At 37.0% G+C, this 288,358-nt stretch overlaps 4 protein-coding genes across 4 annotated transcripts; 2 read left to right on the top strand and 2 right to left on the bottom strand.

Annotated features, from left to right (window-relative positions):
- Positions 1-110,720: 110,720 nt before the first annotated feature.
- SLC39A10 (solute carrier family 39 member 10) lies at positions 110,721-138,865 on the top strand. The gene is made up of 10 exons (XM_074145188.1): positions 110,721-110,792; positions 116,519-117,562; positions 118,597-118,798; positions 125,053-125,222; positions 126,236-126,454; positions 127,821-127,941; positions 129,516-129,884; positions 131,677-131,757; positions 133,542-133,732; positions 135,695-138,865. The coding sequence occupies exons 1-10, from the start codon at positions 110,721-110,723 to the stop codon at positions 135,851-135,853; spliced, it is 2,628 nt and encodes an 875-aa protein (XP_074001289.1). The 3' UTR covers positions 135,854-138,865.
- Positions 138,866-139,066: 201 nt separating this feature from the next.
- DNAH7 (dynein axonemal heavy chain 7) lies at positions 139,067-249,745 on the bottom strand. Its single transcript, XM_074145819.1, has 64 exons — positions 249,608-249,745; positions 247,242-247,307; positions 246,660-246,768; positions 246,394-246,547; positions 245,937-246,030; positions 244,559-244,739; positions 243,629-243,704; positions 242,882-243,007; positions 241,240-241,359; positions 239,548-239,731; positions 237,277-237,456; positions 235,688-235,963; positions 234,598-234,725; positions 234,333-234,411; positions 230,443-230,667; positions 229,196-229,342; positions 227,907-228,592; positions 225,426-225,612; positions 219,999-220,192; positions 218,667-218,865; positions 217,040-217,180; positions 214,651-214,863; positions 213,655-213,764; positions 213,016-213,184; positions 211,607-211,709; positions 211,378-211,505; positions 209,948-210,160; positions 208,753-208,851; positions 205,206-205,454; positions 202,060-202,209; positions 200,824-201,006; positions 199,809-199,985; positions 199,379-199,510; positions 198,507-198,731; positions 196,914-197,111; positions 192,808-192,963; positions 191,213-191,381; positions 188,552-188,678; positions 187,507-187,726; positions 185,660-186,532; positions 184,588-184,817; positions 183,196-183,526; positions 179,531-179,877; positions 178,034-178,214; positions 176,533-176,718; positions 173,292-173,455; positions 168,571-168,725; positions 167,502-167,692; positions 164,495-164,628; positions 163,353-163,688; positions 160,696-160,822; positions 159,350-159,544; positions 156,230-156,322; positions 150,628-150,804; positions 149,405-149,566; positions 148,446-148,646; positions 147,534-147,695; positions 146,136-146,321; positions 145,268-145,405; positions 144,316-144,546; positions 143,135-143,287; positions 141,120-141,297; positions 139,657-139,760; positions 139,067-139,273 (listed from the first exon to the last, which is right to left on the bottom strand). Exons 1-64 carry the CDS (start codon positions 249,743-249,745, stop codon positions 139,067-139,069), a joined length of 12,153 nt encoding a protein of 4,050 aa, XP_074001920.1.
- LOC141463228 (baculoviral IAP repeat-containing protein 5.1-like) lies at positions 151,852-155,397 on the top strand. Its single transcript, XM_074145540.1, has 4 exons — positions 151,852-151,989; positions 153,065-153,174; positions 153,620-153,734; positions 155,185-155,397. The coding sequence occupies exons 1-4, from the start codon at positions 151,852-151,854 to the stop codon at positions 155,395-155,397; spliced, it is 576 nt and encodes a 191-aa protein (XP_074001641.1).
- Positions 249,746-258,547: 8,802 nt separating the features above from the next.
- STK17B (serine/threonine kinase 17b) lies at positions 258,548-275,412 on the bottom strand. Its single transcript, XM_074145378.1, has 7 exons — positions 275,288-275,412; positions 271,295-271,507; positions 266,606-266,750; positions 266,244-266,370; positions 265,297-265,345; positions 263,614-263,793; positions 258,548-262,165 (listed from the first exon to the last, which is right to left on the bottom strand). Exons 1-7 carry the CDS (start codon positions 275,407-275,409, stop codon positions 261,883-261,885), a joined length of 1,119 nt encoding a protein of 372 aa, XP_074001479.1. The 5' UTR covers positions 275,410-275,412; the 3' UTR covers positions 258,548-261,882.
- Positions 275,413-288,358: the final 12,946 nt, after the last annotated feature.

The raw sequence follows: 288,358 nt of genomic DNA, 5'->3' as shown, positions 1-288,358 counted from the left end.
TTCCCTGGAAACTAGCAGAATTAAGCAGCTGTAATGTAATAGCAGTGTCTGTCTCCTTAGCTGCCTTTTTCCAAGCAGTTTGTGATCAGGTCAGTGTTGCCCCTTCCTTTCCACCTATTATTCTGTTCATCCCATTGGCAAAGCCAACAGAAGGGTGCATTGTCAGTGACATTTCTGCTGAGAAATAAAGTTATTTCCCTCCCAGTAACACTCCTAGTGATGCTGTTGAAAGCCAAATGTTGTTGCTAACATAAAGCTGGGAAAAATGTATTCATGGTGGGAACCAGTTAGTGATTTCCCTGCTGCATTCTAAGGTAACGTCCTATGCAAAAGCTGTACAAGATGTCTGGGACAGCTGTGACTGTTTTGCCTGATACTTCTTGGCATGGAATAGGGTACTGTTTGCACTTGTCAGCATTAGTATGATCTATTCAGATTATTTTAGCGATGTGGCCTACAAGAGTGTAGAGGGTAACTACCAGTTTAGCTTTTAAAGCTACTATTTTAAAAAGTTTTAAATTGGTGGTTTGCAAGTTGCTCATGTAAGAAGTCCAATCCTACAACTAAGGCACAGTAATTCACTAACAGGAGTGACTAAGACAGGGGGTATGTGACATTTTTTTCAAACAAGTTCATTTCTATTGAAAACAATGCACAAAGATAGTTACTGTGGGGTTCTTCCATTTGTGATACATGTTAAGAACTATAGAGGAGATGGTAACAAATCAAACAGTCGGGTTTAATAGGTCAAGTTTTGCAGACGACAGGGAGTATGAGTGGTTGTTGTCTATCACAGAGACAGCAAGTCCTTACAAAACATGTCTCCACCATGCAACCTTTAGAGAATAGTTAGGCCGGTCTATTTAAATCGCTGAACATCTGAATTTTTTTTCCAAAATATAGCTAGAGAAATCCTCCCCAGTGTGTCAGTTTTCTTTATTACAGCTATGTTTCCTGCTGGCATAGAAACACTGAGCTGACTCAAGCGCAAGTTAAGAGTGACACCAAGTGGTTAAGCAGTTTATTCCTATGCGATTTTTTCAAAATGTTTTTCTGCTTTATCTCTGATTTTGAAACATCCCCATTGGTTTTCTTCTTCGAAAGAGTCCTGATTATGTCACTGAATATTTTTCGCTTTAAACACACATACACAAGCTCTCACTGTTTTATAAGCAAACATCATCCTCAAATTTATGCTCCGATTTTTTCTGTCTGTATTTAAGCAAATATTATTTGCTTAAAATTACTTTTCTCCAGAATAAAGGAATTTCTGGGTTTTAATGAGGTATGTGTTGAGAAAGGTGTGGCACTGTTCTCAAAAAGAAAGAGGAAAGCAGCAATTGCACTACAATTATTTGACTGTAGAACAGTAAAAATAATCAGCAGCAAAATGCGCTTTTAGGTCAGGAATCTTCAGGGCAGAGAAAATCTAGTCATGCTAGAAAAATGCACACTTCTTTCTCCTACACTTCTTTTTAAATGGTAGGTAACTAATGGCAAGCTGTTCCCATTTTCTTCCTCAGCAGAGCTCTGTGAAGGACAGGTGTGAAGTAGCCCACTTACAACCCTGCTGAGAAAACCTAAATTAATAGAACTCTTGAATTAGAGGCTACTGCCAGAAAGCTCTTTAAATGATGGTTTCATTCATATAATCAGCAAAATAACAGCTTTGATGATAGTTGTCCCCTCCCTTATCAATCAGTAAATGATTCTTGGTAGCCTTATGAACAGCCATTTTTCTCAAATTAGGTAATCATTGTTCTTCCAGAAAGAAAAGATCTACTAGCCTGAGGAGTTGCTTTCTGTGGCAAGCAGGAGGACTAAGCTGAAGCAGACTTACCAAGTATCCTGGTTATCCTAGTCAAAACCTATAGTCTACAGAAGTCCAGTACTTTCATTTTTGTGATTAAAAACACAAAGGAAAAGGAATCAGTGTTAAAGCACACTCAGACAAATGGCAGACAGAAAAAACCATGTGCCTATCCAGAAGACAAGCCTAATAAAGGGAGCACTGGAGAGAGTAACAGTGGAGAGTGCAGAATGAATGTTGGGTTTGAATAGGAGTCATTGGAAAGTCTCTGAGTTAATGGCCAGTCCTGCTACCCACAGGGAAAATAGTGGTTGTGTAATTGCTTGCACTAAAAATTATGCCAAAGACAGACCAGTTAAAGATCTGTGAATAACAAAATAATTACTTAGGTCAATCCACTATGCTTTCTAAATATATCATATTTAAATAACTAATATTTCCCCCAGATTGGCAACTCATTTAACTGCAGACATGAAATAGTTTCCATAAATGAATTTTGGCATAGATAGTAAGCTCTCTGCTGTTCATGTAGGACAAGTGTATTTGTGCCACTGAGTTGGAAGGTGACAATGTTTTTAGATGGTGCCCTTGTGATCTCGGTAATTATCACTTCCCTTGCCAGGGTAACAAACTAGAAGAGCAAAATGAGTTTGCCAGTAGAGTTGTGAGAATTCAGGTAATTCAACTGCTGCTGCAGAAGCAGCTGATGTGGCAGGATGGAGTGAGAAAAAACTGCAAGGGATCACACCATGTTTTGTGGAGAAGTAAGAGCAGGATCATCATAAAGGGACTACAGGCATTTTAAATAAATATCCCCAGTTGATGCTCTAGTTGATTTCAAAATTTTAACACACAGATTTTTTTTGTTTCAGTAAATACTGTGTTTGGACATTGCTCTTATATTTTTGTTTGTTGCAAATCAGAACGTCCTAATAGTGAGTTCTTCAATTTTGCAGGTAAAAAAATAAGTATGTCTTCAGTGCATGTATGTGTTTTATACAGAAAGTGTGAAGCTCTTCATTAATGTTCCTTGTGTGCCTATTACCTGGGCTTGCTTTTGCAACCTATTTTTCCATTTATCCTCTTAATGGCTCAGCAACCATTACCTTTCTGTGATATCAGTCCAATTTTATAAGACACAAAATGAAGTTTGTTGATAATAGTCAATTTCATGACTTTTCTTTTTTTTTTTTGCAGTTGTAACTAGCACTGATTTTGTACGTGGGGTTTTTTCCATGCACTTTTGAATTTTAGATGAAAAGTAAAAATTCTGGACATAAAGAATTGGTTGTCATGTCAGCTACCTCCTCACCTGCAATAGACCACTGCGTAAATGTGTTTTCTTTAGTTCTGACTTTGCATAGTATACCATAGTGTAACCTTATGTTTTGGAGCATCAGATGACTGTTTTAAATATCAAGTGCCAGAAATGGCAAATACACAGCCATTTCTGACCATGCATCTCAATGCTCTCCATTTAGAGAAGAAGCGGTGGGTTTAGTACCAGAGTTGCCTGATTTCCATAGGGATTTGGTGTTCTCTCATTGTGAATGTTGAAAGTTACTTAATAAGAAATCTCCAAAGAAAGACTGTAAAAAGAGCTGTGTATGCTATAAAAGGAATTCCATATGGCTTCACATTTCCCACATTAAAAATCATTTTGCTATTCCTCATTCATGCTTTAGCAAGTTGAGAGCTACGTTACCATCTTCCTTTGCAAAATAGCATAAGAGATAGCACAGAGAATAAACAGAATAAACAGAGAGAAAAAAATGTTGCCAATCGGTGGCAAACTAGGACTGTCTCGAATCTTTCATTTGAAACCTGTATCTCATAGATCAGAGGCCAGCATGGGAGATCGTATCAGGAGGTATTTTGAGATGATGCTGTTTATCTCCATTTGCAATAGGAAGTAGATTTTTATGTATATAGTTATTCATAAGCCAAGTTCTTCAGTGGTTCATGCCTGCAAATACCAAGAGAGTTCCAAGACCCCTAGCAGTAGTCACTGGAAGATAAGTACTAAATTTATTTCATGGTGTTGTAAGCATAGAGCAACATACAAATAGCATTTTTGCAAGAGAACCAGGAAGGAGAGGATTCTTTTGTTTGGTTTGTTGTAATGCAGATTTAAGTCCAACAGGAAAAAAAATCACTTTACCTTTCAAGATCCAGGCAGGTTTTGCAACATATGAGGTACCATATGGGATATTGCTGAATCGTGGGACTCAGTTTAGCTCTTGCTAAAGCTGTTTTATCTAAGAGATATTTTGAATTGTTTTCATACAGTTTGCAGAAGTTAATAAAATATCATATGAAACAGTCTCTGAATGCATCAAAAGCACTTTGAATCTCTAACAGAAAAAAAGACTGAGAGCTGTTTAATATTGACTGGCCTCCCTTGAGTGCCAATCAAATCAGCTGTAACAAAATGACCATGAAATTTTGCAGTATTATCAAGAACACTTTAGAACTGACACTTTTTTTAATGCCTTATGTTTTAAAAAAAAAAAAAAGGTCCATTCAAATGTATGTTTCTGGTAAGCTCTCCATTGACCCCAGCAAAATGGATATGATGCATGACAATTCTAGTAATTTTTGTGCCTGGTACTCAAGTAGTGGCGCACCAGACTTTCAAGGAAATCTCAGAAAAGATTTTATACAGTTTGTGCTTTCAAAAGCCATGGGCACGACCAATTTTTCCAGCATGACTTAAAAACCAGTGTGGTCGATGCTGAAGGTAAGTTATGTGAATTCTTGGCTCATATATTTTCAAGGAGTCTCTGTAGGTCTTATTTGTATAGTATTGGTAAAGCTTTTTTTTTTGAGACTCTCAGTATGTCCTTGCGTGTGTTCTTACTAAATTGAGAAAAAGTCGTCCTTAAACCCTAATGAAGGCAAGTAGCGATAACAACTGGTCTCTCACTCTGTAGCTAAGAGTTATGAGCTGGTCTTTGGGTTAAGAAGCTGGATCAAGCTAAGTTACCATTTGTTGTTTTAGGATTTTGCAAGATAGTTATCCTGTTTCATTGTCAATAAAATACCCTTTTGCCTAGTGAAGAAACAGTCTCTTCTGTACTTACATATTCTGTTTTAAGGCAGGCATCATCAGGCATGCTAAACCTCAACTATAGGAAGCCCCCATTTGCCTTTGTTCTTCTTTCTCTTTATTTTAAACTACTCGTTGATGTTTTCAAAGGTCTTTATGGGCTTATCTGTTAAAGACTCATTACCATAATCTTAACCGAGAATTATAAAATACAAAGGAAAACCAATCTATCCTTTCTGTACCAATACAATACTATTATCTTTCTCCCAAGATAAGTAAATGCTTACAGTTTTCTATAGAAATTCTGTATCTACCAATTTAGAAGTCCCTTAAGGGAAATGTCTTAAGGAATCTAAAAAGTAGCTGAGCAGCTGAGCAGCTGGCAATTGTGTATCATCAATAAATAAAGTAAAACAAAACCTAAATTTGTATCTCTTAATGATATATAATTGATCAATTACACAAGACTACATTCTCAATTAGGCATTATCTACTTAATGTGTAATAGCCGAACTGCCTTCTCTAAGAATGCCATTGGTAGTCTAGCTGCTTTTTCCAACTCTCACCAAGTTGCATTCACCACTTCAGGTATGTGTAAGGGTTAAACCAGTATCAGTCCTTCTTATTGCACATTACTAATTGAGAAGACATAAATGACTATTCATTATTTTTCAATGAGGTGATTATGTATGAGGTCTTAGCAAACCATTTAATGAAATCATCATGCTGTGCATGTTAACATTAGAGCAGGACCCTACTCACAAAGGGGAGAGAGGAAAAGAAAAAGAATCATTAATGAAGGACTGAAAAGTAAAAATTTTAACTCCTTTTTCTACGGGTAATAAACTGTCTTGTATAAGAAAACAGGACAATTGAAGCCAATTTTTTTCTGGGTTTTCTACTTATTCACCACACTACTAATCAACACAGTCTTGCCACCTTTACAAGTGGATGCTGCATTTTTTCTTATGCTTCTTAGATTCTTACACATTTCAAGGCTTGAAAATCAGTGGTATCTCTGTGCATGAGCCACTTGTACTCAAATTTCTTGGGGGAAAAATTAGTTTCTGCAGATTGTAATTTTTAAAGTGGAGGAGTTAATCAAATTTTATTTCACCATTTTTCACATATACCAAGTTTCTTTTACCCCTGTTTACTTCTGTTTTTATTTAGCAGGACACTCAGCAAAGGTGTCCTTTGCATTTTTCATAAAAGAGAGACTGGCATAAGTAGAAGATTGAAAGAACAGGCATTTGAATAAATTCCTGCATCCCAGAGTAGAAGAACCAGTCTTAATATGCTTTCAGCAACCTCAAACCTTTTCGTGGTTATGCTACATCAAGGAAAATCATTGTTTAGTGTACTCAGAACTCTTCTGTTAATCTTACTGGAAATGTGAGTGGAAATACTTTGGAAAATCTTGAACTATTGGTAGTATTTTCATCAACTATGAAACAGTCTTATGCATTCTTAAAATAATTAAATGTAATTATATAGAAATTGTTCCATTTCATCATTCTTTCTGTTTGATTTTCGATATTTTAGAAAATAAGTCTGTTACACTTCTTTTAATTGGTGTAGTTTGAACCAAAATACCATTAGAAGGTTTATCACTTTATATTAAATTATATATAACTATCTCCACTGAAAATTTGTAATGAAATTCACAGTAACACAGTTGTCTTTGTGGTTGAAAAACATTCTGCATTCTGATATATTTTAGTGAATACTTAAAAAGCCTCAGAGATTAATTTAGATTTTCTGTGACATTCTGTAAGTGCTTCATTAGGGTCTTCACCACTGGCAGACATTCTTGAAACTGAGTGAATGAAGAAGTTAAACGTTGCAACATTGTCATCTAAAATCATTTACATCCTTGTCTTTGTGAATTCGTACACATTCAGTTAAAGACCAGAAGACATCGCCAATTCAGCGAAGCTGCTTTGGAGAGAGATTAGGGCCAAACAGTATTAAATCGATGCTGGTTTAGAATATCAGAATTCAGAAAAAATGCTTGCATTTTGTCTTATTTCCCACAACTGAGAAATATTTTGTTGCCTACGTAGCCCAGGAGGTTCTTTCATCCTTCATCATTGTTTACTGTCATCAGGCATATAAAGAATTCTTCACAGGGCTTCGTCACTCAGTCTCAGGGCAAATTAAATAGCCAAATATATAAATAGCCTAAATAATATGCTGCAACAGCCTGTTCAAAACTCGGGAGCAAAGGTCTAGTCTCAAAGATCTTTCCCTTTGAGAGCTTAAGGACAAGGAGGGAGAGGAAGAAAAGGTCTCGTAGAAGAATATTGATTATGGTTATATTATATTCTTTTACCTTGAACTCAGTATCTCTAGTCACCACCAACTAAACAGTAGATATATTTCCAAGTATGGAAAACGTGAATGTCCATTGGACAACAACAACAGCAAACAAGTCAGCAGGACCCTCTCAGCAAGTAGGAGTGACAAAGTGCACCAAACTTTGGGACTCTTAAGGCATACTATTCAAGACAATTTCAACTCTTTATCTTTTCCTATATGGCCCCAATTATTATATTAAAGCACTGAGGAGATCTGAACAATAAAATTGCTATTGCTTGCAGACTCACTGCTGCAGCTTCCCTCTGGAATAACAGGCACAGAGCGTGTCCCAAGGCAGCTGTAACTCAAAAGTAGGAAGTTTTACTTAGCAGCTGCAGAGATCACTAGACCTGCTAACTTTGTGACTTTGCAAGTATTTATAAAGGAGGGGGAGCACAGATATAGTGGAAGATCATAGACTTTCAGGCACTGAGGACTGGATAGAGTTAGACAGTAAGCCACTCTAGCAGTAGTAGAAAAGCAAATCAAAGATGCGATGCAATAAGAAAAATGTTAATACAAGTTGCACATGAATCATTTTTGGAGGCATCAACAGAAACAGCAGCGAAGAAGGGGGATGGCTCCTAAACAACGTTATGTCAAGTCTTAAAAAAGAGCTGTGCTTTTTTTCTTCAAAATATTAGTGCTTCCATCTCTTTATTGCTTCCTCTTCCATTTTGCTGGGGTTAAGAAAAACAAACCTTAAAAATTCAGAGATCGTTTTGCTTATTGAGAGTCTGTTATTGCAATCACTGACACTTAAGTAAAAACACTTCTATTTTTTTATTTTTATTTACTCAGTATTTTGTAGTAAGTGAAGTAAAGCGTTTTCAGGATCTTCACAGTAATACCTTAGATTTAATTTTAGGAAGTTAATTTTATGTAACGGCATTAATGCTTTCAGGATTAAGATAGTAGCCTTGCACTTCTATTTTTTCCCAATTTCCCTTTGGGTTATTAAATTCTTCTTGAGGTCTGTAGTAAAATTTCATTTTGGTTTATTAAATTCATCTGGGGGTCTATACACTTCTGTGTTATGTTGCAACCTTTCACACAAAAGAAACACCAAGTCTGTATAGGGAGTGTTCTCTTGACATTGTCCCACTTAGTTACTAGCACAACCTCCTTATGTCTGGACATGGGGTCTTGGTGCAAAGATTTAACTACTTTTTCCCAGTTTCCAATAGTGATGGATGATCCTTTGCCATCTTGTAACTGAAGTTCATAGGGAGGGCTTAGACTTAGACTGTTCAGTTAGATTTTTTCTACACAGTCATTAATTTGTGTAAAACCGGCTTTTAAATTTAAGATAGCTATTTCTGATTAATTCTTATTGCAAATTCTTACAACGGAATAATAGTGCTTTTTCACAGAATCACAGAATCACAGAATCACAGAGGTTGGAAGGGACCTTTTAAGATCATCTAGTCCAACCAATGAAAAAAAAAAAAAAAACCAAAAAAAAAAACACAACACAAAAAAACAAAAACAAAACCACCACACACGCAACCCACACACACACCACCACACCACCCAACACTAATCCATATTCCCAAGCACTATGTCAACTCCTCTCTTGAATACCTCCAGGGATGGTGCCTCAACCACCTCCCTGGGCAGCCCATTCCAATGCCTGACAACCCTTTCAGTAAAGAAATATTTCCTAATATCTAACCTGAACTTCCCCTGGCGTAACTTGAGGCCATTGCCTCTTGTCCTATCATCTGTAACTTGGGAGAAGAGACCGACCCCCGCCTCTCTACAGCCTCCTTTCAGGTACTTGTAGAGAGCAATAAGGTCTCCCCTCAGCCTCCTCTTCCCCAGACTGAACAACCCCAGCTCCCTCAGCCTCTCCTCGTAAGACTTGTGCTCCAGACCCCTCACCAGCTTCGTTGCCCTTCTCTGGACCTGCTCCAGCACCTCAATGTCTTTCCTGTGGTAGGGGGCCCAAAACTGGACGCAGTACTCGAGGTGGGGTCTCACCAGTGCCGAGTACAGGGGGACGATCACCTCTCGGGTCCTACTCACTACACTGTTCTTGATACAGGCCAGGATGCTGTTGGCCTTTTTGGCCACCTGGGCACACTGCTGGCTCATGTTCAGCCTGCTGTCGACCAACACCCCCAGGTCCTTTTCTGCCAGGCAGCTCTCCAGCCATTCTTCCCCAAGCCTGTAGCGCTGCCTGGGGTTGCTGTGACCCAAGTGCAGGACCCGGCACTTGGCCTTGTTGAACCTCATCCCGTTGGTCTCAGCCCATCGATCCAGCCTGTCTAGATCCCTCTGCAAAGCCTCTCTACCCTCCAGCAGATCAACACTCCCACCCAGCTTGGTGTCGTCTGCAAATTTGCTGAGGGTGCTTTCGATCCCCTCGTCCAGATCATTGATAAAGATGTTGAAGAGAACCGGCCCCAGTACCGAGCCCTGTGGGACACCACTCGTGACCGGTCGCCAACTGGACTTCATTCCATTCACCACCACTCTCTGGGCCCGGCCCTCCAGCCAGTTTTTAACCCAGTGGAGAGTATACCCATCTAAGCCATGAGCATCCAGTTTCTCCAGCAGGATACTGTGGGACACTGTATCAAAGGCCTTGCTAAAGTCTAGGTAGATAACATCCACAGCCTTTCCTTCATCCACCAAGCGAGTCACTTTGTCATAGAAGGAGATCAGGTTTGTCAAGCAGGACCTGCCCCTTGTGAACCCATGCTGGCTGGGCCTGATCACCTGGGCATCCTTCATGTGTTGCATAATGGCACTCAGGATGATCTGTTCCATCACCTTCCCAGGCACCGAGGTCAGACTGACAGGCCTGTAGTTCCCTGGATCATCCTTCCGACCCTTCTTGTGGATGGGCGTCACATTTGCTAGGCGCCAGTCGGCTGGGACCTCCCCAGTTTGCCACGACTGTTGGTAGATGATGGAAAGTGGCTCTGCAAGCACTTCTGCCAGCTCCCTCAGAACCCTCGGGTGAATCCCATCTGGGCCCATAGACTTGTTTATGTCGAGGTTATGGAGCAAGTCCCTCACCATCTCCCAGTTGATCCAGTTAATCCAGTTGAGAGGCTCTGAGTTCAGAATAAGGCATTTTAAGCTCTAGAATAAGAGTTAAGAAGGGTTATCTACTCAGGAGTGGTTTCCTCATCTAGATGAGTTCCTTAGATTCCTTGCCTGATTAGCTCTTCAGTGTCCATGTACTGCTACTGTTTTTCAGTTTCAAATTACTTTCAATTCAACCAGAACCAACATTACCATTGCAGTGGCATTACTGACATTTTTTCTTGAGCAAGTTTTGTGTTTAAAACTCTTTCCAAAGCTTCCTAAAATCTTGGGCCCAAATTACTAATTTATTTATTTTTTACCTCATTCATTATTTTCTACAATGGCTACTGTATTATATTCATTCCTTTCAGAGAATTAAATCCATGTCTGTACACTGAAGCTGCTTTCAGCAACTGGAAGAATTTGTTGCTTTTCCAATTGATGTTAGCACTATCTCAGAGAAGTCTGACACTTGGGCAGCAGCAACTGATTTCTAAAAACCTCTGCCCTGTGCAGCGGGGTTGCGCATGACTACTCTAGTGTGACCAGGAACATTCTACTGAAGGTAACTTTCCTCTGAAGGGACCACTCCATCATCTGCCAAGTGCTGCTGCATCCTAGCCACATGAGCTCAAAACAAACACCAGTGCTATTTAAAATGGTAGAGTTTTACTAGTTTAAAAAGTCTTTAATTAGAAATTGAAAAATACTTATCATGGGAGGTGTTCTGAAGAAGATTGTATTGGAATATCTTTGAGTTTTGGGAGTGAATATCTTTGAGTTTTGGGAGTGTCTGCATTAGATTTTGCATTTTAAAATACAAGTGGCTGTTGTATCAGGAATGAGCCACACTGGACTCATACTGGATATGAATTTTGTGGCCTAGGTGAAAAGTGTTGATGGAGAAAATTATTTCTGATTGCAAAGAGAGAAAATATTTCAGGATCTTTTGGCAGAAGGCAAAACATGATATTGTGGACCAAATGAAGTGCTTTTTTTGTTCAAAATCTTTTGTCTTTTTTAAAAAAGAGTCTACTTTAAAATGGAAAATGCTATTTTGAACAAAGCTATGTTCAAAATTGAAATATTTCTTGTAAAATTCCCTACTTTCTTTGACTGAAATTATTTGCCAAATTCGCAAATACTTTTAACTTCCTGAAATGATGAGTGACAAATTTCCTGTTCAGCAAATACAAAATCTTGCCTATCTCTTTGCCAAATACCTTGAAACTCAACAGAAAATACAGATAATTGCACTTCCTCCAAGCTCATCTTTACAATTAATTAGGTAGTAAAGATGGGCATGACTCCTGGGGCCAAATTAAGGCAGCCTGGGTTTTTAGCATACTTCAGTACCATGACAGAGGTGCCTTCAGGCTTTCTGGCTTTTTTTCATAATTAAGGGCTAGAAATATTGTCTTATTCTCCTATTAACACATCTGAGATTCTGATGTAATCGTGTTACTGTAGGTGCTGGCTTTGAAGGCTTCAGTATGTTCTGCCTATTCCCAAACCTGGCTCTGACAATAGCCAAGATAAGTTATTCAATTATGTATTTTGTGCAACTGTCTGGTACAGTTACTTCCATTCTACAAATGAACAGCCGCGTGAAATTCATGTGCAATCAGGTCAGCTCCCCCCGCTGCCCGGCCTTAGGAGATACAGCAGCTAAATGGTGGTTTGGTGCTGTACAGTAAAGCTGATATTCATATCTGAATACATTCATGCAGAGAGACTGGAACTGGAAACCAAACTGAAAGGATGGGCCCTGACCAGAGGAAGGTTTTTAAAAGTACAACTCAGAACTTGTTTTTTTTCAATATAGTTTTGTACTCCCTTGGCTTGGCAGGTGACAGAAGGAGAGCACAGGGAATTGTTCCTGTCCCTGGGCTTTACCGCTCAGTTAACCAGCTGCAGCATCACTGTTGTGTTTTCCATAACAAAGGGCAACCGCGTATTTTTGATCTGACTTTTATTAACACTGTGAAAGAAACAAAAGTTGAGATTCCCATGAGGAAGTGAATGCTGTGAACTGCAGTCAGAGCAAAATGGTTCTTGTCTCAGTGGAAGAACGGCTGCTCTTAGAAACTTCAGATTCAAGTTTATGGAATACAAAGAAATCCTAGTTCATAACTACTGCATGCCACAGCTACTATATTTAAATGAAAGCTTGTTCAACACATCCATCCCATAAGATGGGTGTGCCTTTCACTCATCTATTTCCAATAAAAGAGAAAGGACTGACATAATATAAAAAAAATACCTTCCTTTATTTCAGGAAAACTTAAAAATGTGAACTCATTACTAGGCTGAAAGTTCCAAAGGCACTGGCTAAAAACACATGGAGATCTAATATGTACCTTAAACCAGACACAGCCATCCAACCATGCTTCAGTCGGGTGCATGTATGGGAGAGAACAGCTCCAGCCTGTGTTTCAGTGGCAGTTCTCCAGGTGAGAGGGAAGGGCTGTGGGAAGTGCTCTGAATTTGTGGATAATAATCATGTAAGTTGGCAAATTGTGGTTTCCAAAATGCAGAGTGCCAAAAATCAAAGAACGGTTTTGAAAAGTTGCTGCTACAGACTTTAATAAGACCCTGACTGAAGCCAGACACGCAGGTACATTTAGATGCACTCATTCTTTGGGCTGAGCATGCACTGCATCTGTTACACTTCTAAAATCTCCATCTTCCCTTTCCTTTGTGCACTTGAGGGGAAAAAAAAAAATGCCCAAAGTCGCATACTGCTGCCTTTCAAAAATAAGAGAGTGACCTGTTTAGAAAAGTGGGATCACAGCAGGGGAGGACTGGTATTAGTTTAAAAATGAGGTGTAGGTTATATCTCAAATTATAAAGCACAGTCCTGAACCACTGTACTAAATGGAAGATAAATGAGAAAATAGGACAAGTGTATGGTCTGTAAAAGACTGCCATTTTGATGAAATGCAACTAATTGCTTTAAACCCTCTGGCAAGATGAAGAAAACAGCCGCCTCCAAAACTTATGACGTTTCTTCCTTTTCCATGAAGGTATCCAACAGAATTGTAACCTACAGGCAACGTTAATCATGCAAGCTGTGTTATCTGTGCAGCAGGATGCAGTGTTGTTGGTAAAGTGAAACTTCCCTAAGACTGATCTGATTTGTAAAAAGATTAAAAAAGGGGTCAAGACACGAATAAATACTTGGGTGTATCAGAGCTGGGGTAATTGAAGGGAGTTTGAATTAATCATTCTAGTTGTACAAGCAGCATTTCTTTTTTCTCATTGAGAAGGAAAGTGTAGAAATGAGTAATTATATTAATGTCTTTGGTATTGTTCATAAAAGGTCCTGAAAAATTAACATCTCTGAAGAGTTAAGTATTCTTCCATTAGACAAATTTAACAGGAGAATAGTGGAAGTCTTTTACTTTTTTTTTTTCCCTCAACAACACATTAAATTTCAAGCATTAAAACACATTTATGTGAAAGGCCAAGTCTGCTTTAGGCATTTCAGATGGGTTTTGGTAATGAACTTGCTGACTTTTTCCCAACCCATTTCAGGAGATACGTCCCTTTTTCTCAGCAAAAGATATTACTGGCCTCTAAAATCTGCAGAAATTCTGCTGTCAGTACAAAAAACAAGTGGTTTGTACAGGCTTGGATGCTAGCAATCTGAGGGTCCCCAAAGCTTCTCGTATCTTTGGACAGTTAATCATCAGGCAGAGTTTGTTAGAAGGCCCTTGGGCTTCTCTAGGTGCTGTTTTTAATACCCGAGTAATGGGATCAGAACAGTATCAAAAAAAAAGACCCCCCAAAATTCCAAATCATTACCAATATATATAGCCATGTTAAATGCATACTTGCTTCATGAATATGCTGTTATCCAACATCACCAGTGTTAATTTGTCCTGTGCTCTTTTGAGGATGCTACTCTGAATGTCTGAAATGCTAAAAATATAATAGGGCAAAGAATAGTGGAATAATAGAAGCCAGACTAAGTAAACCTGTAATAATTTTATAGCAACGGATTCCAATTTAGCCTCCAAAATAGCAAAGTTGCAGAAGAATCATAAAATAAAATTTAGAAACTGTTCAATGTGAATGTTTCTGATAGCATTCTTATTCACACAGCTGCACTATTTAAAAACAATTCTGTAAGAAACTGGGGTGTTTTTTACATGATTGGAATATTCATAAATTGGTGACTAGTACAACTAAATATCTTCTAAATGAGATCCTTATGGATTTACAATGGATGTCTCCCTCAATGCAAGTTGCCATGGTTACAGCAAAATTCTGCATGGAGCACACTTTCATCACAAATTGTTACACATTTATATACAAATAGTTTTCACACGCTTTTTCAACTTCTTTTGAAATGAGAACTACAAGAATAGTCTTAAAGGAAAATTCCGTATCTGTGCCACTGTGATACAGAGTCATCAGATAATTCAGGTTGGGGTGGACTTCAGGAGGTCTCTAATCAGATCTTCTGCTCAAAGCAGAGTCAGCTATCAGACAAAACCAGGTTACCTGGGGCTTTATCCAGTTGGGTTTTGAAAGCCTCCAAGATTAGGGACAGCACAACTTCCCTGGGCATCAGCTGAAAAATCAGCCGTATGTGTAAGAGATGGAACTGCTGCTTTGAAAACTCTTCCTCTTTCCTTCCTATGGCTGGAGTGGGAAGCACTTCTGTACAATCTATTTTAGGAGAAAGACCTTACTGATCTATACTCAGTCAGCTTTGCACTCCAAGTCTGCAACAAGCCTCTCCTTTCCGACTTTCTGCTGTCTTCCTCACAGTATGGAGTACGAACAACAGAACTCTTCTCCTGGTCTCCTTTCCTGTAGTGGTACTCAGAGGTAATTTTAAAAGCCTCCTTGTCTAAAGACAAATGTCCTCTGAGCGGTCAGTTGTCCTACTGAGGAGGTGTTATTAAAACAATTTTTTTCTTTATTACTCTGCTGCAGTTTATTCCTCTGGCTGCATCAGAGTATGCCACACTTACTGAACAGAATGGTAACTCCTGTATAATCTCATGTCACAAAATGCCTAGCACTCAAGAGATCTTGTTAATGTGGGTACTGGATTATTTGTCAATGATTAAGATGAAATTCAACATCTGAACTCCCATCTTTGTTTTTATTAGAAAGTCTTCATGGTTTTCAGTGTCTGGACAAGTCTTTTTTTATAAGCTCATGTTAAATTATGGAGGATTAGTTTGTGTGAAGGCTTCGTGCTATAATTTGGGGTTGAAACGGGAAATTTCCCAAAATTTTGCTTGATGATTCAAAGGAGAAATTGAAACCAAGGTTAAAAAAGGGAAAAGGCAGGCTACCATTATTTAGGAATGTGATGCTTTATTAACTGATTTGCAACACTCTGGGGAAGTATTTTGTTTGACTTTTGCTTGGTGAATTCAACCACCAGTAAACCACAAGGAACGGAGTCACTCAGTAAGTTCTCTTTATGCCTGCCTGCAATCTCTACAGGTAGCCAGGGAACAGGTTTGCTGGGTTGCTATTGGAAATATGGAAGGCTTAAGAGGGATCTCTGATGCTGTGATGTGACTACATGTGCTGTGGAGTGTATAGAGTGGCAACATTTATTGGAGGGGTGGAGTGTTTTTTATAAACCCCTAAGAGAAGGTCATTGCATCTACAAGTTATACGATGGTCTTACAGCTCTTCAGTGCCCTCTTGCTGCAAGCAAGCCACAAAACCTGTTCTTCATTCACCCTTTCATGATACCCTTAGCTCCTGTAATGGATTTCTGCATTTCTATAAGCTCAGACATAGGTGTTGTTTAGAATATTATTTCTGATACAGCTCTGCCCCTCTGAAAATGAGGGAGGACTACTTCTTTTCACCAGTTTGATAAATTCAGAAATAAACCAGGCTTTTTAATGACTTTGTGATTCTAATGTGGCTAATTTGGCATGTCAAAGCTTCTTGGCATGGTTTAGCAGATAGGGCACAATCTTTTTTTCTTATCCCCCTCTCCCTTACTACCCCCTGATAAGTAACACAAATTAGAAAAACCTGCAGGAGGCCTAGGCTCTTCTCTGAATCTGAAATAAATTTTCAACATATGATTCTTGATGGTTTAATTGCAAGTAGAGTCTCAGAGGCAAGGAGGAAAGCTAAGTTTCTAAGCATATTAACATGTAATGGAAACAAGTGCTGTCTGTGCCTATTCCTAAACCTCAGCCACTGTTGAAGTTTTTGCCTATTTACAAATATATACAATACATACAAACACTTGGACATTTAATGTAAAGTTATCTCACAGTAGTGCTGTGAGGAGCCATAATTTGCTAAAGTGCTTGGAATCTGACTTGTCTTTCTTGAAAACCGAATTTGCCTTTTGTTCCTTTTCAGGCTTTGGGGTTTTTTAAAATAATCATTGAAACAATTCTGCAAACAGTCTGCTTATCACACTGCAAGTCCAGCAAGAACCTTCACTTCGTGAAATGTATTGTTTTATATGTGTGTGTCTACACAGCATGCACAAATCTTTCCTCATATGCATGAGAAAAGAAACATTGACTTTGTTGTTTGATATGCAGGGTTTTCAAAATACTCTCTGGTCAGCTTTGCAAATGACCATTTAAAAATAAAACTTTAAGCTTATTTAATGATATCACTGTTGAACATAACATTCGTTGACACTATCTGTTTCCACTACTTTAATGTTTTTCAGAATCTTCCAGTACAGAAGAGAGGATTTTAGTAGAATTATTTTCTTTATCTTTCAGCAATTGAAAAATCTAATCACTACTAAAAATCTTCCGGGCTTTTATTAAGTTAGCTCTGATTTATGTAATTTGCCATAAAGTTCATTAAAGACTTCATTAATTTTTCACCAATCTGTAACAGTCTTATCACTGCTGTTTTTATTAGCTGAGATATAATTAACTAGGTTTGACTTTTTAAATTTGGGGGCAAGTCATTTACCTGCCCTATCACCACTTTTATAATAATTACATTTTCCTCTGTCAGATGTGTAATGGTTCTCTTCTTAGCCATCAGTTCCAGTGATTAGGATGCCGTATTTCAGACCAAGTGCTTGTACTGACATTTTGATCTCAGCAGTTTATGTTCTCATTAGCTGACTGAATCTTTGGTCTTTCCCCTTTCCAGAAGAATCATGGGTTTCGATACTTCCAATGCTAAAAAGACAAAGAAAATTCCCATTGACCTGCATCTCAGCCATGAACCATGAATGGATTGATGTTGACCTGGAATTCACTTGTTATTTGTCCATCTGCCTTCCCTAGAGCTCCATTCCTTGGAAAAAGGAAATACAAAAACCCTGCAGAGGGATGTTTCATGTCAGACCACAGGGCAGTCATTAAAAGTATTTTGTAGAATAGGATTCTTTAAAAATTTTCTGTATTCTGGTAAAACTTTTCTACTCCCTAATGCACAATCATCTGTGCTATAGCATCACGCATTTGCATTTGACTTCAAATCTGTACCAGTGATTTCCAAAGAGACTGTCGTTCCAGTGCTGTTTGGTGTATGGACCCATTAATGGCTTGGCAGATCGGCTAGACCATTCTGTTAGGGACCAAGACCTACCAATTCTAGCAGGCCATATCTCAATGTATGATAAGCCATATGCTTTTTTTATAGATTTGTGGGAGGTAAATAATAAGGATAAGTAGGTATTAAAGGCAATATTGGGAGGTGAAGTGTGAGAGGAGGGAAAAAGTGACAGTTCTCTGGTGTATCTCAAACCAAAGGTTATTGACCTTTCTTCATTCAATAATCTAAAAATGGCTGCAAGAAATGAATAATAAATATATTTTCAAAGGAAAAATGAAGCAAGTACCCATTCTTTTTTTATTTCAGAACTGGCACTTCATACTAATTTCCTCTAATTAGCAGTAACCGAAGAAAAAACGTGATCTTGCAAGAGAAACCCTATTTTATTCAGAATTCTTGTTATACTTAAAAATTTTCTTCCTTTGCCTCCTTCCATTTGTACTCATCCTTGATAGAGTAAAATAGGTGTGTAAAAGGCATCAACACTATCTGTATGATAACTCTGAGCCGTCTGCCGCCACAATATTTGGAACCCGTTGTGCCAAAGGAATGTTTCAGTGCAGAAAGCAGAGCTATACATTTGGCAGGCACAGAGGCTGTTTGGCACATTCAGGTGAACTCTGTTAAAGAAACAGTGACCTGACAAATATGTGTATTGTCTCTAATACCTTAATTTCAGTGGTTTTAATCCCTACCTTTGTGAGGATTTTGACAAAACATTAACGTGAAGGACTTCTGGGATGCACAGTTGACTCCGATTCCCATAGTGATTTTAAAGCTGCATCTCTTGTGTTTACTTTTTAACACTAAAGAGAAAGCGTACAAAGAGGCTAAGGACGACCCTTTTACACATTGAAGCTCTGCTTTGAAGCAGCAATATGTTCTGACATTTAACTAAAAGTTTATTCAGGGACGTATCCTTTAAATTTAAACTTTATTTAGTAGCAAAAGAGTGAAAGCGTCTCCGTTAACCATACTTCCGACTTTTCCCTCTCGACAGATGGAAAACTATTAATATAGCTTATTTCTAATTCTCATGATTGCTACAAATAGTGCGTTCTTCCTGCACAACATTTTTGATCTGAAGAGCTAGAATAGTCGGTGTCAGCATGGGAAACGGGATCACCATCACCTTTTTTCTGATCATAGTCTCTGGAGATTATATGCTCCAAAATGCAAAAGCTTCTAGTAGCTACTCATAATTTCCAGCACATGAAAATGAAATTAGACTTGTTTGAATGTCTAAATTTAAATAACTTGTTCTATTTAGGATTCTTGATTAATCTTTTTAAAACTATTGTTCCAATCTTCAGGTTTTCTCTCAATTAGCATTATTTCCTCTTCAAATTGCTCCTAAAAGGTAGGCCCTATATCCGCACCAAGCAACATTAACTCCAATGGGAACAGGACCTTGCTCACATAGAATTCACAGCTTTGATGACAAAGGTTTAACCTTCTGATAGCCCACGTCAGATAAATTAACTTGCCTGCAAGGAAACTGCAGGACTAGGATTTCTTATTGTATACTTGAAACTTTGAATTCACAAAGATGAAAAGAAAACAAACAGAAAGAAAAGCTAAACAAATGGCTTCCAAGAAACACAGAAGAGGAGTGAAGGAAGTGGGTATTTTGTCTGTTATTTCATGACTTTTTTCTAATTTGAAAGTAAAAGAATTACATTATTGTGATAAATTCTTATTGGCAAAAAATGAAAGAAAATCTGTCAGTCTGCAATGAAAAATAAGCAATCAGCTTTGCGACTGAAAGATAATTGAATTATTTTCACCTAAATACAATTTTAGGAAGATTTATTTGCAATTCCCTTTGAACTGATTGGAGATTCAAGGGCTGAGCACCTCTAAAATCAGAATTTAAAAGCTTTTTAATACCCAGCATGTTTCAGGATAGGGAATGCTGAGAGCCTGAAAAAGCTAGAGAGAGCTGCCTGTGCTGCATTTCAGTTTGCAGAGACATTCTCCAAGGCTCAGAACAGACAAAAAGCCACAGGGAAAGAAACATCCCAACTGATTCAGCAGTGCTGCTCTTTGTTCTCTTTCTGATTTGTGTGCGCAGCTCCGAACCCTTCTGGACACTGTGCGGCTGCGGTTTCTCTTTTTTAATGGCCGTAACAGGGCCTATCGTTGTGGCAGCTGACCAGATACAGATCTTTAACAGCAACTAGTCCTTTCTGATGCACTTGGCTGCATGCCTGTGACTCCTGCTGCTTCTTTTTCCAAATACCTCTCAAGCTCCAAGGCAGTTGCTACCCACTGTTCTCCTCCCAGCTGCTGCTGTCACTGGGCTCACAGTGTCTCATGTCATCCAGAGTGGGGAGGTTTGTTGCTCTTTGCTACCCATAACTACCCCATCGCTCCTATCTTAATCCGCTGTTTCCATCTGCTACTTCAGTACTTCAGAAGCCTTCTTCCCACTGTAAGCCTTCACAAAGACACTCCTGTGGTTGAAAATAGAGACATGCACAGTCTGAATCTGCACTTGTCAGCAAACTCTAGCTTGGTTATGCTTTTTATTTTCCTTTTCCTCAAATGGGTATTGTGCAGGTGGAGATCTGAGAGTGACCTGAGCAAGTCTGTGTTGGAGGCTTTTCCATGTCCTGCATTAATCTGCTTTTCCAGCCTTACACTTGTTTTGCACACACAATGACAATTCACCAAATTGCCTGCTGATTTCACTCAGGCACACCCACATACAGACAAAAAAAAACTTTAGAGAATATCAAAAACTTACACTCTTTTGAAACAAGATATATAAAGTGTGATCTTTAATGGGAGCAGCTGGTATGTTATTCACCCTAGTTGGTGGCTTAACAGTAACATGTTCTTTCTCCAGTGAACACTTATCTTCATCCTCATTAAATTTTTGCATAGCCTTCTTCAGTAGCCTTACAAATATTTTAAACTGGTTTCTACCAGCAGTACTCCTCTTAATATTATTTCCTCTAAGATCACTTGTCAATTAATGTGCTACTCGCTTGGTAAATGTCTTTCTCAGAACAATCACGCACTCTGTAATTCAAATAAGCATTTGAAGAGGCATAAGTTTTGAATGTGTGCACAAGTATCCTGTGAAACAAGATGCAGTAAAGTAAGTAAATAAAGGGAGCCAATATCTGTCCTGTGCACACATGTAGATTTTTCTCCGTATCATCTAGATTGCCATTGTTTTAAAGGTGTTATGTGCTGAGATGTAAGAACAGAACTGCAGTGTGAATTTGTAACGGTTAGCTAGCTACTCCCTTGTAAATACCAATGCATGAGAATACACAGTAAAATGCAATTTAGACATTTGTCACGTGCCACTGTCCATACATATATTCCATTGAAGCAAAGATGTTGTATCCTATTTTTTCCTCTTCTAATAGAATTCTGTCTCACTCAACTTTACAGTCAATTCTCATTGTCTATTAACAGTAGCAGTCTGTAATATATATTATTAGACCATTTTTCAATGGAGAATCTAAGTAGTTAGTTATGCTATATGGCATCCGAAGAGAGACAATTAAGAAATATATTCTTGCAGGAATCTCTTCAACCATCATGGAAATGTATCTTCTCTAACAAACACTTGCAAAATATACAAACCAAGGCACAGCAGTGGTTTCCAACAATATGAAAAGGAAAAATATGAAACAATATCCAACAACACAAAAAGGAAAAATTATATGGAATTGAAGCTGATACTATCAATCTCATTTTTGTCCAAATGAATCCTGGAGAATTTTTATGCATTCCTTTAAAGGCAATAAATTACATCATGTTGTCATCAGTCTCATAAACACCTCTGCTATTGTGTGCAATTTTTGTATATTTAAACTTAATGTAAAAAAACCCGTTAATGTATAAGGAGAACAGGAGCTTACATGTTTTTGCTGAATCTACCTAGAAACAGCAGCACTAATGTCTTTTTTTAATAGGGTGAAAGATAGAGACGGCCTTCAGGCCAGTAGTAAAGGCGTTTTTCTTTCAATGTGCTTCTAATGAAAACATCCGTCAATGGGTCTCAACTTGTCACTGATTCTGGAATTGTCATTAATTGTCTTGGGTTTTGATGGGCAATCCCAAGTACAAATACAGGTTGGGTGGAGAATGGACTGAGAGCAACCCTGAGGAGAAAGACTTGGGAGTGTTGGTTGATGAGAAGCTCGGCATGACCCAGCAACATGCGCTCACAGCCCGGAAAGCCAACCATATCCTGGGCCGCATCAAAAGAAGCGTGGCCAGCAGGTCAAGGGAGGTGCTTCTGCTGCTCTACTCTGCTCTGGTGAGACCCCACCTGGAGTACTGTGTCCAGCTCTGGTATCCCCAGCGTAAGAAGGACATGGACCTGTTGGAACAGGTCCAGAGGGTGGGAGAGAGACGTAGTGCTTCAATTTATGTACTGTGTTTAGACAGCAGTCAGATAAAGGGTCTGATATAGAGGGTCTGTTCTCTAGTACTTGATCAGTCAGTAAAACTCTCAGGCTTTGATGATTTCGAGTTACTAATTTATGACAAGGATACTGAGGGAAGGCAGCTTGGTGAGATTAGAAGAAGAAAAAACATCCCTGTCACATTTTAGAGAACAAACAGGATCTGGAGCCCTGATCTTAGTAGAGGTGTTTGGAAGGAACAACAAAACTTATTTATATAGACATGATAATAACAGATGAGTTGCTAGTTGACCTTAAGGAAGTATGATGAAAAACTGGCAAAGCACTTGGACTACAAAATGGGAGGTAACTGGGAGTACAGGATAAGTGGAGGTGATAAAGGGAGGGCAAGTCTTTTTGTCTGTATGCTCTTTCATCATTCAGAATCTGGGTTGTATTTCTTCTCCCATCCTTATGCTGTCTTCTGGATATAGGGTTGAAAAGATTACTTGAATTTCCTGTAAGAATTCCAAATTCTATCATCTTTCTGTGAAGAGTGCCTTTCACAAGGCATTTTTTGCATTAGAGAGAATTAACTGAATTTGGGGCTTTTTTTAACTCAAATCAAAAAGAAACAGAATATCAATATCTTTCATATGATAGCATTCTGCAAAATGCTGATGGCTATTTTAAGTGGTATATATTGTAGCAAGACTGTCTTTCTTTTCAATTCAGGATAAAAATAGGATAGTCATTTAAATGCATCGTATGACAGACGTTTTAACGTCTAGTGCATTATTTGTTGAACAGCAAGTAAAAGAGTGAGTTTTCTGAAGGTATTGCAGAAATAAAAAATAGTAAGATCATACAAAACATAATTTATTTATTGTACTTCTGATTCATTAATATTTTGACATTTGGTGCTGTGCTCTCTAAGTGCAGTCTTAACTTTTCCTGAGTAAACCTATGATGAAATTCTGTGGACAAGACTCAAGATTACAAGATTCTTTTTAAGCTAGTGAACTGATGCAACTTTCAAATATTTTGGGGAGTATTTTATGTGTTACATATAGACATATGTCTGAGTTTACACAGGTCCTCTAGTCCTGAAATATTCATGTCATGCAGAAACTTGTCTGAATATAAATGTAATCAAAATCTGGTGCATTCAAATCAGAGCTTCTCAACTGAATGTTTTTTCTGTAAAGAACTACATCAAAACTCAGGTCTGAACTCATCTAATCTTTGTTTAGACCCAGATCTAAATTTCACAGCTGAGACCGATCCGTCCTATTCTTAGTGTAGCCTGTCCTTAGTGGATGAATATCAAATGTGCAAGAAAAATTTTTTAAAGTAAAGATTAATCATGTCTGTGAGAGTACCCACTGCTCTTGATTTTGAGAGCCTTTCTTTAAATGTGAATAAAATATTCAATTTTAAAATTCTGTCCCATGATCAAATTGCTTCTCTGACTGAGCTGTGTTTGAATAATCAATCTGTTGCATTCAGTTCTTGGAGTTATAATTCACGGCTCTCAAAAGTAATTTTTCCTCAAAAATTATGTAAATCCCTGTACAGACCTGCAGCAAATGCAAATCAACTGGGATTCTGTTAGATTTATTTTTCAAATGTCTTCTCTTTGTTCTTCACAGCTGAAATAAGAATATATTTTTTTTTCTAGCATGCCAGAATAATCTGTCTTTTGTGTCCTCTAAGAGGGAACCTAGTTCCACCATGTGAACATTTCCCTGATCATGTAAACAGGAAGAGGTGCAATGCTCAGTTCAAGTTACCAAAACATGAATGAAAAGACATTTTTATAATTGTTTTTACTATAATGTATAGTTCTTACAGTTGCTACATGCACACACATATGGAAATAGTAGCCAGTGAAACAGAGCAGAGGTGTGATGTATTTGCATATAACAGATCTTTACTGTTCTCTTCCCACAGCTATATTTCTTTGGGTTTTAATCTAGTGTCTTAAGCCCCTAAGCAATCTCAAGCAGCCAACAATTGAAGCTCTGTAAAAAATGTTTCCACTTCCCCTAAGTATGGAATTTCCCCTAATCTTGCATATGTTAGCTTAGTGGGTGGCTTGTTCTTGGTGTGTTTTTAGAGCCATACCTCAAAAACCACTTACTTTGTAAGTAACAAAGTGACTTGTAGAAAAAAGTGGCAACAGAAATGCAATTTTCTCTGTTTCCCTATAACTGAAATCTAGACCCCAGTTTCAGTTCAAGGCAGTGGGAACTGCAATGTCGTAGTAGCTTTAAACTCATCTGCTCCACCCCCATTTCCAGCTGCCTTTCCTGCCAGTCTGGCTGCCCTTCTCATTCCTGGTTGTTGTCCAAATCTTCGCTTCTTTTAACACTTCACCCAAGTTCTTGACCAGCTTCACTGTGCTCCTGCAGAACCTTGACATCCGATCACTTCTGCTCCACTCCATATTTTCCTCTGTTCTTTGTCCCTTGCTTTCTCATGTGCCTGGACATTACTCATTAACACCAAAGTAAAATCACCATTATTTATTTACAGAATAAGTGGCAGTGCAGCTTACTGCTCATCAGCACCAGGGCAACTGTACAAGACTCACTCACAGAAAATAGAGGCAAGTCGCCATTTTAACTTTGCTAAAGGTTAAATGAGCAGGTATCCTGGAAAAAAATTATAGGGCCAGTTCTGAATTTCACTATGACACAAAAGACTTGGCCATATAGGAAATGCAGCTCAAGATAGGAAATACAGCTCTTTGACATTCTGTTGACGTAAGGCACTGCAGAATTCTGCCAGAGACCTATGAAAAGAAATACTAGGTTTCTCTTTAAAAGCAGGCTATGAAAAGGAGAAGATACAGAAGATTATTCCAGCTATACAGCAAAGCCTGGATTTAAATTAAACCGTGACAAGCTGCATATATTTCTTGAATTCATGACAATTATTTAACAACATTTGTGCTCTGGTTGGATAAATCATGGAAAGCAATGCTCTATCACAAAGGTAGTCCATGATTAATATTGAATAACTGCTTTTCCAAGCACCTCTTGCTACTCCTAAGATAACAGAAGTAGCTACTTAGTCTCCATTATACAATTATCAGGTTCTAATCCATTTATAGACCATAATCTAGCTTTAGGCCTTCCCCATCCATGGCTATGCCTCTAATTGAGTTTACTTAGGAAGTGAATTATGCACTTGTCAGTAACAAAATCGACAGACTCATTTTTCTACTTCTCAAACAGCTAGCAATGCAAGCAGCCATAATATCTGGCAGAATCTTGTTATTTGTCTGTCAGCTTAACATTTTTTCTTCATTTGCTGTCTAAAATACTTTCCATCTCTAAAATAATTTGTAGGTTTCTATGGCTTCCTGAAAGGTAGAAAAGTCTGTACAGATGCTGTCAATGTGATATTCAACAACAAAAGCTGATCGTTATTGTATTAGTCTGCATTTTTTTTAAAAAGGAACCTTGTTTACCTAAACCAGTGTACCCAGCATCTAACAGGACTTGGAGCTGCTATTCTGTCTCAGTTCCATTCAGAGAAATGGTGTAAGCAAATCAGAAGATGACAAGTGCTCCTCCATTTGAAGCCAGTGTTGAGCCTGGAAATGGAGATAGAAAATATGATTTTGTCATTGACTCAGGTTAAAGTAATGCAGGTCCTAAAGGCAGTTCCTGATCTCAAGGAGCTTTCAAATGAAATAGCAAGAGGGAGCAGATGGGTACAATGGAGGGACAGTATGTTAGAAGAACAATATAGAAAGAGCTAGTATGGTTTAGACATGGCTCTGAATGAAGGGTAGTGCTTGGTTAATTGTGTGATTGATACAGAGGACAGTGATATGCTAACAGCAATGCTAATGGCTAAAGAGTCTTGTCATGCCCTTTTCTTGCCTTGCAAAGAGGAGAATTGAGGTAACTCAACCTACAGTCCAACATAGGCTAGCAGTGATTTCCATGTTTACTCCAGCTCTGGATGGACAGAGCTGCAGCCCACTGGGAAGGTGTCCAAAAAGTGGCCATTTAGAGAAATCAGGGGGATGGGAGGCAGTGTTAATAAAAAAAAAAAGGTGAAAGTCAGACATAATGTAAGTCATCTTTCAGATCCAGATACCCCAATGCATCATCAGCATCCCAGAACTGATGAAGATCCCACAGTGAAGAAAACATTTAGGTAATGATTCAGAAAGTGCCAGACTGAGAGTGAGGCATGATGTGATACACAGAATAAGAGGAAGAAGAGATGATCTTCGTTCCATCTCTCTGAACAAGGCTGTACTCCTACAGATGTATTTAACTGTCACTATGAAAGGCATTGCTCTTCTTCAGGGTGGAAGGATCTTTTATCAGTATTATCATTTCAGATTGGAACTGCCGGGGTTAAATCACTTCTGTGCCTCAGATGAAAGTTTACAAATAAAGCCCAGTGGATACAGGAGAAGGCATACATTTCCTAGAAAATACATGTATAATAAAAAGCAAGCAATCTCTGATGATTTCAAACTCTTTGAGTGTTTGCTGTTGCTCCCTCATATACCGCTAAAGCTGAGGGAGGAGGATGAGAAGTGCTGTAAGTGGCTGTATATCACTGATGCTGAGATGATAATATTGTGTCTGAATGAGGGAGCAGCTCAGATTTTAGTACTAGCGTATTTAGCATAGAACATTTTATCCATTGAGACTAAATAAAGCATTTGACCCTCGTGCTCACAAAAGAGGAAGTCTTTCTCCAGGTGAAAGCTTGCTATTGCAGTACAGGCCCAGGTTCTGCTCTGTTCAGCAAAGATCATGTTTCATTCTGCATTAACTTCCAGCAGGTGTTTATATTTTTTCTGTGTGTTGCAAAAGTGTAAAAACAATGTAAATTTCGATACTTACTTAATTTCTTTCCTGAATGGGGCCATAATACCATTAAATAAAGCTGGTTTCACCAGTGCTTTAGCTTCTCTAGTTTCACAGTAGTGAAACTACACGGTAGTAGAGATTAGTTTCACAGTATTTCATAACTGAGTTAAAAAACATTTCCACAGTTATTGTATAACAGAAAATCTTCTGTTCATCTAATCTCCTGATCATTTGCAAGTATGAATGGCAGTCCTAACACTTGCCAGAATAATAATACCCTTTGTTTCTCGGGACACTTTTAGTATTTAAAATGAGAAATCTCAGCTTCTGAAGAGTTTTAGGAAAAAATTGTTTTTCTTACAAACTTTTAGAAACAACACACAAAAAGGGATGATATTTTTATATAGTGTCTGAGTGCAAATAACAGTTTCTCTGACTAGCCATGAATGGTAATTAATCACACTGATATTTTCATCGAAATATCACCTGATTTCATTTTTAATTTGAAGTGGCTTTCCCAGGCAAGATAAATTTACAAATATAAAAATCCCAGAAGTTAGAAAGCATGATTGCTGCAGCCACTAAGCTTTTCCAAATCTGCTTATTCCTATTATTGTAATTAATAATAATAGTAATAGATATGGTGCCCTTGTCATGAAGTACATTATTTCTTAAATAAAGCTCAGAAAAATATTTCTTCAGGTTTGGTACATGAAAGTACTGCTTCTAGTGAGTCAGAGAATAACTAACGAACTATTGCAGTTCATTTTACTTGAGCAATGACTCAGTTCAGAATTGGCATACAGTTCTTTTAGACAGTTAAATGAAATTACCTCATTATAACTAAAATCAAAATTTAGTCACACACAAAAACGTGAAAAAGTAAAAGTTTGTTACCTAGGGTATCACTTGTTTTTATTTCATGCCATTGAACTATGCAGGCATCCCAGAGCACACAAGCGTGATCATTAAGCACATGAACAGCACTAAATATCAGTGACTTGGAGAATCAGAGAGAAACATGACCTTCAGATACAGAAAATTTGCATAGACCAGTGGTTTGTACAAGGTTTTTTGTGTTATAGAACGCCAGCAAACTGCAAATCTAGATATGTTTTTATTATGTAATGATCAACATTAAAAATTCCATTATCAGAGCTAATAGTTTCATGATGGATAAGGCATGATCAGAATATGCCGCCTTTACTGTCTTCATTAATGTCATCTTTCAATTTGCGGATAATACTAAAACCTTTTTTTATTAGGAGATTAGACAGATTTGGCTTGGAAGATACAACATACACTCTGATACGTATGACATTGTTGAAGGTGCTTTTTCCTCCTTAAATTTAAAACGTGTTTTTCCCCAGTAAATTCCCTGTGGTATATACATTTTTGTTTAAAACATGCAGCTGCTTTTCTTCTCTGAGGCAAAATTGCTAGGCAATTGCTTTTTATTTTAATTTCCTTTTGGATAAAACTTTAATCTACATCTGCTAGAGGCACAAGAAGCTCTAAAGTGGGATCATGGGTGGAAAATTCTTTTGGAATGATTTTTTTCCAGAATAAAATTAAAGTTTGGGTATTTTACATAAGAGAAGAGGCACCCTGCTGCAGCACATATTCCTCTTGTTGCTTTATACAAGCATATCAAAGTAATATTCCTTTAACTTTGTTTTCTGTGTATATAGACTTCCAAGACACACCAAAAGTCAACATCATTTTTTAACTCAATTTTCCAGTGATAACAAGTACTGCATCATTCTTATTTTGATGGGTCTGGTATCTAACACTATTCCTCAGCAAATAAACCTCAGACTTTTGTCAGTTAGAGCAAAATACAGATATCTCAAATCTTTCCTCTTTGAGCAGAAAACACTATGAAAGCCAGCTGTTCCCCTCAGCCTTTCACAAAAGATGTCTAGAGAGGTTCGGTTCTTTTCCTTTCTCTAATTCACCTGTATGAAGCTATTGTTCAAATGGTGCTCCATAAAGATCAGCAATGCAGGGACAACAACAAAGCACAAGGAAAGAGTATCACCTTAAAATACCATTGGCAAACTGAAATTTATTAGAACCCCGTTGAAGAATATGACTGAATTTGAACAAAAAGAGGGCTGGCAGTAGAAAATGAACATAAACACAGTTAAGTCACTATGCCAGAGGCATGTGGCCTCTGTTCACGTAAGAAATGTGCTGTCTGGAGATCTTTTTTGCTGCATCTAAATATCCACAGTAGTGGCTGCTAAAATGTCACCTTCTTTCTGCAGAGCAACAGAAGATTGTCCTTTCTTATCAAGACTCCAATTTGGCAACAGCAATGCACACACACGACTTCTAGGCTTGATTGTGGCAATTCATTATAGCTAGGAATGAAGCCATTTGCCTTGAAACAGCTCCAGTTATATCAACCCACTCATTCGGCAGCTAGAGCTGCCAGCTCCCTGTTATCAACTTTCTGCCCTGTTCTCTGCCCTGGCTCCCTGCAGAATACACAATCCAATTCCAGGGTCTGATCTTTCCGGATGGGCGCGGGCTGCCTAATCACAAACCATCACTGGAGCTGGCACTGACTGGTGCCTGTATTGGCACCAGCTGCTGAGCATTGGATGCACCTGGAGATTGAGCTGACCGCTCCCTTACAGATGGGCTCTCCCCACCTATTTTCTAAGCCAGCTCCTGCATTCTTTGCTACTCAAACCACCCACTGAAAGGAGGATGTTTTGCATGCACTCAAAATGAGCAGGATCCCAATTTCTTTCTTCTTCTGAAAAATATTTAGTTAATTAGCATGCTGAAATAGAACTGAGACATTTATAATTATTATTATACCTCAATGTTTTTATCTGAAAATAATATCTTACATTATTGGGTTTCGTAAAAGACTGTGCAAGTGCTGTTTGCTACTGTTACTATACAAACATAGATTCTGTGATCAGAGACTTGTGAGATTGAACTCACACAGGATGGACAAAAAATCTCTGACAACAGCTAGTGGGAGATGTCTAAGCAAAGAGCGGTGAAGTTGGGTAAGCATAAAGGGACAATTTCCTTGATATTCCTTCCCAATTTTCTATAGTCTTTTTCCTTAGGAACTTCCTGAAGGGATTACCCGTGTTTTTGTGTTTAATAGATTTGGGTATATTATACATGAATTATATATATTATGTAGAAAATAGTTACGTACAAATAGTCATTCTCCTTGCCAAAGACGTGACAGGAATGGGCATAACCATGAGACTACATTAGTATTGTAAAAACAAAAATTGAATGGTCATCTGGTCCACAGCAAGACAAATAGAGATCAAAACTTCTATTTGTTTTCTTCAGTCTGCAGTCGATGTATGTTAGCTGTCTTAAGGAATGGAAGCTCTCTGACAATTTTCAAATTCTCTCCTAGGAAGAAACAGCAGCAAGTACATCGATCCTGGTTACACACACAGTTCAGCCATGCTGAAGCCAGAGCAAGACCAAGGTAAGCATTGCTTACAGACACAGCAAACCCCATTGTGCTAGTAATTAAGGAAGAATTTCAGTCACAGTTCTATCCCTAATCTTTATGCTCCTCATATACAAACATCCTCTCTTATATTATATATTGCTGAAAATAGGAATGTAGCATGGCTGTACCAAGTCACACCAAAGGTGATTTCTCTTCATCTCTGATGCCAAGGGAAGAATGTAGGAATAGATAGAGTGTATGTATATGTATAACTAGTATTTCCCAGCCTGCACACATTTGCAGTTCTGAGACATTTTGAGATTGGCATACTTTTGGATTTCTCTTTTTCGAGATGCAAGCACCAGAAGAGTACCTTCATCCAGTTTGCCTTTCTGACTGTTACTAAGCTCTAAATTAACTTTTTCATGCAACTGTCATAACACCAGGATTTCTGAGTCATAATGTTCATCTTGGAACTCATTATTTCATACATGATTGTTGTGCATCATTTATTTAATCTATTTATATTCAGTTTCACCTGTCATTTTATTTCCCCAGTTACTTAATCTTGTAACATTCTTTTGCAATTCTGGCTGTGTTTTTGCAAATTATGACTCTCAGAACAAATAGAAAATATTTCTATTTTCAGACACTGGAAGTGGAAAAAAAAAACCCATGGTAGAAATGCCATACAATGAAAGCAAAGTGTATTTGCATTTTGGGAAATAAATGGAGGTAATGTATGAGCACACACAAAAAAAACCCAGATTTTGACTGATTTATTCTAAAACAGAGGCAACAGTTTATGCAGCATTACAAGAGGAGTAGATGTGACACATTTTGTTTGGATCAGCTTCTTCTTAAGTGGTAGCACAAATAGTTAAGTAAGAATCTGGTAAGAAAGACCATATTCTAATCACATTTTAGGAAGAAGTAGTGGAAATCTGATGCAAGTCCTGTCTCATTTTACCTACTCCACAGCCATTGAGCTTTAGATGATTTATTTCCAAATCTTCGGAGATTCATCTATTACTGGTTATAGAGGAAAGAAGCTTTAATATTTTAAACCCAACCTTTTAATACCCTAAACAATTGTAGAAAACAAGTAAAGGACAAACAATGGGATCTTTTTAAGACATATTATTGAATTTTAGCAGGTAGTACACTGTAAATAGCTCCTTGGAAATATGGCCATTAAAGGCAACTCCCTATCACAAAACTTGGACAAACACAGTTCTAGGAATATGTTTTGATTTTCCCTGTGCAATTGGCATTTCTCAGAGCAAGGATTTTGAATGAGTGACCAAGTAGAAATGTTACTGTGATACCATCCTCTTCAACTGCCTAAATATAACTACAGGTGCTCAAGTGAAACATGAGTTATCTTTCTCCTTTGATTGGACAGGTACTATAGCACACAGGCAGGTCAAAGGTCTCTTCTGTTTTTTGGCCCAATTTCAGTGATTGCTGGGCCAGCTCTAGTGCAGCCTCCTGGCAAAGTCTTGCACAGGTTACTCCCAAATATCCTGTATAGAGGCTATAACAACCAAAGGCTAGGCTAGGCTTGGGCTTGAAGGATAAGACTGCAGGCATGGAAAAGCAGCTGTTTCATCATTGTCTTCCTCAGTGGCTGACATGGAAGGGAAAAGGGTGCAGGATACTGACTGCAGTGAAAATAGTCACTTAAAAGGAAAGCTGAAAAATGTTAAGTGTGACTGTAAAGTAGCTAGAGAAAATCAAACTGCATTTTACAACATTAAAAGGTGCACAGTAAGCTGGATTTCCTGCTGAATGCTTTGTTGAGATGCTGGACCGTAAGATTTCCTGGTTCATCATAATACCTGGTGTAATTTGTTAGGTTGCTACCTATATTGTTAGTGATAGAAGCAGGATTGAATCTGGAAGCAGTGTTCCTTTAAATCCATATTTGAAATCAATATCGAGAAGACTTTTCAAGGCTAGAATATGATGTTGTTGTAAAGCAAACAAAGGAGCAGCAGTATGAATGACAGCTTTACTAAAACATTAGGCTTCACCTAAGGCCAAAATCATGTGTAAGTGGAATAAAATTGTCAGTAATGATCTTGGTCATTAATGTTTAATTATGCATTTCATTATGTAAAGTTCTTATTGTAAAGGAGTTCATTGGTAACAATTAGAGTGCCTCTCTTCTAATTTATATGCACCTGTTCTTAATTACCATGGTATTGAAATCGATACTGAAAAACGCTTAGGTACTTTACATTCTACATAATGTGCTGTATACAACTAGGATTACACCTTCAATGAGCTCTGCTGACATTGGATATACCTCCTGCTGTTCAGCACCATACGGTTATTAGCTGAAGATCAAGTTAACTTAACAGCTGCTAAAATATGTTCCTTTTTGTTCTAAAATGAGGTCAAATCATATCTTCCAGTAAAATCCAAGTTTCATAGTGAAGTCAGAAGTTATCTGAATGAGTATTAAATTGATCTTTGTAACCTGTTTTAAAATAATCTTTTTTCTGTTTTCTATCATTTTTAACTTCTCCATTCTAGAGTCTCTGTCATTATTATATACCATTGCTATATATAGTGTACATAATATAACTGTTAAGTCAACTTTCATGACATTCATTACCATACGATGTCCTGACAGAAATAGTTGCTAGAGATAGTAGGTATGTGCCAACAGCGAGGAAGGTAGACTCAGATGTTTCATGTGAGAGTACAGACTAAAAGCCCATTATCAATTCACTGCTTACAGATACCAGTTCAACTCTAAAAATAATTCTTATTCTTTGTAATTATCACACATAGCCAGACATTCTACATAGATAAAGTCCAGTTTCTGTAATATTTAACTTTAAATGGATAATAGTGCTTTCTCATGTAATTAATGAAAATTTTTCTTGATATGTATCGGTGATTATGTTTAACAAGCAACCCTTCAACAAGTAGCAATTCTTAAAATAGTAACCCTTTTAACTTCAGCAAAGCATCAATGCGGTTATAGAGCTCTGCCCTAAAATTAGTCAGACCCAGCAACAAACACAGGATTAGAATGAGAACCCTCCCAAGTTCTCTTTTTCCTCTAGCATTTTGGTTTTGAAACCATATAGCCCACTGAGATTTCAAATGCGTTGCTACTTAAAGCCATTAAAGTTAAGACGTGGTTTGTGGTAAATTCGACCTCAAGCGCACTGGGCACCTGTAGGAAGCCAGGCGTGGCTTTCTAGATTGTATCTGATTCCTCAACTGTCAGGCAGATAGTAGGCATGCTCCAGGCAAAATGTGGCTTGAGGTGTCCTTCCAGGTACCAGACCTGTTCTGGTTTAGTTTTAGGCATACTTGAGTCAGACCAACAACTCTGCCTTTCTCTTTTTTCCCTGGCCATCCTCCCACTTATTCAAGCTGTAGCAGCATTAGAGCAATGGCTCTATGTGATGAATGATCTTCAAACCACTTAAGTCTCCAGTCTGATCTATGTGGTCACTCATGTTCAAAGCAACAGGTTTTTGACATATGCTCTCTTGCACCTGTCCCAGAATTCAGTGTGCTCTTCCACTGTAAAAGCAAAAACAGGGAAAGTGAGGTAATATCATAGCACCAATATGTAAGCGGGAAATATTAGCAATAGTTCATGCAGCCTTTTCAGCACTAAAAAGAAAACTGACCCATCATACCCTAATACATAGAAATAACAGAATCAACATATCTTTCATAGGAACTGAAATGAAAGTTCATTCGTGGTTATGATTTAAAGGTATGATACGCCCATAATAAATTATAGCATCTTTTTTACGTGAGAATGGAGTTGAGTTCTCTGACACAAATTAGTTTTTCAGTTCATCCTGTACTAGATGTACTAAATGTGCTGGTGTCTCAAGATGATGCCACAAATTTTGCCTGTGAGATTCACAAGAAGGTGAAAGAGGGTGAAACTGTCTTCATAATATGAGTCTAGCAGGAGGAACCTTCAAAAAAAACCTGACTGTTGTAGAAAACACACAAAAAAGCACAAGAACAAAGCAATACTCTTGATTGTGGGGAATTTAGGATTTGGATCTGAGTACTCCAGACTCAAGTAAACACTAACAAACCAAATTAGCACTGGCAAACAAGAGCTAGGGCTTGCTTCTGGTGCAAATTAAAGGCTATTCTTTAGGGTTTTTTTCTGAAATGTGATTTATAGATGCTACATCTGCAAGCTGTATCTTAATTGCATTGGTCTGATGGTCTGTCATTAACGTACATTTTTAAGCATGAAGCTGACAACCCAATAGCATTCATTTAAAATGTTTATTTAAATTATTGTTTTACCTCCATTTCTTTGATTTTTATTTTTTTTTAAATTTAAAATAGCCATTCAAATGAACAGTCCTGAAAGATTACTTTGTTCAGAATGACAATATCAACAGTGCAAAAATGTCTACAATATAATTACATTGTCAACATATTTTAAATTATGCAGATAATTGCAGTTTATCCTCAGAGAAGAATACTCTAAACAAAAATATTTGTCAGATATAATCAGAGAATCTACTTAACTCTCTTGCTCAAATATGGCAAATGTTGTTTTATGGCTTGGTATAGTGCTTGTGGAAGACTAAGAAAGAGAAGCAAGTAACATCCTTGCACCGCACAAGCATTCCTGCTTTTATCCTCCAGTTCACTAGAGACGGGTTGTTTCTATTTCTGGGCCTTTCCTGTGTAAACTGCTAGTTATACTGAACTGTGTAGCAATTTTTTGACACGCACAAATTATGTATCAGTCTCCCTTTCTCTTTGTACAGAATCCCAGCTTTGTGATGCAGTACAGGCTTTTGTCTGGTTTGGGATCAATCACTAAGACTCTGCTGCTGTAAAGTGACTGGAATTGTTCATTAATCTTCCAGTCCAGTAGTTTTATCTTCACAAAGTAAAATTGATTTCCTTATCTGAGCTTGTGAAGAACTGGAATGTGCACCTTTCTTGATTCATAGCTCGGGATAGCAGTAATGGAGAAACTATGAAAGCAGCAGCTTTTAGGACACCAGAAATGGCAGGTTTAGGTGCAAAAGTCTGATACTTACTCATGGGTGGACTGCATATTGCACAGTAACTAGATAGCACTTTGAAAATAGGATGACAGAAAGTCTCTTCACTCATAAATGGATATTTAAATTTTGGGAAATGAGATCCTTGGGAAGCATTAGCTTTTTTACAGATGTGGTTTATTTATTCTCTACTGAAGAGCTTCATGACAGTTTATATAGTACAACAAATCTCTTCAGTTGCAAGAGGGATAAATTTATTCCACTGTGTTTGAATCAGCTGGGGAAATTAGAAGAAACTTTTAGTTGAACTCTTGAGTAATTTACAGCTTCTTTTTCAAGGACCAGCAGACCCAGGAATAGACAGCATTTCCATCAGAATCTTACCTGTTTTCTGGCCAGATGGTAGCAAAAAGCATTGGAAATCTGGCTAATATCCTTGGTGGTTTTTACCAGCTCCATGGTTACTGACCTTTCGAACACTTCTCCAAACCTTTTGAGATTCTGCTGTTAGTAATATTAATACACGTGATAGCTGTACCTAATACCCTTTTGGGTAACTACAAAAAGGAATCAGACCTTGGTTGTCCCCTTTCATTTAACTGAAGTTCTGTGCCAGTCTCCTACCTAGAAACTAACATTTGAGGAGCTATATTATTTCCCATTACTTTCCAGTGTAGTCTGGGAATGGCTGTACAATCCTTGCATATCCACCGACACAAATTCTTGAATCAAAACCTGAAAAAAAGGGTCTATATTACTTTGAATTTAGTCTAGACTTTAACCTTTTAACTACCATCTACTTCATCTACTTTGCGGTAAAAATGTAAATTATTTAAGCCTAGAGTATAATTAGCGTTCTAGACCTAGATCCCAGTTCCACATGGTTGCTCTTTGACTTATTTCATTAATTTTCTTTCCATTGAGAAGATACTCAAACAATACATTAATGTTCTGTGGACAGAAAATGGATAGAGGTAAATCGTCTAGGTATGCCACAATTATTCCCTGGTCTGCAAAATAATTGCCTTGATAGTAGAAGAAAACAGTAAGAAAAATGGCTTTTAGAACTGTCTGCATTAATAGTGAGGCTGTACAACTAGATAATAGTATTATAGCAGGGAATAAACTCTGCTAAAGTAAAGTTTAACAGTCACTGTCTGTGCAAAGATCATAATTTCTATAGGTTCTACCCACATGGTTTGTTAAAAGCAGCAATAAGGAGTGTACTTGCATCTGTATTGCATCAATAAACATAGCAGGGAATTTGTACCACTAATGATGAAATATCACACCCATAAAAGGGCAAAAATGTAACATAGACCTTTGATGGTTCTAGATTCTGTTTCTCATTCACATGGCATAGTTTTTTATCCTGTATAAACGCTTGTGACTACAGAAAAGTAAACATTTTACAGAGGTGCTACCCACCAGATGGTGGTGTCACTGTTTATGATTGTTTCCAGCAGCTGGAACAAATATCTGAAATGTAAGTCAGACACTGTGAAACTAAAAAATTTGAATGTGTGTTTTACCACAGCTTGCAATCACAGAACTGGAGTCTCTGACCCGTGGATGCTTGCCATTTGGGGTCTTCTGACCTCGTGGTTCTTCTGTAATTTCTTGTAGCATCAGCAGGACATAGCTAAGCATGCAAGAAAGGATCTTGAAACACAAAGAAAGGATCTTTGTGTTCAACACAGTCAGAGTATGAAGGTCACCTTAGGAAAAAGGAAATCAATATATGTCAAGAACAAAGGGCCAACACAAATTATAACATACTATTATCCCAACCTCAAAAAAATCATGTTTTGGCCATCACTTCTGCAGGGATGAGTGAGGTGCATGCTTTTGGAAGTACTTTTGGACAAAAGAACAGATCAGTTGAGAAAATGTAACTTCCGATTTGCTTTGTCAGCTTAATGGAATCAAGATAGAATGAGGTATTAAGTAGCATTACTGTGGGGCTAAAGTGGAAGGCCTTTATTCTACAAATGCCAGCATTAAAATTGAAGGAAAATTCAACTACCAGTGCAAGGTAAATTCCTGCATAAAAGAAGAAAATCAAAGAGCTATGGCACTTGTCCGAAAACCTTATTACTTCAATGGATGACATTTATATAGACACTAATAATAATATTATAAATAAGGTAGTCAGAATAATGTAAAGTAGCCCATCGTATAATACTCAGTATGTCAATGTTATTACCGTAGTGTTACAATTACTGCAGTTTAATAGAGAAATATAAGACACACAAATAAAGTAATTGAGATAAAAGAGCACAGTAAATCGGGATAGTACTGCAGAGAGTGATGAGCCACAGTTATTAATTTCAACAATTACAAACTTATAGAGCAAGTTCTGCTTCTTTTATCCCAGTGAATGATTGTGTTAAAGCAAATAGTCCACAGTCCTAATATAATTCCCCTACTTCATAAATCTGGAAGGTTTGTTAAACATTCCACCTGGATTTTCTACAACGCTGTGCTTCTTGTGTTTGAGTGTTTCTTCTGCAGCATTAATTGCAGATGGGCAAATTCCTTGAAGTGCTACAGAACATCTCTGCACTTTGAAGTGTCTGTCCTGAATGTAGCAGACATGCCATCAGCCTGCCTCAAAGCTAACAACATTCATGGACCTCATATGAAATAAACTAATTCTTTTTTGTGTCTCCCTTACACTAAAAATGCCTCTCCTTTAGTATCCCCAGAGTTATCTCATGGTCGTGCTCTTTTGAATGGCTTCTTTGGAGTGAGGTAAAGAAAACTGACTGGCTGTCAAGACAGCATTAAGAAAGAAGAAAAAAAAAATAAAAGGAAAAGGATAAAATAAACCAGTAAGATATAGTAGTGGACATGTTTCTACATTTCAGTGAGAAAAAGCAGAACAGAGGTTTTGCATAACCAAAATAATTGCCATTCTAAGGAATAAATCAAATCCAGAGGAGTACTAAAAGTCTAGCAAGCAAATCAACCTAGTGGCACCTTGGCATGACTTGGATCAGACAACATTTGCTGGAAAAGAATTTCCATTGGAGAGGGACAGAGAGAGGCTCTGCTTGTGGTTTAAAGAGCAAAGAATGCTGCCTCACTCAGTTGGCTTTGGAAGTCAGCTGAATGAGATTTTATGATTACTCACAAAATGCACAAAGTGAAGCGCTTATATGGTAGGATAACCAACTAAAATCTTGTTGAGCTCCTCCTGTGATGAGGTCCTCCTTGCTGAGCTCACACATCCTGTGAGCTCTCTCACTTGTCCAGATGTCTATGACTCCTCTAAAGCCCATCGAAAGTCTCTGGCCTAATTGCACTATTAGTTTATTAGTTATCTGGTCTTAAAATAGTCTGAAAAATGAGGGTGACCTAGTTTTCCACACACCCACAACATCCAGCAATTAATTCTTCTGCTCCCAAAACGATCATACCCCCTGCTAGCTGCACATGTGTTCCTTGTGCAGCTGCTTCTTCACACCATCTTCCTTAATCCCAGCGGGCTGCAGAGGATCCTTAGCCTGACGGCTCCACAGAGCAGGAAAAAGCGAGAGAAGAGAGGATAAGATTTAGTGTGTCATTTGAGGGCTAAAGGGATAGATAGAAAAGATGCAGGTATCCTAAGATGCTTCAATGATTTTAATGAATTCTACTGTGAATGAAATGCTTTCAAAGAGAGAAGGAAAACATTTTTTAAATGTTTGCAAGTTCAAGTTAGTAATTCATATTTTGCATAGATATTAATAGGGAAACAACTAAGGCTGGGTGAGACTGAAAATACCTGTTTTGAATTTGAATTTTTGTAGGCAATCAGAAGGGCAATTAAAAAAGACTAATGTGCAAATAAGGAGGGAAGATAACAGCTTGAAAATTCATTAAAGTAGAGCCTCAAAATCCTTTGATTTCCAGAACCCCTTCAGTACAGTATTTAATAACTTTTGCAGCATTCCGAGGATTTACAGTTGGAAATCTTTAGACCCTGGGAAAGATCAGAGGTTTGTGCCTGTTTAACAGTATCACCTATGAGTTAGAATATAAGGGAAAAATATGTAAAGCTGGGAGAGAGAATTACTGCTGGGACATATGTATGCATTTTTCTGACACTGTAGGAATGTACAGATTATCAGTCTGGGTCACTTCGTCTCTGGAAGAAATTCAAAAATTCATCCATAAGCCTTGTTTTTCCAGCTGTTTTTCTTCAAAGGTATCTAAGTGAACTCTGTCAGCATAAATCTTTCTGTGAAAGAGCAGCATCTGCATCTTGCCTCTTTAGGCTGCTTCATGGGACATTAGGTGTCATGTCTGATGAGGGGAAGGACCAGTGTCAATTGCCTCTCTAAAATGTATGGCCTCTCTAAAAAATTGTATCCAGGATGAGATATTTTACAAACACCAAAATCACTTCTCGCTAGTGTGTCTTTATGTTTCTCTGTGTCAATTTAACTATCAGTTGCTACTGATAAAGCCAGACTATTCCAAGTCTGTGCTTACATCTCTTTTTATACAAACCAATTTATAGGATTTAGTAAAGTAAAATTAAAAGTTGAAATATACTTTATATTAAAACAGAGTCAAAGTAAAAAAAGGCATTACAGTTTCTTAAATGAGCTATTTCAAGCTTGAGAGCATTTTCAGAATTACATTTCAGACACAGAAAATCCAAATCTTAACTTTTCACACTAGTTCATATCCAAAAGGGATGTTGAAACCTTTAAATGTTTCATATGATGGAAATCCTTTTCCCCTACTAGTTATACTTTAATCTGTTACTCCTTTGCCTGCCCCCTTCCGCCCCCACCAAAAAAAAAACCCAACACGACAATAAAAGCAATTAATAATGTTGGTCATTGAAGTATTCGTATGAAAATTAAAAAGGAACCTCAGGCTTTTATAATATAATTATGTATGCATTTCCTTTAAAGTCTTATCCAGTATCCACTGACATTAAAGAATAGACCTCTTTCGAATGAGACTAGTCACTGATGAGATTGGATGATACTAGTCACTGAAATGAAGATGCTACATTACCAGACTCTCTGCCCATATTATGAATCTTAGGTGAAGACCCCATAATTAGTTTATGCTTACATCAGACTTCACAAATTACCACAATATTATTCAGTTACTAAGGTATATTTTGTCTTTAATGTTCAAATCTCTTCAAAATTTTCTTTCTGTTATTGAGCTATATGTAAAATACTGTTAGTTCATATTCATATTAATCAGCTGCAAAATTTATACATAAAAAAAGTATTTAACTTTTGAGGACAGTAAGTTAGAAAAAACAACAAAAATCTGTTTACACATAAAATTAACACATCAAACCTTAGGATTCAAAAGGAAAAGCCATAAATACAGAAACTTAAGACATTTGCATAACTCGGACAAGAAATTTCATGTAACCTACTGCCAGTTTTATCAGTGTTCTGTTAAATGATCCTTTCCTGCATTCACTTCATTGAGCCCTAATAACATTTGCCTTTCTTCCTGAATTGAAATCATGTTAGCATGACAAACACTAGAAGAGAAATCTGCTGGGCAGTTTATGGGAATGATTTATGAGGAACTTGGTACAGCAGTTTTTAACAATACCTAATCCTGGAACCTTAACCATGACCTTCCTTAACCAGAGAAATATTGCCATTTATTAAAAAAGATGTACTTCACATGCCAAATTTTACTTAAAAACACTAAAAAAACCCAAAACAAAAAAACAAAACAAAACAAAAACACCAAAAAAACAACCCAAAGAAAAGCAGGTTTGGGAAAATGAAACAAAAAATCTACCTATGGGGGAGAAAAAAACAAATTTCCAAGCCAGAGTTGAGTAATTATTGAAGGCCAAATTCTGGATGCCAAAAACAAGACAAAAACTCTAGATGTGACATGACAGGCAGTTTCCCAGAGGTCATGTCACCAACAGTGCCACTGTGCCGTGTCAGTTTGATAGCCTTCCTTACTGAGCACTTAAGTCAGGAGGCATCAAGTGGGTCAGAACCATTCTGTCCTGCTGGGTTGCTCCAGCTCCCTGTGGAGCACAAACTCAGATCTCACAGATAATACAGTCCTATTCTTTTATACCAGGGCTGTGGAAGAAGGAAGGTTGAGATAGCAGCCATTCAGGAACCTTTTTGAGAGGCACATCAATAAACTGGAGAATCCATGGGCAGCTAAAGCCGTTCTTTTTTTATGGTGAATAGGTATATTGATACAATATGACATTAAGCACAGCTGTGTCCACAAAGTCTTTGCAGTAAAGCAGGACGTTTCTCCTCCTGGAGAAAGGCATTACTTGGATAGTAAGTTACTTGGATAACCAGAACACTGGTTGCAGTAGTTACAAGGTCTCCCTTTCACTGCAGGACAAAAACACTTGTTATCGTGCTCTGTGCTGACAGCCTGTGCTTCCTTGAGGACTTTGAATGGGAAGTATGTACATGGCTGCAAATCCGAAGCGGGCCCTCCCCCTCTCCTTTTGGATGAGGTACAGAACAGATGAGACTAGGGCTGTTTATTCCTTGGCTCTGACAGATTTGCACACTATCATTTACTTGCTGCGTTTGGTTGTTTTCCTTCTATCGAAAGAAAGATGTTTCAAAACTGTTGAAAGTACAAATGAATCCATACCCCATATATTACTATTTATATTTATATGCTCTTAGGGCACCCAGCGGACCTGGTTATGGAGCAGGTCCTTGTTGCGCTTAGTTGCTATTCTGCTCATAAACACTTAAGTGCGAACAACTAGATATTGCTGTGTCTGCACTTAAAATTGCTCATTGTAATTTCACATCAGCTTCTATTCCATATCAATTTTCTGTGCAACATATTATGGTATCTGCTTATGTATTTTGTGCACACTGTGTAGCAAGAAGCTTAATCTAAAACATCTGCAGCAAGACAAGATGATCACATAAACATTATTTCTTGCAGAGTTTCTGTCTATAAACTACACTGAAGTATATTTCCACTGCATCAGCACAATCCTACCTGTGCATTTACCTTTTATCATCAAAATGGAGAATAAAGGAAAATAAAATACAAGGGGAAAAGTCAAATTCCCAGGCACATAATCAGTGTGTTCAGACAGAAACTGACAAAGCTCTGAAAATTATGTCCCTAATCTGTAAACCTGTTCAATAAACTGTATTAAATATCACTGCTGAGTATCTGTTTATGTGCCTAAATTCCCACTAAGCCATATGGAAAATTACTTTCTAATGTGGACTCACCAGAGCTTTTTGATAGTGAAAACTCCACACACATCCTAAACTGCTCCAGAGTAATTCATGTAGTCAGTGATTTGCAATTTTCAGAGCCTGATGGATACAGTATACACTTAAGGGATATCTCAACTTCAGCAGCAGCCCTGCGCTCCATCACATTACCCTGCAATGGAAGCAACGGCATACAACAGTCTTGTAAAAGATGGTATAAATTATCCTTGTAGTTGAGATTTGACATTGAAGGTTGGTATCCATACCTAAGCAATTTCTCCTCAGTTGTGCCCTTTAGGCATTTTCCAAAGGATAGGAAAGTTGCTTGGTATCAGACATGTTTCAGTTCTCAAGGTACTTATATGTAGTCTCATCTGCGTATAAAATATAATAAGGATGCAGCTTGCCATCAACGCACAAATAGCTTTTGTCAGCAAACATGCTAATTGCAAAAATATGTGCTCCGAGACTTTCCATGTTAGTTTCTTAATGGACTAAGCATATTAGTTGTTTTCTCATTGCATCATTTTGGATATGAGAGTGAATGCAAGTCCCAACACAGGTTTCAGGCACTAGAGAGTGCAGATTATAAAGATTCATCTAATAGCTAAAAAATTTCACAAACAAGAGAGTCATTTTTACACTGGAAAATGCTCTGAATGGAATATTTGTTAAACACTGCATGCCCCATGGAAGTCAGTGGAGCACTTGAATCCCCTCTTACCTTCTAAGATTTTATTAATAAAAATCTAGTCAGCTTGCGTGATTTGTCACCTCCTATTTGATCTTCCTAGTTCAGAATGTTCTTCAGTGTCTTCAGTGGAACATAAGCAGAAGAGTTATATATTTGTACTTCTTGATGCCTGCGAGGATTTTTCCCTTTTATTATGATCCACCAAACTGGAGTAGGATTCAATTAATAAAACATATTCTTAACTCTAACTGACCTATAATGTGATAAATCAGAATATCAGAGCCACTGGTGTAAATGCAAACATGTCAAAAGTTGAATGTCTGGTGGCAAGTAATTCATTGGCTTATATAATTTTAACCAAAATAAATTAATTTTGTGGGGGCAATTTCATAATATTTTTCCAAGCAGACTATAAGAAAAAGACTACCCTGACTTCTGCTGCTGAAGTAGCAAAAGGAGTAAAAGCAACGTTTACCAAACAGAAAGCAAACTCAAGGGAAGAAAGCTCATTTTCAAACCTTGAAACTTGGCTCTACGTACCAAAGTAAACTGAGGACACAGTACTTTTAGCCACTAGTGAATTCTCTTCTTTGGACTTTAAGAAGTCTGAGGACTGAATAACAATACAAATCCATGGATGGTGGGGCAGCCTTCGTTTCAGATGGTTATGCAGGAGAAGAAACACAGCCCTGTGGTACTGAGTTCAATCTCAACTCACACTGTAATCAACACTCCTGTACTTAGTGCCCAGGCAGAGCCTTACTGCCAAGCAGAGGTTCCTACACACAGGCACTGACATGTCAGCAGATCACAGGTATAATCGCTGTGTCTTCAGCGGGGGGAGGAAAGAACTGTGAGAAAAAAACTTGGGGCCAAAAACTGCCTAGAGCCTAAACACTGGCAATGACTTCACTTTTCTGTTTAGGACAGAAAGGAAGGTAGGAAGTCCTATTATGTGCAGGGAAGGAAAAAAGTCCTGGAGGCTCATTGGTGAGGTCTATGAATTGAAAAGTACTAATTTAACACATGGGTAGTAAGTGGAATGATGGCATCTCTTCAAATGAATTCATAAATTAAAAGGTATCTCACATTCTTAAGGGAACATTTTTGTTGCCTATAAAGAAATGAACAAAACTGAAAACTTCTGAGTAATACATTGTAATTGGCTTCACAGGTTATCGCTGAACACTTGTGTTAAAGGAGGAAAATAAAATCTGCAAAGGTTTTGAGCTTAAAATGAAAACTGTAGCAAGTCATTCTCAAAGACAGTCTAGTTCTTGGCAGCTCTTCTAAGAACACATTGACTGATCTCTAACCACATAAAAGAAGAGCCTATACTTAGTGCCTTCAATAAATTTAAGGTTTGGATATTCCAAGAGGGTGAGGAGAATATGGGGAAAATGTAGCTTTTTAAAATAGATTTTTTTAAAAATGCCAGGTATTGAGCCAGGTATGTGCTCAATACCGTGAAAGCTGGGTGAAATGCACTGCATATGGAATAGAAGTCAGACTAGGTGAGCCCTTCTGACTGAAGATACAATTTAACTGAGTTTTACGGGACTCGGTAACACAGACATGTGGCCAAAAGTTTTGTGAGAGTATTCCTTTGCATTATAGTTGTGCATTTAATGAGACTTCATACCTTTACAGTAAATTAGCATCTGTATCAAATTACTTTCTTTACCAGGTTGATTCCCATCTGCTTCTTGTTCCTTTTAGCTTCATATTTTTTTCTTTCATATCCTTTTCTCCAACTGCTTGTCCTTCTCCACTTTACAGCCCCCAGCTACTTTCTTTCAGTTTTTACTTGCATATCACAATTCATGTCTCTTCTTTCCATCATCATCCTCAGAAAATAGATTCTGATAATGTGGCATTTTGCTGCTTTGCCTGCATTACTAAACATATTTTAAAGCTGGGAGATTGACACAGACAACAAATAATTTGCTGGTTTGCTAGTGCACCTTTAAAATATGTCACTGCTAAAAACAGGACAGAGATCTGCGTTAGTGGACAAAGTCCTAACAACATTTTTCTTCTTTTTTACAAAACTGAAAGGACTTTTATTACAATTGTAAATATAGCATACTCTTTCAGAGATATACACACCATTTCAACATTGAGAAATCTGATAGAACAGTTTTGGAAGGCATTTCTCTCATTCCCCATCTTTGCTTTTGAGAGGCACCCATGCCAGTGTTCAAGTTAGTCAGTAAGCACATTGGCAGCACTTCCACTAAATGGAAGTTATTTTATTTTGGTTTTGTCTTCTACATTAAATTGTCATGCCATGCTCCAAATTATATGTCGAACTGCCTTCCAATGCACTCTCTACAGTGGATGAAGAAGACACAGAAGGGTCTCGCAGAACTCACTGATCATGCTGTGATTTGTTATGAAATAATGAAGAAACTGATTGACATTAGTTTGAAAGCTTTGAATCGGGCTCTTTGAGAGTGGATGAATTTGGTTTGTATGATATTGTCAGCAAGCAGATTTAAAGAAGAATTCTTTATGACAAAAGAGCCTGAAGATATTTTAAAAAAAAAAAAAATTAGTCATTCCCCTATTTGGGAAGGCAAGAAGTGCAAGGCAACCATTTTAACAAATCTGAACTATTATGCTCCTAGCCAGCTTCCTCATCTATTTTGTACTGAATTAAATAATTGTTTATATATGTGACATTCTCACTACAGGATTAAATTCATAATTATTCATTCTACAGCAATTCAAAGTAGAAACACTCATTGAAAATATGAAGCCTCTAATCAAAATTATTTATAAATAATTGGTACTAAAGTAATTTTTCTGTATCAAGAATTTACCAGTGGAGAAAAGGAAACTCTCTAAATTATTTATAACAACACAATTAACTAGTTAATCATATAATAATAAATTTGCTGCTTCTGTAACTTTTATTTCTGAGAATTAAAGTGCATGGATATTAAGCAGGGTCTTGTTTCATGGCAGTCACAGATTTTATAGTGCATGAGAAACTGTCTTGTCTTTAATTTAAACTTTCATGGCATCTAACTTTTCACTTGAGCCTGCACAGGATCAGCACTTTTGTTTTGTATGCCTCTATGAAATTACAAAAAGAAAGCCATTTTATTTTGTAAATGAGCATTTATTTGTCTTAAAGCAAGTGGTTGAGGGTACACCTTGTTCATGAGCACAATTACTGACCTAGCCAGAATTAAATGAACTCTGCATTTAAACTAATATGCTGTAAACAACAATGAATAGGGGCACCTAAACAGCAATTTAAATGCATCCATTTTGGTGGAATGAGTATTATAAAAGAGAGACTTAGTTCATATTAGAAATAATTTCCTGCCCAACTCAGCATCTTTATATTATCTCCTGTGCTTATTTACTTTTCATATCATTATCACTGTTGCTTTGCCAGATCTTTTTTTTTAATGATAACATCAGTTTCTCTCAGCCAAGAATCTTATTTTCCATAATTACTTCTCTTATTAGAATTCTTTGGAAATTAATGGTAATTTGGCACTTGTTGTTGAGGTGATGCTGAGGACTTTCTAGACATTCGGAACTAAAACTATACTTCAGAAGAGATAGTGGGAAGTAGTCCCACTACCAAATGTAGGTTCCTAATTCAGCTGATGACACTGACCAACTCTGAGCCAGCAAGTCCATTCAGGGCACCTCTGAATTCAGTGGAGATAGAAAGGTTCTGTTCGCTATTATCCTTTTGTCCTGGTTGGAGGTAAAACAGAACCAATTTTCTTCTCAGTAATTTTACGTTACATCTAAGGTTCTTCTAGCTGACTGAACCCTCTGAAATTAGCAGTGTATTTTTAAGACAGTGTCCGCTTCCAGAGTGATAAGACCTGATTGTTTATAATTTATGCCAAGGAATGGTATGCAGAGAGGCTCTTGCTTATACTTATTGCTATGACAACCAAGGTCAGCTAACTTTGTTTTATGCCACATTGGAGGGTCAGAAGCGGAAAAGCATAGAGGGGTCGCACCTGCAGGGAGGAGCGGACAGGACAGGTGACCCAAAACTGACCAGCGGGGTATTCCATCCCATCTGCATCATGCTCAGTATAAAAGCTGAGGGATCAAAGGGTCAGCTCTCTTTCTTCAATGGCCAGCGTCCAAGGAGGACTCTGTCTATTCATCTGCCTTTTTTCCCGATCTGTGCATTCTTGAATCCAGATCCAGAATCCAGTTCCCTTCCATCACTGAGTCCAGTCTGGAACTTTCCCAGTGCCTGACAGTGATGTGATCGTCATCCTGGGAGCTCGAGACGGGTTGTATATATTGTATATATTTCATTATTTTCTATTTATTATTTTATTAATATTTCATTAAATTAGTTTAGTTTCTTTTAAACTCATAAGTGTATTTCTCTGTCTTCCTCCTCTCCCTGAAGGGCAGGGTGGGGAGTGGAGTCTCTCTGGTGAGACACTTGTGTGCTGCTCACTAGGGTTGATTCTCTTGGTTTTTTATGTATCCATATGACGACTTTTTAAAAAATTAGTTTTCTTGTAAAAAGTAAAGGAAAGTGTTGTTAGAATTATATAATGCAGAGAGTAAATCAGAATTTCCCAAAATGGCATTCATAACATTTTTGCACTAAGAACTGACTTTACAGAAAAGAGATCAGTTTAAGGCCAAATAAGATAAGAAACAGTGATCTTACATTTTTATAACTCTTTATACTCAATACTGCCCTTTTTCATACTCTGAACACTCAGAATTCAATGATGAATGCAACCACTTTTTTTAGAAGTTTAATCTAGTCTGGCATTTACTTTGTGTAAAGTGGAAAAATGATCTCTTCATAGTTGGGATGGGACAGATGAGAGTTCTACAACTGCCACGAGAGTAGCTGCAGATTCGGAAACCTGGTGATGAAAAGACATTGTAGATGGGTAAAGTAATCCTACCATCATCTCAGAACTGTGCAAGGCTCAGAGTAACCCTGAAGGTGGACTGGAACACTATTCATTTACCTATTTAGTCGTCTCCTCTCCTTACCCTCCCCAGATCTCCTTCACCTAGAAATATCTATGAAGGCTGTATTAGGTATCTCTGCTGGTTTTGGCTGGGATAAAGTTAATTTTCTTCATAGTAGCTAGTATGGGGCTATGTTTGTGATTTGGGCTGAAAACAGTGTTGATAATACAGGGATGTTTTAGTTATTGCTGAGCAGTGCTTACACAGTCAAGGCCTTTTCCGCTGCTCACACCACCCCACCAGCAAGTAGTCTGGGGGTGCAGAAGAAGTTGGGAGGGGACACAGCCAGGACAGCTGACCCCAGCTGACCAAAGAGATATACCACCCCCTATGACATCTTGCTCAGCAATAAAAGCTGGGAGAAGAAGAAGGAAGGGGGGGATGTTCAGAGTTACGGCGTTTGTCTTCCCAAGTAACCACTATGTGTGATGGAGCCCTGCTTTCTTGGAGATAGCTGAATGTCTGTCTGCCAATGGGAAGTAGTAAATGAATTCCTTGTTTTGCTTTGCTTGCACACATAGCTTTACCTATTAAACTGTCTTTATCTCAGCCCACAAGTTTTCTCTCCCCCATCTCACTGGGTGAGAGTAAGAGAGTGACTCTGTGGGCCTGAGCTGCCAGTTGAGGTTAAACCACAACAGTATCTTATCTGTTCTCCTCTGAATGAGGTGCCAACAGGCAAGTTGAAGCAACTGAATTAATATGACTAAGTATCATTTAATTTGGATGGCAATGCCTTGAACTCAGTTCTGTCCTCAGTTATATCTATATAAAGCTAGAAAAGTTCCACTTACAAGAATCTGACTGAATGCAGAATTTCATTGATTATTTTTTATATCAAGTTAGGATGGAATGGCACAAATGTGAAGTTCGAAATCAGTGTCTCACAACACTCCTTTTCCCACAGTGTTTCCTTACAAACTTGCAAAAATCAATATTTATACCCTGTTGGGTATAAATTGGAGGCTGAAGCATTCTGGAATAAAAGATGGTGAAGAAGGTTCAGCAACTATTTAGAAGCCCTCAGAAACAACACCTACTAAATCAAAATATTATTACGTTAACGTACTGGCATATATGGGACACCAACTGGGATATGCACTAGTTCATCCTCAGACCCAAACCTCCCTTGAACCCACAATGTGACTTTATACTCACAGTCCAATGCATCCCATAGGAAAGCTTAGGTACCTGCTGTTAAAAATCCACTTATTGCAGCATAGTTTGATGGGCATGCTGCTCATCATACATTCCATATATTCTCTGTTACAACATCCACTTGCCAGGATCAGGAATAGAAAATATCCCTTCTTGGAGAAGTACTTGGCATCATGTGCTGCAGGACAGATGAGAGTTCTGGGCAGCTTCAGTTCAGGCTGTTGTTACAGCAGTGTGGAATGGAGGTACTGAAAAACAACTGCTCTGATATCACAGGTATGCAGACTCGTGTTTGGTCCCTGTAATCAATGAAAACATAGTCTGTGCAGTTCTGAAAATAGCCAAGTATGTGTGGGAATATTGAGACGTTAAAATCACCCTTCTTAAATTAATCTGAAAATTAACTCATATTAGTATAAGATCCATCAGATCAAAATCTAACCCAGAGATTCTCTCTGGGAAGACTTTCCCTATGATTGCATTGCTGATCTTTGCTACAGATATTGCATAACTGCATTTGGGGACTTTATCAGGTGATCCGAATTTACTTACAGTTCAGATGATGATTCTATAAAGTTATTCACATACTTTAGGCGTCCTGATGAGAAGCCCAAATGCAGAGGCTAGTGTTCTTAGGCTGTCTATAAACATTGGCAGAGGGTGGGGGCTATTATAGGACATGGTTCAGACTAACATCTACATTAGGTTCAAATGGAACTGCATGAATAGTTAGTCCCTTTTCCTTTGTGCCTCCCAAAATTAGATGTCACAGTCCAATACTTAGGGAGGACAAAGGCAGCCTTATGTTACCCCTCAACTTTCAGGGATGCTCTGGGTACTAAAATGGCACCCCAAATACAGTAGCATATGCCTAGAGCCATTTATACCAACCTTATGCTGCTTTTGCACAGGTGGAGTCCTACCCTGGCCTCTTCAGTTCTGAAATCTTTCTGAAGTTTATGTTCTGGAGTCCTGAAACAGTCCAACAGCTTCAGAGTGATTCAAGGCAGGAACCTCCAGGAAGAGAGTCCCACTGCAGAGAGGGTCTAATGTATTTCATGGCACTGTGTGGCTTAATTGCTTGTATCTTTTTTTCCTCTGACTCTTTCAAAATGAGGAATGTTATTTCCATATATCCTCACAGGCTATATGCCATTAATGATCATCCAAGCCACAGCTGTATATTTATTTCTGTGTATGTTTTCACACTGTCTTTCTGAAGTCTTTCCTTTAAAAGTCACGGTCTTCTCTTGAAAATCTGAATAAGAAGCCAGCTGATTTGTTCCCAAAGATAATCAAATTCTGTAAGAAGTGTCTGTGCTGTTTTAAATAAACTAGTCTTGCCTCTAAGGACAGAAGTACTTTTTAAATCTAAGTGTTAAAGCAAGTCAAAGGCAGGAAGATGAATCAACTAGGCACTCACATTAGGATGAGATAACTCAGAATGCTTTCATACTGCAGGATAGTTATTTCATGATCTTTTGCTTGTAAAGGGAAACAGCAGTTCTGATTAAACACTATTTTATCTGTGCTCTTTATAAGCATAATTCAGTGAAGATGACGGTGTGATATGGCTGAGTTTTGAAGGCTTGTGCTTAAAAGACATATATCTTTAAGGCTAGTACCTTACGTGGATTCTCTCCTAATTAAGAACACCTGTAGAGGCCTGACCAGACGCTGTGGTTCAGCTGCAAAACTGCCGAAGGGCTCTGAAAAGGCAGAAACTTTGCATTGTCTTTTAACCTAAATTATAACAGGGTTCAAGCCTGTGCCAAGCAGAGTAAAGCTATATAATTTATGAGCTATGAGGGCAGCTCTGGGCCCCTCTGAGGTGATTTTTATCAGTGCAGTAGCATAAACAGTCCTTCTTTACTTGAACATTGGGAACAGGGAGCACTGGGAGGCCTGCTGTATAAAGGGGATCCAGCCTGTGCTAGTATCTATGTAGCCCACGGACATTCAGGTAAGTGTATTTGCATTCCTCTTTTTTGAGCAATGGCTGAGGAAGAGATTAATGCTGAGCTCTTCTGCAGTGTGCTAAAGACTGAGCATGGGCTGTATGCTGTGTGACTTTGAGGCGCAGTTTGAAGATGATTTGGTTTTTGCTGTTAAAGTTTTAAACCTGTTAGAGAGGATCTTTTCTACTTTGTTTGATTCATTGTCTGATGTTGTTTTGGAAGGCTCAGTTATGCCAAACCTCACCAGTGGTGTAATGGGACTACCCACAGTAATACAAAATGTACTCAGCTGTAATGATGGGTTTGGGCCCTTGCTTTGTCTGTGTTTTGAAGAAGTCTTATTCCTATGAACAAGTAGGTATCATTTAAGAACTGGTCCTTGAATCGAGTGGAAAACTATTAGATATAAGCAGAACATATAAAGAATTCTTTTATTTGTTTTATGACTATATATTATTAATATAGTCATATATAAACCATAAAAGATGGTTTGTAATAAACTCAAAATTACTGTATAGAACAGAACTCAACATATTAATTCTGACAGGGTTTGAGGGGCTTTGGGAAACTTAAATGATAAGCTATTGCTGCATGTTCTTTTCAGCAAATACTAGGCAAGAGGTGAGAATAGCCTAAAAATATCAGCTAACTGGAAACAGAACAAAGGCAACGTCCAGTTGACCCACCTCTAGAAACAACAGACAGGCTCCAGAAGCATCTGTTTCTGTCTCAGAAGGTTGAGGGGTTTTGTGGTGTGGAGATTTTGGGGAGGTTGAGGGGTGGGGTGTTGTTTTGTTCCCTTTAAACTGTTCGTTTGGCTCTAATCATTGTGGCAAAAGGTACACCTTGAAAATCTTACTGCTTGTTTTTATTGCATTTATTTTCAGTAGCTTTTTCTCATTCCTTTGCATCTCCTGCAAATGAAGTTTATAGTACAGTGAAAACTTTGAAGTCTTGTGTTGTTCAAAAGAGTACCTTTAAGTACATATAGTTAAAAGGCATGTACTTTTATCTGAACAACAGGGTAATCTTGAGAAATCTTTCTTGATACTAGCTGTTACTGGAATACTGACTTTCCTTGGGCATCCTGTTCTGAAAATTTACTTCTGGCCTAGCTTCTTCATGTAGTCACACAAAATGTGTGGCACATCCACCACTATGAGGTACAAGTTCAACTTTTTTTTCCCCAATGCTTACTTCAGGAGGAGAAGGGAAAATCTATTCTGAGTTAATAGATTCTGGCCTTTACTCAGTGCTTCCTTCTTTGAGGTTTTCCAATTTGTTGTGCATCTGATGAAGCAAAGCAATGGAACTAGTTCTCAGACAGTGTAAGCACAGTGTCACATTATATCAATGGGCTATTAAGATGTGTAGATGTATAGCTGCATTTACAGGCTGTGTTTCTTGAAAAGAGGCTAACTTGATGTGTTATTGCTGTAATGAGTCTCTTTCTGTTCCTCTGTCCGTTTCTCCCATCGCTTCCATCCCCTCCCTCTTGACACTAGAAAGTCAAGAACTCACTTTGCTGTCTCTTTGTAGATGTGTGAGAACTGTACTGCTGACAGATAGGTCTAGGCCTGTAAGTGGAATCGCATGCTTTACTTGAGTCCCCATACTAGATGTGAATTCTAAAATGTACGTTGAACTCAAGACTTCCTAAAGGTGTACTTGTAGTCCATAACAACTTTATCTAGCAAATGTAAGAATGATCTGTTCTGTGTTAGCAAGAGCAATACACACAAATATACTGGAGCCCCAGGGAAGTCAGAGGAAACCCACCTTATTGAAGTAGGAAGTGGCTTCTTGTTCTTGCTACGATAAATAAAGGCTGCACGTTAATTTTGACAGGGGTTGGTTTAGGTGATTTTATAAAGGGCTCCTTTGCCAGCTGCTGCTGTTCTGTTTTGTGGTAGTGAACTTGGAGTAGCAGAGCTTTCCGGTCACTTTAATACTGCCCTGGAAAAGTCTGACTATGCCATCTCAGTTAGGAATAAAATTCAGGCAAATTACCAGACCTTAAAGCAGCCTTGAAAATCTCCTAACAGTTTTGGATAACACTCTATGGGAGGTCTGTTTAATCGGAGTATAGATCAAATATTCTTTAAGACAAAGCTTAGGGACATCAACATTGCTAATGTGTATAGATGTGAAACCCTACTGAAACTTCTACCAAAACCCCCCATTATTTCAGTGTATTTCAGGAATCAGCTTTCAAGCAGTGTAAATAAGCACAATTCCAGTAACTCCAGCCTAGTGCTGGGGATTGTCATTCTAGCTTCAGTGGTGCGCAAGCAAGGTCAGGTACAGCAGGTTGCACAGGACCATGTCTGGATGGTTTTTGACTATCTCCACAGATGGAAACTGCATAACCTCTCTGGACAACCTGTTCCACTGTTTGACCATACTCACCAAAAAAAATTAATTCATTAATTGTTCTCTGGTGTTCAGATTTAACTTCCTATTTTTTTTATTTGTGCTCATTGTCCTGTCACTGGGCACCACTGTAAAGAATCTGGTTCTGTCCTCTTTACAGCTTGTTAGCAGTAACATCACAAAGAAAGACAGTTGGAGATGATTAAGGCGAGCTAGCTCTGTGCTGTTCTGTTTTGTCCGGCAATTTCCCAAAGGTCCAAAGCAGCATCTGCTTCAGTAAAGATGACCCACTGAGTCCCTCTGCTGTAGTCCCCACCAAAGACAGACCTTTGAAATACCTGCATCTTAAAGATGTTTCTCTATAATTCAGTAATTGAAAAGCTGTAAATCTTAGTTTCCTGAACTGATTTAAAGAGTCACCACATTCAAGCATGAGCCATCTTTCAATTTCATGTTGACTCTCTCAGTGATTATCAGTTTAAAACCTTAGAAAGTTTGCATTTCTCCCTGAATTCATTAGATAAGGGAAATAGGTCATCTAAATCTCTGCAAACTGTGGCTGCCACAAAGATTCCCTACTGCATATCTCCAGCAAGAATAAAATGTAAAATGACCTTAAAAGCCTTTGTTGGTTTTGGTTCCTGATGTTTACTGCTAAAACATCTGCAATAGTTGGTATCTTAATTTAAATTAAAAAAAAAATAAAAAAAAAAAAAAAACACCAAACCCCAAAACCACCCCTTTGAAGTTCCTCAATTTTTTTCTCTGTAATGTTACATGCTAACTGCTGCAGAGGGAGGGGTGGGGAGATACGTTTCAGACTCAGCTTGCCAGTTGCAGCAGAAGAGGACTTGTTATTTTAAAGCTTTTTCTTGATGAAAAGCTGGAACCCTGCCCTCATTAAGCATTGCCAGTTGACATAACTTCTGTGCTGCCCAGTTATGCTCCATAAGTCTGGGATAAGAAGCACTTCTTGCAAAGCGATTAAAAGGGAGACTCTTAGAAATGTTTTACAACATTATGTAAGAACTGAGTCAGGCTGTAGGTTGTTCTTGGACTTGAAACAACCAGGGCCACAGTTCCAGCCCAAACATGAGCTTGGTGCTCTCATCTTGGAGTTCTTCAAAATTTTAAGCCATTATGGTCTATGACTAACTCTGCAGCTTAGACTGGCACAGTCTCAAAGGAAGGTATTTCCCTGCATCTGAAAAAAAGTGGACGCAGTCAATGGCCTTTTAAAGCATACTGCAAGAAAGCTATACAACAGCTAGAGGCATCATGTGTAGGTTGTTTAATTTCTTCAGCATCATTATCCTTTTAATAGGTGTGTGTGAGTACCATAATTCTCCTTTCAGAAACCCAGTAGAACACTAAATACTTGACTGGTTCAGGGCAATCACTTCTATGGAATCTGTACTGTGTCGTATATTTAATGCAATGGGTTTGTTCTGTAAACAGAAGATCAAAGTCAGATTTCTCTTGTAGGATCTAAGCATCAAGAAAACTTAAAGTAGCTTTTGATTAAAAACTTTTAATCTATGAAGTATCCTATCTAATGCTGATAGAGTTGTTAATAGTGTGATTGAATAATAGCATAACTTTATACAAACACCTGAAAAATATATGTGTATAAAAAATGTGTGGCTAGCCCCACTGTGTGATTATGCAGGTTGTAACATCCGCTGTGGCTCACTCTTCATTTTTGTTGTACCTTTCTGCTCACTGTGAGCCTGTTTAGCTTTGATCCAGAAAGCAAAAACGAGCTTTTTAAATAACAAAAAGAAAAGAAAAAATATTATCAAAGGCAGTTTGGAAGCCTCCCTGTTCCCCAAGACTAGATCTGAGATGGATATTCTCCTTTGTTTGAAAGGAGGAACAGAAAGTTGTGCCTTAGAGCGATTTAACACTATATCAGACATGCTTTGTCCCTACAATAAGGTGTGCAAGTTATAACAGTTGAGGTGGTCACTTTGTTCATCACTGTGAACAAGCACAGAACACTGTCCAGATGAACCAGGCAGCATTCTCCTTAGGTATTCGAGGCATGTTACTAGCTGTGGTGGATTTTTCTATACTGCCTTACAGGATGTCTCCCAGAAATAGAATCATGTGGAATATGATTCTTCTATTTATTTTTTTTTTCCTATGTTGTCCATGTTTTACTACCTGACAGATCACAGCAGTTGGTGTATAGGTTTTCTGTTGCTTTGTACAGGTCTTTATTTACCAGGCAAATCTGTTGGTGAGATTCCAGGGTATAATATGGTTCAGGAATATTACATACTCACCAGGTTGTCTAATGTCTGTCTAGACATTGTCCGTTTCAGGATTTTTTTATTCACATAATCGCTCACCTGACAATTGTGGTGGTCCTAGCACCTGACCAAGAAGCATGTAGACCTCCCTTCTCAGGTTATTTTTTTGTAATATTTGCATTTAAGACTCAGTGCTGCTAACAGAGAATTGAGTTGGAGTAGATCATAACTTGTCATAGGACTGGACAGTGGAAGTCTGCCAAGGCCACTTCCTTCAAAAGCTTCTGTTGGAGATCCTCTGTCTCAACTTGGTGCTGGGGGCATTTTATGTATCTTGTTGGTCATTGTATTGCTGTGACTCTTCTCCGAATCAGACAAAGTAGCTCACCAAACTGAGCAAGCAAGCTTGGAAACACTGTAGGGTATGTACTATAGAGAATATGCATTCTGTAGTGTGAATGGCGAGCACTTAAATGAGAAGGTAAGATCTGTCTAAGATAAGTGCGGTGTGTTAGTGAGTATACAGAGGTAAGCCCGCCATGGAGCAAAGCAGTGTAGGGTGGGGTAGCTGCTGATAGACTGCTGATAGTGGACATCAGGAATGTATCTTCACACAAACAAAATCCCTGAATGTGAAAGTAGTGCCACGACCTAAAAGGCCAGGAAGTCATGCTGAAGAAAATATGAATCTATAAAACATCAACCTGAATCAGTCTACACTTTGAGGCAGGAAAGGCGGCAATCTTGGGAAATCTGAGTGCTGTGTGCTTTGTGCTCCTTGTACTTTAAGGCCTTCAGGGGAAGGAATAACTTTCTGTGATGGTGGAAGATGATCTGCACGTTTCCTTATGATGAGGTTGTTCTTGGCTAGTTGAGCAGCTGGCTACAATCACAGCAATACTGCACTAGTAGGAGTCTCAAAGATCAGGAACTGGGAGCACAGTTACCAGACAGGCACAGCGTATCTTCTGTTGAACTTCTGTACCCTATTTAATCCTTAAGAAAATGAGATTAAATATAACAGTGCTTTTTAACTAGGAGAATTTCTTAGATGGCAAAAGGAAAAAGTCCTGTTGTTAGAACAGGTCTCTCAGTAGTGAGGCATCATCAGGAAGGTGCGCTAAATCAGGACAGGCTGTCAGAACAAAGCAATGCCTGGTGTTGATGCTGCTGCTGACTGAGCAGCTGCTTCTGTAAGGCAAACGGAAATCTGTAAGAAGTCAGTGGATGGCTGGGATTGTACCTGGTCCTGGGATCAAAACCTAAGGAAAGAGGGCAGGAAATATTTGGGGATATGGAGGGAGCCAAACCCGTTTTGCACGGAAACAGCATGTTTGAAAAGCAAGCCTAAAATGGGTATTGTGAGGCATGGACTACACAGTATGAGGAGGTGTAGTTTCATATCGAACTGTATAGTTTTGGGTTTTCTTCAAAAGAAAACAATAGCCAGATGTCTCCTGGTTAACTGTTGAGAAGAGAGGGAAATGGTGCCACAAGGACTAAAAAGAAGCAAATCCAAAGTGTGGATTCTGGCTGTGCACACTAAACTCACAGTAAGCCAGAAATAAAATAAAGATGAGGTTGGCAACCTCACTTAGGGAACAGGGATTACTGTACTGCTATAATTGACTTCAAATCCAGCTTGGTTGATTGTAATGAAAGGACTAGGGAAAACCGGGAAAAACAAGTGTGTTCTCTGTAAGATTTCTGTCATACTGAAGACAAATATTTCAATTTTGATTAAAATCTATGGATTTCTTCCTTCCTTTACTTAAGTACTTCCTGTATGAAGTTGCTACAACCCTTTCTCTTTATCAGTGTAAAATTCTAACCCTGAACACCAGCTAGAGAATTGGTTTATGCACTTTTCCTTTCAGCTAAACTATAAAATTCCATGTGCATGAAGTAGCTTGTGTGTTTTACAGGATCAGAGCCCCACTGTGCTAGTAACTTTAACCTTACAAACTCTTCAGTACTGCCATGGTCTGTCTTGGACGTTTACATTGATGGACATTGTTTATTCACAGTAAGCATCAGCACAGTTCAGCTAGAGGTGCTCTAGTTTGAATCCACTATGCAAACAGAAATGTCAGTGTACTTCCCCAAATGTTAGCTTTGATTTATGATTTCTTTTTAATCTGGGCTAATTTTGGGCTACTTGGCAGTAATACATAGCTTGAAAAAGAGCAGTAGTGACTCAAATGTTGTTGCCAGGTTTCTGTGGTTTACTTTTGCCCACACCAAGCATTAAGCAATTAATCTCAAGGTTTTAGGCATGGCAAAACAAAACAACCTCTCAGATGTGGCTTACTGTCAGTTTGAGAAAACTTTCAATGGCAACGAGGAATTTGAGAGAAAGAAGAGCAGAATATTTATAAACAATAACTATATGACAAAATGCTTCTGTAAGCAGAGCCTAAACTTAGCATTTGCAAGATTTTTACCTGTTTTCCAAGTATTCTGGAGCATAGGTAAACATTTGATAGGTCAAACTAAAGATCTTGTAGGAGTTGTTTACAGTTCTTACATATATGTTCTTACAACCTCTTCCTGAAAAATATGTGATTTTTTTTCATTAAAATATTTTTCTGCATTTAGGAAAGTTTGATAGACATGCCTCAGGTGAAAAGGTGTCTCTGAAATTGGTGCCAGGTATTGCACAGATGAATTAAATTGCCTACAGCAATGTTACGTGAACAGTGCGTATACAGCATATGGCTATCCACACTAAGTCAAAGTGACTTTTCCTTTATTGGGTATAGATAGCCACATAGCACCTACAATGCTGGGAACATTTGATGAGCCATATCATGGTGCATAGCTAAAGCACTGTATTGACCTTTTTCATGCTACAGAATGGGCGAAACTCATTGGAAAACAATAGAGAAAGACCACAAGAATTTCTTGGGTTTTCTTGCTCTGCACCAACTTAATATGTTGCATATTTTTAATTATGAAAGCCAGAATAAACCAGCTACAGAACCATTTTCAAAGTGTTGGATGACATAGGACAGTAACCACTTGCATATCTGGGCCAGGCCTAAACTTTGCAGCAGCGCTGCGTGACTTGCCCAGCTTGTTTAAAACCAGGCTAAACTGTGGGACTCAATAGTTCGCAGGTCCACTGCAACTGTGCACTGTGCTGAACTCTGATACTGAGGACATAAGTGTGTGTCCTGGAGTGAGCAGTTGGACTGGAGCCTAGCTGCACATGAATGCCTGGCACATGGGACACAGCACCTCTCACCTGGGACACATAAACCAGGGGTTGAAGATCACACATGTGCAACCAGTTGCCAGCCTCTGCTAGGAATCGCTGCCCCACAGCTGCAGTGCGTGCCAGCTGCCTGTGCCCTGGTCTGGCAGCACAGCAATCAAACAGCTCAGCTGGCACCACAGGTGAACTGGGTTGGAGCACATCAGACTGTGTCCACGGCAAGCAGCAGATGCTGCAGCCTCTGCCTTTCAGCTGAAAGTTGTGCTTCTTCAGCAGTGGTTAAAGGCAAGGGCAGCCGCTCAGGAAACAACCTCATCTCTTCCATGCTTCCTGCTGAAGTAAGTCTTTTCAGCTTTCATTTTGGGTGCACTTAGGCTTCCTCCCCTTCTTTGGTGAAATCCCAGAACCGTGCCTGAGACCATGCTGAAGCATGAAGTGTGAGTGCTGCAAATCTTCATGAGCCAAATTGCATCAGCCTCAAGTGGGTTTTTCTAATGGGTCAAGATGACCAAGAGCATGTAGAAGCCCACAGATAGACTGGTCAATGACCAGTGCAAAATGCCAAGGCTGGGTGGCCAGACAATAGCTCCAGAAAAGCACTCTCTCTGCTTGATGTCATTCTTTGCTGAGCCCTAGGATGAACTCTGTGTGTGTGTAGGTGACAACACAACAAACAAAGGGTATTTAAACCACCAAATTACTTGAAGTAAACAAAGATTATGATAATACAGGTTGCTTTAAAAATATAGCTGTGCCTTCAACATAAATACAAACCAGCCCTAAATTTCTCCTTCCCATCTGTCTAGGCATATATTCTGACTTCATGAGGGATAGGAAGGGTTGCTTGGTTTTGGGGTTGGGTTTTTATTCTGAGAAATGAGTGGGAGTTAAGGAAAAATGTTTGAACAATACACTGTTGCTACTGGAAAGTTTCTTAATAATGATAGTTCAGGGAGAGCTTAGCAGAGTGTTAGCAGAAGTGTAAAAGGAAGCCAGGTAAAAATGGCTTTTCCAGAGAAGGTAGCAAATGTTTTTGGATTTCCTGTCATGAGATGTGCTTTCAAGTTCTTACATGGGGAAATCAAAGAGACTGAGGGGAAGCTTAACCATTTGCCAAGTACTTTCAGTATTTGCAACAGGTGTGCAGAAGGAACATAATCTCTGCTGCAGCTTTTGAAAGCTTCATTATGCAAAGTTAAGGACCTACAATAACCAAGGTTTGCAGGATTATATTGTCTCATTTTCCCTTGAAAGCTTTGGAGATGTTGGCCACTCTCAACCAAATTTGTCAGGAGAGTTTTTAAAGATACTGAAGTTCACCCAAGTTTTATGAGAGCCGTTGTATAAGAAGGGAAGAGACAAGACTTCTTGCATCTAGTGCTAGAGAAGTTGCCTGTGGATATGTTAGGTGTTGCCCGTGCTGATCCTGGTAGGACTTGACACAAGGTGCAGGATCTTCTGCCAATAAGCATGGTGTGGTGCAAGAAACATGGGGACCTACAGTAGGAGAAGCTAAGTGGGTAGGTCTGAGAGTAAGAATATGGCTTCTATTTTCGAACAGATTTGTTCTGTGCTGCTAATGAAGTAATTTTAAACTTGCTTTTTGTAACAGCTCTAATGTTCCCTGCCAGTGCTGTAAATGCCCCAATTAACATTTTGAAAGTTGTGAGGATTTGGGACTGTTACTAAGGGGATTTCCTAGCTGGAGACAAGCATTCTCTCCAAAAAGTAAGGAAGGTACTTGCTCTGCTGGGGAAAGAGCTGTTCCCTCCTCCCAGCTGTTCTGCTACTATTTAACAAAGCAGAAATGCCCCTTTTCTCCTGCTGTATGAAACAATGGACCCTGCTTTCTTACAGTCTGTCTGCACCACCACTTTTCCTACTTAATACACGTAACCCAAACAAAGCTCAGTTATCTTGTTCCCCAAAACCTCTTCCCCTATCTCCATGTTACCTATTATCATTCCATTCATTTTAAATAGTTGGTATCTATAGATACCTCTTATATTTATCCACTCAGGGATCCTATCTATCCTATACTTGTAGGCCCATTTCCTGTTCTCATGAGCCCTCAGAGTCCTTTATGCCTTTCCATGTACATGTTTACAAGCTACTTTTGAGCGTCCAGCTGTCACTGTGAGACTAAAGACTGAATCCAAAATGAACTAAACATAGCTGTTCCACAGGGAAGGACCTTTACTGATAAGGCCATCAAATTACAGGAAAAAATAGAGATGTAGAACATAAGTCCTGTACAGCCAAGAGCAATTAATAGTATTCAAACAATGGCTAAACCAGCTGGGTAACAAAACAAGGTTCAATATAGCTGGGGGGGGAGAAAAAAAACAATGCAGCAAACTGCTTTAGATAAAGTAGTGTTGTTCTGGCAGCCTTGTCTTGCCTTCTACTTAGGTAACTGAGATGTAGTCTGGGTTTTTGCCTGCTGCCCAAAAGGCTTGATTATCCTGTGGGCTCCCTCAAGGAAGAAGGCCAGCACCATGGATGTTGTACTAGCAAGCCTATCACGATGGTGGGTATCTATGTGCTACAGGTGGGACAGGAAAAGACAGCTGCTTCAGGAGTGAGCAGGAACTTAGACATTTTCCAAAAGACTAGGCTGTTCCTTGCTCTCAACTGTTGGCTCTCTGTGTACCCTTGGGACAAGACACCACCAAGTCATGGGCTGGAAGGAGGGGTTGAGGCAGTTTCCATATGAGGAGTCTGGCCATATAGGCAACAGGTATATCAACCCTTGAGAGCAGTGCAGTCACAATAATGGAGATTGGCAGGGACCTCTGGAGATCATCTTGTCATCGACACTGGGTCCAATCAGTCATGGTTCTGTCTATGCAAGTCCTTAAAATCTCCCCAGGTGTGGAGGTTCTGCTGTCTCTCTGGATAACTTGTTCTAGTTATCCAAAGAGACAGCAGACACAACTACACTCCTTGTGAAGCTTTTCCTAGCATCCATTTTTAATCTCCCCATCTGCAATTTGTGACCGTTGCCCTGTGTCATACCACAACTGAGAGTAGGTTTTTCAAGGGGGAGATGGGGGAGAAAGCTATTATTTCCCACATGGAAGGCAAAGAACGAACTTGTATGTGTACACTGTGGATCATTAGGAAGTAGGAGCTGGAGTGAATAACATCCCACGTGAAATCCACCACTAGTTGTGCCCATACTGTGCATATACCTAGGAGTTCCACCACTCTTCTCCACCTGAATTCTTGATTTAAAACTGTGATCCTGTGATGAAGTAAACTCCAAAGATTCACCCCATTTAATGGGGTTTGTCAAGGGGGAGGAGGAGGGCAGTAAATGAAGAGCCAGCTTTGTTTCTACAGCTGCCATTTCAAAGCACTATGGAAATGGTAGCTGAAATTGCAGTCCTACAATTACTTTGAGTTGTTTTGGAGAAGATGTGGTAAACAAAACATCAGAAAACAGACAGTAATAGAGATGCTAAGGATAATAAGCTGCAAGATGCTCTGAAGTCCACGGTTGAAATACTGGCTTGGGGTAGGATGGATTGAATTGGCTAATGTGTGTTCAATTTTAAATGTAGCATATTGCTGAGGTTAGGATAAGATTTAGAAAAGAAGATTATCTGTAGGACCTATTGTTCTGTTCTCTCTTTGTTAGTCTGCAGAGCTAGAAGGAGGGGTGAGGTTGTAAGGTACATACAGTCTGCATTCATCTTGCTGAGTGTGGAGGTTACTCATTTTTTGAAGTCATAAAGATCTTGGAAATAAGATTTTACACACAGGAAAAAGAAAAAAGGAGCGGGGGAGCTTGCAGACTCATTTCCTACACAATTTTGCATGGGACCTAGCTAGTAGAAGGGCTAGCTTGTTCATAATCAAATAGCTTATCTTAGCTTACAGACCCTTCATTGACTTTCATTTCATTTGAGTCCTCTTCAAAATACTTTCTGGCCTTCTGCCTTAAAACTGAAAAGCTTCTTCCTCCTCTTCCTGAGTGTCCATAGTAAGACAATCCTAGAGTTTAGGAAAAACTGATAGGTTGCTCCTGCTTTCAGTGCCTTCCCTGGTCCAATGCTAGCTTTACTAGGAATGTCCATCTTTGCCCCTCGAGTTAGGGATACACTTTCTAATCTGAAGACCTATAAATAGACTCAATCAGTGCTAGGAACTATAAAGGAACCTGGGCATAATCAGCAACTGTAAACCTATACCACTGCCAGATACTAAGATGCTGGGGCAGGGATGTCCAAGTGGCATTTATGAGCTTCTATCAAGAGCTTATAACTTGGTGAAACTTGGATGGATTTTTTTTTTTTTCTTGGAACAACACAGGATCCCTCTCTGACATGTTCCTCTCACTCTGTCTTCATACAAATAGTCTGCTGTGTGAGGCATAGAGAAAAACTATACTATATGTATTACCATAGTTCTTGGTGAATTTCTAGAATTCACAGAGCTTTCTAAACATGCAATAAAAAAAAATAAATCACTCATCCATGCGTTGGGCATGGAATATTTAAGACCAAATGGCTGAAATCTTCCAAAATTATAAGCACTTGTAAATACATCTTGTGAGAAAGAAGTGATGAGCAAGCCCAACCCATGGCCCTGATGGAGTACACCCACGAGTGCTGAGGGAACTGGCAGATGTTATTGTGAAGCCGCTCTCCATCATCTTTGAAAAGTCATGGATAACAGGAGAGGTGAAGAGTGATTAGTACATATCGGAAAACAGTATGCAGCACTGTACCTGTTTCTCTTTAAGTTCATGTCAAAGGTGATTAATCTCATAAAAGAAAACCTTTTTATCACTATTTTAAGTGTTAAGCTTGACCTTAGATCAAGAGTTGAAAGCCAAGATAGGTTCCTTCATTCTCATCCATCCTCAATAATAAAATGTATGTAGGTCAAACTAGATTTTCATTGATAAAAGCATAACCTTATACAGTTGCTGCTGTCTGAAAACAAGCAATTAGCCTCCCAGCCTCCTTGTTTTTGGTAGTTTTTAATGAAGAACAAGGAAAAAGCAAGTCTTCAGCATATCCTTGGTTGGACCTGTAGAGCTGGCAAGATAAAAACAGCAAAACTCTTGCATTAGTAAAGGAAGCTATTAATCTACCAGAATACAGAATTCATCAAATGCATGAGCCGAATATAAAGGTGAGACAAAGAAAGATGGAGTACCAGATACTCTGAAATGTAATGTATTGCTATCGACTGGTGGTGTTGGAAATGCCTATCCCAAATGCTGCAAAGGTAGTAGAGATGGTGAACACCTAGGCATTAGTAAGGTATAATCTTTTTGTGTTTTAGAAGTAATAACATAGAGGCAAAGATCGATCAGGAACTCAACTGGAAATAATGTACTGGCTATATTTTTGTCTGTAGGTAAGTCAGCAAACAACAGGATTTTTCCTAATGAACTCTCCAAAGGTAATCCTACTGAGCTGCATAAGTACACTGTGCATAGTAACAGTAAGACTTGAGGGTCAATGTGACTTGTGTAGAACTCAAGCCTCCAGTTATGATTTGTGTTGCTCAAAGAACGTGGCTTCTTCTATAGCCTGTCTAATGAAGAGATTACAAAAACGCTACCCATTATTGTTTAGGAAGTAAACTTTCATCTGCAAAAATGAAAACAGGATATAAACTAGCACACATTCTGCAGCATAAAATCTGCTTACAGTAAAGATCCCCTATGGGACCATACACAGCTTTGGGCTAGAGGGAAGCTTGACAGATGGAGCAGTTAGTTTCCCTTTCTCTTGCCAGTTTCTCTGCAGTGGGGCAAAGCTTTGAGCAGTTATATGCCATATCAGATGCAGTGGGGAGGAAAGGAGGTGTGAGAGAGATGTTTATTGTAAGAACTGAGTGTAGCTACCTTTGTTAATCTCCAGGAGTACACTATCTCTGCTGTATTCAAATATTTATTAATATTACAACTGAGCCACAGATGTTTGGTTTAAAATTGGTGTGAGGAAATTGGAGGCTGGAGTCAAAAATCTTCCAATTCGCAAGTTTTAGGAAAATAAATAAGGGCTAGTGGAAAATAAAGACAAAATTAGGCCAGTACAAAAGTACTCTACAGAAATCTCAGCACACAAGCAACACTCCAGGAATCTCATGCAGAGCAGGAAGTTACCTTAAAGCTCTTGGGGTGCTCTCTGCTCCAGTGAAGTAATGGAAATGGACATGGGAGAAGTATTTGACCTTCTTGACGTACAGGTGGTTTGAGCCTTGCTACTACTTCAGCTAGTGGTGATCTAGTGATATGAAGCTTGCAGAAGATGTAGTAACATAGTTATGGCTCGGAGAGAAAACAGACTTCTGTAACAGGAAGATAAAGTTCTTAAGAGGTGGCAGCTGATGGTCGAGCAAAGGACAGAGAGCAAAACACAAGACAGGTAAAGGAGAGAGCACACTTATAAGTGTCCTTTAGATTCTCTAATGTCAACCTAAATGAGTAAACATAACAGTGAAAGAAATCTTATCAGCACCCTACTGGAGAAGCAATAGCTTTAATCAGAGCCTGAAACAACTACAAGAAATGGAGCAGTCAGAGGGTAAGGGTTGCCATGTGTTAAATCTTGACTTGTTCCCTCCTTTTACACCCTCCTCAGACTGCTTTACGTCTTTTTTTTTTTTTTTTTTGCTTGCCCTTTCTCCCCAGTGAAATTCCTCTGTGGTCACAAATAATTAGTCAATTTTCCTTAGTATCGGTTCTCTCATGATCTGATCTTCTTTAAATCTTGCAGCTGAGAAATATTAACATGGTGGGATCTCAAGCATGTTTAAAAAAAAAAATACTGTACATGCAGACTATCCCATCTCGCGTTAGTTCTGCTTGGTCCAAAGCAAAATGTTCAGCACTAGATAGTGGCCTGACCTGAGTGCTGGTGTGTTGAATTCACTTTTGATTCAATCTCAATGTAAGTGACAGTAGAACCACCTCCTCCCCATTGATGCATTTTTATATCATAAGCATCTAGACAAGGTAGCTGAAATCAGACCCCTGTTTTTCTAAATACTATGCCATACACAAAGCAAGACTGTAAAACCCTTGCAATACTAAGATTAAGGATAATCAACTCTTAAATAACAGTCTGGTGGGGAATAGGCTGCTAGTTGAAAATCTAAAATAAGTGAAAGCAAGTCTTTGTTCACAGACTGGCTGAACTGTGGTTTCAGCACACAATAAAATTACAATATTTTTCAAATAGCTGCCTGCCAAATGAATCACAGTAATAGTCTACATGGACACACTTTATCTGTCCCTGGAGTGAAGTAATGCAGCTTAGACAGAGCTTGCATGAAAAAAATATACTGTGTCTTTGGAAGCAATCCGCTTCAATGAAGAAACACGGGTAGTATCAAGGAAGCTGAACAGACAAGAAATCATTTTATTGCCTCTTCAATATAAAACGAGAGGAGAGAATCTTAGAGCATCAGGGAAATAAATTCTGCTGGTCTTTGGACTAAAACACAAGACAAATATTGTGGCAGCACCCCCTAAGAGCAAGTTCTGAAGCTTCTGGAGATACGGTATGAATTTTAGGATCAGAAGATGTGTACAGTGAAAACTGAAAGTAATCTTTTTAAGCTGAAAACTTTTAACTAGGTGAAGTTCATTTTACTGCTTCTCTCTCTAGTGAGCAAGGAACGTAACATTTTACATTCTGTGGGACAAATTTGGGGCCTTTAGAAGAATGGAGTGTGCAAGGGACTGGGTCCAGAAAATCCAACTGAAAATCCACGTGTTAGTTGGGCAAGAGATTGGTAAAAACTTGACTATGTAGCCTTTGAAGATGTCCATGTATGCTTATTTTATGCACATAAATAGCAATTTTTATTTCACTAGAGTACCTCATATGTAAAGCTAAGTAAGTCTGTGTGTGCAAGTAAAACGTCTTCTGTTGATCCTGAAGGGACTGGCTGCCCCTCTGTTGTAGAGCAGAACTTCTTGCAAGCCTATATTACTGCATTTAATCCTCTGTGTGTATGTGCATTGTTATGTGACAGTGTTGAGTCCCTGTAAGCATTCCAAAGCATTAACCCGTTTCTGGGACTGCTTTACTACTGACCCAATGGTAAGCATGCAGAAATGTGGAGAAATGAGCTGCTGATCTACAGGTTAAAAGATTTAATAAACAGGAATTTTCACAGTCAAGTTGTAATAAATATTGTGAGTTTTCAGTAACAGCAGATCTTACTCTGGTGTGAAGCCTAACTGTAGCATATTTTATCAGTATTGTGAGCTATGATCAGCAGTAATTCTTGATAGAGTTGCACTGAAAAAGGTGAATAAACTTTATTAATTGGGCCTTTACTTGAAATGTAAGCATTTGATTTAACAGATTGCTGGAACAGATTATATATTTAAATGAAACTGAATTGTGTTACTTCTTTAGAACATTAACCGAGGTTAACAAATGCTGTATGAAGGAAAAGAAATTCCCCAGAATTCCATTGTCAGCAGTTTAAAATGCATTCATCACTAATTGTATGTGATAAGCATACAAAAAACTAACCCCAGTTGGAACACATCTAGACGGTGGGTTCTTGATTATGTTGGCAGGTATTTAACATTGTTTTTACGCTGAATTCTGAGCCCATCTCCCTGGCGTTGCCATGCTATTATAAAAGTAAGGGCAATTATTATATCAAACTTGGAGAGCATTTGTCATCCTCTAGATGTTAAAGAATTTTAGTAAGTCATGTGATGGTTTATGACTTCAGGATGAAAAAGGTATGAACTGGGAAAGATAAAAAGTTAAAAGTACCTTCTAGCTTTTTGATTCCAAAGGACTTAAAGCCAGGCAGTAACAACAAAAGTTATCACATCCTGTTTTGTCATTTAGTTATGTCTAGTGCCAATAGCCATTACCGTTCCTTCAGCCTTTCTGTCCATGTTCCCATCTGTGCTAATCATTAATTAAGCCAAACATGTTGGCTGCATTTAGAACCTCTGTAGGAATAATTCAACCCTTAATAGAGATACTCAATCATACCTCCGTTGTTGAAACCACTCTGTCCGCTGGACGTGGCATTGGTAGCCAGACCTTGCTCTTCCTTTTTGCTCTTTATCTATTACATAGAAATAGCTTTGGTTTGGTTTTTTGAGTAGTGATACTTTATGGATATGGGTTGAAAAGTAAAAGTAATTTTAAATGTCAGAGAGAAAAATTTAGTTCAAGGAACTGAATTTGCGAACTTAAATAGTGCTGGATTGGAGGGGTGGTTTGGGTTTTGTGTGGGCTGGTTGTTGTTGTTGTTTTAAGTATTAAAATGCTCGATAGTGCTTGGGTTTTTTTCTCTTTCACAGGTAATATTTTACTGAGAAAACTTGAGGTCCAATAACTTACAAAAGCATAATGCCCAACTGTATTTAGAATTGCTTGTATCTATACAACAAAGCGGGGAACTCAAAGGAGCTAGTTTTTAAATTAACTACCTGAGCCATGTGATCTAGCAAAGCTTCCAAAGAATGAAAAGTATGTTTAATCTGGTAATTACTTGTTTGATCTCTTACTACCAAAGCAACATAATCGGTGTTGATTTCTCAAGAGTTTCTCTCTCAAATCCACTTAACTTTATTCTCAACAACCTGGAAAAATTCTCCCTTACACTTCTAAAGCAAAAATTTAAGGCTGAGATTTTTCAGAGTCCAATGAAGCCCAGATGTCCAATGCCTACTGAATTCTAGTGGAAACAAAACAGACCTTCACAAAACACTCAGCCCAACATGTTGGTTTCTGGCTGTTTCATTTAAAGACACATTTGACTTTACTGTGGCTGTAACTGCCATGACAGAAAGCTCTGATGTTTAAAATAGATCTCAACAATCTAGTTACTCTCAGCGTTGCATCTTCCCTCCACCTTGATGTTCCTCATCTCCCCTGCACCCTCCCCTCTCACCCTCCACACCCATCTGTGCAACCTCTGGAAAAGAGCCAGCAGGACATATGCAAAGGAGTGGAACCTCCAGCCTATGGCCCATCTACATGCAAGTGAGCATAACGCAGCTCTTCTCAAGCTATAGTGAATTTGGCAGGGAGCAATTGTACAGGCACACGCTTCTTCTCATGCTGTACCATACTTCTGTCTAGGCCTGCTGAGGTTTGGGGGTTTTTTTGGTTTGGGGTGGGGGGGTTTTGCCGTATGACAAACTTGCAGCCAGCATTCAGCCTGGCAGTTCTCATTGGTACTGAAGTGTGGCCTGCAGAGAATGGATAATCATGGTTTGTTAGTGTTTGAACACCTCATGTCAGTAATTCAATGAAGATTTGGGAAGGGAGGGAAGGTTTCCTCTGTACTCTTTATCCAGCCTCTGTTTCGGAAGTTACTGTGTGTTGTAACTACTCATGGCTATGGCATTGATGCCTTCTACATCATAACTTATTCTGCCAGTGAGGGGATCTCAGTTATTCTGTGACGGAGTTTTTTGGGGGTGGTTTTCTTTTGCCTTTTTTTTTTTTTTCCTTAGTGCTGCTGGCTTGCTCTCAGTTTCATTTACAGCCTGTAACGAGCTGTATATTTTTAGTAGATCTATACAGACCTACAGTTAGCTTGGACTCTTTTAGCATCATAATTCAAAGTATTCCACCCTTTGCTCTTCTACTAGTCTCTCCCAAATGAGCTCATATATGTCATTTGAAAATTATATATAATATATATTGTGTAAAGCTGACAATATAGCCACTCACAGTTTCTTCTAGATTCTTCATTGAAAATAGCTCTATTATTTATAGTTTTGGACTTGTGGTTTGGAGGTTTTGAGTTTATTTTTGTATTTTATTTGGGTATTTTTTTTTAACTATCCTGCTAATCTGTTGTTAAATCCAGATGATGCTGGCGTATGTGACAACCTTTGAATGTTAGCGAAGCTATTTCTGTCTTCTTATTTTAGTTCCTTTCAATTCAACATCAATAAAAGCTTGTAGTTTTCCCGCTTATGAACAAAGGAATGTAAAAACTTTTAAACTCTTCCCTGCTATAGCTCCTGCTAAGGTATGAAATATGATATGCTGCCATCAAAATAGTAGGGTGGTTTTTTTATTCAGGTAAATGAAGGGGCGGTGTTCTGCACCACTCCAACCCTCTCCCATACACACACTCTTAGTTTCTGTTTCATATACCAGTAAAGGCCAACATGAATCTGAACCATGATTTGTTGTCAAATAATAATTTTTTGTAAAAGACTCTAAGTTCCTATTCTTTCCCATCTGCACTAGCATGCAGCCCCATTTTAATTCCTTGTACACCCTCCTTACATGCAGCTGTTAAACATTTGTCGTGAAAATTTTACTGCCTTCATTCTGGAGAAGTAGCACTGAAACTCTAGCTCTCTGTAGAAATATTGATAATGCCACAGGTTTTTCTTCAAAAAAATAATATAGCAAGTGATCCTTTAGAACAGTACATTCCTGGTTGAAATAAGGTGATCAAGCAATCATTTTTTGTCACATAGCTCTTTGTGAGTAGTAATCATAACTACAGCTACACTGCAGCAACGAACATTAGGATGTGGCTCTTGATAGAGTTGGCTTCTCTTCTACAACAGATCCTTCAGTGGCTCAGAAAACGTAGCAAGGAGTGATGGAAGCAATAATTTTCCTACCCTTTTGACTGCATGAGAGAAAGTTGCATTTTACTTCTTTCCTGCACCCAGTTACCTCATCTGCAAAATCATGAGGAGAGAGGAGGAGGGAGAAGATGAGAATTGTCTTCATTATTCACACATCCTTCATCAGCACTGCCTTACATGCTATGACCTCTGTCCTCCCTTGCATCTGTTCTCAATTGAGAGGATCATTACCATTTGTAATAAAGTTCAATAATCATTGATGTAGACAGTGAACATAATACCTCTGTATCTTCAGATCTGTAGCTTGATCCACCTCACAAATAACTTCTCACATGGTAAATGGTGCTCACCCAATTCTATGTAGAGCGCTTGTCTTCAGCCCATCGTTTGCAGCAACTGTTTTGAATGGTAAAGCTTCCTGTATCGAAAGAAATCAAATGAATGTGTGCACATGTTTGTGTGTGGCTATCACTTGCTTGTTTGCTGTCTTGCAAACACATACATAGGCTATATTACATCAAATTTTATGTTTAAACATATTACATAAAATTTTCAGTTAATGATGGTCATGAGCTGCGGAGCTCTGACCCATAAGAGATTAACACACCTCATAGCTGACAAGTTGCTTAGATTTTCTTTGGGCCCATCTCAAATAAGTCCATACTAATAGCAGTTTTCCGCCTTCTTTTTTCCTCTGCCACTCCCCCAAAGCATTTACAATACTTACTTACCCCGGGGGCTTGGGAGGGAAGCAGTCTTTCCAGCCAAACTGCTGTGCTAGCCTTTAATCAATTGTTGGGAGGAGCTACAGTTAAAACTTACTTTTTTCCTAGATTGATGACTTCCTGGCTTTCCTTCATTCTTTTTTTCTTGCTTATAATCCCAAACCTTTGCTTTTGCATCCACTGAGCACTAAAGGTATATGGGACTTCGGAGGCTGCGCAGTAAAGACTATTTATCTTTTCAACTTAGGAGCTAAAGAGAACAGCAAAGGTTAATCAGGACCCCAAGCTGTTGGACTAGGCTGCTTTTATCGAAATGTTTCTAGTCTATTTGTAGTGGAGAAAGTCTAAAACATATAAATTGATCAATAGTGTTAAAAGCCTGATGGATTCTCTTTCTTTAAAGCTTTTTCCAAAACTGCCTTTCCCAAAAACACAGGATAACTTTGGAAACTGCAGACATGCTCCCTTCAAGCTTGCTAGAGCTGCATCCAGTCTGCAGAAGTGCTAGTACTTGTGCTTTTTCTATCTTCTTTCTATTTTGGACATGCTAGAAGGAGATTAAAAGCCTAAAGAAGTAGCATCTCATTAGAATTGTCAGAAAAAAGTCCTGCACTCCAACAGGACTGGTCCACTACATCTGAAGCTGCCTCTCTGTGGGCATGAAAATGTTTTAGCTCCAGCTGTCTCTTAGTACCATGACAGTCATGACCCTCCTATTGACAGAAACTCAGGCTTAATATAAGAAAGGACATACTCCATAGAATAAATATGATAGTCATAAACTTGGGGAAATAGCTGGCTGGGGGGAAGGGGAGAGAAGAGGGTTTCTAAGTGAAGGGAAGAAAGTATCTTCTTCACTGGAAGGTATTTTCAGTTTTACCAGGAATCGCTTCTCTCTTCCTAATCATTAACCAGAGTATCCACAACTAAAATCCGTTGCCTGCACCATCCTCTCTGACCCCTACATCCAGCCACAACCAAAAGCAATGAGTAGCAGCTACTAATTCCAGTCCTAATAAGAGCCCCGTTTGCCCAGTTATGCTGCCTTCAGTTCTGGTACTGGCCTCAGGATCTTTGCACTATGTTCCAGTACATGATGTAGACGAGTCCCCAGATCATCACATTGCCTCATCTTAAACAGGAGGCTTTTCCTGATTTAGGATCATTGATTGCTTTGTCCTGAATCTCTTTCATAGACTGGTCCATTTTCCTAACTCAAAAGTTGGAAATGTTGTCAAGAGTATATTCCTGCAGAGAAAGACATGGTAAGGTAACATACAATACCACTAAATCTAGTGGTAAATCTAGATTTAGATTTTTAGATTTAAACTGTGTTATGTTCTTATGAACATACACAGTTTGCAGTGACTGCTTTTTAATTCAGCTGATAAAGAGCCTGCAAACAAATATGAAACTCTTAAACTGTGTATGTATATGGGTCTCGAATTCTAAGGATGGAAGAGAGTCTAGAAAATTCTTAAACTATACAAGCTTTTTAACTAGACTTCACAAGCTACTTTCCCTTTGGCCTCGGGCCCAGTGTAACCATATTATGATCTCTTGGCATAAAACTGTGTCTGATGTGTTAATTCTTCTGTGAATGACTAACACTTCACCAGAAACTTTATTTAAGCAGAGAAGAATGGATGACCTTCAAACAAATCATTTTTCAATACCTGAGAACCTGGCTGGGAACTGTCTCGGAAGCGTGTGGAGCTGGGCATTGTACCACGAGCACTGTCCCTTCTTTTTATCTTGCACCTCATGTTGTCCTTAGGCCCCCTCTGATTGGTGTCGCTGCAGCGAAGTATCTCTAGCTTATTCTTTGTGAGAACAAAGGGCTTCAGAGTCTGGTTGCAAACCAGATTACTTTTTGCAGCCTTTCAAAGTGGTTCACCAGGTGGTAGTTTTCTTGCCAAAAGGGAGGCTAAGCACAGCTCCTGGGTTCCTGTTGACTTCCAGAGTCACCAGGAACCGGATGATGCTGAATGCCCTCCCAGTTCCGAGTAAAGCATAAAGATACTTCTTTGGTTAACAAACATTCGTTGTCTACCACTGCCCTTTAGCTGATCATTGGTAATAGAGGTGAAGGGCTGTAGTACTTGAGGGGAATGGCAAACAGGAAAATAAACATTTCTGTGTTCATGTGATCTGTTTCCTTGCTCACAAAAGCCTAAGCTCCAAATATGCTGTTAGCATGATCTTTTGATGCTAATGTTGCAGTTTTCCACATAGGAGTGAACTAGGCTTTGCGTTACTGTGGGGAAATATGTGCCTGGTCTATAAAGGGAGGCAAAAGATATCAGCAGTAACACCTATGCAATTCAGAAACCCCATTTCCTCTAAACCATCAATAACCTTGCATGCTAGCAGCTTTCTCTGGCAAAAAAATTAACTTTTATAGGGACAACTACCAACTGTCGATCAGCTCAAACCAAAGAGCTGCTGGATGAAAGGAGAGAGATCTGGCAACTTTCTCTCCTTGAGAATCTCCTGAAGCCCCAGATTTCAATGTGCTGCTCTTTCTGCTGAGCATCACAACGCTGTTGAATTCACTATATGCAATGAATTACTCTGTTCCCTTCCTTCAATGCTAATTAGCCTAACTCAGGTGCAGTGCTGCTGAGTGAAGCGGCTCCAGGCATACGCTCTGTGGCAGTGATTTCATCCTGAGAAAATTGTCCAGATTTTAAACACACTGCGTAGGTGAGTTAAGGCCACTGTGCTCCTAATTAGGTGATGAATATGGGCCACTGTTACTCACCTCTGTGAGAGACAGCTATAACAGTTTGGGATCTTACTGAACATCAGTAGTGGAAAAAACGGGGAACACTTACAATTCTGGGATCCTTCAACACTGGGCTTCCTTGCTGTGAAATGCAGAGGTGTTGCAAAAGGTGCACTTGATAATAAGTATATTAACTATCAAGTATATACCCTGAAGCACGGTGTTCTTTCCAATAACAGGCGGTACAAAACCAGGCTGCACTGGATAGGATAGGGAGTGTTCAACAGCCCAAACTGGATTTTGGGGATTTTGGCAGGAAGAACACCACAAACAGTAACGTGCCCCCTCTTGCAAAAAAAAAAAAAAATTAATCAGAAAAAGACATTAAGTTGTTAATGACCATGTATAACCAGAACTTTGATCTTGATTCCAAGAAAAGGCACCTCAAGCCATTAGTTGATATCTCAAAAGCAGGCACAGACATTGGTTTAATAGTGGCACAGATTAAGCTTAATGATGCTGTCTGCTGGTGGTTGTCCCATTTTGCTTAGCCTATGCCTACCTACTCAATCTACAAAATCTATGAGGCTGTTTGGGTTTTATTGATAACCAAAAACCCTTATGTTTTATAAATGCAATCTACAAAACAGATTATAACCCTCTGTTCTTCAAGAAAGGATGTTCCATGGTAGTAAGAGGCAGTAAGGTTAGAGTGAATATTTGTTGTCAGCACAGTTTGATACTGTTTTTATTAAATAATGCCTGTCAAACTTGGGTCTCGGAATTCCTATTGTGAATATAAAATCAGCAAATGATAAACAGAAGGCCGTTGTTTTTAGTGAGTAGTTAGCATTCTATAAATAAGCTTGGAAGTACTTGTGTATACTTTGCAGAAGTAGTATATAAAAACTGAGGCTGTGTATAAGAAGCTGCATTATATGAAACCAAATAAATCTAAATACTTACTGGTATGAACATACAACTGCTTACTGCCACCAGTGGTGAGGAGGTGGGAACAAGAGTCCCTTGTAAAAACTTGCTCAGACTTCAGGGGAAAAAAAAAAAAACAACCAGCTTGTGCTTAAGCTGGGATTTCACTGAGAACAATTCTGGTGAACAACACAGAATGGCAGAGCAGAGGGATGGAGGGAAAGGGCAGAGGTCCGTGGCCACCTCAACAACAGAGATCATGATCTAGAAGGGAGCACGGGCAGACAACTTCTCCTATATGAGCTACTAACAATGAAAGAGCTGTCAGGGTGGCTTTGCGTGTGTGCACAGCGTTTGTAACAACCTGGTCCTTTTAAATCTACTGCCTTTGAGCAGTGACCTGCTGGATCCCCATGTATCCAGAGGAAGATGAGTTTAGTACTAGAGCAGCTTTATGCTGAGCACCACAGTAAGACACATCAGTTGTACAGCAGCGTGCTATAAATGTGCTGTGCAGCATGTGTGTAGTACATCCAGTACAGGGCCAGTGGGCAGATGACTTGCACATGCACAGTACACCCACCCATCAGGTTAACTGCAGCCTGTACCCGAGAGGCTCTGTCGTGGAGGACACAGTTCACCCAGAGGAAATCTAGCCAGAAGTATTGGTGAAGGCCAAAAAGGGAATGAATGTAAAGTGACACACACCTCTCCTCAAAGAAAGCTTAGAACAGAAGAGGGAAGAATAATGGAAGTAGAAGGAACGCTTTTTTTTTATTTTTTACACTTTTTTAAAACACACAGGTTTTATAAATACGAACAGCTGGTACCAGCTAAACCATCCCTGTAGCAAGCACAAAACTCATGGGAATTGCTGAAAAAAATGCAGGTATTCCATTTTCAGAGATCACAATCCTGTTCAAGTTAATGAAAGCTGAATGGCTCAGCCTGCATCTGAAGAGTGAAAGTTTGAAGGCCATCATAGCTATAGTTAAGATCTTGTCCCACATCATATAATAATGATTAAACCAACTACTTTGGCAATCTGAAACAGTAAGTTGCATAGAAAAGCCATTCAACCTTTTTTTTTATTATTCATTCCATGCACACCAAATACATTCCATTTTCTACAGTCAATATGCTGTGTGTTTGGGGGAGAGTTGTATGCATATTTTGATGTTTAGGATTTTTTTAAATCTTTCTTAAGAAAATGTAAAATCAAACCCTAGGGGCTCCAACCTCATGTAGTTTTCGCCATTCTAAAACTAAGGGAAATTGCTAGTGCTTTTATGAGTTAATTATCTTCATCCTTCTCTGTTTTGGTCATAGGGCCTATCCTACTGATTCTTCCAAGATATGTGCCATGTTCCTCTGATTAATTCCCTTTGGGCAAAAAAAATGTAATGTGTCCTTCCATTCCTTACCTGTGGGACGCATCTTGAGTGATTAACTGCAGATCTGTTTCAGACCCCCTTGCTTCCAAAGCAAATCTGAAATGATTATGCCAAAGTTTGCTTTCAAATAAGGAAGTTAATGCATAGCTGTGTTTGGGGATGTGGGGTTTTTATTCTTTTGGTTACATGTTACATGTCAAATTCTAAATGTTCCAAATCTGACCTTCATGAAAACAAATTAATTCTCTTGATATTTCATATTGGGAAAAAAAAAATAAACCCCCCCCATGTTCAAACTGTTCTCTGACCATCCTTCAGACAGCTAAAAAAATGGCTTCCAGGGCTGCAGTTTTAGGGTATGTGTTTTTTGTTAAACAACTTCTACAGAACTGTCAGCTGGTAAATGCCAGGTGAATCATCAGGGCAACTGAATGACAACAAGGAAGGGAAAGATTATACGGAAGCAAATTAAGGCATTGAAATGACTGGGATTACAATGAAAGTGAAGTACTACATGTCTTCACAATTCAGACCTTAAGTAACAGTTTTGAATTTGCTGTAAAGGGTTTCTTGCACAGCTGCTGTTTTTCTTCCTAAACAATTTGAAATACAACACAAAACAAACTTAAGATGTAAATATATTTCAGAAAAAGGGTTTTATTCAAGAGAGAACTAAAAAAAAAAAAAAGTAAAAAATCAGGCCACTGCTGCTGTTTCTTATGCCAGAGGCAACTCAGGCATTTCTTTGCTATAATCCACCCTCATTACATAGAGATGTTCTTCCTAATCACTTTGGCCATTTTGGGTGTATCGTGAACAGAAGATGTGTCTATTTCCCCTGCACTCAGATTGTCTTTTGTTCCTTTCTTATCAGCAAATATCTATTCATTGGTCCTATCTTGTTGTTTTACATTTTATCTGCATTGAAATGTGTGTCATTCATTACCTCAGGGCTTGTACCTAAATTAAAGTCTCCTGCATCTAGTACCTTTATTCTTTATGGTTATTGAATCACTGAGAAATAAAATTATTTTTCATTTATAACAGATACTTGAATTTCTATCCTTTGACTGATTGAACTAAGAAATAGTTAATTTTTGCAATTAGATTGTGTTGAAGTCCCATGAGTTTGACATAATAATTGCAATCAGAACTTTCTTCTTCTTCCAAACTTGAGGGACCTAGAAATTTCTTTTTTGTGCAAGAAAGAGTTTCTGACCCTTTTCTAAAATGAGCTTTGAGAGTTATTTAGATAGAAAACTCAGAGGTTTACAGTCCTGAGGTGTATCAATCTTGCCCTGTAGTAAAGTCCAGCACCTAGAAGGAAGTTTCATACTTAAATGTGCATTTCTAGTGAGCTACTTGTTACCATCTTCTGTCCTGGGAATCTACTTGAGAGAAAATCTTTGAGCAGTCCTGCTAACTGCTCTGTAATCATAGTGGTTTTTTACTTCTCTGAGTACTAAAATATTCTGTATGTAGGTATGTTCACGTTATTTTTTCACATAATTTTAAAATCTTACCATATATAATATAATTTCTTGTAGTAGCATAAGATGTTCACAACAACATTAAATTATACAGAGAATGCGTTAGTGCAAAAATGAAAGGTAAATTTGATTATCTAAATTAGATCTTGATAATCAATGCTGATCTGTAGCCTTTACTAATAGATATGTAATAAGCCTTCCCAAAACAGCTGTATCGTATTTCTAGCGTTTTATCCAAGTAGGGGGACAAAATTTGACTCTATAATCATATGATTAAACAACTGCAAAGCCCCATTGATGCTCCTAGAAGGACTTGGATAGGCAAGTCTCTCATGCGTAGTACTGAGACCTTCCTGGATGGGGGAATGTGCTTCTCTCCTTTCTAACAGTGTCTGTCCCCTTTTGCCAACCACAGCTACTGTTCCTCCAGGCTGCCCAGTGGGTGCATCACATTCCACCAGCTGCAGCTACTTTGGCAGGTGTAGAGGTGGGGGGGATTGTTTATTCCTGGTGTGAAGAATGTGCATCTTGGTGCTTGACTGGGGATCGGCTTCTGGGGATAAGGCAAATTTGATGGTGAAAACAACTCAAAACTATATTAGGAGCGTCTGAAAACAAGGTATTCTGTGCCACATTTTAAAGTCTGACTTTATTTCCCAACCATGTCATTTTTCAAGTGTGTAACTCTATCCCAGTTGAACAATTAAATATTTAACACTCAAATATGGTTTTGTGATGGGGAGAGTTTGTTTCGGTTACCTGTACAAATAACTCTAATCTACAGATCAGTTGCCCTGGTTTGAATAATGTGCATGTTTAACACAGCAAAACCCGCATGTCTAATCTTAGCTTGCAATGTTGAAGCAACTTATTAAGATATACAGATACTTGACATATATTTGGTATCTTAAGTAAGTACAGCTGATAATTAAAGTTTATCATACTAATTCTATTTAGTTAAACGTGCAGTTTTTCCAGCAGAAACACAAAGAATATTAGTATCGTGTCTGAACAAACTACCTGTAATTACTTCCTGTCAAAACTGACGTAAAAGCAACGGGAAGCAAGTCTCTTAATTCTTTGATATTTGATGGTCTATTGTCTGATGCAAGAAAAAAAAAAAGGAAATAATTTACTACTACCATAATCTTATTTCTGTAGTGCAGTAATTATTTCAGAATTACATAACCATGTCCTCTGCACGCTTTGGTGTCTTTTGTTTGTAAGTCATCTCAAGGGAATCCACAAAGCTGCTACATGGAGTTAGAGAGGCAGGAATTCTATGTAGTTTTCATGACAAGCGTTTTCCCAAAAGTGCCTTGTGTCATGGTCAATTCCTGGTAGCAGACTCATTTGATAAACATCCCCCATGTGTTTTGCACCTCCTCCTCCATAAAATGTTACCCCAGTACTCTTCTGTGGCACTGCTGTGGGTAGGAGCCTTAGGGAATGCTTTACATATATGAAAGTAAATTCTCTGGTCTCTTTTCTTCCCCTTTGAAGACAGAGTCCAGTCATCTCCAGGATAGCCAGTAAGTACAACAGGATATTTAATTTCTTTCTGTTATGCTAGCTGAGCAGACAGTATGTTACCAGACAATGAAATGGTGAAATATAATAAACTTCTACAGAATTGTTAAGAAAGTTGCAGAGCAGGAATTCAAGTCTGCTCTCATCTCCCTAACCTTAAGTCTGTAGGTATAAACCTCAGGGCAGAATTTGGTTACTTTATTAAACCAGGAGTTACACAGGAAGTCAATTAGCTCTTCCTAGGGGGAGCAAAGAGAGAGAAGTATTCCTTCAGCTTGTGAACAGGACCAATTAATCTAAAAATATGATCCTAAATTTCCAGGTTTAAGTTTGTTTTGGGTGTAAAACACACTCCTAGGAGGTTGGTTCACAAGTGGAAACCATGATATCAGATGTAATAACGACATATTGGACCACATAAGGTATTAATTCAGAAGCGTTACAAGTTTTGCAACTTCTTCACATAGGATGGTTGGGTGTTATAGCTCTAAACATGGTGAAGGCGGTATGAAAACCTGTTGCACACCAAATGCACAAAGTTTGATAAATAGCTTGTAGCTGAGCTCACAGCGTGTATCATTTACTTAGTAAAATAGCCAGTTTAATCAGTAAAGACCTGCTGCATGATCAGAAGAAAAAGAGTAGACACATATGGAATAAGTGAAGAATATAGCTGAATCAGGTGTGCTAAGCAGTAATGAATGAGAGAAAAGTGCTGTTAGTATGATCATCATCAATCCTTAATGTCACATCAACTGTTTTCCCACCATTCGTGTATGGAGTGTTAATGGCATACACTCAGAAGAAGCTCACAAAGAAACAAATTACGTAATTTCCTCTTGAACTGTTCTTTAGAGTTGTTTTAGGCATTAAACAGATGAAAAGTAAGGTGAAAGTGGTAGAGCAGAAGATAACTTTCCAAAAGGATTCACCAAATGCTCGCATTTAAAAAAACTTATGGTAAACTTATTATACTCAGGCAATGAATGTTAACTAGTATGCTTAAAAATGTGGGGGTTTTTTAGATTAAGAAATGTGTTATATAATTGAAAATTTAATTTGCCAGTGATGGATCACCAGTAATGAAAGACAAGCAAGGGTTAGGGGTGTCACCTCAAGTTAGTTATCAAATCTAGGGGTGGGAAGATCATGTTGTCCCCCAAAATCAATTTTTGGAGGGAAATGGCTAGGGGTGCAGAAGGGGTAGTCTTCCCAAACCCATTTTCACAAAATGCTGCAGTGTTTGTTTTCTGATAAGAACTGGTCTTGGATAAACTGCAAGTAAACTGAGTTATGCACTTTTATCAAATAGCAGTGGCAGGTTACATATGCACATAAAATATCAGGTTGCCCGATAAGCTGTGTGGAAAAAAAGCATCAGCCTGGCTCTTGAATTGCTTGACAAAAAAGGGTGTTTTGCAGGTTAAAACTTTAGGATTCTGGAGCACCATTAGCATAATCTGTTTACGGTCTAGGCAGGTGATAATTGCTCACAGTTAGGCCTAAGAGAAATGAACGTTTTGAAAGCATAAAGGGGCACTCAGTGGCAAGGAGAGAGGAATTCTGAAGTTACCTGGGACAAATGAATATATAGTCCTTCTCATCAGAGTGGAGTGAGGAGGAAGCCTTGAATCCCAATAACTCCCCAAGAAGACTGTCGGTAGTAAAAAAGGAAGGATTCCCAAAGCTAGGCTCCCTGTATCCTTCAGGATATAAGCTATGCAAAAGGACTGAATCTCAGAATGTCTGTGTTAAGAATCTAACAGCATATTGGCTGAATAGAAGGGAAGTGGAAGAAACTTCTTGTCTTGCAGTAAATAGATTTTTGTATCGTTCCCTCTCATTTCTGTCCTCTGTAAAGGCTTTGTATATAATTGTGTTATCTCTTTTGGATTTTGTATTAAAAATCTTGCTACTTGTTCTTAAATAACCTGGGTTTTAAAGACTTCAAGACACCTAGCTAATATCAAGGTATTCCACCCTTTACAGGCATGATAAATTTTAAACTGGGATGCTGAACCGTTTTCATAATGTGCCCTCCCCACTCTCCTCCAATATCATGCTAAGTTATCCAAAGGATAACCAAGCATACCTCCATTAAGGTGCATGGGCTACTGTAGAGATGACAATTCAGACCTGTGGGCCAAAGAAACATCTCTGGATTGGCAGCATCAGCCAAGAAGCTTATTGGTATATATTAAGATAGTGGGGCCTAAACAACTAGTAATATTTAATGTTTCCAATCACTGGATTTTGGCAGCTTTCTGCTTAGTGTGTCAGCTGCTATGAATGGTATTCCACAACATATAGGAACATAGGTTGCAATTTAGGGAGAGGATACATTGACTTAGGTGTTGAAACATTCACCACATATGTTCTTTCACTACATTCTAGTCCTAGGTGATATAGAGGCTTGCAAAAGTGTTATCACCTTGCTCAGTCTGTGACCACATAAATCTTTTTACACACTTACTTCTATGTGCTGAATATACTTCTCTGTGATTAATTCTACATGATGAATACAGGCTCCTAACCAAAACTGCTAATATTGTAGCAATTCTATCTACAATACTAGAGGTATGGATTAATCAACACTATTCTCTTTGCAAGTTATGTCTTTTGGCAACTTTCAAGGGATTCAGGAGCAAAGTCATAATCAAAGAGGAGTTTAGGGTTTCTTTCTTTTCCTGAACTGGAACTGTACAAACTCAAATCCTAATCAAAATTGAACTTTTTAAAGACTGTCTCACCTGGTAAAGTATCTCCTTAAGATTTCAAGTACTACTTAGCCTTTTACTCTATTAAACAACTTCTTTTAAGGTCACTGCACTTGTTCAGTCAACAAAACTTCCCCATGGCTTTTTCCCTAATCACTCTTGCAGTCTCTTTCTCAGTTCCCTTTTTCTTTTCATCTTATATTTGCATTTTTAAAAAGCATTCCTATTCATCCAATTTACACTCTCATCTTTATTCCGGAGTATCTGTTGCCTTTATTTCTTAGTTGATCCAACAGACTTTTCTCTTTTTTTTTTTAGTATTTTTGATTATCATTCTGTTAAGCCTCCAGTTACACAGTAGTATGTCATTCAGGCTGCAGCTGTGTGGCAGAAGAACTGGCCATTAAATTATTACAAAGTAACAGGCACGAGTTGTTGCAATCTAGAAAACTTCAACCTCTGAACTCATTAAAATATTTTATTTCCTTAATTACAAGATGCTTGCTCCATTCTTCTGCAAGACCACTTACCCTGATTCCTTCTCTGTATTAGATGTTTTTAGTTTTGAGCATATCTAAGCATTAGTGAAACAGAACCGGAATCCATTTTGACTGCAAGTGGAGAGACCTGATCCCTGGAAAAGGAGTTGTGCTAGTTTGAGCTAAAGCTAGTAAAACACTCTTGTAAGTGTTCAGACATCGCTGGAGTAGTGATGACTTAGATAACGAAAAGGTGTTTGTCCAGATTAATAGCTTTTCCTACCAGAATTATTATAAACCACCTTGAAGACATTAAGCATAGAACTACAATAGTTAGACACAGTGCTTTTCAAGGGAGTGTCAGGTTTTGCTTTTTAGCTAACATCATAACATCATGCACTGTAGCTAGAAAAGTGGCACGGAGCTTTGATTCTTGGTGTTAGCAGAGTCTTTGGATATCAAAGGCTTCTGTAAATGTCTTGGTCTTCTGTAAATGGTCATGACTTCACTTCCTATGCTGCACAACTCGATTCAAAAAATACATTTTAAAAAGTCCCATAAAAAATTTGCAAAGGTCACACAAAAATGGTATAGTCAGTCAAATATGAGGCAGCCTCAAATATTCTGCAGTCCAACTTTAAGTCTACTGTCATGGCTCAGGAATTCTATGAAACCAGTATCAATGGTTTTGGTTTAGTGTGCTGCATTGCTAGTTCCAGCAAGAAATCCGAGTAGCTGAAAACTAAGTAGTTGCATAATATTTTTAATCTTAAAAATTAGGAGGGAAAGATGACCGAAAGAACTGGCTAAGCAATGTTGTATTTAGTCTTGCAAAGATGAACAGAGCGCTGCTATTCCTTTCGACACATAATCATGAAATCTTAAAGAACTTACGCTGGTTCAGGCTTTGTGTATGGGGGGGGGGGGGGGGGGGAGATGGAAGAGGAGAAAAAGAAAGGTATTGTATTTGAGTTTCTAAGTAGTGTTTTATTTGTAAAACAAAGTGCCTTTTCTGGTAATAGGCATTACTCATATTCCAGGACTACAGCGTTGGATCTGAAATTACATGTGTTCCAAATACAATTTGTCATAAATTTATATGGTGCCAGTCAGCAGCTCTAAATGTAGGTTTTGCTCCCTATCAATCTAGAATCAAGATATTTTTGTGGATTTGAAACTTAGCACGTTGTTAACATAAAGTAATGATAACAAAATTACCTAAACTTCTGCAAAAATACAAGTACCTATGCTTTTGGACGTATCACAATCTCCCTCTGTATTTAGGTCATATTATTTATGCTCTTTTATGTATCCTTTTAATAGTGGTATTTAAAAAGTGGTATCCTTTTAATAGTGTGTTTAGTTTATTTTGAACTTTTTTGGGGAGGGGCCTGCGCTCAATTTATTTGTAGAGAATAGGCTAATACATGCGGCTCAATGTGTCTGGAGCCTCAGCTCCTGCCTTCTTGACAATATGTACGGTAGTAGCTTCATTACCTGCTACTCTTGCTGATTCCAGTTAGACTTTTCCTTCAGCTGAACTGCAGGAGTGGGCCCCAAAATAGCAGGAAAAATTTCTACAAAGTGGCAAAACAAGAAGAACTGGCTCTTAACATTCTAACTAAATCTCCTCAGCACAGAAATAGAAAGCTTTTTCTTGACACAGAATTGTCATTATGAGTAAACTGGACTTAATAATTATAGGCTAATAATATGAACATGAGCAAATGAAGGCAAAGCAAAGAGGCAGTGTATTAAAGCAGACAGTACCTAATTTCTGGAATGTCTGTGCTGCATACTTTTCTGCAACAACTTCTGGCAGCTGAAATCAATAAAACACCTTGCTGCTTACAATGAAATATACTCAGAAATTTTCTGAGTATGGTTCAAAGAAATGAAAAGCTAAAACAATTTTCTTGAAGGGGTGAGTGGGAAGGGAGCCTTTTTTCATGTGCAAAGATCTCTATGGGAAAGAAACCAAGTCATGCCATTTAATGATAGCTATGCATTACTGCTTAACTGTAGATACTGGTTTTATCTTTTATATTTTTTTCTCTTCCATTGTAATTTAAAAAAACTCTGTTGAAACTGAAACTTGAGACAAAACTAACTTTGAAGTTTAATCCAGAGTTTATTGAAGTGAGCACATTCATTTTAGTAGCTATTGCATCAGTCATTTGGTATACTGTTTTTCTCATAGAGCCATGCAATATTTGGGAGCAGTATACCTATACTCCTCTGTGTACTAGAGAGGCCTAAATGTTACTATCAAATAGAGAAAGAACCAATGCCATCTTGGTTCGTACTGAATTCAGTGTGTATGAAGTATTTCTTCAAAAAAAAACAAACCAAAACAGATTTGTTATGGTGTCACATACCTGGCAGAAATCAAGATTTTTTTTTTTTTTAAATTTTTTTTTTTTTTAAGCTATGTATGCAGTGTACCTAAAGAAATACTGTGGCTTTTGAACTGCCTGGCTTCTAGCATCTAGGACTGCTCCAGAAATGGCAGAACCTGGAAAAGATCTACCTGCCTAGTACTCTCATGGCAGGAAGCACACACGCACACCCCCATTCACATGCACACCAGCTTCATGTCCTGCCACGTTCTACCTTCCATAACAAATGTTCTTGTCCTAATTTGGTGCATGGTCTCAACCACATTTTTCAGTAATGATTGTGACATGCAAAGGACATGATTCAGCAAGACCCTAAAGCATGTGCCTCACTCATAGCACATTTACATTCCCATTGATTTGAAAGGAGCTACAAAGCAACTGAGTCGAGGTAAATACTAGCCTGTGTAAAGCCAGCAATATGTTTTAAACTCTTGAATTGGAGTCTGGGAAAGGGTGAGTACCGTGTTCCTTTATAACTCTTTTATCATCATTTTCAGGGAAAAAAATGAAACCAAGCGGTCTTCCTTTAGGTTCACTAAGTGACTACTGGAAATTATTGCTTCAGGGTAATAGAAACCAAATAATCTTTTTTCCACATTCTCTTGGAACTCCACCAGCCACGAGCACAATGGGGGGTGGAGGGAGGAAAGTCTTACATCCCATTGTCTCCACAGGACTCGCTGTTCCCTACTGAACATCAGTGTCAATGTTTCCAGCAGCTTATAGATTTTCAGATGGAAAATATTTTTCTGCCAAAGATATATATTATGTTTTGAGTGCATGGGTAAAGAAGAGAATTGTGTCACTCGCTGTGGCTTGCTTGTTTTTTAAGCACTCTAGTAATCAATCCTATCTTGTAGTTTGTGGATGCTTTGCAGTACTTAAGACTAAATTGTATTAAATCCTATCTTCAAACATCTCAAAAAAGTAGTATTGCTATAGGTATCTCAAAATTATATACAACTTTTTTTTATACCTTTTTTAAAGATCAGTGCTGAAAGTTCTCTAAAAAAGCTCCAGCAGTCAGCTTTTTTTTGTGGGAGGTTTCTGGTGTCTGATTTGCTCCTCCCAGAATGTGACAAAGTGAAACTAAGGGAAATTTTTTTGCCTCCTCTCTGAACTTATATTAACAAAGTGCTTTCTTTTTTTCTGAAAACAGAAGAGAGTTTCAAGACCATGCAAATATTATTGCTAAGCTTTAATCCCCTGGAAATAGTCAGGCTAAAGCAAACAAAGTCCATTGAGAAGAAGCTGTTTTTATTAGGGCATTAACTTCAGCGGCGCTGTGAAAAGCTGTTCTGGTGTGTGTCACTATGCAAGCATCAAATAGGAAAGCACTCTCAAGCTGCTTCTTCCTGTATAATATTGAAGGAAAACTGTTTTAAAACTTAATTCTGTGAAGATTGTTCCCTATCTGTATCTCAGAAATGGAATACATCTATATTCTATGTCCTCTACGTCACCAGGGCATGGCTGTCTGAGAGATGCTATGTAATAAGAGTCAGTGGTTAGAGACTACAAAGGCCCGCAGTGAGAAGAGAGACATAAATAGCTTAAGTTTTACGGTTGAGCCCTTATCAGCAACAGATTTGTTTTTCCTATTGATTCCTCTGTCACTATACAGTTACAATGTGTGTGTGTGTGTGTTTTGGTTTGGTTTGGGTTTTGGCTTTTTTTTTTTTTTTTTTTGTGGTTGGACTCGATGATCTCAAAGGTCCCTTCCAATCATGAAGATTCTGTGATTCTGTAATTTCACCTTGGCAAATGCTGTCACAGAGGAAGCATTAGCACTAGTTTAAGTACTATGTTTCTTGACCTTCTAAAAAAGAACCTCAAATAATTTGGTAATGTCCTAATACTGACATAACTTTTCTGGAGATGCATTGGTAATAAGTAGGAGGGATTGGAGGAGAAAGTCCAGTTTCATCCACCCATGAGCCCCACCGCAGCACAGGTTATCAAACACAGTAGTAGTATGCTGCTCTTCTCTGCTCTGCCTACAGAATAGACAAGTTAATATTTACATTGGCAAATGTTTTTTCCACCTGCTTCACAGATTAGGTTCTGTTGAAGTATAAACTGTCAGAAAATGACATGGCAATACTGTCCCCAGAAGGAACAGAATTGCTGGCCTGGTTTCCTACAGCTAGAAACCAGAATGTCTGTCTATCTGGGGCCTCTGCACAGATGAGACCATAAATTTACATCATGTTGGGGGGAAAAAAGGTGAGCTCCTTTTGCTGAGATTCTTGAAAATACATACTGCTTTATGAAGACTGAATGACCTCTGAAAAGTTTTCCATGGCCAAGTTATTTTCACTACATGTCAGACTTCAGGAACGCAGACTTTCAGAGGACAAGACAGCAGAGTTGGGTGTTGTCTTTATTTAGATGGAATTATAACCAAAAATGACTGGGTGACCTTGATGGTGGTTCCAGCCAAAGGGCTGAATCTGAGCCATAGAAAGACAGAAAGCTGTGGGATACCTGAGAGAGACAGAATTGCTGTGGGTACAATGAATAGACAGAGATGTTTGGGGGCAATTCCATCTGCCTCTGCCGAATTCTTGAAGTCTTGTTATTTCCTCCCCACTCAGCTTTCCAAATGATTGTTGATCAGGTTATATCATCATAAAGACTGACTCCTGTCTTTTGCCCTCAGGAGATCATTGACTTTGGTGATGAATGCTGCTTTGGCGCTATTTAGCGGTGCAACACGAGTACCATTAAAAAAAAACAAAAATAGAAAAAGTTGCAGTAATTTTGATCCACCCCAGCCTTCCCTACAAAAATCACTTTTCTCTGCATTAAGTTTTGGATTACAATTAAAACTCTCAGCAATAACCTCTGAAAAATAGCCTTCTGCTACTTTGCTGTTCGCAATAACTGAGGCTTGTACGCTGCACACATCTCAATGCTCAACAGTTAAAAGTTTTGTGCAGCAATTTGAAGTGTCCTCCTGTGAAAACAGCAGCTCTGGCTTTAGAAGTAGAGCACTACCATAATATTGTTTTTACTAGCTCAAGGTTCAATTTCAATATAATAATAAATAAAAAAAACCCTGTTGAAACAGTTCCTTAACAAAAAAGAAACTGCATAGATAGCAACTATTCCTGTTGAGGGAAGTGACTATAGGCCATGCAGTCTCTCCCTCCTGTAATTGAGGAAGAGGAGGAAGAGACAAATGACAAGAATCAGACACTGCTGTCCTGAATGATGAAGCTGGCACTCAACATTGTGTAAGTGGACTGATTTGTTCTGTAATGTGTGCGTGCTGCTCTCAGAAACGGGGGTGCGTGCAGTAGTTTCAGATGCGTCATAGCTGGCAGTTTGTTTTCTGATTCACTGGTGTTTAGAAGCTGCATAATCAAGTCTGGTTTTGTCTGATTAGTGATAGCTGTGATACTGAGATAATGGGGCCAAAATTTGTATACCTTTATTTTTGGGTAAGAAGTGTAGATTACGTTAAAACCAAAGCACCCTTTGAAAAACAGCAATGAATTCTTCTCATTCTTATGCTATGAATTTGACACACCCTGTAATATAAATAATGTTATCCCAGAATCACACTGTCCAAACTTAAGTACTTTTTGGTCGTTTGAGATACTCTTAAGTAAAACTCCATGAGCTGGTTTTGGGATGAGAATTGCCCAGAATCTCACCTCTGCTTCATGTGGGAATTTGGCAATGAGCCAGCCCAGCCCAGGTATGTGTGAGTAGGGGAGCCCCAAGCAGCCTCTTTTCAAGTAACTGGCTTGCCTAAAATTTTCTTATTCCAAGCTTCCTTGCAAATTATTAGTAAGTATTGACTTTCATTTTAGCTTCTATTTAGTTTTAAGAAGCAATATCTTGAAGCTCCTGTGTACAATTTCCTTCTTTTCATTATATATATTGATTTACCAAAGGATATTATGTTGTTCATCAGAAACTTATTCTCAGAATTCTAGTGAACTGGAAATTTGATAGACTGCAGGCTTTCAAACTTCAGATTTCATTTGCAATTAATCTAATGGATTTGTGTCTCATATATGTAACAATTAATAGAAAAGTAATTCTGAAAATGTAAATGAAATTATAGCGTTTACCCAGTTACAAAGACTTACAGTAAACCATCTGCAAAAAAGAGAGAAAGATGATTCTCTGGAGTAAATACTGTTTGAAGTAAGGCTATGATTCGAACTACTGTGTTAAGGTACTAGGTTTAGGTAACTACGTAAGTGCTCTGACAGTCAAAAGCTACTCACTTTAATATATGAACAGGTGAAGCACCTTCATAGATTTTTTTTTTTTTTTTGCTTCTAAGAAAATAGCTAAGAAACCTCAGCAGGAACTTATACAGAAAAACTGTTCGTAGGTTATACAGGTACACTCTTCACGTGTTTAGAGAAAGCCCCCTGTTGGGAGCAGTTCCACAAGCAGACACATTTGACATATTGAGAGATGGCACCATGATTAAGTGAAAAAGTAAACAGTAGTTCACTCCCAAGACCTCGAATTTTGTCCCCACCTGTCCAAAAGGCAGTAGTATTTGTTTTCTTTTTCAATTAATTTTCAGCCTTGAATTGCATCCCTGTATGCTTGTGGAGCATTTTGGTATGGATTCAATAATGTTAACCTGTTATAAAGAACAGTTTTTGCTGTTCAACATTTTATTTTAAATGTCCTTGGAATGCACTGCTTTCCAACAAAATGCATGAACTCTAACTCGTATGTTTTTCTTGGAGAAGTCTACAAGAATTTTGCTAGAGCTATCATAGAGGCTCATGTGAGTTTAGCCTTTGAATTTTCAGTCATATTTATGAAGTGAGACACAAAGGATAAGAGAAGGAAAGGTTATCTGAGAGGGGTGGAAAGACATAAATAGTGCGAGTGAAATCAAGCATTTTCAAGTGTAACTTTTTTGTTTCTTCTTCCCAGTTCCACTGTTGACAAAACTGCCATTGAGAGTTTGTCTCAGACTGGTTTGCTTCTGCTGAGTTTGACACTAGTAGTTTTCTCAGCAATGTTAGTCCAACCCAGCCATTACAGAAATGGCTTCATTTTCTCTCTGCTTGTTTACTGGAATTCCCACCCTTGAGTCTTCTCAGAGTTCTCTCTGTGCTCTAATGCATGCCAAACACGTTACATCACCTGAAACATCAGCAAAGGCGCGTGACCACATCCCCTCTTCCACAAGCAGTCTCATTAGTCCCGTGCTTGCTTGAGGAAATACTTCAAAACTTCTCTTCCTCTTCTAAAAGATAATGGGATTTATTCATCACTGTATTTCTCTATTCTGCTGCTGCTATAGCTTGCTCTCAGTGGAGTTACTACTGGTTTACAGCAACAGGCATCAAGTGAGGTTGCTAAGTCATGCAGCTGAAAAATAGCAATGAAACGGGCATCCCCATTTTTCTGCCTCTCTTCCCAGCTTCTAGTTGTGCAACATCCACATGGCTTGTCTCCATGTAATTTCACTGGTATTCATCTCTGCTTTTCACATTTCTTGTCATTCAGACCATATTCTACGTGTCTCTATGCTTCATCTTTTTGTGTATCAGATAAGTTTACTCTCTTCTTCGTAGCTGTTTATGCTTAAATTCACACTCCTACTTGTCATTCAAACTGTAATTATCATCTGACTCTGCAAAGCATTTTGAAGCAGCAACACGGGGAAAAAAAGCTGCAGCACCTAGTAGTATTGTTAAGTGGTTGTAGTTTAAAGATTTGGAAATCAGGGTATTTCCTAATGTCATTCATACTCATCCCAGTGCCTCCTTATTTATTTTCTGTAGAAATGGGGGGTTTTAACATGCTTCCACATCATGGAATACACGTGGAACAAACACAAAAATGTAAATTATGAGGAAAAATCCCAAAAACTTCAACATTTCAAAGCCAAGATCATGTACTTCTAACACTGATGGCACTCAGAAGGCCAGCATCCTACTGCTCCCTCTAATTCCCATTTATGTAATTATCAGGCATGGAAGGATAAACGCAGCTAAGCTTAAGCTAACTCTTTCCCTAAACTGTGGGCCAGTCTTCAATTGAATTTTGATTTTGAGAACCTTACTGTTGATTTTAGATTTTGTAACTGGTATGGTTGATTTAAAGAAAAACAAACAAAACACCCGTTTCATAATTAGCTTTATTTCTGCAAACAATATCTTTCTTTGTTTTCCCTGCCAGTGCATGTTCCTGTCTCCTGTCTTCTCTGTAGGTGTCCCTCTGAGGCTTCAGATCTGTGATAAAGAAGGGATGAAACTGTACAACGTCCTTGTCCATTCATTCAAGCTTAAGTTACTGAAGCACATCCACAGTAGCTCATACTGGTTCTCCTTTCCACTGCTGAAATTTTACAGACTATCAGTCCCTCCTGAGGTACTCAAGACAGGTAGCCAGTAACTTAAGGATGTCTTGGCTTCCTGATTCTGCCTGCCAATAATGGAGGAATTGCAGAAGTTTAAAATTTGTCCTTTCCACTTCCACATGCAACAGAAGTGAAAGAAATGGGGAACTTTACACCAGCTGCCTACTAAAATCCAGCTTTTAGAAGAGGAACGCTTGTATTACTCGGCTAAGTCTAGTTCATATATAAAGGCTGCCAATCACCAAAGTAGTGGTTAAAAATTGGCAGGGACTGACATAAAAGATACTGAACTTCATTTTCTTACTTTAATCTGCTCATGGATTCTTTCAAGTAACATCAGGGACAGTATCATTAGATTTGTCCATTCTGTTTGAGAAGAGGGAGTAAAACAAGTTCCTCGGCATGTAAAGAGATTACATTAAAGTCAATATTTCCTCTTTAGTGAGGAGGGTCAGTTTTGGAATCAATCCAGTTTGCTTTCATAAGTGTAAGCATGTTAGAGGAATTTTCAGTGTATCCCACCCAGCCAGCTAACACAGCTTTGTTTAATGTTTTGAGCCCTGCCTCGCTCCAGCAGAGAATATCCCATATTTATTGACATAGAGCTCTTCTGTGGATATGACCATAAGTTCTTTGTGCTCAGCAATATCTCACCCCAGACTTGTGCTGAAGGAAGCAGCTGACTGGCCCTTCCGTTCCATCATGACATTTTTACTGTGTTGTCGCTTTAAAAAAAAAAAAAAAAATAAAAAATCTCAACCCTATGAGAGATGTCAATCCAAAACCTATGTTCTGCTTGCTTGTTATAAGAAGTGAAAGGCTGAAGGAAAGAAGGAAGAAGGAAAAAGCATGGCAGAGCAGTTTAAACTATGCACATGAGAAATAGTACAGTACAGCACACAGTCTGGGTTGTATCCTTTGGTATGAAGATGAGATCTTTCTGCAACCAGCACATACAGGTGTCTTCAACAGGCAGGAAGGAAGGGAGAAAAACAAATAAACCCAAGCCTGCAAGAGAGGAAGGAGGCTGTGACACACTGTCCTCGCCTTCTAATATCTTCCATTTTGAATCTTAGCAAATCCTGTGTGTCTCAGATCCAACGAAAGGGGTTTTGGCTGCTTTAGACAGTAGGACTGGCAAGTTGTGTACAAAACAAATAATAACAAAGCAAAGAGAGACTATTTAATAAAGTAAAGCTTGCCCAGCAAGAGTTTTCCTGTGGATAAGCTACACTAGTGTTTGCAAAACTAACCAAAAGTCTACGAGTCATATTGGCTTTTTTCCACATTGCAGAAAAAAAGCTTTGTGTGAAAAAAATAGTTCAGTTGTTGCTGCAGTATCACACCCTTTTGCTTATGTCCTTTGATGTTTATGTAACCTGAAGTCTAGAGCCAATGAAAAAGATTTTAATTTTTTTTCACTAAAAATGTCAGCTTTGCATTTGAAAACAAAACCAAAAAGCCTAGTCCTTTCCTCAGAGACCAACTCAAAAACTTCTGAAACAAAGATCTTTAAAACCTGTAACTTGTTTTTGCAAGTTTAAAATAAAAATAATGACCTTCTGTTTAAACTAACTTCCTGTCAATATTTACAGTAGTACCATATTTCAAATTAACAGTGTCGTTTGCATCAGTACTTTTGCTTCAAAATCTACACATACACCCATGTACGTACATATATTGTCCAAACAGGGGAGTATATACATGTTGCTATAACAGAAGGGCAAGAATTGTTTTAAAAAAGAAAAAAAAAAAGCTCAGATGAGTTTCCATTTTTATCCCATCTTATAAGTAAAGACACTTTCAAATTATACTTTCTAGCTGGTGCAAACCTAGACAGATCTACTTTGAATTATCATTGGAATTTATACAGTTGAAACCAATTAGAAGTAACTAAACAAATCTGCCAAGCAAAGGCTTAAACAAGATGACCCAGTTTAGCAGGAATGTGAAAAAAGCATATATACTCTCTACTAAAAGTACCGTTTTTATATACAACCTTGGAGTTAAAGAAACTTGGGCTTTAAATTCATTGCAAAAAAAGCCAAGTAGGCCTGAGGCAGTGAAATCCCCCAGAGGATATCACTGCCTACTTCCGAGCATGAGCTTTAATCACAGAATCACTACTTGCTTGTAGTGATATTTAAGCTCACCCTGGTGCTTAAACACCTTCATTTATGTCCTTGCCATAAGCAAAGTTTAGCTGCTTTGGCACCCGATCTTGGTGGCCTTTTATGTAGCCTGGGAATGAGTAGGTATCAAACCACTCTACCAAACAGTGAAGGTGCAAGTAAATCTGGATGATACAACTAACCACTTATGGTTGTACAGTAAGTACATCAGTAATTTCAAAGCAGAAGAGACAACTGTCAACAGGTCATATTTTGAGATCCTGATAAGGAAATCACGTAAGGAGGAAAGAAAACATCTTCTGTATGATTTCCTGATATTTCACTTCAGCAGCTCTTGTTAGTGCACTTCTGAGCAGTCTCCTGTAGTAATGCTCTTTCACTCCTAAGGAAGTTGGTAAAATCTTCTTGGCAACAATAGCTGTGCCCTGTTAGCCATTCTCTACATCCTCAAGGTTAATTTTGCCACTAGCAAGCTCCATTAATCTCTTTAGCAAGCTGAATAATACTTTTTGGCCATTGTCAAATAAGAAATGGAATTTCTGACTTTGATTCAGGCTCTTAGAATGAATGAAAGGCAAGGACAGAAGCTAGAAAAATGTTTTAAAGAACAGGAAAGAAAATACACATGTAACATATACACCACAAATCCAGCTATGTTGGCATTCAAACTACCCTAAATTCTGATTATATTTTTGGACAAGGTGCTTTCAAATAAAGGAGGAAGTTGGTGTTTCAAGTCATCATCTTGGCTTTTTCTTGAGACACCAATATTTCAAAAGTAAGAAAAATAAGTTGGGTTCATCAACCAAAAAAGAAGAATTTGCCAGAGACTTGTGCTTTAGGGGCTAAATTAATAGCGAGAGAAAACTTGCTTCTAAACAAACTACATTTGTGTATAAATATATATGTCAACCTTCTGTACCTCACATGCAAGTGGGTTTTTACAAGGGAGAGCAGGGAGAGAAATGGGTGTATAAGATCTGTCAAATTCTGTCCAACCTCACACGTCTTCTCTTTAGGCCTGGATCTCACAACTGAAGCACGACACTATGTACTGTCTCTTCCTTTATCATCTTCTGTGCCAACACAGCTAGCTGACCATAGCGAGGGTCTGGTGACCAACTGCATCAGGTCCACAGGGTACTGGAAAGAGCTCATAGGACTGTACTGGAGCTGTTCCTCTAGACAGGAACCCATCTTGAGACAAGCCCTGCTAGAAGCCACAATCTGCTTTTGGAGCATTATACCCTAAGTCCTTCCATATTACTTGATAGGATATATTCCTGCAGCCCAGTGTACAAGCACGTACTGTGCTGTGTTACTCAGCAAGTAAGTGCCCTGAGAGGAGAGGGGGGGAAAAAGACAGCTCTGTTCTAAAAGTATAGTAACATGTAATTCTGTTTGAAGCCCGAAGAGTCAATCTGGATTTGTTGCGTGCATTTGTGTTATCTCAAGCTCTCAGCACTCTTGCAGTGCTGGCTACCCTGCTCTGTTGTACCAGATTCCCTGCAGCACAGAAAGTTGTTCCCCACGCTTTACAGGGAAGCATAGTTCTCAGCTGCATGCTTTTCATCGTAATGCCTGATTTAATAGTTTTTATCCTGGGTTTCTGGGGCTGAAGTATAGAAACTCACACTTTCTTTTCTTTAAGTATTGATGCAAAGGTAGTTCTTGTACTAAAATATAAGATTAAAACTATGGAGAAGTAATGTAACTGCAAGATACAATATAAAATTGCAGGGAAAATATTCCAGATTTGAACCAGCTTTTCAATGTATCGAGATCAGCAAACTAACTGGGAAGGCTACAGCCTAACTCCAAACACAAATGAGATTTTTATATCGGGAAGGATACTCTGTCTCATAGTGCTGGAAGGCCTACTAATGGTCTCTACTGGATTTAAACTGCACGGATACATGTTAGTGTCCAACAGCTGTAGAGGAGGAGGACTTCCCCTGCATAGAGAAGCCACTAATATAGAGTTTTTTGGGGTTTTTTTGGTATGCCTTGTTTTTGGTGAATCTCTGGAAGGTAGCTATGTAGCGTCAGTACCTCTACAATAAGGCCAAGTTGCCTTCAGAAAAGCTTCCTTACCCTAAATTTTCCAAGTTGTTTAAATATGGTGAAACTAGTACAAAATCAATTGATCCTGAAATTTTAAAGGACCTTCCTGTATTAAACATCTACATTTCAATTCATCCATTGTAGAGCTCCTACTGGAGTTCTGGATTTTGGTTTTTAATGAGATTTTTATATTATTTGAATTTTACTCAGAAAAGCTAATGAACCCCATATGCTCTATTTTATTACTATATATATACGATTTACTTAGAATGAGCTCTGAAGGAAGAAGATACAAAGCTTTACATTTTTTACATTCTTTGCACTCGGTGGATTTCTTTCTAGACCAAAGAGCAACAAAAATCAGTCACACCTAGTGATCAACAGCGGGTATTGTAGTAGGTGTCTAATGACCAATGTCAGAATCAGATCTGTATTTTATTTGCCGTACAAAAATTCTGAGAGATGAAGGACCTGCTTTGAGGCAGAAATCATTCAAGTCGATGTAAAGTTATCTGGTGCAAGAGTTTGGTGTAGAACTTCATAATCACTTTAACAGTCCCTAAAATTTGACCTGAACAGCGGTTGTCAGATTTTTGGACTAGTATGTTTTGTATTCAGGTGATTGATTTGGAAAGGTATTTGGGAAAAAATGAAGGAGGGAATCTAGGTGTTATTTCCCCCCCCTCAAAATAGATACCAAAAGAGAGAAAAAGGTGTTAGAGGAGATTTGAAATTATAAAGTTTGTCGCTGGGACACGAAAGTAATTGAAAAAGTGCAGTAAAGATTCAGCATCGCATACCAAAAGATATGGTGTAGTATAACACACAAAGCTGATGCATCTTGGATCCAGAACTGTTTCACATGTCTACATGTCTTTATCAGTTTGTTACATTATCTGCATTATAATGAATATTCATTTTATCTAGAAAAGTTTACTCTGGTTTTCTTTTGCACTGTGACTTCAGTTTTATGGTTATGTGGTTTTTTTGGAGTCTTATAGCTATCAACTTTCTGCTGGTTTCTAAACAAACATTATTAATCCATTGTATTTTTAATATTTTAAACTGGTTTTCTTTTCTAGGGATATGTCACCAAGCAAAAATTCACATAATGACTTTGGGAGGCTATCAGGGAGGATAACCAAAAGCTTGGATTGAGACTGGACTGTAGATAGGATCAGATCCTGGCTCTGCCAGGCCAGACTTAGGGTAATGCTGGTGTGAATCATCTGGTTTAACAGAAGGATGATTTTAGAAAAGATTAGGTGAATTAGTTAAATTCAGTAATATAAGAGTCTGAAACAAGAGTGCATGCCTCCTTAACAAATAAGGGGGAAGCTGGTTTGCTGGAAGACTGAAGCCTGCTATGAAAACGTTATTTTTTGGAGGAAAATGTGGTGGAAATTGTATGCAGATTACTCAGGAACAGCCTCAAACTTATGTGAAATGTTCCTAAGACTGCACTTCAGCCTTTGAACATAGTTTCTATAAATAACCATTACAAAATAAGCTAGTTTATTTTCAAATAGTATTTGATGTGAAGGACTCCTATATATTGTTGGTATTACCTTAGAAACCAAGATGTCTACAGATCCTCAGTGTTGTTCTAGTAAGGGGTTTAATTTATATAAGGTATTACATTCTATATTTTCATTTCTATAGCTGTTGTCTAGGAATCTAATGTATCTTGATGAGGGCCCCACCTGGCACAGGAGGCACGTTTATTATGTGGGTAAACAGGTTTTCCTTTTATTTTAGGAGTAAGCCTGACAGGATTTTCTACAGTTAAATATATAGTGGGAGGGGGTGCGGTGCGGTGTGGGGGGGGTGTGTGTGTGTGTGTGTGTGTTAATACGCATCCGGTTCCCGGAAAGGTATCTCGGTACGGAAGCCAATCTCTTACCCATGGAAAACCCCTCCAACGACCCCTTCCCCCGTGTCCCGCGCCTGCAGGCCCGGCCCCAACTCCAGCGGCAGGCCCGGCGGCCCAGGCCACCCCCCCACCGCTGGGGCACGGGCGGCGGCTCCGCTTCCCCACACACCGCCGCCCGCCCGGGGGGCTGCGAGGCTCTTGGCCGGGGGCCGACTGGGCCCTGCGGCCGTTGTGCGGCAGCGCTTGAGGCGAGCTCTGGCCGGATCGGATGGTGCAGGCGGCACGGCTACCGCCGGCGCGGCCCGAAGCCCGGGCTCCGCCGCTCTCCCGCTTCCTGCCCCGTCAGCTCGCCCGCCCGCCGGCCCCGATCGCTTGAGTGATGAGCGCAAGCCGCCGCAGGGAGAGGAGGGGGGGTGGGGGGGGGCGCACAAGCGCTACGCCATTTTCGTAGTCCATGGTGGGGGAAGTGAAGCGGCACGGGAGGGGGTGGAGGGGGGAGAGGAGGAAATGGCTCCGCATTGGGTAAAGCGGGCTGTGGAGACGCGCGTGGAGTGCGATCCGCATGGTGCGTAGGGGGTGAGTGTGGAGAGCGCACCGGGGCTTTGGCGTAGCCCTGGTTGGTGAATAGCGTAGCGGCGGCGGCGGCAGGAGCTGCAGGAGGAGGAGGAGGAGGCGCCGCGGCGGTTTGGTACCGAGCGGAGAGGGAGATGCACACGGCACTCGAGTGAGGTAGCTATAAAACCCCATTTGTTTACATTCCCTCCCCCACAACCGGCCGGCGCTGCGGTGAGGGTGGCGGCCGGCCCCGGGCTGGCGGGGGCCGGTTAGGGGTTGCGGACGAGGTGAAGGAGCCGGTGGCTGTCGGCAGTAACGGACAACACCTTCCCCGCGATGTGGAGCGGCGTGCGGGAGACGCGGCGGCGAGACCCGCCCGGGCTCGGGGTTCCCGGGTGGGCGAGGGGGGACGGCGGAGGTTTTGGGGGGCGGCAGTTTGGGGGGGGGGGGGGGGGGAGAGGCCGTGCCCGGCCTCCCTTCCCTGAGGCAGCGAAGCACGAGGCGCCGCCGTGGCCCTGTCGCATCCCACCCTCTTTCTTCCTCCTCTTGCTCTCGAGTCGACCATGCGGCAGGTAAACCCTCCCCGCCCCCCTCTTTTCTAACGAGGGGACTGGGACGTGGCGGCGGCGGGGCTGTAACTGCCCGCGCCGTTTTGGGCGGAGAGAGAGAAAAGGAGGGGGAGGGCGGGGGGCGGCAGGATGCGGCGGCGGGTTGGGGGCGGGGGGCGCCGCGGGCTCCCGCTGCGACCGGCGGGGCGGACGGCATGGCCGCTGCAGCAGGCCGGGCTCTGTGCCCTGGCGGGACCGGCCCGCTCCTTGGCGTCCGCCCTGCCATGTCTTTCTCTCCCCCTGCCTTTTGGGACCGCGCCGTCCCCACGGAGGCCTTTCTCCGCGGCCACGTGGAGGCCCCGAGTGTCGGTGGAAGGTGCTGTCCCTTCCCGGTTGGCACAGGGTGCTGCTGCTGCAGAGAGGGAGTCGGGTTCAGCGGGTGTGCGGGACGGGGGGAGGGAGCTTCCGTGGTCTGTGTGTGCGAAGGAAACTCGGTAGTAGTAGCTAGATTTGTTTGGGGGCAATAATGGTGATCGCGGATGATGATGAGCAAGCCACGCGATTAAATCTTGCTCGGCTTGAAATTCCTAGTTAGTAGAAATTGCGTTCGGGCTGTAACCTGCACATAACCTTAAACAAAGGTAAGAGAGGGTCATAGTATACCGTGTACAGAAATCATGAATGAGAGGAATTGATTTACTGTTCTAAACTATTTCTACTGCTTGTGCTGCATCCTCTGGAAACATACACTTAACGTTGAAACTTTGGAATAAAATTACGCATTAAATCTTTAGTTACCTTTGTCGTTTTTGGGGGGTCTTCTGTTAAACTTGTTCATACCTGCTAGCTCTTAAACCTTTGGCTCTGAGTAACAGTTGCCCAAGTTAGAAATAATTCTGGTTTCTAGCACTTTAAACACTGTATGTCTTTTAAGTAGCAATCGCAATTATTTTTATTAAGATGGGGTGTTGTACCACAATACTGAGGTGAAGCCTGGTGCAGCATTGAGAAACGCACACTAGAAGGCCTGGTTAGTTTTTGGAAACGTGGAAGCAGTTGTCATCTAGGTAACAAGTAATTCCTGGGGTGTTCCAAAGGGTATGTTCTAGTGTCCCTTTAGGGTAGTAGCAACTGATAAAATTACATAAAAATAAAAACCTACACAACAGGTGTCCTGCTTGGTTTAAAAAATTCTGTTTTACCAGTGACATCGAATTTTCTTTTGCTTAAGTCTCTGGTTTCCATTAGGTGTGTAGGGGTGTAAGTATTCTGTGTGGACTGGTGAGGCATACTACTAAACTCCAAACGAAGAATAAGACTTAGTAATGGTTACTTCTGAGGTTAATACTCCAGTATGATAATGTAAGAAAATAATATGAAAAAGTTACGTGGTTCCCAAGACTGCTGAGAGCACTGTGACTACAGAGGTTCCTAACTAGCTTTTTGCTCTAAGTCAACTGTTAAAATCGAATTGGTGGTATTCTCCTGCAGCGCTTCTTTTAAACTGCTTTCAACACCTATATACTTTTGAGGAAAAAAGTGTGCAGCCATGCAATCTATTTCCAAAACATAATAGGGCCTGTTTATAGACTGTGAATTAATTCGGTGTATTTTAGGAGATTAATGGTGGCGGTTACATGTGGGAATGTGCCTTAGTGTCCACAGAAGGTGGATGCAGAAGGATCGTAAACAACTGCCTATCTGGAGTAGGCAACATGAAAGGCGATTCTGCCTGTGTTAAAAAAAAAAAAATTCCAAAACAATGAGGTTTGTTTTAATTATTATTCCTTGCTTTCATCTAGGTCTTTGTACTTTCCAGGTTGGCTTAAATAGAAACTAGATACTAAGTTTGGAGCATATATCCAGCCATAAAATGTGCAATTACAGAAAAGTTGTGGTTTAAAATGGCACAAATATGCTGTCAGGTTTAGCCATCTTAACATTTGTTTCTCCCACTAAAAAAGCCCAACAAAACAAACTAGTGAAATTGGATCATCAGGGTAATTCGTGCATGTTCCAGAAAGCTTATTTTATTTGAAAAACCACAGATCCCGGGGCTGACCTTCATCTACTACAGTGCTTAGAAATGCTTCTTTTTAACTAGTGATCTTAAATGAAGATTTATGTGACATTGTAATAATATCCATCTTCTGGTTTTGTATCGTGAAAAGTCAGCAGGAGAGTATTGAGTTCATGTGGCCTTGTATGTTAATAACCATTCCTTTTGAATATTCAGTAGGTAACCTTAGTAAGACACATGCTTTCTGTGTAGTTTGATTTACACAAATAAGATAAATGTGTACACATGGAAAAATGAATATATCCAACCTGGCATAGATTTCCTTTGTACTCTTCACTAAGTCAAGCAACTGTAATTTAGATACTCCCATTCATAATACATTCTCTGCAAAGCAATGGCTGGTCCAAGTAGGAAGAAACTTTCAGTAGTGTCCAGATCACATGGATTTCAAGCTTGGGTGTATGTAGGCCCAAAGGAGGTATGTTTGGACTTGTTTGCTTTGGCTGTCCAGTTCTAATGTTGGTTGGTTGTGCCTGTTGTAACGATCTTGTTATTCCTGTCTCTGTCACTGTTGTTAACAGAAGTCAAAGTTTGAACATATGATGGGCATTTGATAAATCAGTCTGGATTTGGAAAGAGTTATGTGTTTTCATCAGATGGAGTTACTGAATTAAATTTACACAAGCTACTTAAAAGCTAAGCTCCATGAAAGTTTTCCTGTAAGTTCCAATTCGGTCCTTAACTGTGGTGAAACTTAGTAGAAAGATTGTGGCATCTTTACAAACTATTCTACAGAATCGAGGACAGACAGGTGTAACTGCGTGTGTCAACAACGAAAATGATACCAGAGCAAGAAAACCTCATTCCGTTTTCTTCACGGTTTCACTATCAACTACCAGAACATTTGCTATTTTAGAGCGTGTTTTTAGAATTGTCAATTGTATCCTTTTTTCTTAATGCATTTAAAAATGACAGTAGAACTTTCAAGGAAGGAAAGCTTCATTGCAGTTCTTCTGTTCCGTGTGTAGGCATGCTTTTCACAGCATTGGGCTTTAGTTGCAGGAGAGTTCTCTGAATACCAATTTCTGTTCTTCTAATGTGAAGAAAATTAGTATAACTTCCTGTTTTTTTTTTTTGTGGGAGCCCAATTTAATTTAGAGATCAATTGTTTAAAACAATTTTATCGGTAAAATTATCTTTGGAGGTGGGCTACTGAAGTTTCTGTAAATGAGAACTAGTAATTTTAGCGTGCTGTTAAAAGGCCTGAAGTAACACTTGATGCAGAAAGAATTTAGATTGTTTTTAGCTCGTTCTTAAATTGCAACTGAGATATTATTTGAAATATACTTAATAAAGTCTGGTAATGAAATGTGTACCAATTAGGCAAAGCTAATAAAAACGTGGGTTTTTTAAGTTTCAAAAACTGATTGAAATGCTGGAAACTATGTCCTACTTATGTTGTAATCTCCTACAGGAAAGGAAGGTATGCGCTCTCTTAGTCCACCTATTCATAATATTTTATGTGCTGTTGTATCAGTGCCATTTCTCCAGGTTTTTTTGATGTAATAGAAATCTGAGGAGTAAAGAAGTTAAAAAATAGTTGTTTGAAGTCACTTGTGTTTTGTTACTTCTTGTGGTAATTAAACAGATTTTAATACCCAAAAAGCTGGAAGCCAACATGAAAGACTGGGAAGATGATGGTTTCCTGATGTCAGAAAAAAAGTTTATGAGAAGAAGGGATGTTGAAATTATACGTAGAGTGTTATACCCCTGCTGGGGGGCGCAGTTCATTACACTGGAAACGTTTTCATTTTCTAGGTGTCACATTGTGCTGCCTCATCTTTTCTCTTCCCATTTTCTGACGACTTTGTTGCTGCAGAGGAGGAGTGACTCAGCTGTTGTCTTTTCTCTCTCAGCTTATGATGACCTAGGAGCTTCATTCTCATCTGGCTATCACCTGTTCTATAAATAGCTTGCTGCTTTCCAAAGCAGTAGGGTGAGAGTGAAGAAAATCTGCTGGTTTTACTCGTGCAAAATTAGGCTGTTACTAGAACAGGTGGACCTATTACAGAATTTATAACGCATTGTCTGTTGGAGAGCCTGAATGTAGATATAGTTGCCTGTTACCGCTGCTCTGTGAACAACATGAACAGGGTAAAAAAATATTCTGAACAGATCTTGAACATCAGCAAAATGAACCTAGCAAGCTATGAATCAGTTTGCTTGTGTTTATTAGAAATTTTTGGCTGTGAAAATTAATAAAGTTAATCTCTAGGTTTGTTTTGGGGGCTTTTGTTTTTTTCTTTTGGGTTTGTGGTTTTTTGGGGCTTTTGGTTTTTTTTTTTTTTTTTTTAAGAGCAGTCAAAGAGATCACGTTTTCACTTGTGAGGAATATATCTGTAGTCTTATGATGAAGTTTGCTATAGAAACCTCCCCCTCTTTTTGTTCTGTGTTGACAATCACGTCATCTCAGTATCAAACAAAGTATCAAGTATGTACAAAACGTGGAATATTAACTAGGGGGGCGTTAGAGCTCTGTAGCTTCTGAACTGTTAAGAGGTACAGAAAATTGTATTCTGTAAGCATTCGATTTAGTGATTAAGTGACAGACTTTTGTAGTCATTGATATTAGGTAGCTAAATCGATCTAGACTTGAGATAAAGTCTGCATGATACTGGAAGTTAATGAATAACTATGATCATGTCTGAAACTCATTAATCAAATGAAGTCCTGTAAAAGTATTCCTGTGGTTAGTCTTTTCGTAAGATAAATCGCATATGCGAGATAAAAATCTCTTCAGATAAAGAATGTACGAAGGAAGTTTTATACAAGATTGCAGGATTTGCATAGAATTATAAGTATACTCTTCAGCAGAGGCTTTGTGCAGCCTTTCTGCGTATAGCTTATAAACACTTAAGAGAGAGTTTCCAATCACAGCTCATATTAAAGACCTCTGTAAAAAAACCCATGAATTCCAGATAGGTGCTGTCATACAGTTTATATATAAAGATAGATATCTCAAGATTACCTGACTTGTACCACATTTATAAGGTGATTTTTGTCCTTTTTTTATTACAGCTGCATTTTTATAACTGCAGTGTGATGATTATTAATGGACAAAAAAAATACCTTGAATTCTGAAGGATAACTGTAAATGATAATTGATCCACAGCTGGTGATTGGATATCTATAAATAGTTCTTCTTTTAACGAGGCTAATTGCTGACGATAGCGTGCAGCCATACTTTGGTTGGTGTAGCAAAGCAAAAACATATGTAATCTCCAAGGTAGTCTCCTCAAATAGGTGTTAATGCGATTCTTGATGTGGATTTTTTTTTTTAGTAATATTTATATCTTTGTTAATATTGATTTGCATTTTAAGTGGGACTGAGCAGCATGGTATCCCAGGATGACTAGTTCTAAGGTTGTTCGTGATAGTAACCATATGTCATTTGTACAGCTGAAAGTTGAGTTTAAGTCACCTTGCAAAATAACTAATAATACAACAACTGAGTGTTTACTATAAGGAGGAATAGTGAGCGGGTATGCATCTAAGTCTTATTTTGCCACTGTAGGCACTGCTTTATATCACATACAGAGCAGTTCAGAAGAGCTTCTTTACTATCAAGTAGAATATGTTTTAGTTGATGATTATATTACTTCTCAAGGCTCTATGTAATTTCTGTAATCCTTTCCTGTAAGGAAAGACCTCTTTGCATCAGGGCTCCATTGCACTGATAAGTACTCTCGCTCCCTGAAATGCAAACCATGTTATTTGGGCTGTATTTATTGCCTAGTTCTGTTTGCAGAATATAGAAGCATTGTATTTATTGCTGACCTGAATGTCTGTCTGTAGAAGACAATAACTCAGCCTAAAAGTACAATTCCTAATTGTACTAACTTACATTAAAACATAAGAAATATGCTACTTGGCTGCAGTCCAAATAATGTGGTAGCCTTGCATTGCTACGTTTTTACGCTAAAAATAAAATATTCCTATTTATTTGATGTCTGATATGATAAGTAAACAGGATAGACTTTCCTGTTCGGAACTACATATTGAGGCAATTGTCTGGCAGAGCCATTGTATTATAAAACTGATACTTGAATTGTCCAGTTGCTCTCAAGAGCTGTACTACATGTTCAGGAAATATACAGTAGTCGCAGCAGGATGTATATACAAAATTTAGCTTTTTATTGTAATATGCCCATAGCTAATTTTTTAATGCTTGTAATGTATTCTAGACTTTCATTTCATTTGCATGTTATTGAAGAAAAACAGCCTAAATTGCCTCCCATGCTAAAATTTATATTTTTACACCATTACTGTCTTTATATTTCAAGTAAGAGATTGAGTTTTGTAAAGTCTGTAGTCCAAATTTATGTATCTGCATCTTGCAAAGTAAGGTACAGAGTCCCATCAGAAGTTCATTTTTATTGGCTCTGGGCAAAAATTCTCATGGCTGGCTTTTGCTAACTATATATGTTCAATAGTAGGAAGAAGAATGTGAGGATTTTAATACTGACTCTTAAAAGATTAGGATGAGATGGTTTTAATAAGAATGCAGCAACTATAGCAAATTATTATTACTCGTCAAACTGTGGTACAAATTAATTGCAGTAAACAGTTATGCTAGGCGAGGTAAAAATACTTTCACTGTCTTTGAAGACCATACTTCGCTTTGTATTACCCATAGAAACTCCTGGTTTGTCAGTGGTAAGTAGTTGCATTTTTCTAATGAAAGAGTGTATTATGGTACTTTTTAGGCTTTGATGCATAGGAGTACCTCTCATAGTTCAACTGCAGTATAGTCTACGCCAAGAACCCCTTAAAAATATATGGATTTAATATTCTAATGTGTTTTTTTTGTTAATTGGGCTATGGACAAATCAAAATGCTGTTTTGGAATAAGACAACATACTGTTGTTGAGCTCTTAAAACAGTAATAAAATTGAAAAAGGCAAATTGTCGCTTCTTTAGGGAAAATTCTGAGAGTTTCTACAAATGCATTTACTGGAATTTTCTGTCTTCGTGCAGCTTAACTGTTAACAGTAAATTCAGAATGTGGACATGAAAGGCAAAGGATTAATTACATTTTATAAACAAAATATTCTCAAGGTAGAACATGGAGAGTACATTGTTCTTCAAATAAAAGGAATGTATTTTAACTATGAAAAAGTATATTTTTTGCTGAATTTTTGCCTGTGTCTTATCAAATATGTCATACAGTAGTTCCAAGCAGTGATTTAATGACAGTGAAATACTGAAATGATACCTCATGTGCTCTGCTATTTTCTATTCTGTACATGTCGTTATGATTTGCTTTGGTTTTACTTTTCTTGACAGTAAGCACAGCTTGATCCTTAACATTTCTACCTCACAATCCTATTACCAGTAATATACTTCTTAAACATTACATTTACATTATAGAAGTTAAAGCTGAGTACTAGAAAGAACATGTAGTTCAGTCAGAAATAGTGAACTTAGCTTCTCTGACAGGAAAATATTTTTTGTATTTTTGCTTATTTGTTGTGCTTTGCTTTGAGAATACAGTTATGTTGACCAAAGATAAGATACATAGTTAGCCTTGCCACGTTTCTAAAAACAAGTCAACCCTTAATATTCAGGCATCAGTTTATGAGATTTCCACCTATATTGAAAATTTCTCAGATCAGGGACTGTGGGTATAGCATTAGTTAGATACAGCTTGAGTGCCAAATAGCCAAGCTATTTATTGAAGAATTTTTACTTCTTAACTTGGCAATGAGGTGGCCTGCTAGCAGACAGCATGTTATTCTAGTTAGTAGATATCATAAAAACATAAATGGACTATGAAGGCAATCGGAGCATTCACAAGAAACTGTTGTGCATCTAGAAATAAAAAAACTAAAGCTGGAGACTCTTAGCAGCACACAAATGTTTAGGTATCTTCTGCTGTGGTTAGCTAAAATCAAAAGTCTGTCCTCAGGATTAAACTCTCATACTGTTTATGTTTAATGAGATTTTAAACTGAGGTGTTTTAGATGTTAAAATACGTTTGGAGGTGTGGATGGAGTGTAACTGTCTTCATTCTTAACCAGTTCTTCCAGTACATTTTAATTTTGCTGATGTGTATCAGTTTGATAGATTTCTCTCAGTTTACCCTGGTGGTTTAAGACATCTTCTACCACAAGTCTGTTTTGTAGTCTGTTAATGAGTTAAACACGTAATTTGAAATACAGTAATTTCAATTGGCTTGATGTTGTAGAACAGATAAGCAACCCTGATCACGTAATGTGTTTACTTTGGATAACTTTAATATGATCACAAATATTTTGTAATATGACTATGATGTGATCAGAAGACTCTGGAAGGGGCTGATGTACTGTCAATTACAGTCGTGAAAGGAGAGGGAAGGAGGGAGGACATTTTAAACAGAAAATGTTGACTCCACTATCCATGGAATAATGAAGCATTTGTTACAGGAACTCGTGTTTACATTCTGTGAATCTTACAGTTTTGAAGTTGAACTTGTGAAATAATGGTCACGACCGACTATTGACACTTTGATTTTAGAGGTGGAGTCCAGTCTTCATTTGGTTTCAGCTTTTTCAGAGAAATTTGATAATTTCAGTGGTAGGCTTCCAAGCCATTTCTGTTTGTCAAAAGGAGAAAAACTACAAATATTTTACACCACCCTGTGGAGAATGGGCCTCTTGATCAGTCAGGATGGTCTTGTTCATCCAAAATACTGGATTTGTTTTGAAGTACACTTACTGATCATTTCTGTTAAAGGTTAGAGTCAGCAAGTAGCTCCTTTTTTTAAAAAAAAAAAAAAAAATGAAACAACAACTGTTCCTTGTACCATGATACGACACTAGAAACAATTTTAAATTTTAATACTGGAAAAATCACAATAAATTGGTTTACTCACTTATTAACTAAAATTTACAGATTTTGGGCAATTGGGAGGATGTATCAAAATAGTGGGTTCCTCATAAAAAGTGTTCTTTTGTAACAGAAATGTGTTATAGAAATTACATAGAGGTTGAGGACTAATAGAATCATGTAAAATGAAGAAGACCCCAATAGCAAGGTAAAACAGTAATCAGTGAACATGAAAGATGTCAAAGATCCGAGGACTGACATAGGAAACTTCGGTGTCCTAGTGATCCCAATGAGAAGGATGGTGACCACAATAGTATTGAATCAAATCAGCAGTTAGTTCAGAAAATCCTTATAATTAAAATTATAATGAAAGGAAGAAGACATGGTGATGCTCAAGGAAAATTACAGGGGAGCATCCATATTTCAGGAGAGGTACTAGAAGAAGAATGTACTGAATTATAGTCACTGTAAAAGCCAGAAACTAATATTAGATCAAATAAAATGCCACACAACATAGTCTAGGTTAAATAAATGTAATTGTAATGTAGTTTTAGAAAAAATGGTAATGGCAGTCTCACTTTCCATAGTATCTGTCCTTGCTTGTCTGTGTTGCTATTAGAATGTACCTGCACTTACAAGGTGGTGGACACAGCAAAGTCTGTAATGGTGGTTTTAAGATTTCAGTTTTAGACCATCAGTATTTTTAATTTGATTGGTTAGGAAGAGAACTCTGCTTGCATTTTAGGTTAAGGCTCTAAGGATTCTGCTTCCTTTTCCCTTTTCTCTTTCTAATCTTGCTGTAAGAGTAATATTGGGTGTTAAATGCTACATTTTCATTGATTCGCCTCAAAGTTGTGTCACTTCAAAGTGCTTTAATACCTTGTTAAGAAAGGTTAGTTGATGGTGACTGATTTTTGAAGCCAGTCAGTGTTTGAATCAGTTTGAATGGTTGCCTTGATCATCACACAGACCTGTAATGGGTAGCCATGTAGTTCTTTAACAATAATCTTGGCTAAAATAAATGAGAGCTACAAAATGTTATGATTTCTGTTGAGGTCCTACTTGGAATGTGGTGGAAACGACACATTTTGGTTCAGCTGGGCATTTTCTTGGTGGATCTGCCTGTTGAAATATGTATGGCTATTTTATGTCACACATCAGACTGGTTAAGTGTTACTTCTGAATCTGCCGAGATGTCTTTATGGACACTTTTGTCTCCCACAATTATCGAACAAAGACAGCTTTGGGAGCCCACTAACTCAAGATGTGAGTGGTTCCAGTAGTTGCCTGCTGTTTCCCAAATTTCCTTTAACACCCATAGAAAAAGAAGGTTGTGTTCTTGCTTAAGAAGGGTAGTAGTTCTCTTGGTTTGTACTCTGACAGAATGAATTTGCTCGAAGAATTTGAATGGCATCTTGAGAGAGGGCCTTATAAAACTCTGTGATGATGGTTCATTAATTAAATCTCCTATTTAAAAATACAGATTTCAGTCAATGGTATATGTTGTCAAGTAAAAAATCTGCAACCTCTAAATTCTAGAAATAGACTTTAATAATCATAATCCGCCAGATGCTAATTTGGTGTAGCACATGTAAAACAAACGTGCTTAGTCCCATTTTACCATGGACTTTCATACTTGATAGCTTTTGTAAATTTTTTTTATTTTTTAAAGTGAGAGAAGTCATGAGCTTAATAGTAGACACGCATAATTCCTTTTTGGATTGTAGCTGTGATAAAGGGGGTTTTATTGTAATAGCATAGGAATTAAACACATATCAAAGATATGTCTTTAATGCCTTTTGACATACTGCAACTACTTTAACATAGCACAAGGATGAAATAGGTATAGCGATTTCAGTTATAGGAAGAAAAAAAATACTGCAACTGGTTTTAACGCTTCATTGCAAACATTATTATATTCTGTGTTGATGGGAAAGTTGAGGAAATTCTTCTCAAACGGCTTTCAATAGGAAGTTTGTCCCCTGCTGCTTTTTCAATGTTATTTGAGTACATCTTGAGGTGGGCAGTTGTTTTATGTGTGCAATAGCCAAAATACTGTTAGGCTGCAGATCAGCCAAATCTGTAAACCAAAAGCAAGGTTGCTCTTTTTTTCTGTGGACTGTGGTGTTTGTGCAGCTGCAGGGTGAACCAGATAGGAAAAGTAATCTGTCTTGAAAATAATCTTTTTTTCTTTTTCTAGGCTATTTTTCTGCAGGATCTGGTTGTACAGCTGCACAGTGAACAGATCAGCAAACAAATGTGCTGATATACAAAAATGGTTTTGTGGGAATGAGAATGAATGAATGAAGCAGCAGGGGAGGGTAGGACCACTACTTTAAGTGCTACACCATCTTAAAATGTTTGTTGAACTTCAGCCTTGATTCTAACAAAAACATTTGCTTATTTTCAGTAGAAGAATAAAGCATTAAAATGCAGGTGTAATGGGTTCATCTTTTCAAGTATTTCATTCTTACACTGGTATCTTAATAGGACCTAATTGAATAGTAGAATATTGGCACAAAATCAAACCAGCTCTGTTATAAATTTTAAGCATTCATAGATGTTTTATGGACTACATGCAGTTTATATATGAAAGACTGAAAATTTATTCTTGGTAAGCAGAACTAATACTTCTGGAACTTCCAACTGTTTTGATGGGTTTATATTCTTTTGAGCTCTGAGAACTCTACAATTTCTTACAAATAACTGTCTTTTTGAAGAAGGCTGTGCAGGTTTTTTTTCCGTTGGAAATACAATAAATGCCCCTTTCTGGATAACTGAGCTAGTAGATTGCTACTGTATTCATTTAGGATCATTTTCTGGTACGCTTGGGATTTGGCATTTCAAATACTTCACATTTCACATTTTTAAAAAGTTTTCATGGTGTGTTCAGTTATGCATAAATGCTTTCTGTACTATTTAAGTCTTATCTGGTATTAACTTAGCAAATATGGTTTGTATCAATTAGTTAATGGTCTGTGTTAATGGTCTGTTCTTACAAAGTGCCCCTCCTACTGGGCTGTAGATTTTCAAATGAATGAGTTTTACTTAAGTCCACAAACCTGTTTCACTGAAATTGAAGAGGGAAGAAAATACAGGAGATGGGTGAGAACTAAAGTTAGACATTGTTAGTTGTAACTTCTTAGATCTGTAATGTTTTCCTATTTGTATATATATGTCAGCTTAAGACTGGTAAAAAAAAAAAGAAGAAAGAGAATATTATTTAATTAAATGCTTTTATGGCTTTCTTAAAGTGTCTTTCAGTAACAGCAATATATTAATTTAATATTAATATTTTTTCCCAATTTATCTTAACAACATGTGCTAGATTAATAGGACTTTATATTCTGTCATTTATTAAATATTGAAATTTAGGAAATTAAGAGTAGGTTCATTTGGATTTTCAGAATCCAGCCTTTTTTTGAACTGAATAGTAGTATGAAATATCACACAGTTGCTGGAGTGGAAGTGGTGGAGGGGCTGCAGGCATATCTCCTAAGAAAGAATTTTAATTTTCAGGAATTGTAAGAAAAACTGTGTATATGTAGTCAGTAGCTCTATTTCAAGAAATATTCAGGTCTTCTCTTTCAAGAAAAATGACATTTCTTATATATTACTCTGAGCAGTTCTTAACAGAAATGAATGATGTAAGTGCTTAACTTTTCAGTGCTGAACAGAGAAAATATCTTAGTTTGCTAAGAATATTGTTTTGTCTTTATTTTTAACACCTTTTATCTTTCTGAGTTCTCTCTTATTTTAGCTGAAATGTGTTTTTGGGATTTTTGTCTGGTGTGAAACTTCTGGTTGCCCATGAAGTCTTGCTAAGGCACTTTAGTTGTTGCGGTATTCAAGCTGAGTAACTACTTAGAGGAATCAAGGTGTTTTTTGAAAACTCTTCTGTAGATAGAAAAAAAAGGGCAGAACATTCTTCAGGGAAAGCAAAGAAAGTAAGTTGAACAGAGAGAGAAACCAAAATAACTTTGGAAGGAGCATGGGAAGGGGAGAAATCCAGTGCATTTATGTTACAAATATTTCAGGTTATTAAAGTTGTTGGGAGCAGACAGGAAAAAGGATGGGGGGAAGAAAGTTGGGCACTTAAAATATTCTACTCAGCATTGTACACTAACAAAAACACTGTGGTATGTGGGTTGCAAACACTAAAATGGTAGATGTGACTTTCAACTGAGTTTGAATTTTGTATGTTTTAAGTAAAGCCTAACTATCAAACTGATTTTCTAGTTTTGGTGAAGCGGTTGGTGATAAATAAACGTAAATGTCCCCCAAAATCAGGTTCATATTCCAGGCGTTACATGAAGTCTTCTCAAAAATAAAGTTCTATAAAAGAAGAACAGTTGAAATAGTAGGCACTGTGGAGAAGTTTCAGGGATCCAAGAGAAACTGAATGAAAAAGGCTGTAAAAAAAAATACCAACTTTCATCAGAGGTGCGTTTAGTTTAATAGATGAAACACCATAGACAGAGGGTGATTTAGCATAGAGAGATTGTGAGTTTTCCATACAGAAAAGATAACTCTTTGCTGATGTACTGCTCAGGTACTTTGACCTCAAGCCTCTGATTTAAGAACCTTGTATATGGATATGCAATCAGTACTGCATTTAGTATGAATGATTTGCTTGTACTGATGAATGAGGAGGGGATGCATTTGGCAGCACTGTGTGCATTTTCTGAACTGTCAGCTGGTGTGCCAGACCTATTTATCTCATTCGCTTTGAATTTACATGTTTGTTCTAACTTTGCAGCTTGACGTGGGGTGGGGTTGTTCCATTGCCCAAGTCCGTCCTGAAAGACTGGTCTTGTTCTTGTTTGCAGTTCAATGAAACGAAGTAGGTGCTGTTATTTCCAGCTCTGGCATATGGGTGCGTTAGTTTCTTACCCAGCACATAGCTAGATGTTTTCCCTCACGTCTCCCCCTTTTGTGTGCCTGGCCATCACTGAGCTACGCAGGGAAGGAGGGGAGGCAAAGGCTGACATCAATAATGGGCAGAATCTTTTTCAACTTTGGTGTAGCCTTGTCCTCCGGCTGCCCTTCCACATTCTTTTGAAGGGATTCAAGAGTCTTAATGTTCTTCTATTGAGATCAGCTATATACAATTCTGTGCCACTGAAATAGAGAATTTGGACTTCAGCTTTTTGGTATTTTACACGTATGAATACTGCCTGATAGGTTAAAGATGACAGCTATTTATAACTGCCTAGAGCATAATGAAGCTCATTTAAAAAGAAACAAATAAATAATCAACTCTTAATAGTTGTTCTGTTTGAGACGAAGTATGATGGGTACGTTTGTTTTGTAAGCATCTTCTGTAACAAGAATTACAATAGAAGATACAGATGATTATATAAAGGAGATCAAAAATAGTGTGCTAGGTTATTGCTATTTTAATTGAAAATAGACATCTGATTGATTTTGAAATTGGTCTGATAATGCTTGGCTCTTGTATTTCAGCAATGAATCACGATCATCAGTTACAAACAATTTTAACCATTAGGGCATGGAGAAAAGGTACCATTCAAAGCTAAACACCACAATTAGGGATGCATGACTGAAGTTTCAAAGTAATGTATTAGTAGTATTGTATGAGACAGTCACATGAAAAAGATCATGAGGTTGTGAAAAGGATTATGATCATGCTTTAGTCATGATTTTCCTGGTAGAGATATTTTAGTCTGGATCATGCTTTGACTTTGCTTGCTCTGGTTATATTACCATTATGTAGCAAAGGGGGAGAAAAGGTGTTTTACCTACAAAAGTAGTATCATTTGAGCAATTGAATTTTATTTAAACCTGACATGCTGCTTTCAGTACTGAGAAACTGAAGTTAAAAAGACACTGAACAATTTGCGAGAGCGTTACAGTGTACTGCATGTGCTTACCTGCTGCTGCCGTCTTCTATGCAAGCATATGTAAGTTCGTCTTTCTCCCAGGGCTTTCATTTGTCTTGCATGTACCTTAACTGCTTATTCCAGATCCTCAACCTGCTCTTCCCATTAAGTAACAGTCAATATTGTAAATCCTCAGTTGATGAAAATCTGCGTATTCCTGTAGAAATGTGGAGCTTTGTTGATCTGTCACCAGCCATACACCTGATCCAGTCCCTCCTTTTAGTTACTGCCAGAATGTTTCTGCTTCTTGGGATGACGTAAGTCACAGAGCCCAGGTTCTCAGCCTGTGTGAGAAAGAGCATATGTTCTTTATTTAAAGGTTATGGAATGAGTTTCCAGACAATCGTACAATCTGAAGGTTGACTCAGTCCAGTGACTCTTGGATAAAGATTTGCAACCTGTTTCTTTCTACTCCACCAGCAACAACTCTGTACTTTCCTGTTCCCTCAAAGGAGAACGCAAGAAGGTGCTTCAAGATGTTTTTAATGTTTCTATACTAATCCCGGTGATGTATTTATAAGATCAGTAAGGATGCCTTAAATGGAGTCCATGAGTGAAAAAGACTATGAAAATAATATCTCAGTAAGTTTTGGGGATGAATTCATCATCTACTACTTGAACTGCGTGAAAAGGTTTGTCACAGCCCTTCAAACAGTAACTAGAATGTAGGCGATTGAACTGGAGACAAACTGGAGTCATTCCAGACTGATGATTGAACAGTTGTTTATAAAAATAAAACAGTAGTATACAGTGATTGTGTGCATGGACCTATCTGATGTCTCTGGAATCAGTTTTGATGCAGGTGCCTGCATTTGACAGATATTATTCTGATCTTAGATTTGTAACAGGGTCAGTATTGCACAAGAGAGTTCTGCAAGTGTTTGAAACTCCAGTGAAAAGTGAATTTTCATCCTAAAAGGTTAATAGGAAAAACCTTTTTCCCCAATCTTCTGTGTTAACTCATGATTTGCTATAGAAAGTCATTAACAGGTATCCCTTTCCTTTTTTCCTCTGATTCCTTTTCTCTGTCAACCTGTTGCAAATATAGGAGCTTCCAAGAGATAATTTTTTTTGGGGGGTGCAATAACATGGTTGCAAGTCCTTCAGTGCAAAACATCGAGCTATTATTTTAGGAAATTAAAATGGGCTGTAAATGTGTGTGGTTTGTTGCAAAGCACTTTCCTGACTGATTTCACGAAGAACGTTTTATTTAGCAGCTGGGGTGGCCCTGAGAAAGACACCTAAATTTACCATTTCTTGTCAGTAGCATTTTAGGATATGTTGAGCAGGTCACTTGCATCTTTGTGAATGTAGGGTCAGTTGCAGCTCCAGTCAAGGTGCGCGTGATGAACTAAAACTGCTTTCTGTGTAAAAAGAGGTGAAAGCATACCTGACCTGTTTTCCTGTTACTTTACATCCTTGCATTTGTTGCAGTGTTTTGGTAGCATCCGAGTATAGAGAAAGCGGAGTGAATGGGGCTCTGTCCTTTCTCTCAGCTCTCATTTCCTTCTTGGTCATATTCTAAATTTGAGTAGCTATGTGTAAAAGCCCTACTTCTGTACTTGTTTCCTTTGTCTATTTTATTCAACTCTGTTAAACTTTTTAAAACAGTCATTCAGCTGTCCAGATCGGTCGGGAAACTCTGTGCTTCTTTCTTTTAGTTGTCTACTCCTTTGCTGATAAGGAGGGGTTGATTATCTACTACATGTATCTAGCAGAACTGTTGTAAATGTTATACATTTTATTTGGCTTGGTACCAAACAGAACAAATGAAGTGTTGCTAGAAAAGCCTGACAGTGTTTAAATGATTCTTTTTTAAAAAACCATGTATTTTAGAGGTTATTCTCTACACAAAATGTCTCTAGAAAATAAAAGTCATAAAGTACAGTTCTTGGCTAATGTTTAGATTTCTAGCTTGATAAGATTTTTACATAAACTTGGATCTTTTTTCTTAAAAGTTTCTTTTAAAATAATTATTCTGGTATTATATATATTTTGCTAGCAGATGTAAACAAAATAAAACTGTCATATTTTATAAAATAGTGAATTGTTTTCAACTCTGAATGCAAGATAGACTTCTGCTGTCATCTTAATTGCCTGACGTTGAATAGTAGGTTTCTTACATGTAACACTAAATTGAAAATCACATTGTCTAGACAATATAACTTCTAAAAACCAGTACTAACTACTTTGAGCTAGAACGTGTCAGCCTTAACAGTATTTTTTGACTTGCAGAAACAGACGTTTTCCATATAACCTTATTTTTAAATTAAGGTCCACATAGATCTTTGAAATCAGTAAACTCGTGTAAGTAAAAAGTACTAAAAATGCAAACATTTAACTAATACACTGAAGTTGGTTAATGATAACTTATTTTTAAATCTAATCACTAATTACTAATCAAAATAGGGAATGGTGTGTGTTTAGCGGAGGTACTTTAGCAGCACATAAGAGAACAAATGATGTTTGGGTTTTCAACTGTATTATCTGCCTGTCATCCCCACAAATAAGAAAATAATGACAGTATTGTTTTTAAATAATTTTTATTCTTTTGTAACTTGTGTTTTAACAAGATTTTCAATATTATAGGTTATCATAAGCATAGATGCCTCTGAAAATATACACAAAAAATGTTATGTTATGACTGACTGTAAATGCTGATATTTTTCTTGTAACTGCTTCTTGTACGTACGGTATGTAAGACTGCATCTCTAAAATACACAGAGCCTATCTTACTGTTGGATGAGAAAAGTACATTAATGCAATTTTTGCAGTGAAAATACTGCAATTGTTATTCTATTAACACCAATATCTGAAAAGGTTTGCGAGTCATTCAGTTGGTACAAATAAGTACCAGACAGATACTCATGTAGTGCAAATGTTGAGATTACTTTTACACCTAAGTGCTTCCCCTTGTGTTTCTTGTAGGAAACAGAGATGAAGGTACACATGCACACAAAATTTTGCATCATTTGTTTGCTGACATTTATCTTTCATCAGTGCAATCATTGCCATGAAGATGGACACGACCATGGTCCTAAAGAGGAAGGTGTACACTACCATAATGACTATCAGATTTCAACTATATCCTACTTGCAGAATGGAGGAACAGAATCTCTGCCGAGTAAATTTTCAACGTTGGAAGCTGAAAATGAACAAAAATACTACATTGAAAAGATTTTCGATCGTTACGGTGAAAACGGAAGATTGTCGTTTTTTGGGCTGGAAAAACTGTTAATAAGCCTTGGTTTAGGAGAGGTAAAAGTAGTGACGATAAATCATAATGACATTGGCCATGATCATGTTTCTCACTTATATGCTTTAGAAGTGCAGGAAGGAAAGCATTCTCACTCTCGTAACCATCCTCACAGCCACTCAGATTCAGAAAACCAAACCATGATTGGTATGGCTGCAAAGAGAAATCATAAATGTGACCATGAGAGAGACACAGTAGTGCCGTCAGTAAAAGATGATGGCAAACACATTCATGACCAGAGTCGCCATCACCGTCATCACCACCCTCATCTACATCGTCATCACCATAATGGTACACATCATTCTCGTAATGATTCAGTTAGTCATAGTGAACATAGAGAACAGAACCATGAACCTTCAACAGAGACAAACACAACTCAGGATCAGCCAGAAAGAAAACAATGGAAACAAAAAAAGAAGCAAAAGAAGATCAGTGAGACTTCGGGAAATGCTACACGGGATTATGCCCCAGATTGTGTTCACAGTCGCGTTCATAAATGTGATCATGTACATGATGCATCTCACTTGCATGTACACCATCGTGAACACAGTAGTGATCGTTCTACTAGTCATGGACATCAAGATTCCGGTTTAGGTAATGAGGATGGACACCACCATGCCAGCAAGCGAGACGCACATCGTAGTGTAAGAAAACATCCTATTTTTTCAACGCATAGTCATAAGGGTCATAATGAAGATGAACGTGACCGTGAAGAGGTGAGTATGAGATGGAGAACCTTTAAGTTCACTTTCGCTGTTGTTAAATAATAATTGAAGGTGCACACCACAAATAACACGGAAGCACATTTGCAACCATTGTGTAATACAGGTAGCAGAGTGAAAATGCTAAAAGTCACTGCCACAGTTTTGAGTTTGCTTTATGAGTTTTCATTTCTGTCTGCCCATCACATGTATTTTCTCAGAGATCTATCTCCTTGCCTATTTATCTGTATGAAGGAGATACTTAAGGCTTTCAGAGATACTCAGCTTACATGCAGGGTTTTTCCCCTTTCCTTCCCCTTCACACGTGCACACCTTTTTTGGACTTCTTTCTGAATTGAAGATCGTTAACATTTTTGGAAACTGCACAGAGACTCTTTGCTAAAAGAAACACTTGCATCTTTTCAACATGATTCTAATTTCTTTGTCCTTCTGTAGCACTGTGCTCAGTGTAAGCTCTTCCATTTCTCCCTTCAGCATCCATTATTTCTGCCAGGACCATAAGTATACTTTCTCTTCCCCCCCTTACAGTTATCTACAGAAGCAGGGCATTTTGATGTCATGGTTTTAAACTAGAAGTCAGGATAGGAAAGGAAGGAGTGAGTGCCAAATTTGAGGTTTTAACCTGAACCAGAAAGTGAAACTCCAAGCACAGAGGGTTTATAGGTGAAGAGAAGTGTTAGAAAACCTATTTTGGATTTATGTTCTTCCACTCCTTTCCTGTTGCTCTTTCTTTATTGCTTGTACTGTGTAATTGTAAAGAATATGGAAACTCATTTTCATTGACGTTTATCAAAAATTATATAGGTGTTTGGAGACTGAGTTTGTAGTGCAGATATTTTTACTGTTTCTTTCCCCTCAAAAACCACTTAGATCAGCTTAGACATGTTTTAGCACTGGTGGAATGTTGTGGGCCAGAGTTTCCATTTTCTGTTTGTGTTCTGAAATCATATGCTAAATTTTCCATAACTGTAGTTTTTTAATGAAATAGTTGCTTTCATCTTTAATTTGTTCATACAATTTGCTTGCAGTGCTTAAATGTTACCCAGCTGCTACGGTACTATGGTCTGGAAACCAGCTCTCCAATATCTCCTGAACTGTTCATATATATGTGTCCTGCTTTGCTATACCAGATTGAGAGAAGGCTTTGTATTGTACATTATGATGAGCTTGAAGATTTTATGAAAAGTAAAAATGCATCAATTGAGAATAAGGATAAAACAGGTGCATCAGGTAGGTGTGTAACATCTAAAGCTTTCAAAATTATTTTGAATTGTAAATATTGACTTCAAACTTTGAAATGTCATACAGCTTAGCGTTGACTGGAGAGTAAAAGAATGGTTGAAATTTAACACATTTACTAGAAGAAATTTGAGACAGCATGCTCCTTTAAGTCAGGAGACGTAGCATCCTGTTTGGTGGTATAATAAAGTAACCATGGCTCAGGGAGGCACACTTTTCTTTCTTGTACATTTTTATCCTTTTTCATTATTTTCACTTTTATTTTATGATTCCTTATTTTTATTTCTTTTTTTGTCTTCGGTCTTTGAGGCCTAATGTCCCATCATTGGGCCTGCGGCCCAGGCATTTTGGCCTGGATTCTTCCTACATATCTTTAGATGTTGGACTCTATTGTTTTAGGAACATAGGGAAGGTACGGAATCTTTGGAGGCAGAAGGACCATGAGCAGTACACCCACAGTTTGTTTTATTTCCATCATTTAAAATATGTCTCTTAGTGGAACTGAGAGCCTCCGTATGTTGATCTCAAAGTTGGAAAGTTGCAGTGTTACTTTGGCCCAAATTTTCTTAATAAATTTGACCTGGATATACTCATTCAGGAACAGAGAACAGCACCTTCATCACAGTTCACTGGAAAATATGATTTCAGATGCTACTGGTTTTATATTCTAACAGCAGTGCAAATTTGTAGAATTGACATCCAGAATTGTTTGTGAACTTAAAAAATATGAAGGCTTAAGCAAGTTACAAGAGCATCTAGATTGCCGTTTCTGACAACAGTTCCCTTTTCTGGCTTCCAATGCCAACTACTCTATACTACTCCTTAGCATATGAGAAGTATTAAATCAAAATCCTCTGTTGGCAGTTTTAATTTTGTGTGTGTGTGTGCCTTGAGTAAAAATCAGTAGACTTTTTTTCTTCTTACCATAGTTCTAAGCTAAAAATATTTTTGCTGTTGTTAAAGCAGTAAAAGGGCAGCATCCATTGTTGTGATTTTATAGAATCATAGAAGGGTTTAGGTTGGAAAGGACCTTAAAGATCATCGAGTTCAAAGCCCCATCCAGCCTGGCCTTGAACACCTCCAGGGATGGGGCATCCACAATTTCTTTGGGCAACCTGTTCCAGTGTCTCGCTACCCTCATAGTGAAAAATTTCTTCCTAATATCTAGTCTAAGTCTACCCTCTTCCAGTTTGAAGCCCTTATCCCGCATCCTAACTGAGTATACTTTTAAAATACATGTTTACTATTGCTATATTTCATAAATTATAATGGAACTGTTGACAGATGTTTGGCTGTGGTGAAATATGAAAAATCTAAAAAATCTGGGGTACAATGTCCATGTTTTGAAAATAAAAATATTGAATATTGTGAATATATAGTGAATATTGATTTAGTACATAGGTCCTTGTTAGCATCATTAGAAATAAAGCTTGAAGTAACTACATTCTGATAGATGTTAATAACTGTTGGAAAGAATGCATTGCTGGTATTTTTTTTAACAATGCTGGAGTCATTAAAATAATTAACTTGTTACACGTAAATCTCCTGTAGTGACACAGCTACTGTCTTGTTAACTCTTCAAAGATTGCTGTAAACCAAATATACTGTGTGTTTTATACGGCAGCAAATTTTTGTGGGGTAGTCTCATTGTAGTAAGAGTTGACCCCTGCCTTATTACCAAGAGGATTTGTAGAATAGCCCTAAGCATTTTCTGCCTATTAAAATGTTGAAACTGTGTACAAAACTGTCATGCACAGGCTTTGAACCGGTTTAATTAGAAAGTTTCTACAGATCAGTGCTTCTGTTTAAAATAGTGCATTTTATTTCCCTGTAATGAGTAAGGGAGTTGATGAATAACTCAGCTTGAAGACCTTGAACATTTTAAGAGACTTAATTTTCAAAATTAGTGAACCTTATTGTGAACATTTAACATGTTTTATGGCATCTGATATCTTGAGTGTAAATAACACATTTCCCAGCTAATTGTAAAAAATTGGTTTTTAACTTACTGATTTGGCTCTGAAAAGAAAGAGTAACCTCTAAAACAGGTCAACTTGATTAGATAATAATAAATCATTCTTCATAACAGTTTCCTGTATAGTGTTGTATTAACTACAGTGAGACTTCAGTTTGATGTAATAATTATTTTCCCTTCTTGAGTAGGGAAGTGAACCACAAAATAACGAATCTTAACTGGTATACGGGGATTGTGGGAGGTGTCAGTCATAGAGTAACTTAAATCTGCAGGTTGTAGGATTCTACTAAAATGAAAATGTGTGCTTACCCAAGCTAATGTAAATATTTTTGGATGTAAATATTTGCCTAAGTTAGGAGGATGCAGACATTTTTAAACACTAGCTTTCTGTGGTTTTCTTTAGTTTTAATTAAAGCTTTCAAAAAAAATTAATAGACCACTACTGCTTCTCTTCATTGATACTAACCTGTAAGGTTTCCATTAGTTCTGATAGTGCAGTTTTCTAAAGCAAAGTAAATTAATTAAATGATGACCAAAAACTTAGGAAGCCATATTGGGTTTTCTTCCTGTAATTTACAGATAGTTCTGTATCATCTTCTAATAGAGGATTTTCAAGGGCTTATACATACAATTGAGCTTTCACAGTGTACCTGTTGGAAGAGGTGGCATTGTTACCATTGAGGGCTCCTGAACAACTTAACTTGAAAGGAAAAGTACACCGACTATCAATCAAGCTAACAGAAGTGATACAAGTAAACAGTGAGCAATTTTTTTGAAGATGGGAGATCGGTTAGAGCTGGTGATTAGAAGTATTTCAGATCAGGTATATCCTGTAAATCTGCCTGTGCAGATGCCAATGTTGCCTGGAGTTTACCATTCCCTGAACCCGGGGAGGCTTTGCTTCAGCAGAGCCTTTCTGTTAGCTCGTGTTCTTGTTAAAGCCTGCAGATAGCTAACTCTGCTCAGCCTTCCAAGGAGTCTACCTTACTACCCTTTTAGTCTGTTTTAATTTACAGATAGCTGTCCAAATCCAGTGCAAACACTGTGTTTTGTTTGCTACTCACTGTTTGAACAGAGGTCCCTTACTGAAGAAATTGTTTGGTCGAGTCCCTTCTGTTGTTTTTCCACAGAAATATTTTATAAGCCAGTGCATAATGGCTTCACATCATTGACTGAGCTTTATAGAGTATTCCTAGGAGCGTTACACACCAAGTTCTTTTATAACTTAAGAGCTCTTGCAGTGTTCATGGTATTGTGTATTAGTTCTACTTTGATAATATTTTAGTGTTTTGAACACTACAGTTGAATGAAATCCTTCATTAAAATTTTGTGTCAGAATTTTGTCTTCAGTCTTCTGTAGTAGTCCTTTTTATATGAGAGTTTGTACATGTGTTTAACTGTGGGGTCAGGCACAGCTTTTGTATATAATATATTTTTTATCTTTGACTCGGCAGCAACCTTTTGCTGATAATTTTCGTTCCATACCATTTTTTAAGAGTTTAAACAGAGACAGAAGCTGATGACCAAGATCTGAGAGATGCACAGATTCCGTATTATAATTCTCGTGTGCTTCATCTTAATCATGGTGCCATGTTTAGATGCTGTATCAATCATAAGAGTATGTAAGCCCTTCAGAGATGTTTGCCAAATCTATGCTATGATATATGAAACTTAAGCCAGTTTGCATAATCTCCTTTCCATTTTTCTCCATGTAAGGCTGTTGGTCTTTTAACCTGGCACTTGACGTAATAATGTCTGTGTCCAAATTGGAGATACAACATCCTGCCAAACGGCTGTGTAATTTTTATTTGGGCCCTTGTGCATGCGTGCATGAGTCAGCATTGGCTTACAAGTCCACGTATGCTGTTTCTTTCGGCAGAGCCTGTTAATCCAGAGTACATGACTGAAGTGCTCTGGGGATGAATCAAGGCTGTGTAGTGGCAGTATTTTGGTCGGCAGGGTTCTGCTTCCACTCTAGACCTACTTTTTCCAGCCTCTGTTTTTTAGTTCCTCATCTGATGGCAGTTTTTGCCTTTTCACCAGCTCTGTGTTCCCCTCAGTATCAATATGCATTTAAATGTACACTGCATACTTGCTGAAGCTTTTTCCAGTCAGTTTCTCCTGGTGGATGTGCCCTTGCACCCTTTGCATTTGAATTGAATTGTTTCCTTTTCTGCACTGTTGCGGAATGACAGCTACAGACTTCGTAAAAGTGAATATCCAAAAATAAATTTTAAACCAGCAGATATTGTAAGTTTGGGTGTTGAGCCAGACCAGGCTGCAGCAGCCACAATTCTAGTGGCAAAGTCTTGGCTGATCTGTAGTGGTTTTGGTACAGATAGAGTTCTTGGGACATTTGGCTGCTAAATTATAAAATTCATTGAGCAGCTACAATATTTTCATTCCTCCTCTCTTCCCCTCTGCTCCCCAGCCCCGCCATTTCCCAGGATGTTTTCCCCCACTTGATCAAAACTTGATCAAAATTGAGTGGACCTTCATAGATGTAAGGAAATCAGATCGTGCATCAAAGTATGGAGATGCTAATGATTTTAAATCAGGAGATGTTAGCTTTCATTAAACTTGGGAAACTGTGTAGACATTTTTGATTAAAAATGAACCTAGGAAAAAACCTGAAGAATTTAAGCTAAAATTTAAAATAAATGAAGAAAAAAGAAGTTCAGATTGAGGAAATCATGTTCATGAAAGATCTCAGTGCAAACGGTTAATGTTTGTAAAATAGGAGCCCCAACTATTCCCATCTTTGGGACTGTGAACCTTTTGAACTGTATTGTTGGAATTAAACAGTTTTTACTAAGTGTTCTTTGAAGTTTCTGTGATGGGAAGAAACAAGAGAAGTGATAGAGAAGCAGAGAGAGGAAAAAAACCAAGTTTTTAATTCTTAGCCTTACTGATGACTTGAAAAAGTAGAAGAAAAAATACTTCATAAGGGTGAGATTCTGACTGCAAGAGTCATGTTTCCTTTGTAATTCCTCCTTTTCCATGTCTCACAGAAATTTGCACATCTTCCCTAATTAACAAGATTACATTGAGTGTACCATATTCCATTATCATTTTTTCTTCGAATGACAGTAGAGGTTCTCAGAAAAAATATCATCCTGGTTTCAGCTGGAATAGAGTAAATTTTCTTTCTAGTGGCTTCTGTGTTTTGGATTTGGTATGAGAGGAATGTCAATAATGCATATTGTTTTAGTTGTTGCCATGTGATGTTTATGTTATTCAAGGACTTTTTTCAGCTTCCCATAGAAGCTGAGAGAGGGAGCACAGACATAATAAGCTGGCCAAGGGAGTATTCCGCATCGTAGATGTCATGCTCAGTATATAAATGGGGGTTGGCCCAGGGAGGGAAAACCATGATCTGTGTTCAGGACCGGCTGGGCAACCAATTCACCAGGTGGTGAGAGTGACTTGTGTTGTATTATTTCATCTTGTATATTCCTTTACCATTATTATTATTATTATTGTTATTGTTATTTTCCTTTTCTGTTATTGTTCTATTAAACTGTCTTTATATCAACCCACAAGGTTGGTTTTTTTTCCTTTCCCCTCCATTTTTTCTCTCTTTTCCCTACCTCTTTGGTGGGGAGAATTGAGCATGGTCCTGTCTGCTGGCTGGGGTCAAACCATGACAAACATATACTGCTTTTTGTTGGTAGGAAGTTGCTTTCAGCTCTTGAAGCTCTTATTTTAGCATTTGATTTTAGAGTTCTTTTGTCAAAGATTGAGTCTTACTTATTTCTCATAAATGAAAACGTACGTTTCAAAGCACCAGCTGAAGAGAATGATGCCTAGCTGAACATGTTACTCCTCGCAAAGAGGGAGAAATATGGATTCCAGTTAAATTTTGCATCAGAGTTGTTTTAAAAACAAATCAGTGCTTGTAAAGCCCTAGTAAGTTAAGTAGCAAAGATGTTTTTGTTCCAGCATGAAATCTCTTGCTTTTTGTGTTTCGTTAAGGGCTACAGAGCTAAGCCTGGAATTTACAATCAGGAAGAATTGCTGGGGCTCTTTTTAGCTGGTTGTCTTTGATGTCTTTCACTATATTGTACTGTACCTTGAATAAGCCTGTGTATTTTTTGCTGTGAACTTCAGTACTGTCTTCATATTTTTCAGCACCTTTTGAATGAACAATCACACAACTTAGGCTAAAGGAAAGTCACCTTCTTAAGAGATAGTTGAAAGTCATTAATCAGTCTTAAAAGTTTTACAAGCGTTGTTCTGACAACCTTTCTGTATTCATTTCTTCCCACAGCCTGGTTTTGTGGTATCATCTCTATCACCGTCATTAGCCTGCTTTCCTTGCTAGGGGTGATCTTGATTCCCATCATTAACCAATGGTGCTTCAAATTTCTTCTAACTTTCTTGGTAGCTCTGGCTGTAGGAACAATGAGTGGAGATGCACTGCTCCATTTGTTGCCACATGTAAGTATTGCTTCCTTAGCTTTTATTCGTAATTGTAACTGTATATAGAATTTTCAGAGAATTGTTTGACAAGTATCAACAAATAAATGTTCACTGATGCAGATGTAGATTGACTTGACTATGAGGGACATCCTGAAACAGTGGTCATAGTTGTGTATTCATAGTTTAACTTCTGTCACGGTATTTCAAAACCCTTAATAAGACTAACGAGTATTTTAGCAGTATTATAGTCTCTTGCCTATTGATACTTGTGTATCAGTACCACCTAAAAGTACATCAGGGGAATTAACCTTCCTGGTTACTAGCTTTTGGGGAGAAGGTAACCTCTAACTTACCGAATCAAGAAAATGTCAAAGTTCCTGGAAAGGTAAGCAGTTTTTAATTTGTGATGGTATACTGTAATTCTTAGAAGGGGAAATGTTTTCTAAAATATGGTTACCTTAATTCTTTTAGCAAAAAGACTAAAGTTTACATGGGGTTTTTTGTGTAAATGTTAATACAAATTTTTTATCATGTATTTTTTTTGAAAGTTTATATTTCAGATCAGAATTAAGGCTGTAATTGACTGTAATAGTTAAAAAAATCATGAGGTTTGTTTGCTAATGGGAGTGTAGGAATGGTAATTCCTTGTGACATTTCTGAGTGTTAGTCCCATTATCTTTAGCATTGTGACAGTCTCATTATCTTCAGCATTGTGACAGAAAAAAGCTGAAGCTAGATTATCTCCCGCTCCCGCCCTAAAAATTTCCCAGAGGAATCTTTTTTTATTGATTAGGGTAATGAATAGTCTAATGAGAAATTCCTAAGGTAAGATATGTTTGTATTAAAAAAAAACAAACCAACCCAAAGAAACCAAACCCACAACAAAACCCCACAAAATCAACACAACTTTTAAAGTCTATTTGTGCTACTTTTCTGGCGGGGTTACATATTTTGTCATCTGAACTCGGAGCCATTTCAGGCTCCTGATTGCGCCAGGTCATGCTGTGTTATTGTTTTTTTTCTCCTAATAGTCACATGGAGGCCACGACCACAGTCACCACCATGGCCAAGGTCATGTTCATGAACACAAGCGTTCCCATCGACATGCCCATGGACACGGAGTACAGACTGAAGGCTTCCTAGAAGAAAATGATCCAGTGCTGAAAGGTCTTGTGGCACTTGGAGGCATTTATGTTTTGTTCATCATTGAACATTGTATAAGAATGTACAAGCATTACAATAAACAAAAGGTACGCACTGAAATTGCATCTTATTTTGAAATATATATTACCTGAAGTTATCTTCTAAGTGTTGAGGAACTGTCTGTGTGATGATTTGTTATTCTGTGAACATGAAGAAGTGGTGCTAATCTGCATTCTGCTTGATGTTATGTGAATAAACCCTTTTCTAGCAGAGGTTGCCTTTCTTAACAAGGTAATTCGGAAAGACAAAGTAGAAATCTGATGGGGGAGGTTGCAGCTTTTCAGCCAGATGTATTTGGAGGTAGATCTAAGTAAAAGAGATTACAGCTCTTTCTCTAAAGCACTATGATCTTTTTGCAAAAATATGCAAGGCAGTATGTAGGAAAGAACTGGTAATAGAGCCGACAATTTACAAGAAATTTACACTAATAGCTAACAATGCCAGTCTAACAGAGGTTTTTCAGTTTTTCCACATGAAGAAAATGCCAGGATTTGCAAACCTCCTGCTTTCTATAAATTTTAACTTGTTTCCCTGAAAATGATTGTATTTTTAGGGCTGGGAGCATGCTGTATTCCTGATGGTAGTATAAAAGGAGAGCAAGTACCTCAGGGGGGGTGTGGCAGTGGATAGAAATTGAAGCCACCAAAGAGCCGTATTCTTTCAACAGTCATTATAAATACACTTTTAACTTTTGCCTCCATCATTCGACTTTGAGGAGAAAATGATTTTGGTGAAACTATAACTGCTTCCCCCAAAATGAGTGCGGAAAAATTTGCAGTCCTCTGTTTTCACATCAGACTTGCTGCCTCAGCTGTACAGGCAGCAAAAGATTTTCTGTGTTGCAGGAGGTATTTCTTAGATCTTCCGATAAAGAGATATAAGCTGTCACACTGAGCATATCTTCGAGATGAATTAATTAATCAAATCCCCTGGGCTGCTTTGGCAAATCTATGTTCTCTGTCGCATGGGCAGCAGATTAGTAGCAAGCTTTTCTCTAAAGGAAAATACAAGGAAGTTATAGGAGTGTAAAACTTAAAGTTGAGCAAAATAGAGGAGCTGTTCTTGCTACATGCCTGTTTTTCTGAACAAAATAAGCGAATATAATAACTCATATACCTGTGTTTCTGGGCTGTTGGAGCAATCCTTTTCATAATGTACTTTGTTACTGAAGTGAAATATTGTCTGTCTGTGGGTGAGAGTGAGATTCTTTGGTAGGTAGCTCAGAATTTCCACTGGGATAGATATTGTTGCTGAGCCTTAGATTAATATTCTGTAGTCACATACTTCTGTTAGGCATATTAAGAGAGAGTAACTCAGTCTTTTTTAAAGAGATTTTTTTGGACAACTTTTCAGTTTCTTTTATTTCCATGTATGTCCTTTTACAAACCAGATGTTATCTGTTTCCTGTTGCAGAGTAAGCAGAAATGGTGCAAGAAAAAACAGACCGAAGAATCACCAATTGGAAGGAAACTTTCCGATCAGAAATTAAATAATAGACCAGATGCTGACTGGCTTCAGCTCAAACCCCTTGCAGGTAGGCATTTATTTTCAGAATTTTCTCTGATTACGAGATTCAAAGTAATGGCATGTAACCTATGGCATGTAGCATGTAATCTCTTGTACAGTTTTGCTGCTATTATGCAAATCATCGTTAATAAGATTTAATAGGCTTTCCCTATTAAGTCTCTTTTTATTTTGTTTTCCTTAGATCTGAGAGCACTTTGAACACTTCCTAATATGCCATACAAATGGTTCTCAGACTTCTGAAGCAGTCAGGTTTTAGGTGGCTGTGGTTCTTTGGGGTTTTTTAAATTTGTTTGTTTTGGGGATGTTTTTGGATAAGCTGTGCCTGACTAGCTCAGCCCTGGCAAAAATTACATCAAAAATGAACACACACAACCTGAAAGGGGATATCTGTGCACTTTGAAGATAGCAGCCTCTGACCAATTACAGTTTGGTTGAGAAGGCCAAACAAAATTAATTTGTTTTCATAAATACAACCAAGTATCCTGAATGTTCCTCAAGTATCCAAAACAACTTTCACGTACTGTTTCTTCATGACAATCTGAATGCTCTGTCACCCTTCTTGAAGGAGCGGGGGAAGGAGAAGGGCTTTGCTTCATAAACTTCCCTTTCCATTGCCTGCATTGCTGCTGAATTAATTTGTTGATGAAGAATCCACAGGCTTTATTCATACAAATGCAATTTTGTTAATTTGAATAGTTTGTAGAAGGGAGAGTTAGGACTGTAGTCTCCTCCGCTCAAACAACTCAAAATGGGATTTGGGACTGACATAGAAAGACTTTCAGCTGTGAGGGTGGTGGTGCATCTATTTGAAGTGTCTTCATTTTGCGCTAGTAACTTCATTGTCCAGAACTGCTTTTTTTCCACAACTGGTTCAGTTTCCTGGAGCATAGGTTGCCGGTTTCCTTTATTTATTAACACTTCAGAAATACTAGAAGACTTTATATTCATGCACATATGCCTTCTGCATTGTTCTCACTGCGTATTTCTTTGTAAAAATGGCCTTGCTTGCTAGCAGGGTAATGAGCTACATTGAAGGAGCTCACTATGTGACACAACATTCTGACTCAAAGGTGCATGCAACACAGAAACTGTTCAAAGATCTGTTGCATCAGTGGCAGATCCTTCGGCAAAGGCTAAGTTGTGACCTGCGTGGGCATGCATAGAGAGTAGCCAGTTAATGCTTCCTTAGCCATTCAGATTCTATCTACAGCTTATGAGACATTATTAGCATTGTGGCAACTGTCCTTTTCCAATGTTGAACCATAAACTTCATCAGTAGCAAAATTACAGATACAAGCCTCGGTTGGGCTGAAACTGAGTTTGTGTGCTATGGATACAGTGCTGTTGTCTCGTAGTGGAGACTTCTATATGCTGTACATGCCAATTAGTGAAAAAATGGGGCAGTGAGAAATTTTTTTTTTGGCTGAACATTGACAACAAAGTTACTAGATTGGGATGTGTTAAAATACTTTTTTTTGTTTTCACAAAGCAATTAAATTCTTAGCTCAACGATGCAGTAGTTGTTGGTGATATTTTAAATAAGATTTAATGCAGTGTCTCTCCCAACTGGCTTCAACGTAGGAGCAGATGACTCAGTTTTATCTGAAGATCGACTCAATGAAACTGAACTAACTGATTTAGATGGCCAGCTGGAATCCCCTCCCAAGAACTTCTTGTCTGTAGAAGAGGACAACAATATGCACCATTCTCACAACGATGTCTCGCATGCTGCTCGAGAGCATGATCTTCACGATTCAGAGTATGACAGCCGTGGCGAAGATAAAATGATAGCTAGAAAACACAGTCACCACTGGCATCACAAACATTCCCATCATTCCCATGGCCACTGTCATTCTGGAAAAGACCTGAAAGATACTGGGATAGCTAATATTGCTTGGATGGTAATTATGGGAGATGGCATTCACAACTTTAGTGATGGCTTAGCAATCGGTAAGCAAAAGCACTGAGTATTTCTCAACAGTTTCTTCTCACCTTTGGTAACTTTGGTAATATTTTACTTATCAGTGATGACAGGTAAGGCTTCCAGTTAGCTGCTGTGGTTACTGGCATTGTTTAATCTCCTTCAGAGCAGAAATTAAAACGCCATCAATTGTAATAGTCTTCCCTTTGTTAATATTCTGTGAGTATTTCCACTAAGATTACTGGATTGGTAGTAACGAGTAGCAATCTCTACCAAATAAAGATAGGTGCAGACAGGCCTCCTTATGAATTACGGAGCACATGTAATGCACATTTGTTGTTTGGGTCTTAGTATTTGCCTTTGAATAATAAACGCTTGCCTTTCAGTCTTATTTATAATTATATTCACTTATAATACTATTTATATTATTATTAATACATAGAATTATACAGTAGTTGTAAATAATAAATGTACTATGAATCAGGTTACTGAAATAATAATTTTTAAAAGTACTACTTAGGATAATTTAATTTTTTGTTCGAGCAAAGTACTGTTTTGGCTTGTGGTCAGTATAGATTTATTTGTAGCCAAATGTAGAAGAAATTTAAGTCCCAAACATTTTATTAGATTTATTAAATCAACTTTGAATCACATAAACCTGTAAATGTGATTTGAACTGTAAAGCACATTAATTTGAATACATGTCAAACCAGTCAAAATGATGGTGAAAGTACAGAAGTGCATACTTTTTAAGTTTTTACGAAGGTAGCTCCTAAGAGTACACAGAGTTCTGAAATACTAGCACAAGGAACATACATACCCATTTTGAAGGATGGGGGATAAGCTACTTATTAGGGTCTGGAGTTAACAATGGAATCTACTACAGTTTCTCCACTTTATCCAAACAATTTCTGAAGAAACTGAAGTCCGTAAAAATTAACTTTTTGCTTCATTTTCACATTAAACAGGTAAGATATTTAGACACTGGCTTCTAAGGCCAAACAGGATCACTGCGCCATCTGTTGAGAATTTCACTGTATTGAAACTCCATTTCTAAATATTCCTGTAACAAGCACAAACAGCTGATTCTTTGGTAAAATGTAGATTTTAGAAAATCATGTTCATCTTCTTAATATGTCAAGTTATGAGAAATCCAGAGGAAAGTTAAATTTCCTCTCTGTCTTCAGATCATATCTTCTCTTTCTACTTCATTTTGCCTGTTTAAACTGCTCACTGCAGGCTCTTCTTGTGCCTTGCTCTACTACAGTATAGAAATTTAATACCAGTTTTCTCAGAATTGAGGTATGAATTTAAAGTTGATTGAATTAAATTAGCTTACATAAAAGTTACTGAACGAGGTTTATACCGATCTTATCTCATTATTTTCCAGGTCTGACTTATTAATGTACTGTACAAATAGACATAAAGGAAGTAGAGAAGTTATGGGTTAAATATTAGTTTGGATTTCCAACCTGGAGAGAGCTAGACTGTTGCTTATGTGCATTCTTAACTGTCCCCTTGTACTTGAGAGTTCCTACAAATGTAAAAGTGGTCCTGTTTTGCTCAGTTGTGTTCTCTCGTAGGGTTTGTTTTTCAGATAAACTGAGTAATAAAGTATGAAGGGGTAATGCATATACAGGGTGCTTCCAGTATTTTCAATTTATATACAGACAGGACACAGACATAATGAAAAAAAACATTAGACTGTGCATTCTGACAGAAGGGTGTCATCTCTGGAAAATCTGTTGATTAAATTTTCTGACTTGAAAGTAGTAAAATATCATTTGAATCTTCTTTTTTTTTTTTTTTTTTTTTTCCTAGGAGCAGCTTTTAGTGCTGGACTGACAGGAGGAATTAGTACGTCTATAGCAGTGTTTTGTCATGAGCTTCCCCATGAATTAGGTAACTAATTCTGTAAACTCTATGTGTTCGGTTTCTTCAGCTGTACAAAATATTTATCTGAAAGCTGTTGTGATACTCATCCTGATAAGCATGATGCAGTGCAGATGCTGCGAGGGTGACCAGAGCTTCAGAGAGTAATGGAGCAATATTTCTTCAGAGGACACAATGAGAATAATAATACAGGATTATTTTGGCACATATCTAGTTACAGCAGTTCTGTCAAGCTTTTTGAACATGTTTTAAAAATGTTTTTAGGAGCATACAGTTTACATTATGGTGTTATACCTCCGCATTTTATAGAGAGAGTTGCACACAACCCTGTGTGGCATTGTCTCACACAAACTTAGGTGAAGTTACAGTCGTAAACACAAGTTTACATAAGTAAGATTCTTCGTGGAGATCTTCAGAAGCTGCTTTGTACCAATTGTTGCTGAGTCCAGGAGGTGTGGATGACTATTTAGGGTAAAGCCTGTAGAAATTGTTGCCAGTGCCATTGATTCTTCCCTAATTGAAGCATTTCCTGGGGTTAGCTAACCATGATGAAATCTGTTGTTCTCCTGTGAGCCAAAAGGCACATCGCATGAAATTTTAGTACACCCTGAGACTTACTTACAAAAGAGCAGCTAGAGAGAGGAGTCAACGTCTTTTTTGCCAGGAATGTGAAATTTTGCTAGATAAGCTGTGTATGTACTCACAGCGTGCTTACTTGATGATCTGCTAGCTCTGAATGATCAAAAGTAAGGTAAAACAAGTACTTCAAAACCCCTTAGGGGTGAGGAGCGAAAGCATTTTATATAGGCAGATACCAAGTATAAGGTAAGTAATAGGCACAGATGGGAAATAATAGAGCAGATGTTCATGGTTTGACAACGGTGCTACGGAATTGTTAGTTAAGTGAAGCTGCTGCAGTATATAAAGGATTCCATTATATATATTGATGTGTTTATAACTTGCTAGTGAGTAGTTCACTATTTTTGTTTTGATTCTAGATTGAGCAATTAATTTCTAGCATATTTCACATGAGAATATTATATTAATTACCCTCATAACTGCATATCATCTTCCACTCCTCATATTCACAAGAGTTCAGTTGGAAGGGAGTAAACTATCACAGCTGATTACAAGATGAAAATTTAGACCTTTGTAGAACATCTACCTCTATCAGCAATTTTAGCAGAGCTGTCCTGAATTCAAAATAAAACAGGTTAACCTGGCATGTCTTAAACAAGCAAACTGATTCAGCGTGGGGGTGAAATCATTCTTTCTGAATGTAACTCTTCCTAATGCTGTATTTCTGAAATTCATTGTCACCTTCTGTGGGGACTAACGCCTTGTTATCCTCCTCTTGAATTTGCAGAATGAGGTGTACATAGCCAAGAGGAATTTTCACAGCTGTTGATCAAAACTAAGCCTCTGGTTTTATGTGCCATGAAGAACTTGTGTCAAGTAAAGACAAGTCTGTACGCACAGATGTGTTCTCTGAGGGAGGACCAGATCTCCCTCCTCCATTTACCTTTAGCCATTAATCACTATTACCTTTCTGACAATCAGCACGATGAATAGGCACCTTTAAACCACATTGTAATCGAGAGATTGCTGCACAGAAGTACAGTTCTTGTAAGAGTTGTCATATCCTGTTGTCCAGTCTTCCTTTGAGCCTCTGTAGCAGTGTTTTCACTTTAGCAATGCCTTGGATTGGCGAGATAGTAAATGTAGGCTCATTTATCTACTTACTCTCCTGAGAAGCATTGATAGTAAACCCCTGTGTTCTGTCTCCATTTTAGGTGACTTTGCTGTGCTTCTTAAAGCGGGTATGACAGTAAAGCAAGCTATTGTGTACAACCTCCTGTCTGCCATGATGGCGTACGTAGGGATGCTGATAGGCACAGCGGTGGGACAGTATGCTAATAACATCACCTTGTGGATCTTTGCAATCACTGCAGGCATGTTCCTCTATGTGGCGTTGGTTGACATGGTAAGATTGTTATAATTCTGTGGCATTTTTGCATTCCATGCATAAACCCTAGGACTTGAAATGGCACCAGGAAGGTTTGGTTGGGTTTTTTTGCCAGTAACAAGTTCTTGCAGTGTACAGCATCCTTCCACCTTCCTCCTTCCCTCTTAGGGCTTTTCCAGGACCCTTTCTACACTGGGATTCTGCAGCTGAGGGAGAGCAAAGTGGCGCTGGCCTGCTCTGCCTTCATACTCAGGCTCTGAGTACGAGGAAGAGGAGCATGAGCCTGCCTCTTCAGATACGGCAACAGTAAAAATACATAAGCATTTTGAAGACAGTGATGGGGAGTGTGCCCATAGTACTGGTTACTGTTAAATAACCTTTTCTTCTGTCTTAAAGGCGTTTTTTACTTGCTCTTCAGTTCCACAGATTTGGAGACACATGGCAGCTGTCACTATCCATAGCTGAGACTTCTGCTTCTGCTCATCATACTCTACCTTTTCATGTCCATGACGAGAAACCTTGGAAGTTATGGAGACGGAGCACTGTGCTCTTCCTAGGTTTTGAAATAGATGCCAGAATAGTCTTTAGTTTTTTAAGAGCATCTTTAGATTTGGAACAGCAATATTATGGCTCTGTAGAAGTTAATTATAAAACTTTATTACATGCAGATCTTCCATTCAAAAAACTTAAGGCGAGAATTGGCAGCAGCAATTCTAGCACAATTCTCTGATTAGGTTTTGTATTACTTGGTGAACACAACTCTGATTTATTAAAAAGAAAATAGTTCTGCAACAAATCTTGCCTGTCAACATGAGAGCTATATAGCAATATTCAGTAAAGTCTGTGATTACTTCATTTATTCTTAATGACTTTACAGTACTTTGTAATTTGGTGTAGTGCTTGCTGTTAAACTGCCTGGTCTATTGTATAGGCGTTAAACATTTTTCACACCAGTATATTTTTTTATATTTAAATACTCAATTATTCATTTTCAGCTTTATGTCTCTTTTTGAAAGAGGTATAAGACAGATGGGTAATATATTTGGGTTTTTTAGCAGATTTGATGCTCTGGTGATTTGTCATTGTCTCCTGTGCAGTATTCAGATACTCGTAATAATGAAAACTACTTTAGCCCACCGAATGAAGAGCAATAAATAGAAACTTGTGATGCAACTACCTGAGGTTCCTGTTTTGTTCTGTATTCTGTGTTCTTCTGTACTAAGTGTGTCTTGAAAGAATTCCTTTGTTTACCTTATGCATTCTTGAATTAATTTATTTGTTAAACATTTTAAGTTATTTCTGTTCTGTATGGGTGGCTTTGTAAGACACTTCATAAGATTTACTTTTACATCTTCCAAGACCGCTATTATTTGTTGCTTTTGTCAGTACTATTTGACTTTCCTTCATAGTTGAGGAATATAAGGAATATCCAGAGCTTTCAGAATTTTGTATAACTTCATATAGAATTTCTCTTGAATTACTTGTAGCTATTATTCCCATATTTAAAAGGGAAATGTGTGTAAATATGGGTAAGCATATAACATGACAAATGAATGGCTGAGTTAATCAGCAAAGGCATTATATGGGGTATATTTATAGCAATATAATTACTGTAGCAATAGTCAAAGCTTTTTATTATGTTTGAGCATCACTTAATTGAGTAAAAGAACTCAAAAGAGCAGAACTCGGAAGAATGCTGGGCTGGTCCTTATCTGAGGAACTTCAAGTAGATGTGTGATCCAGTAAAAGTTTAAAAAAAAAAAAAAGTCATAAGCAAAGGCATTTTTAGTTTGTTTTGTGAATACATGATATATGGGGTTTGGTTAGGTAGGGGTTAGGTAGAGTTTTAGCTATGTCTTAATGTATTGTTTTTTTAACTGAATCCTGGAGTGTTTATTCTTGACAATATCATCTTGTAAACTTACCTGTGTATAAATGGAATAGATGTGAAATAACTTTCTAAACTGTTTTTCCTTTTAGCTTCCAGAAATGCTTCATGGAGATGGAGATAATGAAGAGCATGGTTATTGTCCTGTGGGGCAGTTCATTCTTCAGAATCTAGGCCTGCTTCTTGGATTTGCCATCATGCTGGTGATTGCCCTCTATGAAGATAAAATTGTGCTTGACATCCAGTTTTGACCTAATTCTGGTAATCACTGTGGTTACAATAATGTTACTGTATGGCTTTGAGTCTGCACTGTTTCACTGTATGCACATTGCTCAGAGGAAAAGCAGTGGCTTGCACTACTTACACAAGTACAGAATATTCATTTCTCTCTAGATTAACTTCTCCTTTTTTTCTAATTCCAATCAGATGAGATTACCCAATGCATCTTCTAAACTCAAGTGATTGACAATTAGGAAATACTAAATATAAGAAATAAATGCTAAGTTCAGTGTACTATATGGGAAGCACTGCTTGCTTAAGAAAAAAAATAATATAGTGAATCATCTACTCATTTGGGAAAATACCATTTCATTAGCACATTTGAATAGAACCCAGAAAATGTTACAGCTAAAATTCAGACCTCTGCAACAAACCTGAGTAAGCTTTTAGTGCCACATAAGTCTTAAGTAGCGTGCATATATATCTATATATACGTATAGAGCTATATATAGATAGATATATGCATGCATATATATATATATGTGCGTGTATGTGTATATATATATTCATTCTGTGCTGATTCTTCTGCATAGTGGCAACTTGAATTATTAAGTATTACAACAGCACATGACTGAAAACCCAAAACCTAAACTCTGTTTAAAATTCTTAGAGTATGCATTAAGCTGCACTCCATGTGTAAGAAGGCAGGCTGTTGCAATATACACTGCAAAGTGCTATATTCTGTTGAGGATCAGTTTGACGGTGTTTTCCTGACCAAGATTTATTTGATGTTTGTTCCTTGATATTCGTAGGAAAATGCAAAATGCAGTAGAATTAGTGTTAGTTTGGGGAAATCCCTGATGTTGGAGTTATTGAGCTATTTCTGGTTCTTTTTTACAGATGCTAAACATGTATTGTGTGCCACTTGCAGCATAAACTACTGAAGAATTGTGGCTGTGAATTTGTGCAAAACTCTTTTACCAGAGAATCCATGTGGGAATTTCTCCATTTTTTAACAATTATTTTGTAGAGTTTTCTCCTCTTCATGTTAAAACAATCCAAAGTGCAAGATGCTGGTTACTGAACCTGGGCACAAAGGTTAAATTCTGCTCTGTGTTTGTAGTACTGGTAGGTTATTTACGATACTGTACTATCAGCTCAAAACCTGTTTCTACAATGCCTTGGTATCAGACATTGTAGCACCAGCCATTTCTGGCAGTAGAGAGTTTGTAAGAAGATTTCTACTTCCAGCATAAAGGAGTTCATTTCTATGATATTTTTTTACAATTTTGGTATTTAAATTAGATTACTAAAAAGCAGATGTGGTAGATCCGTGGTATGTGTAACTTGGAAGGATAGACTGACAATTTGGGCCTTAACTTGCTGGGATCAGCTATCCTGGATCGGATTGTGCCGATTTGCTTATGTTGCCAGACATGAGTTAGATCTTCTTGTACCCATCTCCTTAAAAAAATTGTGAGTTTGTGAAGAGTGGAAGTTGATTCTGTAGTACCAGTCCTAAGCATGGTAGTAGCCTTTTTTAAAACATACAGTCCGTCTTCTTTTATGTGAATGCCAGGTAAAAGCTGTATCTTGACTATGTGCTGTAAGATTTGTTTCAATCTGCTTGGTGCCAGTGTAGCTGCTAAAAACACTGATCCTAACGCCTTTAATGAGAGCCAGTTGGTATCTTCATTCCATTTCAAGTTAATGTGTTTCCTGTGGCCCTTTACTTTTTGAAGCTTCATTGGTCAATTAAGTTTTTACGGAGAGCAGCTCATGTATTTTAAAGATATTGGTCGGTTCTTGCCAGTATTTCTTCCTAATGCAGTATCAAGAAACAGTATTAAGGGTCCATTTCAAAGAAGGGCAGAGTTTCTTCAGTGAAGAAGCCAAAAGCCCAGAGTTCAGGCATGCAACCATTTCATGCTCTGAACTCAGGTTTTCTGTTTTCTCGTTTAAACATGTTTACTGTTGGACCATAATTAGCAAACACCCTGTTGTTAGCTTCAGATAACTGAATTTCTGCAGTATAAAGGTCCTGGGTGACATTTTTTTATAGTGCCGATACTAGGTCGCTAAGTACCATTTTCAAAGAGGCTTAACTCACTGGATACCTTCTGAGCATCTAAGTTTAAACAACCTATGTTTCTTATGTATTAAACTGACCCTTAATTTTCCTTTTCTGTTAATTCTGTCAAGTATAAGGGGGTCATTATGTGGTTGAACTGATATGTTGTCAAATCATTTTTAATTCTTTTCAAATGAAGATTTCTGTGTTTCAGGTAGTATATTTACTTTTGTATTAGTTGGAATATGGTTATAGCTTAACACACTGCCTCTGTAGGAAAATAGTTAACTTCCTTCCAAGACCATCTTCAGACAAGGGAAAAACATGGTCCTTGAAGGTAGGTACTGTATTTTTCATTAAATATGGGTTGTTTCCTTTTATTTTCTAGTATTTATTACAAGTTATGAAGAGCAGTGTAACAGCTGTGACTTCTTCGATGTGTTTCTACCAGTATTGAATTCCAAATGATTCTAATGTACACTTTTGAGTCATGTTACAGACAATCTGAATTCCACTACATTTCTACTTGGCTTCAACATTCCATTCTGCTTGAATCCAGAGTCTCATTTAACTTGCATTTGTTGGAGGGCATAAATGTTACTTGTATATTACAATGCTGTCACTGTGTGACATCCCATATGACTTTTGATGTAGATCACATTGCACTCAATCCGCTGTGATTATGCTTAGAAAATATTGTAGTTGCTAGATGCAGTGTGATTATTTTTTTTTATTTTTATTTTTCTTTCCCCTCCCATTAACAATTGAGTCTATGGTTTAAAATGTGATTATGGTCCTATAAGATAACTTGCTGAGCTATCAGTCTTTTTGTTATAACTAAATCATTTTTAAAAATTTTATAAAGCTGGAAATGATCAAATGCTGTTTTGTTCATTGTCAACAGTGTTGTGTTCATTTTATGTATGTTCCTTATAAATAAGGAGCCTTCAGAAAATAAAATTATTCAAGGAGCAAATATTTTTGTTGGTTTTTATAAGGTTTTATTGTCCACCTTTATATTTCAGTGTTTTGTTTCAAATATCATTTAAGGCACAAATGCAACATTGTAAACACACTCATTTTGATTCCTCTTTTTACGTAGCATTTCAGGACTGACATGCATCCCTTATAAGTGATTTGGAAAATGCACCTACCTCCATAAATTGTGATAGTTTTATGAGCTAAGCTGACATAGTAACGCCACCCCCCGTCTGATCCAGTGCTCTTGCGGTTTGTCTGAAGGGAGAGTCATTGCGATCACAAAGTTGGTGGAATGACCTGTAGTTGACAAGATTCCTCTTCTCTCGCTGGTTTTGTACACCGGGGCCAGGTAACTTGGTCGCTGTGGAATGTCTGCTCTCTTACATGGCTTTAGCCATATCTGCAGTAAAGAATAAAATATTTTTTTCAACTGAGATGAAAAGAATTAAGTAAAAAAAGGAGGGAAGCAGTCTTGGCTTGGCCAAAGCATTTTGACATTGATTTTTTGGTTTGCTTTTTAACAGATAGCCCTGAAAACCTGTTTCTTGTTTCCTCTTTCTTAGCAGATTGCTTCCTCTCCCAAAATATGCAACACCAAACTTCCTGCCACTGTCATTATTAGCAGAGGATTCTTAGCTCCTCTTGAATCCAGAGGATTTCTATTTCAACACAAAACATTTCGATTCCAAATTTTTTTTAAGAATTACCATGTTACTTCCTTCAGGACTACAGTATTTGTTGGGATATCATACTATAAAATGTCACTAAATGAAAAATACTGACCACAGGTACTGTATCATAGAGGATTTTTGGATGAGATTCTCCAAGCTGCTTAGTTTGTCTGTTCCAGCGTGCTCCATCCAAGAACAATCCTTGAACGTAGACCCCTGAATTAGTTGGAAAAGATACCGTGTTACAAAAAACTGAAAATGTCTTCTAGCTGAGGGCAGCAGCTCGTGCAGCGCACTCTGCTAACTGCCAGGTGATTGTGTGGGAATTTTTGTCAATATTATGTGTTCCAAGTAGTGATCAAATAACTCTGAGTACAACACAATCTTATACTGTATTACAATTCATACAATTGTAATGATAATAAAGATTTATAAAGTTACAATGTCTAGTGGTATCGTAGCATATCCAATCTTTTTGAGTGACGGAGGTTAAAAATCATTCTAAGCTATTTTTACAGTTGTCATTATTGTAGTTTTCTGTATGTACTGTGTACTATCAGCTTTAATGTTTCCAAACTTGGAGATTTGATCATATAAAAAGACTTTCACTACTTAGTCTTCACATTATTTCATTGCTTATATTCCAAATTACCACTTGCTTATACCTTTCTAAAGAGGCTCATTAAAGGAGTAAAGTGAAAAAAAAAAATCCTTAAATGCTTAAAAAACATAAGTAACTTTATTTTGGCATGTTATACTGTCATGACAGAATAACAGCTGTCATTCCATCAGCTCTCCAGAAGAAAACAGTGAATTACAGCAACATCTGTTTTTCATCAAACTTTTGCAACTTCTTGCTCTATAAACCTGCCCCAACAGAAAATGACTTGAAAGGGACTGGATGTGGCTCTCCCAGCCAACCTGCCAAGCCCCTCTTTTTACACAACTTCCAGTCAAACTGATCCTCAGAAAAGTATTAAAAAGAGTATTAAAAACAGTTCCATTTAATCTGTTTGGCAAGCTACCAAAAGTATCTGCAGCTAGAACCTAAGGTACGTAATATATAATAAAGTGGTTTGATAAAAAATAGGGCTTTTCCCCCGTAGAGCAATCCCCTGTTGCACATTGTGATCATATCCATAAGATATTTTTCTAGGGTAGTTACAGCAGCTTACCCAACTTCTTGACTAAGTGTTTGGTTTTCCTTGGCTTAGGAAAATACGCATCTTCAGACATACATGCTAATGGAGTGAAATAAAGTGGGGGGGAAAAAGGCAAGTTAGATATCTCTTGAAAGTCTGATCTGTTTGGGGAAGTTTGAGGTAAGGAGTGTCCTCTGTTGGTGTTTGTTTATATCTGCATGCTAATCCGGGAGGTGAACTAATCTCAGCAGTTCTTAAGGACTTAAATAGTATTTTGCCTCTTCTTTTTTTTGTGCATCTCATGGGGAGCAGTGCAGTTGTGTATGTTTTCCAGCTGAAACCATTAACTTAATTGCCTAACTCTGAGTCTGCAAATTAATGTTAACTTCTGAACACATTAGCAAAGGCAGATAATTGTCATGCATTTAATTACCATCTTCAGGAGCAATTTCATATTCCTTGTCTTCTAGCACTTCATAGTCAAATTCTAGTAGGTCTATTGGAATGGTGTATTTTCTGGCATAGTTCTGCTGGGCACCTGTTAAGAATGCTTGAGTGAAGAAGAATCCTGAAATCCAGAAGACTGGTGGAGGTCCATTTTCATACCACAGCTGCGGCGGCAAAAGAGAGAGGAGGAGGAAAAAAAAACAACTGTAATGTCTTTAGTTTTTTGTATTATTATTTAGGAAAGCAAGTATCTTCTATAATAACAGCAATTTCTCCTTTGTGAATTCAGGATTGTCTTTGTCTTTTCTGAAAGCAGTGGAGTTCTGGGTGGCTGACATCTTTTAAACTTGTTTAAAATGTCACTAGCTTCTGTTTTAAAAAAATCCCCCACAAAACCAACAACCAAGCAAAAACCACACAGCAAATCCCCAACACTGTTGCCTGGAAACTCTTAGCTTATGTTAATGACTCAGTCTGAATAAGTCAGTTAAACATGCATCATCCCTCTAAGTTCATCAAATGAGTGTTCAGTTCTCCTGAACTGAAGGCTGTTCAGGATTCACCTTCGTTTCTCTGTGCAAATGACAGATTTTTTGCAGGCTGTTTTCTCTTTCAAAGGCCCGTATTTCCCTTCCAGTGCCAAAGTCACATGTTGTGAGTGGGTTCAGCAATTTGAATATGAGGAGGGAGGATTTCCTCCTGAGGAGGATATGCCACCTAATCAAACTTCTGTTGATTTGGGGGGTGAGGAGGGGTTTTGTTGTTGTTTTTTGGGGTCCGTTTGTTTGATTGTTGTTGTGGGGGTTTTTAATAGTTTACGCTGTGGCTATCTCTGTATAAAAATTATTTTTAAAAATGCCAAAATTCACTGGATTTCATTGTAATATATGTGAGGTCTGTTGCATTGCAAACATCAGTTTTGAATAATGTCTTAAAAGTTTTTTGCTACAGTTATCCGCTGCATAGAATTACAATGAAGACAACTAAAATATTTGTCTCTACTAGTAAGTAGTTTTCCTCCCAAGAAAAAAAAAATCATCCTCATAGCTACTGGCAGTTTTCCATTAGTACAAGTTTAATTTCTGTCCTGGATTCTGTTTAAGAAATGGCACTTTTGTTCTTTACACATAGTGCTATCAGGCTTGCTGCAGATCAAAGTGGAAGTTTCTGGAGTGTGTTGCCTGGGTGATGTTTGTCCAAAACCATAAAATAGAGGTTCTCTGGAAGTGCAGATTTTGTAAATACCATTCTAGACCTGAAACTGGATGCTTCTTTTGATTTTGATTTTTTTTTTTATTTATTTACTTATGCCATTTATTCCTAGATCTTTCGTCAATCCTGGGACTTGTTCTTACAACAGGTATGGAGTAGGCAACCTGCTCTGAGATTGGTTTTCTTCAGTTGATTGAGATTACTAAGGCATGTGGTGGCTCAGTAAGAATGGTGCTGAGACTCTGGATATTACATTTAAAGTCAGTTTTTGGAATCTGCAGATTTTACAGGTGAAGGAACCCCAACTGACTCTCCCTGACTCACCCAGCTTTCTTCTCCAGTACTCTACTGAAAGCTTGGTATTTGACTTCAACATAAGATTTTGTGTTAAAATGTTTTACTAATTGAAGTTTGCTCACCGGAAAAGAAACTCAACAGTATCTTCCTAAGTTCTATTTTAAACTTCATTATCACCACCAGATCTATATGCAGTTTAAGAGGCCCTTATTAATTTCACTTCAGAAGGCAAACTCTGTCACACAGTATTACTGATGTACTACCACACTCTATGAGGTGCAGGGTATGTGGCGAAATGTAGTGCTTCATTAGATGATGTGATGAGCAAACAGCTATACAAAACAGATGCACAAATTCATTGAACTTTACCTGTCAGTTATTCAGTGGAAGTAATTTGTGCATGTGTGTTCACTTGTGGAGGTGTCACCTGACATCAATAGACAAAAATAACAAGCAGCATTGAACGAAACTGCGTAAATGGGGTGTGCTCACCTGTAAGAATTTCAGTCTGTTAAGGAAGTCAGTCACGTAGCTGCCCAGAGGCTTAAGGCTTGGGTAAGATTTACTCATCCATAGTCCTGGAATTTTGCCTTTCAGAATGCTGTTTACCACTTCTTCCAGTTCAGCAGACATCACTACTAGCCCCTAAAAGAAATTTGGGAAAGGAAGATGTCAAAACGCTTTGCCTAACAGCCTTGCTCTAACAATTAAAAATCAACATAGCTCTTTGTCCAACAGATGCTATGAGCTTTTAGTAAGTCAGTAAGTCAGTCAGACAGGAGCAACACTGAAAACAAAAAGAGTGGACATAATGGATTTCATAAAGTTCCTGCAGTCTTCTGTCTGATCCAGTAGTCACTAGATTGGTCAGAGAAAAGGTCCCTAGCCTTTCTTGGAGCAAGCTGCCCATACTTGAAAATTCTCCTTTGCCATCGTTCCTCAGAAACGTGGTCTTCCCAGTGCACTTCTGAATTTTACGAACTATAAATGCTCTTTTTTATTATTATTTAAAGTTTTCTTAAAACTCTGCAACATACATTGCTGCAAGTGTCTTATTCTAAAGTGGTAGACTTTTCAGCTTGTAGTTTGGCTTTAACCAAAGGGAGAGGGGTGGTGTTTGGTTTGGTGTGTTTTTAAATGCCTCCTCAGCCTTAAGCTATAATAGGATAAATAAAAATTACCCAAACTGACTTTTTCCTGTATTTTGCACAGCTGTAGCTTTTGATTCCTACTGACAACAAACATTGATTTTAGACTGTGATATCTTAACTAGAATCCTCACTGGGAGTAATTTTGCTATTTGAGGTGTTGAGGAGATCTATTTTCATCTGTAAGAAATTGTGTGAGGTGCTTCACTCTTTCATGACAGTGAGGCAGAAAAACAGATGTGAATATAGTTACTGCTTGTCTTATTTGCTAGCAAATCTGCAGTTAAAAACTTTCTGGTTTGGTTTCTCTGCAGTAGGCACAGTAGTTCTTTTACATTCCATTGTACTCCTGTCACTTTTAAGATACAGAACAATAGATCAGTCTGGAATGTGGATTCTTTAAAGTGTTTGACTGACCAACCTGAATCAGACTTCAGGGTCAGTTCTCTAAGGTACTTGCATCAATAGCTCAGAGATTGACTCTAGGTTCTAGGTATATGCCTTCAAAGGTTATCTTCAGCTCACCTTTATTGCTTTCTGGATGTTAACACAGGAGTCCCGTATTGTCTGTAGTAACTTGTTAAAGCGTCCCATCTCTTGGACAAGCACAGTATTCATGCTTTGAGTATAAGTGGTTGGATACCTTCTCATTGCTGCTTCAATGTCAAAATTTGGAGGGAGTTTGCTCAGGATGTCACCTGTGACTTCATGAACAACTTCATCGGTTGATTTTGCACCACCACCAGATGCCTGAGACTAGAGAGAGCCAAAAATTTGGATTTATTTTGAGGAAAAAAGAGAGGATGCAGAAGAGCGAGTAGTTAAAATGCAGGAAAAGAGAGCTGTTACAAAGGCATTGTTGAAAAGATCATTACAGTTCCAACCCTCTTCCCCTGTGATTGAAATTAATTTGTTTCAGAAATTTCCTGACAAAATGTGGTTTCTTACAGATCTGTGTCCTCGCATTTTTGCTGAAATCTCACTTCCACTGTAAACCAGTGTTTCTCCCCCCATTTCTGATGTACCCATCAGCACCACTGTCTGGCCAGGTGCTGTCAAATGGCACATAGCGGTGCCAAGCTCTGTCTCGCTGTCACTCCATGTCCCTCTTGCTCCCTATATTCAGCTCTTAATTTTTCTCATGAAGCTTACAGGAACTATAGTATGCCTAAATTGTACCTGGCTTACAAACTGGACTAAAAATGGCCAAGGAAGTTGAAAATTGTTAAAAGCTGGGGGAGTAGAAGATATGCAAACCGACTATACAATCACAGAAGCTATGTTTCCTTAGAAAGACAGACAGGAAAAATACAAAACCAAAAAAAAGCCTTAAAAGATTATTAAGTGGAACAGTAATTTCACGGAGTGGAGCTACAACACAGTAAGTAAAAACTGAAAAAAAAATCTGAACACAGTCATGTGGAGATAGAGTAGAAAGTTATGGTAAGACGGTGCATGACTTTTACTCTTTACATACCTGTGTGAGAAGAATGTTATCAAATAACAGTTGCGTTTCTGACTGATCCTTGGTAATATCAGCATTTGCGTTCATTCCAAATATCTCTGGGGAAGGATTCAGTGGAAGTGTCTTTGTATATTCAATATAGCTTTGGTACTGAAAAAAAGGAAAATAAAAAAATACTGCAGACTTAAAAGGAGATGCATAAACAGCCAAACAGACCTATGAGAGGCTGCAAACTTTGTCTCAAAACCACTACAAACTTCACTAGTGTAATGAACACAGTGTGTAAACTAAGATATAAAAAGGAAATACAAGTGCCTTACAAATTCCTTCAGTCTGTCCTCTTACCCTGAAATCAGGATTGTCTTTGCTTAAATAGTTTGTCACAAAATTTCTTGACAGTTGTTGGAAATTCTCTTACAAAGTAAGATACATAGTTCAAGCGGCTGCAGCCCCTTACTGGGCCCACTGCTTGCCACGTGTCTGAAGGCATTTTGCTGATGTGTAACGTTATTCCCCTGTGTGATAAATTAAGCTGATTACTATGTCCTTTCTACCTCCAGCAGATACAATCAACTAATTCTCTTACGTCTATTTTATAATGCTTTTAACTTCAGCAGGCTGGGTTTCTCCCTTATTGTTCCCTAAACGGGCTGACACACAGAAAGCAAAGTCAATTTATTTGGTAGTAAATGGGGTGGGGTTTTGCACCATTGTAATTTCTTAGAAGTCACTGAAACAAGTTCTAATAGAATGTGAGACTAAGCCACAAAAGTAAACAGTGACGGCAGTAAGCACTGAGGCACATATCAATGTGAGTAAAGATGGATCTATTTTTGAAAAAAATAAGCTGTTGATAACTTCATTGTTCTGGGATACTTACATCTCCTTCAGGAGGAGCAAAATAAAGGCCACTTGTATCAAATTTATAATCTGCATTTGTAATTATTTCCGAGGAAAAGAACATATTTAGAACGCTACGGAGTGTACGCCGATCCCAGTCATCAGTGACTCTGCCACCATAATTACATTCTCCTGTCATATACCGAAGAGCATCATATGGCACCTCCTGAAAAAAAGCAAGACAGTGATTTGAACTGCAGCCTAGCACTTCTGGTATAATTGTAATTGATTTGGAAGTCATCCAGAATTCTCACTGCAAAGTTTAAAAGCCGTTACTTACTTCTGCTAGTTCATGCTTGTACCACTGATCTCCTATCTTCAAATACTTTAATAATCATCCATTAAGTCACCCAGCATTGCTTCTTTTGAAGAATAGTAACACCAAAAATTTCCAAATTCACCTGGAATTCCCTCAGTATAAGTTTATGAAAAACTTTTCCAAAAGTTTTGGAAAAACTTTTGTTTTTCCAAAGTATCTCTACTTCTCTGGCTATACATACTTCTAAAATAAATGTATGCTGTCACAGGGCCATGGCTGTGCTCATAAATTTGGGGGATTTTCTATTTTTTTTTTTGAGAAAAAAAATTGAACATGTTTAAAGTTAAAGTTGGAAGAAGCTGCACTCCTCTTCGGCACATGAAAGGAATAAATTAGGAGTGAGAAGAGATAAATTATTTACAGGAATTCACTGCAAGAGTGGGTGATATGCTGAGATAAAGCAACTCAGTTGAAAAAAGTACCAAGAATTCTGTTTACCATGTACGAATTTTCTTTCAGGAAAAAAGTCTTTTAAGAGATAACGGGTTGTTAGGAAGCTGAAACATAAGGAAGTGTAATGTATTGCTAGCGAATTCCAGAGAGACTTCTATGAAACACTGCCTAGCTCTGCAAAAGGGAAGGAAGCGTCATCTGCCAAATTGAACACAAATAGATCAAAGTTGTTACTAATCTGCAACAGTCCAGGGTCTAGAATAATCCCTATCATTCAGTGAATCACAGCTAGCAATTACGTGTTTTAGTATGCTATTTTACACCTTGCAGTAACATCACCAGGAGCTGAATCCATAATTCCTGCTTAGACACAGGATAAGAGTCCAATAAATAAAGCAATGATAGGGAACAAACACTGCTCTATTTTTCATGGCAGATCTTCTAAATTTTAATTTGAAAGTTTCCCACATCAGTTATATACTGATCGTGGTACACTAACCACGTAAAATTAATGTGCTTAGTACTACTGCAAGTAGACCTTGGTTTCTAATTCACTGCCCCCAATAAACAGTTGCTGTGGCAGCGCCCAGCCTGCGTTGGTACATGCACTGACAGTCCCAGAAAGTGCAAGCAAGGCCCAGTGACAGCTGTGAGAGGTTGCCGTACCTCGTACTGGTCGAGGAAGATGCGCAGCTGCTGCACGCTGATGCGCAGGTCGGTCTCATTGAACTCATATGGAATGTTCCAGCCCAACGGCCCAAAATTTCGCCTTTCTTGCACCAGGGCGTGGAAGAAGCATAGGCCGTACAGCAACGTCTTGAACTCAGCCTTGAAACCAAATGCAATACCATTAATAATTCATGGCTGGTTTAAACAGTTTATTTTTTTCTCACGTTCTGCACAGCAGTGCTGTCACTGAGTCACTCAAACCCCAGCGTGTCCTGCTCTGATAACATACTGTTTGTAAGTCAGGGTAGTTTTCATTTTTAACGCTATATGTCCCTGCAAATATAATTAATATACATGACACCTACAGCTGTGTTTATGAGACCATGTACCAGTGAATACTTTTTTACACCATTGTATTGTAAAACATCACATCACGCAGTTTCTGCTGGGCTTTTTTCCTCATTATCAAGATAGATTTCAGGCCTTTAAAGAAAAACTTCAGGTAGGAACTTTGTTTTTCAGTTGAGACCATTTAACAAAGTATATGACTTGATTTAGAAGAACTACATTAATTATGGACAAATATTGTAAAATATGCTTGCAAACAGACATCTAACTATGAATAGAGTGGTTAAAATTTTTTCCCCAGTCTTACCTTTTTTTTTTAAAAAACTAGAGAGCTGTATTATTAATGCCGTACCACAAAATCTCAATTGACTCAATCTCAATTGAAGTAGGAGACTAACAACGAAAATTAAATTTACTTCACTATTGCCAGTAATCAAAACCAGTTTCATTGCAGTGGTAGACAACTACTTAATTTGGGAGGCTTTTTTCCCCTCAGACCGTACATTCAAAGTCATCAAGGTCTGCTCTAACTGGTTTACAAAGTTACAATACATTACTAACAGGTTTTCTGCAGCTGTTGAAAAACTCAGGATCAGATATTGGATCCATCAGGTACGAACGCATTATATTGGCCCGTAAACCTTTTGGTGCTTCATTAGTCATCTTCACTCCGTTCTGAAGTACAGACACCGGGAAAGTGGCAGATGGGTAACTGGTGAGCCAAATTCGGAAATCTGGATGCGTTGTATCGGGGTTTAGCTCCTAGAATAAACACATACAAAGCCAGGCAAGTGGAAGGCACAATAGATTAATATACACGTCAATTGTTATTATTAAAGCATTATTTTTTTTAAAGTGGGAAAATATACCAGTCCGAAGTTTAATTTCTTAGGTGATTATATGTGATTATAGTGAAAGTCACAGTTACAAATGACAACTTCTCTTCTACAGCTGGTGTATTTTTATTCAGAACTTCAGTATTTTGAACTAAAATTTGCCCTCTCTGTGCATGTTTGTGGAAAATATGAACAAAACCAAGTGCAGGCTCTCTATCACAACAGCAATGGAACGTATACTTTTCCCATTTGCTGTCATACAGCTGTTCTGGGAAGGGCTATAGTAATCATATGTATAATCAGAAATGTGTTAAGTTTATTAAGGGCGGGGCAGGGGGAGGGTAGAAAGAAGTGTGCACTTGTACCTCTTTGGAAACTTAAAGCATTTCAAGCGTGAAATTCCTTAGTATATAGTTTTTCTGCAGCGATAGATGCGTGATGAAATTTACTGGCCTGAGGAGACTGTTGTAGTGGCTGGGATTTACCATTCAAGGAATGGCCAGCCCCCCAGTGTTTGTGAGCACTTTCTACTCCAGTAGCCAGAAGGAAAAAGACAGAATGTGATGATTACCCTTATATAATGGGAATCACCATGAAGTATGCTAAGCTGGCTTTTCAGTCGCCTGCATGGATCAGACATGCCTTCAAAACTATTTAAAAGAAGAAGATAATATTTCTTTTTACCTCACAGATTCTTTCCAGTATTGGCATCCACGAACTTGCTAGATGGCAATTTTGCAGAACTACCCATGTTCCTTCCTTTACTGCCTTCTCTATCATTTTCACAGCTATCGGGCCTTGGCCTTGACCAAGTGACAGTGAACTAAGCTTTGTATCACCATATCCCTGCATATAGAAAGCATATTATATGTAAGTATAATATCGCATAAATACAAAAACCTTCCATTATGAAAGTTCACATCTATATGTATCCTTGAAATATTTAATGTACAGTATATCTTAAAGCACAGTTTAAATCTTTTTTCATGTCATTCCAGGTGACAAAAACCTCTTATCTATTTTCCAGTGAAAAGCTTCAACTACTCATCCATTCAATCCAGAACTGTAAAATTCTGACAGTTTCAAAATATTCCTGAAAACACTATGCTCTTTACAGTTGTAGACAACCTATTATAAAATGCGGGATACATTTACAGCTTGGTGGTTGGAGACTTGAAGTATGTCTGTCATTCTCAACAGCACAGAATTCTGACAGAGTAATAGTCAGGAAATGCAAGAAAAACATCTTAACAGAAAACAGCAACTTTCTAGTAGTATAACAGCACCCTTCTACATAAGAACTGATTTAGGCTGTTGGGACTTTTTTGTTTTAAATGCCATAATAATGCTGGTCAAAGCCAACAAAAATCGTTATTTGAATTCTGAGGAGTAAATGCCACCCAAGATCGTAAGGTCCTATATTACCACAGTGTTTTTTAATTAACCAATATATTACACATAATGCTTATTAGAAAAAATGAGAAAAAATGCTTATTAGGAAAAAAATAACATTTTCAAGATAAGATTCCTTACAATTAACATTTAATCCACTATGGTTTTGTTCCATTTTTCCATTTGAGATTACACAAACTAATTAGTTAAATAGATCATGACATCACATTATAAAATAGGCTAAAAATATTTAAAATGCAATTTCTTATAAACAATAGACAAATTATTCATTCCTAAAAACAATCCACTTGCATTAATTAGTGCTTTGTGTTAAAGAGAATCACGAGATCAATTTTAACATGTTTTTGAGCAGTTAAAAACAGGAGTTTGAGCTTACTTTGGCATTTCAACTTCTACTTAAGTAACATTTGTTGCCTCATACAAACATACACGTGCACGCGCACACACACATACAAGCATCAACTATATTTAAAAAGCCTGACGTATTAAAATACCTGATCATCAGCAAACTTAACAAGGGCTGCCATGGGGTCGGCACCAGGAGAAAGTATAAATATCAGTGGCGTACAAGAGTGACTATCAGAAAACGCTTTTGACAAATCAAACGGAGGTGGCTCAATAAATGGACGCCCCAGGTTATGAATGATAAAATCCTGCACCATTGGTATTATCTGAAAAAAAAAAAAAAAAAAGAATTAAAGTGTCCTATTTGTAAGGATTAACATATATTACTCTAAACATTTTAATATAAATTTCAAGGACAGTATCCCTGCATATAAAATTAGATACATTTCCAGAGGAATCAATGATTTGATATGTGTAAATCCAGGCAAAAAATAGGCCTTAAGCTCAAAGATGCTCTAAGTGGGTTGAAAGTGGAAGTCCTATACAAATTATCCATCATCTCATTTTGTCACCATATCTGGACAGGCTAATGTGCTGGTATCAGAAGGTGGATTTTTTTCTGCACTTACTCCATCTGGATTATGGAGAGGATTTCAATTTTCAAGTCTCATAATGCAACACCTTTCAAAGGTGTTAAGATCTCGGTTTAAAAAATTGCTGTGTACAGCAGTCTGGTACACACTGGTGTTTAAACTTCCCACTGAAGTTAACTGGGCTCTGTACCAAAATGAGAGACAGTTTACAAAATGACAGCTTAATGCTTTGATCCTTACAGATATAATTCTTTTAAATATCACCATTCATTCTATCTCTGGACACACTCTAGAGTATTTTACAGTAACCACCTCCCTTTTAAAGAAATACAACAGTATTTGCAAATGTGACACTAACATGTAATCTCTGAACATGAAATTCAAGAAGTGCTAAAGGTTTCAAATAGCCATGTTAATTCAACCACTTTAGTCACAATCAGTATAATTTTTTTTAATTTAATATGTAAAATTGCTGTATTCATAACTAGAGCTTTTAACTTGCATTTTTGACATTTCATTTATAAAATTTGTAATTTTCATACTGCGTTAGCATAGGTGCTTTCAATATATAGTGTGACCGAGTACACAGAATGTGACAAAGGGAGGGGAAAAAGTTCCAATGGCTTCCTTTCTCTTGACTGTCCAGCTCATAAACTCACCTTTTTACTTACTTTAAAACTTACCCTGCTTTACAGGTGCAATGTGTCACCAATTAGTATAATGCCTTAAATTTGAGAGCAGGAGGGAGGTTCTGGGCTCTTCTAATTGCAGGCTTTGTAGATGGAGATGCTCTTGAAAGAGTTAGGTTTGGCTTCCAAGCTCTTGAGTGATTTTAAGGATATGTATGAATATGAGAATCGTTTAAAAACCTTCAAGAAGTGGCCTTTTACAGAGAACTGCAAGTGCACTCCAGAGAACGTAAGTCTAAAAATAGATATTTTGACTATGCCTTATTTTTTATATACTGTGCTTGAATGAGAAATAATAATTGTTAAATATATTCATGTTCAAGAAGAGCTGTGAGCTTCCACTAAGCTCAAAGAAAAAGTTGAATACTCCAACTTTCCTCTGCTCCCTGCTCAGAAATGCTATAGTAGGGTGACTAGCTTCTGGATGTTCAGTTCACTAGTCTACCTACAGAACTGAAAATAGTTGCTTTTCTTGTTTTCATTTTTTTCTTCTTGTCACTTAAAACTTAATTTCTTGTACTATGTACTCTTTCTGATTGCAAATTTTCATTCATAAAAAAGCCTGTGTTAGAAGAAACAAGTACGTATCTAGCAGGAAGGATTAAGTAACAGAATGATCACTACTTAAAATTCAGAAATTGAAATTATTTAAATTTTAGAAAACTTAATGTCCCTGAAGGCTTTGACTTCAGCATTAAAAAAATCCACAACTTCTATTTTTGCACACACATGAAACATCCAGGCTGGAGCTCAGATGAGTCATACTGCAAGAGCTATCTGAGGTGGTGTGCAGTTTGATAACTGAAACAAACTCAATTTTTAGTGTTCTGACCAGATGTGGTTCTAAAATGACAGGAAAACATAGAAGTTAAAGATGTAGTATTTTACTCACATGATTTATACTTAAAGATTTTCTATGTCAATAGTCTTATGCTTTGGCTTTTTTCTCGGAAAATATTCTTTGAAGTCCTGGCTATGGCAGATCTCATGCGCTGCTACTAAAATGCCTGTGTTGCATGGCATCTACTAGAAGTTATCTGGTAGAACAAAGCTATTCCAGTGCTCTGCAGATACCACAGATATGCAGAAATCCATTCCCTACTTGTAGCCTATTCCTTGTTCCTTTACTAGATGATTATTTACCTGCTTGCAGTCCTCACACTTAAAATTCATTATTAGCATGATCTGTGCTGATAGACATTGTGGGGAAAGACGTTATTTGCAAGCCCTCAGAAACAGCTTGCTGATGTGAACACGAGCATTGTGTGGTATGACACTCTAAACTTCTAAACTGTCACCTGCAGATGGCAAAGGCGGGCTTTATCCACTGTCCCAATGCAAATGAACCAGATGTGGCAAAATGTTTCTTTTGCTTGATAGAACTGGAAGGCTGGGAACCAAATGATGACCCATGGTAAGCACAGATGTAACAATGTTCTTGAAGTATTCCTCCAAACTTTTTGACAACATCCTCTTACTCATTATAAAACTACCAATTTCTCTGTAACAGTTCACAAAACTGAAGCCTACTGAAAGTTTATCTTACCCAGTAACCTTAAAATAGTTCATCATTCATTAATTATATCCCATGCAATTATTCATAGTGCTTTCTCTTTGCCTCCAAAGAGTGTGCTTCTCATTCAACAAAGTAGAAAACATGGTAAACTCAGTCTGTATCTTCCCTTATACCTTCTTGTCTCACAACTAGCTAAAATCTTGCATATGCTTTCTGTATGATACTTTTTCTAGTGATAGACAGTAGAAGTATTGAAGAGACCTGCCTGTTCAGATTTTGTCATCTCTTGAAATGTAACTTTCACAGATTTAATATCTGTTCTTGCTCTGGGTTTACTTTGCAGGGAGGAACACACCAAACGTCACAGCTGTGGCTTTTTATCCCTTACTAAGCACTTTGATGACCTGACAATGGAGGAGTACTACATGCTGGAGATGACACGGCTGAAAACCTTCCTTGTAAGTGTTAACCAATTAATCTTAATACAAGAATCAAAGCTAGAATGTAAACAAGAACTTCCATCTGTAAGACTTCCAAGCATCAGCAAGATTGTGTAAGGCTAGAATATGACTTATTCTGAAGTAATGATTTATGTGCATTACTGGCTAAGAAATCTGCACCTAAACACTTCTCAGTGTAGTCTATTGTCTAGCTTTTCAAAGAAAACCTGTTTCTGTAGCAATGTTTTTCCAACAACTCCCTACAGCAGAAAAAGTATCTTGGGTGCAATAATCAATCAATCCAGGAAGCTCTACAATGAGCAGCTCTGTCTTTCTCAAGAGGGATGAACAACACATGTGAAAAGACAAAATTTGACCAGATTGTTTCTTCATGTGTCTAGTTTTACAGTCTAACTCAGCTTTCAAATTTGAAAGCCCATTTCAGATGTTTTACGGTTTTCCAGTTTTACTTCTCCCCACTCTGGGACTTCATGCATGCCATAGCATTGACATACACAAAAGCACACAAAACTGAGCTGCTTCAACTACATGATCAAGATCAGCTGATCTTTGATATATGACCCTGATCCTATGTATAGGTAAGAATTAAGTGAACCAAGTTCTCTGATGAGGCACTGTACAGGTTCTGCATCTTAGTTCCTGGTGAGTTGGCACAAATAAGATCTTTGCCTTGCTGGTAATGTTCTGTATTGAAAATATACCTGGAGACTGTCAAGGTTAAGTATTTAAGTTCCCTATACAACAGACTCTAATACATAAAAACAGGATGACATGCTGCAGTGGGAGTAGTCTGGTATCTTAAAAGGTGGACTAAGAGCAAGAAGATGACACTGTTATCTAGCCTGAACAGTGAACGATTTAGAGCAGTGTTCCGAGGTACAAACAGGGTCTTGGCCATAATATTACTTTATTTCTAAGTACAGCAAATTGAAAACTTGAAGCAGAAGCTTCAAGTGGGAACACTCTGCCCCCAAGAACACTGTCACCAATAGCCTGGAGGGCTACACACTAGGGCTGATCCAGAGCACGCTGCCATCTTGAAGCCCCGATACCCTAACACATCTTAAGTGAGATCATGCCTCCACACATAAGAAAAATCAAACTGAAGTCTCCTTCCATGATGTGATGTAAAATACATCTAAACAGTAGGCTCACAATTTACTTTAAAAGTTTACTAGACGTAACCAAAAGTGGTAACTGAACTGAGCCCTACTGGCTAGGCTGGTGGAGGAGTTTCTGAATTAAATGGGGGTATGCATATGTAATATCTGCCAAACTGCTCTGCACCATTCAGACAGCAGTATTGCTGTGACCATAGCCAAAAGTAGACTTCTTAGCTAGAATTAGTGGCAGATGAGGGGGGGGTTGAGAATCTAAATTTGAATGTAGTTGAACTAGACAGTTAAATTGCTCAGTTGAAAGTCTCAATCTTTTGCTTTGCTTTAAGTGCAAAACTGGCAGAAGCATAATAAACTCTTTTGAGGAAGAAGTCACCGCAACTAGGCAGCGTCTTGTGGATAACTTTGTCTCCAAGCATCAGTACACACCACCACCACCAGTGCCTCTCCATGCTGATCCGTCTGCCCAACATCCTGAAAGCTCGTACTGCCAAAAAAATCCAGGAGAAAAAAAAAAAAAATCCAGGAGAAGTGAGGTGTAAAGTCTGACTCTGAAAGTTTCTCTTCTTTATACGGTACAAACATTTTTATCTGAGTACTAATACAAAGCTAAATGGCTGTGTGAGTAAGTGTTGGAATTCCTTTCATAGGCTCTCTGGAACAGAGGTCATAACTGCTTATACTAACTCCTATTGTTCACAGTGTGCTTTGCCATTATGGCTAGGTGTAGACTAACAGTAGTCCCACTAACCTGTGAATATATGAAAAATGTCTAATACTTATGTTCTGGTTTTTAATAGGTTGACTCTTTTGGAATAAAGATTCATAACTGTGATCCTCTATTGTGATCTGTGCCACACTCAAGCCTTGCAGCTAGACAGACTCAAATCAGAACAGTTCTGCTTCAAAATACTTTCCATAGAACAAAATGGATCTATGTGTCTGCAATAATTGCTAACTTTAAGCACCTACATTATCTACACTCTTGCTTACCATTAAATTATCTTCCTAGATCAGACCAAATTTACCATAGATAGTGACATCCATCAAAAAAGTTACATCAGCAAAAATAGCAGGTGAACTGAAAAAGGAAAGTCAGAAGGCTTGTAAGACAGTCTCAAGGAGGAAGAGCTCTGGGGGTTTTGGTGTGTAAACTGAAACTTAAAAGCTAACGGCCTACCCTTCTGTTTCAAAAAGTTTTTATTACAATTTCAAACTTGCTGGGTTTTTGAAGTGTCATTAATTTGTATTTTCCTTTATGATAGACTGTTGTAGAATGGTTGTAGATAACACAGTTGAAATGCATTCTTGCAAATACTTTTGTTTTCTAAGATGGATAGACCTTTTTGAATAAGGTGGAAGTTTCATACATACTTTGTCAGGTCTCAGGCAGCGAATGATAAGCATCCTTTGGAACTCCCCGAGCTTGTCTTGCCACTCTGCAGGAAAATCCTCATGCTGGGGATCCTAAAAATACATGTATTTCAACGTTCTTTAAGGCATTTGTGAATTAGATATAGTGAGAGTAAATCATCGTTTAACTTGACACATCAATCTATGATGTATTTTTTCTTAATCTACAAGAAGGGGGTAGACATGCTTAAAGCTTTTTTAAAAAGCCCTTTCAAATATATGTTTACCTAAAGAAGCTTCTCTTACAGCAGAAAAGTTACAATAATTTTTATGTGTTTGAAAGATAATAACCCAAAGTTCTTCTCTAGAAAGTGGAGAAGGAATGAGCTGGAAGAAACCTGAAAATACACTTTACCTCAGTTTTTCTGTTAGAACAGAATATTCTTCAATATAGCAACAATAACCATATAATCAATTACAATCACATTACAGTATTACATGATAACTATGAGTAAGATTGCATCTGAATGGAGAAAACAAAAATTGGAAAGTTAAGTCAAACAATGCACCAGAGAACTCAGTTTGTAAATGGCCTATGAATAACCCAGCTGTTATGTTGTTGTCACAGTTACCAGACTGGAAACAGCAGTGGTTGTGTGGCATGTTAACTTCTTATTAGACTGAAGTACAGTGCCAGCTATGTATGTCTATCTGGAAACTGGTATTACAGCTCTGATAGTGAGCCTCTTAGGCTTGCCTGTAGAGGGTTGGGCACAGAGGTATGCAGGCAGACCTGCACAAACTGCATTCTGAGCAACTTTGATTTAGCAAATCAAATCATGATGGCACTCATGTTCTGCTAAGGATCTGGAGCATGACTCCTGCCTTTCTCAACTTCTAGGCACTTAGTTTCAGATCAGAATCCAGAATGCTGCATTATTTTTATATTAATATATGGGGGGGATATAGGTACCTCAGAATGACATCTATAACAGCTGTTTAAGAGTTTATCTAAGAAGTTGCAAGATTTGTAGAAAACTGAGTTAGTAAACACTGAGGAGTGAAGGTTGCACTGAAGACTCCACTGAGTTGTGCCACAGCGCTGAAAACTCTTCACTTCTCCATGAGAAGAGATGCATCAGTAGCTTTGAGGTTAAGTCAGCCAGCTACAGGAGAACTGAGTTTAGGTCCCTTCTCCAAGATATGCAATACAAATTTAGAATAAAATACATGGAATCCTTGAATTGAGGAGTTGAAGTCAGGTCCCCTACTTTTGGAACAACCTGATCTACACAACTAGGAGGAGAAAAGTGCATCTCAAACTCCTTTTAAAAACGTTCATCTTCAGTGTATGGCTGCTGATTACAAAGTGGCTCAAGCAACACTGATTTTGTGCCTTCTCTCTTTAACACACTTCATACATACATGAAACTCCCCTTGATTTCAATTTGTATATCACCAACAAGACAGGAAAAATTGCTGGCTGCATATTACTGGGGATAAACTATACTGGTGATAAAAAATACAGCTATCAAAAAGGAATCTTCCCCAATATGCATTAACTAGCATTTCTGAAAATTCCAGTGCACTCACAGGAAAGTGCTAGTATTAAAGCTAGATGGATAATGAAAATGTTTTCACATAACAAGTAAAAGGCATAGCAACTCTTCTATATCAGGACAGTGATAAATAATGCCATTTCTTTTGATCTAGCACTCAAGGTTCAGTAACTGAATGCTCCTGGCTTCAGTGTAACTGTTTATTAGATTCTTTATCAGTTAACTGATGACCTGATTCTATAGATCTCATTTTATTGCATGCCACTGAAATGAAGGCATTGCTATTTATTTCAGTTTGGCCGTGTGAATACACACGTAGCTATCATGGACATCTTGAATCTTTAGTTCTGAAAGTCAGCACTTTTCATTTGTATTAGGCATTGCTTTAAAAAACTATAATCCCAAAGTGCATTACACAGTAGTCTCCCCTCCCTCAATCTCTTTTTCAAATGCCATCATTTCTCTGTTCATTTTCCAAGCAACTGTTTCGCAAAGAAGAACTAAAGTCTTCAACTTGCTGTATCTTTTTGTAAATGCCCAAGGAAAGCTTATCTCTGCTATTTGCCTGTTTCTCACAATCTGGACGTCTGAAGGCGCTGCCGCTGCTCAGTTTCTTAAATGTCTCTCATCGTACTTGTATGAACATTTCCAACCAAAAATCCATTCTTTTCCTCTTTGCATACTTTAGGCCCATTTTTTAAATAGAAAGGATTTCTAAATCCTTCACATTTACAATGAATAAAACACACAATTAAATCTTTTTGAAATAGGTATAAGAAGTCCCGAGTCATTTGACTGAATAATGGTGATAAATTTTCATCACTTAAGTTAACAGTGAGAAAAATTGTTCAATGGACCAACACAAATGGACAGTATTACCTGAATATGGAAGTGGTTATGGCTCAGATACGGTGCAAGTAGAAAAGAAGGGTAATGTTTTGTTCAGGAGGTATGTGTACGATGAGCACTTTGCATATTAAGAAGCAGAAGGGGTATGATAAAATAAAAAAAGGAGTTAATAGTAAGATTAGAGATGAAGAAAGTACCCAAACGTGGAGTAAAATTAATCTAACGAGCTTAGATTTTAAGGAAACAGTGATGAAGTTAAAGACAAGTAAGTCATTCATGCATATACCAGGCCACTGTCAGAACTGGGAATCAAAGGTCTCCTGAATCCCATTCTAGTTTCTCTACACAGCAGTAATTGGTTTTTTTACACTTATCCAGGAAAGCAGCATGCTACATAATAGCATGAAAAGGCATCCTCAAAGCATGATAAACAAATGTTTAGACTGACAAGGGACAGCGGTTGCCTTAAATTTAGCAAATGTCACTATCACCTTACCACTCCAGGCTTTGTTGCCTTTTTCCCATCCAAATTCAACTCAAATCATGACTTGCTACTCAGAAACCACCTGACAAATTAGCGATATTCTACTACTACGCACCATTTGCTTAAATATTTACATTCATATATGTAAGAACATACCATGTAAAATTACAGCACTTTCTTTTCCCCGAATAAATATTTTCAATGTGTTAATTAGCTTATGAATGCAAGCAATCAGGAATGTTAACATACCAAGCTATCATATACCAATTTCCATCCATCCTTTAGTTGTGTAAAATCCTTCCGAATGTTTGTGAAGCACGGCAAATCTTCTAGTCGACAAATTTCATCCCATGATTTTGGAGGAAGCCAGGTACATGGATTAGAAAATGGATTTTCCAAACCTATGCCTCCAGTTAACAGAAATTTCCACTCATTTTCATTAATCTGCAATGAAAAACACTGCTCTGAGGACTAAATAAATAAAATCAAATGGTTTTAGTACATTATGTAGGAAATCACCACAGTTATCTGAATTCTTGCATTAGTTGGAAAAGCTTCTACAGAACTAATAAAAGCTTATTTCCAAAGTATTCAGTGTCTGGTTTTCAGTTAAACTTAAGGAATCAAAACACGTAAGATATGAGCCAATTTAAAGATTTATCTGCATTCCTAACTTAGGGAATGAACAGTGTTAACTGATTAGATTTTTAGACCCATTCTTCAAATTCCAAAATGTTGAAGGAAGAAAATATTGGAAGTATTTCAGGGAACCATGCATTTTGCAACCTTTTCCTATAATGCAAGGCTAAGTATGAAAAAGGAATAAGACATGTAATAGGTTGATATTTCTTTCTCATTACTCCTTTATCTCAAGATATCTTCGATGGCTTGAACTTGTAAATTGAAGTCCCTGTGAATGGGAGAATAGTGTCCCATGATTATTACTGTCACAGCTCTTGAAAGAATTCACTTCTATGTATTCCCCCAAATAAAAAAATTCAAGTTTCCGTATTACACTGAAACAAAACAACCCCAAACAACCATAAGTACTGTTTTGCAGATGATATGGTTAAAATGCATGTATTTCATTATGAATTAAAAAAAAAAAATAAAGAAAGAAATATTTTGTAAAGAATCGCTAGAAATGAGTATAATTCAGTTGGTACAAGTGTTTGATTTTAAGGAATTCCATGCAAAAACAAACACATTTAGCACCTGAAGTGCTTACTTAAATCAGTGGTTACAATTAATTTTGATATGCTCTTAGAACCCAGAATACATTACAGTAAAATTTTGCAAAGTGTTCACTGTAAGAATAACATAGGCTGGGCTTTGGTTTAAGTAACACTTAGAAAAACTGTTACATCTAGCTCAGTTTTACCATACCTGTTTGTTATATGTTTATTTAATTCTAGAGAATCTTTTTCAATGCTTATAAAAACAAAAATAAAACACCACAAAATTGAGGCTTAAGTAATATAATTATATATAAACTTATTTTTCTATTTTTATCCTGTATGTTCCTATTACTGATGGTTTGTATATGCAGTATAATATATATCATATCAAACTACAAATTATTTTTAATTACTGACCAATCTTTCATATTTCAGGAGATTCACAGTTAGACAAAAAGAGAAGAGCAGCTTGTCCTTTTCAAAGAGGGAGCGACAGACATTGACATAAAGTGAGTATGTAAAATGATCCTTGAGAATCTTCAACCTACAGGTGTCAAAAAAAGAACAATCTTCCATTAATATCACTCTAAAGAGTGTGCATTCTGGAAACCTATTACAAACCATTTAGATCTCCTTTGTTCTAATAAACTCTCTGGTCAATTACCCTAAAGCAATCATTAAATGTATGTACCATTTTGAGAGCAAAATAAAATAAACCACATTTAAGTGCAATCACATCTTAGCAATACATGATTTTCAGAGGAAGTGAGAGGTCTCTTTTGCGAGGGGCAGAAAAGAGTGGGAATTTTAAAACTCATTATGGATATAAATACCAGGGCCAAAATCCAAACAGTCCACCTTTAAAGATTATCTGAAATATGCTTCCCATTCTACAGAGTAATTTCCTTAATACACTATAATACAAATATATTTACAAGTCTGTGATTTATTATCAATAACTTCCTTTAAATACAAAGCAAGGAGGCCATCTATTGTTTCATAAAGGATTAAGTTTGAATACCTAGGATACCTAGTCAAAATAAGGAAAAGTCCATCTAAGTGGATAGAAATGCAGTGTCTGAATTTGCACAACCACTTCAAACACTTTTTTTGAGATAGTAGCAAAGATATGGAGCAGTGCTGTGGCTTTTTTCCAACTACCTAGGTCACCAATCCCTTGGCAGGGAGCTACTCAGAGGGTATTCCTCCAGTTCAGACATGGAGATCATTCAGAAACCTAAGCGTGATCTATTATAATTTAAAAGTGGAAAGCTTTTCACAGAAGATCAAGATTTAGAGCAAGCTGCGTTGTTTGATCTGTGTCTCCTTTTCAGTCTTGTGTTTAAATCTGTTTTTGTTTTTTATTTTCCATTCAGCTAAGAAATAGACTATTTTTTGTTATATTGCTGTAATATATAAATGCACCTGTTTTTTTATTAGCATTTCAAGTCCTTTCAAAATTACTGATTCCTCATCCATATATGGATATACATACAATTTATACACAAAATACTGACACAAAGATGGCCATGGGACAAAATGTAAATTTTTTTCAAGTTAGAGAAGTAACACACTTTGCATGAGAAAAGAATGATTAAAAAAATCTCAGCACAGAGCCTGTAGTAAAGAATGTCTAGTGAAGATAGCCCAAGATAAACAGTCTTATGTGAATTATTAATTCACAGAGAATTTTCTGTGAGTCTGTCTTCCTCTGCCTTCACTGGGAAAAACTATCAAAATGGGCTTACACCAATCCTTCCCTATGAATGCATACTGTCAGATGGGACTGAGGTCCTGTATCTCTACATTTCTTCTGACAGAAAGGTTCTGAATCAAAATAAAATTATTTTATTTATTGCTCACTTTAATTCAGACACACAGGCATACAGGGTTTTTTTGAGATATAAAAGAGTAAGATGTAAAGTCAAAGAGCTAGGTTTAGAGAACACAGATTGCCTTATTGCTAAAGACTACCTTGAACGTAGTTTCAAATATGATACCAAAATATTAGCATCTGACTTAAATGATTAGTAGCCATATCTTTGATACAACAGTTATGCTAGACTTAGATTGCCTAGACTCTAAATTCTCATGAAAAAATAACTTTCATAATCAGTATGGCACTGAACTGAACACTACACATTAAACTACACACTAAGTACTACCTTACCAGGTACTGCAACTTACTTGTATTTGAATAAAATATGGACAGTAATGGATAAATCAGAAATTGCCATTTGCAATATTAACTAGGAAAATTTTCTAAATATGAATTGGCATAGTAGTTTCCGTCTCCCATCCTTTGTTCATTTGATGAACAGGCAAGTAGCTAAGTAAAAGAAGCAAGGGTCTGTAATTTGAAAATCAGATAAAGCCACTAAAGTAGAATTTGCAACTGATGAGACAGAACACTGAAAAATCTTCTTTAAAAAAATCTCTGTGTAGATAATTCACTTCAAGGACATATTTTGAATAATCCTAATGTGATCATAATAGCAATGTCTATCACATGTAAAATAAATTCAGATCATCAAAGATTGCACAGTTTCTCCTGTTCTCACAAACAAGCTGGAAGAGGGAGGGACACCTTAAGTATAAAACAATAATCAAACTGAATTTTAAAAAATGCTTGGGTTAATAATTAACGCCTTGCACAATCTACAGTCAAGAACCCCAGTCACAAAACTTCATCTCTCTCACCAGTTGTGTGAAAAAGTTTCTTGTCTGCTTCTCGAAGACATACAAAGTCACATAAAATGAAATATAAACCCAAAGCAAGTGGACCACTTTTATCTGATACTTTGTAATTTCACACATGACTTGAGGTAGCAATTACTAAGTAGAAATAGTGGAATATGTTGCACTTGTAATATATTGTACCATTTTGCTACTATGAATAAATTATTTTCCAGGAAAATATCCAACACACACATATATATACACAAAAAAAAAAAAAAAAGAAAAAAGTTCAAAATTCAACGCCCGAGACAATAGACTTTGGAGAAATGACAGTAACATTTCTGGAGTAGCTATGAATACATCAACAATTACAAATCGCAAAGTATCACTCTTACCTTGTTTGTAAAACTTCTGACTGCTCCGAATTATCTATAGACATGATGAAAAGATTAATAAACCACAGGAGTGAATACTGGTACATTGGCTCAATGTTGGCTAGATCAGCAATGGAAAAAAACAATATTGACGAATGGATAGCAATAGGACGATAGCCCATACGAGTAGCATCAATCTTCTTTTCTGTCTCTTCAGCTATAGCTTGCTTTTCAGAAATCTCATTAGCCAGAATTTTGGAAGAAGACAATATATTAATAGCAGTTTCATCCTCCAAAATATTTCCTTCTGAGGCTGAAAGAACTTCTAAAATCTTGTCTTCTATTTCCTTTAGCTGCCTAAAATAATACACAAGATTTTTCACATATGAAAATTACAGTTGTTTTCTGTTAGTTTCTATAAAATAACACAACGTGTAGATTCTACTCATGGTATGGAATTTACAAAACAAACCCTTTTTTTCTTATTAAACATTCCCTTAAATTTCTGAAAAATTTAGCCACTTTCAGGCTAAAAAATGGATGGCAAAAAGAGGAAGTGACAAACCACTTTGAATGCTGTACATTTCATGCTTTGACCCATAGGGAAAGATGCTCTTTGCCATGTACAATCAGTGCAAATCTAGCACACAATGAAAGCATTTCTAAAACACAACCATTAATTAAAATTAATTAACCAAAATTCATGAGGACAGCAAATCATATGCCAACCATCATGGAAGGAATGCATAAAACCAGAGGACAGGATCAAGAGCTACATTTTGCAATTACACAACCTGCAATGCAGCTCTTTAACATTTTCTAATAATCCCAGAAATAGGAAACCATATCAGAAGAGGAAAGGCACAACCAGTAGGAATATGCATAAGAGCATGCATCCAAATCAGCCTGAAAAACAAAAAAAAAAGCCTAAGTATGGGGTCTCAAAAAAAGCAGTCTTGAATTTCATAGAATCATAGAATTGTCCAGGTTGGAAGGGACCTTTAAGATCATCTAGTCCAACCATCAACCTAACTCTGATTAAAAAAAGAAAAAAAATCCTGATAAATCAAACAAAAAAAAGTGTCTGAAATTTATTCCCCATTATTTTATTTCCTTAAACTGCAATCTGCTTCTAGCCTTAGCAAGGGAAGTTAACTTGATACCTTTTATTCTCAGCCCCTTGAAGAATGAGGGCTTGTTTTTCTTCTTCAAGATCTGGCCTTTCTTTTGCAACTACAATTCCAAGAAGCTGGTCCTGCATTCCTTCTGAAGTTATCATGAAGTTCAATAATGTTACCTGTTAGAAGAAATAGTTTTTGAAAGATAGCATAGTTATGGCCAGATGCAATTAAAACGCTTATTAGTTTACACGATGAGGTTTGTATGATATCATGTAATAAGCTCAACCAAACTGTGAGAATAAATGAATTGCAGCTGAGGGTTAAAGATTATGTGTTGGAAAGCTAACCCCAGGACTGACCCAGAAAGTTAACCAAAAAAGGCATGTGACAAAACTGTATAGAATTTCATTCTGTACCTCAAAATTACATTGAAACTTTAAATTTCAGTCCTTTAAGTGATTGGTCCATATAATATGAAAAAACATTATTGCCTCTGCCACATACATTTTCTCTCTTTAATGGCCTTGTTCACGTGCAATTTGTCATTTTAGTACAGGGAAATTTGTACTCTAGGATTAGGATAGCATCATGTTTTCTTCATGAGAAAATAAGTGACTGGGAAAAAAAAACTGTGTTTAAAAGAATTCCCATCCCATAATGGATCCAGATAAAACCCACATGTTCTTGCTGAGGAAGTAGCAAAAATGTACGATATTTTACATGAGAAAGGGAAGGAATATATAACCAGCAGAAGTCTAGAAAATAGTTTGATGCATGTAGTTCAAAACAAGAAAAAAAATCTACTTATCAATCATCTAGTCTGATGAAAGTATTGGGTTTAATTAATTGTCTAGGTAATAGTGACTACAGATTCTCTTTAGGCTTTTTTGGTGGGTACAGATACCATTGACTCGTGTTTCAAAAGAACATTAGCCTTGAACACAGTGATCAGTTAGAATATGGAATACCTGTGAAGTTAATTTGTCTGGACTTGCTTCTGCACTAGTAATATCTGAAAGTTGTCCAAATATTTGAGGCTTTTTTTCACAAGTTTTGCTTGTAAAGTTAGGAGGGATAATATTTTAACTTTCTTAAAACGCACAACTAACAGTTTTTTGCTATAGTATACCTCATCTGAAAAAAAATTGAGGAGCACAGATAGCATATCACACCATTCTTGCACACAGGAATTTTGAGAGGAGGTTCAGTTCTATATGACGCTAAGAATCAATAAGATTTCACAAGCATCATGACCTATTCCTCACCTTATTTAACAATTTTAGTAATGGGAAATATAAGAGGGACCTAATCGTTCAAAACTTCAATAGTCTTCTATAGGCTTCACTTCCCTTCTTCAAAGTAAAAGGCTAGCTACAAACAGCATTATGAGTTAGCTTTCAGAGCTGTCATGCTCTGAAAGGTTGTCTGGTTCGGACATTGGAACCTCTGAGGTTTAAGTGCAAACTGCTGTCTATATTCTACATTTCTCCTTGGTCCCTGATGGACAGAATGATATTTTTCTGGATGTGAATAAGTCACCTTTACCTCAGCAGTGCTGAAAATGATCTGATTTTTCAGTGGGTTTTGCTACATTTAATTAATAATGTTAGAAACAGGAAAAAGCTAATCCAAATGGCTAATAGCTGCAAATACATATCTATATAGTGTAAACCCATGGCCTATGTCTCTTTGCAGGCTTCACTATGTAAGTCACATCAGAATTCAGTACAATCTTTTTCTGTGAAATATGATAACCATATCAATAACCATTTTCCCTGGACTCATGACTAGCTCCTGAATAATCCTTGGGACAAATTCACCAAATGGATGTTGTAATTAGCTTCAGACTAAGATATTTAGATATTACTTTTCTGTTTCCTACTCCCTGTATGTGAGCCACCTTAGCCAGCTAGCTCAGCAGTGTGTGCAGCATGTAATGAAGCAACTGCTAATGTTAGAGCAATTAACAACTTATGTCTGACTGCATGGAAACCGACTAGAGAAGATTTACCTTTAGAAACTTTACAGGGGGTGGGGGGGATTGTACTGACTGTTGATTGGCAACTAGGAGATTTTAATTGTCTGTTAAACAAAAAACTTTTCCTAGGAAATAACCGTCATATGTATTATAACAGTAAATCTTTTGGCTATTCTCTTCTGTTCATATTTCATCTTTTTTTCTGAACATGCAGCTAATTACCTTCTTTGATAAAAGATCAATGTCTAGGTGATTTGATGGGCATTAAAGTGAATAGAAGTTATTCTCTGTCATTAATTTTTGTCCATTTTTCCTGCATCAGTACTCCTTTGTTGTTTAAACAACTTACTGTTCCATTTTACTGAATATCATAATAGTTTAAAAAGCTTTGATTTCAAGGTTTTATGTTTCAGTATAGCCCATGTTTAACAAAAGTGTAAATTTGCAATACTTTTCGATAAGCAGTTCTTCAAAAATAATAATAAATAAAAGGAGGAATACATCTCCCAAGCAACTTAAAAAAGATTAAAACACCAATTTTATTCTTTAAAGCAGGAATCTACTTTGGTTTTGTCCTAACAGAAAAATAAGAATAGCTACAGTTATCAAATACATAAATGTGTAAGTATGTTTTCTATCTATTATAAACAAGGCACAATGCCAGGAATTGCAGACTCCTGTCCCTAACTATACTGCAGATAAAAATCATGAATATGAAAGCATAATGTAGAGCTTGCATTTGAAGTGACTATTATATTAAGTCCTTGTAAATATTTTTACAATAAGGAGTGACTAAATAGCATCACGAGATACAGGCTGGGAAAGGTGTTAAAATTAATTAATTAATTAAATTCCTGACAGTATGAAAGAATGACAGTATTGCAAGGTGAAGTATTAGACACAAGAAATGTCAACACTTCTAACATGGTACTGGTCTTCCAGCAGTGTGAAAAAATCCCAATGTTGACAGGGGAGGAGGAATTAACAAGTGCCAGAAATTGTTCACTGTTTTTAGCCAAATAATCATTTTTAAATTAAAACAAAGTTGCACATTCATTTCAAAATTCTCACCTTAACAGATGTTTCAGGAAGATAATGTGGATTTGTCAGCTTAGTTGTAATATAGAAGCGGAATTCAGGAGCATACTCTATCGTGGAGTCTCCAAGGCAAATGCATATACTCCCCGACTGCTTAAATGTCTGCTTGAGCAAAAGTGGTTCTAGGATAGGATCAAGTTCTTCTCCAATATTCTCCAGTAGCACTTCAAAACAACACAAGAATCAGTAGAACTGTCTCGGCATTTATATTACTGATTGACTGCTCTTCACAATACATATGTATAATCTATATTTACAGTGTGCAAATAAAAATATTAATTTAGAAATATCTAGAGGTAAAGTTAATGTTTTTTAGAGTATTCATTTTTCAATCAGCTGAATCAAAGAAATCTACCTTTAATTTCTTCTTAGTATTATATCAATTTGCAAAAAAGCAACTAAATTCTATCATTGCTACTGCTGCCAGTGGCTTAGAACAGCAGCTGAAGACTACCATTTTTGAAAAGAGAAATAACAACAAATTAAACATCATATGCCACAGTTACCCAAATAATTGTCAAAATCAAGAAAGAAATAATGGAGAATAAACAATCCATTTCTTTACTTGTAGTCCAGTTAGCCATTGACAATTAGCTGGAGTTGGAACTATGTATTTCATTAATTTATATCTATTTGAGGGTAATAAGACTACTTGCAATAAAGATACTACAGAGAATATAAGAATCATTAATGATCACAGCCTAGCAATCTGGTATTTATACTCTTGAAAAGCCAAATAAAAACAACATTACTTTTTAGAAATAAAATTATTGTAACACAAAACCAAAGAAATGGCAAATCTCATAAAGCAACTAAAAGATACAAATTGAGTATTATAATTATATTGTGCTAAGAAGTATCTCATAACCTGGGGTGAGAACTTCAATTACTATAGTACTAATTTGATTCAAATCAAGAAAAAAAAGAAATCTCTTTTCCTCAACTATGAGAACATTTTATAGTCACTGGAGCTCATTTTTTAGCTAATTGTGCCCCCTCGAGGTTCTTCTGTAATTTACACTTTCCTTAGTCATTAACCTACCAGGACTGCCAAACTGAATGCAATTTTCCAGCGTTGTAACAAATTGAGGGTCACTGAGTTTGACTATATGCAAATTATTGGCTTTTTCCATGTTCTTTATCCATTTATTTGCTTGACCCTGAGGATCTATCATCAGAGGCCATCTTCTCGCATTACTGAAGGGAAAAATACAAACTTAAAAAACTGAAATTTAAGCTCTTCAAATGTTTACCTCAAAGTATTTCTTAAGGCAATTTATTCCCTTTTTGTCACTAAAACAACAGTGCATCAGTATGAAATTGTAGTAGGCACATACTCAGGTGTAATCTGGGATGAATTTAACAGGAGACAGATGAATCTTAAAGTTCTTCGTTTACAAAAAATTAGTTTTCCATTTTCAAAGAAGATACTTAGAATAAGACTTCTTACTTCCTAGAAAATTTAATCGCATTTAATTTTATAACACTTTCAAAATAAAAAGATTACTAAGTTTTGAAATTTTGAACAGCTTTACTATAGTCATATGCATAAGTGAGCACTTTCAAGTGAAAATGAACAGAATGTTCCACTAAAGAGACATTTTAGAGTTAGTATAAAGGGAAATGTATAAGCAGATTCAAGGGTATCTACCTTTTAATCCCTAATCCTAAAGCAGCAACAGACACAAAGAACTTCTGGATTTTATGTTCACGAGATTTAGTAACTACTTCACAGATATTTTTTTTTACAGTGTTCTCTACCACATGTAGTTACATTACTAATGCTTCTTTGTTATGGGTCACAAATTGGACTTGGGAGTGACCGTTCACCAGCTTTTTTCCCCCTTGTAAAACGATTTAGGAAGAAAAGTCATCTGGAAGGGACTCTCTTCAGCCTAACCATGAAGGAAAAAAGCTTTCACAGGTAAAATGCATTCAGAGATTGAGGAAATGCATTTGTAATCCACCAGGACAGCACGATATCTAAGCAGACATTAACAAAGTTAAAGTGGAGGCTTTGTAAAGTTACAAGTATTTTGAATACTTTGCTAAACACAGATAAGAACAAATTTGGTAATGCAGTAGGTCTAGAGAAGCAGACAGAGGATTTGCAATCTGAACATCTGTTAGATGAGGTGATAGTGTCAGCAGTATTAGAAGACAATCTCACACTAAGCAACAGTGTTCACCAATGGGTCCAAAATGTGCTTAAAGAACTGCTGACATCCCAAATTGCTAGGTGATTCAGTTGCTTATGAGCACCTAAAGGGAGACCCATGGGACAGATAGCCAGGTGATTTTAAGAGTAAGATAATACAACGTGATACAGCAACTGCAAACTGTAAACTGAACACAGTAAGCTTACACGTTAAGCACATTCTAAAACAGACAATATTTATGTAATTAATAATTTTGCTTGTTCTTATTTTAAAACATGAATTTAAGAATTGAGAAAACTTCAGCCAAAACCTACAGTATATATTGCCTAATTACTTCAGTTTCATTCACATATTATTTTGAGCATATCCTATTTGAGACTCACTGTGTAACAGACATGATATACTTAAGACTGAATAACTAAAGATGGTTCTCTAATAACAGCCAAACACACATAGCTTTCATCAATGATAAAATTGTTCTTTATTGATGGGAATGCATAAGCAGTCACTGCGTATCTTTGCAAATTGTCCTTGAATAGCTCTCTAATTCTGCTTTGAAAAAAATTTTTGTTACAAAAAGTTTGAGTTGCATTTTATATGGTTCCTGGGTCCTAATATAAAATTCATCTAGCCACAAATTCATAACTACAGGCATAATACGTATCATTGATTTGAGGTAGATTCTATCTCATATTTCAAAATTAAAAGCTGTCATTATTTAGTTTTAAAATGCTAATCATCATTCCATTAGTTCAAAGAGAATTTTGATCAAAGTTTTATAAAAATGAAGTGTTAGGATGTACTATAGAAGAGTTGAATTCATTAACATTTGTCAGCTGTTTATCCTGAGTGATTGAATTATTAATACAGTAATTACTTTTAAAAGTTACATATACATTTTTAATCCCAAGATATATCCTCTTACTTCAATAAGCTGTTTTGCTTCCTGAAGTATAATCAATGCCAATTTTTAAATCAAATGAAAGTATGTTGAGGTTCTTTACCTACTGCATTATTTTTGTCTGATCTGTTCCATTTTGCACTTTGTCACCTATTCAGTTGCCAAAGCTGAAGTATTATCCACACAGCTACACTTCCAAAATTTAGCTTGTAATATACAATTTCAGTTATGTATGAAAACCTAACATTCATCCCACAGTAAAAGCTGTATTCATTCACCAGTGCTATACAACATTGGACTCCTCAAACAGTGAGAAGAACTTTCATGTAAACAGTGGCAAAAATTAAAGATTGATATTAGCAGGTTGCTGCAGTATAATACTGTAAAAAAGATGCATAAATGTCAGGTACATGTTATCATAGACTTGACAACCCTTAACCTGACTATGGAAAAGAATGCTGAGTATTATTTGTTACAACCAACAGATGTGAAGTAAATGGGTAACAATCACAAACAGAAAAGCAGTTACAGAAACATTGTTCCACGGTCAACTGAGCTTCAGCTGTGCTAAGAACAAAACCTAAAAGTCAGTAGCAATTAACAAGCACACTGGACAGAACTGAGAGGTTCTTTTTTTACAGTCATAACAAGTGCAAGTCCAAATGAAAATCATAACTGCTTATTGCAAGGTCACAAAGCTTAGCCTATTGTAGGCATCCAACTCCGTAGTTAACAAAACTGTCAATGCTGTACGTATCTCAGTCATCAGTAGTCACATTAATCTAAAGCTAATCACTAGTGAGCTGTAGATGTTTCTAGATGTTAAAATATTAACATGCTCAGTTTCCAAGCTACACATCATCATACAAATCACTGATGTTTGCACTGATTGTGACATTGATATATACCAGACTAACTCTGCCTGGACAAACGTAATTCTAGTGACTGATGTGAGATCCAGACATGCATGTATTAGAATACCACATAAGAATGTAGAATCACCTTAAAAGTGAAAGGCAATAATATTAGTTTTAGAGCTCATGGGATCCGTATTTTCTTTCTAGAAGAAATTTTGAGATTTCAGAATTTCTTTCACTTTTCAAATAAGAATGAGAATATCTTTAAATATGCAGAATTTTCAAAAACGTTTTAGATCAAACGATGTATCATTAGATAAAGTCAAAGTATTTTATTTGGATGTAGCTTAAGATAATTACAAAAGGGAAAATTTAAAAACAAAAGGGGGATTTCAAAACAAAAAATAAATCCTTTTTTCCTTATCAGAACTTTCCTCAACTTCTGATAAGACTATCATCATACTAACCACATTGCAACAGAAAGCTACAACTGCAAGTTTCAAGCTTTAAACTATAAATAGCGTTTAGTGAATTCCAGCACTCCAAAGATGTAATATAGTCTCTGCTATGAATTCACATTTTAATAAATAAATTTCTTTGAGGATTTGACTGGGTGCAAAGACAACTTTGTGGTGCCCTGTTCATAGCACCTGCTAAAGAGGTCCCTACACTAATCCAAAAACCAAAACTCTCTTCGCTTTTGTCTAGGAATATGCCAGGTTGTTCTGCTCCAGAAGGGATCCTAGGAATGACTAGTCTGTATGAAGTATTGACAGTTAGGGGAATGAGACTCTAAAGAAAACAGACTCCAAATTGTCAGTACAGATACACCTTTTCACCTTTCATCCGATATCTAAAACTATCACATGGATGAGGAAGATCCACATCTAACTCCCAAAGGCTTGACATGATGTGAAAGGACCCCTTTCTGAAATCAGAGGTTATTGCAGGAAAGGCCTGTCTCACCTTTTCTTGTTGAAGCATTTTAGCAGAACATAGAATAAAAGGCAAGAAACAGAGGAAGAAACTGGCAAGAGCTGGTCAGGGTCATCATCTGCAAGAAAGGAGACTAGAAATTCTCTCCATTCTAACTTTTTACACCTCCCTTACTGCCTTTAGTAGAAGATATACATGTGCCTTTTTTTGTTGTTTTGTTACTGTGCCCTGGCAAAATAAAGATTCATCTCTTCAGTATACAAAACAACATTTCCAAAATATCAGGGCTTTACACGCTAAATATGTTACAAGCCTGGATGTTAAAATCTCCTACCAGTTGGCAACATAAAACTGGGAAACTGTTCATAGACAGGTAATCAAGACATCATCTATAGTTTTGCCAGTGCCATCTTAGGGGAAAAGTGTGTGACCCTCATAGAAAGATTAGCAAAATAATCTTTAGTAGCTCTGCAGAAACACCTCTTGCTAGCACTTGATGCCAGCATATTTCTTTAAAATTAAAGAGCTTTAGCTTTTTAAAGGAGAATTACTTCCATATCTACTGATTATACTCCTAAAAAAAAAAAAGCATTCAAAATTCTATTCCTGAAGCGTTTTAGGATGTCTTAAACTGAATCCAGTGTGCAGCATGTTTGGGGGGAAAAAAAAAAAAAAGAGGGAGTGAATCCACAGATTTAAGAACTTTCCATTATGAAGTTAAAAAAATATTAAAAAAAATATTACTACTATTTCTTATAAATTTAAACATTAAAATCATTTTATAATTTTGGTTGTTAAACTGGATATACAGTAGAAAACTGTCTATAAAAATAACAACTGAAAAGCAGGTTGAAAGAAGCTATTTAATGAAAATTATTAATTTTATATATATATATTTATTTTTACTTACGAGATAATGATGCCATTATCAATAGAAAACATGTCAGAAGGTAGTCCAGCAATATTCCAAGCTCTGATTTCCACAGGTTCTCCCAGGGTATTTGTTAAGGAAAAATCATCAGAACAAGGAATGTCTTTGGTTTTACACAGCAATGCCCACTCTTTAGTTTGCATCTAGAAAAAGAAAAAAAATATTAACTAAAGTTCTATCTATTCACATTTTCACACTATTAAAAATGTGTTTTTCAACCCATTTCCCATAACAATTGCTACATACAAGATCACTATATCTTCAAACAGAAGGGAACTCATGCTTCTGTATAAAATGCCTAAAAATGCCTTTGTATGTGATTTCTATAGATAAATTTAAGTTTATTTGGTCAGCGACATGGTATGATTTTATTTAGCATTTCACCAATAATCTTCTATACTATAACTGTAGAACAAGTGCACGTATTCTAACTTAAAAAAAAAAATAAAAATCTTCATTATTTAACTCTGAGGACACACATAACGAGCACTTGTCAGGACTTAACCAAACTTAACAACTTAACAATCATTTAGAGTTGCTTTTCACTATTCTGTCTCATCTAACTCACTATAGTCGTGTAAACTATAAATGTTTGTATAGTGCATAATAATAAGACACACACCTTTAAATATGTAAGCCGAAAAGAGTATTCCACTAGGAATAATGCTTCTAAAGAAGGAAAATTTATAGAAATAGCATGATCATATGAAAGGCACAGTCTTGTATGAAAGCGATGTATAAGGTCAAAGAAGTATGCTGTAGTATTCTAAACTAAAAATTAGCTGGCGAAGCCTCAAGCAGCGAAACTCAGAAATGCAGCATTAAAGGAAATGGTCTAAGAGCTAGAGACTTTCACAGAGGTGATGAATGAAGGAGTCATCAATTTGCATAAAACAAAGCTGATATTCCAAAAGATATCGTAACTTTTCCTCTTATTAGAGCTGCAGGGATAAAAAACAACCCATAGCAACAGATGAAATGAAGAACTGCACAAAAGTGATTATGCTTTCCAATTTGGCAGCCAGTGACGAGTGGAGTTCCTCAGGGGTCAGTACTGGGACCAGTGCTGTTCAGCATCTTTGTCGGAGACATGGACAGTGGGATAGAGTGCACCCTCAGCAAGTTTGCCGATGACACCAAGCTTGATGGCGCAGTCAACATGCTGGAGGGAAGGGATGCCATCCAGAGGGACCTGGACAGGCTTGAGAAATGGGCTCGTGCAAATCGCATGAAGTTCAACCAGGCCAAGTGCAGGGTCCTGCACCTGGGACATGGCAATCGCAGGCACCAATACAGGTTGGGCAGAGAATGGCTAGAAAGCAGCCCTGAGGAGAAGGACTTGGGGGTATTGGTGGATGAGAAGCTCAACATGAGCCGGCAGTGTGCACTGGCAGCCCAGAAAGCCAACCGCATCCTGGGCTGCATCAAGAGAAGTGTGGCCAGCAGGTCGCGGGAGGTGATTCTACGCCTCTACTCTACGCTCGTGAGACCCCAACCTGGAATACTGTGTCCAGCTTTGGAGTCCTCAACACAGGAAGGACACGGACCTGTTGGAACGGGTCCAGCGGAGGGCCACGAAGATGATCAGAGGGATGGAGCACCTCCCCTATGAAGACAGGCTGAGAGAGCTGGGGTTGTTCAGCCTGGAGAAGAGAAGGCTCTGGGGAGACCTCATAGCAGCCTTCCAATATCTGCAGGGAGCCTACAGGAGAGCCGGAGAGGGACTCTTTGTCAGGAGATGTAGTGACAGGACAAGAGGTAATGGTTTTAAATTGGAAGAGGGGAGATTTAGATTAGATATTAGGAGGAAATTCTTTACTGTGAGGGTAGTGAAGCACTGGAACAGGTTGCCCAGGGAAGTTGTGGATGCCCCATCCCTGGAAGTGTTTAAGGCCAGGCTGGATGGGGCTTTGAGCAACCTGGTCTAGTGGAGATGTCCCTGCCCATGGCAGGTGGGTTGGAACTCGATGATCTTTAAGGTCCCTTTCCAACTCTAACCATTCTATGATTCTATGATTTCTGAAAGAGATACCTACCTAATATGTGTCTGCACAATCATGAGAGTAAGAAAAAGCAACCAGGAATCTATATCTACTGCTGCACAGAGAAAGAAACTATGCAGTCAGAGAGAATGACATTCCACTAAACTTTTCAGATGAAAACACTATGTATTCATTTTTAGTGAATAATCACGCACATCATCTGCACCTGTATCTACACTTGCTTGGAATACAGTTCAGCACCCCTTAAGATGTTTCACCAAAAGTACTTCTACCTACCTGGACACAATGCAGGTTTTAAGCTGAAAGAGAACCCTCTCTCAAAATTACATAATTTGGAATTGTAAAAATTGTTGACTATTTATTTCCGCTATAAATACTCACACCATAAACTCTCACTCTATAAAGTTTTAAAATAGTAACATCACAACATGGACATTATGAAGAAAACAACAGTTTGAAAGAACAGTACAAAATTTTCTGAAGAAAAATGGACAAAGGAAATACACTGAAGGAAAAGTGGAAATAAGGATTATATCCAAATTCTATGTTCAAATGAGATGCATTGATTTTTTCTCTCTCTCCATTTTTCACAATTTTTGATACTCTGGACCTGATTTTCAAATGCAATGGACATTAATTTCTTCAGCTGAATTCAGCGGCAGGTTTTGGTGTTCAAAAACTTTCAATGTCAGGCCAATGTTGACATCCAAAAATTATTATATCTAACATCAGCTGCCATGTCAAAATCTTTTTGTATTCAGGATTTCTGTTTATGTCACTAAGAGTAGGAGGCACAAAACTGCTATATTATTGAGCTACTGTATCTTTTGTCTCTTTCTGTACAGAATTACTCCACTTTCAGAACTTGCTTAACTGTGCTGCTGAAATAGAACCTAATTCTGCTTTCTTTTAACTAAAAGAGAATTTAGCCATTGAATGGAGTAGGAGTAACCAGAACCATGAGGTATAAAGTTACTAGCAATTGCTTTACAGAAGCAACCAAAAGACTCCATGCTTCACCCAGCAATAAGTAGAATGAAGGAAGAATTTCCCCCAAGAGTCCTATAAGCGAAACTCAAAACACTACAATCCAGTTTCAGTTTCACTTATGAATTATATTAAAACATAATTTATAAATATAAACTTTATATTAAAAGAAAAATTAATAAAATTTAGATTATTACAATACATGGGAACAAAATCACTATACGTATTACTTGTCTGTAGCTGGATGTAAAGGCTCCTAGGTAAGCTACAATTCCTGATGAAATAAGTATATCTCCAGTCAAATTGATGTACTGCCTTCCCAGCTCCAAAGCAGTCTCATGCCAGCGAGTTTTCTCACCCCCAAGGCCACCAATCAGTTGTTCTGCTCGCTGTAGTTTTTTGCTGCATAAGTCAACCTCAGAATAAAAAAAAAAAAGCTGTTTATATTACATGATCACTTTAAAAACATTTTACAAATATTAAAAGCATTCAAGAATTATTTTCCTGTGCAGATGTTTTCTTAAGTAATTTCATCAAATAGAAAGAAAATACCTTTTTCTTATAATGGAAATGTTTAAAGAGCAAAACCAAATTTTGGTACCAGCACAGTAAAGTCTATTCCATTACATTTTCATCCAAATAAAGGAAGACAACCAGTATAAAACATGCAATTCAAAATAGCTCTGCATAAGATAAGGAAAATATTAATAAGGAAAATATTAATAGTCAGGGAAAGGATATACATGTCATAAGAGAAACAAAAACACTTTAAGGAGATCACCATCTCATAAAAGTAGGTATGTTCTTTTCTGCAAAAAAACATCCTTATGAGTACAAAATCTCCATTTCTGTTGTCAGTTTATAACTAAGCCATCTTTCCAGGCATGATTATAATTTAACAAAAAAAAAAAGATATGACAGGAATTTAATCCAGCTCTGTTAAACTTGTTTACTATCTAGTAGAGACACATTTCAGCCATGTGATAGGAGAAAAATTATGCCAGCTCTTGCTGCTGTTACTATCAATCCTCTCTTCTGGTAACCATAGCAGCCAATTTACACCACAGTAATTAAACTGCTTGTGTAGTTTATCCCTCCCCTCTACTTCCAAACTGAATCAGGATGCAAAAGAAACACACAAACAGATGAGTTTAACTACATACAGGAATTAGGACTCCACTTCCAATTCCGATATTATAATTTTTAAAAAAGCTCAAGATGATGTACTGCAAAACTTTAAAAAAAAAAAAATACCGTCTTACAAATGTTGCCTATTTCTGCACACATAACAGCCATTTAGCAGTCAGGAAGAGAGTTTAAAAAAAAAAAAAACATTCTCAAAATTGCATTAGCACAGGAGGCACAAATAAACTTTCCATACTTCAGATGTGCTGACTTGCAAGTTTATAGATTAATCAAACTCTTAGTACAATTATTGAAACTTTATCCCCTCACAAGAAATGAGATATCAGTGAGGATGTAGGAAAGGGATATCAGTTGGTAAGTTCATAACATCTGCATTTTCTATTACTTTAAAGCATTTATTCCCCATGCTTTGCCCATTCATAACTTCAAGACCATTACACCAAAATAAAAAAAAATGGTTATCTAAAAGTATGGCTTGTTTGACGTACTGGCAGTTAAAGGGAAAAAAAAATTGACAAAGCAGCAAATTTTAAATAACTTTTCTGGATATCAGTAGAACAATACTTCATCTTTTGCATCATATACCTGATTTTCCAAGTCAGTCTTTTCCTGCTTCTTGGATTCCAGTGTCTGTTGGAGTACAGCCAATTTATCTTGAACCTCTTTCAGGTCTGCTTGTTTCCTTCTCAGACCTTCCATAGCAATCTCCAATTCTCCTTCAGCTTGACTCAACTTTAGCTTTTTGGGTGCAACGTTTTTTGTCACTCTAAATAAAGTCAAAGACTAAGTTAAACATCTGAAAGATACATCCTCATTCCAGCATTACTATTAAAAAAAATGAGCACAGGAAAGATGAAGGGAAAACCTAGCAATTCAGTAGCTCATGCAATGTTGCGTTTCATAATTTGATGATATCTGAAGACAACTGGTTTTTACTTCATCAGTTGCTTCTGTGCCCATACTGACTGATTTATGCAGTTTCTGCAAATTTTTCTGTAATAATAGGCAACAATTAAAAGCAAAAAGGGTTATGCTTCCAAACTGCATGTCTCATTTGATCACAATTTAGAATCCATTATGGACTTGTGCCATTAGAAACATGCAGATAATCATATATATTAAGTAACAGTCACAGACACTGTATACACACATACAGCCAACTGTGTACACAAAATAATAAAAAAAAAATTAACAGCTTCTCACATCCAAGGATCTATTTTCCAGTTTTGAGGATTTCAATCCTTTACACAGATATTTTTGTGAGGAGAATACTGGAAGTAACATATACCTGGAAACATATTGTCTATCTTTCCAAAAGCAACAAGCAAGAAAATATGCTAGAATGCCCCTACGCTCAAATGAAACAGCATTTCACAAGTATTAGCCTCATAATCAATGAATCCCCTCTTCTACTGGTCTAAGTTGCACGCAGATCTCCTTTAAAGTCCACCTTTTTAGTTAATTTTTTCTCTAATAATTGGTATTTGCAATGCTAAAAGTTGTTCTCAAATTGAGGACTCTACCAAGTAAGCATTCACTAATCTTTTAGTGAAGTAACAAAATATCCTCTCAAATGAAGGCATGCACTACTTACTATGACTCAACTTTCAAACTGCAACTTGACCTTAGTTGTCCAGTGCTGATTTACTGTTAAATGAGTTCCAGATGTTCCAAATTAGGAAATATCATAAAAAATAAGCACACCTTTTCCATGCATCAAATACAATGTGTAACAAAAAATATCCTTTGAGCTTGATATGACTGTCAGAAACTTCCAAAGACACTTCAGTAATGCTTCCATTTTGTGCAACACTCTAAAACGAAGTTAACTTTACTTGCTAACTGAACATATTGTTGCTCCCATGTCTTTCTACAAAAATTCAGAACTGAAAATCAGGCTTTACACTTTAACATCAGGTATCTTACAGAATCAATCTTTACGACCACTTGTTTTCACAAGTTTCCCACTGGAAAGAAGTAATTTCACACCTCTTTTGATGTTAAAATAAACGGATCTCTTTAATCAAATTTATTTTAAACTTTTTTGGTGTTTTTTTTTTTTTTATTTTTATACATACTTACGTATCATAAAACTCCATGGCTATGACCCATTTGCACAAACCCTCTGCTGCCGTGGAAGCATTTCGAATCTTGTCTGGTACAAACTCAGGATTTGTAAGATACTGTTTTCTTATGATAGCCATGTAAGCTGGGGGAATGTTATCCTTGTCATACTCATGAAGAGACTGAAGAAATCTTATGTCACCCAGAAGTCTCTTAGCAGGACCCCAGAAATCCTCAATTTTTTTTCCAGAACCTGTTGGATCTGGAATCTTATCTGCTTTGACGCCTTTAAGGATGCATATAGCTTCCATTACAAGCTTGACACCGGAAGGAGGACTCTTCATGGACTTAACCACTGTAATATCCTGAAAATAATAAAAACAACACCTTAAGAACTCCAAACATAGGTAGATTAATTCTTCTATTACAATAGAAATTGTAATCCTTTTTATGTCAAATAGTATTTTTCCATATACATTTGCTATTCTCACACTTGATAATTTTAAATGCACTATAATCCCAAATTCCTAGCACAAGCCTGCATAGTTCATACATATAAATCTCATTTTCTTTTTTGCAAAATTTTTATTTCATTTTTCTCCATTCTTTCTAGTTCTTTCTTTAAGGTGCTATGCAGATTAAACTAACACTGACATATAAAGAAAAATATCTGAAATCTAATCAACAACCAGTTTAGAAGAGACAAATATTTCTTATCTGTAATTAATTTTTAATTGTACTTTTTCTGCTCCAAATTCAGTAAAGGCCATTGCACCTCAGTTGTGGAGTTCAGATGTTCCAGTGTTATACTTCACAATACTTCCAAGCTTACAGGATTGCATCAGCAGTGAATTAGTAGATTTAAGATAACACAAGGTAAAAACAGCCTTCAACCCAGAACTAAAGATCTATGCTCTCCAAGTACAGAAAATAAATCAATTAGTATTCTGATCAGTTATTAAACTCCCAGAGTGAGCTGAATGAGGGAAGAGGCAGCTAAAAGGAAGAAAATAATTGGGTAAGAAGTACTGACATTATAAGAAATAGCAGGAAATGAATAAGCAAAGTTTTAACTGCAAATATAGAATAATAATACAAAAGAATTAAAAACTTTACACATATATGTACAAATAATTAAGCAAGAAGTTTGTAAACCAAAGATTTATGGGGAAAAAAATCTTTTACTCTTCCTAAAGAATAATTCTGCATTGAAATTCAAATATTCTAAGAGCTTTTCTCAGAGAATACATACTCCAATAAATTAAAGGATTTCTGGATTCTCATACTTATTTTGCCAATTAGTGTTAGATTTTGAGAGCTGCACGTGGTTTATTTGAGGTCTAAAACCTTTGGAACTTGGATAGAAAGAGATCTTTCGAGTTCTGGGAATGTTCATTTGTGCCACAAAAAAACCCAAATAAATTGGATCCAGAAAAAATTGCATGGAAAAGAAAGGACAATTATTTCCTTGAAACTGTGAACTATGGTTCCTGATGCTACAAGCTATTTAAAAACAAAACAAAAATACCCAACCAACCAAAACTTGCAACCACACAAGTGTTCAGGAGAGGGAAACGGGCAGGTAAATAAAGCCAGGGCATTTCAATGAGGCAGGCAGAAAACTGGCTGATGGGATCGTCAGGGAAGGAAGTTCTTTGAGAGGAAGAACAAAGTTAGTCAGCCATTCCAGGAAACAAAATGAAGCACAAACAAATTAACTTTATACAACCAAGGGTTGTAAGCAGAGTAAGAGACTATTTTAAAGGCTAAACTCAAACTTAGCTGCAATTAAAAGCAATATGAAGTGTAACAAGGAAAAAATTCTATAACTACAGTAATAGTAAAAGCAAGAAAAGTGCTGGCTAGGCACTTAGTGAAAAGGGTGAGATACAAGTAAATGACATATAGAGTCAAAATGTTAACACACTTTGCATCTGATGTCTTTAAATGGTTAACTGTAAGTAACTAGCACAATTAATAACCCTGTCAAAACACAACAAAGATTTGACCAAGGTCGCATAGGTCTGGACCAACACACTATTTTCATTACTGAAATGAATGACGGAAAAGAGAGAGTTTATTAAATTTACAACTGATAGTAAGTTGAGAGTAAAAACAAACACATTAGAGTAGATAACAGGAAAAAATTATCTTGATAACTTGCAGAAATGCAAAAGTATAGTAGATCTACTACCAAAAAAAAGCAAAAAAAAAGAAAAAAGCAAGGGAAAGTAATGATTAGGTAATAGTGATTTTCAGGAAATGACACAGCTGTTAGCATGAAAGACAAAATATATGTGTCAATGATCCTCCTCCACACAGCATTCAGCAAAACTACAACTAAAATACTGCATAAAAGCTAAAGAACCTTGAACTACAGGTGGAAGAAGAGAACTTCCAGAAGTCCCTTCCTAGTTCTAAATTTCAGTGTCTTCATGTGTATTGCTACAAAACTTAGATGTCAACAGCAAAATAATACTTAAAATTATTATGCTTTTTCTAATCCTTGTTGAACAATGAACCACATGAGAAACACAGTTCCTTTTGACTGCAGGTACTCATTTCAGCAGTACTGAATTATGTATACGTCTGTTTCTCCAAATAAAGTACTTACTCTGCACATTTATGTACATGGATTTATGAGCACAGTTTGCAATGCATGTCCTGCTCTGCTTTCCATCAGTGTGGCCAGGGTGAAGGGTGAATCAAAGACAAGAGTCCTGTACAGGTACTCTAAGCTCTCCTACACACAGATTTGTGTGTGTGTGTGTTCATCATGCTATTTAACTATATTTTGAGGAAAAAAATTGGGATTTTTTTCCTTTGGAAGTTTTGTTTTTTTTCCCTCTTGTATCACAATACTCCCCACTTGGATACACTATGCATTGACAGCAGCTGAAGTATTATTTCATTAGCCTTCAAAGCCTCGTTCTTGTCTTGTTATTCACAAGTATAATGCAATTACCTTGAAGTGACTAAGTAGCCATCTCCTATTTTCACAAAGCATGCCAATGACCTGACAATGCCAGAATCTAAAACTTTTGATGCCAACCAATAGCTGTAGATAGAAAGCAGACGGTTTGTCATCTAAGGAGGTTTCATTGAAAGTTTCTGAAAATCTTGTCTTCAGCAACAATAGCTGGAGCACATAGTCCATCCTCACTCTTACAACCTGGGAGACTTCCTTTCATCCCACCATGAGCAAAACATTATCCAGGCAAAGAGAACCTGAACATCCATAAAACCAAAGGTGACTGATCCTCCACTATCATACTTTTATGAAGAGTGGTCCCTTAACATGGGTAGACATAGAATTTCAACCTCAATTTCTAGACTTTGAAAGACTGGAGATAAAAATATTAGATGACGGCTGGCAGGTTCTGAAAAAGTTAAAAACATACGTTTTCTAACTTCTCAATTGCTGAGTCAAAATATTTTTCATAACTATGAATTTTGAAATGTCTAGAATAGTATTTGATCCTTTATTCGATAAAAAAATCATCCTTATAGGTTTTTCACTAGAAAATAGAGTAACATTTTGCTTGTTAAAACTGAAAGATTTGAAGAATTTCCTAAATTATAAAACTGTGTAAGTATAATGTAAAATCTGAAAAGGCAACTCCTCCATGCTTTTGTATATCTGAATACCTTTCCAGTGCGTAAATATGCATCAATAGACATACCTGTGCAGTGAGAGTGTCAAGGGCAGCCAGAGCACTTTCCAAAACAGGCATGGCTTGTGCTAAGTCAGCATCACATTCATCTTTGATGGCTTTTGCAGCCATAGCCTGCTCATTTGCCACTGCTTCATCAGCTTTCACAACTTCTTCAGTTTTGGCTACTTCCAAAGATTCTTTCTGAATAATAACCATCATCTCATCAATCTGCTTGCTGGCTTCCTGTAACTGAGGTTGCAGAGCCTCCAGCTCAGTCTGCATCAGGGCTACCTGAGATGCAGCAGAGTCCAGTTTCTCCAAGCCAACTTCATATCTTCTTTTAATTTTCATCACCTTACTGAAAATAAATAGTATTTTATTATAAAGATATTTTATTATAAAGATATTTTATCAGTACTTGATCACTTCATTCATTGGGATCCATTCCCCAAATTCCTCACTACTCTGAATAATCAAATGCTCTGCCAATCTTGTTTTATTTGCTCAACAAATAGTAAACATAACAGAGATTACTTGAGCCATAGTCTCTAACCTATCATGTATACTCAAGAGATTGGGATACAGATAAATAAGTGATCACCTATAGGCAAATAAGTGATTGTTAAGCTTCTGCCTTTTTGTTGGCACAGAAACTACAAAATCAACATGGCACAGCAGTAACAGATAAGGAGAAGGAAGAGATGGGGATATGCTCATGAAAACTATTAGTTGAGGTGAGGTTGAAAAAGAATTAATACAATCGGGAAAATAATTTTAGCAGCAGAACGTGAATGGTTCTGGGGACAGCCAACAGCATCAGAATCAAGAAATTCCAGAGGCACTGGACCACTACATTCAAAATTGTATTCCTTTATTCCTGGAATTTCTTGCTGCATGCAGTGTTTCACACAGCCTGTTGATCAAATCAAGCACTTGTCTTAATTGTTATGATAGTGTCTTATCATTGAGAAGGAAAGAAAAAGGAACTTTCCCTCACCAGCCATGAAAATAGAATTGATATGCACGTGCATACAGAGGTCCTTTCTGCAAGGAACAGCACAGCTGAACCCTGCTAGCAAGCACCTAGCAAACTTGGAAGCTGGTTTCCCAGGTATCATCTTCCCCACAACCTCCAGAGAACCACAGAATAAGCAGGCTGCAATCAACATATAGCAACATCACCAGGGATGTCAGAAGTGGTATAATGCAAGAGAGAGCATCAAGTCAGACCTTTTGTCCAATAGAGACATTGGACAAGCACGTGTCCCAAGAGTACATTTTATCCATCTTCCATTCTGTCAATTTAAATTAACTGAAACCAATTAATTTTTTTTTCTTCAGAGTAGCTATAAGAGATAGAAAATAATATTTTTGGTGCACTTGGGTTCCTCTAGAAAAGGTCACATCATAAATCCTTACGTGCGTTTCTTTTCAAGTAGACTTTTAAAAGTGGAGATCAATTCCAAGTATGAAGTAGGTGTAACATAGTTGTGCCTTTGAAGTTCTGCATGGAACAAGTCAGATAAAACAATAGTAGACGTATGAAAGCTTTTACACATATCAATACACCCACTTCGCACTTCTTCCGACATTTCAACATCTTCCAAGAAGCGAGAGGCAACAGCTTCTAGTGCATCTTCGGGCCATGTCTTAAACAAAGAATAAATACTTTTCTCTTATTGAATACTTCACACTCATAAATCTCAAACCATTTTTAAAAAAGTATCTTTACCCCATTTCATAGACTGAGGCACAGAGAAATTACTTTATGATAAAAAGATCATTAAATAGGACAATAACAGAACTGGAAAGAACCGAACTACTTAGAGATTCGGTTCAAGCCCATTGTCTTATTCCATCCAGCAGAAATACTCGTACTAAAAGGAAAATTTTTCATTTTCAGTATGTCCATATGTGTGTGTAACTGTCTCTGCTTTTCCTCTTCAAAATAACCTTTAAAGATACAGTACTGCATTTTAAAACTTAATGAAAGTTCCTGAGATTCTTTATATGATTAAATTCTACATCTTAAATATTCTAAGGTCTTTTGCACATAACAGTCAGATAGAATATAGTTTTATTGCAGAGTAGCGGGGGAAAATATGGTGTTCTGCATCAAAAGTTGTCTGTATTTTTCATGGGTATTTTAGTTTCAGACTGGCACCGTAGATTCTGGTAGTCTTGATAATAGAAGAAAATACTACATATTGAAATCTATAATGTCTGCAGTACTATGGTGATTCAGTTATACTCTTGTACCACAATCAGGCGTCATTTTCTTGATGATTTTGCATCCAGCCTATACTGGCCTTTTTTACAGTCAGAATGGTCCTAATGGTCTAAACAATTTTAAATATGACACTAAGAAAATTCAAGAAATTTTTCACTGCTAACTTGACCAAAAATAATTACTTGCTACAAAAAGGGTTGAAGCCATGTTTCTATTGCATTTCCATTTGAATAAGAAGCCCAAGAGAAGTTTTGTTTTTACCTGAAACCAGTCTAGCGTGCAGCAGTTGACAAGAGCTGGAAATTTACGAAGGCGATTACGGAAAGCATCTCCAATGGGACTCATTGCCAGTACTATATGAAGCTGATCTCGACAGCGATCAACAAACATGTTAAAAAGAGCTATAGGACTGCCATCTGTCTGTTTTGTCCTGTCCCGTTGGCGATCAATTTGACGCATTTGTTCACAAACTTCTTGTTTCTCATCTACTGCAAACAGGTTTGGCACTTCACCTGCATTTAGTAAGTTGTTAATATCTTCTAAGAATGACTCCTTTTTAATCTGTGTATCTGTGAACAAGAAAACTCCCTGCATTTCCCCTTCAGTAGATTTTCTTAGTATGACTTTTAAGTCTTTATGCCACTCATTAATACCATAGCTTTTAGTTATTTCAACCTGAAAAAGATTGTATTCAGCCATATGGGCTGCTAATCGAGTAAGAGATTGTCGACCACTACCTCCAACACCAACAAGGAGGGCATGGCTGCGAGGCTGTTTCAGAATACGGGAAATTCTACAAATATGCTCTATAGCAAATCGGAACAAGACAAGCTGCATTGGCTTTTTGCTCATGTTATTAAATTCTTCAAGGTGACTCTCTACAATTAATCTCAATTGATCCACATCACTAATCTCCCTGTATGTAGTGTCCTCTCTCTTAGGGTCATAAAAATCACAAAACATTAAGCTACGTAAGTCATCTTCTTCCACTCTGCCATCATTGTTGAAGTCCAGATTGTGGAAAAGTTCATGAAAGTCTTCAAGTAAGTCATTTTTCACTACTTCTTGGATAAATCCAACAAGCCAAGCCCGATCAGGATTATCCACCAAGCGATCATAATATACTCTAAGAACCTGTATAATAAAAACGTAATTTTTTAATAGTTGCTTCTGCTCTTGAATTTATACTTCTTTTAAACAAGGTAAAACAAATACAATTCTGACAAAAGCTTCAAAATGTAAACAATCTTAAACATCACTACATAGAAAAAGCCAAAATAGATATTTCGAATTAATTTGAACAGTTGAGCCCAGTAATATTACTTCTGAATTAATGTGAAAATTCATACAGAAATACATATACACACACATGTACATATATAAATGTTATTACATAAATGCATAAAAGGCTGCTGCAAAGAGGAAGGGAACATGTTGGTCTTTCCACTACAGCTAGATGAGAAAAGTTAAGGGTTTGTATTTCTAAAAATAAAACTACAATTGGATCTTAGAAAAAGTTTTTAATGAAAAAGATACTGAAGAACATTAACAGATTGCCTGGAAGTCTAAATATCCTTCATCCTTAGAAAACTGTAAGAAATTTTTAGAAAAAATACTTCAAGAGTTACTGTTGTTCCTTTACTTATGTGATCCTGTTTTGGGGAAAGAAGATGGACTAAGAATCTTTTCTAAAGGAAGCCCAACAGTTAGAAATAATTAAAAAAGTAGGGAACAAATTTTAAATCACTCAAAATTTCCAGTAACCCCGGGCTACTTGCTGTTCCTCTTACTGTCGATTTGGGTTTTTTTGGAGGAAGGAGAGAAGAAATGGAGAGGACTGTGCAGGCATTCAAAACAGCAAACAGAGACTACATAATCACATGAAAGTGAAGGTAACAACAATCGATTTGTCTACTAAGATATGATTCATACTTTGAAAAAGTCTGATTTCCTCTGCCCATACAGTTCACAAAATTCTTTCTCATGAGTGTGATACCAATTCACAGCTATTAGCCAGTAGAACATGGCATTACAAAAAGATTAATACATAAATCCACATCTTTTTCTTAGTTATAATAAATATAATTTCTTAGTATTAGGTGATTTACCTCATGAACCCAGAGACGTTTTATCATTTCTGCAGATTCTATTGTTTCAGGCCTTGACAGGCAAACACCTTGAATAACACGTGAAAAGTCACGGAGATTGAACAAATAGTGAGATTTGGCTGGGGTAGGAAGCAGATTCTTCATAGCTTCTTTATATACATGCATGGTGCCATTAATAATTTGTGGAGTCAGTTCTACATATTGTGATGGAAATCTATAACTGACAAGTTATAAAAGGTGGTAAGAAAGGAATGATTTTCATAATCCTATCATACTAGCTTGTGAATTAATAAATAAAATTGTATATGTACACTGATTTACTTAGAAATTCAGGCCAATTTTTAAATTCTATGATCATACTTCCTCACAGGCAGTTTTACAAATTTTAGTTATCTCACTGGATTAACATTAAGTCCACAAATCAAATCTAGTAACTGTGGAACATACTGACAAATATGACTATGTTAGACAGCTAATTATATCCGTTCCCCCTCGTTTTTTAACAACAGCAACAGGGAAGTCAGGTCAAATAGCCCTTGCTGTCTTCTGGGACCTCTCTCCCTCAGAGGGAGCATCTTTTGGGGCTTAGCTTTTAGAATGGGTAGACAATAAAGTTGAAGTCCATTTCTATTATTGGAATTAAAAATTATGCAGTGGTAAAAGGCCAAACAAAGAGTAAGCCCTCTCAAACCACACAAAATTTAAGAGCAGTTTCCAGTTCTATTCTTTGAATAATAACTAGCCAAATTGTATTCTTATTTATTATACATCAAAGAATACTGTATTACTGAAATATCTCAACTAACTCAATTAGCCTCAGCTAATCTAAACTTCTGTTCGAGACTTCAGAACAAAAACTTTACCACTGGAGTATTTTAAGATGAGCCCTACTTATACGGAATAATGAATAACTCAAAAGGCACAGGATATAAAAGATTATAATTTCTTTTCAAAGGTAGCATCCTACAAACATATATTGGAGACTTCCTAGTACCATAATTTAAACACTGACTTTGATTTTTCCCAAAACATAGAGGTCACTTACCATACTGTTAGATGCCAGTCTAAGATTCTAGAAAATATTGTGTACATGGATTCATCATCAAACTCATTAATAGTAACTGTATTGAAGTGTCGCAAGAATCGTGGTGTTACTGGGTTTCGACCACCACCTAAATATTAGAAAGCATTAATACTAGAATTAACAGAAAAAAATTAAAATAAATCCATAAAAGCCTAGCATTTTTTTTCTAATATTCATCTTTGATTCAGCCAGCAGGCTCAGACTGAAAAGTACAACCCCTTGTCATAAACCTAATGAAAGCCATACACGCTTTAGTGTCAATCTGTTCTCCTGCAACCAACAGTCTGTAAAATAGAGATTTGACACTATTTTATTTATGCTTCTGTTATAAAAGAAAACTTCCATCATAAACTCCAAATCTATGTTCTCGATTTTCAAAGCATCCTAATGAAAGATACCTCTATAAGTAATACTGTATACTTTACTCAATTTCAATTTTATACCAGTTCTATAGTTAGTAGCTTTTATGACTAAATTGTGATTTGGATAATGAAGGTATATAAGGAAATAAGGAAATGTAAACCATAAATTTATTGGATACTTGCTCCTTCTGTTTGGAATTCAGAGTTAAGCTGCTGCACAGTGTAATCTACCTTCTTGTAACAGCAAATCAGAAAAAAATAGCTGAAAAGTGGTAAATCTATCATCCCTAACATCAAGAGCATAGCTAAGGGCAACCAAATTACCATGGTAAATTCTTTTAAAACACTTGACTATGTAGCTTAGGCATGACCCTGCAGTAATGAAACTAAAAGACACCTGGCCTGGAGCTGTCTCATATTCATCCACCTGAGACTGCAAGCATAACTAGCGATTGTCGATAGTTAACTATGCATGCATTGCTAGTATCTGCTGAGGAATCTCAGTATTTTGTGCTAAATAGGCCAGTTATTCATTCTACTTCCACCTACCCCAACTAAGGTCATCTCTCAGACACAGCACAGACAGTTTATGATGCTTCTTGAAGTTTATGTGTGCACTGATGGCAAAATTACACAAGCTATTGGGATATAAATATGAATTTTACCCAAAAGATAATCCTTTCCTAATATAAATTGTAAACCTAACTTTAAAAAAATTACTTTAAGTGTTCTTGAAATAGCTTTGTATTCACTTCAGTAGCACTATATACACGTAGAGATGTCAGATATTCATTTCTTATTAGAAGGGAAAAAAACAAACCAACCCACAGGCTGGAAAGGAGAATATAATCTTGTGAGTTCTGGAAGTAGCTCCCTGTAAAAAGATACCGAAATAAATTCTCCAGCCTAAAGGTGAATTGTGATATTTGACAGAAACATTTAGGACCATAACTTGTACATTTTGATCAGTCCATTTTTCACCATTCAACTAGAAGTGTACTGGAACAAAATTGGCTACAAACTTCTCCCAGAAAAGGAAAATTTGACCCAATTTCAAGAGTAGTTGAAAGTCACTTCTACACTATCACCCTAGAACAGGATCATAGCATGAAGGGATGCTTTACAGAAAAAGCACCTCCAAGATTTGGCTATTTCTGATGTTAAAAAACCCACACACATAAACCTAAAAAAAACCCCACAAACCAGAACACCCATCCAACCAAAAAAACAACCCGTGCAATTAAGTTATGCTATAATATAGTACAAGTCACAACTTCACCAAAGCTTTAGGAAAAATGAAGATGGAAACTTTTAACATTCCTTCACAGCTTCCTTCTGCTCAGTTACTCCACAGACTGATACTTAGATCAAGTGCTTTGAAGTGTGGATGAACACTGCCTCTAATTTAAAACTACTGCAAGAAGTAGTTTTGCTTCTTTAGGAAAACAGATAGGTGAAACAGCAGTAGACCCCTATCCCATGGGCGTGCATCACCATCACTAAATTATTATCAGCAGAGAAGCTCACTGGCACATTTGTGTGTACAAACAACTCTACAAAAGAAAGGAGAAAAGTCCAGGGAGGCTGGACTTGAAAAGAGAAGGAAAGCACCAATCACAGCCTGATTAAACACTGTAAATGTGCTCAGCTACAACAAACTTGTTAGGTGGTACGATAGAGACATGGTTGTGAACAATTCTGTGAAAAGAAATTCCTGCTCTACTGAAGGAAATGGATTGTATAGGTTGTATAAAGCAAACACAGCAACATCAAAAAGAACCATTAATTCCTCAATTTAACTGATAAAATATGCCAGAATCAATTTTTTAATTAAAGAGCTCATATAGTCAATGCGCATGCAGGCTAGCAGAAATACAATGACCTCTTTACATCATATGCTTTACTTCTTTCTTTTGGCCAAATAAAGTAAGGTTTATCTGCTTAAGAACATCACTTAGTGATATTTAGAAAAGTTTTGAAGAGAATAAAATTGACTGAAGGGTCTCATTAGAACAAAGGAATTCCATAAATAATTTGTAGATACATTCTTGTCTTCCTGAAAAGCAATATTTCTTCCTGGCAGGCTTGTGTAGTCTCTCTGCTATTCCTCAACCACTCTACTATGACTGCTGTTCATGTTTCCTACAAGGAAAGGGTTCCTTTAGCCATAAAGACCCAAATTATAAAACTATGCATCGATAAGCATTCCATCTCTGGAAACCAAACAAACTGGAAAAAGCATGTAAGACTCATCTCTTACCTGGTGGTCCCATTGCACACACAATCTGAATATCTACTAGTTTAATCATTGAGCAGTCTTTAAGATCATACCAATTCCAGTGATCTAACCACTGCCGTAGTAATTCAACAGGTGGTTGAGCACCATAGACCTCTCGTGCTGGCATATTAACATCATCTACAAATACAACCTGAAAAGAAAAACATAAAGGATTTTGCATTTATTTATTTTATTGAATATATGGCACCATCTCGCTTGATTCTGGCAACACTACACATCAATTCATCCCCATAAAAATTAATGGCAGTAATACACGTAAATTCATGTTCTTGAAAAGTGGCCCTAAACTCTTAATGGAGTTGATGCTGAGTTAAATAAAAATCAAACTTAAGAGAAGTAACTGTGCCACTCTAAAGCCGTTGCAAAACATACCTATAGAGGAAATACTGTGCTTCTCTTCTTATTTCTAAATGTATTTAATGAAAGAGGGTACACTAATACCTGCTATTTAAACCTTACTGTGCTACTTATATGGCTTGTCTTGGAAAAAAAGATAGAGCCAAGATGACCCACAAAAATCTCAAACTTCAGTGAGACTATGGTTTGAAATTTTCTTGACTACTACAGATTAAGACAAAATTTATCCCTTCGAAGTATCTTTACATTTTTCAGATTGGGCTAAAATACACCTTAAAAGAATAGCTTGGAGAGGGAGGCAGGGAAAGACCTTAAAACACTTTAACTTTAAATGGTACTTAAGGAACTTCTAAAATTAACACATTTTGCTCTTGATAACAAGCATATATTAGGTAATAGCTGGGAAATACTGAAAATAAAAAAAAAAACAAGGCCGCAAATACAAAAAGTCTATAGGCATCCTAAAAGTATGAATATTAAATCATACACATCTGTCACTGCATTTTAAACATAATAATTTTTAAATTTTCTTTAAAAGCTAATTTTTTCCTTAATCTGGGTTAAAAAAAAAAAAAAGATATAATGGAAATTCCTGAGATTTCAATTTTCAGTCTCATTGCATCTCTTCTAGACAGAGGAGAAAACTATTTACTCACTGTAGGAAAAAAAAGAAAGAGAGATCTACTCTAATATCCTTCTCAAGCTTCTGAGCACTCAAGAATTCTGTTGATCTTGAAGGGTTTGGTAAGCATCTGTGATAACAACATAGAAGATTCAAATCTCCTTTAATGCTTCCAAAATCATTGAACCATCCAGTTTGGAAGGAACCTTGGAGTTCTACTCCAACCTCATGCTCAAAGCTGATTTCATACCAGCAACAAGCTTACCCATACAGAACTCTTATCTCAATGATAATATCACAAAATACAGAGGGGGAGGTACGACAATACTGTTCACAGTTATTAATATCATATCATATATCCCATTTTCTTCTGTTGATTAAAACGGGATGCATACTACTGCAAGAAGGGAGAAAGAAGAGAATCACGACATCTAAATTAGAAGAATTAGAACTCTGACAGTTTATTTCAAATTGAGCATCCTTTCTTAATATCACCTGTGATCAGCTGAGAAAATAATGCATTTACATATTTTTTTGCATTTAAACACTTATTTAGATATTGAAATATATCAGTTACCATTCTTTTCCCAAGAGGAGGTCCAAAAATTCCCCTTCTCCTTTTGTCCAGCTTGGACATTATAATATTCTGAGTCTGAGCTGCTGTAGTTTGGGCTGAAAAGTTAATAAGCAGTGGCTTGTAGACTTCTTTATTCAAATTTTTTAAAAGAAAATTCTGGAAGGATGGTGAAGATGAGAAAGTTAAATTATATACATAGATAAACAAATTTTATAGCACTTTAGCAAACAGCAAACATATTTTTGTACCATTTTCATTTCATTTAAAATGACAAAGTAGTAATTTATCTCTAAGAGAACTCTTATAATCGTATTTCATCAGATAAACCAATATTCTTGGATATTCAAAAGATAATAAACTTAATTCATCAGAGGAAAACTTCTACCTCTAATATAGACATTTTCACATCTCAAAAAAAATAATCTCCCTGTGTATTATAGAAATTCAGTATGTTAACATTTTGCACACACGATACTTCATAGTACTAATTAGAGTTGATATATATTGCCTGTACTAATCCACACCCAAATATGCAAAAGTATCCACAGATCTAAATATTTATGCCTAGTTTTGAAGAGTTTCCAGGAGTATTTCCTTTAAAGGGCATAGAAAGAATATCTAAAGATCAAGTATCTTTAAATATAAAGAAAGTATCTAAAGATACTACCATCAAGATTGGTAGTATTTTATATTCTAACTACCTTCCAGAGTCCTTTATGGTAGCTGCAATTTAACCTCTGGAGGAAATCTGGATTAAAGTCAGTATTTCAAGAAAGACTGAATGGGACTCATTTCTTACCCACATGTGAGTAAAACGACAGGGGGAAGATACCCTTCCACTCTTTCTCTAATAATAATGACTCTAATGACTAGACTAATATCTGTCAACAGCTGTTGGGACCTTCCAGACCATAGAGTTTTTTCAGCAGAAAAAAAGTTTAATCTCTATCCTTGAAGGACCTGAGCTGCTGCACATAAATATAACAACTTAAGAAAACTATGAGAAATGTGACTCAATGGCCATATTTCTTTTACTCCTTTGATCAATTCTGAACTCCCAAGAAATATCATTCATAATTATCAGCCCAGAAATGAACTGGGCAGTAGAAACTAGTCATATTCTTCATTATAAACAAACGTTTTACTTATACTTTATTATTTTTCTGACATCAATATCACAGGAGCAGTCTTTTATGAACAGATCTCCGTCCAGCCTTAATATTTATTTGCTTCAAAATTATTTCAGAAAAGTAACTTAAAATGCAAGTTAAATAATCCTCAGTCAGTAACTTCACAGTTAATTTTTATCATGCAAAAGGACAGAAAGATAACAGATTCAAGACCATGAAGCCAATTTTATTTTAGCTGCTTACATAACTTTCAAGTTTTGCTTCCTCTGCAAAACAATTGAGTGTATACAGGCTTCATGCTGATTGGACTGGAGCAATCAACAGAAGCAAAATCTACTACAAAAAGACATACTGGAGGAAAAAAGAACAAAAAAAATCAATTTTGTGCTGCTCACAGGACAGGTTCTTCTTTCTTTCTTATGATTTATTTCGACAATCTCATTAGCTAAAAATGCAATAATGGCTTTGCCATATCTCCACTCACACATCCTGTTTTTGCCTCAAAAGTATACCTTCCCAAGGCTCTAGATGGAAACCAGTGAAAAATGACGAATTTAGAAATTTCTGTAAGTGAACCTCAACAGCATGAAAATTCTATTGGCACAGTTCCATTGCCTGTCAGGCTTTTATAGTCTCCCAGAAAGATTGATGACATCAGGATTTAACCCATAGTATCTGTCAGATCTGACTGAAGAATTAAAATTTATCTAAAATTTTTAATCTAGACCATTAGAATAATTTTCTATTACCCATATTGTTATTTTAATAACCACATGACAAAATTAAAATGAACAAAGCATCGCTTGGTGACTGAAGATGAAAAAAGGAAATACTCTATCCCAAAATCACGACTCAATTATTTCAAAAGGATAACAAAATCTGCTTCCAATTATACAATTTGACTTATCCCTTCAGACAGAAAACATGTAGACATGGAAAAGATAAAAAAACCCCAAATTTATCTTGATTTCTTATTCAATTTCCTGAAGTTAGAATGCTTTTTACAAGATTGTTATTCCTTTTGATTAGAATTTCACAAGCTCTGAGAAATATATTGCATTTGGCTGTACTAAGTCATTACTTGCATCAAACGTTTTTATTACATACTATCATGTGTTTTGACTATCATTAGGCTCAGAACTAAGTATATCTTGACTCCTTCAACATAAAACTGCACACTGGTGACAAAAAAAAGCTGCCAATGATTTGTTTTCTCTTCAGTGATCACTGCTTATCTTACTTATTGAACAGAATTCAAATCATATTCAAAGACAAAATTTTCTGGCAAGCTTTTCTGTGGTATACACAGAGACATAGAGACAAAGAAAGGTAATGGGCAAAATATTATTCAGTTAGATATCTAACTTCAGATAACAACAATTTGATTTTTTAAGAACTTCTGCAAATCAGAATCCGTAGATTCAGATCAGCACTCCAGAGAGAAACAACACAATAACACAGTAATTGCCTGTGAAAAGTTTGACTTGGATGACTTGTCTGCTGTTATATAGGACTCCTGACACTGACAGGGACAGAATCCATCCCCTAAAGCTGCTGTTTCCCTGAACTTACTGCAAGTTTTTGAAGCTCTGCAAGTGGAGCAGAGGTTCTACATAAAAGTATTTTTTCTTATTTAAAAGTGTAAATAGACTAATATTCATAGCGGTAAGACCAGAATCCTACAGCAGTGGGGAAAAAGTGTATGATCACGCAATTCAAGAGTTTATCATAATGAACGCACAAGAGACGTCAAATTATTGTGTTAGGTAGAATATATTAGCTTCTGAACTCTCTATTTCACTACCTTAATAGTACTTTTAATGTATTGCGTCTGTCATATATAGAAATATGCATTATATTAGTCTAGGTAAGATGGCTGATACAAGATACCAATGTATAACATAACCTCTTTAAATACTAAACCATTGTTGACATTGCCACTTCCTAGAAAGACGCAAGTTGAAACAGCTGTTTATATACTGAAAAAAAAAATATCCTCTTTTTCCTTTCTACAGGAAGATTGTATCAAGCTAAAAAATCCTAAAACTAGATCAAGTATTAGTGCTGTGCCAAGATCATTTTCTTTCAGAAATAACAGAAACTGTGTCCTGCCAAAAGCTAAAGTCAAAAGAGATTGTCATTATTATTTGTACTTCTTTTTCATTTTCTCTTAAAGACAAGGATAAGATGAGTAAGGAATATCTGGCATTCTATAAAACAGAACACACCATTGTTTTGATTTAAAATTTATTTCTCTTGAAATCAGCAGCTGCTTTTCATTGTAATGACCAGATATAGCTAACTGGTTATCTGAAGAAAACTGCCTGGGAAGATCTCGAGTAGCCAATTCCCCATCCCACTATAGTCTTTTTCTCTAAAGAATTGTTTGGTAAGACTACTATTAATTTTTTGCCTTCACATTTCTTTCAGTGGGAAAATTCTTGTTCTTCTGTATTTTCCAGCGCGTGGAATTGCCATAATAGCATCAGACTAGAAAAAGTTATCTACAAAACTTTTCCACAGTAATAGCAGCACACATTTTTGATGCTTCTAACTCTAGGACATATGCATTTCCTTTCTTGTTGTTTTGAGCAATCCTGAGTGGATGTCTTATTAAATGGTTTAGTTTTTTGTGCATCAGTGTCTCTCTGGACTATCCCAATTACATCTATAATAACAATGCAAAGTAAATCAGTACAGGAACCAAAGTGAATACTCCTCCTCGGGTTAACGGCTTATTCCAGTGGATATCTGGGTGCTTCTTAACAACTTTGTCTGGAAATTCATAGAAGAAAAAAAAAAATATCCCAAACCACCAACTTTTGCTACACAACTGCATTTTTAGTTGCCCATAATTTCATTTCATAATATCCAACAATTCATATCTCACTTTCCTTTTTAAAAAAATGTTACCAAATTATTCCTCATCTTACCCCTTAATAAAAGGGGTCTAATGTCACTATTAAAAGTACTTACAGTAATATAGGTACTTTTTCCAGTTCCTGTTGGGCCCACAAATATAGAAGGTTTTTGATGCACTGTCAACAATTCCATCAATGCCATGTATCGAACAGTGTCCAGAGTTGGTACAATTATCTCATTAAACATCATATCTTGAGGTATAGGAGGAGCTGATTTGAGTGTTTCCACCCAGGGTTCCCAAATTCCTGCTCCCTATTTTGATGTACAAGAAAGTCATATATTTGTAATAAACAGGAAAAAACAGCATAGAACCAATGAAAAATGACTTCACAGATGCGGTTATCAACCATTTTTTCAAAAGGATTAAAAAATAATGGCATAGGTTTGTTTCAGAATGCAGTGCTTTCAATTGAGAGTATTTAAAAAGAAACATAATGCCTTTGCCTGAAGCACGCAACTACTGATAGACAAGGACTTTATCTTACCTTTTATACCTGTATGCATACTATATATATATATAATGGGAAAACATATATATGTACATTGTATATAGTATAAAAATATGTAATAAATAGGAAACTACTGTATAAATTTAATGACTAAAATTAAAAAAGCATAGTCAGCCTTTTCACAGATTCTCATTCATAACAAATACCTCCAAACTATGGAATTTGAGGGCAGATTAATTTTTGTGCTGAAGCTCCCCAGCAAAATTTTCTCTTTTTGACCAGCCTACTAGAAGAGTCTTAAAAGATGTCAAACTCTTTAGCAGTAAATTAATACAAGGAGATTTTAAAAAAACTGTAAATAGCCCTGAAACAACTATATATTCGATCCTATAAAAAATAATAATAATCTATCTTGAGATAAAAGTCATATGAAATTCCTAGAGATTGCTCTCTCCTTAAGTCTTTCTTAGAGGGGGCGTATTCCCACCTCTTAACACAAAAACCCCTTTTACTGGAAGAACATGTTTTTATGTATTATTATCGGAAGATATGAAGCCTTTACTGCTGATTGAAATCTCAGCCACTTTCCTTGGCAAGACATAGGAGTCATGCATGAGCTGTAATCTAGACAAAAGTAATTCTCACTGTACCGCAACAGGACTTCACAGGAACGACAAACTCAAAAAAAGAGGTACATTTATTTTACCTTGGAGTCTCTGGAGCATACCAGATCCAGTGTGTGAAGTCATCTTCTCCACTGGGAGAGATGCATCACAATCCCAGGAAAAGGGGCAGAGGAGGCAGAGAAGTAGCCTACTATGGTAATGAAAGAGTTATGACATGAAGCATATCAAGTGCTTCCTCAACCTAAGGGAAGTGCTGAAATGCAAAATAAAATAATCTTGCAAGAAATCAAGAATAAAAAAACAACGGGAAAAAAAAAGTGGTTGAGATTTCCTGTAAACTTGTTTTGCCACAACAGGCAATTATTCTGGTAGCCAAAAAGACAGACTTTGGTACAGCCAAGTCCCAGCCAGAACACTAGACCATCACTAGGCTTGCAAGGGTGGATGTCTGGCTAGTCAGTGATAAAAGAAGCAGGCAGAAGAAACAAATTTACAATAACAATACATACCTTGTAGCATTCATAAAAGATTACTTCAAAATGGAACTACACATCTTATTTTGCAGTCCTTACCTGCTTGACAAACCGATAATCATAAATTGTTCCTTCTGTTGGAAATGGGACTGTGAAAGCTTTTGAAGGCTGTTGATCAATACTGCTCAACAATTTGTATCGTTCTCTTGTCTCCTCACTAATTGGTCCATTAAGCATTTCCCGTACAACTTTGTCAAATTTCAGTCGATCATCTTCCTTACAGCTAGCTCCTACAGACCATATCAGTGAAAACAAAAAAATACCCTACAGTTGGAAAAAAACCAAAATATAACTTCAGTACCTGCATATGACAAAGTTTTTATTCATTAAAGTCAAAGAAATCTTTGCCACAAATTACAGTAGAATTACATTGGATCAACTTGATTTTATGTATGGAACCACGTTGCTGGTAAAATAGAACACCATTTATGTTAAGTATCAGCATCTGATCGCCTTTGTTGTGCAGAAAAATGCCTGACCTGCTCAGCACAGAGCTGTTATTTTGATAAAGTTCAAGCATAGACTGCTTTTTATTCCAGAAAAATTTAGATTACCTGTTATTCAAAGGCCCATCTCATACAGAGATGGCTATGCCTGTTAACAGGACTTCACTTGAATTGTAATCCTTAGATAGCATTGATCTAACTAGTAGTAAACCGAGATGCCAGCAGCTGGAAAATCATATACAATTTCAGGTGGTTTGTATAAAATTCATTAAATTTATATCAAGACATCAAAGATGTCAGACTCAACTACACATCAATTATAAAGAAGGTAATAGTATTTTCCTCAATGGACATTACAAAATATGTATTCTAATTATGAAAAATAGGTTTTATTGCTTGTTAAGTCCATTTCACTAAAGCCTAGGTTTTGAATTCCCTCTTCTGTATGTTAAACAAACAGCCTACCTCAAGCCAAGATAAAATGTCGTGGTCACTCATAGCTTTAACTTTGGCTTCATCAGCAAATTCATCCATCATGCAGTCCATCAGATTCATTAGTGAACGAACTAGGTTTGTATCTGAAGTAGGAGACAGTTCCTGGAAAGAAAGAAAGAAGTACTCTCAGTTGCAGGTGTGTTTTACTCCCTGAAAAGAGACTGCTAAGATGGTGAGGTTTTTTTCCTCACTGTGAAGATTAAAAAAAAAGTAGGATAAATATGTCTAAAATACATTCACAAGCAAGTTAAACAATACACACAGAAACCTTGCTCACAGCCTTCAACTTAACAGCTGTTTTTTAAAAATAATAAATTAATATGGTCCAAATAAAGAATTTGTTCCTTTGGCACCTGGAAGGAAATACCCTTTAGTTTCTCAGGAAAGTTCTTTATCCCACCTTTGTGTGTTTCCTGATAAACTCAAGACAGAGTGGAATCATTCTGTCAAACAGGCCTATTATAAATTCTTTATGCACAGAGCTGATTCCTGAATGGATTGTATTTAGCCAAGACATCATTAATGGTCTCCAGCCTAACAAATGGGGCTCCATATAGACCATACCGCACCTTGAAACCTAAAAATAAAGAAACAAACAGGTGCATGTTATTTTATGCAATCTCCAAAGGTTTTTTTCCTATCTAAAAGAACTTAAAATAACATCCAGTGTTATAGCATAGAGCTTCTGGGATTATTAGAAGCTGGTATAAAGTTTGCAGTGGGGTTATGTGAACCCCAAGACAGACGAGTTTCAAACCTAGTTTTGTTTTTTCAGCCAACAGGAGACAATGTCAATACCAGATTTTTCTCTTAAATTGAATTAGTTCCCAACATTAATTTCACAAAAGATAATAAACTACTAGAGTGCCTAACATTTGATTTTTAATTAATTTTTATGTAATTTTTAAGTAAAAATTCCTTCCCAGTATGACTATGCAGATATTTTGTTCTGTTTATATTATTATCTGAACCTCTATTCATATTCAAGAGAAAATTTTTGCATTCTACAAAATGCCATCAGAAAAAATAAGCATGACAGATACAGGCAGGTGCCAGAAATGCAGCGATTGTTGATTTTATCAGAATTTGTCTGGGAGATTAAAGATTTGCACATGAATGATTTTACTTTTCTTGTCAGGCACTTGTAAGGGATGGACTCTGAACAGTTACTGGGTCTTCTGCAATGTAATTTACATTACACATGTAAATATGTAATTTTTCACATCATACTGTAAGCTTAAGAAAAATTTAAACAAGAAAACCAAGCTATAACGTTCTTTATTTTAAATATATATCAAAGAAATACAAACTGATAATTACTATTCTCAGTTAAGTCTGTTTTTTTTTAAAAATTAGAATATATATCACAATAATCAAAGACATTTGCACTCAGTCTTTAAAAGAGAGGTACTTACAGTAGCAGGAGAAGCAACTTCTAAATCCATTGGTTCAAAAATAAGACTCATTTGCTGTGACATTGTGATGATCTCTCCACTCATAAGGCACAACTTTTTATTATCGTCAAGCACCGTATTCATATTCTCAATCCATACTGCATCCACTGGTCCATCAAAAATCAGCCATTTCCTATCTGAAGTCTGATTTGCAGAAAATATTTTTAATCAAATATTTACAATTTATTTTGTTACGTTTACTGTAAAATAAGTATTCTAGATCTAGTTATTTTCCACAAAAAATAACTGAAAATATTTGGAGTACAGAGTGGTATTCACAAGTAGTTCCAAAAATGATGATCTATATTCACAATTTAGTTTTACAACTTTAAAGCATATACTATAGTTAACGATAGAAGGTTAATATCTTTGACTGATTTCTTTCAGTTCAGTTATACTAGCAATGCAGTACATTGCTTCTGTCAAACAGTAATATATTCAAATACTTTGAGTGATAACACAGTGAGACTGTTAATACCTACTGCACTCTTACCATGGAGGTCAACAGGACTAATTTAAGGAACATGGTAATATCTAAATGTAATATGTCTGAGGTTTTACAATATAAACAGTCATAGGTGTTCATAATATTTTCATAGGAAAATACAAACTAGTTGTGCAGTTCTGCAAATGTTATTAGAGATGGTGAATTTTGCACTGATCAATATACTATTCGTTTATTTAAGTTTATAGGGGCAGAGTCTGACACTGCAATCACTAGAAAAAGTAAAGTATCTGCCAGGTAGATACATCTTTTATTACACTCAGTGAAAATATTTCAATGGCTCTTAATGGAAGGTTGGCCATAAGCCACACTCACACAGTAGTTTCTTCCAAAATAAGCATCAAAATGCCCACATATATAAACAGCACAGACATGGGCCATAATCAGACAAAATAAGGAGTGACAATATGGTAGAAAGATTAAATACTCAATTATTTATAACATACGCAAACAAACAAACAACCCCTTTTTCTTCACGTAAGGACTTCTGAAACACAAATCTTAATTCACCAGCATACAAAAAAGTACTTTGCATGAAGCATACTACAATCAAGCCAAACTGCAGTCTCTGCATTCAAATAATTAAGTATATGATTCCTACAATGGTTATGCAAACAACATGGAATTAAAATCTAAAAAGTATAAATTGAAAAGTCATTTCCCAAAATGCTCTAAGCCTCTTAAGCACTTACTGGGGAAGAAGCAAATGTTCTGAAGCTCACTGCTAGGATGCCATCTGACCACTCATGTGACACTGGATCAAACTGTCCATAAAGCTGACCCATTGTTATGGATTTGGGATTTATAACAGTGATCTGAACTTTATTTTCTTCCATCAGCCCCTGAAGACACAAAAGTAGTAAAATCTGTTAACACCAAACATGCACTTTATTATGCCATTTGTTTTATTTTGAATTTTACAGTTATATATTATTACATCTTCATAAAGATTCCATCAACTTACAGCAGAAAAGATATTACACATATTTCACTTGAAAGATGGTTTACAAGTGTCTAAAGACAATTACCCCAACTTTTTCACAGGTAGTTGGAAGTCCAATTTTAATACTGAACAGTGGCTCGATAAATGAAGATGGAATTTTTAAGCATATATATTTTTTAATGTTAGTGAACAGGACATTAGGCAAGTCAATCAAGAGACCCAAGTTCTATTCTCAGACTTGCAGGGATTATACAACAGGCCAGGTCCTTTTGTGTCTCTATCCCATTTTCCCCATGTTTAAGGAATAAATATGACTGCCTTGGTAAATTTCTGAGATTGATGTCAAAATGATGTTACAAAGCAGGTTTGGGTTTTTAGGTTGTTTGGGTTTTGTTTTTTGTTTTTTTTTTTTATTAAACCATGTAAGGATAACTAATTTTACTTTTTGATTAAACTTCAACTGATTCTTTTATTCTCTCCTTGTGAGTAAATATGACATTTAATACCGCACACATTAGAGATCAGGTGGCTGAAAAACACTGTTCTACAGGAATAAATTACAAGCCGAAGTGACAAACTGAAAACATTCATTTAAACACCTGCTTACTATAGCGTTAAAGTATAAGAAAAATGTATCCCTGATACAAGAAAAAAAAAAATTCTTTCTTTACGAAAGCAGCCTTATTGTTATGAACTTGAACTAAGAAATCAGGAGCTCGGCACCATTTCATGCCTGTCTGACTGCCTTCCTCCCACTGGTACACATAATCTTTCTTTGTTTCCCTTCATGAAATATAAAATGCAGGAATTTTTGTTATACTGTTTCAAAGGAGAAAAATAGCACGTTTATAAAAAAGTATGATTACAACTTCTTCTTCTGACAGTTTGTATTGCATTATAAGTCATTGTAACACACTTTTTTCATGGAAGTGAATAGTCAGAGGGAAATGTAATATTTAAAGAAAGGGGAAAACGGACAACATCTTGAAAGAAGTTATAAGCTATGTGAGCAGCAAACACCCAAGCATGACAAAAATACAATTTAAAAAAAACCCGAGTACAGCAACTTTGTCACAATTGCCCAGATAAAAAGTTAAAACACTGTTGCAATAACAAAGATTTAGATTTATAATCTTCAAGATTTGCAAGTACATTACAATTTTCTTGTGTACTGTTTCTGTTAGCATCTTCTTACATCATTCATCACAAATCTCTCCTTCTCATCTTACTCATCACAATGATTATAAATACAAGATTTATAAATACATATATAAATTACAATAATTATAAAATTCAGATATAGTCCCAATATACTTCCTACAGTTCCCAGAACTAAAAACTAATTGTTTCAGATCAATGAGATTTTATTCAGGATGGTAAAAGTCCTCCAAAAAACCAATTGTTATCATAATCAAAACGAAATTGTCCTGATTAGTTTAATACCTTTTCTTGGTGGGGGTAGGGGGGGGAAGGGTGGAAGAAAAGAAAAAGGAAAAAACTCCAACACGTGTGATGACCATTAGATTAATCATTGGAGGAGACTGAGAAGCTGAGCTAACAGGAAGAAAATCATCACATAAAAATTTCTTACTCTACCACATATTTTTTTCTTTAATGAACAAAAATGGGAAGCAGTGGACACCGATTCACTGAATTAAAAGAAAAAGCAGAAAGTTAAATATTGTTTTATTCGAGTGACAGGCAGGAACAGAATTTCTCCTACACACCTAAGGCAAAAGCTTCACAATTTGAAGTATAATATAGGAAGCAAATAAGTAACAGCTTTTAATAAATAATCATAAGAATAGAGTTGCTTGATAGCAATACCAACATGAAAGTCCACCCAGTCTAGTCTTGCTGGTATCTGCCCAAAAATACAAAGTGCCTCCCTGAAGATCACCATTAAGGAAATGAAAAAATTTTGCTAAGATGGTTGAATGCTTGAATTTGTACAAAATTTGGTACAGTTATACTACTGGACCACTTAAATGTTCCACAGGTAACAATTATTATCCACTTCTCCTATGTCAGGTGAGAAGTCCTTTAGCAGAACAGATCTTAAATTTTGGATCTGAAACAAATCCATCTGAAAAATTTAAATATTCTGTTTTCAAAAATAATCAAAATGTGAGCCCATTTAGTTTCTGGGTTTATATGGGTTTATTATATCCTTATCAGAAAATCATCAAAACTTTGTATAAGTTTATGAAGCATATCCATTGTTTGGGGTAGTTCTAAACAGAATAATCTCTGTTAAAAGAGGGTTCAATAGCTCTCGTGAATAAGCTTGAAATCTGATAAACTGCTCCTTGTGAAAGTTTTATATCATAAAATTTCAAGTAGCTAATTCGTTCCTTGACCAATCCGATGAAATAATTTAAAGAAAACGCCATGTATTGTCTAAATGATGAGACATGAAATTTATGAAATGTGTATATTTAAAATCGGGTCACAGAATCATAAAATCATAGATTGGTTTGGGTTGAAAAGGACCTTAAAGATCATCTAGTTCCAACCCCCTTGCCATGGGCAGGGACCCCTCCCACTAGATCAGGCTGCTCAAAGCCCCATCCAGCCTGGCCTTGAACACTTCCAGGGATGGGGCATCCACAACTTCCCTGGGCAACCTGTTCCAGTGTTTCACCACCCTCACAGTAAAGGATTTCTTCCTAATACCTAATTAAATTTTCACTCTTTCAGTTTAAAACCATTACCTCTTGTCCTATCTTACGGAAGTTTGGAAGTACAGCGTCTCAATCAAATTCTTTAGCTTTTCCCTATACTTTTAAGTTCCTTAAAGTAAATTTTGTATTCAGTATAAATATTAAAATATGTTTATAAAATTTGTTTGAAAATAGTTTTACACTAGAAATATTTATAAAAATGTTTTGGTACCTTCTCGCATATGTCTCTCAATGCTCCTGCCAGAACTCGATATGCAGATGTTTTTGCACCAAAAGGCTCTCCAACTATCATAAAGCCATGACGAACAATCATCATCTCATATATCTGCAGGATCTTCATAGTGAATACATCGGTCATTTGCAAATTCATAGCATCACAGTTTGTTTTGATGGCTTCCAGTAGGTAATTATAGTCTGGTTTTGGTAGCTTCACACCAGGAAACAAATCAGAAGTAATACCCTATCCAAACAATTAATTGGAAAGAACGCTTATTTTCACAGTAATTTGGTTTGAAAATCATGCAATCAACCCTTTCTTGACACTAGACAGATTAATATCTATTTTGATTAAAATAATTATGAATTTCATGACACCCTTGTCTGAGCCAAAATTCTGACTTTTTGATTTATTATTTATATTTATTTCATGTATCTTTTTCATATTCACTTGGGCACATAGAGAAGGGATTAACTATCTAAACATAAAGCTACTGATAAACAGTAGCTTTTATTAAACTAGTTCATAAATCCTGCTGTTAGAAAGCAGAGAAAGTGTTTACCTTTTTTCCTCAATAACTGAAATATAACTATCTGAAATCTAAATATAAAAGCAATACTTCTGCAGTTTTGCTTACAACAAAACAAGAAAGATACAGAATAAACTGAAGATATAACAAATGAGAGAAAGAATCTCTGGGCTATCATTTCAATTAGACAGAGCTGCAGTATCAACTTGGAAAGCAAAGATTACAAAAAACCCATTCAAAATAAAACATGTTCTTAAGAAATTACAATGATAACAATTATTGGAGACCTTAGAATCACATTATTTTGCCATTATCCCTGTTACTATGTATATTGGTTTCCTCCAACTGTGTGCCTTGGTTTTCTTTTAGCACCGTCAGTTTCCACTGTTAACATGTTAATGAGCATACCACATCCTGACCTTAAAGTAGGTGGGGTTTTTTTTAACTTAAATCTATTAAAATATATGTTTAACGTTCTGTGCTACCAGGGGCATGTTTTACAATTCACTATGACAAAACCAGCTTTTCTTGTCTGAAACACATTTGATGTAAAACTTCCATTAGTCATTCTTCTCCTTCACTTTTTCTCCACACTCTCTGTTAAAGAATTAAAAATTTATACACTTGTACTAGAGTATGGTCTTTCTATGCCTGCTAGATTTTACAGCTAAAATGACAGAAAAAAAAATACTCCATTAATTCTTTCCTCCTTACAAAATGGATAACATAAATATGGGGAAATGGAGGAAAACCATATTAGAAGAAACCATTCAGTATCACAGAATAAGTTGTGCTGCTGGGCAAAAGGGTTTTCTCCACAACAGAGCAGGATCAATATTATAAACAAACATATTAATAGGGCCCAAAGACTTTATGATGGGCCCAATGCAATAAACTACAGGATAGCATCAAAGGGAAATCTTTTTTAAGTGTTAAAAATCAAGATTCAAAAATCTGGAAGGACTATAAATAATTCAAAAGAAAGTGGAGTTCTGAGCAAAACAAGACAGGATAGTACATATCATTTGCATGCTCCTACATAAACACACAAGAGCTACTGTGTATCTCAAGCCAGATGTACCTGACTACACTGGAGACTTGAACAAGAAAAGCAAAACCAGCAAAATGAAAATGAGTAAGGGAACACGTGGGTGTTCTCCCATTTCTCTCAAGAAAGAGATATAAATTAAGGGAAGAAATTACTATTTCTCATAATAAAAATGGAAATAATTCTTAAATTCATATTTAAAATTTTAAGTTGCATTACAACTGCTGAACTTCAATCTTTCTGTATCTCGTAAGAATTTCAAACAACGCTACTTTAATTCCAGAACTGAAAGAATTAGGGATAATTCCCACATACTAACTTACTGCTGACCCTTAAATCTGTCCCACAATGGATAACTAATTACACTGACATTGTGGTATCATGCTCATTTGACAGTATTTTTCTTTGTAACATGCATCCGTTCTGTACTGACATCATTACCTACTTTAATCTTATTTATGAGCCTTACATTGTTTAGGCATCTTTTGCTGTTTACAAGTTGATAATGTGATACTTCCTAGTTTCAACTTAATTTTTTTTTCCTATTTTGGGGATAGGCGAACAAGCAAAATGTTAGTATGAGTATTTCATCTCTAAAGCAACTTATATTTGTTATTCTACAAAAGTGAACAACATACAGTATTACTTCATAAATATACCTAATTTCTGTACACTAAATCCTTAACATTACTATTCTTATTCTTAAAGACTTAAGAAACTTAGAGAAACAACTAGTGAAGATGCTTCAATTTTCCTAGACGACTTCACCAAATTTATCTCCGCTATTTCAAAACTTACAAAAACATGAAGGCTCCCTTCGTGCTCATGAATTTTAATTAAATTAGAGTAACAGTGTCCAGAGACATATGTTCAGTTTCTATTTCATTATGCTTTCATATAACTTTGGGCAATGCAAACACCTTTTCTGTACTTCAGATTTCTAAGGCATTTTCTTAAAATTCCTAAAGGAAAGAGCTTCCATATTACTTTCATGCCCCCATAGATGTTTTCTTATAGAAATTACCTCCTTTTATTCCATTATAAAATTACATAAAAATAAGTATTATGCACTGAAAATATAATCACAACTAATATGAATGCTAAAATATACCTCCTACTATCCAAAACAACTGATGAGAGTTTTTGATGTTGTGAGTGTATAAATGCACACAAATTCCCATGGATCTATATGAAGAAACATCTTTTTTTTCCACATAAGATCTTTCCACTAATGTTTAAAAAGGTACACCTGAAGGACAATGTTTTCACAGTTTCCAAACACCTATATATAACAGCCCAGATCCTTTCTTCTTTTTCTAACATGACACAAAGCTCACAGCTACCAAAAAAGATTGCAAACTTTTCCTAATGAAGTTAACAGCTCACATTTCTGTTGGGCATGTCTGGTTTAATCAGAGGTATATTAAACATGCCAATCGTGCGGTAACAGACTAGAAGTCAAATCTAAATGGCACATATTAGAACACAGACTGACCGTGTTAGTGCATCCTGTAAATAAGGGGAGCAACTTACAGATCATTTTCTCCAGCTCAGTTCCATACCGAGATCAACTCAGGACAAGAATGATTATGAGCCACTTAGTCTATTTACTGTTTTGCATGTTCTAAATAAAAATCCAAATTTTCTCTTATAAAAAGGAGACTATTAGTACCTACATATTTCATAAGAATACTTATAAGATACTCTGAAATACTGAATACAAAATATATAAAAAATTTGTGTTACTATTTCAAGCAGTAGACTTCGCAGAAACTTTCATTGGTCTAAACTATCAAAATCCAAATGCTCTCTGTATTTGCTAGGAAGGAACAGTTTTAAAATAATTACAAGCTAGACTAAAAGAAGTCTTTGGTCCATCTCTCTGATAAAGCTGTTATATAATATTTTTATCAACAAGTAATTTTAGTGAGGTCTTTACATTACTAAAAATCTGTGTTTTCTACCTCAAAAAGTGGTAAATCATGAGACAAGAATTTAGGCAGGTTCACATCTGTAATGGATCTAAGGAGCAAAATTTCTTCATCTTCTGATGGATATTTCAGCTAAAAAATATAAAAAATAATGTCAATTATTTTTTATAGTTGCAAAAACCAGACGTTAAACTTGCCTGTTTTACTGAACATTTCCTGTTGCGCATCTATGCAATTATTTTGGCAGGGTCTGGTCCACTGATAACAACATATGTTCTGGATGAATATTTATACATTCATATTAAGATGTTTCCAGTAGGTTTCTATAGTCAGGCCAATTTCACTGTAGTTTATGCCCAGTGATGGGTATTACTATAAATTCAGTATGACATTTTTTCCTAAACTACTGATTTTTTTGCTTTCTAAGATGCATTCCTTTTCTTCATAAGAATAACAATTTTCCCTACTTTGATGTAAAATTTCTGCCTTCAACAAAGTGGAAATTCTAAATGCTTGCATATGGATCTCTCTGCCAGGTTATAAAAAAAAAAACCAAAATAAAAATATGTGCCTCTTTTGCCACAATACATAGCTTACTGACTGATTTGGAGGTTTGTAGGGTTTTTTTTGTAATAGTAGGATTCTGCGTTGCAATAGAATTGGAATGGAAGAGAATTATAAAATATACTAGTCTACCTAAACAAAAATAACTGAATTAATAAAAAACAGTTTAGTTTCTTAGTAAAACGTATACATTCATCCATAATGCAAGCCAAAACAAAATACTACATCCTACACCATTTTTTCTTAAAGATAAAAGGGTGATCAAAGTCACATGTGGCAGACATTAGCCAGTGTGTTACTAGAAAGCGTTCACATATTATGGCAAAGGCATCTGAATCTGATAAGAAAAGTGGAGCAAAGCAGTGGCCAACTTGCTAAAGAACTCAGTAAATTTGCATTTAACTAGAATTCCTGAACCATAATCAGCATGCTTAATAGGCACCTCATACAGTGACAAGTGGTGTGGTGAATGGCCAGGTAGCTTTATCTCTTCTTGAAGTTCCTCAGTTTCTGCCCTAATACATACCCTTTCCATTTTCATAGGTATTACAGGATGAAATTTTAAACAGCTACTTGCCATTATGTAGAATAGCGTACTTTCTGTTACAAAAAAGACACATTACTAAGTTATTGGATAAGAAAGAAAATTCAAAAAATCATTTACCTTCAGGTTGCCAGCAGCAGTGAGTACTGACTTAACAGCTCTCATTCCATAATCATAATGGTGCTGAGAAGACAACTGCTCTGAACACAGACGATATGTAGCTACAATTTTTACAGATAGAGGTCGAGCAGTAACAAAACCACAAGAATACAGAACAATCTCTGCAATCATGGCATAATCAGGAACCATCATAGCTACTGTTCTAAAGAGAGCCTATTAAACATATATATAAAAAATATCAGAAAAAAATATACCACATTATTGTACAAAACTTTTTTCTAGAATTACATAAAATACTATTTTTTCATTGTTATTAATACAGTGTCAGCCAATTAATTTTAACTATAGTGATTATGACTACAATCCATTTAATGGCTTTCCATAAACACTTAGAAAAACTTTATTTTCCATTGTGACAATTCATGGTTGTAGGTCTTCTTCATACAAGATTAACAACAAAAACACATAAAACACCACAAGCTCTAGAAGGAATAGGGGAATGCAATACAACTCCCACAAGTAAGTTGATGCTGTCAGACTCCTACTAGTATTATATAGCTGGAACCTGTGCTTCAATTTTACCCTTGGCTTGTTCTGCCAAACAAGCATCAGAATACTTTCAAAAACTTTCAAAACTTTCGCTACTTTTCATATTCTACCAGAAAGTTTTTAAAATTATCCTCTTTTCATTGATACAAGTAGTATTTTTGAATCTTGTACTTATACTATGTGTGAGTAAACTTCCCAGACAGTCCTGAGACATATTTACAAAGATTGTGCATCTCTACGTTTTTACTAATTTATCAAGATTGTCTAGGTTGGAAGGGACCTTTAAGATCACCTAGTCCAAGATATTTGCTCAGATTTCCTTTTGCTTCTATGGACACAGAACAAATGTATTTAAAAGGTAAGAAAACATATAGCACTCTTGTAATAATCACTCAATAATAAACTTAGAATAGAAATCTCTTACATCAAAAACACCATAAGTCCCTTCAAATCAAACCCAAAGATCATAAAAAAACAGAAATTAATAAAAACCCCACATTTTTATTCAATATTAAGATATTATTCACTGTTTGTACACTATAAAGCACTCCTTTTAATTTTAGAACTTTCAGATTCAGCCAACACACAAAGTGGGTTTTTTAACTTTTTTTCATCCTGACAGCCAGACCCTGAATCAAGCAACAACTTTCTGACATTTTAAAATTTAGTTTATTCCTACTTTTCAGTCTAATTATCCTTTTTAATTTCTTTTTCTTCTGAGATGATGATTTTTACTATGATTTGATTACTAGTGTAATCAAAAACTGAAGGCAACTGATATTAAATATTCTTAATAATTTCTAAATTTGAAAAAAAGTGATTTCTTTTTTTACTTTCTGTATTAGATATTAAAAGTATTAAAATGGTAAGTGTTATAATACCTTAAGATTATCAGGAAGCTCTGAACGCCCAGCATAACCAGGATTCATGGTAATGAAGACGGCACATGTAGGGTTAAGTTTCAGTTCAGTTCCTTCAAATACTAGTAAATCAGATCCTGAATTAATGCCTATGGAGAAATAAAAAATAATGTCATTGCTGGGCAGGTTTTGTTGCATCTTTATTCTTTGTCATATGTAAGTGAGAGAGATGATTAAAATAATAGGTTACCTCTCTGGATAGTAAAAATCTGCTGAGCAACCACAGAGAGTACTTCCAAATCAATTCTATTGAATTCATCAAAGCAAGCCCATGCCCCACAACACAATAAACCCTAGAAGAGACAGACACATGAGTAATTAATAGGCAACTACTTATTTTGGACATGCTGATCAAAACAATTCTGGAATAAGAAAAAGTTTTAATGTGCAAAGAAAGGACTTACATCCATGATCCATAGCACTAACTTCTAAACAAAATCACTCCAGATAGAATTTGTTTTAAAAAGAATTACTGAAATATAAAAATTAAGTTTATTTGTAAAAAAAAAAAAAAAAAGTTAAAAATTAAGACACAAAACCTGTACAAACGAATCAAAAATCCTAATTCTTCTGTCATATGCAAAGTGCCTGTCAAATATACACATTTTGCATATTTCCCCTTTATAATCAGTATTTTGTAACTCAACAGGGGAGAAAGATTTCAGTACTAAACAAGCCTCCAAAAATTTACTCTTCTTTTGCAGCTATGCTAACAGGTTTCACAGTGACAAAAGGCAACACAAGGACTTCTGCATGACTAAAATTAACTGTTTGGTTATGGCATCTTATGGCATGCCACATTACCTGAAGTGCAACTAAAGAATAATTCTCTTTTCCTACAGTTCTGGTTAATTCATAGGTCTTTTCTGAGATATGGTCCCCAAATGCTACTGTACCATCTCTGCAGCACGGGCAGTCTTTCAATGGCACCTCATGCTTTGTTAAAAGTAATTCTAAAATTCCCATTCAAGACACAGAATTTTGCTTTCATCATTCTAAAGAAAAACTCTTAATTTAGCTTATTTTTGTGAACTTCCATCATGTTGAATTTGAAGATACATCATTCCAATGCCACCTCTGACTCGGAAGGTATGTAACGCTAGGGAAGAAAGCATACTTGCTGTATTTTTGTATCATTCCAGTCCAAAACAGGACACTGGACTATAAGACACAGAAGTCCATTCAGGATAGATTTTCATGATACAGAGCTGTCTATCCAGGCTAGTATCAAAATGAATATATGCTTGATTTATATAATATAATGACTCTTACCAGCTTATTCAGAGTTTAGATTAAACCTCAAGCCCTCTGAAATTTGCAGTGATTAAAAAAGCATTCATTGAAATGGTGTCTAAGTTGCCTATTTAATGCAAATAAAATCATGATGGTGTATTTCATTTTCAAAGCACATATAAAACATTTTGATATTTTGGTTGAATTCTTCATTGTGGTAACACCTGTCTGCACATTACAAGCCTCTTATAGCAGCCTGGAAGGGGAGAAAGTTACATTTACAATACCTTAAGACCACTTCAAGTGTCAAAATAATTAAAGGGCTTTAATGTAATTGAGAATATGACCCTCAAGATTTATCCAAACCTTGAAAAATTTTCCTAATGCAAGGTAATCCAATCCATCAGAACAATTGAAAACCACACACTGTTTAGCGACAGCCTTTGCTAAATCTTTTGTAGTTTCTGTTTTTCCAGTTCCAGCAGGACCTTCAGGGGCACCTCCAAGGTGTAGGTGTAGTGCACCAAATAGGGTTCTGGAAATAAAATAATAGAGAAAAAAAAAAAGTACAAACTTTCATGCTATATGTCCAGCTGCTCTAAACTTTACTAGAAACTTTTAACAATTTATTTCATGTCTGTGTTTTCCTATGATGGTACAGTTTATTTGCCTCTGGCTAGCTGTAGCTTACAAAGACGTAGTAACGTATGAAGTTTACTAGAAGTTCACAATAGAGAATTGCTTATTTTCCACTTGCTAAACCTAAATCCTCTTGCAATTTATCACTAATTATAGTGTCACAAAAGATTAATTTTATCACAAATTTAAATTAAAATATTAATACAGGACCAATTCTATTCCACCAAAAGAAATGTAGCCTATTCTAATTATACCTATTAGAACATAAAAAACCCAATTCTGGGTCATCTATTTTCAGGACTTATTAAAATATCTCAACTAAATAAATTTTGCTAATACAGTATATTTAGTAACTTGCAGTTTTACCTGTAGCATCTGTCTGTAAGTGGAGTAATAACCAGCCTAGAGGTATTGCCCAGATACTCGTATCCATACTTCAGTCCAGCATTGATCATCTTTGTTTGTAGATGCCCTTCCTAAAAAACAAGGCATTAAATCTACAGATTAAATAAATCATTTTAAAAACCCCACACACCCACAACTCGACACTATTTCTCAAGTTCCTAACAGGCCCAATGCTGTTAGAAACAACTACATGGCAGACTACTGATTGCTCTGAGACACTAGTTTCAATGTGACTCAAATAAAAAAATAAAATTGCCAAGTAATAGATACGAAAGTATTGACACAAAAAGACCATTTTTTACATTAACTGTTATCTAAAAAAAGATCCTGATAACCATATTGGAAAGTAAAACTGTCCTATGTAGCTACTTAGAAAGTTAACACACTTTTTAATAGGTAAATAGAAGAAATCATGACAAATAGCTGTAATTATGGTCAATCTGATGATTCTGATGCAGCAATGTATGATCCCTACACACAATGTCTTCTGTATTATGGGAAGTCTTGTCCTGATGAATGTAAAATACTGTATCCTACCACTATCCACCATAAACATTGTTATTTTTCCAATAAGTTTAATGCACAAACAAAATAATATTGACAATAAATCAGATTAAAACCTCTAACTGAAAATTGTTGTCCCTATAGCATTTTCAATCCCACAGAATCAGAAAACCAAAATACAGTCTTTGAGTGAACAATTTTTGTCTGTAATCTCCCCTGCAAATTCAGCAAATGCAATGAGATTCAGCAGTGATGAAAAAAAGCAATTCTAATGAAAAACTGTTTGCGTCTGGCTACTGGCCATTCTAGTTAGCAATCCATAAAATGATTGGTTATAGGTATTCTCTTATCAGCAGAAATTCTCATAGTATTGTAACCATTCTCTGTGTCAGCAAGCAAGCAGAAATCGAAAACAGAAATTACCTTCTAATAGGATTGAGAGGTATCACTTACCTCCCAGTAGTACCTAAGCTGACTTAACCATTCAAAGTCACTCTCATCTTTGACTTTCTTGCTTACGAGAGATGCAAGAACATCCCTAGCATGAACATCAAGCACAACAAGTGCTCCTAGAGTCACTCGATTCTGCTTAGACAGCTTTCCTCTCACCAAGGTGACAATGTCCTCAATCTGTCGATTATTCTGTTCCAGAAAATCCTCTAGTGCCTGCAAAAATTTTTGAAAGTTAATAAGTTTCATGTCTAGTTTAAGGCATGATTATTTTTTCTTATATTACCTTCATTTCTCTGTATTAAAAATATCCTTCTCACTATAATAGTAGTTCAATGTCCTTCATTCACTGGTAGTTCAATAGGGTTGTTGGTTTGGGGGTTTTTTCCCCTACTTTTACAGAACCGTATGTAAAACCTCAATGATACATATTGGGAAACAAAACATCATATGGTATTTTCTTCCTGGAACACAGGAAATAGCCCTTATCTTTTTATATGTTAAGAAAAGGAAAACGTCACATTTGTTTTAAAGACCTACTTGTATGTACACAATACACTTTCTATAGTTAAGGGACACTATCATACTAGAAAAACACCTTTATACCCCACAACAGTTAGAACACATCTATAATTCAAAAAAGTAACAAGCAATGCATTTTTCTACATTTTTTCAATTTACTGACTTCTGCTTATAGTCTGTGTTCAGTTAGCTTAATCATTTCTTTTACACAGTAATTGATAGTTCTTTCAGGCTAGTAAGTTGCTGGTAAACAGGAAAGACCCATGTAAGGAACACATCTGTATCATGACAGTACTTAGATGCGATGAAGTGCCTCACTGAACTGAAATAAAGAAGTGGGAATTAACCTTAGTAATACATTCACACCAAAGATGTTTCTATAGAGGAATGGCTTCTATTTGTCTGGAGAAAAACTTATTTACGTCTGGTTTAGGTTTTTCTCCCTGCTAGCCTGCTGTTCCACTCCAAACACACTGGCACTGATAACCCTCAATAGATGATGATGATTTTGAGATCTCTCAGCCAGTTATTTTCCAAACATTAAGTCTGGATAATCATCTGCTTAGCATGACTTCTTTTATGAGAATAAAGCAGTAAACACAGAGTTCAAAAGCAGCTCACTTTCTACAGTGTTGCATTAAAAGTTCTGACCAGCACAAAATCTGAAACATCTCGCTCAAGTCAGGGATAATAACCCACTTGCTTACCACCAAGCTTTCCTCAGCAAACATGAGATACCAGTTGAGACACAGAATATGTCCTCAATTCCCGTATTAGTAACATTCCGTGGTGCTACCTTTCTGTCCATGTGACTGTATTTCACTGAGAATGCACGTGCACAAGACAATGCTCTCAAAAATTATGAAACATCTTTGTTTTTATACAGCATCATAGTTCATTACTTGGTTTTAACAAGAGATTTTCACTTTTGACTTATGTACAACTATTATTTGTTGGAAACAACTCAAAAATATGAAACAACTCAAAAATGTCTGAAAGGGAGCATGTGTGTGTATGCATGTGCATGTACGTGTGAACACATATTTAATACTAATGAGTGAATTAAATTATATTGGCATCCTGTCCAAGAAAACACTAAAGTGCTTCAGACAGAATGCAGTATTTTTGGCTTCGTCATCACATGGTCACTGATTGTCTGTCATATTTCTTATGCTTTAGTATACAACACAGGAATGGAAAAGAGAAAGAATACTGAAGCCTCTAAGACGGAGTTCTTCCCTCTGCTGCAGATTTGTGACAGATTGTCAGGAGATGCAAATGCCTCTCCACCACTTCACTATGTACAAGCCCCTTTCCACAACAGAATGAAGATTCTTGGGCTGAAGCCAGATTAGCAGAATTCCCACTACAACAGAATTTGAATGAAAGCTACAGGAAGGACAGGTTTCTCCGCATGCTCAGGTACAGAAAAGACTTGATACAGGCCAACACCACCTCCAAAGCTTTTGTCTAGGCTCAGAACAATGTAACAAACATTCCCAAAAGTAAATTAATTTAACCCTTGCTTAACTTCCTCTTTTACTCATTAACAACATTAACCACAGACTCGTTAAGGTGAGGCTGGCTTTCACTTTTAAAAAAAATATCTAAAATCTCTAAGATTAGACTAGGCTGCTTTCATAGAAACAGGTAATCTACATGTTGAGCTAAACAGAACACACTCTGACATAGCACAGAAGCACTAGTGCCTATATCCAAAGGGAAATATTAACTTCACAGTCTTCGAGGATCACATTTCAGGTAGATCTTTATAGTAGATACTAAAAAGATTAACTATTACACTGAACACCTATTAATCCAAAAAGGTTATTGCCAAAGGTCTGATTGCCACAGTTTTAAATATTCTTACCGTTTGGCCATTTCTAATCGACATCTGTACTTGCATTGTCCAGAAAGTTTGGGATACACAAAGAACTGTTTGTCCAGGCCACTCTCTTACCCAATTAACACGTGGAGTTTTTGGATAAGCTTCAAGTGCATCCCCAATTACCTAGACAGGAAAAAGCACACTATAACTATTTGCCAAAACAGGAAATATTCAGCTTTAGAATTAATTTACATTAGGTTGTATTACTGAGAAGAAAAAATAAATCAGTCTAGATTCAGCCTCAAATTCAACTCTAATACTGACAACTTGCAAGCAAATATCTCAACAAAGCTCAAAAAACCCCAAAATGTCATATGAACCAAGTGATCACACAAAATTTCTGAGAACTGATATCACAACACATTCTAAAATGATTCTTGTCATCAGATACTGAACATTTTCTAGCTCCATCTGCAATGAAACTAGAAAGCAAATAAAAATACAATTTACTTAGAAGTAATATCCCAAAATGAAAGTTTTTTTCATCTATTCATTCCTGTAAAAATCCAGAGCTCTCAATTTTGCAGATGATATTATTTGAAGTTATATCTAACTTTAAGTGTATTTTCTAATAATAGAATGATTAACCCGGCTCTAGCGACACTCAAAGATAATTCCAATGAAATTAAAACTTGCACTGGGAACAAACTTCCAATCTACACCAACAGGTTATTTTCCTGCCATTAACAAAAACCAAGCAAGAATAAAGTCTTATTATCAACAAACTCCTCAATAAATTTAGATGGCTCCTCAGACAAGCAGTGTAAGCTACCTGAGTGAAAATCTGCCATTTGTTTTGCAGTTCCAAGCCTCTTTGCTTTTAACAATCTATAAACACAATAGCATCAATAAAAAAATACATATACGAGGGGAAAATGCTTCTGCAATGACAATAAAACCATACAAATGTTACCTAGTTTAGATCACTATAAAAGTTCTGTAGTGAAAGCTAAATGCAGACAAATGGTGCTTAACCATTTCTTATTCATGCATCTCAGTCTGTCCATGTCTGATACACATCAAACAGATCAGGTTATTAACTTTCTTCAGTACTGATATGCCACTACAATTATTAAACTGTTGTACTGTAAGACTGTGTCAGGCAAAGTGTGTGCACATTTAATTACCTCACTTGACATTGAAAAGGACCACAAAAAAGAAGACAGAGATGATTAAATATATGACACGATGAGATACTGTAAAGGCTAGAACAATACAATCTGAAAGGAAGAGGTAAGGGACCCAATTAAGGTAGTCATAATTAAGAGGAACGTTAAAAAAAACAAACATGGGCAATCTTCCAGTTTAATCTTGTTCCTTAATACCATACAAAGTGTAGAACAAACTCTGGCAAAAGAATCCTTGGCACAATTTTTTTTTTTTTTTTTGAGTCTACTATTTAAAGAATTATAGAGAATTTTACAACCAGAAATGGACACCAGAACTGGAAAAAAAAAAAAAAAAAAAAAAAGGTATAACCTTTAAAGACCGAATTCATTGTTTTACAGTTCATGCTAGGTTCAAGTGATTCCACTATATGTTACTGTTCACTGAAGAAATAAATGCTGAATGCCATTAGCTTAGAAAATAAGAGGTTAGAACTTGTTACCTTGTGGACAGACGTCAGCATAGCTGCCTCCAGTTCCACCAGCCATTTTTCAACTTGACCTCTAGCTTGTGATGTCGAGATTGTCTCTATGAGTTCCACCATCTCTCCTTCACTACTTTTAATGTGTGTAATATCCAATACATCAGTAAATTCCACTCTTGCAATTCCTTCAAAACACTTTTTTAAGTGAGGTTGTACTCTAGAAAACAAAACTAGTATTAAACAGCTTCTGACAATTTTTTCTTGCCAATAAAGCCAAAGAAGATCTAATTTTTTAAAATCATATTTCTGAACAATTTACTTAGAAGTTCATTTTAAGTTTGTTAAAAAAAAGTTTATCCTCAACAGTTATTCTTGTGTACTGCCCCCTGCAAGATGCCTACCGCAGTATTTTTTGAAGATCAGTTTAAAGATATAAAATATTACTTATAGCCTCTGTAACGTATAAACTAGTAAGGATAAACAAGTATTCTTTCTTTAACCGCTAATCTACCTACAGTACGTAAAATTCCATTATTTATACCTTCCCAGCAAATTATAGTAAATATTAAGGAATTTGAGTAAAGCAACCAAGTTTAACACAATGGTTTGTAATAAATAAAAAAAAAAAACCTTTAAGATTTTTTTTCTTCACAAGATCTCTTGCCCTGTTCATTGTATTGTATGAATATTTCTCTGTGATTAAGCAGGCATTTTATTATTTATTTTCCTTCTTAGTTTTGCATGACCTTGCACTGCATTAACTGCATATTATCAAGTCTGCATGTTGGGAATAAAACCCCAGTTCCTCTGCTTACAGCAAAGGCCATATTGCTTAACAAGATCACTTCTTCAGGAATCTGCATAGAGTTAATTCCACTCAGTATAAGAAGGACTGACACTGAGTTACACCTTTTGCAGTCTAATCCTGAATGAGCCTGGGGAGTAGAAAACCCAGAGAATGTTAAAACATGGCAAAAAACTTCTGAAATACTTTAATTAGGACTGTCCCTAAAAAGACAAAATGCAAGTCAGTAGTATACAAGGTTCCATGTGATACTTAATTTTCTACTGCGAAAAATCAGGTATGTTAATTTCACTATTAATTACTATATGGACTTCTGAGTCTTCTGAAAACCAGTGTATAGAAAGGTTACTAGTTTAGAAAACAGAACTGAATTTAATTACACATATTAAAAATTACTCTGCATTCATCTATCATAAAATCTACCCGACTAGATACTTAATACCATAACTGTCAGTGAGAAAGAAGAGTTCTAGGCTCAGAGAAACAACATGACATGCATCTGCATGCACTGTGAGTGCAAATACACCTATTAAATATTACCATACCGAGTAGGATCTTTGGTCTCTGAAAGAATCTCAAGGAGTTCATCATTAGATAAAAAAAAGAATCTGGGGAAATAGAGGCGCTTCTTCTCTAGGTATTCATTAAGTCCCTTGAGAATTAGCTCCAGAAATTCATTGCACTTCCTCAATTTTTCCAACATCTTGTCTATTATTACAACTGTCAGCACATGTTTGTTCTGGAAAAGAAATTATTACAGATAAAAACGTTAATGCAATCTCAAGTAAACCACCACAAAGCACTGCAGGAAGACTTAAGCAAAATGAATCTTTATTTCAATTTCTACTTTACTCAAACCATTGTGAGAGCTACAATTTACTAACCGTCTTCATTACGAGGGTTCACTGGAAAAGTAGTTAAGCAGTCGGTATTAGAGCAAATTTTTCCAAACATGAACTATTGTTTTCGAAAATTATTGTCAGAACAGGATCGATTCATCAAACAGCACAAATCCCATCATTCTGTCGGAGCAACGTCAATTTACACTGGCTATTCAACTGGATTACGCAATTAACAACACAAACAATTAAACCATACTTTTATGACAACAATGCAAACATTTTAAGTGGTAATTATCTACCAGAGTTCAATGCAAAAAAAAAAAAAAATCTTTCCTTCCATATGAAATATATAAATATATACGCAAGATTATAAGTATTGAGACGGCAAACTTGTATGTAGGCAACACTGACACTTCAGTACTAACATTAACTAGTAATGTAATCTAAAAAAGGTATTCTCTGACCCTAATAAATTTACTAGCTAAATACATGTTTAAAGATTTTGGTAGTAAAACATGAAAGCTATACTGGCTTATTTAAGAATATAAAAAAATATATTTCTTTTTACAATAGGATCTGAATAACACCCGTCAAGATACACTACTGGATAATCACTGGGTTTCTTTTATTTATATACTGAGTAGATGACAAAACATATAAAGATGCATAGTGCTTTCCAAATTCTTTCCAATGCTTCCCAAATTAACCTCTCAACTTAAATGAATGAAAAAAGCTAATGCATAAGATGAAATTTATCTCCATTAATACAAATACAAAAAAAGATTTTGCAAAAGACCTAAAGGTTGCCAAGCTAAGAAGACTGAAAGGAATACAGTTGTCTGAATGTCAGGTTCTAGCATTTCATATGCCCTGTAACTAATTTATACCCTAATCATCATTACATCTTTTAATCTTGCTCACCAAGTATGGGGTTTGTGGAGGAAAATGAGACACACATTGAAAAGTAGCAAATTATGCAGATTTATGACTGAGGAACTCAAACCAAGCAAATGCTTCTACTCAGTTCCAGTATGGGCTTGGGTTCACCTGTGACTGAATTTATTCTAGTTCAGGCCGGTGCCAGTACATTAACTGACCTGTTAACCATGAACTGATTCAAACACACTCATGTTGCAATACATAATGTTCTATAATGACAAAGTCCTGGCAAAGAAATGGAGAGTTATAAATCTCAATCCCCTGCTCCACTTCCCAAAGTCTGGGAACCCTTCTTCTGCCATAGCTTCTACTTTACCACCTAAATCAGACTCCATTTCCCAGGAATTTTAATGGAGCCAGACTGACTGCAGGTGAGATTTCTATGGTGGCCAACCCTTAGGTCCCCTTTGCTCTGCCCACTGAGCCTGCATCTGTAAGCACACAGCATAGAACACATATCCAGGATTAAAATAAAAAAAGACACAGGTATGTCCAACCATAAGAAACACCAAAGAGATCAACACAGAGAATTTCAGACAAGTCAATCTACTGAGGGGTTGTAAGAACTGCTGACAGTAAAGAGTACTCCAACAAAGGACAGCAGAAATCAAAGATGTACCCAGACTGTTTCCACTAGGAACAGTTTTGTCAGAACCCATTACAAACACAGAATGTCCCACTCAGAAAAGTCCTTATAGGGTTTGCAGAACAGTCCCACAGAGCAGAAGCATGTTGCAATGGTGACTCATGTTGCAATGGATGAGGAGAGACAGGCTAGACTGCTGTGTAATGCCCAGAAGGTACAAATGGTATCTGTAAGAGACAAACCCCTCACAGGGTGACAATGCAGATTTGACCCAGTAACCTGGCTGCTGTTTAGCTTCATTTTGGAGAAATCAATAATAAATTCCAAGTTCAGTTTCAGTTCAAAAACTCGTAACATTTTGAAATTATTCGCAATGCGCATTCAGATTTGGTTCAATTCCCTGCTGATGATACACACATACTTCCAATCTACTGAAAAAAAAACAGAATTGTGTATTTATCTAATTGATCTTCATGGGGGTGCACCTCACTAATACAATAACCATAGCGTTCCTTTGTACATGAAATACATTTACCTTCTGTTACTTGTCTCTTGCATCATACCAAACCAGAGCAAACTGAGTAACTACATATACTTCTCATCTATACGTAGTCAATTCAGCTGTCAGCATACAAACATAGTTCATAACGAGTTCTATAAAACAGTTTTTAATGCACACCCAACCATATAACTATCCATTGTCAACAGAGAGAGGTTTTGTTCCCTTTCTTAACATGTTTATCATCAGCAAATAGAGTAAGTGCAACTGGTAAATCAAATCAAAGCTGTGTTGCCAGTTTTATAAATGGGATTATTCCTGCTCGTTTTTTCTTTCATATAAGAAAAAGTCAGGAAAAAAAAATAATTTATGCTTCAACATAGATTTCCTATTTACAGTTCTGCTAAGGCTTGAAGAAAAAAGGGAATGCCATCATTATCAGTCATTCAAAACATGAGTGTAACTTAATTTGTCAGTGACACTGTCAGTGTCAATTAGGGGGAAAACCATATGTAGAAAATAATATAAATCACATGTATAAAAACAGATTGAGTACCCTGTTAAAAGACCATCACTACCTCTAGTTTCTAAATATAATTTTTAACATAACACAGGTTGCAGCCTGGGAAATTTTTTCTTGCCTTTTTTTTTTTTTTTGCTTTCTTCCCCACAAAGACAGAAAACCTTCCGTATCATTTTCTTTTTAAAGTAATTTAACCCTCATTAATGTGCATTGCTGAAATTAGATACTTAAAATGAAGAAATAATATATGATTATCCAAATTTGTGATGAAAAGGTAAGCATATAAAGGAACTTTATAATACAATGGCACGTAAATGCAAAAAAAGCACAAGCAGACTCAAGTTAGCTTTATGCTTTAAGAAAGACCATTCATATAGACTGAGGAAGAGCATTCTTTTAAGCCATGAAACTCAAACATTGCATTTGCAGAAACAGAGTGCCATCTTCTGGAAAATAATGCCTGCTTGTTTAGCCAAAATCAGCTTTAGCTTGTTAAACTTTTACTCTGGTATTCTGGCATGTACACTCTCCTGTACAAACAAAAGATGTTGGTTTGGTTTTTTTTGCCAGTGATAACATATATCACATTAAAAAAATACTTTGTATTTGATTAGCACTGAATATCTGAATTACAAGATTTTATCAAAACAGATCATTCAGCACACAATGTTCAGAAACATAATATTCAACAAAATTCTGAAATTCTTGCCTGTTTTTTATGCAATTTCTTCCCCCAAATGAATACTATTGATTTCACAGCTCTATGTGATAAACTCCTTATTTTCTTCTAAATCAGAAGTGTAAGACAGAGGGAGAAAAAGAGAGAGGAAGAAAGAGAGGGAGAGAAAGGGAGGGAGAAATAAAAAGAGAATAAAAAATGAAAAACTTTATTTTTAAGTCATCAAGCTGAATTGCCAGGAAATGAAGCAAATGCTTCTTTTTGTATACTACACATTCCTTGTATTTCTACACTAAGACCATATCTGCAATCTGAAAACGGCTCAAATCACAAGCTTTTAGACTGAGTGAAGATTTTAGTATTTGTCCTAATGACATAATGTGTCTCTGAAAGTTCTGCAAAGGTACAAGACAGATGAAAACAAAGCTTCTAACTTTTTTCTTCAAAGGACAGTCTTATGTCCTTACCATGGAAAACAGTAGACCTCATAAATCTTCACAAATCTCTGAATAGTTTAGTAAGCTCAGTTAAAAAAATATTTAAAATGCAACATCCTATTGAAATGTCCTTGACATTAGGGAACTTTTTCAGAATGAACGCAGTTTTCTCTAATCATTATGAGAATCATTAGAATTACAGAATAGGATTACCAGAATACTAGGTAACTGGTTATCCCCTGAGGAACATAATTTGTAGAGCATTCATTCAGTTCACTGATCATGTAACTGGTGAAGAAACAGCTGTGCCAGTTTCAGATGTTACCTCTTCCCTTACTAGTACCACCTCTTTGCTAAAAGCTATTGCCCTCTCAGCAGTCAACAGAAGAGACTGTAGGAGTGTTCTTCATGCAGTTAGGCTGGCAAATATAGCCAATTTAACCCAAGCCACCTGAGCTCAGAACATCTAACTACTGAAGCAAAGAGCATTCATATAATCTCACCAATTGATCCTAATAACAGTGCTAACTTCCAGAAAGGGTCAAATAAGCAGCAGATTGGCAAGACAGTAACATTTCGAACTGCCAGGCACGTACAGTGGTGGAGTCTGACAACTGCCCTACGTACTGATTTATAGTAGATTAGAATAGTACTTTTGAAGCAAGTTAAATATCTAAACAGTTTAAAGTAATAGAGAGGCATCTTTACCATTCAATACGCAAATAAATAGCATTTTTCAAAAAGAACAATCAGTGTTAAATTTCATTGATTCATGTCTATTGACCTACAGTGCTCCAGGATCATCATCGTTATGTTACTTTGTTTTATATGCTGCTTAATTTTACTCAGCAGAATAGCACATGGCCTGTGAAAAGGAGTCGGGGAAGCTGGACTTGTTCAGCTTGGTGAAGTAGAAATTAACGTAGACTTTAACTGTAGTCAGCAACTACATGAAGGGCAACTGAAAACAAAACAAAACAAAAAAAAGTCCCAAAAAAACCCCAAACCCACAACCAAAAAAACAACCCCAGAACCAACTTCTCAGCAGGGACAGTTGGGCAGCATGGAGCAACAGGTACCAGTCTTTGCTTGAGAGGTTCAGCTTGGAAATTAGGGAAGAAATTATTCACTAAGAAGGTATTACAACATTGAAGTCTCTAAAGGTATTATGCAAGAAATGTCTGACCTTGGCGGTTTCTGAAATTTGGCTAAACAAAGCTGTAGTTGACCTGATGTAGTGTTGGCCAAAGTTCTGCTTTTAGAAAGAAGTTAGACTAACTGAACTTCAGTGGACCGTCCCAATCAATGCTTCTATGTGATATAGTTCTGCAAAATAACTTTTAAAAGAATCTAAGAAGGGGGGTAAGATGAAACAGAAAACAGATTACTGTGTTATCAGAAGCAATTTTTTTTTTTTTTGGTACATACAGCAAATTCACTCTATATTCTTAAGACAGTGGCACTTACCTCAAAAACTGATTTCATTAAGTCTTTCCATGTCTTAACCACAGTACTGAATCGTCTACTTTCCTCAGGCATCTGAGCCATGATGTCAGGAGAACTGAAAATTGGCTCCAAATAAAGCCAAGTAGCCTGAACCTTCAGCCATTCATCCAGGATATCCTGTACCAACAACAGTTTTCCTTCCCATTCCCTATTAAATAGAATTAGTTCAAATACATTAATTGATGCTTCCAGTTAAATATTTCTAGCAGACTGCTAAGATCTTCTTGGCAATTTGCATATTCGGCAGCAAGTGCACCAGGTATAAGTTTTAAGATTTCAGTAGAACATCATATTCACCCTGCCTGATTTCCTGAATAACAAAGCCCACATTAATTTCTACAACTGGATCATCTGTAAGGTTGACTTTAGGACTTCATGAACTGGGTTAATCAAATAAATAGACTAACGGTATCAGTGAATGAATGTAGCACACACTTTGGCATGTAATTTGTGGACAAATATTTGTGGACAAATTCCCTTCAACTGGTTTCTGGCATACAACAAAGGCCAGACTACTATTTCTAACTTGTTTGCTAGGATAAACAGGCTGAGATGGCAAGCGCCATGAAAGTAACCTAAACTACTAAACCAAAAATATGTAGACATTGTCCTAAAAAGGCATGTGATCTTAATTAAAATATTTAAAGTAGTAAATAGTCCAATGGTTCAGTCACATTTTGTTTCTGACTTAAAATTCCAAATGTAGAACACATTTGTCTGAGAGTCCAGTATTACTGCACACCACTATGGGTACACAATATTATAATTCAACAGCTATCCAGTCTCTCCTTTTGATAGCCAAATGTTCAAGATCCTTTAGTCTATCATTTTTCTAAGTCTCCCCAATTTTTCTGTATCGTTTTAAAGCTATTAACACCACTATTTGACACTTGCAATTTGCAAAAAAATATATCAAAATGAAATGCTATTTATAATTCTGTAACATATATTCTTCTTTCCTGTATACAAACAGTGATAATCATTTTTTACAACTCTCATACCACTGGACAGTACAGACAGAAGTATTATAAAAAGTGTGCACTGTTAAAATATATATTACAGAATCACCTAGGTTGGAAGGGATTATATATTGTATAAATATATATAAACCATGGCACTAATTTTCTCAACAGGACATTCATACATGGGCTGCACTGAATTGTGTAAAATGATATATGTGAAAACATATTTAACTTATTCCTTCATTCATTTATCTGCCACAGATTCTAAACAACAGACAGCTTTGCTTCTGTGTGCCTTTTCTTCTACCCAAAGTCCCTCTTTCATCTTTTAGGTATTGGTACCTCATTTCTGGTGACTTTGCGTCTAACAAGAGGTAGAGAAAAACGCAGCTTTCCATGAGGAAAGTTAGGCAGGTCAGTAAATTTGCTTACACCAAAAATACATAAAGATGAAGATGAGGAATTCGGAATAATCTCTGGCAGCAATCCAGAATTCTACCTGCTTTGTTGGGTTATTGAGAAAGCCACCTCTTTGAGATCGCCTAGATCTCAAAGACTGAAGTGATACCTTGTACTACTACAAATGCTGTCAGTCACCAAAACACACTGACCATGGTCTGTTTACTCCTTTTAAACTGGCAAAACGTACCATTTGACATTAATATGGAAGGAACTCTTATACTATAGTACAGCAGTAATTAGAGAATTAATACTTGTCAGAATGTACATGTATGTATATGCAAGTATGTATTCATAGTTATTGAATATGTGCGGAAACCTGAAATAGCATTTTTGCAGGTTAATGGGAGTTTGGAGGTACTTATGTAGCTAGATAATAATAGCCAAACTTTAGATGAAAGGTTTTTGGTTTTCCATGATATGGCTATGTTTGGGGGATATAAGAAGTAAGTAAAGTATTTATTGAGGAATGAGACAAAATTAAGTTTTGGAGTTTAATTTTCTGCATCAGGAAAAAAAATATCTTTCCTGACCTCCCTCACCTCCCTGAGGTTTGTCTTGTTTTCATTTTCTTCATCTCCCTTACATAAACCCTAACATTTTTAATTGCTGAAGAGCTAAAAGATTCAGTAGTTTTATAATTTAGGTAGAAAGCTTAGACTATATTCTCTTGGTCTACAACCTTTCCATCTATATCTCAGATATGTTTTATCTGGTAAAACAAAGGTAATGTTATGATGCATCTCATACCTTGAGTACCAGTGAGCATTAAAAAGGTTTAGCAACCTCTCCAATATATTAGAACTTCACATACCATTAATTAAAAGTAAAAATCAGCTTTACGGGATTAAAAAGCATGTAGCTGACATGAGACAAAAGCTTCAGACCTTTAAAATGTGATTAATTCACTGCTTAAAGAGGATATACAAAAGTATTTGAAGTCCTTATGCTATAGATTAAGCCGAAAAGATTTCTTATCTGGTAACATTGCTCGATAACTTTCTGTTTGGAAAAAAGTTACCTTACTCTCCTTTCATAATGCTTAATGAATGGAGATCCTCTCATAGTCTGAGTTTTGACAATGTGGTCATCCAATAACATCTGAATATCGTCTACAGATGACAAAATATGGGTTCCTGTTTCTCTATAGGCAAGAAGAGTGAACTCCATTTCATCCCATTCAGAAATCATTTTCGTTAAAGCTTTCTCAAGTGAATGTTCTTTGCTGGCTGTTTCACTGATGGTCTCAAACTTTTCTAGGAATTGTTCAAGATGCAAGTTAAGGTATGACAAGACATTTGAGCTTTCAGAAGGAAACAATGGTATACCAGCAATTTTTGACATCTCTTCCCAGTGCCTTTCTTGCAAACCAGGATTGCAAATCACCTGGATTAGGGGAATGTGGGATCTGAATTCCTCTACTTCTGATTTAACCTGTCTTGTTATTGCTAATGCATTTGGAGAATTGTGGAATGTTTTTTCTAGTTTATACAGTCCATGCCAGTAGTTTCCTACATCTACCTCTACTTTGTCTGGATTCACTTCTGTAAATGATCCCTCTGTCCAGTCTTTGAGTTTTCTGTTGAATTCAACAGTCATATCATAGAGATGAAGATACGGAGCAAGAGCATTCCGAATGGTTTTATGCTGAGGGTACTGAGATACCGGCCATCCAAATGACTCTTCTTCTGAATTAAACTGATCAATCTGTTGAGACATAAGTGAGGTCTGAAATACACAGCTGTTCATGATACCAGGTCCTTACCACAGGGATTAGGCAGGTTTTTCTCATGTCTTCAACAAGCTTCAAATTAAGTTTTGAGTTACTAAACCAGTCTATTATGTAATTGCTGCCCTTGACTGCAGCTAAAACAATCTGAAACAGTAACAGCTCAGCATTCATGCTAGTGAATAGAGGGATATAGTTAGAGGTTTAAAATGGTACCTGGGCATTCCTCTATAACTTGCATTACCATGCAGAATTTAACAGATGGGAGGTAATAATGAGCGTCAGGAACTGCACTTCCAACAACATAAGAGAATAATTTCTATGCAAACTTATGTAAACTTAATCCGCTCTTTCGCTATGCAAAGTGCTGACATATTAACTCAAAACTACATAGTAACAAATTATTGTGCTTATTAAATTTCAGTTTGTCACAAATCATGTAAAAACATTTCATAGCTGAATTAAGAGTTATTTTGACATATCTCAGTAACTGCATTACTGAGCAAACTGTTGGATCTGACAAGACATATATTAAGGTTTACAATTTATACTATTGAACTAGTTTAAACTATAATTTGTACCTTCTCAGAAGCAAGATCCAATTTTGTCTTTAACGCTTGAGCTTTCTTCAAATACCTGTTGACTTCCTCAATATCTCCAAATGTGCTAAATTCTTCAGCCTGCTTAGAGTAGCTTTTCAGTTCCTCAACGAATTGTTCGCAGCGTATCTAATTAAACATCAAGCAAGCATATACTCATTTAAAAAAATCACTATTTCTGTAAAAAGGAATAACTATTCTGATTTGCTACAGTAATACACTTAATACTTGCAGAAAATTCAAGGCATCCAACATATTTGCACAAGTATCTATTCCACCCAATTACAGAATTTGCCCTGAATCCTACTGTTACCTGCAGTGACTTATTGGGCTGACAGATGTGACTGGGTTCTGTATCGTAGGATATAGTTGGACATAAAAATTTTTGCTTTCTGTGACGGACACAGTCAGCAGGCTAATAACAGAAATCCAAATTCAAATGCCTAGTATATCTCAAATTAAAACATACTGCAAAGACATAGAAGCTCACTATCTCAAAATATGTATGATTTATTGTATGATCTAAGACAAAATGATGATGAGACTAAGCAGCACAAGAGAACCAAAGCAGACAGGTACACAGGCAGTAACTACAATGGATCAGCAGTCTAGTAATTAGCAATCCTTGTGGAGAGGCCCCATCACTTAGTACAACAAATTGTACTGCAAAAGCCTAGTAAGTATAATGAAAAATTCTAATAGAGATAAAATACATGTAAAATATGAGAATAAAAAAATAAATAAAACAAACCCGAATCAAGATGCAGTTATGTTATAAAGCATAAAACATGCTCTTATTCTAACAGCAAAATCACACAAATTAATGCAGATTTTTTCTTTGAGCTATCATAGAAATTCCATACTGCCACTGACTCCAAAGGGACTGCTCACGGGCATAAATCAAGCCATGCACATGTTTTTAAAGGATCTATCTGAATTTCACTACTTCACATACAGACAACTTTCATCAACATCGCTGAAGTTCTGTAGCCAAAGAGCTTTCAGAGTGCAAAATATGAAATGTGGCTTGTCTTGCAGTACTTGTGGATATGTGAAAAATAAATGAGTGGAAAGCAGGCATAAATTAGTTAATACTGAGAATAATATAAAAAATCTACTTCAAGGTTCTTTTTAAAATATATGGTAAAATAAAAGGTTATTCCATCCATTATTTCATGTCCTTTCAAAATTAGTAGCTCAAGGATTTTTAAAATATTGTCATTACAAACCTTAAGACCATCTTGAAATTGATCTGTTTTTTCTTTAATTATATCTCTGTGTTCTTCAAAGATTTCTGGCATTCGCGCATACCATTGAAAAACATTAGTGTTCAGTCGAATGTCCGCTGTTGAAAAGCTGACATATTCTACCAGGAAAGCAACACAATTTACGACATCTACTAATTTCTGCTCCAATTCAAGCATGTCACATGTTTCCATTTTCTGCACACAGGCCTGGGGAATAGAAATTAAAAGGGAAGAATTTTTTTTTAATATCTAATTTAATGGCAAAATAATGCCTGAAGTCATTAATACTTAACTTTGTAAGCTTATTTTGTACAAGGAAAATTAAACAGAATTAGAAACATGAGCTGAAAAGGCGATTACTTGGAACAGCACAGTATTAGCCATTTTTACAGCATATAACTTGCTAATACAACTGCCTTCCTAGCTATTTTACTGAATAAAACTCAAAAGAATGGGTGAAGCTGTATGCACAAAGGTTTGCACAAATAGAAGCCAATCCAGACAGCCTGTTGTAAGCGTTGCAGGTTTGGGAAAGAAAGTGTGGTGTTACCAAGGACAAATTAGTAAAATAACTACAAGAGAAAAGAACAACACGCTTCAGAAAGGAAAGCACCGGATTGCCCAATGTAAGATTAGGTCTTCCCTAGCAGTAAGAATACAAGGAAGATAGACACACACTGCACTTCTCATTGTGATTAAAATAAAAATCACTCTGTTCTTTCAGACCTCAAGAGGTGGCAGTAAACTGCATTGATACACACAGCATTCTGTGTACTCTTAAGAGAACAGCAACACAGCCCAGTTTAAACAATAATCCATAATGAAGCAAGAGCTGTATTAGGAAAAATGTTAACCAATTGGACAGATCAATAGTATACCAGTATATGTAAATATCACTTGATATCCATCAACTGAAGATATAGAAAAATTTAATATGATGACACAATGTGATATCACTGGAAACATTTTAAGGTAGGGATAAATTGTCCAGTAAATCTAAGCTTTTTCAAGTTTCTAAACTCTTTCAACCAAAGTTTCTGTGCTTCAGAATATACTCATTGCTATGAATTGCTACAGAACATTTGGCTATTAAAACAGTAGCCCAAACAAAGACAGCAATGAGATGGAAGAACTATTAGGAGAGGTTTGATGCTAGTATAATATTACATGCTACACATGATTACATGCAATTTGTTTACTCTCCAACACAAAATTATAGCATAACATGTATGCATTTCAAAGGCACCGTATTCTCAGACAGCACATAGTTCAACTTTTAAACACTTTACTTTTTACTTGAAAAAATTACTCCCGTTACATAAAAAGTTATATCCTATGTTAAACTTCACTGTAGCAAAAGTTCAAACCACTCAGACATCCAATTTATTTTAAGCAAACACCTGCATTTCACACATTTAATGTTGGGCACATACATCAGAACCGTGCTGAACAGCAAGAGACTAAGACACGTTACATTTCAAGTGTGAATATAAGTGCTTCGCTGAACTGGAGCCTGAATACATCAAAGAAACAGCAGGGTTTTGATTACAGAAGTGGCATTTCTAAGTGAGGAGATGGGATTTTACAGTTACCGAACTGCAAACCCTACATCTGCTAAATTTTAAATGATCATTCAACAAAGGATATAAAGGCAAAACTACTTCATACAACGTGCCAATGAGTGCTTTTTAAAGTTTTCTTGTGAAGAATTAAATACGTATTAAAGTTCCCTACATCTCAGTTTCAACTCTTTGATTAGTTTAGGATATTGGGAATGGATATTGCGTCTTCCACATCTAATCAGACTGCTTGAATTTAATTCAGGAGAGCCAAGAGATATTCAGTGTTTGACTACACTATCTGTTCAGAAGCCTGAAGAACACAGAGTCTAAATTTAATTCTACTGGCATGTTGCCCACACTACAAAAATTATTTGTTATCTGCTTACACCAGCTAGATAGGGATAGAAATAAAACAATGCACTTATTCCAAGTCATGATATACGAACACTTTGCTTCATGAAAATCAGTGACAAAACTTCCAGGTAATAGCTATATTACTAACAGGCTCAATCAGCATTCCAGCCAGTCACACTGCCTGCTAGCATGCTCCCCTACAGCAGTGGTCTCCAAACTTTCTAGATCACACATCCTTATCAGCAAGAAATTTTTGAGAATACCGTCTGAATACGTGTATATTTATTTATAGATTATGCACACATGCTACCATGGTAACGTGTTATGTACATCACAAAACATGGGCAAAAAATAGAAATTAAAAAATGATTAAGTGAAGATGAAATAAACAATATTTTAAATAATTTTTATTCATCAATTTTATAGAAATATTTTTGCTTTCACTAATATTATTATTAATATTTTTAGTGAGAGCAATGTGATTGAATATACTTCATTAATCTTGATTTCAAGATTGAGATTCAGAGGTTCAAAGGTCTGGTTCTATGCTCAGTTTATTTCAATACTTCATTTTAATGGCAGTCATAGTCTTAAAAAAAAAAACAACCCTCAAAGATATACAGATCCAAACGGAAGAACTGCATCACTGGCTGCGCTTAATAAAAAATCATGATCCCATCCACTAATTATGCAAAGGTTTTTGTTGAAATTCATCTAGTAAATTTCCATCATCCCTGATACCACTCAGTTATTCTTGCATTTTTAACAAATGCATTCAAACCCCACTTTGTAAGATTTTTGAACAGGTTAGAAAATTCTGTTTCCGAGTTTTTAAAGTGTACAGGTACGAGAGTGTTTAGGGGGGCAGACACAATATATTTTTCAGCAACAAAATCACGTAACAACAGAAACATTTCCAAACGCCTGTTTTCAAAATGCTGTCTCCATAGTATGATTTCCTTGTGCAAAGAAGTTAATTTCTCACTCATTCTTAAAGATGTCATCTTTACCTTGAAGGACAGATTAAGTGCCACTATTTTACCACAAATATCTGCTAGTAGCATACTAGCGACAGTCACTTGTCATCACAGAAAAGGTCAGCAAAACTAGGAATACTTTGTTTTTGTAAAAGAAAAATGCAGAACTCGTCTTTAAGTTCGACAACCCTTTTAAAGGAATTTGCCACAAGAAAACCAGCAAAACTGTGTGGTACAGAAGATTTTCATGGTCACACCCCATTTCAATATAAACTATTCTGAAGATGATACTACTTATGATCTTGTTTTATAAAATTTACCATATTGATGACATCCTGTAGAATTTTATGCAGTTCTGACTCCAGCATCTTTGCTGCCATAGTATGCTTATGAATGATGCAGTGAATGAACATCCACTCTTTTCTCAGGACACCTCACAAATGTATGTGATGCAGGACCCTCTGACATACAGATGGAGGGAAGGCACCAGGGTCAATCTGTATATTAAATGTTGGTAAACTTTCTTTCTCACTTTTTAAAGATAAAAATAAATACTATTTCCTCCACGTACTCCAATGGATTATCTTGCGCATCCCAAGGCTGCACATCTCCCACTTTCAAGACAGCTGCTATAACAGGGTTTTGGTTCATGCCAACCAGCATTCTTGCCAATGATGCCACTGTACAGGGTAAGTGACAGAAGAGACAAAGGACTGTTCCAAACAGGCATTCTGGTTGCACCCACGATGTTTTGGTGGGGAAAAGAGTTTAGCTGTATGTATGAGAGCCAGGGTATGACATTTAGACTCCCAGCCAAAGAAGACCTGTCCTTTTCTATTTTGTAATACAGATGTATCACCAGTCACAAGGCCAGAATGATATCTGTAAAGAGGCAACTTGCATGTGCTACTGCTTAAAACCAGAGGAATAATATTGGTAGCTACTTCTTGCTTGGACTCATAAAAAAAGAAGAGAGTACCTTAAGTTCCATTAGTTCCTGTGTATTAGATGGTGTAGTAAGGGCTTTTTCTGATATTGTCTCAAATTCACCACATAGTCTGAAAAATACATAAAATAAGGAGTTTGGCGCGTGCGTTTTGTTTTAATCATCCTTGGACAAATCACATACATTTGTAACAGCACAAACGAGATCAACGTATCCTTCAAAGATTAAAAAAAAAAATATCTACAGTGGAAACAAAATTAAGTACATTTCAATACACATTTTCAGTTTTGAGAGTTACCTCATATTTATGTCCTGATGATCTTTGAACATTTTGGAAACAACTTTTTCACAAATATTATCTGCTCGCTTTACCAAAGCGCTTATTAATTCATCACAATGCAATTCAAACATTCCTAGACGGAGATACTGCAATACAAAAACAATAGTTGTCAGAATACTGAATAGCTTTTACCTATTTTCTCTCACTGTCTTAAGCAGAATGTTAGGGATCTCACCTAGGAATTTAGTTAAATCATAAAATGCTTTCAAAACTTTCAAGTGAAGAAGAGAAAGAAAAAGCTATAGTTGCTAATACTTGTTCTTCTGTATATGCATACTGAACTTTGTATGTATCTTACTTCCTTCACTTTTTACCTTGAGAAATAACCTACTTGCTGAAAAAGGAAGGGCATCTACTGTCTGTAGCAGTGAACGCTGTCTGGTGAAATTAGAGTTTGAAATACATCTAAAATGTGGTAATCTTGCTTTACTGCTAGAGATATGTGACATTCCTTAAGATTAAAACGGGACTCTGCTTCCCAGTGAGTCTCCGAATCCAACGCCTCCTTTGACTAGCAGGCAAGTCAGTTGACTGCTGCATACAGAAGCTCTCAAGACAGGCCTTTAAGTACTAGTTTCTCCAGAACTTGCACTGAAAACTAGGAGAAAAACAGTTTAAGCAAGACCACTTTAGCCTTCTGGGTTCTTTTTCAGAATGGAAGGACAAAGGATTCTCACCACACAATGTCCTTACAGGGACAAAAAAAAAAAGTAGTTCATGTTAAGGATCCTCTCTCTTAGATTCTTAGAAGCCGTTTTGAGATGGCTGGACCCACACTTTCTCTTACATCTTCACATCTGAGAGGAGCATACTCTGAATGCCTTCCGAGGTCCCAATACCATTTCTAGCAAAAATAATTAAGTTTCACTTAAGCATGGCAAATACTCCCCAGAACTGTTAGCTCTTGAAAAACTTTCTCTGAAAAAAATGATTTTATTTCACTTTAATTATCTCACAGCTAATTATCATCACCTCTTACAACATTCTTAGTACAAAATCAACATTAAAATGATATCCATATATGTTCATGAATATTATTATAATTTACCTTCATAGAAGTGTATTTTATTTCTTTGGCAAGTTTTTGGTACTTTATAATTTCCGTTTTCATTTCTTCAAAGGTATGTTCCTCTGTCAGGAACTGATCAGTATCTTGTTCAGCTTGTTTGTTTATGAGGAAGCTGTATTTATCATACAGCTTTAGATGTTCCACAGGTGCAGCGCTTTGTTTGATAATTTCTTCAATGATCCTTTTCTTATGTTCATCCAAGATCTCATCTAGGATAACAGGCTTCAAGACAGCTGATGAGGACTCACCTTTTGGCTTTGAAAAAAAAAAAAACAAACACACACAAAACCAAACACATTTTCAAATTACAATTGTCTGTAATTCAGTTGTCACAGAAGATAAACAGTATAGAAAAATCAACCTAATGTTACTTTAAAATCTTTCTAATTAAAGTTTGATTAAAAACCTAATTTTCTATATACAGCCACTTACATTCTACTCCCAGATTTTTTTGAATCCTAGGTTACAGATGTTTTCCTCCATCAGGTAAGAAATCAGAGCTGCTTCATTCAGAAACTCAGAAGTCCACATACATATCTACCCAAGCAATTCTATCAACATTTTTAAATTCAATCAAATGGATTTTATTTTCCCTGAACCACAGGCACAACTTCAATTTTGCTATCAACTGATGAATCTGTAACATTAGAAACATGGAAAGCTCTTTTGTGCAACTCCCTAGAAGATTTAAAGCCTTGCTCTTGTGCATTTAGACATGCTTGAGATGCTTGTTTTGTCTTTTCACAGATTATTGATTAGTGCTTCTATAAAGCATAGCACAGTGCTCAGGTTTCTGCTTGGTCACGTGTCCAAGCATATTAACAAAAAAGTTGAGGGCTGGCATCTTTATTTAAAATTCAACTTGGTGGTAAACAGAAAGGGCAACAGAATGTCCAAATGATATTCCTTCAGGAAAAAGAAATGTTCACCTTCCACAGCTCTCTGGAAAACGATCAAGAGGCACCACAGAGCATTACTTTCATTGTACATATATGAAAAATTAAGACCGCTACACTGAAAGTAACATGCTGTTCTAACCTAAGTAGGTACGTTATTATTATTTGACAAAATGTTTTTTACTTAACCTGGACTGCTTCCTGTTTGACCTAATATTTTAATCTGATTGAATGCATAAGCCAACTAAAATATAAATTGCTTAAAAATTATGGCTTCAATTTTTTTTAAAGGATAGTCTACTCAAAAGATTCTATAATCAAAAAGACAGTACCCTTTCCAGTATCAAAATAGAACATATTTTCCAAAATACTGCAGAAATGTGTTTAAAATTTAAATGCATCAATTTTGTTTGTAGTACATTAGTAGTAGCTGTTACATGAAATAACTCATAAAGGAAACTAGCTGATTCTTGCCTTTTTATTTGCTTAGAGAACAGTGATTGGGCCTTTCATTAATAAAATTTAGATTATTTCAGTGTTCTGTATATCCTGAGAGAGTATTATAATATTACTACGTGAGTTCTGACAATAGGGCTATTTATTAAAATACCTAGGAACTAAATGTAGCAACAATATGATAAAACAAAACCCGTGAGGGCTGTAATGTCTTACCCACTTTGAAAACAATTTGGTCTCAACTCTTGGTATATCACTGACAGCTTGAATCATAACAGTATAAACATTCAATAATATATCCTTGTAGTCATTAAAGTCAGGTTCAAATTTAATACCATCATTCTGAAGGATTAGCCTCAGGATAAAACCTGGGTGTTTGCAGGCTTGGACTGATTTCTAACACACACACACACAAAAAAAAGAAAGTAAAATATTAGTTAACTCATGCAGGAAAAGTCAAAAGATCATTAAGAATTACTCCAGCATATGCATTTTAAATTGTCAGGACTTTACTTGCAAATGACATGCCATAATCCTAACAAAAATACTTGCACAAGTAGGAAGTATGTCTCTGATAAAAGTCACATAAACTGTTATTCATTAAGACAAAACACAGGCACAAGAAACATCCTCTATACACCAGGCAACAACTTTTTTAAAGTTGTTTGCATAGGCTGAGGCAGAGTAGCTTTGCAGTAGTAGTCATCAGAAGTGTAGTGATACATGAATTACTGTGTGTACAGCACTCCATCATCTGGAACAGTCACTATGAATCTACTAACATTTTTTAAAAAAAAAAAAAGTGTTACATCCAATTTTATTTGCTAAACAAGAATCTGATACACAAAAACTGAGTATTATGACGGTTATATTTGCAGTATGGATTCCCAAATATTGCAGTATAAAAATTTGTGTATGCTTTTGTCCTTGGTGGCATAATTTGATTCTTCATCCTATCTTTAATCTGGATCAGACATCTCTTAACTTTCCCACATCTGCTAACATATTCTAACTACGCTAAATTTTAATTAGGAAACACGAGGAAGCATTTTATCGCTACCAGGTAGCATAGGATTACCATTAGGAAGGATAAGATTAGTGTCCTCGTTTGAGAGAGACAGGACTAATTTCTCCTCTAATGCCTGGGAAAACTTCACTTTTAGAAGGCTCTGGTGTCCGATTTTGTGAAAGTATTTACTTTATAGCCAGCTATGGTATGCGGGTTTCAAGGCCTCAGAGTCTTCGAGTTAGCCAGGTGCAGGGATGAGGAGCAAGACCTGGGCATTTGACACAAGCTGGCCAACAGGACTACTTCATACCACGAACTTCACAATCAATGTAAATTAGGAAGTTTGCTGAGAAGTTCTCTCTCCCTTGATGGCTGCGATCCTGACAACTTCCCCAGTGCCGGACCCCTAAGGCCTTCCCTTCCTCCTGAAGCCATAGCACTAAGTGTCTGACATTTGCTGTCCACTGCTGGGAGTGCACAGCTTCCTACTGATATAATTGGCTGAGTATAATCCTTGTATATTTTATATTGGTATCAGTATTAATATTGGTGCGTTAGTGTTACCAGTGTTAATCATCTAGTCTTATTTTACTAAATCTGCTTGTATTTCAACCCTTGGATTTCCTTGGTTTTGACCCGATTCCCCTTCCTGTGTGGAGACAGGTCATTGGGAATAATTGTCTGAACTACAATAAATTGTTGTGGGTTCCTCAAACTGTAACAATTAGAAAATAAGTACCTATTACCAACAAGAAGAGAAAAATAGTACTGCAGACATCAAAGGTCACTTAACTCAGAAGTATACAGAGCAATTACAAGGGAGCAGGAATGAAAAATACACACTCTGCTTCCACAACATGATTCTTTACTTCCTTACATTCTCTGCATGTTTTTTCATCAATATTACCTGGAGCCAGAGTTCTGAGGATATTTGATGGCAAGACTCTATAAACAAAAAGCTGAACAAAGATCCAGTTGCACTCCGAGACATCAAATATCAACAAGAAATATTTACCTCTACAACAGACATTGTATTTGAGTTCCTTCTGACTTTTTTCCCCCAAAAAACTATTCTGTCAAAGCATGTAGTAGAAACCTACTAATAGGAGAGAGAAGACTCCTTCACAGATGGGTATTATGGAGAGAGAGAGCATTAGTGCAAGATGCAAATGGCCTTTTTATTAATGAATTTATACTGTATGTCTAATGGACTGCCATATGTTCTTGAGGACATCAGATTTAAAATATGTTCGTATCTCCCTTCTTACATGACAAAAAAATCCCACTATTTTAAATCTACTTAATTAATAATGCATTCCTAAAATATTACTTTTTTTTTCTAGAAGTCATCTGCCACTAGGCTTGATACTTTTTTTTTTCTCCTATCATTTTTTTCAAAAGAAACAAAATTAACAGGAAATAAATTGTATATACATGGATAAACAATGCTGCTAGTAAGCGTATGAAAGACTACTTACTGCTGGTTGAACAATTAAATCTGTAAAGTCTTGAATTGAATGTAAAAGTAAATGTTGCAGTTGACGAGTCATTAAAGTGGCAGCACAAGCGAAGAAAGACTCTAATATAGTGATGCTGGCATTGCTGGGTACTTGTTTTTGTTTATTACCTTGGTAAAAGATTTTCTGCACTTCTGGAAACCACCTTAAAAGAACACAATAATTTTAATTTTTCAAGTTATTAGCATGAATAAATGTGTTTTAGCATGTTGTTTCAAGTTAATTGCGATAAATGCTTTATTACATGCAGTTAAGAGATGCTGCAGCATACTTGGAAAACTATAGTTTAACTTAAGTAGATCATATGGTAGTATCTTTAAATTCTAAAGAATCATGTCTCTGAAAATGTTATCTAGTATTATGGAACCATATTTAAAATGTAAGATATTATGATAGACAGATTTGCTATCTCCTATTTCTCAGGCCAAAAAGGCTTCACAGATAGCACACTTAAGTCCCAGAGATTGTGCAGTTTATTATGCATCCTTGTAACCTCAGCAGATGTTAAGATGCGAAAGTAATCCAAAGGCAATTCTGCCCAGTTACAACCAAACTGAAATGCTCTGGCATTGTTGGAAAATAGGAAGGAAAGAAGTGTGCAGCAGAAAGAGCAGAACAGTACCATCAAGGTCAGAAAGAAATACATCCGAAAATGGTAAAGGCAATATGTAACAAAGTCACAGACAAGTACAGAAATAAAAACTTTCAATGTTAACAGAACGAAAAAAACAAGTGTCAGAGACTATAGTAGTCTCAACAGTTGTATTATTTAATTAAAACCTGAAATAGTAGAAGTGCAGTAATACATAACTGCAGGAATCAAGCATTACTGGTTAAAGAAAGATCAGATGCATACAAACAATACAGTTTGGCCACAAATATCTAAAAAAGACCTAGTAATTTTGATGCTTTATTTGAAAACATAACTGCAGCAAACTGAGCGCACTACCAAGAAAACTGTCTTCTTTTTAAAACATCTCAGACCAAATATACAAACATTATGATATCCAAATATTTCACTTTTGAAAAATCTTAATCATACCCTCTAAAGTCAACAGATCTCATTAATACAACATTTCTCAGATGACTCTATTCTCATAAACAGCTTCAAAACTGAGAATACGCAAACTGAAATTCCAAAACTATCAACAGATGTTCTACAGAGATACTGTTACTGATGCGATACTAAGTTCATCTTCCTATGAGAGAGAGACTTTCTTTGTGTGAAGTAGGGATGGGGCAAGTCTTACAAAATTCGTATCACAGGTTGTATTCCAAAATGTCAGAAATTATTGACAGTAGCAACGTATTTTCTCACTTATCCAACACCAACAAGACCACGAAATAAAAGCTTTTGTCGGAACAGACCAAAACACATATATTGTTAATATCTCTCTAAGAAGCGAGCAAAATACGTCACACCAAAATGCAGAATAAGAAAACTGCACAGATCATGATAACACAATATTTACACAGCAGTTTTCGTTCATAGGCCTCAAAGCATTTCACAACACTGCATCTCTGTCTTTACTGTGTATTATTAAAACGGGCCATTCCTTCTCTCTCCAGAAAGTTCAGAGTTTCAAAAGCAGTTGAAGAAAAAGTTAAAAATTTCCCTATAGCTTAAAAAAATATGGATACACTGGATCATACTTCTTCAATAAAATCGCTTTGCATTTTCCAGTTTCTTTCATGACTGTATTCTGGAAAAATGAGAGTTCCTCAGCTTCTTGTTTGTTGTGAAATATTTCTGTATCAAGAAGGCGTAAATTTCTGAAACAGAATATAACATGAATATTTTAGAAGCACATTTGCTGTATCTTGGTTTTATTCTTTTGTTTCCATAAAACTTTTTTCATACTTCACATTTCAAACATAAAGGGTTATTAAGCACATTTTAAACACTTTAAAATAATGTTATTTTCAGAAATCAGATTCTGTTGTTTCAGAACAACCAAATATAAGTGATGAAGTACTGTCTGTATGCATGGTCTTCAACTGAAGTAGTAATTACTAGTTTTGATTAATAACTATTTTCAGAATCAGAGTTTGTATATATGTTACTCATTATATATAGGATCAAACATTAAAATTTCTGAATGCATTAAATAGTATTCCTTTCTAGGACTGGGTGGATTTTTGCAAATATTATAAAATAATCTAGAAATAAATAAACAAACATCTAAACCTAGCTTCAAAATAATTTTCAGTTTTTATATTTTTAAAAACATTGTCTGAATTCTGTCTCCTACTTAGCAGATACAACATAAATAAATAAAAAAAACCCAACAACAACAACAACAAAAAAAAACCAAACTCATAAAACACTCCCTGCAACTTCTTATAGCACCTGGCCTGGACAGGTCAGTTCATTCTCTTTTGCATCACCAGCCAAGAAGTAAGCAAGCAGTTTTGTCTACTCTGGGAAGCAGAAAATAGCAGCCCATCTAACGCCTTTTTCCCTTGTTAATCAAATAAGAGGAAAAAACATAAACGCCCCACTAGGCAAGACAGTGACCCTTCTCTTCTTGGGAGTCAAACTGTTTTGAATATTCTACCCTGAGAAAGACTGAAAAAAAGGTGTCAAATTTAAATAGAAATTAAGGGACTACACTAAAAGCAAGAAAGATTATTTTAAAAAATGGAAGTTTTTTTTTTAAAAATTATTTTTCAAACATATCAGAAGCAGGAAGCCTGCCAGAGTCTAAGATAATAAAGAAAAAAAAAAAAGAAAAAGAGGCCTTAGAGAAGATAAGATCATAGCAGCTCCATTCTGGAGCCTTTCTATACAATGAACGTGGTGTCTCAAACTGAACTGTTAGTGGAACAGGCTGTAGAAGAAAAACAAACCAAATAAGAAAATTACAAATTGCCAGGTCCAGATGGCATTTCACCCAAGCTCTGAAGAAAATAAAGTACAAAACAGCTAAACTATTCAACTTGCATGTGTAGCTTCTTGTTTAAAACTGCCTAGATACCGAAGGAAATGAAGACGGCAAAGAATTCCATGTGATTTCTGAGAGAGTACAGATAAGAAACCTCGACCTCTATAGCAGAAAAGTTGGCAGAAACTCTTCAAAGCATAAAGGTAGAGGGAAAACAGACAAATATATTTGTGATAATGGCTTTTGAACAATGCCATCATATTTATGATCAGTGTTCAGATGCATACATTGTAGCAGTCCCAATTTTAATGGGGCAACTTGAAAATCTTGAGATGCCACCATCCATTATTTCCCTATATAGATTCTGAAGTCATCAAGCAGCTGACCTAAGAGATACAGAAAACACTTACTTAAATGAGGTCTCCCATAAGTTCAGAACAGCAAGCATTGAAGGATTTATTGCATGCAAATTTTCTTTCAGGTAACTGCGTGCTGACAAGAAAGACTTGTTCCAAGGTTTTGGCACTACTGCTATTCTAGAAAAAACAAAACAAAACAAAAATACAAAAACCAAAACCAAAAAACCAAACACAAAACAAACAAGAAACAGTAGGATGAACGTAGCTTTGCTAAGAAGCAAAATATTTATACATTTACTTTAATTGTTTGCAACCCAGAAAGCACAGAATTCAGGTGATAAATCTAGTTTTCTGCTCATTATTCAGATATCAAAAGAAAAAGTCTTCAAATATCAATCACTGTTTAAAAAAAGAAATTATATGAGAAATACTGGCCAAATCCTAAGAGATCTGTAATCTATTCATGGTTCCTTATATTTAGCATGTAATAAAATCATTACACATATATAATGAATTTAGTTAATTAATATGCAATTTTCTACAATACACTTATCCTTATTACATCAAATCTGTAAAAACTCATGAATTTAGAGCCTTTTCATAAATTCAGTTGATCTGCTTTCAAATTTTTAAAAACAAGCTATTTTGGAGGGGCGGTATATACTTATAGCCTTTTTTTTTTTTCTTTAAAAATTGTTGCAATTTTCTACTGCTACCACTATTAACACTGATCCTTATACATGCTATTCTACCCCACTGTTTTCTAGTCAGTGTTTTTGAATAAATATATTTTCTTACTCTTCACGATGAGGCAGAAGAAAATCCTTTTTCTTGTCTTCATCTTTTTCCCTGCTGTCTCTTAAAACAAAGTCAACTGAAAAAAGGGGGGGGGAGAAAGAAAAGAAGGCCAAAATAAGCTTAGCAAAGATACAGAATCATATAATCACTTATGTTGGAAAAGACCCTTAAGATTGTTGAGTCTGATCTCAGAGTAAACCTAACATTGCCAACCAACTCCACCACAAACCACGTCCCAATGCGCCAGGGATGGTGACTCAACCGCTTTCCTGGGCAGCCTGTTTCAATGTCTGCCAACCCTTTTGTGAAGATTTTTTTCCTAATATCCAATCTAAACCTCCCCTGGGGCAACTTGAGGCTATTTCCTCTTGTCTTATCACTTGTTACTGGGGAGAAGAGACCAACACCCATCTTGCTACAACCTCCTTTCAGGTAGTTGTAGTGAGTGATAAGGATTGCCATGAGCCTCCTTTTTTCCAGGCTAAACAACCCCAGTTCCCTCAGTCGCTTCTCATAAGACTTGTTCTCTAGACCTTTCACCAGCTTTATTGCTCTTTGGACATGCTCCAGTACCTCAATGTCTCAAGCAAAATGTTCAAAAGCACAACTCACTGAGATGAACAATTTTATCTAGATATACACGAAAAGGGATTTAGGAGAAAGCTATACAATTAACTAGGGATTTATAAAATAAAGTGTTTTTTAAAAGTGTTGAAAGATTAAAAATACTGAATAATATTAGCTTTGGTCATTACAAGGATAAGAAAACCTGAGTATTCTTTTTATTAAAGTGTGCCTCTAACATCCAGGAGAGCACTTTTATATAACTCTTCCAAAACGGTAGCTTTCAGCAGTGAACAGCACTTAACAACAAATACTTCTCAATATTACAACTTAGGAGAAAATGCAAGTAAACTCCCAGAAATCTACCTATAGCCTTTTTTACACTCAAAAGATAGTCTTCTTTCATTTCATCAGTCAGCGAATGTATACTTTCATCAAGGACTTTCAGATGTTGTGGAATTAAAGCTAAGACGTGGTCTAGCCACGATTCATCCAGTGGGGCCACATTTGCTGTATCAATTCCATGGCGAATGTAATAGTAGTATTTCTGCAGGATAAAAGAGTAAGATGCATCAGTTAAATCCAGCACTAGAAAGACATTGTTACTACAGGTTTAGCTAGAGATACGGGCTTATTTAGTAAAAATAGATGAAATTAATACTAAGTACTGATTTATGTTGCAAATTACATATACAACACTAAATTTGATGTAAGTATCTTCATCAGCCTGCCAAACACTAGTTGGTAGAATAACGATAAAAAGCTGTCTAGATAGAAAAACAGGGTATAGCGGCATAAGCCTCATTCCATTTCTCTGATAAGAGCTAAATAACAAAAATGTTACTGAAGAATGAACATAACTCACAGAAATCTGGCTTTCGTTTTGGTTTTGCTTTTACAATTTTACAATTCTGGGGAGACGCCTCTCCTTTGCACTGTCCCAGTAGCAACCTTTTCCTTAAATAAATTTTAAATTCATCTGTCTCATCATTCCAGTGCTGCCATTGTTACCCATTAGCTCTGGGGCTGGATCACATGTTCAAAAAGAAAGCCATGCATTCTGCAGAGTTTTGCATGGATATACAACGTACAGCTAATGCATTGCTTCAGAATATGAATGTATAACCACAAATAAGTACATCTGCTTGTATGCCAGCGTTTACTTTGGCACATGTAATCTGATTAACAAAACCTCAGAGCATTAAAGGAAACATAGATGAAGAAATATATCAGCCAAAATTCAAAGAAATGCAGAATGGAATATAAACTGGAAGAGTACCAATGTCATGAAGTAACACATGAATTTATTTCAATCAATTTATCCCCAAATGAACTTAATATATTTTAAATAGATTTTGTATACAAAATTGTGTATACAATTGTGTCATACAAGGTATCTTAAACCAGAATGAGAATTAAGAACATCCTAGATTTTAGATGAGGGTAATCCAAAGAGAACTGTTTTACGGCTTCTGTCTGCTCAGATAAGGCAGCGCATCTGCCCTTGCAAGTCATTCTCACCTTCAGTAAGTGTAGAAAAGATTAATTGATTACTTCCTGACATTGGTTATCCTCAAGTTTCTATTCCATTCTGCAATTCTTTGAATCATCCATACATTCCTAATGCTCCATTCTCAACAGTAACACTATAAATAATATTTTGTGTCAATCATCTCATCAATATTTACAATAAATGACTGACACTGTATTTAATTTAATACTCTAGAAAACAGTCTTTAGCTACCAATATATCTTTCTCTATTGGTGTAGAAGAAACTGCTCTTGGAGACTGGGTTCCATCAAGGGATGGAAGCTGTTCTTCAGTAAGGTCTTGCTGTCTGAGACAAAAAAAAAAAAAAAAAAAAAAAGTAGTATGCATCACATTCTTCAGATACATTTTACCGGCATAAGTAATATATGGCCATCCTACATGTCAGTTGTGAACAAATGAAACAAAAAAAAAAAATTAACTGCCAAAACTTTACGATGAACACAAGACATTCTGATTCAAAAAGAATACTGTACCACGTGACTAAGTTTGTATTTTACCTGCTAAGGTTCAGCTTTTTAAATTGGTGATATAATTCATGCTCATATACATATTTTCAATTTGCAATCAAAATTTTAAAATAATTTAATTTAGAAATTTGGTTCATGTCTCAAGAAGAAAAAACACATTATTCAAAGGTAAGGAAACTCACAATATAATGTTAACAAGAGCACTTCTGAAACTTTCATGGGTTTTTTTCAGATGACTGCTGCTCTGCAATGTAGAAGTTGATGGTCCAGCACTTGCTTCGTTATCTCTAGAATCCTGTCTCTTGTGTCTGTTGCATCTGACCTTCAAATATTCTCCTTGCAGAAAATACATTTTGAAATTAAGTTTTAAAAAAAAAATTGAAATGTATCACACATATTTATGTTTCTGAGAGGTTTTCTTTAGTAGTACTGAAAATGTTAACCTTACCTGGTGAATACTTGTTTTTTAGAGTAAACTCATTTGACTCGTCATCTTTCTGTTCTTTGCTCAGGCAGAATGAAGGACAAGTCTGCTGCCATAGTGGTTTAGACCTTGCCTGGAATAAGTATTTTATATTTTAGGTTTACACTTCTTGTAGGTGCTACAAGATTTCTTAAATACAGTAAATAAAAGAAACTGTAGCCTAATATACAGCAGGAATAAGGCAGCATAAAAATGACACAATAAACAACTACCTATATGTTGCCCTCAAATTCTAAATATCCAGATAATTAGAGACAAGCGTTTTAAACTTATATGTAAATATTTGTAAACTCTCTAGTTTTATGCCTTACTTAAATATTTTCAAAGTTGTTCAAATACTCCACTTTCAGTGTTTTCCAAATACTGAACTATAAACAATGCTCCAAATACAGACATAATACACATATATAACATACATACACAGTGCAGATAGAGAGAGAATATATACTTCAGCATATATTTGAATGAGAACCATGGTCTTTATATAACCATGCTGTGACACATATTTGAAAATGCAAGAATACAAAAACAAGCCAACAAAACTACCTGAGACAATTGTGGTAGTAAGTTCACTGCTCCCTTTGCCAACCTCTCTTTGCCAGTTGGACTGGGCTTGGGAAAAAAAAATAAAGGAAAATCACAACTAGACATTTAAACTACTACTAATATTAGACTTACGGGAATACTTAAAACTTGTAACCTAGCTATAATTCCATTTTTAAACTCTTCTATAATAATTTTTACACATATAATTTCATATCACTTTCCCTTTTCTTTCTGGAGTGTTTCCATGCAGAATTCAGCTGTCTCAAATGCCTTTGAAAAAATCACAGCTCTGAACAATTAATTTTAGGCCAGGAAGCACTTGTGTTACCTTTTTGCCAAGATATACATTAAAGCATTATGAGAAATCATGAAATAATACAAATAAATATTTAAATTTTTTATTCCCTTTCTTCAGTCAACATTTTTTTTAAAACAGAAAATGCTCTTTTTTTTTTTTTCTAATCCATAATCTTTCATTTAAAAGCGTCAAGCATTTTCTGCTTTTTCACAATGCTGATCCCTCAGAATCAGACATAAAAGCTGTCTGTCCAAAAGCACCCTCTGACCATGCCCCAGACCCTGGCTAGCACATTTTAGCAAGTACCTTGCTACAAACAAACAAGACAATCTAGTTGTAAAGTTATTTAAAATTGGCTCTAACGCAACTGCCTTTGGCTATTGTAGTTCTCCTGTTTTGTACCACCACCAATACCGCTGGCACTGCCCACACGGCCTCCTTCCATGCAGCTGCACTTGCAGTAATACATGTCTATGCTACTGCTTTGCGTCTTACGCAAAGGCTATAACGGAGGAAAGATCCAAAGCACAGAAAGTTTGTGTAGATATACCTGAGCTGCCCTGAAACAAGTGGAGTTGGCTATCATTTGCAATACAATTGCTGTGATGTAGAACTCACACAAGTTTTAGGCACTTAGTTATTTACATGAATTTTGCAGTCAAGGATTAACTTTGGCAATCAATTCTCAAGTGAGCCAAAAACCAAATCAGGCTCCAAAGAAAACCTCCTTCAAAATAAAGGAATCTGACAATGACAAATATAGACATTCATTATCAGTTGTTAGCAACCTCTTTAGTGGGACACTCATAAACTAATCTGTGGTCCAATTTACAAAAAAGAAGCAAACTCATGCCAGCTCTAAGGAGTTCTCCCCTGAACGTGATGGGGAGAAACTCCTTGACTACGACTAGCTGCAAGAGGGAGTCGTACAAAATGTTTTAATTTACTTGTTTCAAAATAAACAGCACTACTCTTCCAATAAACAAAAGATCCATCCTCCTCCATTCTCTCCCCAAATGAGATTAAACACATCTGGCTTCCCTTTGAATAGAGCTCAAAATACCTGGAATTAAAGTACTCTAAACACCAAGCAGGCCAATTTTGCTATTTTTAATCTAGCTTTTTGGCAATCACAAAAAAAGTGTCTGAAGACTTTGCCACAATAACCAAGTACCTCTTTCAGTCCCCCATTTAATGCTCTTGGCCAGTTTATCTTCCAGTTAGGCATTGCCCATGTGCAAGGTTTTTCACACATCGAAATTCTAACACCCATAACAGTCTCACAGTCTGCAGCAACACAGACGATGAACTTATTTCTGCATAAATGAACAAAAAGCAGTATTATAACCAATACAGAAAGATTTACTTGACAAGCCTGCTTTTTGTCTGGTAATTGGAGCAGTTGTAACTCTACTGGGAAAACATGAAGCCATGTATTTCTTTGTAGTCTAATATATTCAACTGCAAAAAGATTCCTAATACAGAACACGTAACAGCTACCAGTCTTTTGTAATACTAGCATGAATACATCTCCTAATAGTGTATTCACACTGCATTCGCATAGAACTATTGCTTACCAAGCCAATGAGCCTATAGGATGCAGCAAAGCCTATAGACAGAGTTTGGATTGGTTTGGATACAGCTCTATACAAACGCGCTTGGATAGAATCATAGGAAAAAAAAAAATAGGCTGAAAATGGCCTCTGATGATCCGCTCTCCTTCTCAAAGCAGTGCTAATTACAAAAAGTTAGGTCAGATTCCAGAGGGCCACAGTTGAGATTTGAAGGTCTCTAAAGCCACTGCCTGTCTGGGCAACCTTCTCCCTTGCATCTCACTGTGAAGAATGTGATCCTTATGCCTAGTCAGAACTTCCCTCCCTGCAACTTGAGAGCGCTGCCTCTCCTCCTCCTACTGCACAGCACCAAGAGGAATCTGGCACCATTTTCTCTCTAGTTCAGGCACTGGAAGACAGCAACTACATTCCTCTGCCACCCTCTCTTCTCCAAGCTGAACACGTAACAGTTCCCTCAGACTCTCCTCATACACCAAGTGCTCCAGACCCCTAACCATCCCAGTGGTGATATGATGGACTCTGGTTTGTCCAGAGTCCATCAACTGCTGGACCAGAGCTGGCTCAGGCAAAGTCACCTTAGGTGGTTCTGATCCTTGAGTATAGACATGCTCTTTGTTGTTCGTGTCTTGCATAATGAGATTTAAATATAAACCTGATTGTTTCTCTAGTCCAGATTCTAAAGCAGATGGTGAATACTATCTAATACCCTCTGAAGGGAGTGGATGGGGGAAAAAAAATAGTCTTTTGTATAGGAGAAAATGGTTTTGAATTCCTGGAAGAATATTATTTATTTCTTTCAGTGACAAGTCTTAATTATTAGATTCCTGGTTCAAAACAAACAACAGAAACCAGGGTATTTTTACAAATAATAGGGCCACAAAAATGACTAAGACTATAGTCTATAATACACAATATTACACAGTTTTATTTATATTTCCTTTGTTGGAAAAAAAATAAGAATTCAACACCGCAACTTACACCTCTGAGCTGCTAGTATTTATAAATTCAGTGCTGAAATTTGTTCCACTGAAGACAGTACCAATATTTTAAAATATTATACTGCAAACTTACTACTGGCAATAATATGTACTAAAAAGAGAGCCCTGGACAGTGAGGACTATCTCGGGTAGTTATGAGCAGCCAGATCACACAATCAAATACGCACCTCAAGAAGAAACACACTCAAAGAAAAATTGGTGAACTTTTAATTCACTGAAAGAAGTTTCTGAATTATTTCACTTAAAGTATCTCACACGTTTCATTAGCAGTAAACAAATCTGCATGAGGACATCAAACCCAAAAGAGACTCAAAGAATAGGACTGACTTACTAACAGAACAACATGATTTAAGAGGGCAGTCTTCCTTATAATTACATTAACCAACTACAACCCAATCAGGCCACTAAAGAAATAATACAAATTAGTATTGGTTAATGCCCACTTATTTAAAACTACATTCATAGCTAAGCTTCCATTGGCATTTGTCTTCAGTATTTAAGCTTCCTGCAACTCTGGGAACAAACTGAATTAATTAAAATCTCTTAATGATTCATGTTTTAAAAAGAAATTAAAAAACCAAAACAAACAAAAAAAAACCCCAGGAGAGGGCTTATGACATAATGCTTGGTACCAAGCTAAAGACTGAAATTCATTTCTGTGGTTCATAATGGGATACTTTTCAGAGAGAGTTACCCTCTCTGAAAACATTGCAGGAACAGCAGCCCAACCAAAAATATCTATTTACATTTGCATTGCTAAAGTAATTAAAGGAAATCTGGGCAGCTGCAAGCAACTACGTTGCTTCTAAAAACCTCATTTGAGGAGTTCATAGCACAGACACCACGGTTTAACTTTGTGGAGTGTTATCAGTCACAACCAGCCTGCAACTAATGGGGAGATGTACTGAAGTCTTTCTCTGCAAACACGGCTGCCCCCCCAGGTCTCTCATTTGATTGAGTGCCAGGGATAAAAACCGTGATTTCAGAAGCTTAATTCAAGCTTGTTATTTAAGGTTTCAAAGAAAAACAACGCTTGTCAGATCAGAACAAGCGCCCCTCCGTTAGCCAGGCGCACCCTAGCGTTCTGCTCTCTGCCCCGCGAACAGGGAGCGCTGCCCAGCCACTTCTCCTCAGACAGGCCGCTCGTCCCCGGCACCCACTCCTGCCCCACAGCCCCCTACCGAGCCGGGGGCCGCGACGGGACCCCCAGCTCCCGCCTGCCAGAGCCAGGGCAGACGCTGTCAGCTCCGGGCGGAGCTCGACCCCGGGGCGCCCGGCTGCCGCTGTGTCCCCTGAGTCCCCGGTACCTGTTGGGCGGCCATGCCTGCGCGGCCGTGTTGGGACGAGGCCGTTACCTAGCAGCGCCCAGCGCAGCCGTTACCCGCCGCCGCCGCCCTGGCCGCGCGCGCAGCGAATCCCAACAGCCGGGCGCGAGCGGCGAGGTCTGTGGGACAGAGCGCCCGCCCCGCTCAACTGCCACTCCTGGCCTTCTCCGGCAAAACACAGCGCAGCTAATTAGAGCCGCCCCGTTAGTCTTCCAGCTTGCGATGCGTTACCTTAACGCGTGGTCTCGGAGAAGCCTAACCCAGACTCAGCTGCAGGGGACAACGAGAAACGCCCGCAGCTTGAAGCCAAGGGACAGCTTGCTTTCTGCACTCGAGGTCACTAACAAAGGCCCAGTGGCATTCTGTGAAGTACCCTGAAGTTTCAGCACAGCTGCCTCCTCAGGTGTTCCTGATTGAAGACATGCATCAACAACAGAGAACAGATTACACCTGTGATCATAGAATCATCTACGGCCAAAAGGACTTAAAGGTCAAGTCCAACCATTAACCTAACACTGCCAAAACCACCACTAAACCACGTCCCTAAGCACCAACCTCCTTTCAGGTAGTTGCAGAGAGTGGTAAGGTCTCCCCTCAGCCTCATTTTCTCCAGGTTTAACAACCCTGGTTCCCACAGCTGCTCCTCATAAGACTTGTTCTCCAGACGGCTCACCAGCTGCATTGCCCTTCTCTGGACATGCTTGACACCTCAATGTCTCTCTTGTAGCGAGAGGCTCAAAATGGAACACGGTATTCGAGGTGGGCCCTCACCAGTGCTGAGTACAGGGGGACAATCACTTCCCTAGTCCTGCTGGGGACACACTATTCCTGGCAGAGGCCAGGATGCTGTTGGCCTTCATGGCCACCTGGGCACACTGCTGGCTTATATTCAGCTGGCTGTTGACTAACACCCCCAGGTCCTTCTCTACTGGGCAGCTTTCCAGCTACTCTTCCCCCAAGCCTGTAGTGCTGCATGGTTGGTTTTAAGCTATTGCAATGTATTTGGAGCTACGGCAAGCTGAGTTACACCTTTGCTGTTATTTCACTGAGATTGTCTTTCCGTAGAAAATGCTTGATACCCTTTTGAGGCCTGACAGTTTCAGGAAAATAAGGATAGTTAATGCTTTGAGTAGCGTGTGCCATGAACTGCTGTTTAGGCAGGCATTCCTTCTTACCTTTTAAATTAACTGATGTGTACCAATAAGCAAATGCAGCTGCTTGTCTTTAGGCAAAGCAGTGAGACGTGTGTGCTCCAACTAAACATGCAAAAGAACTCACCTGTGCTTGTAAAATCATTCTTAATGAGCTCTAATGGCTGAACTAGGGTGTCTAAACCACAAAACCAACCAAAGATTTTTCAGGTGCCACATCGTGCACCAGCCCATCTAGTGCGCAACAAACATAGTATTTAAACAACCTGCCACCACCCTCACCCCGTCCCCCCCAAGTCAGTAAATTAAGGAATACAAGAAAATATAAATAAAAATCTCTTCCGGTTTTATTGGTAGTCAATGGGTGTTGCACGCATTATGAATCCGATGCTTTTTCCAATCTAAATAAAATACTGGTATGGCTGGTATGACTTCTAACACTTTGCTTGAGCAGGTTTGGATTTCAATGGGATCTGAAACAGCTCTTACAATGTCAGGTAGTTTGTGAATTTTAAATGCGAGGTTTTGTTATGTTTTCACAGTAGCAACACATAAAAGGTAGCACTACAGTTTACAGTGGAGTTAGCCTGCTGGAAAACCCCTGTAAAAGAGTTCTGGCCTGTAACCAACCTCGTGAACAGTACACAGAGCATTAAAAGAGTCTATATATCAAGTTTTAAACAGAAAAGCCCCTTTGTTAAAATACCACAGGCAAAGAACCAGTAGGGTATTTTTGCTTTGTCCAGCTGTAGAAAATTCAACATCACTTGGAATTCCCAGTGCATTTTCTACAGCCTGGTTTTGATTTTGAAATGAGAAATACCCTCATACTTAACATATCTTAGGAAGATTCAAACAAGCTGTATGCTGTACTAGCTATAATATCCAACAGTCTAGCTGGAAAACATGCAAAGGGAAATCCTTGCTATTTCTCTTTAATACCGAGTCATTCAACTATTAGAAACTATATCTACAGAAGGCAGTAGGACGTTCAGCACACATCACCATACACTGTTGGGCATTGTGATTCCTTTTGCTAGAAAGTGACATTTTGTTTTTTCATTATCTGATTAGGAAACTGGAAATAGCACACCTGCTTGTACCCTTCAGAGGAAGAAAGACATTTAGGTTGCTAATGTTAGGATCATTATAGAGAAAAATCTTGTGTATACGGTATTTTTCATTATCAGAACTTTCTTCTTACAGAGAACTAAGAACTTAGTTCTAAGAGAGAACTTAGAACTTCAGGAACTACTCGCTGTTTATTCTTTTTCCCTTTTTCCCCACATTTCATTCTTCCTTTACATAAACACAATACCAGCTGATTTTAATCAGATTTTCCAAGGCCACAGGAGGACAAGTGGAAAAAATGGTTTACAAATCAGGTTTTTGCCTTCTTGTGTTTGGTTAACAATCTCACTTTCATCTGAAATCCCATACTCATACCTAATAAAGCAATCTAAATCTAACTTCTGAGATCAAAAGAATAAAATTGCAAAAGGATGAAGAAGGGAGTACATACAAATATAAAGTGAGTACTCCTCAGCACCTGTTTTAGAACTGTACTAAAAGCAATTTAAAAAATGGAGCAGGCTATTAAAAAAAACAACTCATCATTACTAGCCAAAGTTAATAGAACATAGGCAGTAAGTATCATGCAGTTCATATATTGTTATGTAATAAACAGTTTGCAAAGATTGCAGCACAAGTGCAACAAAAAAGAATCTGTGACCCAGTAAAATTAAGTACAGGAAGGAAAAAAGGCCATAGAAAATATTTTTATCATTATGTTTTCATTTTCTGAAGGATTCAATAACATAGCTTTTATTTACCTTGATGCCTCAGTTAAATTCTGGAGTGCCAGTAATCAAGAATACATTTCTTTTTCCCTTCAAACAGAGGCAAAAGTATTAAACAGTAGTTAACAATGTGCTTTACTCCATGGAATTAACAAAACTTAAGCCAAAATACCATGTACAGTGAAGTATTTTACTGACCAGATGTTTTGTTTTTAATGTGAAAAAAGTGATCCTTCACTTTTTAACCAAAGTAGTTACTGGTAAGCTTTGTATGTTTTGATTAGAGCAAATAAATAATGTTTGAAATGTCAACAAATGTAGTAACTTCTATGTATACAAAAATTAAAATTCTCAGATTTGGGTATTGCTTTAAAAATAATTTCAGGAAGGGGTTTTTCCTTCCCCAGAGGTTTCAGATGACAGACTGAAAAACATTAACTAGCATGAAAATGAAACAAGATGTTTGAATGCAATGGAATCACAGCTTCTTAAATGCCTACAACTCGTCTCTCAAATTTGTTTTCCTAAATCACTCCAGCAGTTACAGCAATCCCAACTGAACACTAAGAGTACGTACTGAAACTTATTCCCACATAATACCTTTTCTTTTACTCCACTTCATCTAAAATGTCTTTTGGGGTTTTTTGTGGGTTTTGGGGGGGGGGTGGTTTGTTTATTAAATGTGTATACATGTGTGTATTTTTAAGTTCTCTCACATTTAGCCTTTATGGACTCTCTATGGTTGTATATAAAACAAGTAATTGATCTCACATTGTAAAGGCCTTTAATGAAGCAAGCAAAACTTTCTCACGGAGGCTTCTAATAGTGGTGAAATTGTTAATGATTGATAATGATTTCTGTAAAGGAAAATTTTTAGTCATCAAAATTAAAGTTTACGGGTTTTAAATCAAGAGTTGATGCTTCAACTCTATTATGTTCATAGGCAGGACATGAATTTTGGACAGCACTTAAAATGCAGTTAGATGTGATAATTATTTCAAAAGACAATGAATTTAACACTTCTACTCACCATTCATGGTGAGACATGACACTTTAGGCAAGTTTTCAGTGGGAAAAATAATAAGGATACATTTTTCAGCTCAAATTTTTTCAGAAGACAAACCCAGGTCTATATGTTTTCTTGTATACCTTATTTTTGCCATACCTAGACTAAAAATACAGAAGCACAAATATAAGTAGTGTTTTTGTAAGTAAGAAGTAATTCCTATGAAATACTAGAAGATTTCTCCCATTTGAAAATACTGATTTTTTTTAAACTTTATGACCTGTATTAAATCAGGTCTTGTTATACAGATCTCGAGTACGGAATATTAAATGCACAAAATCTAACAGAAGACGGGACTAAAACAGCATTTTCTTCCCTAAAAGAAGATAGTTATTTACATACTGATTGCAAACTCGTTCTCAGAAACATGCTGTGCTGTAAGAAGCATGTGTTTAGTCAGATGCAAACAAAGCAAGTTACAGGCCAGAACTCATATGCCTATTTCATCTTCGCAGCCACTCTGAAGGAGCACTAGAATGAGCTTGAGCACCTCTCAGAGCCAGGTTAGAAAAGAAAAAGGAGTCTTTATTTACTAGCAAGACTATCATAACACTAAAGGAAACATGAATACTTTGTGGTCAGTGTAGGTTTGCTGACTTACTGACTCTGGCTGCAAGTAGGTTTGTCACAGGAAGACACCGTTCACACTCTTCTCAAAGGTGAAGTCTTCATTTCACTGGAAAGCAACGGTTTTGTCACAGGTGTTACTGGGTCAAAAAAATCATCCTTTATCTTCCTCTTGTGTTGTGAAAGCAACAAAAATGAGCGCTCTCACATGAAACAACTGATTCTTTGAATACTTTTTGTAATAGTCTAGCCCTTATTTATTAGGGCTAACACTACATGGGCTAACTAGATAAGAATTTTTATGTCATAATTCATGTACCTGCTTTTAATTAAGAAATTTCCATATACTCTCACATACTGGTAGGTGACTCAGCAATTCAGCCTTGTAATATTACCATTAATTTGGTAGACTTTCCACACACTGACTAATTTTGCATCTTGCTTGCTTCTCCAGTACTGAGTGAGCCAAGCAGTATTTTCAAGTCTGTCAGCTGCCAGGTTCTTAAGGCACAGGATGATTGGCTTCTAAAACAAATACACACTAATTGCACACTTTTATCTTGCCCCAATTTTAAAATATATTTTTCCAAGCATAACTCACCTTACTTGGCAAGAGTACAAGCACAACTGTCCCGGTAAGAAGGCGGTCAGCTGTTACCTAGATGATTCATTTTTCTAGCATGTCTCCTTCCTTAGAAGGCCTTTCGAAAAGACAGAAATTTCAATCTGTCTCAGATCACCACTAGTGTTAAAAATAATAGTTTGTTTTCTAGATGTCTTAAAAAAATTAAAAAAGAAAAAAAAAAAAAAGGCAGCACTTCCAACAAGAACCTTCAATGCAGAAAATGTAAATATTCGGATAGTTTCTGAACTTAATGTTGCAAGCAACACCAAACCAATACACTATTTCATTCACTAAAAAGAAAGCCCATTTGTGCGTTTCTAACAACAAGAAAGCTTTCATTTCGTCAATGAAATGCGCCTTTGTAGGGAACATCATCCAGGCCACAATGAGTTACCACCTCTTTGGAGTATAATTCCTTTTCTAAGGGAAAAATGTTTTTGTTTTGTTTTTTTTTTAAATTCAATTGAAAATGAAACAGATGTACAATTAGAATCCTAGGAGGCTAATACGTGCCACAAACATTCCATTTAAGTTTCCTTACATGGTTATTCAGCAAAGGCCATAAGAATTTAACATAAAAGGTATCACCTCAGTAAATACTGCAAGACATAACTAGACCATTCAACATTTTATGTATGAAAAGCAGGCGTATATAAAAGAGTTCCAGGAAGTTAGCTGGTAAGTTCATTATTCATCGGAATAGTCAGCATGGATTCACCAAGGGGAAGTCATGCTTGAGCAACTTGATAAAATTCTGTGGTGAAATGACTGGCCGGTAGATGAGGCAAGAGCAGTGGACATTGCCTACCTAGACTTCAGCAAGGCCTTTGACACTGCCTCCCATAAGATCTTCGTAGACAAGCTGTTGATGTATGGGCTAGATGAGCAGACAGTGAGGTGAACTGAAAACTGGCTGAATGGCCAGGCCCAGGGGGTGGTGCAATGGAACAAAGTCTAATTAGAAGTCAGTAACAAGCAGTGTACCCCAGGGGTCAATCCTATGTCCAGTCCTGTTCAACATCTTCATTAATGATCTGGATGACGGGGCAGAACATACCCTCAAGCAAGGCTGCAGATGACACGAAACTGGGAGTGGCTGATAACACCAGAGGGTCATGCTGCTATTCACAGGGACCTCTGCAGGCTGGAGAAATGGGCTGACAGGAACCTCATGAAGTTCAACAAGGAGAAGCGCAAAGCTCTGCACCTGTGGAGGAACAATGCCATACACTGATATATGCTGGGGCTGCGCAGCTGGAAAACATCTTTGCAGAAAAGGACCTGGGGTCCTTGTGGACACCAAGTTGAACATGAGCCAGCAGTGGTGTACCCTTGCCACAGAGAACGCTAATGGTATCATGCGCTGTGTTAGGCAAAGTACCACCAGCAGGTTAGTGGAGGTGATCCTTCCCTTCTACTAAGCACAGGAGCGTGTCCAGTTCCAGGCTTCTCAGTATAGAGAATACAGAGATATAGACATACCTGGCAGTCCAACGAAGGGCCAAAAAGATGATTAGGGGACTGGGGAATCACTCCTATGAGGAAAGGCTGAAGTAGCTGGGACTGTTTAGCCTAGAGAAAAAAAGGCCTGGAGGGGACCCGTGACAGGGCAAGAGGGAACAGGCACAAACTGAAACACAGGAGGTTCTGTCTGAACATAAAGAAATATATTTTTTACTGTGAGGATGACTGAGTGCTGGAACAGGTTGCCCAGAAAGGTGGAGTCTCCTTTCTTGGAGATACTCACAAGTCATCTGGACACGGTCCTGGCCAACCAGGTCTAGGTGGGCCTGCTTGAGCAGGGGGGTTGGACAACATGACCTCCAGGGGACAACAGGGGACAACATGACCTCAACCACTCTCTGATTCTGTGAAGAAATGAAAACACAGAAGTTTTGAAAAAAGGCAAAGTTTATTTATTTATTTTAATATAAAAAGGTCATAAACTGCATAGAAATATGACTTCAGTCATCTTAAAATGTTACTCATCACTCATTTACACTTGGTAATTCCCAGTAATATGGCAAGAAGCAAGATGGGCTAACAATTGTCTACAAAGTATGTATTTACATTCAATTGAAGTTATGCATGCACAGTAATATTTTTAAATAAATCAAACTCACTGATCCAAACAAAATCTGATTCAAGGTATATTTTAAGTTTACAAAAAGTACAAATAAAGTCTTCAAAACTTAAGTTCCTCAGATAAGACTAATTTTCATTTATTTAAATTTAAAGATAAGTTAGCTCCAAAAGTTGTAAGAAATGTAAACATCAGATACCATGATAAAAATCTTAAGGAATAACAACTTTGTCATAAAGTGCTGGCATATGCTTTCAGCTTGTTTTTCCAGATGTTAAAAATAGAATACTAATGTACAAAGCCTTTCACAAGCTTCCTAGTTGTATTTTCAGTTCAGTAATATTTTTGTAGAATTTTAAAATTAAAAATTTTATATATATTCTTTTCTACCTTTATCTGTTACAGCTTTTTGACATACTCTTCTTTATCTTAACTGAACTTCAACTTCTGAGTATGCATAAAATAGTTCGTATTTCATATTTATAATTTACCCAGTTCAAATTAGACTCCATGGTGGTGAAAAAGAAAAAAAGGTTAGATAAGACTCCAACTGGGAAAAGCCAAGGATTTTGAAAAGTTATGGTATAAGGTACCTGAAAACAATCCAACAACTGCCTCCGGCAAAGTAATTTTATAATTATATGTATTATCAATACCATTGAAAAAAGTTACATGAGAATTAATACATAGAGGAGACTCAGTGTGGTTCATTTATACCTAGACATCTGACCTTCATCCATGCTGAATATATCTGTTACTTCACATGATATTAAGTCTTGGAAAACTTGTACTTCTGTTGCCTCTGGACCCTCTACGATGAGATTACTACTGGCTGGCTGTACTCAGGCTGCCAAGGGGCTGCCAAGATGCAGACTGCACTGGAGCAACCATGAAGCAAAACACTGATTTTGAATCCACTGACTGGCTGCGCGTAGGCAACGCTACCTTTATAAGGCTGTACCCTGGCTGGGGGCAGGTGAAGTGATTCATTAGTGCAGCGAATCCTGCCCGGCCAAGGACCCTTAACCATATTTGCTTCTGTCTCCTTTAATCTCACATTTATTCTAAGGGGTAAGGCATGCAGCATAATAGGCGCTAGGTCATCATGATATTCGCATGATACTGTTTGGGTTGTTGTTCTAACCCTGATTTGTTGTATACTGATAGTAATTGCGAGTTGTGCTAATCTAGCTCTTCAATTAAAACTTTTGTTAAGATGGATAACCTCTTGGCCTAACATTTCTTATTCACAACTCAAAAATCATGACAACTAATCTAAATAAATAAATTGGGTGAAATTAAGATAGGTGAGCTGAAGCAATGAATTAAGACTTAAATTGTCTATCAGAAATGTCACCTCTCCTTTCTGAAATCTAACCAACACAATTTCCATTTTTATTGTATCGTGACTTCTTCTGACAAACGTAAGCTGAAAGAGAGTCTTCCATGCCTTACGCCTCAGTCGACTTCTCACTTGTCAACAAGAACGTCACCCAAAATAAAGACAACAATCCTGAATTCCCCCATGCATTATGGTGATACCTTATACTGAAATCTACGTAAAAAAAACAAACACCAAATTGTTCTTTCCTTGTGCAAAGAAAGAAAATAATATGACCTTCTACCACTCATTATGTTCACCTCTCAATCATATATTGTTCCCAAACCTCAATCTGCCTAACTATTGACAAGTCCACAGGCACACTTGAAAAAGATTATCAGATTGTGGTACTGTATTATAAAAAACAAACCAAATCCAAATCAAAGACGATTAAGTCTAAGCTCTGAGGAGTGGAAAATCCCAAAAGTATTTTAAAGTGCCATTTGCTCTCAAAGTACTTATAAGAGTTTTACTACATTCCCTACACAAGAAGACTTCCAGCTTCAGTGTCATGATTAGGATTTTATCTTGTCAGTATTAGTTTCAGGCTGTTATGGCATGATTGGTATTTGCTCTAAGTCAAAACTTGACACAGGCATTATTTCCTCAGAGCCTACAAAAGGAAGTGGAAGGGATATAACTTAGGAAAATAAACTCACTAAACAAATTTAAGGCTTAAAACAATTATTAGGTAGTTTGTCTTTAAATACTAACACACTGCAGTCCATTTCTCAGAGAGGGCATGAAGCTAAGTTATTATGGATAACAACTGACAGAAACATGCACTGCACTTCTATGTTAGAGGGGCATAATGAAAAGCTTTTAATTGCAGTTTCACTGGCAAAAATGCTTATTTTCGGTTTATTCAGTTATTTTAACTCTAAGGACGGGTTTTGATTTGCGTTTTTTGGTGGGTTTGGGTTTTTTTTGTTTGGTTGGTTTTGTGGGTTTTTTTGTTGGTTTTTTTTTTTTTTTTTAAGATGAGGAATAGGTCAATACAGATAGACAAAACTATCTCAGAGGTTTGATGAAAGCAAACTAATAAGTGTATGATATTTACGGCAGTACGGGACCCTCATCCTCTTCAAATGTAACTTCCTGATAAGAAGCAAAGGACCACTAATGCAAGAACTGGCAGTCTACCCGTTTTCTATTCAAGCATTCCAGAGATCCAGCACAAGAAAAACACAGAGTACGCATTATAATCCCTAAGTGAACCAGATCCATGAGGCAGAAACACTTAACTACTAACGATCCTAGAGAGAAAGCAGTTCTTCAAATGGCCCCAAGAGATGCATCATACTCCCAAAACATACCAACTTTGGCTTCCATTTAAAGCAATGAGAATAGTCACAAAGAAGCCCAGTAAAACAGCTAGATTCAGTTTCCCCGCTTAGACCAATTTCTTATTAAGGCTAGTCATAAAAATGTGCACATATTCAATCACTGTTTGGCAAAGCTTGAGTTTAAACAAACTCATTTTCAGGTTTTAATTTGTTCATTCTGGCATCATTTTTGGACTAAAACTTGAAAAGTGCAAAAATATTTAATTATATCTTCTTAAAAAAAATAATTCATTTTATTGGTGCAACAACCCCAATTTCTCAGGAGTTAAATCCATTGCCAGCAATGGATAGAAAAGGAAGCACCAGCATAAAAGAATGAAAGTGCATTTCCAGTATGCCAATGCTGCATAAATTGGCAAGCCATAATCTTATATTCGCCACTGGAATAGATTATGCTAAATTCATTTCATAAAAGTCTATATTACACATTAACATATGAAGTCTGTCATGAAGTCTTGGGGATACTGCAATGAATCATCAAAACGGAAACGTTTGGAGACTGTACTGCTGTCCTCTGGAATGTTTTCTTTGTCTTCCTTGTTGCTACAGGTACCATTACAACTGGATTTTACGCTCCGCTCTTCTGAGCATTTTGTTGTGTGTCCTGTCATCAGAGAAGAGCAACAAGTTTCTTCAGGGCTACACAAGAGTATGAACTCCTCTTGCTGCAACCACAAATGAGAAAGACAGGCCTCTGCTGTGGGTCTTTCCCTTTGAAAGAGAAAAGGGTAAAGTTACTTAAATTGATTTCAGAAATACTGCTGAGTGTTAGAAAGGTAAGATTTTCATCACAACAAGGAACAGGTATTTCTCAGCTGGTATTCATAGTCCCTCAGAATGTTTTCAACATTGTATATATATATGTGCATGTGCTTATGCTTTTGAAGACCACTGTAAATAGGGAGGCTAATGAATATTCAGTCTTTAGGTTTTCAAGGAGGGCCAAATAACATGATGTCATCAACTCTATGTGACATTTTGCAGTCTTTTACAAGATCTTGCAATTCATCAAAAACTGGTGTAAACCCTTCCAAAATGTAGTTATTTACCAGACAAGACACAAACTTGCAAAACTTCATTTGGATAACCTACTAGAGTGCTACCACAGTTTTCATCATGTTCTGCATTGTTAAGTTCATAGAATGGTTTGGGTTGGAAGGGACCTTAAAGATCATTTAGTTCCAACCCCCCCTGCCATGGGCAGGGACACCTCCCATCAGACCAGGTTGCTCAAAGCCCCATCCAGCCTGGCCTTAAACACTTCCAAGGATGGGGCATCCACAGCTTCTCTGGGCAACCTGTTCCAGTGTCTCACCACCCTCACAGTAAAGAATTTTTTCCTGATATCTAATCTAAATCTACTCTCTTTCAGTTTAAAACCGTTACCTTTTTTTGCTTGTTTGGTTTTTTTTTTTTACTGCATGTGCTGGTGCAACAGTTACAAAAAAAAATCCCAATTTAATGCAGGAAACGCAGACACAGTTAATGTCTGTAATTCTACCACTCTCAAATACTATCATCTCAAAGTTTAGCTACTTTGAAAGGCCTTGATTAAAGTCTAAACTTCCAAAGAATACAAAGTTACAGGAATGTGCCTTACAAACAACAAGAAGTTTGTACTTTTCATCAAGAACGTTTTTTTAAAAGACTGAACATGGCAAAACACTATATATTTCTGAAGAATATACATTTAGTCACAAGACTGTCAAGTTTTTATATAAAATATATTAAAGTAGAAAAATACATTATAGATAAGTCAGCAAACAAGAAAGCACTGCATCAAAAAGATTGCATTTTTTCTCTCAAAATTGTGCAATAAAATGTTAACTTATAAACAAGAACGTGACCTATCTAGAATATATTTAATTAGATTTCTTAATAATCTGTCCTCTGAATTAAAATATAAAGAAACTCAAAATACAGAACTCAAAGCACCAGCCTGGCTATACAATCCAGACAGTGAAGCAAAGATGCTTTTTATACATTATGGAAAAGCATAAACCTACACTTTTAAATAGCCGGCTGATAATACCAATGCATTGTAAAATGTCTGCCTGATCATATCAGTGGTATTAAGCTCCCAAATTAAAATTCACTTTTTCTAGGTGTTCCACAAACATAAAAGATAAGATTCTTGCCTGGAGGAGTTTGTTACTTACTCTGGATTTTTAATGAGAAGTTTTTGAATGAAGTCTTTGGCAGGCTGTGAAACTGATGAAAATGTTTCTTCAGAATAATCCACATTAACTTGAGATATATTAAGGTAAGTTTCTTGATTATCAGCTCCCACAAATGGAGATTCTTGCGTTAGCAGCATGTATGAAATTACACCTATGTTCCTGCGGTAAGAACACAACGTATAATTGTACTAGGATACTGAAACAATATACCCCCATTTTTATTGTGCTGCAGATCTAACTTCCTGATGTATACTACACTCCCAGAATTAGAAACATCATGTGATATCTCACTTTTAATGTGTTTCAAGCACGTATGCACATACACGCACAAGGAAAGCTATGTGTATAGCTCAGTGAAGGGATTTTTGAAAATTGCTTACTTTCAATATACCCCCTTTTCTTCCAATTGAGATTGTTAGAAAAAGGAAATATATCACTTTTTCATGGCCCATTCTTGGACACATGGGAATTCTGGATGATAGAACTGCAAAACAACAGACTTGCTAATTTGCATGTAAATAAAACCCCATCTTTCACTGCAATTCTGGATGAAGTATCAAAGACTGCGATTTAGTCAACTTCTCTGTAAAATCGACATTTGTGTTACAATATTCACAGAATCACAGAATATTTTTGGTTGGATGGGACCTTTGAGATAGAGTCCAACCAACAAAAAAAAAAAAAAAACCAAAAAAAGAAACCCACCACCAAAACGAAAAAAATTCTTTTAATTATTCTCTTAAAACAAAAATACTCTCTTACTGAGAAGGTTTTCCTGAAGAACATAAATGTGAGTACCACACATCACATCACGCAGGAGTCTTAGGTGGTTTCTTGATGCATAATAAAAATGTTTTTGTGATCTGATAGTTCAAACCTTAGTATACATACATTGTGGAAACATGCTGCTGGGTTTGTCATTTTGAGTAGAGCACCAATAGTTTGGTTTTGTATCTTCCCACAAAAGCAGACAAATAATAAGTGTTTAATAAACATTCACTAACAGATTTAATTACTATTATGAGTTGAGAAATTCAAAGGACTTTTAAAACTGAATTTTAATTATTTAGGTGCTTAAGAGCATATGAATATTTTATGTTTTTAAGGAAACATCCCGAAGTCTTGACACTAACATGGCTCATGAAATTAATAGGCTACAAAGGTATACTTAATAAAGTTGTGGATTAGTTTAAGGTACTTGTCTCATTTTTTGTGACTCATTCTGCAGATATTGCTCTAAAGATAAGTTAAAATACTTCTTATCATTTGTCTAATCCAATTATTTAATGATACAAAAGTGGGTAGGGAGGAGTGTCCAAGAGTAGTTAATACCTGATGCGTGTCCAAGAGTAACTAATACCTAAAGTATGCTATGCAATCATTGTTATTGTTCCCTTAGAACAAATACCTATACTCTGCATGCTCAGAAGCCACCTGCATTCCCTACTAGGTGTGCCACAGACTCGTATACAGTAATTCCTGTAAGCTCCAATTTATATCCTGAGGGCTCCTTCCCCTCCCAACTCTCCCTCTTTTGGGCAGCCCACCAACAGAGGGGATTTTTGGAAGCAGGATAAAACTGCGTTAGAATCTGGATCTGGGCTCTAGATTGTTGAGTGGTCATGTCTACCTCAATAAAATTAATTAACATATACAACCTACCACATATCTGTAGCTGTGGTAATAGGGTCGTAGTTTAAAATTTCTGGAGCTAGAGAAAGAGATAGGGAGAAGAAAAATACTTTAATAGATATATTAATCAAGTGGCCTTGAATCATGCACTACATTTCTAGCATTTTTTTGCCAAGCGCTATTATGAGACTAAACATGCGGTTTCAATAACCAAGTTTATTATTTTCAAGCCACAGGGCTTGAAAAAAGTTATTTCCATTTGATTAGACACACTGATGCTTAACTGGTTCATACTAACACGGCACTATATGGCCTAAAGTCTATTCTGTCCAAGTCCCAAGATATTTTCTAATCAGATGCATGCACTTATAAAAGATTATTCTAAGAGGTTTTCAAGTATACAGCTTTTTAAGGGGAATGCATAAAGCCTTCTGCATGTTAACACTGCAAGGCCAGATGACCAAGCCAACAGTGGCTGTTAGCATATGCTAGATAGCAAGTTATTCACTGCAGATTGAAGTGCTCTTAACGCTGATTGTAGGCAGATCATTAAGGAAAGCTTGCCCCTCAGAGAGGGCCAAGTGTTAATGGGAATCTTTCCCTTTCCGAGGAATATTTTAATCTCATTAAATCATCATACTAAACAGCATTCCTAATTCAAAGAACATTTCTTTGTGCATGCTAGTGCTGTATTTCAACTGTAATCAAAAGAATTTAACAGCCAAAATTTCTTGTTGATTTAACACAGTCTGCATCACAGTAAATACTATAGCATGAAATTAGAGGTGCACTTATTGATGTAATTTGGGATTTTTTTGGTGCAAATATCTGACTAAAAAAAGAACCGCTCAGAACACGTTGCCTTGTCGTGTTGTTCTTTTTCCAGTAATGACTGATAAGTTGATAAGCATTTTACATGAACTGCTTCTGTTTTCTCAAAACCATACATCAGAAATTGTGAAGCAATTCTTCCATACCTAGATACTCTGTTGTTCCCATGATCTGCCGCAGTTCACTAGAATTCTCAAGTTTCCGAGACATACCAAAATCGACAATTTTTACATCACCAAGAGGATTGATGCTGCTTAGCAAAATATTCTGAGGCTAGAATAGAAAAGATTTAATTTGCAATTAATAAAATATAAGCTGCAAAAGACCCCAATGTACTAAATGACATTTCAGTTTCTATTATGCAACTTATTGCTAAATTTTATTTTAAAAATATTTAATCTCTGATACATACCTTTTTCACATTTTTGTTACATACTTAACAAATGACATTATCATAACATTAAATTGAAGATAAAGTACTAAAATAAAAAGTCTACTGCAGTCTCACCTTTAAATCAAGATGAACAATGTTGTTTTCATGCAAGCAGCAAAGTCCTTCAAGTATTTGTCTTATAAGCCTTATAATCTCTCTTTCACCAATTCTGTCATCCAGATCTGGGACACACAAATCAAATATTTCTCCTCCAGCAGCACTGAAACACATTCAAGAACACTTATGTTTTAGATTTGAATTTTCAAGCTTAAGTGAGGAAAATGTTTATATATAGTACCTATTTAATATATGTTCATTTATCATATTCATATTCTCAGAGAGGCTGGGAATATTGTTATTGCTACCTTTTTTTTTTTTTTTATTAAACACACACTTACGCCAAGACACATCATCTAAGCACTTAGGAAAGGAAAAAAAAATAATGCGGTGATGCTTTTTCTTTCCTCATAGCTGGCAACAGCAGTTGCGAGTGAAACAGAACTTTGTGGCTGAAAGCCTCCTAATGCTGTGGTACCCTCAAGCATGCTTTCCTGTAAGCAACTGTGAAGGTGCCTTCAGGAAGATAAGTTCTGTCATCATTCTACAGCAGAAGCAGCCTTTCTCTTGAAGTTAGATCTAAAATGTCTTCCATTAGACCAGTTCCATAAATAATTCAAAGCAAGAAAGCCCAGCAGTATTCCTATTCTCCGAATTTGGTAGTAATTTTTTTTTATTTTTAATTTTTTTTCACGAGGTGGCTGTGGTGTAAATGTAAGAACTACAGTGCGATGAACAACTAGAGCTGCTGAAGAATATTTCTGGAGCATGAGGAAACTGCATGCTTGCCATCTAGGTCCTGCCATTCTCATGGAAGACTAAAAATCAGGTATTTCTATCAGAGAGGTACCAGGAACAAAATGTAGCATGCTGCTGCTGATTAGATATACAGTTGCCTCCTCAGTTAGTGAGCAGTATCTTCCAGAACTCTAGGAGACACAGAATGTTCAGAAATACAAGGTCTCAGCTCTGTCATTTTGGAATCTACCATTTCCACACTAACAAGAAAGATAAGATTGACAAGCTTCAAGTTTTCACACAGCTTCTCAAATACATCTTCCTGAGAAAAAGGCTGTTGTTTACTTACAGAAAACCCTACATATAATGCAGCATAAAGGAAGCGTGGAAATAACCATGTTGCATGTGGTTTTAGTTACACGTCTACACTTTGCCGCAATGTCAGCTGTTTCCTCTCATGCTGGGTTTGAAATCATTATTTGGCCTGCTCTAAATGCTTGAAGTTCCCCTCTTAAGGATAAAGAGCTACGTCTCAAAAGTACAGATCAGTAAACTTGAATTTCATCATTAGCAAAATGATAAGTCTCTTTAAAAATTAGATAATGGACAACATGGATAAACACAGCTGGAGCTATGTGAGGTGTCAGTAATGCCTCCCCTAGTTGCCTTTATGATAAAATGTAGATGAGGGGAAGAGCAGTGGATGTCAGTTACTTCAACTTTAACAAGGTTTTCAGCACTGTCTCCCACAGTATTCTTGGATACAAGTTACTATGTTATAGTCTGGATGGGTGGGCAACCAGACAGGTACAGAGCTGAACAGCTCTGCTGAGAAGGATTTGGGAGTCCTCACAGACAAGGAGCTGAATGCAGCGAAGGTGAGCAGCACTTTGGGCTGTAATAACAGAGGCACGGCCAGTCAGCTGAGGCAAGTGACTCTCCCCAGCATGCCCAACCACAGCTACGACGCAGCATCCTGGTTTTGGCTCCCCAGTTCAAGGAAGACCTTAACAAGCAAGTTCAGCACCAACTGAGAAAGCGAGTAAAAGAGCAGCAGATGACCTGTAGTATAAATAAATGTAAAATATCATTAGAAAAATAACCTAATAGAATGCTATACAGTGCCAAACTTTGAGCTGGCAGATACAGCTCAGGAAATTTTGATTGACAGTTCTTTGAAATAATTGGACCGATGCACAGAGCAGCTAAAAAAAAAAGCCAACATACATGGCTATCATCAGGCAAGTTACTGGGAACAAAGAGTAGCAAACCAATGCTCAGTATAAGATCTTAGCATGTAGTTCTGGCTTCTGTATCTTCAAGAAGCTTTTAAGATTAGTGAAGATACAGAGAAGGGCCAGCAAGAGGAAAGATGGGTTGCTTTACAAGAAGAAACCAAAGAGACACCGTCTCTTCAGTTTGGATAGAAGATTGTGGGGGCGTCTATGAATGAGGCTTACAAAAACTAAAGCTGCTTTAGAGACAAACAGAGAAACGTTATTGACCAAATACCACAATATGAGAACTAAGAGGCACCTGCTGAAACTAGCTGATTAGTTGAAAACAGATAAAAGAAAGTATTTCTTCACACAGTAGGTAATGAACATCCGGAGTTTATTACCACTGAAGCAGACTGTATCACCAGGTTCAAAAAAGGATAAAACAGATTCACAGGCTATAGGTCCCCAAACAGACACTAAAAGGAACAGCCATAGAGGTATTCTCAGTACAATACCTCTGGTTGCTGGGACAGTGCAAAGAGAATGGACAGCAGAAAGTGGACAGGCTCGTGTGTTCCTTAGCTCTTCCTAAATGGCATCTCCCTACAGCCATTGCTGGAAATGGCAGCAGATTAGACAGGCCATTGATCTGACTCTGTAGAGGCTTCCTTGGTTCTTCAATGAACAAAACTAGATAGTTTTATTCAAAACTAGATTGAAAATTAGTACAGCTGCCTGGCAAAGCTGTAAAATGAATTAATACAGCTGCCAGTTTTCTCCCTGAAAAACTGGATTCCTCCCATTACCTTTGACCCTCAGATTAGAAGAGTAACAATATCTTTTGTGAGGCTTTTGAAGAAGTATTCATGTCTTAAGGCCATTTCTGCAGAGGGAATTACTAAAGAACTAGCATCCATTTCTCTCCTTTATTTAGAAAATGTGTGCTTACACAAACTGATTCTTACTACTACATCTTCCAATGAACCCCACCAATACAATCCAACAGCAGCAAGGACCATATGTAGGAAGAAAAATACGACTAAACAGGAAATGCTTATAAAATATTTTATGAGTAAAACTAATTTCTTGCAATTCTTTTAAAGTACTGCTTCAGAGTTCTGATAATGAGAAACAAACAAACAAACAACATAATCTGTGTATTCTGCTACACAAGGACATAATTTGAAGCGTAATCAGCCCTTTGCTTATATTAATGAACTAGGAACACTTACTGCGAAACTTCTGAACACTACTACAAAGTAGACCATAAACACCAATGTAGTACAAGGGACTTGTTTCATTACAGAGTTTTAATAAGCAAGACTAAGATAGCTGACCTGAAACAGAAGCAGTAAAATCAGTGTGGCTTTTATATGAACTTGCACTTGTTCTTGATAAGAAGTTCAAAACTTGTCATCTGGACTTTGTCTTTACTTCTACATTATTTATTATTTTAGCCTTCTCAGAACAACAAATAATATGCTAGGGATCATCCAGTTGCAGGAAGAAAAGCTTTTTTTAAGATTATCTAGCTACATTCTTTGGAAAATTTGAAGGAATTTACCATGGTGTGTGCAGTCCACTATTAACAGCTCTTCAAATACTTTGTACATGAAACTTAAATCCTAGAGAATTAATTTCTGAATTAATTTCACCAACTGCATTTTTGTTCCTTACATTCCAAACAAATTTACACATACAGCAAATATGATAGATAATTCAAATTAAATTCCCAAATTAAACTTGTTTTTGAGAAGCTACAGGAACATCTGAAAAGAAATGGAAATTTTGGGGGATATAGCTCCAAAAGCCAAACAGTTTTAAAATAACAAAACCACTAAATTTAGAAGCTCAGAACGCACAAATGAATTGTGAGTTTTCAGTCACCAAAAATCATGAAGTGGTGGCTGAAGTTCACAGAACATGGACGTGCTCTGCTTCTCTGAAATCCGTGTACTTGGTATCAGGGGCTACTTTTTTGGGAGGGTATGATTTAAGATGCATCAAAGCAGTATGCACTTTCTATGGGATTCAAGAACATTCTCTCCGGTCAGCCTGCATGAAAGATTTCTTTAAGTTAAAAAAAAAAACAAAACAAAACAAAAAAAAATTTACACCTTAGAGTTTGTATTCAGGTTTTAGATTAGGTTAGCCTGACCTGAAAACCGATCAGAGCTTTTTTTACAAAAATCCAACTAGCAGAAGAAACAACCTGCTCTAACTAAACAGGAAAGTTTTAATCAAAATTACCCTCCTGAGATAGTATTTAGAGGGACAAAAAATATTTCAATTTGAGATTGAGTGAAATTGTCTATGAAACCGAGTTGTGCAGCGGGAAGAAAGGAGAATCGCTTTATTTTTTGTTAGCTTTTTGTAAAAAAATAAAATAATCTTTCAGTCCATTTTTAAACATTATGAGTAGAAAACTACTATAGTTTTTGGTATATTTTGTTTTATGCCTTATTCCATATTGTTTGACATAACTCATTAACTGTGGATGTAACAAAAACCATGTACAAACCCAAAGATTCAAATTTGCAGCAACTGACTGCATTTACATGAAAAAAAAAAAAAAGCAACCAAAAAAAGTCCCTAAGAGCTCAAAAAGTAGATCATAATGAAATGTTAGCATAACGTATATAGCACCCTCTTGTAATTCTTCTGGGTGTCCAAGCAAGTCATGCAAAAAATTAGTACATTGACAGACGTGCATCTACAAACGTGGAACATCTGATGAAGGCATACTCACTATTCCAACACTAAGATGATTTCATTTGCTGTTTCATAGACTTCATGGAGATTAACTATGCGAGGATTAGATTTCATTAATTCAAGTACAGCAACTTCATGAAGAATCTCTGCTTTGCAGTCTTGACCTCTTCTTCTTTTCTTTAGAAATTTAGCTGCATACTCTTGCCCTGTGGATTTAGCTATACATTTTCTAACCACAGCACATCTTCCTCTAGAAAATAAAAGGGAAAACATTAAGACCTAAGACATAAAAAGTATGTAAATTGCCATTAGAAATAAAAAGGCATGACAAATAATTGGAAACTTAAAAAAAAAAAAAATTATCAGGGGAATGCTATGTTGGGCCTGTTCTTACACTTTTCCCTGAACATTCACTTTCAGACACTGTAGGAGAAATGATACTACGTTAGAAGAAGCTTTGTAGAGACCCAGTACATTTCCTTTTATACAGACTAGCTAAGCATTAAATCAAAGTATCAGGTTACATGGACATTCTTACTGTAGGATCATAGAATGACTCAGGTTGGAAGGGACTTTTAGTGGTCTCTAGCAAAATATCCCACTTAAAGCAGGACCAGCTCTGAGATCCTACCAGGCTGCTCAGGGCTTTGTTCAGGTGGGTAATATTATATTAAAAAATCCTCAATGACGTTATAGCACCTGTACGATACAGCAATAAACAAAGCAAAACCCTGTGAAATGTAGACAATGACCACAGAAAATAAAGCACAGTTGTATGCTGGGGGTGTGAGGGGAGGTCTTCAGTGCAGAAAATTTTAGTCATAAAGAGAATTTCTCTCCACAAATCATGTAGTGCTGCTAAAAGAAACAGGTATCTGCAAAATGTTTAAAAACATCGTAACAGAAAGACATCCACTACTGAGCGTTCTCTTTCTCAATTGTAGTTAGACAAAGTGCACTGCTTTATTTCCTAGCCAACTGTTTAGGTATGGAAACAAAAATGTATTTTGGCAAACTAATGTTTTTAAAAGAAAACCACATACTGTAGTTAAAACATCAAGCTGACCTTTTAAAAAATTAGGGGAAAAAATGCAGTTTTTTAAGCCAAGTTATAAACTCCTGAAAAAACAAAGTTTTATAATGACAAGTTTTGCATTCCCAGAAATGCCTAGTTGCATACATGCAAAGTGTTTTCAAATGATACAAGAAACATTATTTAAAGAAAAACAACTTGAAGGGCTAAAATAAATTGTGTAAAGTTCTAAATACAGTATAAAACTGTGTACAAAGAATAAAACCTACACTTATGTCTTTGAAAACACAACGCCTTTCCACGCATGTTTTTTGTTATCACAGCATACCAAGAACGAACTTGATGGAAAAGGTCAGTATGAGCTATCTGACCTGCGCTTTTTCAACTAAATTAGCTTCTTTAGTAGAAAAGACTACATTGCCCTGCTTCTGGTGAAAAAACCCAATGCCTAAAAGGAACATCTCTAAAGAAAAAAAAAAAAAAAAAAAAAGGAATGTCTGAGGCTTTTTGGAAAAAAATCTGTATTTCAGTATTTAATCAAAAAAGGTATGTGCATCTCATGAAGAATAAATTTTCATTTGCAAATAATATGTTAAATACAGTTTGTAGAAATCTGACTAAATTAAGCATGTAAAGTTGACCTTTAATCATACTGCTATCATATATTTACAAATAAATTCAACAAAACAGCTTCTCTGTCATGATTTCTTTCAAAATCTATTAGTTGTGGGATTTCTTTGTCCTTTTTTTAAAGCGCGAAATTTAAAAGTGTAAGAGTACAAAACTCAAATGAAAAATTAATTTAAGAGGTGAAAGATATTTACAGTCTGACACATGCGCACTCTTCATTTCAGCAACTATTTGTAAGCCTGAAATGGCCAAGTCCTTTCCCAACTGTTAAACCAGCTTATTATTGCAGAGCATTTGAAGTTATTGAGCTGAGTTTTGTAACACACCAAAGTTTAAGATACTCCCCACAGCTTACATTCTCATTGTAACATCACATCACTTTGTGAACCACAAAAGTTTCTCTAAAATTAAAAAAGGAGAACTGGTTGAGTTTCATGGGAACAGCAAGATCTTCCCTGAGAGTTTTTGCACGTCTTCCTTCTACTCACTGCGGGTATAACAGCTTTGAGGGTCAGCAGTATCTCTAGATACATGATGTAAGAATTTCTACTTGTTTATACCATATTTGTAGTGTGCCAATTATCAAGACAAAATTATTAAGACAAAAAAATTGTTGTAGAGCAGTGGAATTTCCCCAGAAATACCAAAAAAAAAAATAAATTGTGAGATCTGAAGTGTTGCTCTGAAGCAAGCAAAATGGTTCCCATTCCTTGTTGCCTGCAAAGCAACTATTTAACCATCACTTTACAGCCCAGTTTTACGAGATAAAAACCGATTTCAAGTTGCTTTCATATCCCAAATTATAAACCACAGAAATGTAACTACTTCAAAAGAAGCCAAGCCTTCCGCACACGGGGGACAAAACTACCTAACCCACTTAACAGAACCTGCCTGCTTCGTGAGTCAGTGTCTTAAATACCAAAGGACCTAAAAGATAAGGATGTGGGAGGAAGAAATGGGACTTGGGAAGCTTAAGCAGAGAAGAACAAAAGAACCATTTAAGCAGTAACCTGAAGAGGAAGAAAATTGCAAGTGAAAAGAAAAGCATCTTAAATCTTTTAGGGAAGCTACAAAGAAAGGTGAATTTTACATAACTTATGAAGTGTTGTAAACATTAAAAAAATAGATACACACACTGTTAGGCCAGGAAAAGTAAAAAGTATGTTTGGAAAACATACTATGCTTCTGTTTCTTGGCATTTTGGCATTTATTTCGTTATGCCTGGTTTTGCATGTACAGAAAGTATTAAAGCCTGGTTTTTGGAATCCACACAAAATCTACACTTTTGTTTACTTTAGACATCATCTCACAGATATGTATAATCCAAAAATCCAGTATCTTAGGAATACTGGAGTTCTAGAGGATGGTGCATATAAACTGCTTCTGTAGAGCCTAGAATTCAAAACTAGAGCTGACAAAGTGGTAAGAAAAGAGGAAAGTTATGGGCTGCAAGGTGCACTTTTATAAAAAGCCTACCAGATAAAGCACATGCTAGGGAAAAAAAACCCAAACCACAAGCAGGAGAACAGTGAAGGCTAAAGAGCTTACAAAATCACACGCAGAAGAGCATCTTTGCTGACAAAACAAGTTACAGGTGCAAAGGATCGCCATGTGGCACAGCAAGGCACAACAACTATGAGACTGACCCATGCCAATTCTGTTCAAGGAGCTCGGAAACATGACCATGGCATTATGTTTGCATGGCTTTATACCCAATTCCCTGAATATTTTCAAAGTATAAATTAACCCAACGATTTCAAAAAAGCATTAGCTCAGATGTCTGAAACAGTACCATAAATACGAAGGTGGTTTTCTTTCTTTTGTTTTATTTCCTATTTTACTGTTGCAAACACGAGCAAGGGAAGCAGCCTGCAAAACTACTCTGAAACAGCAGGTTGTTAGAAACTTAGACTAACTGCTTGAGGGGGAGAGAAGAAGGTCTTTGTTTTCTGGACTTCAAAAAACTCAAAAAAACAATCAAAACAACCAACTCAAAATCCCCATTCTTTGTCTTACAGCCTTACTCAATGTCACCTCTTCTTTATTTTATGTATCTGGAATGTGATGTGTGAAATCACAGGGGAAATAGGAAAAAAGGAACACAATCCCAAATCTACATGCCTGTGATAACAGGCTAAATCTCTCTGACGTGGAAAAGGCTGGCAACTTATGTTTCACTGTATCTTTTCCTGGTCCCAGGAGAATCCCTTGGATACTGCAAAGAAGGGAGTGGGAAAGGGGAGAGGCATACTTCATTCCCCACCTATCACCATAAAAGTTTGTCAGAAAAGGTCTATCACTGCACAAAGAATTCTCTTGCAGCAGAAATCCCTCTTACTAAAATAAAATAAATAGGAATAATCTTACCTTCCTAGCTCTTTCGATTCAAGAATATAAAAATTGTGGAAATTGTCTGTCTTGATTTGTGTCTGCAGAGATGTGGCTAACAAGCCAGAAAGGCTTTTATTCTCCAACTTTCTCCTCGACATAGTCAGGAATGGGTCTCTCTCTTCTACCAGTCACCTGTTAAAGCAAAATAATTAAAAGTTTTGGAAATCCCATAATTACAGTGCAGGAAAGTATAGAAATATTAGAGTTTAGGTCTATCAGACTAGAATAGCCTGAGGTTTGTTTAGTAGTGACATGAAAACAACACATTTGATCACTGCAAAAATAAAACCTGAAAGGAAGACTAATCAAGGCGTGCTAAGAAAATTAATAGAAAGACTTTTTTTTCTTTAATAAATAATTTTAACATTTGAGATAAAGGTTGGATTTTTTTTCCCTGGAGCACGTTCATAAAATATTAGGGATAAGTTTCAGTTCTAATAAAAATGCTAGTAACTACTTAACCGTTAATAATAACTTCATATCTGGGGTTTTTTGGTTGGTTGGTTGGTTTTTTTAGCTTTCTGCAAATAAGCTTTAACTCTCCTTTGGATTCTGGGTAAGTTCCAGCAACTCCCGTAAATTTACACTTTAACTTGTATCCCTGGGGAACTTAACCAAAACTCCTTCCTGTCTGTTGTCTGCAACACAGCAGGAATAGCTGACCACAGGGAAAAAAAAGAAAAAAAATATTTCTTTTTCCCAGTGGGAAGATTCACATTTCCTATTAAACTCACTCATAGATCATCTAAGTTTCATTTTAACGCTAGATTAATTGCCAGAGAGCAACATGAATGGACAACATCCTCTTTGCAAGTTCAGATAATTTAGAACCAAATGATGTAGTAATCCCGATTAAATTACCTTAATAAACCAGTAGAACAGCACACTAGGAAGATACACCCACCTACATTATTTCTACTACTATATATATATAAAAAAAAACAACCCACACTGTAAAAATCCTGGGGTTTTGCATTCACATTTATCGGCCTGAAGCACCTCTTCAGGTGAAATGCAAAAGCAAAGCAGAAAAAGGTTACTGAAGGATAACAGAAGTTTTAATTGATGTCTTATTTTAAGTTAAAGAGTAGGTTTACATTTATTAATGAAGGAAAAAAAAATAACAAGGCAAATTACAGATCAGATACAGTTAACAAACTTATAAAAATATACGTTTAGTTTTCAAATGACAGAAATGTACTACCAGAAACTTCTGGGGGAGCACTCGAATTAATTATGACTCGAATACAATCCAGTACCCATCAAACATTGTTCCAGTTACTAGTTCTTTGAACATGGTTATTCATATTGGAACTATTTTGGATTTAAATCATGATTCAGGAAAAAAACCAAAAATAAACTACACAGTTTAAGAATATCTACAAAGTAGCATTTGATGAGCATGAAATAACTTCCTAAAAATTTTCAAGGGGTAACAATACAATCTAACATATAAGTCTTTGAATCGCCCTGTTTGTAACAAACATGCATTCTTTTTACCCCAATTATATGACACGTTATCATTTAAGAGACTGATTCAGATGTTGGAAATTTTATGACTCTTCTTAGAGCTGTACTCAATACAGTTTAACAGTTAAAGTTATCTTGTTACTGTGGTACTTCAGCACAAAAAGATTTATTTATACTAGACAGTTGACTAATTGAATAAGAGCTTACTATTATCAATTTTATTATGTAAGTTTTCATTTTATATCGCTATTCTCAAAGAGTTATTATTAAGGAGAACTTCTGTCATGTTGAATTAACTTTGTTTCTCTGGTAAGATATCACATCTCTTTTTAGCTTGGTATCATCAAAAATAGAGAAAAACATATATTCATAGCAGACAGAAACACACAAACAGGCACATAATTGATTCAGGAGAATAAAATCTAATTTCAAATGCAATTAGCTGTGAAAAAGGCACAAATTCTAATACATTAACTATTTCCAAAATTACAGGTGATGCCTGCGTTGCTTCACATGGCACCAAAAGCCCTGAGTAACAGACAGTAGAAGAAAGGATCTCCCAGAAATTTGCAAGCTTCCCATTAAAGAGACAACTTCCTACTAAACTATCTTGAACTGGGCAAAAAGTCACTTGATTTAACTGTTTCCAAGAAAAAAAAAAAAAAATCAAGTCCTTGCTCCGGGCTAGGAAGACGTTCAGCTTCAGCGGAGAAGGAGCCGGGAGGAGCAGCACCGGGTCACTCGGTGGCGAGGGGTGGCAGGCACCCAGCGCCCTGCCGGGGCCGGCGAGCCCCGCGGCCACCTCCGCTCACCGCCAGCCCGGGGAGACGGCTGTCCCCGCACGTCTCCTCACCCCGGCCGCGCTTTGAGCCTTTCGGCGATGACCTGTCCCACTCCGCAGCCAGCGTTAGATGCGCAGGAGCGACTGCCAGGCGGAGATAAGCGCTCGCCGTCAGCCCAGGCTCCCTTTTCCGAGAGAACGAGGAGGGGCAGCGGCGGATCCGCATCCCGCACGCTCGTCCCCTCCCTCCACACCCGGGCCGGCCTTTCCCCCGCGACCGAGCTCCCGGCCGGAGAGAACTGAAGGATACGAAGCACTCCCTTCGCCTCCGCGCTCCCCGTGCTACCGCAAAGAGCGCCGGCGGGGGCTGCCCGCTCCCGAGTGCGCTGAAACCCAGCCGGGAAGGGCCGCCAGCATCAGGGCGGGACCCGGCCCAGGACGTCTACGGCACCCCCGCGCCTCGGGGTGCTGCCGCCAGCGCTCCCCGGAGCGGGGAGACGCACACCGGCGAGCTCCGACAACCGGCCGGGGGAGGCAGTAGGACGCTCCCACCGCCCACCTAGAGCCCCACCAGATCCGCCCGCCCGCCCTCACCCGCGGCAGCCGAGACCGAGGGCTGCAGCCCCAGGCTCAGGCAGGCTCACCTCTCTCCGCCAGGCTCCCAGGAAGCCCCTCACGGGCCAACGGTCGCCGCAACAGGCCGCACGCGGCGCAGGCCCGCCCGCACACCCGCCAACCGCCGCGCCCGCACAGCCGGGGTTTGAAAAGTGCAGCCCGGTAGATGTGGCCGCCCCGGCGGCGTCCGCCCGGCCCCGCCCACTTCGGCGGCAAAGAGCCAATCCGCGCCCAGAGGGGCGAGCCCTCTGCCCGGCGATTGGTGGGGCTCCCTCCTACCGGGCAGCGCCCCCGCCCGGCTGCTTTCGCCCCTCGAAGGCTGCCGGGGTGGCGGCGGGGCAGCTGCCGGCGGCGGCTGAAGGGTCCGGGGGCGGCAGGTGCCGTCTGCCCGAGCCGCTGCCTCGCCCAGCTCCTTTGTGCGAGCTGAGGGGGCGCCACCGACGCGGCCGGGACGCGCTCTTCCTCCTCCCGCTGTGCCGGGAACCGCGGCCTTGCCCGGCCCAGCTGAGGCGGACCGACCGCCTCCCCCCCGCCCGGGGTGCTGGGCCCGGCGGGGAGGGCGGGCCGGTTGTTTGGGAGCCGGTGGAGGGAAACGGGAGCCGGGGCAGCTGCAGAAGAGCCATTTTGTTTCTCCACCTCCCGGAGCACAAGGGCGAGGGGAGCCGCCGGTTTGGGCGAGATGCGGCGATAGCATCTCCTCGTCAAAGGGCTCGTCAAAGTTCCCATTTAATCTAAACAGCGTAATGAGGCTATCGGTGTGTCTGCTGCATCCAGGAGTGCCAGAACAAAGGGGAAAGGTTGAGGCTCTGGGGTGGCGCAAGGTGCAGGAGAAGCCATGGTGTAAAGGTCGGCTGCGCAAAGCCAGCCCTGGCCGCGCCGCCGGGGCCCGGGGGGACGCACAAGGCCTGCAGCGTTTTATTTCTTTTTTTTCTGGTCCAGCATAGCTGGGGATCTGACAAAGAAACCCACAACCACAAAACTCGCGTGTGCTTACCAGCAGCGACTGCACACGGCCGTGCTTTTTGTGTTATGACGCAGCTTGCAGAGTCTCGGGCAACCGCAACACTGGCTAGATCCAGTTAAAAATAGAAATTGGTACACCAGTTCCCACTGACATTTGCATATGCATGTTCAAACGGGAACAGAACCTAATTTTTAGTACTTTTATACAAGTACACAGCTCACACAGGGCCTGTTTGATGATCTCTTTTTTTTTTTTTTTATGCACATAAATGGCAACTGGGTCTTTAGAGCCTCTTGCTTTAAGGACCCTAAGGGAAAAAAAAGAAAGTTAAAAGACTTTGACTTGTGGTTTCAAAGACCCTTTTTGAGGATATAAAATAGCCAAAAGCATGATTTAGAAATAAGTTGAAATTAGACAGAGTTCTAAAATAGCTGCAATTTGTTTGCCAAATTGATTTCCTCTGTGAAGCAATCCAACCAGCTGCCCTGGAAATTTGCAAACATCCGTTTTATAATAGATCTGCCATAAAGGCAGTAATAGTAACGTAGCATAAGAGTTTAAGAGTTATAAATTTAAATTTCAGCAGTGTACCATTAGTTACTGGGTTAATTTTGTTTATGCCGTGGCACTGCCAGTGAAATGGGTAATCACTGTGTGCGTGGCAAGTACAGTACCTCAGTCATGCTGTCACAGCAATGCTTACGTTAAGATTAGTTAAAGCAATTAGTAAATACTAATAAAGTAGTTAGTAAAGTAAAAAAATGAAGATGAGATACACAGTTTGAGAAAATTGAAAGTATTCTTGAAGACTGGAGTATGTTCTACCATGCAGCTGGCACAATAAGATATACCTACTAAGAACAAGAGCTGCCTTTCAAGCATTAACTCCTGCTCACTTGACCTTCCATCTAGATTTTTAGCATTTTGAGCTATGGATATTTTTGACAAAAAAAAAAGTCTAAAATCTTTACTCTCTCCCACAGAGTTCCACCATCTCTGCAGAGTTCCAGACCATACCCTTTCGTCGTTACGACATGATTTCAAATACATCTGCCAAAAAAAAAATAAAGAAATACAACATGCAGAAAAGATTGGTTTTGTTGAGAAGCGTTCTTTGTGCAGTATGAAAAGCAAGCAACATTCCAAACATACCAAATGATCCACAGGAATAAAATTAAATGATGACTACAATTAAGATGTTTTAGGTTATTGTAGCACATGGTGCCAAAAAGTAAATGACAGTGCTTATGTTTGTCTCCTTAGCTGCTTGTGTGTCTTTACCCTTGCTTTTCAAGGCCAGGATTTGCTCTACTCTCCCTTTAAGTTCTGAAAACCAAATACATACTAAAAATGCTTCATGACATGCGTGTTATTGTAGTCTTGGTTATCTGTTTATATAATGCCATAGAAACACGTATGGCACTTGGAGAAGGGTATAATTGGCAGGACTCCACCCTGAGGACTTTGGAATTTACTTAGATACACCACCACACAGAATGACAAACAGGGTGGAGAAGAGGGAATGGTAGGCTGAAGGTCACAACAGCACAGGATCGTGAACTATGCTTATAACTAATGCATGCACCTGGTCATTAATTGCTATTTTTTAATTGTCTCAAAGGTGTTAGCTTCATAATTCCCATTCTTAACAATGATTGCTCTCTTGCTTTTCTTAATTATCTACCCATTACAAAGCTGGCTTTTTACAGTCTTTAGAGACTTCCATGAAATGAACTATTTCTTCTTGATCAGTTGCCCACCTAGCAAAGCTGTGATGTAGAGCTCAGGTTGATCAGAGCCATAGGTGTTTTATGAAGCTAACATCATGGAAAAAGCTCAGTTCCCTCAAGAAGTGCCAATTTCAACTCAAACCTGTCACAGGGTTGATGTAGTCTGAACTGAATAGACAGCAACCTACCCTTCTCAGCAGATCACTGCATCACTAGGGTGGGGGTTAAGTGGACAACATTAAGAGCCCATGGATGGAAGCTGAGAACGTTGGAGTCACCTTCTCCAACTTGTTTGTGGTAACTTCTTTGACAAGATGCTGACAAAGCAAGACCCTGATCTATAGCACCAAAAAAAGCCTCAAAAAACATAAGGCAAATGAGTACCAACAGTAGCCAAGCTGTTAGGCCTCTGCGTGGCATCACCATTCCACAGGGCAGTGCATGCATAAGTAACATGAAAACATGCAAAACGAAGCCTTACCTGAGCATCTTCAGTATTCTTCAGTTCAGTCATGGGGAAAAGATCCACATCTTCTGCATGATGCCTCTACTACTGCAGCCTTCAAGAAGCAAGAGCAAATCTGCCTGCAAAGCAGATGATCGTTGTTGTGCGAAGTACCCACAGGCGTTTGCTTGGCGAAAGAGGATGGGGTTGGCATGCCAGACCACCACACAGAGTAGGCTAGCTGAAAAATGTGCTGGTTCAGTGCATCTCAGATTATAGCATAAAGCTGCCTCTCTTAGGGGTGATGCTCCTGTACCTACTGACACTGATTGTTGTTTCCCTCACTCTGCAGGCATAAAATAAGCAAAAAGACCTCAACGCTCCATGGCCCTGTAGGAACTACCTGTGTCCCAAACATCTACAAGGGCACTGTTAGCTGAAGCAACCTCCCTGATACCAAATGCCAACCCGAAATACTCAAAAACACAGAACGACATTTTGCCATAGGTCCCTCACAATCAGGTTGCCATCTCCCTGCAACAGTCAGTTCTGTAGATAAACTAATATTGAATACAGATACTCACCTCGTCCATAAAGAATAGTCACGTTTTTATTTAATACAGGTTGTTTTAAAAAATGTGACTTTTTTTTTGCCCATCCCAAAATCTCTGCAACAATCCCACCATGTTTGTGCACAGGAAATAAGTAACCAAAGGCAATCCTCAATGCAATGGACAAATAGTCTCTATATTTCACCCAGTCACTGCTTACCAGAACTGCCTCAGTGTCACCCGGCACGAGCTTTCTACAAACTCCAATCATTCTACTGAGGGAAAAATGAGCAATTGCTTAATACGTGGCATCAGTTGTCAGTGATCTGGATGAAACTGTCTCACGAGTCCGCCATCAAGAACTACGACAGAGAACCAAGTCGGAAAGGGCTCAAGTCTCAAAGCCTCTTCTCTTCCCACCGCAGCTCCCCGTCAGTGATTTAGGTTAGCTTGCATTGCATTTGTGGTAGCGGCAAGATACCACAAAATTACTTTCTAGAAAAAGTTAAAATAATAGCAAAATCACTTCAATATTAGATTCTACAAAGAGTTTTTTATAAAACGCAGGAGAAGTGACAACTTGCCATTTAACCATTCTGGAGCAAAGGTCTCCTTTGACTGTTTTGGTGGGGAGAACCCTTGCCTAAGTGACCAGTATCACTTATATAAAGACCTGAATCTCTAACTGGAACTAGTATAATCTGTTACAAAAGCAGGAGGGAACCTTTGGTGGGGGCCACTGACTTTTATTAAAGACAAAAAAATACATTTTTCCCTGATGGTATTTCCCTGTGAAAATACAGTGCTTTTTTGTTACAGCCACTGTTGCCAAGTATGTCGCTGTCAGTTCTGATGCTCCATTCAAAAGCAGCGACTCTTTCGTGAAGCCTGGGCCTCTCCGACATGTTGACTTTAGTATCTGGTGCTTTGTTCGCTTAATTTGTGCTACGTCTTTGTTTCATCCGTAGTTCTTGTTCAAATCATGTTGCATATGGCTGCAGAAGCCTTACTTTCCCTGCTTCCAAAATTACAATTTGTACCGTGCCAGGCTCCATAAGCCACCAGAAGTCACTTAGAAAAGGTGATATAGCAAAGAGTATCTTGTAGTTTCTCTAAAGGTTTTAAAATGCTGCAAAGGACACAGAATGATCTAGAGAGAAGAGGTACTCATTTAAAAAACATTGTTACGATATATTCAGAGGCACAATAAAAGAGTTGATTTCCAAAGTGGATTTTGTAAGAAGATTTATTTTAATTAAGTGATTTCATGATGAAACATGGTCTTAAACAAAATAGAGATCAGTATGAAAATAAAATTATACACAGAAAAATCTTTTCCCCAAATGTTTTTGAATAACAGGAAATACAACACAACAGTCCTGTATTCAACTGAGTAGATAATTATGCAAATCTGTGAGCAGTCAAACATTATAGTACATTCCTAGAAGCCTGGCACAACAAAACCCATTGTGTGCCCCTGTAACACACTCCAACACATTTTATATCTGCTCTCTCTGCCTCAAAGAAAAAAAGTGAAATGTAATGCAATGTAAATGGAGAAGAGGACATACACCATCTTAATACTTGAAGCACATATTCCCCATTTAGTGTTTTGTGAAAGACATACCAAATTCAGATGAAACTTAAATTGGCTTGTAGAAAGATAGAAAAATTTGATATTGTATTTGATATACAGTCTTGTGAACACTTAACTGAGAAGTATGGAGAGGATTAAAAAATTCACCACGTGTGTTCTACTTAAAGCTTAGAAATAAATATGCACTCTGTATTCTCAGTGCCTGAAATTCTTTAAAAACAAAGAACTTGGTATAAAATTATATCAAGTAATTGTCAAAAATGAGGGAGATGCACCTATATACCTGTTAGATTCTGGATGCCTGCATCCCCACTACAAAAACCTGTAATACTATATGCACTTTCAAACATGCTGAATAATCCAAACCGTAGCCTAACAAGGGCAAGAATATTGACTGACTTGGGGGTATCAGTATTCCACACCACATCCCTCAATCCCTTCTTTTTCTTCAAAGTTTTCTCTTTCCATACTGTACCGTCCCTTACAAGGACAAATGTTCAGTCACTTATACAAAAAGCAGCCTTGCTGATCGGGATGGATGCCCTCAAGGCCGTGTCATTCCAAGGAAAAAACAGAGTACAAAGAAAAAGCATCCTCCTAAGATGATTTTTGTACTTAATATTATTATAATTCTTCTTCCTCCATGCAACGCTGATAATAAACAGCAGTCTCCTGAGTGTTGCAGACTCATTGCAGAAAAATGTCCTGCTATATGGAACTATTGAACCATTATGGTCCAACGTACTAGTTGTCTTCTAGTTTAGGACTTAAAGTTTTATATAAAACTCTTGCCACATCAGTTACCATGTTGAAGAAGAACACTTGCAAGGAATTCTTCTTTTGACTCTTATACTGACTTATCCAATAGTCTTGGCTTTTAGGTGAAGAACCAGGTCCTGAAATCTTCCTACCCTCTTGCACAGTATTTTTTCTGATACTGTCATTAGAATGTGAACGTAGTCAAGACTTGCATCAGCTTGGCCAAAGCTAACTACATCATTGAGAATATTTTAATTACCTTAAATAAGCTTTAGAAATGTCATATAAATCCCAGAATGACACAACAGTTTTTTGTGGAAATTCATGGTTCTTACACAACCATAACAATCCTCATCCATTTAAAAAAAAAATATGTATCTACATTTTCACATGTCTAAATGTTAGGTATTTGGCCTATCACATTTAAATTAAAGTCACCTTCTGCAGTGATGATTTAACTTCTTATCAGATGCTACTTCTCTTGCCAAATCAGCTAATAATAAACACAATAATTATTTGTACAAACAATAAAAGAGGACTTCCAGACACCACCCTTATTTAGAAGCCTTCACTTTCCTGAGAGTACTCCACGTAAAAAAAACCCAACAACCAAACAACAAAAACAAACAACCCAAACCCAATAAAACAAGAAAAACCCATAAAGAATTAAGTTTTTTGATTGTGTACTTTAGATTTTCAAAACCTAATAATTAGGTAAAGTATGTCTTGCAGTTGCAGTAACACTAATGTATTTCATGATGAATTTTCCTGGGTACGTTATCATAGCCTAATTTTCAAGCAAAAAGTATCCCCTTTTGTATACCCAAGTGGTCAGCACAGCTCACTGTCCTGCTCCCTATTTGCAAAGTCTAGTCCTTTTTCTGTCCCTACTCTTTCAGTCTTGTCTTCTCTCTAGCACTTGTAGAGAGCACAAACCACGGTTGCATTTTGTATGCTCTATCTGCTGTGTGAATCTTATCATTACAGCACCTACAATTACATTTCTTTCTTAGCATTATTTATGAGGCTTCAGAGATTTAGTTGCTTATTCATACAGTAATCTATTTTAAAATTACTCAGCTCCAATGTCTGACTGCAGTCAGCATGGCAATCAAAGATGATGTCTCAGCAAAATCTTCTTTTATTGACCTGATTTATACTGCTATATGAATATTTCTAACTATAAAAATTGTAATTCTCATTTAAAATGAGAGATGTGGAACAGTCAAGGGAGTATATCAGGAGCTGCTTGTATTGCAATTAGCAGGCAATGCATATATGGACGCGCTTTTGGAAGAAACCAGTTCAAGGGCTATATGACAGAGGCTCCATTTGGGGAAAGCACAGTCCTAAGGTAATAAATCACCTGCCGCCGTGATTCCTGGACCAGTACTCACCTGCCTCACTGCAAGAGCTACTCACCCTTTCAGCCAACAGTGTGAAGCAGCCCAAGGGGGCTGTAACATTCTGGCAATAGAAAACATTGCAAAAAAAATTCCCTGCCTTGTAATTAATTTTTCAAAACCAAAATGAAAGGAAATTTTACCCCAAAAGTTTTCCAAAAAACTTTTATGACTGTTTTTCTTAATCCAGTCACAATCTAGGTGTCAGAGTAACCGTGATCCTACTGACTCTCTGGACTAAAGGGAGCTGCTCTTGTTGTGAAGGAGACCAGTTTAATTCTTGATGAAAAAATAAACAAACCCACTCACAGTATTAGCTACAGCCAGCGTAGGTGGTCAGCAATTGTCTCTGGGTGATTGTAGGATTATGCGCAATTAAAAGGGAGAGGACGGCCAGCCTTTGGAAGACAGCCCAGAATAAAGGAGACCAGACTCCTGTGGAGTTTTGTAGGTCTATACATTTAAAAGCTGATTACACTGATGTCAGCACAAAACTATGTTAAATTAGTGGAACAATATACCTCCTGAGTGCTTAGCAAAAGCCCTCTAAGTAGACAAGGTTTCTTCTAGTAGGGGCCAAGCGAGAAGTTTGGGAAAGTTCTAAAAAAGAAACAACTGAAAAACAAAATAAAATTTTCATTATTCAGAAGCTTTTAAAGGGAGGAAGGATTGAAAAGAAGCCTAGCTCAGCTCCCTTTCACATTCCCCATAACTTTACAAGATTTGTCAGAATAGATCTGTAGTTAAGTTTTAATTACTGTTCTGAAATGTAATCTGACTGCATTTGGTACGCAAAGGAAACAGATTCAAAATTCCCATTATTTACTTAGAAGAGGGCTAATCAATGAGTGAAAGTAATTATTTCACATAGTTATCAAGAGATATTTTAAACTGCATTTTGAATAGATACAGTGGATTGTAACCATTCCAGATGAGTCCTTGACTGTCATCCTTTTACCTACAGTCAGGAGGACACTTTCTAAGCAGTGAACAGGAGGTCATTATAATGTCACTGATATTAAGCAGAACTCTCAAATTAATGACGAGTTCACCTTAAAATACCAATGGCATAACATGGCTCTAAGCAAAGGCTATGAAGTAGAAGTAGAGCCCTAAACGAAGTTTCAACCTGAACAATACCTTTCTTTACAGTAAAATTATTTTATAAAATACTAGAAAAGTTTGAGTAAAGAACTTTTCATAACAATGTTTTAAACAGTAGTAGTCTAGTGCTGAAAGTAGTCAGACTGAAACTGAAGCACTATGAAGCTCAAGGTCTATCTGAAAGAGACGCAAAACATAAACCAACACACAGTGTGAAAACTGTGTGTTTATATGGTCAGCTTTATAATTTTGCATACTGCTAACAAAAATGGCTTGTAAAAAGGCTTTTAGCCTTTCTGACTTTACAATAAAGTTCTTTCTCCCTACTAGTTAATGTATATTTATTTTTCCAGCAAACAAGCAATTTAAAATTCAACCACCTAAACTTTTTTATTGTAAAATATTTAGGCAAAAAGTTAGACTAGTCCAACAGCAGCCTCCGTGGTTGCGCTAATAAAATTGTAAAGGATTTTTTACTCACAATTGGTGAGCAAGTCAACCCATAACATTTCTACAGTTCTCTTTCGTACCTCATAATTGAGCCAAAATACAAAGAGTTTAAGAAGCCAAGTTTGAGGAACTATTCTGAAATTTTGCTTGGAGTTCACTTTGCTTGCTTGTGTAGGAAAAGATGAGAAGAGGAAACAGCAGTGGTGGTTCAGAATTAAGACTGTGAGGTTAACGTTAAAGCTAAGTCTGTAATCTTACAACTGGAGACACTGCTCAGTTCCCATTAGTGCTAACAGGAATAAATTACCCCTCCACATAAAAACAATAGCAAGAAAAAAATAACTATTAGCATAATTTAGTACAAATAATTTTCATTTGCTGAAAAGAATTAACTTGCTTTATGCTATGGGAAAGGAACTTACACAAACACAGCTGCTGCAGATACCCCTTTTGTGAACAAGAGTTCCCTCAGTTCAGAGACAGTGTGCTTGGAAGTATCTCCATAAACCACTACAGAAATTCGGTAAACATCTGCAATTAATACTGCTGAGATTACATTTAGCAACCAGATGATACCATTACAAATGCTTCAGAAGGAAGCTTTTGCTTTTTTTTTTTTTTTTTACTTTTAAAAGGATTAAAAATACATAAGAAACCACAAAACTCTTCTTTTTCCTATAATTTTAAACTGAGCAAACTACCAGTCCGGGCCTCTGCCAGTTTAACTCATGCCAGAAACTTTGTCTGATGTCCTGCCAGCACACTGCTGCCTAGATTTTTAGTTTAGCCGAAGATTACATATATTCACCATACATGACCCAAGGTTAACTGCTTCAATGTGGAGTGTATGTGGTGCCCAGCAGGCCTGTGTACGCAGATGGATTTCACCCTACATACTAAGTCTTAATAACACCTTTTTAAGGTGGTAGGTTCACAACAAGAATAAGAACAATTATGTTTAAAAGCAAAAAAGGCTATTATTTGATGAACGCTAAGGAAAAAGAGCAGGCAGGGGCTGGGGGAAAAGGTTTGCTTCTTGTCAGTGGGACTGCGTGTTAAATTGGATTTTGTTTTGGATTGAAAGGCAGCTTTCCCATGTTACCCTGCAAGGTGCTACCGAGGGTGTGACAGAGGCAGCAGATGGCTGTCTCCTGCCTGCCATGGGTGAAAACACTGCT

This window comes from Numenius arquata, chromosome 3, assembly GCF_964106895.1.
Source record: "Numenius arquata chromosome 3, bNumArq3.hap1.1, whole genome shotgun sequence".
Taxonomy (NCBI): Eukaryota; Metazoa; Chordata; class Aves; order Charadriiformes; family Scolopacidae; genus Numenius; species Numenius arquata.
The sequence above is the reverse complement of the archived record's forward strand: the minus strand, read 5'-3'. Positions and strand labels throughout refer to the sequence as shown.

Coding starts and splice junctions, on each gene's coding strand:
- SLC39A10 (XM_074145188.1), top strand. CDS start 110,721: ATGAATGAGTTTTACTTAAGTCCACAAACCTGTTTCACTGAAATTGAA. Junction 118,799..125,052: donor GGATAAAACAGGTGCATCAG/GTAGGTGTGTAA, acceptor TTCTTCCCACAG/CCTGGTTTTGTGGTATCATC. Junction 133,733..135,694: donor ATGTGGCGTTGGTTGACATG/GTAAGATTGTTA, acceptor TTTTCCTTTTAG/CTTCCAGAAATGCTTCATGG.
- LOC141463228 (XM_074145540.1), top strand. CDS start 151,852: ATGGAGATGCTCTTGAAAGAGTTAGGTTTGGCTTCCAAGCTCTTGAGT. Junction 153,175..153,619: donor GAACCAAATGATGACCCATG/GTAAGCACAGAT, acceptor TTTACTTTGCAG/GGAGGAACACACCAAACGTC. Junction 153,735..155,184: donor CACGGCTGAAAACCTTCCTT/GTAAGTGTTAAC, acceptor CTTTGCTTTAAG/TGCAAAACTGGCAGAAGCAT.
- DNAH7 (XM_074145819.1), bottom strand. CDS start 249,745: ATGCAAGACACGAACAACAAAGAGCATGTCTATACTCAAGGATCAGAA. Junction 173,456..176,532: donor TTACATCCAGCTACAGACAA/GTAATACGTATA, acceptor TTCTTTTTCTAG/ATGCAAACTAAAGAGTGGGC. Junction 141,298..143,134: donor ACAGACTGAAATTCTTACAG/GTGAGCACACCC, acceptor TTGCCGCCGCAG/CTGTGGTATGAAAATGGACC.
- STK17B (XM_074145378.1), bottom strand. CDS start 275,409: ATGTCGAGGAGAAAGTTGGAGAATAAAAGCCTTTCTGGCTTGTTAGCC. Junction 266,751..271,294: donor ATCATCTTAGTGTTGGAATA/GTGAGTATGCCT, acceptor AATGTGTTTCAG/TGCTGCTGGAGGAGAAATAT. Junction 265,346..266,243: donor GGGAACAACAGAGTATCTAG/GTATGGAAGAAT, acceptor CTCTTTCTCTAG/CTCCAGAAATTTTAAACTAC.